The 288,358-nt window shown below is 34.4% G+C and overlaps 2 protein-coding genes and 2 long non-coding RNA genes across 8 annotated transcripts; 2 read left to right on the top strand and 2 right to left on the bottom strand.

Moving 5' to 3' along the window:
• The first annotated feature begins 20,364 nt into the window (after positions 1–20,364).
• LOC145246833 (THO complex subunit 5 homolog A-like) lies at positions 20,365–81,830 on the top strand. The gene is made up of 18 exons (XM_080108670.1): positions 20,365–20,531; positions 29,678–29,827; positions 32,807–32,920; positions 39,124–39,221; positions 42,360–42,435; positions 45,181–45,251; positions 46,709–46,823; positions 49,628–49,760; positions 50,005–50,079; positions 52,045–52,094; positions 59,045–59,144; positions 63,064–63,175; positions 65,931–66,032; positions 67,764–67,963; positions 73,580–73,683; positions 77,750–77,953; positions 78,749–78,939; positions 81,699–81,830. Exons 1-18 carry the CDS (start codon positions 20,487–20,489, stop codon positions 81,760–81,762), a joined length of 2,004 nt encoding a protein of 667 aa, XP_079964796.1. The 5' UTR covers positions 20,365–20,486; the 3' UTR covers positions 81,763–81,830.
• Positions 81,831–88,500: 6,670 nt separating this feature from the next.
• On the bottom strand, positions 88,501–123,620 carry LOC145246834 (coiled-coil domain-containing protein 42 homolog). 3 transcript variants are annotated; one of them, XM_080108671.1, is made up of 9 exons: positions 123,450–123,617; positions 118,891–118,996; positions 116,563–116,667; positions 115,084–115,169; positions 111,940–112,111; positions 101,589–101,663; positions 97,421–97,578; positions 94,649–94,736; positions 88,501–89,674 (listed from the first exon to the last, which is right to left on the bottom strand). In XM_080108671.1, the coding sequence occupies exons 1-9, from the start codon at positions 123,497–123,499 to the stop codon at positions 89,558–89,560; spliced, it is 957 nt and encodes a 318-aa protein (XP_079964797.1). In that variant the 5' UTR covers positions 123,500–123,617; the 3' UTR covers positions 88,501–89,557. The 3 variants fall into 3 exon arrangements, with proteins under 3 accessions (XP_079964797.1, XP_079964798.1, XP_079964799.1); XM_080108672.1 differs by lacking the exon at positions 94,649–94,736 and having other exon boundaries at positions 123,450–123,620; XM_080108673.1 differs by lacking the exon at positions 118,891–118,996 and having other exon boundaries at positions 123,450–123,601.
• On the top strand, positions 114,361–248,896 carry LOC145246835 (uncharacterized). 3 transcript variants are annotated; one of them, XR_013863177.1, is made up of 2 exons: positions 114,361–114,676; positions 248,544–248,896. It is a non-coding gene; the product is annotated as an uncharacterized LOC145246835 (long non-coding RNA). The 3 variants fall into 3 exon arrangements; XR_013863176.1 differs by lacking the exon at positions 248,544–248,896 and adding an exon at positions 156,794–156,957; XR_013863175.1 differs by lacking the exon at positions 248,544–248,896 and adding an exon at positions 130,100–133,928.
• On the bottom strand, positions 157,054–198,735 carry LOC145246837 (uncharacterized). The gene is made up of 6 exons (XR_013863178.1): positions 197,580–198,735; positions 174,003–174,043; positions 171,981–172,774; positions 167,030–167,120; positions 161,991–162,138; positions 157,054–157,684 (listed from the first exon to the last, which is right to left on the bottom strand). It is a non-coding gene; the product is annotated as an uncharacterized LOC145246837 (long non-coding RNA).
• Positions 248,897–288,358: the final 39,462 nt, after the last annotated feature.

The following is a 288,358-nucleotide window of genomic DNA, read 5'->3' as shown; positions in this document are numbered from 1 at the left end:
TATATATCATACACACACACACACGCACACACACACACACACATACACACACACACACACACATATATATATATATATATATATATATATATATATATATATATATATATATATATATACTTCAGAATAGTGTAATGCCATACATCTACTGTTATGGAAATCCAGTGATTATTGGTCTTAACGAAATATTATTGGCTGTAATATTTTATAAAGACAATCCTGGCTAAATAAAAAATTGCTCAATATACCAGATAGAGCAAATAGATCATAAATTAGTAATTTAAATTCTATGACTTGGAATAGTTCAGTTTCAAATCTAGTATTTTTATTAAATGCCAGTCAAAGGATACAATTCAAAAGTATATCTTCTTAACCTATAGGTTTTCGATGTCTACCCATCTCCTCAGGGGAGAAAATATTAGTATATTATAATGGTTTATACCTAATTTGTTAAAGACAATAAACATAGAAAATCAAAATTAAATTTGTTAAAGTTTTTAAAACATAGAGTAAGGAAATTATATATTTATTCAAAATGAAAAAGATATTGAATTTCGTATCCAAATTGTATGGTAAAATCCGAAGTGACAGTCTTTGGTAGCAGTGAGGTAAAGGGGATCCAATCCGTATTTTGAATCTTCAACAGCACAAGGTAACAATCCGAAGTAGGCATAATTCCTTGGTGTCTTCTTTGTTTAGATGATGAGTCCGGTAAATATATTATTATATAAGTCTGCTGAAGCTGCTTTATAATAAACATATAATTTTAAATATTTATTTAATTTTTTATTTAAATTATAATATATATTTTATTTAAATCATATTTTTATTATTTAAATTATAATATATATTTTATTTAAGTTATAATATTTATTTTATTTAAATTATAATATAGAGATTCAAAGTCTGCTCCAAATTTTTATTTCATCCATTTCATTTTTCGTTTTGTTTTTTCATTCACTAATTGAATTGAATTTTTTTTTTTACATAAACGTCACTACTTATCAAGGCCGATAGGCCACTCAAGGATAAGGGTTAAAGAGTGTAGAATAGTCAAAAGGACAATATAGTAATCGATAGTAATGGAAGTTCAGTAAATTTGTTAACTTAAGTGGAACGGCTCATCAGAAATTTGTTCACGTTGGACTTGAAGACAACCATATTATAGAAAGCTGGAAAGCAGGAAAACGGAAGACAATTCCACAGGCGTGCAGTTCTAAGAAAGAAGCTTTGATCATGGAATCTACGTTTAGGTTTAGGCACAGATAAAAAGTGTGGAAAATTATTGATAATGTTTTCAGCTAGTCTAGTGTTTCTTGTGAAAGTTTGGCGAGGGGGGACCATAGATTGAAGCTCAGTCGAACACTTTCCATGAAAATAACGATAAAGCAGAGACAAACTCGCAACATCTTTTCTGTGAGACAGAGGTTGCAGCGAAGAGAAAAGGACATCTCCCACTAGGCCACGAAGTCTATTTTGAACCCTATCAAGGCAGGACAAGTCTTTTCTAGCAGCTCCTGCCCATATGTGGCAACAGTACTCCATCCTTGGACGTATCTGGCTCTTATGTAGATAGAGAATTGCATCAGCAGTGAGATATCTACTAGATCGATAGAAGGATCCGATCATTTTTCCAGCGGCCTTGGCAACAGATTTGATGTACGTATTCCATTTAAGATCAGGAGTAAAGGTCAAGCCCAGAAGCTTGTCAAAACTTGAGGCCTCCCCAAGACGAGAGCCATTCATTTTAATTGATGCCAGATGAGGATCAGAACGTTGATGATGTAAAGATAGAAGGTTGGTTTTAGATGCATTAAAAGTAACCAGCCACTCCTTTCCCCATTGTACAACATGATCAAGATCAGAGAAGAGAGAATCGGAGAGAACTTGGTCGTTTACTGTCTTAGATGTGCTACCATAGATGGTAGTGTCATCAGCAAAAATGTCTACGAATGATGTAAGGATATGATTTGGAAGATCATTAATGTAGATCAGGAAAAGAGTTGGGCCCAGGATCGACCCCTGAGGGACTCCAGCATTTATACTGTGAGCTTCTGATTTTCGCCATTTCGCCTAATTTGGAGCAGAATATAAATTAAAATCATATATTATATCATATATATAATTTAAATTATATATATATATATATATATATATATATATATATATATATATATATATATATACACATATGCATATGTATATATATACACACACATATGCATATGTATATATATACACACACATATGCATATGTATATATATACATTGAAAAATTGAGTTAATTATAATATTTATTAAATACGCAAAAGAAAATATAAGTTTTTTTTAATCCTTAAATCCAAGTATTTTCAGAGATAAGCCCAATCCATCTAAGGAAAAAACACGGTTTAAAAAATATATTACTCGTTAGCATAAATTCAAAAGTATATAAAATATACATTTTTGTTATAGTAAAAATCCAAAGTATGAGAGAGAGAGCGAGGGGGAGAGAGAGAGAGAGAGAGAGAGAGAGAGAGAGAGAGAGAGAGAGAATATTAGAAATAGAATCCAAATGACAGGATCTGAAATCCAACGTAAAAGGTCAGTTAATAAAACGGGTGACCAAAAACATCCAAATATTTCGTAGGAAATTAATATATTAATAAAAAATCTTGACAAGCAAAAAAAAAAAAATTTTTATTAAAATAATATAATTTTTATAAGAAATAAAATATGACATTAAAAATATAAAATGGTAAAGAATAAAGAAGAAAGCAAATATAAGGGAGAAAAAAAGAAGAAAATAGAAGGGAGAAAGGGATATATGAAGAAGGAATGAAGATGAGTAAGAAATAATATAATAATAATAATAATAATAATAATAATATTAATAATAATAATAATATTAATAATAATATTAATAATAATAATAATAATATTTATAATAATAATAATATTAATAATAATAATAATAATAATAATATTAATAATAATAATAATAATAATAATAATATTAATAATAATAATATTAATATTAATAATAATAATAATAATAATAATAATATTAATAATAATAATAATAATAATATTAATAATAATAATAATAATAATATTAATAATAATATTCATAATAATAATATTAATAATAATAACAATAATAATATTATTAATAATAATAATAATAATACTTAATAATTTATAATAATAATATTAATAATAATAATATTAATAATAATAATATTAATAATAATAATAATATTAATAATAATATTAATAATAATAATAATATTAGTAATAATAATAATTAATAATAATAATATTGATAATTATAATAATAATTAATAATAATATTAATAATAAAATAATTAATAATAATAATTAATAATAATAATAATAATAATAATAATAATAATAATAATAACAACAACAACAACAACAACAACAACAACTAGCGGGACCTGTGGAAATTCCACAATGGACTCTTTCATGTGTAATATATCGATGTTGGCATTTTTGGGATGTTTAGCGTAAATGGAGACACCCTGAGATTATTGTAGTTCTTTTGTAAAAACTGCAAAAGTATATATCTAAGCTAGCAGGTCGTAAAATATGCTTAAATGTGATATTTAAATTTATGCAGATTTCGTATATATTACTATAAAAGTCAATTTTCGATCCATTCTTTTATATTATAAATCTGTGATTTCAAAAATAAAAATACATCCATATGGCTTGGGTGCGTCAGCTTGAATCGAAACCGAAACCAAAACTTATAAAGAAAAAAAGAATGTATGTATATATAACTTGAGTTCTTACAGCTATAATCGAAACTGAAACCAAAACTGATGAAGAATTCTTGGTAAAATTATTTATTACAAAAAATGGAAAGGCATAACAATTAAAGAACAGACACTCAGAAGAAAAAAAAATAAATGTGATACAGAAAATAACACACACGTTATTGTATTATAATATAGATTAAGATATTTTATGTACCAAAAACAGTTATGAAACTATTTTAGTTAAAACAATGTTGTAATAAAATAATTTTTTGTATAAAAAGGAACTGTCATTTAATATATAGATATATTTTTAAATTTAATGTTTTTATAAAAATATTTTATGTACAAAACCAGTTTTGTTTCGCTAATAACGTGTGGCTAAGTTCGAGGTTTCATAACATATGCATTTGGCCTTTATTTACAATTTACAACAATTAGTAGTAGTAGCAATAACATTTTTAATTAACGAAGAAATCAGCGTCTCTCTCTCTCTCTCTCTCTCTCTCTCTCTCTCTCTCTCTCTCTCTCTCTCTCTCTCAATAAACAAATGTAAAGAAAAATAAACAATGAAAAAACAAATAAATGCTCAATTTTTGTCCCCGCCGCCCAAGAAAGTTGTGTTATCATTTTTTATTACGGAATAACTTAAAATTAACTATTTCTTAGCAACTTTTGAAAGATAAAACCATAAATTTTATAGAATTAAGAATACATATAGCGGTTACAACACACTAATCGAATGCTGCCTTGAGCGTTCATAAATGTGTATTCTGTAATTAATGTATATTCCGGAATTACATCTCAACCAATCAAATTTGCCGGAAAGCGTGGCACACAAAAAAACACACACGCTGTCGTATTAATAATAATAACTTAATAATAAAGAAAAATGAAAAGGATAAAGATAAAAAGAAATATTGAAAGATGAAAAAGAGAAAGGGTGGTAACGGTGTGAACGGATGGCGGCCACGGTTAGCATGTACCCGCTGTAAGGAAACAATAACATGTGAACATAGAACCATTTGAGTACGAGGTGAGAGCAATTATGGAAATTTAGGTGCTGTTGTGATTTCAAAATGGCTGGATAAAAGGAGAAGGTTTTCTGCTTGAGGAAGAGTTTTATTTTGGCCGGTTGTCAGTCATCTTCGTTGTTGGTGGAAAAAACAAGAATGACTGCTGCGTCTTCTGCTGCTGCTGCTTATGCGAAGATCAAACATGTTTGTCGTTAGTAAAGAGAAGAAAATAATCCACATTGGGTGTGCGTCCTCTAATATCGAAACCCGTTACATGACTGAACTAGGAATTAATTAACAAAATACATCTTTCAGTCACTTAACTTATAAACACATCTTTCGGAAAGGAAGACGTTGAGAAAAATATGGATATCTCAAGCAGGAAGAAACGGTTAATTTTTTTATTTTTAAATTCCAAACAGTTATAAATAAGAAAACAATATCATAGACACGTTAAAAGGCATCAGAAAATGATCTAAGTATAGCTGAATCCACTGTCAAAAACTTTCTCCACTCTTTATCTATGCCTAAATCAAAACGTAGATTCCATGAACAAAGCTTCTTTCTCAGAACTGCACGCCTGTGGAACTCTGTTCCGTCTGCCTGCTTCCCTCCTGACTACAACTTGGATGTCTTCAAGTCCAACGTAAACAAATTCCTGATGAACCGCCCCCTTAAGTAGACACTTTAAATATCCACACTAACGTACTGTACTTACAATAACCATTATCCCTGAGTGGATTCCGGGCCTTGATAAGTGGTGACCACCTTGTAAAAAAAAATAAATATTATTAAAAATAGTTAAATTCATAAGAATATTTATTTATAATTTTAAAAATATAAATTAAAATCAAAAATTTAATATTTTTTAAAAGACAACTAAACAGAATTTCAATACCAGTTAAAATTTATAGAGTTTAATAAAATAAATGTATTTTCTAAATTTTATTGGTCCCTCGACAAAAGGATGGTGACCTGTAAATTCACCCTTGTCCGTTCGTCCATTCATCTATCTGCACTTTTCTCAATAACTTTTTTGAAAATTTGCATAAACATTAAATATGATATGAGTAAAAAGAAAGTAACAGAACGGATTTTCCAGGAAAACTCCGGTCTCCCCACCCCCCTAGGGGTGCCTTTCTGGTTAAAATGGCTAAAATTGACACTTTTGTACTTATTAAAAAGAATTGATGCCTTGCATTTTTCTAAAACTTTCTGAAAAGTTGTAACTAACTGATTTCTATATAATTTTGTTTGTCTATACTTCGCAATAACTCTTGGGTGTGCCCCAGGGGCTCTTTTAGGGCTAATAAAAACATTCCATTTTGTGGACTATTTTACCATATTTGTTCAAAATTTTCTGTGTATGTTTATTTAGCAGTATTGCATGGTGCTGAACTCAAATTTAAATATGTTAAGACCTTGGGGACTTTGGGGGCTAAATGGGGGAGGGGACAAATGATGGACTTAGATATTTCTTTTTTGCATGGTGCAGAACTAGGTGTGTCAGAAACTGACCTTACGAATGCGTGAAAAAATATTGAATAATTCGACCCCGGTCTTTCCAAGCTTATAACTCCTCGAAAAATGTAATTCAAACCCTATTTTTTATTTTCAGTTAAAGGAGCAAAGACCAGATTTAAAAAAAAAAAAAAAACAGGTTTATGCAATATTTGTTTTTTTAACTCGGTTTTCTTTAAAAAAACTTGAAGAAAACAAACGAAATTTAACTTAGGTTGATTATAAAAAATCGATATAAATTCCTAAAAAAACACTTACCTATAAAAATTACTAATCAATGTGTAGTTGCATTCTTCATTGTTAAGAATTTATCCATATTTATATTTTAAATCCATTTATTTTTTAAATAAAAGAATTTTTTAAACACCTATTTGAAAAACCCGCCATGATGCAAACATTTCACATTTTTATTTAAAACTGGAAGTAGTTTTCTTTATTGTTTTGAATTACGGGTGGACAGAAGGAAGTAAAACCCACACGTTTGCGTTAGCCGTCTACCTTTGCGCGTAAAGAAATTTGTGCCTCCATAACTGAAAACTAGTCACATTTTATTCAAAATTTTTTACCTTAAAAAAAAAAAACAGTTCAAGTAATTTTTTTCTTTTCTCAAAAAATACACGAGTTTTTGATTTAATATATTTAATTTCCACTTTATGGAGTGAATTTTTTTTCTAATATCTAAAAAGAAAACCATTGCGTGAAACAGAAATAATTTTCGTAATAAAACGAAATTTTCTGTATAATATAAGAAGATTATAAGGTTTCATTTAAAAAAAAACGACATGGTTAAAAAAAAAAAAGGTTTTAAACTTCGAACTTTACAGGTAAATTTCTAAAAAGCACTTCTTTTTTGTTTTAAATTTGAATATATTATTTATTGATCTTTTATTTTCAATTTGTGATATATAAAACTTTGGTACATAAATTAATTATTAAAGTTTTAATAGATATTTCAAAATGGGGGGGTGAATTAAAAAAAAACTTTGTCTAAAATATTATATTCGGTTTATTGGAAAGAACATAAAATTTCAAATTGATCATGAAAATATCGTAAAAGTTTAATCAATAAAACTTTTTTTATATAGATTTTTAAAGTTTAAAAATTGAAAAGAAATTAACTCATAAAATTCAAGTGATTTCATTACGTAAAAAAAAATGGCTGCATGAAGGCGCGCCGGCACTTTGTAAACACTGTTTTTTAAAAAAATAAAAAATAATATTTCTATTATTTTTTAAACAACTTTAATAGTTTATTTTGGAAGTACATTCCATAAAAATAAATAACACACTTTTAAAAGAGAAATTACGAGTTTTTTTTATATTTTATTCGCAGTTTCATGTTAGGGGTGTCAAAAATTCCCCAAAAATTCTGATACACCTAGTGCAAAACTCAAATTTACATACGTTAAGGCCTAAAACTGCATCGTTTGTTCATTTTCGCCAGGATTTGACGTCCCCTGGGAACTTTTGGGGCTAAATTGGAGGGGGGTGCAATGCTGAACTTAGTCATTGTTTTTATGCCTCGTTCACTGTGCACTCACGGAGGGGGGCATGCATGCTTCACTTGTTTTTTTTTTTTAATATTAAAATTACAGTATTATAGTTTAAAACAATAGATGTACTGAAAAATAGTTTAAAAGATAATGGGAATTAAAATCAATTTTAAAAAATTTATAAGAATTATAAAATTTATAAGAATTGAAACTTTACATTATTGGCCTCTGCAGTTCAGTTCAATATACATAAATATAAAGTGCTTGTCCAGAATTCCTCCTATATTAAAAACCAAAATAAAGAAAACTATATGATTGCATGTTTGTGACAGAAAGAAAATATCGTATTCCAAAAATCACGTAAATTGATCAAGTAACTTTATTTTTAAATCAGAAAATCGATAAAACTTGCGGAGAACTCTGGTGTAGTGGTGTACAGTTGTTATAAAAATGGAATGGAAATTTAAATTTCGTTCCGTTTTAGTCTCTTTTTTTTAAAAACATGCGCTCCAAAAAATCGAAATTAATCGAAAGAATAACATTCAACAATCGTACTATATATATATATATATATATATATATATATATATATATATATATATATATATATATATATATATATATATATATATATATATAAAACAAAGATATTTTTTTTAATAAATTTTATTAACAAAAAAAAATTTTTTAATGAAAAAGTCAATTTGGTAAATTTTCTTTTCTTTTTTTATATAAGTTCAACTCACCCTTCACATTGGAAATGTCGATTTTTAAAGGTATGCTTACAACAAATAAACACCCCCCTCCAACCACCCATGTTTAGAACGGCTTTCATAATAGACACCCCTAACCCTGTCAGCATATCCAAAAACCTAGTACAGTTGGAACGTCGAATGTGAATGGTGAGTCTGGCGTAAAATGGAACGAAATCTAAATTTCCGCTCCATTTTTAAAACCGTAAAACAGAGCGTTCTGCCGTTCTCCGCAAGTTTTACCAAAATGATTTTATACTTCTGTAGTAAAATTTGCATAATTTAGATTGTATGTAGATTCTCTCATCTTTCTTTTTATAGTAGACACAAAAGCATAAACAGGCATCAGGTTTTATATAGAGATATCGATTAGTCGGTAAGTACGAAACATTTTTCTCAAACATAACCTAGTGACGCGGGCGCACTTGTAGCGTATGGCATTGATGCAAGGGAAATAACTCTCGTTAACCAACAGATTTATCTTTTAATTTTGTTATTTATGTATTTTATATTTATTTATTTATTTATTTTCAGATTAGAATTTGTTATGCTTAAAAGAAAGAAAATGCGACCATAATTACAGAGGAATTGTAAATGTTATCGAAGGAAACTGAAATGACTTTATTTAAATGTAGCAAAGCCGATTTTCTATAACTCGTCATTGGCCTAATAAGGGGGATAACTCCATTTTACTAAAATATTAGGGGGGGTCCTTTCTTTCTTTTATACGAGAATTTAGGATACAACTTCGAGGAATTGTAAGAAAATTTTTGACCACTAGTTTTGGGGGTAGATTTTTACATTAGGTCCACCTCCAAAATTTTCTTTAAAATGACAACTTTAAACGATAAACAAGTCTACTTCTCTGCGAAGTAGACTTGTTTATCGCGCATAAAACATGAACAAAGAATTACAGTGCATAAAAGGTCTTTATATCTTAATGTAAAAAAAAAAAAAATACCGTATTGTTTGTTTGTTTTTAATACACTAGGCACCGCCAAAATTGGGGGGGGGGGCAGATAAGTACTTTTTGATGGACCGTCTTTTTAAAAATCTACCAAAAATCAGGTAATTATCCGATCAATACGAAATTTTCAGCGATTATTAAAAGAAGAATGAACTGTATAACAGTTTACTGTACTTATTTTTCATAAACGATATTATATATATTTTTTTCGTTTTTTTTTTTTTGCTTACAACCCCCCGTTGTTTTGAGGGGGTACAATAGGCACCGCCAAAAATGGCAGAAAAATCAAGTTGTTGTTGTTGTTGTTGTTTTTTAAAACGAAATTACATTTATTAAAATCCATTATTTCTGAGTAACTTTTTTTTTCCAGAAAGATAAAACCCTGAATTTTATCATATAGAAAACAGAATAATGTAAAATTTTTCTACTATTTTTAATTAAATTTTAAATGTTAAAATTTTCCCAAAAAGTTAACAATTGACACTTTTTGTCTTGCACAAAAAACGTACATAAATATTAAAAAAAAAGAAGGTTTTTGAAATAATTAATTGATTTATTTGTTGTCTAACTAAGATTTAGGATGATTTTCTATGGGAATATGCAACAATATTATAATATAAGTACCTGGATTTCAAATAATTCCACTTATTCATATAGGCAACCAGTTATTTCGCGTCGATCTAGAGTCTAGATCGACAATGTTTACGTTTGTATTTGATAAAAAGCAAACTATGGAACACCAAACAGGCCAAAAAAAACTTATTTTTCAGTAACGAAAATTTCAATGTATTATTAGCGCTGAGGCTGGCCAGTACCAGATGGGTGACCATTTGTATGAGTTTTTTTTTTTTTTTTAATCTATAATTCTGTCCCTTACAACAACACAATATGTTGTGTTCAGTTTCAGATGATTATTTTAAGCATATTTGTACCCCTCAAAACAACGGGGGGTTGTAAGCAAAAAAATATATATATATAAATATCGTTTATGAAAAATAAGTACACTGTTATAAAGTTCATTCTTCTCTTAATAATCGTATTGATCGGATAATTACCTGATTTTTGGTAGATTTTAAAAAAGACGGTCCGTCAAAAACTACTTATCTGCCCCCCCCCCCAGTTTTGGCGGTGCCTAGGGTACAAATATGCTTAAAATAATCATCTGAAACTGAACACAACATATCGTGTTGTTGTAAGGGACAGAATTATAGATTAAAAAAAAATGTTTGCATACCTTATTTTGACGTCATAATATCAGAACTTCGATTGTGTTTAATTATCCCGCTTTTGAGTTTTGAAGTGTGAAATTCGGTGAATATGTTAAGTAAAATAATTAATTTAAGTTAAGCAAAACAAAAAAAAATAAATTTTTATATCTATACGAAAAAAGCCATTTAAAAATGTTTGATAAATAAATTAACAATTTTTTTTTTTAGCGAGCCGAATAATGCATGACCATTATTAAACAGGGCATGCTTTGAAGAATCGATGCAAAAAAAAATCGATAAATATTGTGCCCTTTGTGTTAAAAATAGCATCATTTTTTCGATCCCGTTTCAAAACGTTTGCTGCCTTTCGACTACGGTGGACCAAACGCGCTGAAATAAAAAAAATTTTATTCTGCTTTAAATTGCCCCCCCCCATTTTGGGGAGCCTCGCCCCCACATACACATTAAAAACCAAACTCATACAAATGGTCACCCATCTGGTACTGGCCAGCCTCAGCGTTAATAATACATTGAAATTTTCGTCACTGAAAAATAAGTTTTTTTTTGGCCTGTTTGGTGTTCCATAGTTTGCTTTTTATCAAATACAAACGTAAACATTGTCGATCTAGACTCTAGATCGACGCGAAATAACTGGTTGCCTATATGAATAAGTGGAATTATTTGAAATCCAGGTACTTATATTATAATATTGTTGCATATTCCCATAGAAAATCATTCTAAATCTTAGTTAGGCAACAAATAAATCAATTAATTATTTCAAAAATCTTCTTTTTTTTTTTAATATTTATGTACGTTTTTTGTGCAAGACAAAAAGTGTCAATTGTTAACTTTTTGGGAAAATTTTAACATTTAAAATTTAATTAAAAATAGTAGAAAAAGTTTTACATTATTCTGTTTTCTATATGATAAAATTCAGGGTTTTATCTTTCTGGAAAAAAAAAGTTACTCAGAAATAATGGATTTTAATAAATGTAATTTCGTTTTAAAAAACAACAACTTGATTTTGCTGCCATTTTTGGCGGTGCCTATAATACACGTTAACCTTTTAAGAAAAAAATGGTAAATTTTTACTTGGTTTCTATCTTGAAAATTTCCGTTAAAATGACGCTTTTTATAGGTTTTCGTGTATGCTGAAAACGCATATTGCATTTAAATTTTCTGCAAATAAGTAGTTTCCTGGATATTAAGCAATGTAATTTTTTATATTATGGTTGGTGGCTATCTTAGTACGCGCCAGCGCACCCATAGTTTCTCGCACACGTGTACCAAGATGGCCACCAGTAATAACATAAAAAATATATTGTTTAATATCCGGAAAACTACTTATTTGCGTAAAATTTAAATGCAATATTCGTTTTCAGCATATCCGAAAACTAAAAGTCGTTATTTTAAAGGAAATTTTTAAGGTGGAAACCAGGTAAAAATTTACAAAAAAAAAAAAAAAAAATTAAAACATTACGAAAGAAAAGAAAGCTGCAACTTTTTTAATGTAACAAACTGTGACTATATTTTTCTTACTGTTTCGACATTATAAAATTATAAAATATTTTTGTTACTGTTTTCACATTATAAAATTATAAAATATTTTTGTTACTGTTTCGACATTATAAAATTATAAAATATTTTTGTTACTGTTTTTACATTATAAAATTATAAAATATTTTTGTTACTGTTTCGACATTATAAAATTATAAAATATTTTTGTTACTGTTTTTACATTATAGAATTATAAAATATTTTTGTTACTGTTTCGACATTATAAAATTATAAAATATTTTTGTTATTGTTTCGACATTATAAAATTATAAAATATTTTTGTTACTGTTTCGACATTATAAAATTATAAAATATTTTTGTTAATGTTTTTACATTATAAAATTATAAAATATTTTTGTTACTGTTCTGACATTATAAAATATTTTTTTTACTGTTTCGACATTATAAAATTATAAAATATTTTTGTTACTGTTTTTACATTATAAAATTATAAAATATTTTTGTTACTGTTTTTACATTATAAAATTATAAAATATTTTTGTTACTGTTTCGACATTATAAAATTATAAAATATTTTTGTTACTGTTTCGATATTATAAAATTATAAAATATTTTTGTTACTGTTTCGACATTATAAAATTATAAAATATTTTTGTTACTGTTTCGACATCATAAAATTATAAAATATTTTTGTTACTGTTTCGACATTATAAAATTATAAAATATTTTTGTTACTGTTTTTACATTATAAAATTATAAAATATTTTTGTTACTGTTTCGACATTATAAAATTATAAAATATTTTTGTTACTGTTTCGATATTATAAAATTATAAAATATTTTTGTTACTGTTTCGACATTATAAAATTATAAAATATTTTTGTTACTGTTTTTACATTATAGAATTATAAAATATTTTTGTTACTGTTTCGACTACTTACATTATAAAAAAGAAATAAATAATTTCTTTTTTAGATAAAAAGTTTTGTTCAATAAAGGATCTGTGAGATAGTTAGCTTGAGAAGATATCAGCAGCAGTAGCCGAAAAAGCACATATGCAAATTAGAAATTGTGCATGGGCTTGCGTGACAAGAAAAAGAAAAAAGGACAGCACGTAGTCGGAGAGAAGCAAAGTGTGTGACGTTGAAGATGGATGTGTAAAATCAAAGACGAGATATGACTAAGTAGGACTGGCGTGTGGTTGAGGAGAAAAGAAAATGCAAACTGGGTGAGATGGACTTTTAAGCTAATGTTGAGATGGCAGGGTTTTGTTTATCTCATGGCAGACAAAATGAACAGTTAGAAAAAAACAAAAAACTTGCATTGTTTCAAAAGTAATGGTAGTAAATGCCTTCTGCTAAAACACCAGATGACGTGGGGATCTGAGGGAGGTTTTAGCTGTAATGAACACAGTTAGAGCATAACAGCCACGTTACAATTTTAAGGGTTATGTTAGGATAAAAATGTTGAGAAACATTGGTATAGAGAATTTAATAGAGTTTCGTCCAGAATATGCTAGTTGAAATAATCTCTTGGTAGGTGTCAGCCTCCTGCTGGGTTTATGGGTATAAATAGTTCAGCTTGTGTAAATTTCGCCCACAAGTAGCTTTAAGTAGTGCTTACTTGATGTGAAAAGTGTGTGTCAACTAAAATGCTAAACATCTTCATATGCTACTTTACTGATGAGTGATTGAATACTAGATGGAACGTTACACATGTTCACACATGTGTTAATATGTAGACAACCAGATTCCCACGTGTTATGGCAGAGTATGTGACAAGGAGCATAAGACAACTAATAACCTGACTCTTTTTATTTTTTTTTTTGTAACAACAACATTTATTTCCACGTACTTTCCTGAATAAAACGTGGTTGCACTCCTTCAATCTGACCTCTGTCCTCTCAAACGTTATCATCAGTCTGTGCACACATTTTTGTTTTATAATCTTTTTCTTTTTTCTTACGGTGATGTCATTTCGTACACATACATATTGCATACAACCTCCATACCCTGTTACAAGATTGCAGAAAAACGATGTCTATTTCTTATATAATGTGAGAAAAGGCTCCCAGCAGCTTCGTGCCAAATTATTAGTTGATTCGTTTTATGCTACTAGGGAAAATATCTCAAGCTCTTCTCTTTGTTACAATCACAAAAAGTAACCTCGTAAGATGAATACAGTGTTATGTCCCTTGCTTTCTTAAGATGGCAACCATTTGATAATAATTCTGACCCAGACAAAGTATTTTTTAGGAAGAGTTAAATTGTAATTCTAGATATCCAGCAAAGCATTATAGTTTCCATAATAGCAAATATTTGCCGCCTTTTTTGTTGGGAAGAACTCAGAGCTGTACAAAGTGATGCGTCTCACAATAGTCTGGCAGTTCTTCAACTATAAACAGTGTCTGATCTTGCGGTCAAAGAGGATGACGGTGGTGGGTCACCACTTGAGTTATATCATATTGACGTGTGCAGTTGGGTGTTGAACAGAGATATTTGAAGGCATAGGTTCGTGGAAGATGCTGTTTGTCAATTTGGATGGTGGTATATCTGATTTTCCAGGACTGGATTTGTTACTGCAAGTCGGATTTACTCTTTGAGATGAACAGAACATCATCTGCATACAAGAAGCTAAGGCAAATCTTTGGTGATAGTATCTAATGAAAAACAGCAAAGAGAGGGCCGAACATAAGTGTACTCCAACTGGGATATAGAAGTTCTTAGACATACCAGTGTTAGTTCACACCAGATTCTTCGATATATCATAAAGTAGTCAAAATCCAAACTAACCAATTCCTTAGGGACATCATATTGTCATAGCAGATAGCAGATTATGCATGCGGTTGAAGGTCTTTTTGCACAACAGTTTTGATTTCACCACACTTCTCTGTCATGGTTTCCACCAAAAGAAACCGCTCACCAAAAAAGGATCCCAATTCAAAACGTAAAAACCACAGCTGACGACCCCTCGACAAGTACTTCGACGTGAATAATTATTCCATGAACATTGTAATAGTACAATTCCTGCTAGAATAATATTCCCAACTTTCCCAACTTCAAATTGATACACACAAATACAAAGCTCAAAGAGATGACTCCCTACAGCACTTTAAAGACATAAAAACAAACACAAATTAAGAACGAAAATGACCGCTACTGCAAGCCTCGGTGTCTAAAACTATGTCTGACTGACGAGTATAAATACAGCAGTTTTTTTCAACAAGCAGTCAGTCGTGGCTAAATCGCTACATGGCGAAGTTGAGCCTGTCAGCAGCCCAACCCAACTCAGCAGCAGCAGTCATGTCCACACAGAACGGTTTAGACTACCTCCCCGACAACGGCCGAACCCAGTAGCAGCAGCAGCGACTACTCACTGTTGACGCGCTCGATTCCCAGCAGCCCAGCTTCTCAAGTAAGCATGTGTTTCCTGTAACTGTGCCAGTTCAAACACCAACTGGACTCCAACCCTCAGCCTGAGACCTCCTATCAGCATTCAGTTCCCTTAACAAAAATAAACCTGAACGGATTTATATTCGTTCACAATGGTACCTACTGCGTTTGTCTTCTCTTCTTTGCCATTGTCATTTTTTGTCTTTTTCTTGCCTGTGTCATCTTTTAGTTGTAGGGTTGATTGCCCCGCAACATATCTATCAAGAGCCAGGTAGTATGGATGGTGTCTGTTAGACTGCACTTCTTAGCAAAACCTGATTTTGTGTAATCATGAAAATCTTCCGTATTCTGCGATCAAAAATTCAATCAATAATTTTCATAATGTACAAAAGAAATCAAATTGGTCAGTAATTGCTGCATTTGGCAAGACTGCTTTTCCTCTTAAATATTGGCACTGTGACATTGGGGTTCCAATCAACCAGAATTTTCTTTTCTGTGATCATTTGGTTGACCAGAAGGATTCCAGAGTCAGGAACACCACACCTTGGTTGCAATGTCATCAGAGTCAGTTACCTTTCCTGGTTACATTGCTTGTAATGCCAAATAGACTTAGTAGTTGTGATCAGGTGTACACTACCCTACACATGGTTGAAAGTGAAGGTTGGCTCCTGAGGAAACTCTTCCGTCAAAATTTCTCGAAATACACATTATTCGAAATTATTCTCAAAATGCACATCTATTCACATTACATTTAAACTTCTGCAGGTTAGTACAGACAGGGAAGCAGGAAACAGGGAGGGAATTCCAAGGTCTAACTATTAGCAGTAGAAAGCTTTCCGGCATCTAGGTACTTCAACAGTGAAGGGGTGGAATTTTGCTGCTTACTTATCAGCAAGAAATTTATGGTAGCATTTCTTCTTGATCCACACTTTCTATTTTACAGTGATTTATTGCATTTTGTCTATCCGACGGCGTCCAGGATTTATTGAACCGAGTTCAACCAGTGTTGCTTCTTTGATGAAGATCATTGTTTGCCTGAACATGTCCTCAACCATGGTAAACAGAAATAGCGCAATCCTTCTAATGATGTCACACTCTTTATACATGCTATGCCATTTCGAGCTAGATTCATTCAAGTGCTGACTTGGTTTAGGCATTGACGACTATGACTCTCCATCTATTTCTCACCCTCTCAAAGCATTCATGAATTCATTGTTGCTCATCATTCCAAACCCCATTCACGTTGTTTTCTCGAAAGTGTTTGATCTATTGCCATACATTTCTTTGCAGTTGTACAGGCAGTAGGTTGCAGTTTCTTTCTGTCTGAGCAGTGCCCATACTGAGTGATTGTCCTGATCATTGTACCCAAAGGAATCTTCTGCTCAGCACAACATAATACGAAACCATGAACAGAATTATTCCTGATTGCTTCCGTATTACATCAGTCACCTGCTTTCCATAACCTCATGTTATGGGGGGGGGGGGACCTGAAGAAGGTACTCGACCTTGCCCATGGTCTCCTACAGAGTAGCAGAAGGAAAGAGATGCCTTACTTTTTCCTTTGATAGTAGTACTGTCCCAACTCGACATGCAAGGTGCAAATCACAGGGCATCGTTGTGATGCCACTGTTTTGTATGGGTTTAGTTTTACATCAATGATGACTCATTAGTTGTGTTGTCTGATTATGATTTCAACTGCGCAGATGTGATTTATGTTTGCCAAAGCAAGTCTGTAACAGATTAGAAATTGATGTGCAAGACGAACCAGCATAGGAAAGTTTGTGAGCTGATACAAGCTATTCCCTTTCTTTTTCTTTTTTTTTTTTGTTCATTGTGCTTACTCCTTCCTCTTTTCCCTTTTCACTTCTTTCATGGCAGTCTGGTGTTGGATTTTTACATCGAGATGTAATTCAGATGAATGCTAAAAAGACAAATGATTTGAATTGCTACTCTTTTTCTTTTCTTTCTCCCTTTCATTGAGATTTGCTCTCTGCATCACTTCAAAAGTAAGTTAGTTTTCACAGGAATGTGTCACCTCAAAATATTTTCTACCCAATAAAAATCGTTTCAAACTCCAAAAATAACAATTCTATAATTGGGAATGGTAGTTTGCTTGAAGCATTGCTGGTAAATAAAATATAAGTGTATTAGAAGGCCACAGCAATGTGGGTTACCAGTGTCAGAAATGGTATGGAAAATGAACAAAAATAGACAACAAACAGGTGGAAATTTTGTAGAATAGTGAAATACCGTACATCTATTTATTTTTAAAAGTCGCATACAACATCACATATAAAATCAATAAATGGGGACTTACTGTTTTTTGGGACCGAGATGGTTGGTGTCTTTGATATTTCGGGATAACATCCCTTTGTCAAAAAGAAATAAGGTGTAAAAACCGATGAATGTTTAAAATATTTTTTGTTCATTTTCCACACCACTTCTTACACTAATAACCCACATTGCCTTCTAATACACATATTTTAACAATTCTATGTAATAATAACAAGCCGATATGAACTTAGAAACTCCGCTAAAGCAGTTACGCGGTGAATTGAAATTAAAGTTCTTCTGGATGACCCCTGCAACACAGGGCTACCATGCATCATCTGTAAGGGGATACTCTAGCATGGAATGTGAATTGTAGATACTTATTCCTGATGATATGACATAGTATGATACACAGTTGCCAGATAAATGTAAACAGAATGAAAACAGATAACTTTTACATCAGTTTATTATTTATTTATCTTTTACTGTCAATGTGAAAAGGATATAAACTAAACCAACGAAATGAAGACTTTTCTGAATTTTTTAGATGAGAATTGGTTATTCACATTATTTGGATTCATCAGACAACTGTTCTCTTGAGTGTGATTCTCACAACGTTTCAGCCCATATAACTGTAGTACTTACCAACACAACAAACGCCCTCGTGTTTGTGCCTTGTATAGGCATGCGCGACAACAAAACTTGGGTTTTTATAAGCGGAAGTCTCGAGGTTGTCAGGAATCTACAGGCGCATGCGCAAGAGAAGGGATTGAGATAGTGGTATAAAGGCAGGTCGAGTGAGAAGGTTGTTGTTGTTGTTGTCATTGGACGTTACAGTGACGCGTACGTTAGAGGCTGTTTATGTTTGTGTGTCAAGTCGCGCACCTCGGTGAAGGTCATATAAATTGTTCACCTCGGTGAAGGTGAAGGTCATAATAACCTCCGACCTTCTTCAGGTGTATCTTGTTGAACTCAGTAATGTTTCTGTCGAACTTGGCAATTTGGATGGAATTTTGAGCGGAACCCTTTATTTACTTCACGGGGGTAGCGTGCTCTAGTTCTGTCATCCATGACTGTATAGAGGTTCTAAATAATTGGCAATTGTATTTTTCGGTTACCCACACTGAGGATTGAACTTTCAACCTTCAGGAGAATATCACTTTTTACAATTGATTTTTCCAAGTACTCTAACCATTGTGCCACAGGTCCATGCAGACAAAATTTCCAAGTTCGACAGAAACATTCCCGAGTTCTACAAGATACACCTGAAGAAGGTCAGAGGTTATATTGACCGAAACGTTGAGAAAATTCCACTCAAGATGAGAACAGTAGTCCAATGAATTCAAATAATACGAAAATGAAGACTATTTCACATGTACAGAGCCCGTTCATTGAGTGGCCACTGACTATTCTGGCAACTGAATCATGAAACGATTCCAACAAACACTAAAAAGCAAATAGATTTCATTGGTGCTCTCTTCCTTTCTCTGCTTCATTGGGATTCGCTGTCTTCATCACTTCTAAAGGTAAATAAGTTTTCACAGGAACATGTTAACTGAAAGTATTTTGAACCAATGAAAATCGTTTCAAACCCTAAGAATAACAAGTTTATGTCCAAGTAGTAAACGAACACAAACTTAGAAATTCCTATAAAATAAACAGCCAAAAGCTAAAACAGAGACTTCACCAGCCGGCCGTGTATGAAAGGACTTCAGAGCGCCTGCTCAACACCTTTCCCCAAGGAGAGGCAAGTCGATAAGAAATTCTTCAGTGACTCACATACCAACTTTCTTCATCTCGCACACACATTCTTATACATTAACAGCAGTCAAGCAAGCAGAACCAGATTGTTACTCACCTCTATACACATAATAACAAAAACAAGGTAAACCAACACACATACACAATGCTACAGTGCCAAATACATACATATATTACTTACACATGCATATTCACATTTTGAACATAGTAACATACACATTTCTAAACTTTGTGACTACTAACCCAACTTTCCTCACTAAACATGAATTTGTATAAATGAACATTTATTGAAAACAACTTTATATTCTTATATAATTTTAGATATAAAATATTTTCTTATAAAGTTTCGTTGTTTTTTTTTTTTTTAATTTTTCATTTACAAAACTTTATGCTAATTAGTGACTCTTCTATTCTCTCAATGCTTATGTGTATTTTACAACCATGTCTGCCATTTTCTTCCTTCGCTGAAACGTAACATTTTTATACCCAATTTATATTAAATGTTACTATGGTTCTTGGAAATACACAAATAAAGCCGGTGAAAGTTTTTAAAGGTCTATATTCTACTATTTAACCGTATTTATTTATTTTCATGATTTTGTGAATAAATTTCTAAACGTTTACGATTGTTTAACGTGGGTAGTGTCTGTTATTCGTTTGATGACCATTGTGAAATAATGGTGTAACGATAATTTTAGATATCATTTGTTTGTTTGGCGTCACTTCCGGTCGAATCCCGACACCGGCAAATTTCTTCAGAATTATTTTATTTTAAAATTTATCAGGAGAGAAAGAGAAAAGGTTTGGCTGTTTTTTTCTATACAGCATGAAAAAGTCGATCGAGGCTAAAAAAATTATTCAAGAGAAAATGGTGAGTAAATTTACAAAAAGAACAAATACTTTATGACATTTAAGAATAAAACAAAAAAAAAAATAAACGTGTTATTTTTCCAATACGGGGAAAATATCCTTCCTCTATTTATTTTGAATTTGTCGATGTAATCTATAAATATATATATATAAGTTGTAGTTTTTGCGTGTCTGTCTATTTATGAACTCCTTGTTTTTTTTTGGGGGGGGGCGGTTATGATAACTCTTTAATTTAATAAAAGTTAACTTAATAAACAACTTTCTCGTGAATCGATTTCCCGCTGCTACGTGTTTTACGTACACGTTTGGGTGATTCTTTAGGAGAGAACCGATATCGGTAATGTCGCTACATAGGGTTTATATAGAAAATCTCCGAAGCAGTTTACGATTTGAAAACCGCGAAAAAAAAATGGGGTAGTTATGCAGAATACGGAGCGTGCTAATGGCGGGGGGGGGGGATTATATTTTCGTGTTTTTATCCGTTCTTTTATGTTTGAAATTGTTGTTAGGGGTTGGAGTTGACATGTAATACTGGAAAACTGCTTAATATCCTTAATATAGCAAGTGTGTCCAAACCGAACTTCATGTTAACCCAGGCAACGCCAGATAACCATGCTAGTTTAACTAGATAAATAAGAAAATGTCAATTTCCTTTCCTAAATTTATGTTGCATAGCGCATGCAACATAAATTTAGGAAAGGAAATGGACATGCATGGGTAACTGACAATGCCGGAAAAATATCGGAGTCGAGCAAAGCCAGATGTAAATCGAATTGCTGGCGATGATCTCAACCTTGGGTTCAGGGGTTAATACCATGCAACCGGTAAAAAAACAAATTAGAGTGGTCGATGTTCTGCTGTAGAGTATCGCTATATTTACCTTTATATACTTATCGTCCTTTAATGTTTATTTTTATTTAATGTCTTAATTTACCTCTTTATTTCTATATAAAAAAAAGTAAATTTTTGGTAATTGTTTATTTCTATTGTTAAATAAAAGTCATTTAGTGAACTTTCGAAATCGCCTCCGCCTTAATGCTATTTCTGACAACCTTTTTATTTTTTGTTAGCGGTTGGGAAACATTTACCTATAATCACGACTGTGATATCAGGCATCGGCGAATGTCGACCAAGCCCCTACAGTCCTTTAGTTGCATGAATGAGGGACAAGTTAGTTTGCAAAGTTTTCCAATCGAAGAATCGAGATCAGAAACAAAAAGAGAAATATATAACTATGGATTGAAATTGCTAAAAGTACGAAGCATAATACAATAAGAATGTCAAAATAAAGGAAGAGAATTCCAGTCCAAAGAATTTTAAATATAAATATATAAATCAAAATATATAATTCAAAACTGTGGGGAATTTCTATTGAAAAGTAGTTTAACTATTGAGAAAACTTGAAGCACTTACCTGCGACTCCCAGGAAGAGTGGCAGCAGAAATCTTTTGTGTGGGTGATGACTCCTTTTATATTGGTAGTTGTTACGTTTAACTTATTTGATTGGCTAACTGGATTATAAGAAGGATGGAGTGAACTGAATTCTGGTTGCGCTGTTCAGTTTGGGATTCGAGTTGAAGGAAATTGAATCGTTACCCTTATTACCAGACTGACAAGGTTCTACAATTTTTACCTAGTCACAGGTCGCAACAAACCATTGTTGCAAAATCCTTGTTAACCTCTACCTTCCAGTGGAGAAAGTTTCCACATAACAAAACTTTGTAACAATGGTTGTTGTGACCTATGGTGTAGATAAGAAATAAGCATCTCGTTGATCGGGTAAAGTTAATACGGATACAAGTCTTCCTGTCATACAATGCAGGACTGATCCAAAAACAGTGCCCTTCTGCACAATCAGACTTTTTATAATCAGCTCGGCGAATCAAATGAAGTGAACGTAACAACTGGTGGTGGGACGATTAATCGGAATCGTTAATCGTAAGAATCGTGTATTTTTTTTTGGGGGGGGGGATCAGAATCGGAATCACACCGTTAAAAAATACCTTAGATTTACGATTCTTTCATTATGGTTCTCTTATATTTTTTAAGTTGAACTGTTTGTTTGAAGTGAAATTAATGCTGTCAAAAATTGATGATAAAAACGTCATAGAACTTTTCATAACATATTTAATATGATGTACAAGAATTTTATTAACTGCTTTAAAGGTAATCTTTATCTTAATGAGTTTTCTTATTCCGTCATATACATAAGCGTTGTCTGTTTCGAAACTTCGAGGCCCATGATTAGTTACCTGTCGGTCGGCTTGTTTAAAATGTCCAAAACAAAAACGTTAGAACTACATATTATGCTGACTGACGGTTCCGCTTAAGGTTTTTCGAAAACTACAAAAGAAAAAAAACAATCATTTTGCTATCTGTTTAATAAATTGCGGTAAGTGAATTTAATTTTTTTTTCTTTTAAAAATTTACATTTCATTAAAATATTCTGCAAATGAAGCAATTAAACATTTCTTTTGGAACTTCTTTGCACAACAAAAACAAAAAAAAATATGAAAAATTTATTAAAAAAGGAAAAAAGTTACACTTTTTTTAAAAAATCTTTTGAACTCTAACTTTACAAACTAACTTGTCACTCAGAGCCGTTCAACTAAAGGACTTTAGGGGCTTGGTTGACATTCACCGATGCCTGATATCACAGTCGTGATGTGAGCATAGGTAAATGTTTCCCAACCGCTAACAAAAAATAAAAAGGTTGTCAGAAATAGCATTAAGGCGGAGGCGATTTCGAAAGTTCACTAAATGACTTTTATTTAGCAATAGAAATAAACAATTACCAAAAATTTACTTTTTTTTTATATAGAAATAAAGAGGTAAATTAAGAAATTGAATAAGAATAACCATTAAAGGACGATAAGTATATAAGGTAAATATAGCGATACTCTACAACAGAACACCGACCACTCTAATTTGTTTTTTAGGGGTAATTGAGGTTGCTGACAACAAATCTGATAATCAAACTCGTTGTAAATTTACCGTTTGCATGGTATTAACCCCTGAATCCAGGGACTATTTTCCGCCATTTTACAGCTTCCGTTTATGCTGCATGCGGTAAGATAAACGACGGCTGTTGAATGTGCCTTCACGTAGCAAACTGCCTTTTTGACCTGGCATACGAATCTTTTGTGGAACATTTAAAATTATATGAAAAAGAAGAAAAGCACTCCAAGTGGAGGGGGCGGGGGATGTCGGGACATTTTTGTCTTTCAGAACATAGAATTTTCAAACTTTTTTTTTTTTTTTATTGGCGGACAATTTAAAATTCAAAGAAAAAGTTGTCTGTAACAAAATTTTTAAAAAATACATTAGTACTTTTTGAGGGGATTATTTTTTTGTCTTATGTAGTTTTTAATGCATTTTAAACAAAGTTTTCACGAGCGGTTTTTAAACAAAAAATGTCTTTCTGACATCACCATCCCACTTGGAGTGCTTTTCTTCTTTTTCATATAATTTTAAATGTTCCACAAAAGATTTGTACGCCATGTGAAAAGGCAGTTAGCTATGTGAAGGCACATTCAACAGCTGCCGTTTATGTTACCACGCACTCGTGTGCAGTGTAAGCAGAAGCTGTAAAATAGTCCCTGGGTTCAGGGGTTAATATCATGCAAACAGTAAATTTGCAACGGGTTTGATTATCAGATTCGTTGTCAGCGACCTCGATTAACCCTAAAAAAACAAATTAGAGTGGTGGGTGTTCTGTTGTAGCGTATCGCTATATTTACCGTATATCTATATATCTATAAAAGTGGACGTGTCTGTCTGTCTGTCTACATTTCCCTACGCAATAACTCTGTAAATTTTTAGTCTACAGACTCGAAATTTTATATACGGAGTATTGAGATTTGGGAAAATCGATGTTATCGGTTTTCGGCCAGAAATTTGGCTGGTAAGGGGTTAAAGTTCAACGATTTGACCTTTGAGAACTCTACCAAACTCCTCCGACAATTTTGGGTTTAGACACTTGAAATTTTAGATATAGGTTTCTTGTACATGGATTTAACTTAATAACTTGATTTGAGCCCAAAACAAATGTTAAGGGGTCATAATAGGGGTCAAAGTTAAACAAATTTGACCGCTTTTTTTTTTTTTTTTGCTCATCCTACACCTCCAAACACCCGGGCAACACCAGGCCGAAATGCTAGTAATCTATATATCTATAACAGTGAAAGTGCCTGTGTGTCTGCCTGTGTACATTTCCCTGCACAATAACTCTGTCAATTTTCAGTCTACAGACTCGAAATTTGATATACAGGGTATTCAGATTTGGGAAAATCTTTGTAATCCGTTTTTGGCCATAAATTTGGCTATTAAGGGGTCAAAGTTCAACGATTTGACTTTTGAGAACTCTACCAAACTCCTCTGCCAATTTGGGGTATAAATACTTGAAATTTTAGATATAGGTTCGTTGGACATGGATCTCACTTAATAACTTGATTTGAGCCCAAAACAATAAATGTTATGGGGTCATAATAGTGGTCAAAGTTAAAAAAAAAAATTGACCTCTGCGGTCTCTACCAAATTACTCCAGACAATTTTTGGTCTAAACATTTGAAATTTTACATAAAGGCTATTCAGAGATAGGGCAATCTTTTTAAACGGTTTGGGTCGAAAATTTAAGCTACCAATATCTAAATGTACGTATGTATGTTTGCAAAGGCTAAAAATTTAATCAATAATTTAGTTATTTTTAAATTTCATTTAGAAATAAGAATATTCTAGAAAGTGGAATAAAAATCAGTTAGCGATTGAAGCTGCAAAAAAAAAAAATGTTAAATTTTAAAGAGTTATCGAAGATAAAGAGAAAATAAAACAAAAAAACGAATATCAAACGATAAACAAAACATGTTATTCCCCTTGAAATTTGATGTTATTGTACTTTTGTTGAATTAATCATGGCTTACTTTTTCTTTATATTTTTTAATAAATAAAATAACTCCTGAAATTGATTGTTATTAATTTCATGGTGCATGTTTAATTCATGGTTAAAATATTTGTTTTGACTTTTATCTTCAATGAAATATTTTACAGAAAAAAAACAAATCGTTTTTGAAATTCCCTTAATTGTATTTCCACTTTTTCGCTGTACCAAATTTTTTCGTTACACAAAAACTTTCGATTATATAATGGTATATTTCAAAACAACAATTCCATGAGAATCGGAATCGTACTTGGTATCGGAATCGTTAATCAACATTTTCCTGGAATCAGAAAAAGTTTAGGAATCGTCCCAACACTATTAACAACTATCAACATAAAAAGAGTCTGCACTCTCACAAATATTTCTTCTTTGGCTTCTGTTCTTCTCGAGGGTGCCGGTAAGAGATTCCAATCAATTCTTTTATGTAGAGAAATATTTTTCCCAATGAAACAAAGAAAATGAGATAGGGAGAAGAGAGTGAAGCCAATGACACACTTCTGGCGTCGTCCTACCGACCAGCTACACCCCACTACCAAACTCTCTTGCTTGTCAGATTATCATATGTAAAATAAATAAAACTTTGTTGATTTAACAAGTTGTTTGATTACAAAAAACCATGACATGCATAGTCATAAGTGTGTCCATAAAATATATAGATGACAATATAACATTAATTTCTCAATTCACAATATCGATTTTTATTTTAAGAGCAAAAAGGTAAAAAATGAAAACTAATAAAATGTAGAAATTGTGTCAGCATAATCTGCATCGTCAGTGTCGTCAGATAATTCACTGACAGCCGCAGTTACCTGTGAGGTCAAGTTTTCTTCCATATCTTGATGAAGAGTTTTTGATCACCTAGAACATCATGGATATTAAGCGGCATGTGCTGGGGGTACAAAAATGAGCAGAGCCTCTACATTAGTCAGTTTGTTTTTACAGTGGGATGTAGAGATGAAAATCGCCTTCATAAACATTGGATTTTGATCGTGTTGTCAAATGTATTCTGTACCTCTGACCTGTGCTCCAAGGAGAGTTTGGAGAGCACTATGGTACATGTTATGACGTGGGTAAATTGAATCTTTCATAATAGCAAAAAAAAACATGGTAATCACATCAATGTAGAGACAAAAACAATGGTTATCGGTTAACAACATTTATTGATGTTAACATAACGATTGCATAAAAATATATACTCAGATGGGAACAGATTGAATTAGAAATGTCTCTGCTATGAAGAACGATGTTCGTTCCTCCATTATCCCAATCGCAGACTGCCCTTCTCGTGCCGCTCTTGTGATATTCTCGTTCTTGTGTTTACATACGAGAATCCCAGAGACTATTCCACAGTTCAGGGGAAACAACTCTTCTCTGAAAATGTAGAAATTATTTCCCTTAGATTGGATTCCTAGATTTGTTCTAATTGTCGTCTGAACAGTACACATAACTGATTTTCCCTATATATAGCACTTGGTCCTCAGTTTATGGTATGAAAATTATAGAAATGTTAATAAGGGGTTCAGAGCTTCGAGCAGGGGTGCACAGGTGGGGTCCTCATTGATTTCTGGGAAACACAGTGCGTGAGCATTGAGGAAGGGGATGGGAGTAATGAATATAAATTTCCCAAAATTTATTTTAATAAATGCCTTTTTATCTATCCATCCCTTATCTACCAATACAGGGTACATCTTTAAGAAACATCTCCTCCAAAAAAAATGACAAAACTAAGAATTAGAAACCTCCATGTACATAATGTTCATTTGCAGCGACACCAAAGTATCTGTTTAGATCTTTGCCATGCATCAGTGTAAAGTTGTGCAGCAAAAACTTTGTAGCTTAGTGGTGGATGCCCTTTTCTCTTCCCTGCAACCTCTTTCCCACAGAAGAGACGTTGCAAGCCTCTCTCTGCCTTATTGTTATTTTTATGGCAAGTGCTCATCTAAGCTTCAATCTATGGTTCCTCCTCGCCAAACTTTCACGAAAAACACTCATCTAGCTGAAACCACTATCAATAATTTCCCACACTCTTCATCTGTGCCTAAAGCTAAACGTAGATTCCATGAACAAAGTTTTTTAGAACTGCATGCCTGTGGAACTCTTCCGATTGCCTGCTTTCCAGCTGACTACAATCTGAATGTCTTCAAGTCCAACATAAACAAATTCTTGATTAACCATCCCCCTAAGTAATCCAATTTACAAAATTCCCACTACTTATGTTTACTACGCTCTTATCACATTGACTAATGTATACCCATTAACCCTTATCCTCGAGTGGCCTCTGTGCCTTGATAAGTGGTGATTCCTGTGTAAAAAAAAAAAAAGCACATCAGAGATTTTCTTTCATAGCATAGCGAATCTGTTGTGCATTTGCTATTGACGAAGATTATCTTCATCAGTCGGTTATTATATCAGTGCACTTCAACCATCACAATGCTATATTTTTTTTAGATAACGCAATGTCGATTCTACTTTTTATTTATGGGCCACTGTTATGTAACTTCACAAGGGAAGAGAGAGAGAGACGAACCCAATTCAAAATATGTATATATATATATATATATATTGTTATCACACACAGCAGTACAACTGCGACAACCATCAACTGAACAACAAACACGACTCAACATGAACAATGCTGTTGATGCGACCCAACATGGTACCAAATGCTTCCATTGACATGATCCAGAACAACTCCATCGACACGATGTGACCTGACATGATCCCAAACAACTCTGTCAACACGTGATATACTAGCAGAACAACCTCAGCAATTACTCGCTGAAGACGATTTTCATCTCTACGTCCCACTGCAAAAACAAACCGACTAATATAGAAGTTCTGCTCACCTTTGTACCCCCTTGCACATGCCGCTATCTCCGTGGTGTTCTAGGTGAACAAAACCTCTTCATCAAGACATGGAAGAAAATCTGACATCACAGGTAACTGCGGCTGTCAGTGAATAATCTGATGACCACAACGCAGATTATGTTGACACCATTTCTACGTTTTATTAGTTTTTATTTTTTATTTTTTTGCCCTTAAAATAAAAATCAATATTGTGGATTGAGTAACCAGTAAATGTTATTTTGTTGTCTATATATTTCTGGCGTTATCTTTTTGTAGCTCTTGGACAAACTCATTTTCACTGTACAAACTCATTTTCACTGTGGCACGACTAAGACACTCACACACAAATCTTGAGCACTCCCGTGTATGTCCATCACATGTTGTACAGGCATTTGTAATCGTCACCAATATTTCTGCCCTCGCACTTCAACATGTTTCCTGGTTTACACAATGCATCTTGTTTGAGAGTAGCGGTTAATTTATAGGACCATGCACTGATGGTTCAAACATTCAGTCGTGAAACGAGATAAAGGGGGTAGCTTCGATTGGCCACTGTCAAAAATAAGAATTACAAAGGTCATTTTCTGTTATAGCATGCAGCGGCCTTTATGTTTTAACAGCGTTGGCAACCACGGTTCTCTAAACTGTAGAGTCATGGTAATCCCTGGAAGACAAGTAAAGACAGTAGTGTCCTGTTGCTTTCCGTCGTAATTCACAGATGTATCTTCCCTTGTGAGTTAAATGCGGCCCCAGATACCAACCTGGAAATATCTATGACTCTGCACGGTATAGTGCTCAGCCTTTCCAAATAGTCACCCACCTGGTACTGGCCAGGCTCATCGTTGCTTAACTTTGGTGATCTGCGAGAACTGGTGTGTCAACGTGATTGTGCCATATATGTTATGGAGTATACACAAAAAAAAACTGTTTCTCATTCAGTTCCGAGCAATGCCACATTTTTGCACTAAACTGGTGTGTTTGTGATACCTAATAAAGACATTACAAAGATCATTTTTTTTTTTTTTTAATTGAAAAAGGAATCACTATATATCAAGGCCAAATGCCACTTGAGGGGAAGGATTAGAGAGATGAAATGATTGTCAGAATATTTGTGGGGATGGTTCGAGATTGATTTTGAAAACGACCAAGTTGCAATCTTTTTGTTTTTTTGTCAATGTAATTTTAAATAAGTACAAAAAATTAAAGCCCTATTTTATTTAGGCAATTTCCAAGAAAATTTTAACTTTAAAAATGTTATTTTAAAAAAATAATTTGTTTTAAAAAGCAAAACTGCATACTTACTACATACCTGAATAAAATGTCACTATGTTCTCGCTAATCTACCCTTTTTTTTTTTTTTTCAGGAGAAAACCTCTCTCTTTTATGCAGAAGAGGAAGAAGTCGATCAACGTGACGCTCAAAATGATTTACAGCTCTACAAAGACTCTTGCAATGAAATTCTCAACTTGATTCAAAATATTAAAGAATTGAAATCCCTTAAAACTAAAGAAGCTGTGAGTTTTACACACATTTTTACCTCTGCCAAAGAGGTTATGCTTTCAGTTGAATTTATAATTACGTTGTTTGTTTGTTGGTTTGTGTACAGTTTAGTGCAGGGTTTGTCAAAGGTTCTTTCAAGAAATATTAGTAAATAGAGATTATTGTGCTTGTGCACTTTTCAGTTTTTTTTCTTTTCAAACCTAATTTTCTTACGGAATTGTGAATAAACTAGAAAAAGGATTTTAAACTGGTTGTCAGAAAAATATGCTGATCTTTTTTTTTTTTTTTAAGTTCCTAATAAATTTAAGAAAAAATTTTTAACCTAAACTGGTTATAAAAAGAAAAATATTACTTGCATTATAAAAGAGAAATAAGATTGTAAAATATTTTCTCATAGAGTTGTTCCTTGGGATATCACTACTATTGGTAGGTATCCACAAAAGTAAAAGGTTCAGAAACATTGGTTTGGCTTCTACATCATCACTTGACCAGTCGTCACCAAACTTTATCAAATGTTATGGTCCAATTTAAAACTGATTTAATTTTTAGATATCTAGGTCAAAGGTCATGACCAGTAGAAAAGGTGAAAGCCACAGTTTTTGCAATAATGTTAGTTCTGTTCATCATAGAGACTCATTAATCTGCCGCATCTATATGACCTTGAAAAATTCAGTCATGGTCAAAATTTTGACAGAATTTCAACTTCTGATTTTTCCCAAATTTGATGTAGGGATCTGATGCTCTTTGATATAACAGTCAAAAAAATTTTTATTTCCCCCTTCCCCCCCTCCTCCAACAGCAGGAAGATGTGACACAAGGGTTGGAAAATGGGATCAAATAGCCAGCACCCTAGTAGAAGAGCACTCTGGCCTGCAAAAAAACCTGGGCAGCCTGTTGGTATTCCTTGGTAGGGGTGCCTCAGGCAATTAACAATAAACTAACCCTTTCTTAAATGAAGAAGGCAAAGCTTGCGAGGGTGTATATCCTAGAACTGGGCCAGCAACATACCACAGTCAACAGAGAAAAGGTTAATTTTGAAATGAAAGAGCACCTTGGCCTGAGCAGCCACATCGGTATTCCCCAGTAGCAATAGACTAATCCTTTTTGAAAGAGAAAAAGCAAAGTCTGATAGGTTGGACATCCTAGGCCAGCAACATGCCGCAGTCAACAGGGAAAAGGACATTTTTGAAATAGAATAGCACTCTGGCCTGCAAACAATATTTGGGCGGCCCCGTTAGCAGTCCCTGGTAGGGGTGTCTCGACGATTAGCAATAAACTAAGCTCTTAAAGAGAAAAGGTAAAATCTAAGAGGGTGAACATGCTAGAATTGCACAGGGCCAGCAACATACCACAATCAACAGAGAAAAGGCCATTTTAAAAATTAACTTAAATTTGTTGGTTTTGGTGCCAAGGGAAAAAAATCTCTGGCTGTGTTGATAACATAAAAAATTTGTCCTCATCAGATAAATAGTTTTTGAGTAACATTTTATGGCATAATTTTGAAGATATCTCATACAATATTCAAGCGTAACACTATGGTAAGACTTCAATCCATCCTTACATTGTCAGGCATAAGTATGCAGTCACGTGACTGCATACTTATGCTCTTATTTTGTTGCATAGTCTTCATCGTCCTTCCTTGTGCTACCATCACCATGTCTTTAATTGGTTCTTTATATTCAACATGTAGTGAAGATCTTATCCCAAACTTTACAGCTCCATAGTTCAATTTGTTGATTCAAATAGATTTTAGGCATCGGAGGATGGAAAACTATCAAACAGACACATTTTGTTGTAATAATGTTTTTTTTTATATTCAGTTGAAAACAATACTGAATATTTATCTCCCTTCCATGACGGTAAGACATAACTCAGAGAGAGAAGGCAAGATGGTGGACCTCCTAGAACTGCACAGGACCAACAACATACCAGAATCAACAGGGAAACGGTCATTTCAAAAATGGCACAGACTCTGCTGATTTTGGTGTTGAGGGGGGAAGAAAATGTCACGCATTCGCTTAGTCTGCTGAAAATTAGGAGATTTGAATGGTGGCATGATCTACAGGATTGAATATGTGATCCCTTTCCGTTGCTAGTAATTGTGATTGCCCCCCCCCCTTCCTATCTGTAACTTATAGTTGTCACCTCTTTTCACTGAAGACATGTATTTGCCAATTCTAACCCGATGCAGAGGAGGTAACAATCTCCTCCCCCACTCCCCAGAAAGTGGAGTCCCCTGTTGCGCGTGCATGGCGATCCATGATGTCTTAGAATAGGATCTTGGTGGGTGAGTGGTCCATGCCCTGGTTGCATAAATGGTCACATGACTTTCAACACTCTATTTCGGTCCTTACTTTGGCTTGATGAGTGGGGGTGTTAGAGAGGCCCGATCTAATCATTATGCCTTAATATTCATAAGTTCATCCCCAACTGTATTGTTCACTCTGATTCTTCAAAAAATAAAAAAACCTTACTTCTCCTTTTATAAAGGCAGTGGCTAAAGGTCAAGAGTAATGTTTTCTGGAACTAACATCAAAGGGTTTTTTCTTGGGGGGGGGGGTCCATTTTCCTGTTTTTGAGTAATGATGGTACCCTCTGTGAAATTTCTTTTTATGTGTAATGTTTTTCAAGAGTAGTACAATTTATTCTCTGAATATAAATGATTATCGTTCATACAATATTATATTAGCAACTTTATTCAGTATTAAATAACTCATAGATGGTTGTCACCTCTCTTTACTGAGGATATGTATTCGCCAGTTGCAACCCAATGCAGAGGAGGTAACAATCCTCTTCCTCACTCACTGGAAAATGAGGTCAATAGGTGATCCCATTTTCTGGTGAGCCCAGGTCTCTTTGTAACATGTGGTCATCTCCCACTCCAGCTCTCTCCATAAATTGTGATTGTCCTCTCCATGACTTGTGTGTTTTTCCCCCCCTGCCCGCATCATAAATTTTGAATGATCTTTTACCATTCTCTCTTTCTTAACCAGCTTGCAGAAATTGAGGAACACAAGAGTAATGCTGTTTTACGGTTTGTTCTCTTAAAGAAGCTCAACAGACTTGCACACATCAGATGCAAAAAAGTACGAGAATCAACCAACGAGGTGAGTATTTTACATGGCTCGCTTGAAAATAGTAACGCCTGCTGTTTTCAAATATAATTGAAGTTTAAACATTTATACAGAATGCATTATTGTCAGCATATTCCGGACAGGTTATGTAACCCATCGGAAGGTGCCGAAACGTTTAGTCAATGACAATCGTAACAGGCAACAATTGGCAAATATGATAAAAATATTGCAGAAATTTTAATAAATTTGTGAAACTTATTAAAGTCGTTCGGAATCAAATATTAAATTTTCTCAAAAATGGAAACTTATCTACAAACAAAACACCCTAACTTTTAACTTAACAGAATCCTAATCTAACTCTAACCATCCAGCCGTAACCTATATTAGGTAAAGTTGAAAAAAAGTAGGCAAAAATAAAATAATTTTAAAAAGTTGTTTGCTATCAAAAAAAAAATAAATGTTTATGCATGAAATTTTATTATGTTTTTGTTTTTTCGCTTGACTAGTTTTTTCCTTTTAATTTTCTTAAATTTTTATATTGTATTTTCTTTGTAACAGCAAACATATTGTTTCATTCAAAAACAAAACTTTCATTCAGCACTTTCCAACATTTTAGATAACTTACCCATAATATGCCAACGATAACACGGTTCCTATTTTGTATCAGTACCAACATCTAAAATATCATTTGCTATGAAATTTTGGAATATCTCGTTTATTGTTTGGGTTTTGAATTTGCAATGCAAGAAATTATTAGCATCATACATATGGCAAAATAGCTATATTCCAAATTCCAAGATGTTATTCATCTTACCATTAATTTCTTTCAACATGTCAAAACATTCACTTAGGGAGGCTTAGGAATGCCGGACTTGAAGTGTCATCGAGACGCTGAGAGGCTGGCCTTTCTGAGCCACTATATGCAAGATGACCAACCGTGGCACCCCGTAGTTACTGCCACCTTCCCCAACCTCGTTCTCGACCCTTCTATCGACAGCCGTCGCAGGCCGCGGGGAGAATCTGCCTACATGAAAGGGTGCCGAGCCGCGCTAAAACGACTACCAAGGTCCAGCGACCTTGTGACTGCTACCCGTAGGGAATTCCACAGGGATCTAGTGAAGGGGGCCGCCAACGACTCGCTATGCGTGCGTTTGCGTTGGCAGCAGAGTGAGATCCGCTCCGCGTGGAGCTGAGCGCCAGGTTCAAGTCATCTGAACAATTCGGAGTTCTCTCTGACCTGGCGATTGGCCCGAAATGCACTTCCACTCAACAACATACAATGCAGTTCCAGGTTTTTGGAGTCGCTGATTGTCCCCATTGTGGGACAACGGCCATAGAAACGACTGATCATGCTTTCTTCGATTGCCGCAAACTCTGCCAGTACTGGTCGTATGTCAGCGAGGTGACGGTTCACATCGATCCTGAGCATCCTCGCCCAATTACCGTATCCAATCAATGTCGTGGATAACGTGAGGCCGTCGTGGGACCGGGAAATACAAATGGTCTGTTACGATCCTGGCTGTGGCGAGAATGGTAATTTGGACGTCGCGTCTGCAAGGTTGCCGAGGGGGGGGGGGTCTTTTTCTGATCAGGATCTGATCGCTTTCTTTAAACACCAACTATCAGTGAAGATCAGATGCGATAGAAGAAGGCTACATCGCGCGGCATTTGACAGAAGATGGATACATGTAGCAAGTCTGTGTGTACGAAGAGGAGCCAAATTTGAATACATGTTCCCCGCCTAGGTGTGGAACGCGCAGTTCCGTAAAGTAAAATTAAACAAGTAGCCTCTCAGCTAGCTGAGTGGGTGTTCCATCTCTCCCCAATTAGAAAGTCTCCAAGATCCCCACCCCCTCCTTCCTGCAATCTTTGTTTTCACCCCCTCCTCTAAATTTCACCTATCTTGGAGAGAAAGAAATACAAACTAGCTCCCATTCCTTACCCACAAAAAAATTTTCTTTTCTCCATTCATGCCCATCTAGAGGGCATCCCCACTTAGAGACTGATCCGCAGAAGCGAGGTTTCTTTTACAAAGCTAGTGGAACGGGCAGTCTATCAACTAGACGGGATTGGGAGGGTCCTACTAATCACCCCCATTTCTCCCCCGCCCTCGACAAAAATGAATTACTGTACTATTTTTATTGTTATCGTTTTTTGTTTGTTTTTACACGTCAATAAAAATATTTTAAAAATTGGAAGTTAAGTAGGATGTCCCCCAGTATGAAAGGGTGAATGCGGTATTATGGTGAAAGAAGATACTAGCTGGGAGAAACTTTTGATTTTGTTTAGTCCTGGAGTGACAAGGATGACCAACGACCCCCACAATCCCCCTTTTGAGTTGGCCATGTGCCTAAGTTTTTTGTTTATTGTTGATTTTCAATGTATTTTTAACATGAATAAAGGATTTAATATCTCAAAGTGTAGTATCTGTTCTTACTACATGCTGTGCTTATCGTAATATAAAGTGGGGGATCACTTTTCTGTATTAATTTAATGTAAAATGATCACCCACTTTACAACTAGTCAGTCTCAAAGCCATTCAAGTCATTCTCCAGATCATTCAAGTTGTTTTTGAAGGATTCCAGTTATTTTTTTAAGCATTCAAGTCATTCTTAAGGTCATTCAATTCATCCTTAAGTTCATTAAAGTCATTCTAAGTCATTCACTTTTTATTTAAGTCATTTGAGCCCATTTTTCGGTCATTTTAGTTTATCTTTAAGAATTTCATGTCAATCCTACATTCACGCATTCATTCATTACACGAGAGCACATGACTAATGGCTATCGGCCTTGTTAGAATGTGAGGAGTATGTACATCATAAAGATTTATAAATAAGTGTAATTCTGAATATACAACAAATTTTATGTTGATACTTATAAACTTCCTAATTTCTTCAGGTGTTTTTTTAAACAGCCTTCATAAAAAAAAGAGTATATTGTTCAATTAAACTTTTATAGTTTAAATAATTTAAGTTTGTTCATTTTATCAAAAATGTTGAAAAGATATTTTTCACTCAGTATTGAGCTTTGGAAAATTGTCAATGAAAGAAATACTATCGCCAAACGATAAGTGTTTCTTTATTTCTAGTCGTCACTTGAAAAAATCACTCGCAAATGCGACTGTTTAACTCCCAATGTAGAGCCCTGCACTTTTTTAACAGCACTTGTTTCCTAGCGCAGAAACAATCATATAATTATTATGTAAATTTTTAATATTTTCCGCACTGATTCATCAGAAAAATATGAACTTTTTAATTTTAAAAAGAAAATAAAAAGAAATGGGCATGATCACATGAATCCGAAAAAATTCCAGAGAATATTTACATCATGTGTTATGATTTTAAATCCATGTTTGATTTAATTGATAATTTAATACTGATGATTCTTGGAAAAGGGTGAAGTGAATGTGGATAGTAAAAAGTAGGTACTTGTACAGTTTAATCAAGACATTAAAAAATGAAAATATCAAAAAAAAAAAAAAAAAAAAAAAGGTTATGTTGTACGTATCCGTTTTGGACTGAAGATCTCAAAAAATAAATTTCACTTAATTTGGTCAAATAGTTTTTTTTTTACACAGAAAAACACGTTTTTATAACAGCATGTTGAAGGTAGACATCTTTGAATTTTATTTTAACATATCACGGGGAGATAACTCCGTTTAAAGTGTCAACACTCCCTCCCCATTTTTAATACTAGCTTTTCTTCCTAAAAATCAAACCTTTTGCTCGGTATCATAAAAAATTGTTTTTCCTCTGTAAAAAAAAAACTACTTGATGAAATTAAATAATTTTTTTTTTTTTTTTTTTGAAAACTTCATTTCTTGACGAATACGTACAATATAAACTTTTTTCAATATTTTCATTATTTTTAATGTCTTCATTAAACTGTACAAGTACCAAAAAGTATCATAATACTGTATCCTCGTCATCAAAATTTTTCCATGACTTCTGGAGGAATAACCTCACTCTGGTTTCTTTCAACCTTATTTTATCCCTGACTAGACCCTAGTTAGCATTTGAGATAATTTCTCCATACTTTGGGATTTCCTCTAGGTCTCTCCATTGCCCTGCGGTCCATTCTGTTGCTCTGTATATCCAATTGTTGTCTGTTTATTTTGAAAGGTGATCTACCCATTTATATTTTGCCATTCATATAATAGTGATGATGTCATTTACACCAGTTTGCTGTCTGGTCTGAGTGTTTCTTTTTCTTTCAGGTAAACTGATCCCATAGTCCCATCCATAGCCTTGAGCCCCTGGAGGGACATAGGTCATCCGCAACTTTTTGTAGATGCTTTTGTAGCAAGGAGTTCTTTTTTTGGAGTGAGAGTGCTGGCCCCACGCCCAACCTTCCCAGAAGGTACATACAGCGCCTAGCCTTCCCCCAATGGTCACCTATCTGGTACTGTTTAACTTCGGTGATCTGGCAAGCCAGTGTGTCAACGTGATTGTGCCGTACCAATTAAACTGATGCTGAGCATAATATGTTCCATTTTGCACTTAGCCATTCTTAGCTTTTCTATCGCTGCATTTGTCCATCTTTAAACACAATCTGTTTAATGTTAATTATAAACTTTCTACTTTTCATGGTATTCATTTTGAATAAGGCTGTCCATCCAAGTGTGATTCAGCATTTGATTTCACGCATGATATCAGTGTTATTTATTTCTTACCATCTTCCCTAGTTGTCAATTTCCTCAACATTTTCACCTTTCGCTGTAACTGGGGCTTTTGTGACATATTTGCTGAACATGACCGGTTTTTCCAGTTGTATTTTAAGGCAAACTAGATGGCTAACATTGGGAATGTGGTTAAGAATCCCTTTTAATTCTTAAAGTTTACTAGCTTGAGTGCCCGGCGTTGCCTGGGTGTTGTAAGTGTATAATGAGGTCATCGCGGGAACGTTACAATGATGGGACAGTTTTTTGGCGTTTGTTTACTTTGTTTCACTGCGGGACCGTTTTTTTTCATTTACTGCGGGACAGTTTGGGCTTTCCTAAGATGATGGGAGGGGGGGGCAGTTGTCCATCGAAAGGGGATTGTCTAAATTGAATAACAATTGTCTGATATGATTGCTTTTGGACGTTCTCGGCAATCGCGCTGGGAACGATGCAACAACCTTCGTATTAGTTTCGCTTTTATTATATGAAAAAGGCAAATCCACACGTGCCGATCTAAAAATGTTGAATATTTAGCTTTTGAAAGTCGAGCAAATTAAATATGCATGCAACCCCCATTTGTAACTCGTAGATATTATGATTTCTACATGATATAAAAAGTTTTAAAAATGAGCGACGGTCTCGAGAAGCTGCCGAAAAAAAATCCTTTTTTTTTTTCTTTTAGGTGATTATGAGTAAAAATCCTGGCTCCTGAGGTTGAAAAATTAGTAACGGGACTATGGTCTCCCATGTTGAGAATTTCATCTCGATTTCAGATTTTATTTTGTCATAGGTCACTTACGTGCCTGTGTATTATATCTTAAACAAGCAGAGCTACTCAGCATTGCCTAGGACAAAAAATAGTTTCTATCTCTTTCTAGTCATGTCTATCTTTCTTTTTTTACCTTCACCTCTATTTTTCTCCTTAGCCTCTTCTTCTCTGCTTAGTCCATTCCTCTCTCTGGATATTCACACACATAAACTTACACACAGACAACTCTCCCTTATATAGTTTCTCTGAAGAATGAGTTGGTATAAGAGGATAAACTCCTTGATAAAAAAAATCAGTTACTTCCCTTTAGTTCATGAGATGGTTTAAAAACTGCTCTTCTCTCTCTCTCTCTCTCTCTCTCTCTCTCTCTCTCTCTCTCTCTCTCTCTCTCTCTCTCTCTCTCTCTCTCTGATGAAGTCTGCATAATTTTAGAGTCAAAGAATGTTTCTGTCCAAAGTTTATATATTCTTTATGTCTGGCAACGCTGATCAAGAATATACCAACTTAGTGGTTATTTGTTCAGTAGTTTTTTTTTTACTTGTAGCCCAGCATTATACACATACACACAGACAACTGACCTTTATTACATCATAAATTACATGTATGTGAAATTTTCTTGGACTAATGAATATGAAATGTTAGCAGCTAGAATGACTGATTGAAAATCTTATCTACAATAAAAACATTCAAATCTTAGATCTTTTGTCCGGCCATAATGGTGGCCTTGGTTTACTTTGAAAAGAACAACCAAAATGAGAATAGGGATACAAATAATACAAATATTTGATCTTTTTTTTTTCTTTCTAGGGTAAACTCCAAATCGACCAATACCATTTGCAGCTACAGAATTTATTGTACGAAGCTTTCCATCTGCAGAAGGAAATCACAAAATGCCTTGAATTCAAGTAATTTTTTTTTTTCATCATTACATGTTAAAATGTCTTAACATTTTACAATTCGCTCTCTGATGAAATCAGCATAATTTTAGAGCCAAAGAGTGTTTCTTTCATAAGTTTAGATATTCTTCATGTCTGGCAATGCTGATCAAGAATATACCAACTTTGTGGATATTTGTTTAGTAGTTTTTTACTCGTAGCCTGGCATTACACACACGCACAGACAACTTACATCATAAATTACATCTGTGTGAAATTTTCTGTCACGCTAAAAATAATAAAATGGTAGAAACAATCTCCATGTTTTGAAAACTTAAAAGGTGATGCTCCTCACCAAAGAAAATGCCACTCATAGAATTGTTAAAATTCAGCTATATTTGATACAAATAAATTCTAGTCTATGCCTGATTATATGTGGACGACACTTTGGTGATAGTCTCATCAGTGGATGTTATATATACCCCGAGGACACTTTGGTATGATCATAAATGGCTTTTAAACTTATTGAACTTGATTGATTTTTATCTGTGGGATTATCTTGTAGATAATTTAAAGATGATTGTAAAAGTACAATCCTCCTGTTCGCGTACTGGGGGAAATCATATCATGATCCAAATCAAGGCAATGCCAAGAGAGGAGGGTGTCAAAGTTATTGATAATTTTGCACGTCTTATCCAACTGTACTTATTATTGAACAGTGATAAAACAAAGACTGTTGGACATTTATGACTAAAACTTGGTGGCCAAGTCAAGTATAGACTATAAATATAATTGGTTTTTAGAAAGAATCGTGGATTTTCTTACTGATACCATGGATGGCATTTTGCAGGTAATGATTTTTATTTTTGGTGCTTATTTATAGGTAAGTATGTTGATTAAAAATAAAATAACAGGAAAACTTTAGGAAATACTTACTTGTGATGGTAAAAAATTAGCATTCACAAAAATTTACTGAAATTCATCCAGTAGTTTTTAAATTATTTAAGAAATTCAAGTTTCATTTATGGACATATAATTGTACCTATTTACAATGCCTCCCCACAAGACAGAGTTAGACACCAGGGTCGTTTTTTAACGTGGAGAAAAGGTACAAAAATAAAAATTGTCTCAATCGTGAAGGATTTCTCCTCCACTGAAAGAGAACGAGAAATGGAAGTGCCACATCTGAAAAACAGATACTACACTTTGATCTTGTCCAAAAGGTTGTAGATGTTATTGTTGCATATTTCAAGGGAAATAAACTAAAGTCAAAGAATTGCTTTCCTTCTATTTATTAAAAAGAATTGTTTTTTAAACAGGCAAATTGTTAAAGTAACAAAATGGAATGCGATAAAAACAGATTTGGGTAAATAGACAATTTTTACGAAAATGACTCAATTTATAGAGAAATAACTTTTTTTAAACACCAACCTTAACCTAAACATCGTTAAAAATGAAATAGAAAATACTTGTGATGGTAAAAAATTTGAATTCACTAAAATTTACAGAAAACAATCAAATAATTTTTTTTATTTTAGAAATTCAAAAACAAAAAAGTAACACTTTGATACTCTTGCAGTATTTGACCTGGATCCTCAGGATTTTCCGTCTATCATTACTTGGGTTCGACTGGCAATCATCGGATGAAGAGCGAAGTAGCAGATGCAGACACATTTCAAAACAGACTGGAAAAAAATGGAAAATATAGTTATTAAAAATAACAAAAACCCACCATAAATTTACTGAATATATTTTTTTATTTCAAGAAAAGTTGCCTTTTATATTGCTTATTAAATTTTATTTATTTTGTTTTTAGCAATTTTTTTTATTCATTGCTTTTTGTTTGTTTTTCTTTTTTCAAGAAATGATGATTGTTTGTTTTTTTGTGTAAATTGTTAGGTGAAAGTACAGTTGTTTTGTTTTTTTAGTTTTTTTTTTTTTCAAGAAAATTTGCAGTAAACGTTTTTCTTTTGTAAACAGAAGTTTTTTTTATAAGAAAAGATGAATGATTTTTATGAAAACAGTTGTTAGATGAAAGAACAAAAAAAAAATTTTTTTTTGTCAGAAAATAAATTCAATTAAACATGTACCTAAAAGCTCCCAGTTTGTTCCGCATTCTTTCATGTTTTGCTGTTTTGGTTCCTTCCACATCCTTTCGACGTAATTCGTTGTTACCTTTGTCGCAGGGTCTACAAAATGCACACTGTGATTCCTTCTCTTCTAACTTTGTTATAGGCTTTCCAACAGTCGGATACGGCTGTGGTCCCCGGCAGAATATATTTGTTTGTAAGGAGAGATTCAGTTTGGTATGATTTAGGATTTCAACATTTGAACAATGCTCAGTTCAATCCAGTATGGTATAATCAGGTTGACACACCGGTTTCTGTTGGATGACTGAAGTTAAGCAAAGTTGAACCTGGTCAGTACTAAATGAGTAACCATTTGGGACTTCCAAGTGCCATATGTGCTCTCTACTTATCTCTGGACTTCTCCTTGCCGATTCAGAAATGTGGTTAGGAATTGCACAACCCTTGCCTTACAATTACATGTGCAGCTGCCCCTACAGAGGTATCCTTTGTCTTTTGAGACTAAATGGAGGTTGTGATCAATCGAGTTTAATCCAGTAATTGCCGGTCAAGTCCGAGCCATGCTTGATGGAAAATTCCAAGGATCCGGATCAAATACTGTAAAAATATCATTTATCTTCCTTGAAATACATGACAATGACAGTGTTGATGGAAAGTTTAATTTCTTAAATATTTAAAAATAAAAAAAAAAAACACATTTTTTCATAAATTTTGGTGAATACTAATTTTTTACAATTACAAGTGTTCCCTAATGTTTTGTATTTATTTTTAACTAACATATTTACCTTCGTAAATATGTTAGTTGTTGTAATATATAGTGTAAGTATGCATCTTATTTCTCAATTTTAAGGTGTTTTATTCATATTGAAATTTTTTTTTTTTTACTAAAAGCAAATTCTGAATTCAATATAACAGAAGCAATCTTTTATTATTGCAATTTTCATTTCGCTTTTATGATTGAATGTTTTTATCATCATCCTTATGTTTTATCAACACATTTATGCGATGAGTTTTTTTGTCACTCAGACATTTTGGCTTCTGACTAATTTAGAAAAGCCTAACTGGAAAATTTATTTTTCAGGTCGAAAGATGAAGAAGTTGAGTTGGTGTCTGTTGAAGAATTTTACGAATCTGCTCCTGAGGAAATTTCCAAGCCTGTAAGTTAAATATACTTTCAAATTTAAATTCCTTTGTTTATCTTTTTAATATTTTTAATATATACATATTATTTTTTAATATATACATATCATTTTTTAATATATACATATCATTTTTTAATATATACATATCATTTTTTAATATATACATATTTTTTTTATATATGCATAAAATAAACACAGGTTTTTTTTTTTTTACCGCCATAACACTAACCTTAACAAATGTTTCATTAACTATATAAGGCAAATATTGAACTGTGTTATAAAAGAAAAAAAAAATATTGTTTTTGCAATCAATTTTAACATTTAATCTTGACTGATCTTTTATTTTTGATTAAACATAAATAAAGGAAGATGGAGGAACTTTTACCCACACATGCAGAAGTCCTCCCTCTCTCACCCATAACACTGGAAACAAATTTAATAACAATTTCTAAAGTATTCACTGGTTAACGCACATTCAACTGTAAAAGGGAGGAGAGGTAAATAAAGATAGAAAAAACAAGACTTTAGTCAAAACAGCAGCCATTTGTTCTCATTTACATAGGTAATAACATTGCCATTTTATAATTGCCTCATGGCTCAATCAATTAGAAGGTCGTATTTTAAGACAGAAGTTGTGTATTTGAACCTCACCCAGGACATAAGTATTTATGTTTAAAACCTTAAAATAGTTTAAAATATTAAAATAGAAAAAGGGTTCTTGATCTTCGTCACAGGATCAAAGTGTGGTGTCTGTTCTGAGGATGCACTTCACTTTTTTGTCTTGGCTGTTGGAGCAGAGGTCCTTCATGACTGAGACATTTTTATTTTTGTTACTAACCAGAGTACCTCTTTTTGGGGAGCTGGTTTCCTCCCACATTAAAAATCAACATTGTGTCTAAATCTGCCCTCATGGGGAGGCAAGTAAAAAAAAAAAATATTAAGCAGATTATATATTTTTACTTTTTTAATTTTTTATAATTTGTAAAAATTTGGACCAGAGTGACATTGAGTTTCCTTATTAGTCTGTTATATAAAGAGCAGTTGTGTGTATGTGTAAAAGTAAAAAAATGTGTAAAAAAAAAAAACAAAAAAACTACAAAACCTACAAAGTTGATATTTTCTTAATTGGCATTGCTTCAAATGAATAATATCTGAAAAAAAATTTAGGTTAGTTTTACAATAGACCAAAGTACAAAAAAGGTGTAAAGAAACAAATATTTAACAAATAAATGTTACCAAAGGTGAGATAAATTACTCTTCTACCTACCTGGAAAAGTTTTTAAAGTGTTTATTAAGTGTGAAATGCAAGTAGTGCTGAGCGCTTCAGTTAAAACAAAAACAAACATGGCGACATGATGCTCTCTTCTTTGAAGTCTTGAGTATTGGTCAAAACCTTGAAAAAAAAAAAAATACTAACAGAAATCCACCTAATAAATGTCATAGTGATATTTATTGGGCGGATTTCTGTTTAGGTACAGACTTGAGTTTGCAATCATTGAGGACAATTACAGTTTGAGACAGTAGGTTGCAACTTGGACCAGATCGGGAGAACTTTAGGAGGCTGAGATGAGCTGGTCAACTGATGATGAAGAGGCCTTGATAGATGACTAAGATGTGAACGTTAGCACTTAGAAGGTTGATGGTGTCACATGCACGCACACACATACTCAGACTGCTATTGATCTATACAAAATGTGTTGGAGTCTTGCTTCTCGAGTTTGTGTTTTGAATTGTATTATTTTTTTATTTCCTTATTATTTACTTGTGAGCGACTGCATGAAGTGTGATACTATGAACATTTTCCCTCCCCCAAAGTGTTAGGGAGTAAAAATAAGATGAAAAGCTATAACAAAAAGAGAAAATAGTTGATTCAGCAAGAATAAGAAGTGAAGTTAGTAGACAGTGTTGAGGGAGGGAAGTAGTTCACCAAGGTACAAAAATTGGATTGTTAATCAAGGTGTGGTGGTAACTGGGACAAAATCCCAGACAGAGCTCAATATATTTATAGTTAATTTACAATGACAATTTTAGAGGTGAGAGTGAGTTTTGCGGCAGCTTACAACAAAAAAGGCATCTGAAGTGGGATTGTTAATCAAGATGTGCCTGTAACTAGGGCAAAATATCAGACAATAGAGGTCAATATATTTAGAGTTAATTTACGGGCAATTTTAGAGGTGGGAGTGAGCTTTGCAATAGTTTACAACAGTTAGGTACAGTCTTGAGTCTGGGACAAATAATGGTAGGTTGTTGCTCTGAGGCGATGAGCTGATGTCAACCAATGATAGAAGCTTCGACAGATGACTAAAATATAGACGTTACCGTTTAGAGGGTTGTTTTCTCCAACTATGTCACACACACAGATCAAAACTGATATTTATGGAATGTGTCAGAATTTGTGTTTTCTGTTTATTTTTTTTTCATACTTGTGAACCATTACATGCCTTAGTCGTCAGCCATCAATGTAAGAGATGACAACACAGACAGAAAAGATGAAAAAGAAAACCATAGAAACAACGTCGGGACTGGTAATTGTTATTGAATAGGATATCACATGGTTGCATATTAGCAAAATGAATTTGATTGGTTAATTTTTTAAAATCTGTTTTGACTATAAATTTCCATTTATGGAGAAATACGGAAAAAGAAATGTCTACCAAAGTTTAAAATGGCATCAATTATTTTGAACATTTTAATTAAATCACCTCTCATTCTTTTCGTTTGTAATTTTGTTTTATTTCATTTTTTCCCTCCCAAATAAAGCAAAGCACAATGGATGACCCTCATCAACAAACCCTAGCACGACTTGACTGGGAATTGGAACAGCGAAAAGAGTGAGTTATCTTTTCTTTCTTTTTTTCTACATTTTTCTCTTTGTCTTTTTCTTCTTTTTTTTATTTTTCCTTTTTCTTTTCTCTATATATTTTCTTTTTCATTTCGATATATATTTTTTTCTATATTTTTCCTTTTTCTTTTGATGTATGTTTTCTTATATGTTCTTTTTGCTGTTATAATTTTTTATTTTATTTTTATTTTTTATTTTGTTTCTAATAGAATTTTTTCTTTCAACTTGATAAATTTCAATTTTTAATAAAGTTTTATATTCTGTCAAAGTGTTTTTTTTTTTTTTCTAAAATAAAGTTTTTAATTTTCTTTAAATTCTTGGAATCTTGAAGTTTATTGGAAGAATGAACAAAACTTGAATCATCTTCCAGGACTCAACAGATGGTGACCAGAACATTCCATTTTGATTCCAACCTAACAAATCTTGTAACAATTTATATAGATCATTTATAAATTATTTCATTTTACACATTTCAGCTTTTATTTATTTATTTTTTTTTTTTAATGAACAAAATGTCAGCCGATATAAACCCCAATCTTCAATACTGGCTTCTTGACCTAAAATGTACCAAACATTGACGATATTGTTTTTTTTTTTTTTACCCCTTTCCAAAACTCAATCATGTTCTGCAAAGCCAGTTTTCCTCTATTAAACAGCCAAACACAATGAATAAATATTTGAAGATATAAAGAACTTGAAGCGTAAAATCTTTTACCAAAATTACTGGATCCGACATCAAATAACCTAAAAAGGATTGATATGCAGTAAAACAAAGCCACCAAGCAAATTAACCTTCTTCAGACACATTTTTTTTAACTTGGAAATTTTTGTCAAACACGAGACATCTTCATCATAACTTCATTTTACATGCTAGCATCTATTTGACAGAATTTGGAACTGAAACCTTTATTTAATAAATAGAAAGGGGGGGGGGGGTAGATGAGTTTTAGTTTTAACGATGACCAAGTAGAACTATTAATTATTAAGTTATTCTTAATCATTATCACTCATACTAAGGATCAAATATTCCATCTCCAGAAGACTGTCACTTAGAACAGATTGTTACTCAACACTTTTAACCACTACGTCACGAGTCTAAGTGACGGTTTGCTGAAGGTCGAAAATGCAGTCCTTACCACAAATGAAAATAATTAAGAATTGCATAAAAATTAATACTTCTATTTGGTCATAGCTGACGGAATGAGAACAATCTACATTGTAAATCGGAGAAAGGGTTCAGTTTTAAATTCCATATAGATTTCAGAGTTCAACATTTTGATTGCCAAGCCTGGAAAGATTTCCCTGAAGAAAGTTGGCAGTTATATCATTTCAAACGTTGCAAAAATAGCAACCCATATGAGAATAGTAGTCTGAATAATCCAAATAATCAATCCTCATCTCAAAAATTATTAAACTTTTTCTTTCTTTCTTTCTTTTTTTTTTTAGGCTTTCTGGGGAACTTGGCAAATCTCAACAAAAGAAAGAAAAATTAATGAAAGAAATCACAGAAAGTCGAGATTACTTGGACAGCATGCAACCAAAATTGAACTCCATTCTTCACGTAATAACATCTTTACCTTTCTATCTTTCTAATTCCTTTTCTTTTTCTTCCTATGTTCTTAACCCTCACTCTCTCTTTCACTTCCTTTCTCTCTCTCTCTCTCTCTTCCTTTCTCTCTCTCTCCCTCACTTTCTCTCTCTCTCCCTCACTTTCTCTCTCTCTTTCTTTCTCCACATCCCTCTCTCTCTCTCTGTCCCTCCCTTTCTTTCTCTCTCTGTCCCTCCGTATCCCTCTCTTACTCTTTCTCTCTTTATGTCCTCTTTTTCCCTCTTTCTTTGTCTCCCGTTCTCTCATTTTTATTCCTCTCATTTTCTTTCTCTCTATATCTTTCTCACATTCACAGATTTTCTCTTTTCACGGAAGAATTATAAAGTATTGTTCTTTTTTCAACTCAAAATGGGGAAAAGTGAAACGGCAACTTACTTTTGGACATTCCTATTTTGAAAATAAATAATTATCATTCTTTTGCTACCCTTTGCAAATGATTCAAATTTTAGCATGTCATTATGAATGATAACGATTACCAGTTGTCAAAATTTCAGCTTTTCGCAGTTGTTATTTCTAACAAATATTAGGTTTTAAAATTTTGTCCCTTAGTTTTGGACGCTATTTCCAAAAATTAAACAAGCAATTAAAAATTGTGTAAAAAGGGAAAACATTTTATTGTAGATTTACTCTTTGCATTTTTTGGTGCGAGGTGATCATTAGGGTCACCATGTATGATATGTAAGGCTCAATATAATATTTTCATTATGATTGTTTTAAATCAGATTTTTAGTTCAACTTTCTAAGATGCATCTTTATTCATACTATGATCTTGTTTTTTTTTTTCTTTTTTAATGGTGAAAAATAAACAGTTGATTTTTCTTTTCTTTTTTTTTTTTTTTAACCGTTTTATAAAGTTCCGATAAACTACTGAGTGACCTACATTTTTCCACAAATTCGTTGACTGCAACCAGTGTATTCTGTGTGTACTGTCACTTGACGTATTCGTTCTTTGAATGCTCTATTTTCCTGTTCTTAAGTAATTATGCAACCATCTTTGAAATTTCCTTCTAAGAGTATTGCAATGTTTTCTGAGAGCAATCTATTCTAGAAATCTAAATAATATTTGGCATTAAATAATCCGTGGTCCTGGATATGACCTAAAACTATATCCGATGGTGAGGCCCCACCTTGCGGGCTTTGGGGAGTGTGGAGCCACCCTTTAATTGCCATTGCTCCCAGGTCCACTCTGACCCGGAGTGGTAGTACCTGTTTGGGTCCCAACTATGGGTTAAATAGAATCTGACGAAAAAAAAAAATATATACTCCATTAAAAATCATTCCTCAAAATAACTAGATTCGGCATTAAATAACCTGAAAATGGTTGATATGCCGTAAAACAACCAACCAAATAATCCGTACATGGTTGATGTGCCATAAAACAAATAAAACCAAATTTTTCCATACTCGCCTTCAGCTAATTCGTTGCTTTTTTTTCCTTTTCATCCAATTTTGGTATTTAACGTGCTGTAAATGTCCCGGACTCCAGGTTTAGCAACATCAGGAAACATAAATATCTTTTCTGTCCTCGGTCAGTGAAAGAGAAATCCTTCTAGACTGAAACAATTTTTATCTTGTCTCAATCCAAAGTCTAACATAGCAAGGACGTGCATTAGTAAATGCATGTGAAGTGACATAACCAGTGGGGGAAAAAAGGACTATAAAAAAGAGAACGATCGCACGAGGGAGACAAGATAACGTTCGAGATCTCGGGAGAGATGTGGAGAACGTTCTAGGTGACGTCACGGCTCTACCGATAAAGAAATAAATGTTGTTGCTACAAAGAACAAGCAAGTTATTTCCTGTTCCTCGACTTTGTCTCTTTTGCAACTTAAACTTGACACATGTGTTGATTCCCAGACAATTTTACAAGAGTTCTTCTTTTTGAGGATCTAGGTTTTCCCTCATTAAAAATCGTCTAACTCTACCCTTGTGGGGAGATAAGTAAATAGGGACTCACATTTGCTATCAACGCAGTCTTGTCCAAATCATCGATGACAACCAGGTTGCAAGCAGTTATATCACTTCATACGCACTCAAATCATATCTGCAGCATACCTCGCCTCAGAAGATATCCAAAATCTTTCAGTTCACAATCAATTAAATAGACGAGTTCATAACATACCTTATTATCATATAGCAATCGTGATTGTCATCGTCTAATTTCACCTCGTGTTGGCTGTTCCTCTCTAACTGGGGACATGTACAGTTAATATTTCGCAACAACACGAAGAATAAAGAAAACATCAATTTGACAGTGTTGATGTGTTTTCTCTCCTGCCAGGGGAGGAGAGTGTATCCCTTGGCTACGGATCACTGTTTTAATTATTGTCGACATTCAGAGAACTGACCTTTATATAATAAGATGGGACACATGAAAATTATAGTTTCAAATAAATTGACAGGAAAACACTTTAATATACTTATCTGGCAAAAAATATTTATCTATACCAAAAACTAGGAAAAATGATTAAGTAGCATTTTATTAAAAACGTTTTATCATATTTTGCTGGTCCAACATTGATAAGACCAGAAATCCTGTAAAGCAGGGGAGATAAGTCAGTTTGTTTTTTTAACCAAGTAATAATGAATGGCTGATCAGCAAAATCTGCTAAAACTGATTGTTTTTTATTTTTAATAAAAATTCTACTCAATAATTTTTCTTCATTTTTGGTGATACCTATTTTAATCATACATAAGTTTATCAAAGAATTTTTTACTTGAAATGCAATTTTCATTCTCTTTCTTTTGTTTTTCAGGCCACAAAACCAGTGCAAGAATACTTAAACATGCCATTTGATGATATCCGCCACAAACATCAAACAGCTCGTCATCTTCCCCAACCTTTGTATGTTTTGTTTATGCAAGCAAGTTCTTATCAAGAAGCATGCGGTAAGTTAACAGGGTTTGTACACGTTTGAAAAATCCTTGAATTTTGATCTTATTTGTAACAAATATGGTTGGAATTTAGAAAAGAAACTTTAGAAAGTTTATTACGAGGGAGAGGGGGGGGCATTCTATACATGTAAGAACCATGAATCTTACCCCATCAATGCTGATATAAAAATAAAAACCAGAAATTACTATTTCATCATTTTGTTATTTTTATTTACTTTTTTTTTTTTTTTAATTCCAGATCCACATCTCACCGTTACTCTTGGAGGAGACCAAGAAGCGGCCCGTTCGCTTGACATGGAAGCAACTTTTGATGGTAATTTCTTTGCAAACCTTGCATTTCTTTTTGTTGTATGTCATTTAAAATTTACCTGATCATAGCTTGATTAAATTCAAATTATTTTTTGTTTCAAAATTTTTTAGATAAGGATTCATTTGTAGGATTTTGACTACTGTTCTCATCTTTTTATGTTTCGGCTGATGTAACCTCCAACTTCAGGTGCATTTTTCCAAACGGAATTTTGAACTGAAGACTTCATTAAATCTACAGCAGTAGATTGTTCTCATTCCATCAGCCATGTCTGGGTAGAAGTATTAATTTATTTTTTGTGACTTTTAATTATCTCCAATTGAACCTTATTAGGTCCCACTTTATCAACTAAGCTCCAACCCTTGTCTGCTCGCCACAATGTTGCATCCCTGTGCCTATTTTACAAGTATTTTAATGAAATGTGCTCTGATGAACTCGTTACACTTGTGTCCCCTCGACGTACATATCCCCTGCAAACCTACTTAGTAATAAAATTATACTTCTTCACTGTTGAGGTCCCTAAATGCTAGAAAGCTTTCTACTCTTTCTTCCCTCGAACAGACCTTAAACTATATCCAGTGGTGAGGCCCCACCTTGCAGGCTTTGGGGAGTGTGGAGCCACCCTTTAATTGTCATTGCTCCCAGGTCCACTCTGACCCGGAGTGGTGGTACCTGTTAGAGTCCCAACTATGGGTTAAATAGAATCTGACGTAAAAAAAAAAATATATACTCCATTAAAAATCGTTCCTCAAAATAACTAGATTCGGCATTAAATAACCTGAAAAAGGTTGATATGCCGTAAAACAAAAACAACCAACCAACCAATCCCTCGAACAGCTAGACTTTGGAATTCCCTTCCTGCTACCTGCTTCCCTGACTGTATTGATATGCAGAAGTTTAAATGTGATGTAAACCAGCATCTTAATCTTTCCTAAGCATGGTCCCAAATAGTAGCCCCCTTACATCCAAGTGGTGATATGCCTTGTTAGGGGGTGAATGTAAGTAAAAAAAAAAAAAAAAAGAAGTCTTAGAACTGATTGTTAATTAACACTTTTAACCACTGCGCCGCTTCCTATCAACTATTCCTCCGACATGTGCACTCAGTGTCTTTCTCTTAATTTTGACTTTTTTAGTTGAAACTGATTTAGATTGTTTAGGGAAAAACGTTATTTTCTGCGCTGCCCAATGCTGTTTCCGTGTCTTCTCTTTTTTTCTTCCACTACTAGCCGTATTGTCTTCTCTCACATTGATGACTGCCAAAAATGCTAGCACAGGTTCACAAGTATAAATAAAATAAAACAATTCAAAATACAAACTCTAGAGAAACAAAAAACACCAACACATTCTGTATATATCTGTTGGGCTCTGGGTGTGTGTGTGTGATACCATCGAGGGAAACCAACCCTTTAAGCGCTAACGTCCACATCTATGTCTTCTGTCAAGGCCACTTTGTTGTTGGTTTACGTCAACTCATCTCCATTTGCTCCGAGCCATAACCTGCGTTCAAATGTCCCAAACTGGAAAGTGTCCTCCTCTCTTGCAAACTCTAGACTATTTGTGTAAACTAACTTGAAATATATTTTCCTTTATTGTCTGTTTCTTTTGCCCGAATCACTACCATACCTTGATTAACAATCCCATTTCAGTTACCTTTGTGTTCCTCATTGTCTTTATACTAATTTTACTTCCTATGGTTTTGTTCTTTTTATCAACTTATTTCCACCTTTTGTTATAGCTTTCCCCTCTTTAAAATTTTTTTTTCTTTTACTTCTAGGTATTGGGGGGGGGGGATAGTATAAAACACCTCTCATGTCCAACTTATCGCACCATGATCACCCAGGTTGAGAAGTTCATTTCAGTTTCAGTTTTTTTTTTTTTTAATTTTTGTCATTGATTCATAAATTGCTGATAATTTTATGTTTGAATAAAAATTCAATTTGAATTTACAATTTTTTTTTTTTTTTTTTACAGATTTAGATTCCGACAACAGTGATAATGACGACCAAGACAAACACAGTTCGGTGAGTGTGCATAACAGCTCTTTTGTAGTTTAAAGCCTCAAAGTAACACGAATTGGAATAAATACATAAAAGATATATAACATAATTCATATTGACACACGGGTTCCTGTTAGATCACCACTGAAGTTAAGCAACGTTCTGACTGGTTAGTACTAAAATGGGTGACCATTTGGGAATTCCAGGTGCTGTATGTGCTCTCCGCTTATCTCGGCATTGTTTCCAGTTGTTTAGCACTTCTTGCCACTGAACTCAAGCAGTGCCAATTCAGGAGAAGTGTGGTTGGGGATTGCATAACTCTTGTCTCACAATTACAAGGATATCCATTGTCTCTTGAGACTGAACGGAGGCCTCAGACATAAGATACTGCCAAGACTGGTGGACCCTTTCTACCAGGCTAGAAAGCTTCTCGCACCTACTAGTATCCTATCTATCTATCTATCTATCTATATCTATGAAAATGCATAAAAATGAATGCAAAAAGTATAAAAGTTTATAACTTTTCTTTATTCATTTTATGTTATATATTTTATATAAAGTGACATAATCTGTCTGAAGAACAATCTCTACCAAACTCTTCTGTCAGTTTTTGGTCCACAGACTTGAAGCTTGATAAATAGGAGATTTGGACATTAGCCAGTAAAAATAGTTACTAAGGGGTTAAAATTGAAAAAAAAAATTACTTAGCAGGAATAAGTCAACTTAAAGTGCTCTTGTACATATGGACAAATATACATTTATAGGTTAAACATTTTGGGCAAATCTTGTACACATTTTTTTTTTTTTTTACATTTTCTCCCCAAACAAGGCACATTACCACTTTGATGTAGGGGGCTACTATCAGGGACATAAGCTACAGGGGTACTATGTGGGGAGTTGTGCAGTAAGATGTCGGTTAACGTTATACTTGAACTTCTGCATGTCAGTACAGTTGAGGAAGCAGGAACCCGGAAGGGAATTCCAAAGTCTAGCAGTTCTAGGGAAGAAACTACTGGAGTAGAAGGCTCTCTTACATTTAAGTTTCTCGACTGTGAAGGGGTGGGATTTTACAGCTTGTCAGGTTTGTCGAGGGGGTACAAGTGCTTGCAGTTCATCGGAGCATTCATCATTAAAGTACTTGTGAATCAGGCAGAGGGATGCTGCATTTCGTCGATGGGACAGAAGCTGAAGCTTAGATGACAGTTCAGGACTTATTAGGTTGGCAACTCTAACCTTGTCTAGGAGTGAGAGACTAGTAGCCGATGCACCAGTCCAAATATGACAACAATACTCCATACATGGGCGAATGGTGACCTTATAGAGGTACAGGATACTTGCGGGCGTTAGTAGCTTTCTAGCACGGTAGAGAAACTTACCTTTTTTGCAACTGTCCTGGCAATGCTCTCAATGTAATTTTTCCAACTCCTGTTTCCTGTGAACGTTAGGCCGAAGGGTTTAAAAGATGTACTTTCAAATAAAGAGTCTTTGGTCATTGCTATTGGTGGTAGAGACGGTTTCTCGTAGTGATTGAAGGAAACCAGTTTAGTCTTGGCAGCATTGAATGTGACCATCCATTTTTGTTCCCATTCTACTACAGATTGGAGGTCATCCTCTAGTGTTTCTGCCATTTCTTTAGATATGTGTTCATTTGTTTTTCTGTCATGTCTGTTATAGAGCATGGTGTCATCAGCATATATACTCATCTCACAGACAATTTTGTCAGGGAACTCATTTATGAATATTAGGAATAACAGAGGTCCAAGGATAGACCCCTGAGACACTCCTGCATTTATATCATATTGTTTAGATGTACGACCATCGAGGACAACCTGGATTTTTCTCTTATCTAAGAAGGATTTAATTATGTTAAGTATTCTTCCAGTGATACCGTATGATCTGATTTTCTTAAGACCTTCATGCCATAAAAGCCTTAGAAATATCTAGAGCTACCGTTCTATCCTCCCCTGCTTTGTCAAGTGAATGGTATATGCGCTCTGAGGTTACAGTTAGGATGTCTGCTGTGGAATAGGCTTGCCTAAATCCATGTTGTTGGTCGGTCAGAAGTTTAGCATCTGTAAGGTGATGAACTAGAGCTTGGTTAATTATGGACTCAAATATTTTGGCGAAAAGTGAGAGGAGGCTAATGGGGCGGTAATTTACTGGGTCAGTTCTTTCGCCAGAATTCTTAAAAACAGAAGCAGTTTTCCAGCAGTCCGGAAAGCAAGATTCATTAAGGCATTTGTTGTAAAGTTTGGAGACAACTGGAGCTACTTCAGCGGAGTACTTTTTTAATAGCACAGCCAGGGTGAGATCAGATCCACATGCTTTTGAAGTGTCAAGATTTTTTTATGATAGCATGCACCTGAGAAGGAGTGATTTTCAGATCGTCTAGTGTGGCGTCTGTCCGCAAAGGAAAGTCAGGGAGGAGGTGGTTAGCAGGGTTTAGTGTGGAGTTTGAGGCAAACCGACTGGCAACCATGTTAGCCTTCTCGGTTGCTGAGCAAACAACCTCATGATTGTTGGATAGTGGGGGAATTGTTGATTGCCCACACTACACTGTTGTAGATTTTCCAGAAGTCACGGGTTTCAAATTTCTATGCTTCGATGCATTTTTTAGTGGTCTCTGTAAATTCTCTCTTAGCTGTCGCTATTTCTTTCTTACAGTTATTTCTGGCTTCTATATTTTTCTGTCTGTTTGAACTCGACTTATGTCGGTTAAATCTGCAGTACGCATGCTGCCTTTGCACGATGGCAGCTGCACATGTGGAAGTAAACCATTGGGGAGAGTGGGGCTTGCTATAAAATTTCCGCGTGGGAACATGTGCTTCAATTGCTGTTTGGAACCATTCAGTGGTCTCAATTGCGCACTGTTCAGCAGGAAGTGAAAAGATATTTTGCCATGGAGCGTCTCTGATGAGATCCCTGATGGCTTTTTATAATATCTCATTGTTTTGAACAATGGCTCTTCCATTTTGGCTCTAGAGTTTAGGACGATTTCAACTATTATCACTACATGATCAGCATTCCCAAGTGGGCTGTGGGCATTCATAACACAATCATCAGGAACTGTGGTCAGAAACAGATCTAAAAGTGATGCGTGTTGTTCTTGCTGATCAGGGAAACTGGTTGGGAACGTAACCATCTGTGATAGGAAATGAGATATAGAGAAGCTATGTGTTGTGCTACCAGCTGTGCCTGTGTAAGTAGAAAATCCAAGCCAGTTGTGGTAGACATTGAAGTCACCAAATACATGCACTTGTGCGCTAGTGTTGAGGGAAAGTGCTGTATCTATGCTGTCAGAGACTTTGTTTATTAGGGTACAGTCCTGGGTCAAGGGAGAGTGGTAGAGAAAATAAAAGTAACTAATTTTATGTTGCATGTTAAGTCTAAAGCACATAAAGACTTGACCGTCCGATTCTAGGTTTGTTTCTCTAGTCAAGGGGAAGGGTACTACGAATATAGACTCCAAGCCCGTGCATAAGTCTGTCAGAGTCCTTACGACAGAGTGGGAGATATCCGGGCATGTTAAAGTAGTTAGAGGGGATGGAGGAGTGTAAGTTAGTCTCGCTTAGTGCTAAGATATCCGGGGTGTTTGTTAGGAGAAATGCTTCAACATCATTTAAATTAGTTCTAAGCCCACAGATATTTGTAAATGCAAGCCACAAGGGAGGAAGCAATTTGGTTTTGTTTGAGTTTTGTCCTAGTTTAAGCGTGATTTTATGTATGGATTTAGGTCAGACAGTAACCGATAAGGCTGGTTTTGGTTTCAATTCTAGCTGAGTGCACCCAAGTCATATTTTTTTTTATTTTTACTTTGAAATCATGACTATATTTTAGGTGCAATTAAGTATGATAAGAATTGACTGTATAATAATGAATACAAAATTTGCATAAATTAAAATATCATATTTAAGCATATTTTACAACCAGGCAATGGCAAGCGACCTGCTAGTATTGTTGTATAGTGGGTTTCTGTGTTACATGTGGGATTATATATATGATGTATTTATTGACGTGTGTATATATATATTTATGGTTTGATATATCTGATCGTCTACATATGAACGTGCCTATTGATCATCTTGTGCTTGTTTAATATATAACAATTATAACATTAAGGGACAAATAAGTCTCTGGAATTTTACATCGATCAATGGAGAAACATACCTGGTCCATTTTTTTTGTCTTGATTTGACGGATTCTCAGAAAAGCTGCAAATGAGATAAAGTCTTGGTGGTATTTACAGCAGCTTTATTCTGGATGTTTTCTACCGATCGTGTCTGCTCTCTCTGAGTCCCAACTCTTGGCTAACTGATACATGTCTTTCAAGCTCTCTCATTACATCATTAGTAGATATCACTAAGATAATCACCTGATGTTTTTACATGTCATTATTTCTAAGCTGTCAACTAAATTGTTATAACATTTTCAAATTACATTCCTAAATTTATGTAAATAGATATTTATTCTACATATTTTGATTAATCTATTAAAACATCTTAACATAAATCATTTTATCTGTAAATATTTATTTCGCTATAACATTCTTTCTGACATTTTATTTTTACAAATATTAATAGCAATCATAATAATCGTCAACCAGTACACAACTGGCCAACAGATGGTCTGCAACAAAAAAAGAAAGCTGGTTTTCATTAAACGGAAATGGAATCATGTTGTCTTTCCTAGTGCAATAATTTTATCATTCCACCCTGTAGTATCAAAACTGGAGTCATGGAAGTTCTCAGGCAGCAAATTCTAGATTTTTCTTAGAGGTTTGACACAGGGTTGAGTACTACTGACAAACATATTGTTTTCTTGCAGTCTCCTTTTCTATTCAGTATTTAATCAAAACAAATAGAGACTCAATATAATCATCAAGATTTAGTCGTTCTTTTTTGAAAATGTGATGCAATATGACATAGCCTTTGCTGGAAACATATCAAAAGATTATTACAATTTGAGGGGCTTAATAACATGCCAGACTATACAGATTGTAGACCAACAACCTGTTTTCCTATGCATTGTATATATGTATTGTACTGAGAAGAACTGGCATTTAACCATCCGCCAGATGTTTTCCTTCAGCACCAAAGCCAACAAAGTCTAAGCCATTGTTAGAATGACTTGTTCCTTTGTAGACTAAAGTATGTTTCTGATTCTATGCAGTTTTAGAAGGTTCAACCTCCCAGGCTTTACCTTCTTCCTTTGATAAGGAGTTTATTGCTAATCGCCTGAGATGCCCCATGCTGGAGAATGCATATAGGACTGCCCGGGCATTTATTGCAGACCAGAGTGCTCCTCCTCTAGCTTTTCAAATCCTATTTTCCGAACCTTATGTCACATCATCCCACTGTTGCAAGGAGATAAATAACTTCTGAGAAGAACTGAAGCATTCCTAGCTCAACTAGGTGTTTTAACTTGTTGGCTCTTGAATGAGGAGTATGAAATATCATTGTGAAGTACTTTCTTCATAGTTGTCACTTTGATACCCATCTCTTTCACCATAAATGGAAATAAATTTTGTGCTGCTTACATACCTCTTCCTCTTTGTACTTTTCTTTTTTTCCTCTGTTCATTATTTTTCCTTATTTGTTTATCGTGAAAACATCTATTTTTGATTTTATGTTTTAGATATGGATTATTCTGACTAGTGTTTTCATTTTGAATGTTATTTGCACGTTCCACAAGATGTAACTTCCAACCTTCAGGTGTATCTTGTTGAGCTCTGGCACCTTTCTGTCAAACTCTGGGATCTTTCTGTTGAACACTAACATCTATCTGTCAAACTCTGGCATCTTTCTGTCAAACTCTGGCATCTTTCTGTCAAACTCTGGCATCTTTCTGTCAAACTCTGGCATCTTTCTGTCAAACTCTGGCATCTTTCTGTCAAACTCTGGCATCTTTCTGTCAAACTCTGGCATCTTTCTGTCAAACTCTGGCATCTTTCTACCAAACTCTGGCATCTTTCTGCCAAACTCTTGCATCTTTCTGTCGAACACTAACATCTTTCTGTCGAACACTAACATCTTTCTGTCAAACTCTGGCATCTTTCTGTCGAACGCTGGCATCTTTCTGTTGAACTCTGGCATCTTTCTGCCGAACTCTGGCATCTTTCTGCCGAACTCTTGGATCTTTCTGCCAAACTCTGGGATCTTTCTGTCGAACACTAACATCTTTCTGTCGAACTCTGGGCTCTTTCTGTTGAACTCTGGGCTCTTTCTGTTGAACTCTGGGCTCTTTCTGTTGAACTCTGGGCTCTTTCTGTTGAACTCTGGGCTCTTTCTGTTGAACTCTGGGCTCTTTCTGTTGAACTCTGGGCTCTTTCTGTTGAACTCTGGGCTCTTTCTGTTGAACTCTGGGCTCTTTCTGTTGAACTCTGGGCTCTTTCTGTTGAACTCTGGGCTCTTTCTGTTGAACTCTGGGCTCTTTCTGTTGAACTCTGGGCTCTTTCTGTTGAACTCTGGGCCCTTTCTGTTGAACTCTGGGCCCTTTCTGTTGAACTCTGGGCCCTTTCTGTTGAACTCTGGGCCCTTTCTGTTGAACTCTGTCATCTTTCTGTCAAACTCTAGGATCTGCACAGAATCTCGAATGAACCATTTATTTAATTCCCGAGGGTAACATGCTTTTGTTTGTTAGCCAGGTCCTGGTAAAAGTCAAGTAATTCTCAATTGTATATTTCTATCATACGCACTCAGGATTGCACTTTCAATTCCCAGAAGAATTGTTCCTTACAACTGAATTTTACACCATAATTTTTCCGTTATGCCATAGGGCCTTGCAGAAATTTGTTCAAAATTCTGTGCAGATTCCCAAGTTCAATAAAGATCCAAAATACACCTTAAGAAGGTCAGAGGTTACATCAGCTGAAACGTTGTGCAAATAACACTCAATATGAGAACAGTAGTTCAAATAATTCAAATTATTAATCCTCATCTCAAAAATTTTACATCTTAACAATTTTTATTTTCTAGAAACATCGACGGAAAACAAGTGAATCTCGTAAATCAGAACGCAAAGAACTCGCTTTGCGGAAACATCCGCTCACGGTTATTTTGAACATTGGATGCAAAGGTACCAAAAAAGATTTTATTGTTCATGTTTGCATTCTTGGTTAGTGTATGAATAGTAACGAAACGCTACAATTACCGATTCCGATTCTTTATAAATCTCTAAATATTTAATTATAAAGTTTTTATTCCCTGATTACCGTAAAAAATCACGTTAAATATGCAGATATTTTCTCAAGCATAAAACATGTCGTGGATGATTTATAGATTTTAGTTTTATTGTTAGTTTAAAATCAATAAATATTTACAATTTAATTATTACTACCTGCATTGAAAGGTTTTGTTTTAAGCGAAGTCAAATAAAAAGACAATTAAAGGAATCGTTTTTGGCATCGGAAAATAGGCACAAATTTTTCCATTCCGATACCCCAAAAAGTTCTGATTCCCAATTCCAATCACGATTAATTGTCCCAACTAGTCTGAACCAAGAGAAACATTTTAGAAATATCTAGACTACTCATAATCTGTTGGTTCGGCATTTCTTATATGCATTTAAATATTTGAAAATGTTTTTGTATTTAGAAATTCCATGTTGCAGTTTCGGAACGTTTTTTTTTTGGTAAAAAAAAAAAAGATTTTAATTTGTTTGGTAAAAGTTATATGTTGTATATTTCATTTTTTTTCTTGACTGTTAACTATATTACAATTTTGCCATTTCTTATGTTATCATTGCTGCTGTTTTCAAACGATTATACATGTGAGAAATCTAATGTCACCAATAATATCATTTGTTATTTATTATGAAACTAGTGGGGGTACCTGGCGTTGCCCGCATGTGGAGATGGGGGTGGGGAGTAAATAACAGTAGGGAGTCCTGGTGGAAAGAAGTGTTAAAAAAAATGGTAGTAGTGAAGGTGGGGGTCAAAACGACAGTCGGCAGCCCATGTGTTAAAAAAAAATGGTAATGGGGGGGGATCAAAACAACAGTAGGCAGCCAGGGTGGAGAGAGGTATTTAAAAAAAAAAAAAAGTGGTAGTAGGCTCGGACCCGTGATGTGAAGGCGGAAGGATCAATGTTTAAAACGATACCGTTTTCCTCAGGATCCGTTGCCTCTGTCAAAAGTTTTTGCGAGACATACAAACATACACACATTTTGCCTTTTATATATATAGACTAGCGAGGGGTACCCGGCATTGCCTGGGTGTTTGTAGGAGGGTGTGGTGTTAAATAAAAAAGAAGCGGGGGGTGGGGGGGATCAAAGCCGAACCCTTTAGGCGAAGTTTGAAAATAAAATCGGCCAGTCAGAAGTGAAAGATGTTTGAAAATCGTTGAGCGTTACGACGACGACGATGACAGCATTGTTATAAGCGAAGTAAGAAAAGAAAACAACGTTTTAATTAAGGGGGGGGGTAAAACAAAAAAAATAACGTAAGGCAAACGAACAAACATTACGTGAAAAATGGCTTAAATAATACAGGGTTCAATATTTAAATTTAAAAAATCAAAAAAAAAAAAAAACATCTCACGCCACGATTCAAACCCAAAACGTTTAGATAATGAACCAACCCCTTAACTACCTGCGCTAAAGCAGCGTATATAAAGTCTGTTCGGTTTATCAACTATTTAAAATCAGGTCACGACGTCATGACCTCATCTGACGCATGCGTTGTTGACCCTCCCCCTGTCGAATCTGTCTAGACATTTCTCTCTCTCTCTCTCTCTTCGTCTGCCTTACTCTAAAGACTGGAAAATGGCATCTGGCTGTTTTTATTTAAAAAAAAAACTTTGATCGTTAATATTTTTTGTAAGCATATTTTTTTTTTTACTTCACTTTTTTTTTACTTTATTTTTCGTTTAACTATTGTATCTACCTATTTTGAATTACCTTTGGTAACGTTGCCATAGCGTAGAAGTTCATAGTTTAGCTTTAATTAATTTTTTTTTTACCGATAACAACATTTTTAAATTGTAAATTCCGACGGCCATTAGAGGTTGCTGACATCAAGATCACGTGACATGACTCAGTGGGTTTTAAATACAAGTTGACCCAAAATAAACGGCTGCGTGTATACTTTAAGTATAAGAGATGGCGGCCGTATTTTTTGGGGCAGTTGTAAATCGATTTAAAAATATGTAATGTTTAACATTAAAATGTCACTTTTTTTGCAGAAAATCGATCAGTTGACGCACTTCTGATGGTCACTTTGGGCCGATTTTTCGATATTTGTCATCCGGAGGGTGGGGCTTTCATATGAGACCAAGTTTGTGAATTTTTGTTGTGTCTGTCGAAAGTTTTTAGCAGACACACAAACATACATACATACAAACACACACACACACACACACACACACACACATACATTTTCGCTTTTATATATATATAGAAGACTAGCAGGGGTGCTCAGGTGTTTGTAAGTGTTAAAATAAAAAGGCTGGAGCCTGTACCGCGAAAGAGGAAAAGAATGTGAAAAAGAGAGTTGGTAATTAACTTTTGCCCGCATGACGAAAGGTAAACTAAAAAAAAACAGATAGAGTTAGTTGGTTTTTGTTAATGTTAAACCTATGTTGTTATTCAAGGTTTTCTCTCTCTATCAGAGGTGTCCAAATAGATAGAGAGAGAAAACCTTGAATAACAACATAGGTTTAACATTAACAAAAGCCAACTAAGAATTGTCCTAGTGACATATGGCCGAGTGGTCCTAGACGTTGTATCAAAGTTTACAGTTACCCAAAGGTGCTGAGTTCAATCCTGAACGAAGGCAGTGAAAAAGTAACATTGAAAAACAGAGAATCAGCAACTATGTCCCAAAGCCTAGCTGGAGTCCGAACACGGTACCCCCGTAATAATAATAAAGGGTTGGGTTCGAGACTCCTAACAAACCGTTCACCTGACGAAGGCCGGAGGGCAAAACGGCCGAAACGTTGTGACAATAACAACCAAGATGAGGAAGTCAGTCCGACAATCTCAATCAATGAAAACAACTCATCTCAAAAATACAGACAATGTCTCTCAGAATCTAACCAACGTGAGAACCCAGATGCAAAAAGCCTTTCGCAGACATACACAAATGCGTGTGCCCCCATTTTGCCTTTTATATAATAGACTAGCCTGGGTGTTTGGAGGTGGGTATTGAGCAAAAAAAAAAAAAAACCTGATAATAGGCAAGTAGGCTCGAACCCGTGACGCGAAGGCGGAAAAGAAAGTGGAGGTGTGTGTAAAGGTGTTGGTTGAGCAAAAAAAAAAGGAAAATTGTGAGCGCAAAGAAAAAAAAATAGGAGCAGTAAGCAGGCTCGAATCCGTAACGTGATGAAAAAAAATAAATATCACGGGCGGTCAAAATAATGCCTTTTATGTGATGTCATTTACGCAAGCTTTGAATGACTTGCAAAAAATGTCAGTGAAAAAAAATGACCCTCCCTGTAGAAAACTGCCCAGTTGAGGGTGAAGGAATTAATGTTTTTGGCCAGTTTTTTAATAAGAGTCGGGCTTCAAAAGGATACCGAACTCATGAAAATCCGTTGCCTCTGTCAAAAGTTTTAGGCATACATACATACATACATACATTTAAACAGACAGGTGAGATTTATATTATAGACTTGCCTGGGTGTTTGGAGGTGTGTGTTGAGCAACAAAAAAAAAGTGGTCGTAGGCATTTTCCCATTTAGATATTTTCTACTCCTATTTTGACATTTTTTGCCCTCACTCCGGTTTGACATTTTTTTCTCTTCCATTTTGACATTTTTTTATCTTTCCTTTTGACATTTTTAATCTCACATTCTGATATTTTACTCCACTTTCCATTTTGACATTTTTTTCTTTTCCACTGTTTGATCTTTGATTTTGCGATATTTTTTTTTTTTTTTTACCCTTTCGTCCATTTTGACATTTTTTTACACCTTCTCTATTTTGACATTTCCCCCTTCATTTTGATATTTTTTCCTTTTCCATTTTTGACATTTTTTTTTTATTTATTTTTTTGTAGATGGCAGTTCAGTAGTTTTGACTTTTAGTTATGTCCTCATGTTAAACATCATTACAGTTGCAGCCAAGATTCACCCAGGACCCCATGCCATCACACATTCCATTTGTGGAGGGTAATTACCGTTATCTATATATTCAAAGACTATGGCATGTCATGTTTGCACATAAGTTATTAGCTTTCACACACATTTAAATAAAAATTAGGAAAATTAGATCATACGGAATCACTGGTAGAATACTTAACATAATTAAATCCTTCTTAGATGAGAGAAAAATCCAGGTTGTCCCCGACAGTCGTACATCTAAACAATATGATATAAATGCGGGAGTGCCTCAGGAGTCTATCCTTGGGCCTCTATTGTTCCTAATATTCGTAAATGATCTCCCCGACAAAATTGCCTCTGAGATGGGTATATATGCTGATGACACCACACTCTATAACAGGTATGACAGGAAAACAAATGAACACATATCTAAAGAAATGGCAAAAACACTAGAGGATGACCTCCAATCTATAGTGGAATGGGGACAAAAATGGATGGTCACATTCAATGCTGCCAAGACTAAACTTGTTTCCTTCAATAATTACAAGAAACCTTCTCTGCCACTAATAGCAATGGCCAGTGACTCTTTATCTGAGAGCACATCTTTCAAACTGCTTGGCCTAACGTTCACAGGAAACATGAATTGGAACAATTACATTGAAAGCATTGCCAGGGCCGCTGCGAAAAAGGTAGGCTCTCTCTACCGTGCTAGAAAACTACTAACAACCGAAAGTATCCTGTACCTCTATAAGGCCACCATTCGCCCATGTATGGAATACTGCTGTCACATTTGTGCTGGTGCATCTGCTACTAGTCTCTCACTCCTAGACAAGGTTCAAAAGAGAGTCGCCAATCTGAACTGTCATCTAAGCTTCAGCCTCTGTCCCATCGACGAAACGTTGCATCCCTCTGCCTGTTCTACAAGTATTTTAATGATGAATGCTCTGGCGAACTGCAGACACTTGTGCCCCTACGACGTACACACCCTCAACAAACCCGACAGGCAGCTAAATCCCACCCCCACGCAGTAGAGATCCCTAGATGTAAAAGATCTTTCTACTCCAGTAGACTCTGGTATTCCATTCCAGGTCCCTGCTTCCCCAACTGTACTGACATGCAGAAGTTCAAGTGTAACGTGAACCAACATCTTGCTACCCAAATCCCAACATAGTGCCCCAGTAGTTGTTTCCCCTGATAGTAGCCCCCTACACCAAAGTGGCAATGTTCCTTGTTTAGGGTGAAAATGTGATAAAAAAAAAAAAGAGATCAACCAATTAGCAAAGATTTGTGAAAACTAGAATAGTAGTATGATATATTATTAAGAAGTTCATTTTTTTTAAGTTTGTCTGTTCGTACACAAATAGAAACATGATTGGTTGACAAATAAAAGGAATAGGCAGAATACACATGAGGAAGGTAGTTTTCATCAATACTTGTAAGTTTGAATTTCAAGTAAAAAATATTTTTAACTAAGTATGTGTTTTAAAAATCATTAAAAAAAATTGATATTGAAATTAATATTCAAAAATCATTATGAATTTTTTTTTTTTTAACTAAGTACCTTTTTATCTTTCTTGGTAATCCACAAAAAGTAGGCATAAGATATATTTGGCATTAGTTCAAACTCAATTTATTATTTATTTTTCCTTGAAAACACAATTTCTAACCCTTTTTGCCAATAAAAAAATATAAATGCATTCATCATAATTACTTAATCTCTTATTATTAAGTAATTTTTTTTTTCTCACAAATATTTTTCTTTATACTATCAATAAAGGTTTGGTAACAATGCAAATCGACAAACCTAGGTATTTTAGCAACACTGCTCAAGCAACGAATCAATATAGGAAATTATTTTTATAAGGCAACTTAATAAGTGAGCTGAAGTGGAGGTGAGGCTTGTTACTCTTCCGTTGAGAAGCTGGCGAGCAACAAAATGATTGACCTGAACATCAGCTCCAACCTGTCAAAGGAGTACTACCATGTTCTATAGATCATAGACCTGTAGCCATGTACGATGTTAACAAAGCCATGTACTATGCATATTAACTGAATGTACTGATTTTGTAACAGTAAGAAATCGATTCTACAAAGAAAACAATATTAAAGAGTTATTTGATAAAAACAATCCCCACACCATACTCTCATATCTTAAAAAAATTGGCCTTTATAAAAAAATTTAAAAAGAACCCTTTATACAACGGTCCTGGATATGACCTAAAACTACACAGCTTGCGGGCCTTGGGGAGTGTGGAGCCACCCTTTAATTGCCATTGCTCCCAGGTCCACTCTGACCCGGAGTGATAGTACCTGTTAGGGTCCCAACTATGGGTTAAATAGAATCCGACTTAAAAAACAAATATACCCCATTAAAAATCGTTCCTCAAAATAACTAGATTCGGCATTAAATAACCTGAAAAGGGTTGATATGCTGTAAAACAAAAACAACCAATGTTACTATGTTAGCAAAGCCATGCGCTCTGTTAACGAAGCTATGCACCATGTTAACGAAGCCGTGCACCATGTTAACGAATCCCCGTACCATGTTAACGAAGCCGTGTACCATGTTAACAAATCCCCGTACCATGTTAACGAATCCCTGTACTATGTTAACAAAGCAATAAAAACTAAGTAAACGAACAGTTATGAATTGGTACAAATTAAATACTTACTCGAAAGCTGCTTGTTTTCCCAAATCTCATAGTAGCTGAAAAGTCATCAAAATAAAGCATGAATTTATCAGTCCCTTAGTTTCCGTGTTCAACCATTTTACCAAGTTATTCTTTTCTTGTGTTATACAAAAAAATGTTATTTGTGTTCTCAGAGATTTGCTGTCTCCTGACAAATTCTTGTCCTATCTGTATCCTGGTGATCATGGGTGTGATACTCCCAATCCAGCCAATCAGTACGTCCTGAGAAAACTCGGGTGAGTCTCCTTTCTTTATTTTTCATGCAAATGTTCTTTTTTTCCTTTCTTGTGGCTAGAATAAGAAAACTTGCAAAATAATCTTGTTTTTTAACGTATATATATCTGCTAAAAATGACATTATTTTTGTACCAACCTAATACCTTTTTTTTTTTTTTTTTTCCTATGGACTGTTTTTCTTCTACCTATAACCTTCATCTTTTCAGAACTAATGTTAATAGGCATCTCCCGTCTGAAGTAAAAAGTGAACCTTGCTTTTACATTCGACAGACTTGTTACTTTCACTCCTTTTATTTTGTCCATTAGTCCTCACATTCCATGAACAATATTTCTGACCAAAGGAGAAAAATTGCTGTTTTCTGGGTTGGAATTATTGCTCTAACACTAATCAAAGCTCCTTACATCAAGTGTAGAGCGATTTTCAGATAAAAAAATCTTTTGTTCTTTTAAGTTTCTTAAATCAAGTGGCTATGTCTTGAGCAATTTCTATTTTTAAAAAAATGGTATATTTTAGCATGTATTTTATGTTATTAAAGTATTAAAAAAAGCAAATCATTTTTTTTTTTTGTACTTGTATATTATTCAGTTTCAAATAAATGCATTTTCGGTAAAAACATTATGTACTTACATGTCGTGTCAAAATTAGTAAAAAAAAAAAAAAAATCCAAAACCTATGAAAAATGATCGAGTAGAAAAATAATCTATATATATAAGAGCGAAAATGTATGTATGTATGTACGCTTTTCCTCGATGTCCACAAAAGGCTTCTTTCAGAGAAGCGCTCGCTCGCTTCGCAACTTAAAACTTTTTATATCATCTATAAATTGTAATATCTCACACTTAACCACGGAGCTCGCCTGTCTATATAATTTTATTGACTTTCAAACGTTAATTATTCCACATTTCCCGCATCGGCACGCATTACATTCTGTTTTCGGTATAAACAAAAAGCGAAACTCTACTCTAATCACCGCCAGAGCCAGTGGTCTCTAGAGAGCTAAGTAACGTTTGTTCAATGTTGACTTCGTCATATCAGACAGTAGCTTTCATTTCGAGACGAGAAACAGGGAGCTGGTTTTCCCCAAACTTAATTAAAAACAAACAAACTGATTTATTTATTTATTTAAAAACTGTCCTGCACAAAATCGTAACTGCTAATTAGCTATCGCCGTCATGTCAATCAAAAACGCGCACCTGTTTTTTTTGGGGTTTTTTTTCACACTTTACTATTTTCCAACTGCGCGTCATCAAGGCTTCGTTTTTTTTTATGGGCACCTGTCTTTTTTCAAATTTTAGGCTTCGGGTTTTTTGCACACACACACCTACAAACACTCGGGCAACGCCATGTACCCCTCGCTAGTTACAAATAAAAATAAAATTTATTGAGTTTTATTATATTTGTAATTGTTCATTATCGTGACCAATTCTGTATAACAAAATGACTTATCTCCCCTGTTTTCAGTTAACATCCACCATTTAAAAATAGAAAATGGCAGATTGATATTTTTGTTAAAAATAATTCCAATAATTTTAAAAATATCTACTTTATCATTTTTTGTATTTAAAAAATTTTTTTTACTAATTTCAACATGACACGTAAGTATGTAGTAGCGTTTTTACCTAAAATGTATTTTATGAAATCAAATGATACTTCATAAACACCATTTTTCTTAATGATTTTTTATAGTTTTAATCCTAACCCTAATCCGTTTCTTTTAATGTTATTTATAGTTTAGGAGATTTCAGTCAACACCTGAACGACATTGGGCGTCCATATATGTGGGCCCAATGGCTTGCCGGGTTGCAATTTCTCAACGATGACGTTAAAAATGGAATTTCCCTGAGTGCCAGTCACATGCAAAAGACTATTGAATTGTTGCGTCATCGTATCAAAGCCAGACTCTCTTTGCTCAAACAACTCGTCTCATTGGGTAAGTACAACATGAAACCTATTATCTCCATCATCCGCGCAGCCTCATCTAGCCTCTTTGCTTCACGTAAAGAAAAGAATCTTTTACAAAAATCACACATTCCTTGAGAAAAAAGGGAAGTTTCATTTTGTGTACCATGTGAACAACTTTCTAAAAAATTGTTTTGATCTGAATCCAACTCATCAAAAAAAAAAAAACTGAATGAAATTTTCAATCTGATGAATCCAAATCAAATATTTGAATCCAAATCAAATATTTGAATCCAAATCAAATATTTGAATCCAAATCAAATATTTGAATCCAAATCAAATATCTAAAAAAAAAAAAAAAAAAAAAAAAACTTTAACATCTACTAGAAAATTTGACACACTTCATAAATAAACAATAATAAAGGAGGAAAAGAATTATATACTTACTAGCAGCATTATCGGCATTGCCCGGTCGTAAAATACGTTTAAATGTATTTTGATTAATCTAGATTTCATATTTATTATTATATTATATTGGATCCAATATATAATAGTGATTAAAAATGAAAAAAGAATGACTTGTGTGCCACCACAGAGAATCAAAACCAACAATTTACTTACAACTTACAATTTACTTTTTCCTTCGACGTTAATGCCTGAGCTATGAAGACATGTTTGCTGCGAATCTAAAAATTAAAACATGAATCAATAGCTATTACGTTATGCATGCATATTCGTAATGCTATCATTCAACCTTCACCTGGCAAATTTCATTTTTAAAATTTTCACACTTTTGCACCAATTTTCCCCAGCTAAAACTCAAATATAAGTTTAACATGGGTTCGAATATTAAGTTTCATATCTGTAGACCAAAAACTGACAGAGGAATTTGGTAGAGAAATTGTTTTAATAAATATATATACGCATACATAAATATATAGAAAAAGTTTTATGTTTACTACGCAAGTATAAATCATGTAGAATATCTGCATTAATATAATTACATGTTAACTAAAGATGATCATCCCATAAAAAACCGAAAAAGCTAATAGGGAATTAATTAAAATGAATGTTTAAAAGAATATGCAAATTAGCTAGATCTTTTGTAGATGAATGCAATTTCACGACCCATATATAACAAAGTTGTATTTTCTTTTTAAATAAATAGAAAGTTTTTAATATGAATATCAATACGCAAAAAAAAAGACAAGTTTTTTAGAGTATAGACACACACACACACACACACACATACAATCAATACTTATCACTTTGGACATTTTTCAGCATGAAATGACCAAGGTTGTAATGTCTTCAAAATTAACCAATCAATCAAGAAACTTTTATGAAAATCATACTTTTTTTTCTTAAAGATTTTTTTTTTTTTTTTTTTTTTTTTTTTACAAAGGCATCACCACATTATCAAGGCCCAGAGGCCACTCAAGGATAAGGGTTAAAGAGTGTACAGTAGAAGTTGGTCAATATAGTAATCATTAGTAATGAAAATTTGGTAAATTTAATAACTTATATGGAACGGCTCATCAAGAACTTATTTACTTTAGACTTGAACAAAACCATATTGTAGTCAGCCGGAAAGCAGGAAAACGGAAGACAATTCCACAGGCGTGCAGTTCTAAGAAAGAAGCTTTGTTCATGGAATCTACGTTTAGGTTTAGGCACAGATAAAGAGTGGGGGAAATTATTGATAGTGTTTACAGCTAGACGAGTGTTTCTTGTGAAAGTTTGGCGAGGGGGGACCATAGATTGAAGCTCAGTTGAACACTTTCCATGAAAATAACGATACATCAGAGACAAACTCGCAACATCTCTTCTGTGAGATAGAGGTTGCAAGGAGGAGAAAAGGACATCTCCTACGAGGCTACGAAGTCTATTTTGAACTCTATCAAGGCAGGACAAGTTCTTTCTAGCAGCTCCTGCCCAGATGTGGCAACAGTATTCCATCCTTGGACGTACCTGGCTCTTATATAGATAGAGAATAGCATCAGCAGTGAGATATCTACTGGATCGATAGAAAGATCCCACCATTTTTCCAGCGGCCTTGGCAACAGATTTGATATACGTGTTCCATTTAAGATCAGGAGTAATGGTTAAGCCCAGAAGCTTGTCAAAACTTGAGGCCTCCTGAAGACGAGAGCCATTCATTTCAATTGATGACAAATGTGGATTAGAATGTTGATGATGTAAAGAGAGAAGCTTGGTTTTAGATGCATTAAAAGTAACCAGCCACTCCTTTCCCCATTGTACTACGTGCTCAAGATCAGAGGAGAGAGAATTGGAGAGAACTTGCTCGTTTACTGTCTTAGATGTGGTACCATAAATGGTAGTGTCGTCAGCATAAATGTCTACAAATGATGTAAGGATATGATTTGGAAGATCATTAATGTAGATCAGGAAAAGAGTTGGGCCCAGGATGGATCCCTGAGGGACACCGGCATTAATATTGTGAGCTTCTGATTTTTGCCCCTCAACTACTACTCTTATGAATCTATCAGAAAGAAATGATTTAATAATTGAGAAGACTTTTCCAGCTATACCATAGCTAGCGATCTTATGAAGTAAACCTTTATGCCATACCCTATCAAAGGCTTTAGATATGTCAAGAGCAATTGCCCTAGAAAGATTGCCACCGTCGAGAGATTTGCTAATCCTATGCGATATAACTGTAAGGACATCTGCTGTAGATCTAGCAGAACGGAAACCATATTGAGTGTCACTAAGAAGGTTATTTTTGTTGAGATGTTTGATTACTTCTGTATTTAATACAGATTCTAGCAACTTACTCATGACGCACAGGAGACTTATTGGCCTGTACTGAGAGGGGGATGAGCGATCACCTGAATTCTTAAATACAGGGCATACTGATGAGATTTTCCAGGGAGATGGGAAACTATTCTCCTTAAGACAACGTTTAAACAGTTTTGTAAGTATGGGCGCTAGTTCAGGTTGAAGTTTTTTGAGTACTATGATTGGAATACCATCAGGGCCAGTTGCTTTACTGGAATCAAGGTTTTTGATTAGTTTGGCAACATCACGTACAGATATACGTATATCACATAGCGTGTTTTCTGATACAAGAGGAAATATTGGGGGTTGGCGGTCTTGGTCGCAAAGGGTAGAATTAGCTGCAAAGTTCTTGACAAAGAGTTTGGCTTTGTCTGATGCTGACGAGATTACCTCAGATCCATTGATAATAGTTGGGATGGAGCACACGCTTCTGTTCAGGATTCTGTTTGCTATTTGCCAAAACTGGTGGGAACCAAGCCGCTGCTCAGCTACTTTGGACTTAACAGATTGAGCATACAACTTTCTTGCGTTCCTTATTACTTTCTTACAATGGTTGCTGGCAGTCCTGAAAACGGCTTTAGTTTCCATACATCTATTACGTTTGAAGCAGTGGAAAAAGTGATTTCTGTGCGCAATGGCAGCAGCACATTCTGGAGAGAACCATGGCTGGCTGTTAGGTTTTTGCTGAAACTTTTTAGAGGGTATGAAATGGTCAATACCTACAATTAACCATTCAGTTAGGTCTAATACTATAGAGGACACATCCTTTTTAAACATGGAATGCAGAGGTAGATCAGATATAAATGTACGGAAGCTATCCCAGTCAGCCTTAGTGTATCGATATACTGTACGATGAAGAGGTACGTCTGGGGACTTATTACATTTCATTTTTATCTTAATTGATACAACAGAGTGGTCGGAAGATCCAAGAGGCGACAGAACAGAAACTGAACATAGTTCAGGGCAAGTTGTGAGAAAAAGGTCTAGTAGGCTCGCATACTGGCCGTCATTATCGGGCACACGGGTAGGTTCCTGAACAATCTGAGTGAGGTCATAGGCAATGGAGAAATCATGACAGAACCTCCCCTCATCATCGGTCTTGTTTGAGTGGGTCAACCATTCGACGTTGTGAACATTGAAGTCTCCACATACGTGAATGTTAGCTGAAGGATAAGTAGAAAGGACTTGGTCAATTTTCTCAGATATGCTTTGAAAGATAGTAACTCCGCTGTTGTGGGGGCGATAGAGAGTAAATATAAATGCAGTAGTGTGAGCTAAAGCAACCCGGAAGCACATATAAGGTAAGTTAGGATCTTCCCTGGAGATGTCCCTCCCACATGGAAAGCTATCTTTAATATAGGCACATATTCCATGCCCATGGCGATCTTGGGGGTCAGATTTAGAAGTTAAGTTAGAGTATCCTGTAATTGCAAACTCATCAAGGGAAATAGCCTGTCCAATGCCAGTTTCACTTAAAAATAAAAGGTCTGGTTTAGTCTCCTGTAATTGGGTTTCAACCTCTGGAAGGTTAGAACGTAGACCCCTGATGTTGGAGAAGGAGACATGGTAGTAGGGGTCTACGTTGGAAGTTGGAGAACCGGGTTTAATCGTGTATTTTTTCTTGAAACTTGTCATGATGAAATTTTGGAATTTGTGGACTAGGTCGACAGATTTACTTAGAGCAGGACAGAGAGGGGAAACTAAGAGAGAAAAAGAAACGAAGAATTTTTTTTTTTTTTTTTTTGTACCACATGATAAGGTAAAGCCGTAACAATTACCCACTAGTATGGCATCGAGAGGCCCCACCAGAAGCTACTGCATGGTCCAGATTCCATTCACCAAATGGCAATACAGCAGCCCCAGTACTTTGCACCTGCTGATAGGACAGCCTCCTTAGTGGTTAATCCAAGGTTCGGGTCCCTGACTATCAGGCGGATAACGTCAGCCCAGACAAAACGTTTACCTCCAGCACCCTTACTAGTGACATGGCTACAAGGATAGACATAGAAACAGAAAATTTCCACCAACTCTGCCAACTGTTCGCGCAAAAATACTGCCAACCTAGAAAACAGCTTTTTCTTCTCCCTTTGTCAGAAAAATCACTCATTTAAAAATGAGGACTGAGGGACAAATAAGAAGAAGCGAGAGTAACAGGAGCTGCCGATAACGCATCCACAATGCGTTTTCTACTCTCCACTTTCCCAGTCTAATAATATCAAATCAGCAGTGATAATGGCACATATATTGTATTGGGATTATTTTCAGTTGACTCGGCAGCAGAAAAGGCCATTCTCTTATTGACATGCAGCAGACAGATCTTTTAATGCATGAACATTTGTTGAGAATTTTAAAAACAAAAAATGGGTTTGTTTTCAACATTTTAAAGACTTTCAAATTCCTTTCAAACTGTAACAATGTAATTAATTCTTGACCAAAACGGCCAATAATTTTTATTCTCTCTGTTGTGTAGGCTATCCGTAACCATTATTAAACTAGATTTTTTAGCCCATTAAAAACAGACAAAAGTTATAGCCCGTTGACTTAGAATGAGTTCTTTGTCAAATTGATGATTGAATATGGTTAAATTTGTGCTCATTTTTTCATGTAATTTTAATCCCTTATTGTTTTGCATTGAACGAATAACATATTTGGTTCACTGCACCTTATCATAACAAAGGTGCATACAAGATTTCAGTCAGATTGGTTCAGTAGTTTCCTTGAAAAAGTAGAACAGACAAACAAATATATCAATATGTTTGTAAAGTCTCAAACAAGAACAAAAATCTGCAGTTTTCAAACTCAATCAGATATTTTTTTTAAATAAATTTTCCTGTGTTTTTAACAGAACGTTCCTCGATACCAATTACTGGCGAATACATGGGTATGTTTCCTGTCAAGATTATCACTCAGCTTTCATCTTGGAGACGATCAACATTTGAAGATTTTGCTGTAAGTTTTTTTTCTGTTTATTTGTTGCAAAAAAATTATTTATTAAAATTCATTATAAATTTGATGAGTTAATTGCTTATTACAGCTAATTATGACACTTTGAATGGAAGTATCTGTTACTTTTAAATAAGAAAATCAAATTTTATGAGTAACCAAAGAGCAACTGTCTTGTTGGCCATTTTGAAAGCAATCCAAAAAAAACAAAAAACGAGATAACTTAATTCAAACTTGCAAGAATCATGTTGTAATGTTTCCCATTAATTGCTTAAAAATGATTTTTTTTATAAAAATAAAACTACTTGATCATTTTACATAATTTTTGAAATATGATATTTTCATTTTGTCATAGATAAATACAGATTTTCTTCTGCCCTCCCCCCCCTTCCCGATAGAAGAGGAATTCTGGACAAGAACGAGTATATTTTATGTGATTACAATATAGGAAGAATGCCTTGCCTTTGGGAAAACAAATATTTATTAACTCGGTTTTATAATATAATAGATAAAATACCTATTATAAGCTGGAACACGCTTAGGCACTTTAATAAATGCAAGAGTTCAACACTCCACCCTGAAATTTTTTTTTGGTGCAATAATTAAAAGAAAAGTAAAGTAATATTATGAGGCAAAATGAGTGAAAATAGAAATCTGTCCATTTCTCTGAGACAAATTCTGTTCGATCTTGTTTTCCCTTGTGCGTACATAACAATTTTGTCCGTTTTGTGTTGTTTGTCTTCAATTTCTGAAACAATATTTTTTTTATTTTTTTTTTATTCATATTCACCCCAAAAGACGTAAGTTGCTACTGAGATGTAAGGAGATATTGTAGTGGTTCCCCCAACTACTGTGCCGCGGCATATGGATGGTGTTCTGTGAAGGGGTTATAGGCCGAACTTACAAATTGTCATAAGAGTAAAACGGCTTTGACATTGTTATAATCGGAATTGTTTGTATTAGTAAATACTAACTCGCCCGTTACTGCTCGCGTGATGATATTGATTAAATATGAAAAAATAATTAAATAAAATGTATAATAAATCATTTGTTTTAAAATTTCCATAAAAATAAACATTGATAAGCATTGTTGAATATGCATTTAAATATTTTTTTATGATAGGTGAGTTGCAGAAATTAAAAAAAAAATCTATAGTTCTCTCTCCTCTGATCTTGAGCACGTAGTACAATGGGGTAAAGAATGGCTGGTTACTTTTAATGCATCTAAAACCAAGCTTCTCTCTTTACATCATCAACATTCTGATCCACATCTGACATCAATTAAAATGAATGGCTCTCGTCTTCAGGAGGCCTCAAGTTTTGACAAACTTCTTGGCTTGACCATTACTCCTGATCTTAAATGGAACACGTACATCAAATCTGTTGCCAAGGCCGCTGGAAAAATGGTGGGATCTTTCTATCGATCCGGTAGATATCTCACTGCTGATGCTATTCTCTATCTATATAAGAGCCAGGTACGTCCAAGGATGGAATACTGTTGCCACATCTGGGCAGGAGCTGCTAGAAAGAACTTGTCCTGCCTTGATAAAGTTCAAAATAGACTTCGTAGCCTCGTAGGAGATGTCCTTTTCTCTTCCTTGCAACCTTTATCTCACAGAAGAGATGTTGCGAGTTTGTCTCTGATGTATCGTTATTTTCATGGAAAGTGTTCGAATGAGCTTCAATCTATGGTGCCCCTCGCCAAACTTTCACAAGAAACACTCGTCTAGCTGTAAACACTATCAATAATTCCCCCCACTCTTTATCTGTGCCTAAACCTAAACGTAGATTCCATGAACAAAGCTTTTTTCTTAGAACTGCACGCCTGTGGAATTGTCTTCCGTTTTTCTGCTTTCCGGCTGACTACAATATGGTTGTCTTCAAGTCTAACGTAAATAAGTTCTTGATGAGCCGTTCCATATAAGTTATCAACTTTACCAAATTTTCATTACTAATGATTACTATAATGTCCAATTTCTACTGTACACTCTTTAACCCTTATCCTTGAGTGGCCTCTTGGCCTTGATAATGTGGTGATGCATATGTAAAAAAAAAAAAAAAATGTAAAAAAAAAGCTTGGGAACCACTGGGCTATTGTGAATTAGAGATCATATCTATAGGCATCCTCTAAGTAGGGAGTTGAGTAGCAAGATGTTTGTTCACTTTACATTTAAGTTTCTACATGTTATCACAGTTGGGGAAGCAGGATACAGGGAGAGAATTTCCAAGTCTAGTTATTTGTGGAAAGAAATTTTAGGAGTAGAAAGCATCGGAAGATTTTACAATGAAGGTGTGGGATTTTGCTGTTTTCGGATGTTAGTTAAGGATATTTACGCTGAGAGGGAACCAGTGCTGCAAGTTCATCAGAGCACATTCCATTAAAGTATTTGTAAAAGAAACCTAGGATACAACATTGCGGTGATGTGACAGGGGTTAGAGATTGGTTGACAGTGCAGGACCTATTAGACTTGAAATTCTTTTTTGGACCTTGTTGTTGATGCACCAGCCCATATATGGCAACAATTTTAATTCAAGTCATTTGACTGTTTCAGAATTATTTCATCAACTCTATCATCACACATTTTTCAATTATTGACCTCGATTCAAAAGAATGTTGTGATTTCCAATTTTTCTCAACTGCCTTTCAAATAATCTTTTTTTATATATGGTTTCAACTCAAGACACATCTTTCTCCCATTTGACTACATTTTGAGGTTGTGAAGAAAAGTTCCTTTTGTAATATGATCATTCAATTTATCCAGGTCCTGGATATGACCTTAAACTATATCCGATGATGAGGCCCCAGCTTGCGGGCTTTGGGGAGTGTGGAGCCACCCTTTAATTGCCATTGCTCCCAGGTCCACTCTGACCCAGAGTGGTAGTACCTGGTAGGGTCCCAACTATGGGTTAAAATAGAAAATGACTTGGAAAAAACAAATATATTCTATTAAATTTTTCTACAAAATCACTGGATTCAACATTAAATAACCTGAAAAGGGTTGACATGCCATAAAACAACCAACCACAGGTGACAGGTCAATTTATCCAAACCAACTTGATCCTGTGTAATTAAACTATTATTTAAATCTCATTAAATTCAGAAATAAAATAATATTCGGGGTGGGGGTGTCTTTTAGCTATAACTAGTTCTACTAATCCAGCATTTGTTACCAAATGATTTTTTTTTTTAATAAGAATAGGATTTTGATTGAGGTATTGCTTGAATTATTAATTCGAACTGCATTTTTATAAAATTCCAACTCTTTGTTGCTTGGCTAATCATGTTAGTCCTGAAATTATTGGATACAAATGGCTTCTAAATGTTTCCATCTTTTAATTGATGAAGAGTTTTGCTGCACAAGAAACTAATCTGCAAACTTCTGCAGCATGTCTTTGTTGAATTTTTTTTATTTAAATAAATATTGGATTAATATTAAGATAATGTGACAGTCCCATAGTCCAGATTGCAATATTTTTATCAACGTTAAAAAATATCTATTTATTTGGTGAAGGGTGGCTGTTTCTTGCTTCTTTTTGTTTAACTAAATCAAATCAATTCTTTTTTTTTTTTCGCAATAATTTTTACCAAATTAATATTTTTTACCTCGTTTTTAGGTTAAAACTATTTTTTAATCAAATTAAGTTTTTTTTTCCTTCATACAATTTTTTTAAACAAATTAATTTTTTTTCTTTTACCACATAATTTTTTTAACAAATTTTTTTCTTTTACCACATAATTTTTTTAAACAAATTAATTTTTTTTCTTTTACCACATAATTTTTTTAACAAATTGATTTTTTTTTTCTTTTTACCGCAATAATGTTTTTAACAAATTCGTTTTTTCTTTTTCCACAATATTTTTTTTCCAAATGCATTAGATTTTAAACCATAATAATTTTTTTCTTTCATCACAAGAATTCTTTTTACCAAATCGAATTATTTTTATAAAACAGCATTTTGAAAGTTAAATTTAATTGTTTTATCATTTTATCATTAAATTATTTTAGACAATGTTTGTTCTTATAAAACCACTTTTTCTTTTTGTTTCTTTTTTGCTTTTGTGTTTTTACAGAACCTTCCCTATACGAGCAATTTGATTAATGAAGGATTGGCACAAGATTCCGATTTGTATTTCTGTGCCGTTTTTGAAAGAGGCTCAGCCAGGCTCATCAGTCACATCATTGTGGCTCCAAATTACCCTGTGGTTGCCCCGGTCTTTTCTCTCTGTGTTCATTGGCAGACATGCCGTACAGCCCTCAACGACTGCCATGTTCAGGTAAGTAACTTTTTTCATCATTTCATTTCTCTTTTTATTTCTCCCTCTCTCTCACTTTATCTTTCTTTCTATCTTCCTGTTTTTTTTCTTCTTTTTCCTTTCTCAGCTTGATTCATTTTGCTTAGCTTCACGCCATATTTCAACCCTATTCATAATGCAGATAGTGAAAGATAAAAAAACTTTATTTCATCACTCCCCCCCCCCCGGACACTAACATACACACTTGGAGTCTTTCTCTTGCTAACAACCATGTTTTTTTTGTTTTTATTTCTTCGAATTAAACTTTAAACATTATTGTTACAGAGAAAACGAATTTTAACAAATTTAGAAGCAAAAATCAAGTTGTAGCCTTGCAGGCCAGTAAAAATCAAGACAAACACAGTGGTGCAATTAACATAAAGTGTATTAGCAAAAATATGTTAACAAAAGGTACACATCGAATACTGGAAAAATAATTGCTACCAATAGCTGCCACCACGTTTAGTCGTAACTATATGTATTGTTTGGGTAAATCCATTTATTTCTGAAATAAGTAGAGCAGCTTACACAATAACAGAATGTAAAACATATCAGTTGATATTTTCAGTATGAAAAAGAGATATTGTTTTTTGACTAACTGCTCTAAAAACCTAAAATGGAGGATCATTTTGTTAAATTTCACACACAAGGTGGTGATTGGGAGATGGAAAGCATGCCTCCCCCACCCCCACCCTGGTTGTTGAACATAAGTCATATTTTGAACGTTTTATCTTTCATTTACTACACATGTATTTTTTTTTTTTTTTTTTTATCCAGGAAATGGAAAGTGAAGTGAACGTTTATTATGAAGAATTGGTTAAGCCGCACTCACGTGATGAGATTTTGTCGAATCAGATGCAGCGTCTCGCAATGTGTTTTGATGTCTATTTGGAAACGGAAACCAAAAATATGGCGCGTGAGGGTCCACTTGAAATTTCCAGAGAAAAAATTTATCCTCGTTTGGCCAGGTAAATAGATGAATAAACAAAAAAAACTTTGGAATTTGAAGCATAAAAATAATTGAGATTTGATTGTAATTTAATTAAAATATTTTCTTTCATAATTCACATGGATACAATTGTCTGAGAGGCCAGAACTTGTATCAAAATATATCCGTTTTGTATTTAATTAAAATATTTGTTTTGTTTTATACTTTTTGTTTGAAATAAATGAATTTATTCACATGGAGAGATACGTACCATTAATATTTAAAATGCTGTTTCAGACATCTCCCTGCACAACTCCCCACTTAGAATACTCCTATAAGTCTGGTCTCTAATCACAGCAGCCTCTTTAACTTTCAGTGCTTTGTTTGGGAAGAATATGAGTAAAAAAAAAGAAAAACTTTAGCATGACAGACCAACAGTCAGTCTGTCTTATGACATGAAGGTGCATTTAGAAATATTCCAGGCTAAGGCAACAATCTGTCGATTCTATAATGATTGAAGAGTTCTACATCCAAAAGAAAAAAAAAAAAAAAAAAAGTCCAATTTATAAACAACTAGCAGGCTCCCTGTCATTGCCCGGTTGTAAAATATCCTTAAATATGATATTATTAATCATGATGTAGATTTCCTATTGATTATTATGAAGTTAATCCTCTATTGATTATTATATTGTACCCAATATATAGTACTGATTTCAAAAATTAAAAGAAGATATATATGACTTGGGTGCCATCAACTAGAATCGAAACCAAAACATTTACCAGCATTATTCGCTATCATCTGAGTTAAGTCCATATGCATATCAAAATTTTACAAATTAACACAGTTTAACATAAAAATGTAAATTTCTGCATGTGTAGAGGAACAATTTAAGTCAACTTACGTCTGCTAAATCCCAATTTTTCAATTTTTGCCCCTTAGCAATTAATTTTACCAGCTAAAAACCAGTTTGACTTTGTTCCACAAGTCCAAATCCCCCATATATCAAGTTTCAAGCTTATAGACCAAGAATTAACGGAGTAGTTTGGTAGAAACTGTTCCACATGCACGCACACACACACAATGTCACTTTTATATATATATATATATATATATATATATATATATATATATATATATATAGCAATGTTTATTACTCTGGATGAGTAACACTCATTTCAGCACTAAAAGCCAACTGTCTGGCCACTAGAAGATCAACTGCTTTCCAAACATTCAAATTCTCTTCTAGCTACAAGCACTTCTCTTTCTATTTTCTTGAGATATGTGGCCCTTAGTTGGCGGTCACTGTTCGTTTTCCTCAGGGTTATCTGCTCCAGACATCTACTTAAAATTGTCTCCATTCTTGGTGCTTACTTGCAAATAACTCTGGATATTGTTTTTCTCATAAAGGAGATTTCACTTGGACATTTCGGTTATAGTCAGCTAACGTACTTCCTAACTTTTGGCGTAGCTGCTACCAGAAGCGGTGACACAGCAAATCAGTTCCTTCATTTTTATTATTTTTCAGTATTTCTATTGTGAAGCAATTTATTTAAATAAAATATACAAAAAGGACATTATTGAAAAATATACCATAAAAATGAACGAAATTATAAAAAAATAAAAATAACACAATTAGTCTTTATTTGCACTTTTAATAACAAAATTAAAAAAATAAAAGTTTTTATTTTATTTGAAATTTTATAAGAAATACGTTTATGAAATTATGAAAATAGTTTGTTTTTTTTCTAATTTAAAAAATGTTTTTATTTGAATTTATATAATATATATGTTTATAAAATTATTAAACCAAAATAACAAAATTTCAAACATCATAAAAAAACGTATCCAATACATAATAGTCTCAAAATAGTTTTAAAGGATTTTAAAAAGTGTTTTCAATAATTCTTTTAAAAAAAAATAAATAAATAAAAATAATTTCAATAGTTCTTGATTAAAATAAGACCAAAAACTTTTCAATAATTATTAAACAAAACATAAAAAGTACGTGCATGGGGGAGATGTAGGTGTGAGCGAAGGAACTGATTTGTTTTGTCACCACTTCAGGTAGCAGTTGTGCCGGAAGTTAGAAAGTATGTTAGTTGATTATAACCAACATCTCATATCACGGAAGTACTTATTTTCCAAACAAAGAGAATATCTCTTAGGTGGTCAAAGATATTTTCAGTTCCCTGCATCTCCTCCCACCCCTTCTTTTGGTCAAGCATTCACGTGCACTAAGTATAAAAAAAAAATGTGCTGCACATTTTTATGAGAGACAAGATCATTCGCTTCCATTAGAGTCGCCAACCTAATAGGTCCTGAACTATCATCCAAGCTTCAGCCTCTGTCCCATCGACGCAATGTAGCATCCCTCCGCCTGTTCTACAAGTACTTTAACAGTGTATGTTCCGATGAACTGCAAGCACTTGTACCCCCTCTATGTAAATACCCCTGGCAAGCAGTAAAATCCCACCCCTTCACAGTTGAGATCCCTAGATGTAAGAAAGCCTTCTACTCCAGTAGTTTCTTTCCAAGAACCGTTAGACTTTGGAACTCCCTGCCAGGTTCATGCTTCCCCAACTGTACTGACATGCAGAAGTTCAAGTGTAACGTGAACCGACATCTTGCTGCCCAACTCCCCACCTAGTACCCCTGTAGCCTGTGTCCCTAATAGTAGCCCCCTATATCAAAGTGACAATGTGCCTTGTTTGGGGTAAAAATGTAATAAATAAAAATAAATAAAACAAAGATTAGTTTTTATTTTGTATTTTTAATGAAAGGTTTTTTTTTTTTTTCAGGGGACCCAATCGAAATAAACCTTTCAAATACGATTCACACCTGGGAATTTTTACTCATCGATGATTTTGTTTTTCAAAACAAATCTTGACATACATACAAACATATGAATTTGAAATTTTTTTTTTTTTTTTTCCAAATAAAAAAAAAAAAAAAACTTTGCAGTGTTCATTTATTTCTCTTCAATTTTTATGGAAACGTTTGCATGTGTGTCATGAAAGAAATGAATAGACAACTCAACAAAATAATTTGTACGTGTTTAAAGTTTCTGTTTCCTTTCACTAATGACCAACACTCTGGCCTGTGTGATACTAGCGACACCTCACCCCACCCCACCACCAAGTGTTAGGAAGTAAAAAAAAAATGACATATATGTAACAAAAACAGAAAATAAGTTTATCAGCAGTACAAAGGTTATAGGAAATGAGATTAATAGAAAGACAATGGAGAGTAAGTTATTCACCAAGGCACACAAAGAAAAACTGAAATAGTATTGTTAATCAAGATGTGGCATGAAAAAGAAAAGAAATAAGTTGATTAGCAGAACAACGCTATAGAAACACGATTAGGGGGAGTGGGTCACAAATGCACACAAACGCAGCCGTTAATCAAAGAGTTGAGGTAACTGCAACAAAAGATCAGCAGTCGATATATTTAGAGTTAGTTTAACGATTGGGGACAATTTATGAACAGTCTTGAGTTTGCGACAGTTTATAGCTTCCAGGAGGGACCGTGAATCACAGATCGTGGCTTGGAATAGATTGAGATGAGCTTACATTAACTGATCACAAAAAAGATTCAACAAGTGACTAAGATATAGACGTTGAGCATCATTTCCTACGATGTTGTCAGAAATATATAAGTAAATAATAGTAAAAAAATATAATAGGGAAATAATGCGGATCATTAAAAAGGGAAAGGATAGGAAAGAAAGAGAAGATAAAATAACTAGCAATGGTGATAAAAAGAACTGGTAAGGAATACAGAAATACATATAAAAGGGAGAAAAAAATTTTACGTATTAGTAAAAAGAAAATTCTTTACTAGTTTCATTTAATATATACTAGCCTGGTTGCCCAGGTGTTTGGAGGTGTGTGTTGAGCAAAAAAAAAAAACGTGATGTCTTTGCTATTGCGTCCATCGCCAAACCTGAAGTGGCAAAGGTTTAAATTAAGGTTAGTCAATCGAAAAGACGGGATGACTTTCAAAAATATCAGCAAAAACAAGGACTCAGTTGAGGGTGAAGGAATTAATGCTTTTACCAATTTTTCGATATTTGTTATCCAAAGGGCGAGCTTTAAAGCAATACTAATCTCATGAAAATCCATCACCTTTGTCGAAAGTTTTAGGCAGACAAGTAAGATTTATATTATAGAAGATGTTGTCCTAAAATTAACCATCTGTTTTGATACTAATTTATATTTCAAAATAGATGGTTAATTTTTGTACACTATATATCAAGGCAGGTTTGATCAAAGCCTACACTCTTCCGTGACTTTTTAATTATCTGCTCGATTCTACATGTGATCTTCAAAGTATCAGGTTATAGAATATGTAGTATAACGTTTCGCAGACAATCTTGATCGCTTTCGATCTTGATAAAAGTTAATTTTTTACTGTTGCCAACTTAGAGTATTGTTTTAGCCAATTGCAAAAATGCTTGGATCTTCCCCTCCCCACTTCTTGAGAAGTCAGACAAAATTTTTCCCCCTAATTTAAATAAAGTGCCAGTAGAGCAGTAAGAGGCTGGCAGGCCTTGTCATAAGTAAATTTGTCCATAAATGAGGGAATTATTTACTGCTTGCAAATCAATTTTGTCTGATGTTTCACAATAATGCCTCAAAGTTTACCTACCTATAGGGGAATTTTGCACGTTTAGATTTGTTTTGTTCAAGATATTTACTAATTTATTTTCATTTTTTTGTATGAAAACAAAACTTTTCATATCGTTTTATTTCCTGTTTTGCTTCATACAAGAATATGGAAAAAGTTATAATCAGAGCAACTCCTAAAGTCTTAATAAAAAGTTATAATCAGAGCAACTCATAAAGTCTTAATAAAAAGTTATAATCAGAGCAACTCATAGTCTTAATAAAAAGTTGTGAACTGTATGTTCGTGTTCATTTTTCGTTTTGCTTCATACATCTATAAGTATTTAATTGCAACCAGAATGTGGTAAAAGGTTAAAAAAAATAATAAATAAACTAGGATATATATGAAAAGTTATAATTAGAACAACCCAAAAATTGCATTTATTAATCAGGTTGAGTAATCTAACAAAGTAATTATATAAAAAAATTAATGAATCAAAAGTATTTCAATTTTACATAAGAACATTCAATGAGCATTAATTGCGATTTTTAGGTTGCCCTAATAATAAAACAAATGAAAAAAATTTTACTAATACGAAATGAACAAAACATATTTTGTAAAATTTTTGCTATGGAAGCTTGAGACCCACACACACTTTGGTCCTTGGCCGACTGCGGCTAAACACTAAATACTCTAAATATATTATTTTGTCAAGAAAAGAAAATTATATATTAGTTTACGTTTGTTTTTTTTTCAGTTTTTTGGTACTTATACAGAATAAGAACCACAGAATTTATGTAAAGTGCCAAACAAAAGTTTTGTCATTTTTTTTTTGCAAATGCTGTCCCATTTTTTCGATGAAAAACATTTTTTATGTTATGAAGATAATTCAATGATTTTTACTAAATAAGGACGACTAAAAATTATGTATGATCAATGTACAAGTAATTGCCGCTACTGCTGATTAAAGCAACTTCAACACAGGCAATTGACTGGGTCCAAAATATTGTAAAACAATCTTGTAATAAATGAATTTACTCAGAAGTTTTGAGAGGTTATTTTTAGCACATTTTTTGAAGTCCATATCTAAAAAGATATTTTCTAAAGAAAACTCCTGATTTTTATTAAATATTCGCTCTTACACAAGTGATCTACTGAGTCGTTAGCACAAAAAATGTTATTAAAATAAACAATAAAACGACTTAGTTGCGATTATTTCTGGCAAATTCTTAAAGACTGAGACTTTTTTCAACCCAATGTGCTACTTTTTTATGTTTTAATCTTTATAAAAAAAATAAATAAAATAAACAAGTTTATTTCTTTATTATTGAAATTAAAACAAATCAAATTTAGTCATGGTCACAAGAGTTTTTTTCTTTTTTTTTTTTTTTTTTGGCAAATTAAATTTTACGAGTGACTTTTTTCTTTAAAATTTGAATTTTGTAACACAGTAACAATGTAACACTAGAAAATCTTAGAAGAAATCCTTATATTATCGACTATTGCTTGTTTTTTGTTTGTTTGTTTAAATTAAACTTGAAACTGTCGAAGTTGCTTTGACAAATTCAACCCTTAACAACTGAGACAATTATTTTTTTTCCAATACAATGTGCCAAATAATTGTCTCAGTCTTTTAGGATTTAATTAGACGTATATAAAATCGTGTTTAATTTTTAGTCATGCATAATTAGTAAAATCAAGACAAGACTACTCTAAAAAGTAAACTTGTTTATTTTTTTTCAAAGATTTTTAACGAAAAATAAACGAAAAAAAAGTGGCACACAGAATTGGAAAAAAAATTGTTTTAGTTTTTAAGGAGTTCATTATGAAAATAAATACGTATGTATCTATTTACTATTTGCCATAAGGGAGAATATTTTTAAAAATGATTTATTTTTTGTAAATACTTTTTATATGAATCTAAAATATATTTGCCAAAAAATAATCTGTCAACTGAAACTTATGAATAAATTCATTTTATTGTTTATTTTAATAATACCACAACAGATTTTTACAATATTTTGCGCTGATAAACCCAGTAGTTTGTGTCGAAATTGCTTTAATAGCAAATCAGCAGCAGGAGCAAATAATCGTACATTATTTAGTTGTACAATTTTTGTAAGCCTTGTTATGTACGACCAAAATCCGGCATGACTTGAACATCCAATTCCTATGTGAAAAACAGCAGGAGCAGTCAGTCGTACATTAATCGGACATAATTTTCATCATACATTTTTAGTAAAACCAATAATTCAGTGAAAAATTAATTGAAAATAATATTGTTTTTATGGTTCTGAATAATTATTGGACGATTTTTACAAAACTTTAAGAAAATTAAAATTCAAAGAAAAAACAATCATTGTAAGGTAAGTTTCATGAATAAATATTTATTTTTGGTCTCCCCGACAAGGCAGAGATTAGACCTAGTAATTCACTCTTATTCGTCCGTTGCTTTGTTTACACTTTTCTCAATAATGACGCCTTGTAATTTTTTAAAACTTTGCACAAACATTAGTCGTAGTGAAAGTAAATTTTTTCCAGGATAATTCTGGTTGCCCCCCCCCCCATGGGGACATTATAGAGGTAAAATTGCTCCCAAATTGTTTGTCCATTTGTTTGCTTGTTTGTACTTTTCTCAATAACCGCTCCTTGAATTCTTTTGAAATTTTGCACAAACATTTAGCCAGGATGAAAGTAAACTTTGCCAGAACATTTATTCAGTTGTTGAGGGGGACTCCTGGATACTTGGCTTGTTTGATTAATAAAATGATAAAAAAAAAAAAATTTAGATGTTTTTGTTCAAATCAAGATAAATAATTAGTTTTTTTTATAAACAAATGTTTTCTTAAAAACGTTGGCTGCTGTCATTTCATTACAACACTTCTTTTCAGCATTTTATGTAAACTGCCTGGAAAATTCTGACGTTAGCATGGTCCTTGTTTTTATAAATTTTATAGTTGTTAAAAACGTCTGATATGTTTAAAATTTTAAACGCGCTGATCTTTTATATTGTAGCCAGTTATTACCTCCTCCAATTCCTGAAACCATATTTGCTGAGTTGATGAAATTTGCCATTACATCCGTTGAATTTAGCTTTAACGATGTGATGTATAGGCAAATAGATGGGGTAGCAATGGGCTCAGTCCTGGGTCCAACAATGGCGAACATTTTTGTATATTTTCATAAGAAACAGTTATTATTTGGACCCATAAAACCGTTAGTCAACTTTAGATATGTAGACGACACATTTTGCCTATTTAATAATGAAATGGAGGCAAATTATTTTTTTCTCCTTATTAAGCTTCAGCCTCTGTCCTATCGACGAAATGTAGCATCCCTCTGCCTGTTCTACAAGTACTTTAACTTGAATGTTCCAACAAGTTGCAAGCACTTGTACCTCCTCGACATAAATACCCCCGACAAGCAGCAAAATCCCACCCCTTCACAGTAGAGATCCCTAGATGTAAGAGAGCCTTCTACTCCAGTAGTTTCTTCCCCAGAACCGCTAGACTTTGGAATTCCCTTCCGGGTTCCTGCTTCCCCAACTGTACTGACATGCAGAAGTTCAATTGTAACGTGAACCGACATCTTGCTGCCCAACTCCCCACCTAGTACTCCTGTAGCCTGTGACCCTAATTATAGCCCCCTACATCAAAGTGGCAATGTGCCTTGTTTAGGGTGAAAATGTAATTTTGAAAAAAAAAAATAGCATACATCCTGCGTTAAATTATACGTATGAAGGAGAGTGTAACTCGTCTTTAGTTTTCCTTGATGTAATTCATAACAAAAACTCCCTCAAATTACTTTACATCAATATATCGTAAACCCACGTTTACAGGATCATATACACGCTGGGATTCATTTTGCCCTACCAAACGAAAGATTAATTTAATTTGGACCCTAACACATCAAGCCGTTATGATTTGTTTTAAAACAAAATTGGATAAAGAACTGAAAATTATTACTGACACTTTATCCGATAATGGGTACCGCCTCGATGTGATTAGGTCGATCATCAAAAGGAAAATAATTGATTTTTATTCGGGAAAAATCAGTATGATGACTAAATGTCTGATTTATATTCATTTATCGTGGTTAGGATCAGTAAGTGGAAAATTTGCCAACCAAATCAGCTCAACACTGGAAAGATGCTATTTTGCTTCGGATGTACATGTGTTCTTCACAAAACCGTTAATGGTATCCTGTCGCAAAGATGTTCTACCCCCCACCCCACCATAATAATAAATTTAAATGTAGTTGCAGTGCTGACTATGTGGGTTGGACATCGTTAAGATTTGATAGTAGAGTCCAACAGCATGTACTTAACAAAATTAGGAATGGGACTTACCTGCCAACAGACGTTTCTTATTTTTCTTATTAACACATCCAGGTCTTCTATAGCTGAACATTTACTTAAAAACCCGACATGCGCCACGAACTTTAGCACTGACTCATTCGCTTATTCTTATGCTCATTCGACCTATCACCTGAAGATCTTGGAGACTATTCACGTTTATATGAAAAAGCCTTCTCTCTGCAAGCCGAGGGAATGTCTCTTAGGTTTGAACATGATCAGTTTATGATGATATCATATGTATCAGTGTTTTAGACATATAGTGTTTCCGTTTTTTTGTTTTTTTTCCTTTTTTTTTTTTTTTTTTTTTTTTTTTTTTTGCTTATACACTATATGGCTATTTTTTTCAAATGTATCGTTTCCCATTTTATTTTAAACGTATCGTTTCCCATTTCTCTCGATTTTATTAGTAAAAAAAAAAGAAAGGAAATCTCTCAATCCAGCTTATAAAAAGTGAGGACAAAACCAGTCAGGTGGCCTCCCCCATTATTTTTTTTTTCATTTGAATATCAAAACGGGTCTTCCTGTCATAATTGTAATAATGAAATTTTATACCCCCACATAAAATTTATATATATATATATATATATATATATATATATATATTACACACACAAATGAATAACGATATAGCTATATTCTAAGTACCAAGGTTTTATTCATCTTACTATTCAGTTTTTCCAACACATCAAAACTTCCATATATTTTACAGATCTGTTTCATTATACAGAAACAATCATGCCAATATTGAATTTTTTTCTTACGTATACTCATCAGAAAATATACTGGGAAACATTTTTTCTTTGATGCATATTTGATTAAACAGCAGTGACAATTCCTGTTTATTTCTTTTTTTTATCTATCCTTTGAAGTTTGTAGGTCAATGATCTAAAGTTCTACTCGTGTGTGAACAAGAACACACCATATCTGCAGACGTTTTCCACCCTCAAGAGTTTCCTTCAGGCACATAATGAGTTATAAAATTAAAATTGGTGAATTTATTTTTTTTTTTAAAGTTGATTAAAAACGTTTAAGTATACCCTCTACCATATTCTTATTCGAGTAAACAAACCTACTATCCACCAGGCTCGATACAAAAGAGAGGCTATACTTAAATGAACAACAACAACAACTCATACTAGATTTATGTTGTAATACCTACGAATTCCCATTAATTACTTAAAAATGATTTTTTGTAGAGCTGACCAGTTATGAGTTGGGCTTAGTGGAAGGCAGATCCTGGCTTGGACTAAGTTGGAAGAGCTTTGGGAAATCGAACTTAGGTGTCATCAACTGACAAAAACGGCCTCAGCAGAACGTAGATGTGGATGTTAGCATGTAGAGGATCGATGATATTACACACTCAGAGTGCTTTTGAAATGGTTTTAATTGACTTTCTCAAGAAATTCACCAATAAAATGTTTGCAGATATGGCGAATTCCTGTTCACATTTGAGCAGAATATTCGATCATTGACTCACCAATATGAAAGGATGGATCAAAAAAAAAAAAATAGCAGGAATTATTACTGTTGTTTAATCAAACATGTATAAATATATACATATAGTCAGCTTCTTTTTCTGTCGAAACTAACATTCATTATTTGAAATATTTTCTTTTGTGTAGGTCCATTAACTCCGCTTAGATTTCAAACACTTCCATTGCATGTCATTGGATGAAAGGGTGACAGATGAACTCATTTTGGCTGAGTTTTCTTCTTTGCTTCAACAGACATTGTCCCTGCTGTTTCGTCTTGTTCTCCATTTAAAATGGATTGTACAGTTTTCGACAAATCTTCGCCAAATATTTTGATCTTGAAATAAAAAGAAGAGGAAAAAAATATCATCGTTTGTTTTGCACAATTAAAAGGCAAAGATTAAATTTAACGCACAATTAAAAATATCTTTTCATTGCTGTGGTAAGATCGCAGTACATGCATGCCAATGTCATTCCCCATAGGCAGGTTGAGCCAACTTCCTCCAAGGGAGGAAGTGGCAAGGGAATATTAATTTCATAAGCGGTCCCCAATCGCATGTATATCCCGGTCAGAGGAGATACTCCCCCCCCCACACACACACACCTAAAAAATATTCTACATCACACTTAGAGTTAAGGAAGGGTACTTTTCTTTTTTTTTTTTGTCCAGAATTCTTCCTGGTTGGTCTGTTGGTGTCTCGATCCATCATGTCCCACAAAAAGACATTTGTAGTCAGGCGAGTTTTTTTTTTCTCCCCATCTCAAGTCAATGAAATAAAATCAAACAAATGACTTTATAAATTTTTATGTTTACTAATTTATTTCATTGTTTCCAATAAAAAAAAAAAAAAGAAAATAAACACACACACACGATATGATTTGGAAATCTTAGGTAGGATGACCCCCAGCGTGCTTGAGGAATTGTGGTGAATGAGAACTTTAGCTAGAATCAAGCATAGACAAGCAAAGGTACAGGGCCGAGGATGACCATAGACACCCCCCTCCCCAATTTTTGAGTGGCCTTGTGCCTAATTTTTTGTTTATTTCTGTTTTGTTGTAAACTTTTCAGAGTAAATAAAAAAAAATATAACTCAAAGTGTAGTATCTGTTCTTCAGATGCTACACTTCAATTTGTTGTTCTCTGTCAGTGGAGGAAAATCCTTCACGACTGAGACAATTTTTATTTTTGTTCCTTTTCTCCACGTTAAAAAACACGATCCTGGTGTCTAACTCTGTCCCGTGGGGAGGCATTGTAAATAGGTACTATCAAACCCAATCCTTTATATGACCACAAACTGCATGAAATCCGAAGACTTCAACTTATGGAGCAGTGTAGTGTGTGGAGTTTCTAGCGATGAAAATGGAAATACTTTCTTTTTTTTTTTCTTTTTCTTTTTTTTTTTTCTCAGTCTGTGTATGACCCTACACTTTACTCGGTGGTGAGGCCCTAATTTGAAGCTTTGTTAACTGTGAACCTTTTCGGATTTTGTCATTCACAAGTCTGCAGGTAATTTGTTATTTACAAAGCCCTGGTGACCCTGTATCATAGATTGTGGAAAAAGGGGGAAGCATGGCCTTTTGCGTTTGGTCCAGATTTCTTGGAGCTGATGTTGATAGTTGTTTCGGTGGAGGTTTTCTCTTAAACTGTCCATCTCCTCTTGATATGCACTGCTATTACTACATATTGATTTTGCTCGGTGTTGTAAGCAACGGACGATTCCTTTCTTTACATTATATGGATGGTGGGAGTTGTAGTTTAGATACTGTCCAGTGAACGTTGGCTTTTGGTATGCAGATGACATAAACCCCTGACCTGTGTGAGTTATCAGCACATCTAGGAACGATAATTTATTGTTATTTTTTTTTTCCATTCTGAACCACAAAAGACATCACTCAGAAACTCACCACAGTTTGTATACCATATATGAAGGGCTTGTCTGAAAAACTTCAACGAATATGCAATCCATATGACATCAGGACAGTATTCAGAAGTGATTCAATTCTCCGGAAATCATGACTAAGAACTGTGTATACGAAATCCCATGTAAATGTGGAAAACTATACAGAGGTGAAACGTGTCATCCATTGAAAGTACAGTTAGAAGAACATCGAAAAGCCATAGTACATGGAAAGACTGAAAAGTCAGGTATAGCTGACCATATCTGGAAAGAAAAGGGAAACCATCTACCATTATGGGACGAAGTAAAAATTATAGACAGAGAGGAACAGTGGAGAGTAAGACGACTGAAAGAAGCAGCACATATGATGGAGAATAACCAATTGCTAAGAAGACCTAGTATAGAATTTAATACGATATGGGAACCAGTAATTATAAACAATAGATAATATATATGAGTAATAAATAAAAACATTAATATATACAAGTAATAAGTATAGAGATAGATATATATTAATATATAGTAATAATTAGTAATAAATGGTGATATTTACAACTAGAAATAAAAAGTAGGTTTAAGGCTCCTAAAATTCATACTAGAATTGTCCGCAAGGACCCGTGGAGTAGTGGTTAGAGTACTGGGAAAAATCAATTGTAAAAGTGATATTATCATGAAGGTTGAAGGTTCAATCTTCAGTGTGGGCGACCAAAATATACATTTGTGAATTATTAGGACGTCTATCCAGTCATGGCTGATAGAACAAGAGCAATAAAGTGAAGTAAATAAAGGGTTCCGCTTGAAATTCCATCCAAATTTCCGAGTTCGACAGAAACATTCCCGAGTTCGACAAGATACAAGAAGAAGGTCAGAGGTTATATCGACCAAAACATTGTGAAAATCACACTCAAGATGAGAACAGTAGTCCGACGAATAATAATACAAATAACTAATCCTCATCTCAAAACTTCAGAAACGTCAAATTTTATGAGTATCTGAAAACTGACTGTCTCATCCGTCATTTTGAAAAAAAATCCACAAACAAAGGCAGATAACTCAACAATAATTCATACTTACTAGATTTATATTGTAATTTCCATTAATTACTTAAAAATTATTTATTTCTTTTTTTTTACAAAGGATTCACTGCTTATCAAGGCCCGGAGATCACTCGAGGATAAGGGTTAATGAGTGTACAGCGGTTAAGAGGAACATATTTTAGTCATCGTTAGTAGTGGAAATTTGATAAACTGAATTACTTAAGGGGATGGCTCATCAAGAATTTGTTTATGTTGGACTTGAAAACAACCATATTGTATTATTTTAATTTGAATTCATTATTGAGATAAGTATTATTTATTAATCTACGGTTCCAGGTGAGCATTGTCTGAAGATAGCGGTTTCAATCCAAAGGTGGCCAGAAGCTTACTTGGCCAAAAACGTGGTGAGATGACAACAACTATGGAAGGCAGTAATTGCTGAGGATGCAGTTAGTAGATTCGGAGTTCCTATCTCATCACGGCTACCAACTGATGAAGGTCAGAGGAATAGTTGGCCGAAATGTCATGAAACAACAACAACTAAAAAGATGAGAATAATAGTCCGCAATAAAATAAATTAACCATATTGTAGTCAGTAGGAAAGCAGAAAAATGGAAGACAAGTTACAAGGTGAACAAGTCAAAGTCAGATCCTGGCTTAGATCATCGGGTTGTGAGAGCTTTAGACGATTGAGATGAGCTGGCATCAACTGACGAACTTGGCTTCGACAGAATATAGATGTGAACCTTAGCATGTAGAGGGTCGATGGTGTCGCACACACACCCAGAGTGCAACTAATATTCACAAAAAGTGTTAAGTTCATGTTTTCTTTTGTTTATTTTTATTTTATACTTGTGAACCCGTGTGCACCCCCGCAAAGATCCGCCAGAGTGAGAGACGATGACACGATCAAAAAGAGAAGGTGAAGGAGAAGCAGACCACAGCACACAATGTTGGGTTGGTGGCGCTGCTGTCGGTGGGGTAGCATGTGGTCTTACATAAAGAGCTGAAAATATCTCGGACAAGTCAGATCACCCAAGAGATATTCTCTTTGTTTAAAAAATGCTTCTTTTAAGGGAAGAGTCCCACTGGGATCTGCTCTGGGAGAAAAAGAATGTCCGAAGCCCAGTTGGATATTATCTTTAGTGAATATCTTCTCTGGGTAACTAAGCAATGACCACCAACAAAGTGCCAGAACCAGCCATGGGTGAAAATAGAGAGGTGGTTATAGCAAATATCTCTCCCACCCCTACTCCCACCCCACCTGGAAGAGAAGGAGGAAGAATGGGGGTTGGAATTGAACACCGGAGAACAGGAGAGGGGTATTCTAGTGGGAACCACCAAGGCAGTTTGACCGCTGTACCTCTCCAACTAGATTAGGTCCCTTGGAGCTCTCAGCCAAGAGACTTGGTAATGGGACCTTAGTGTGCCAGTCTGGTCAAGCAAAAATTCAATGCCATCCACCTAAATAGAAGGGTTAGGGTTAGGGTAAAGGTTTTAAATTAAAAAAAAAATAAAATTTTGGTTATTTGTTTGGACTTTTGATTTTGCTCTTCATTGCAGCACAGACTGAATTGATGACCTTGGCTCAGCACAACAAACGAAACGATCGCGACCAGGTGAATGCACATGGTTCATCTTCATATGTGTTTGTTTCCTTAGTTCTACTAGATTGTTATCTCGCTTATCCACTATTCCATAAACTAATTTCCATATCTTCAGATAAAGCGAAAAAAAAGGAAAGGATAGTGGAAAAGTGTGTACTGATCACCTCACACTTTTCCTCAAATGTATTCACTGACATTTTCTCAAAATTTTGTGAGATTCTTTTGAGTCTAAAAAACAATTTAGTTATAGTCGAGATTGTTTGCACTTTTTTTTTTTTTTTGACTTCTGGTTTATACTCTGCAAACGGGATGATGGTGACAAGCAAGATATGGTTCCTTCTGATTAATGGTTATCTTCCTCTCAAATAATATGAAATACCCCCTCCTCTTTTCCTCATGTTAAGAATGGCTTTCTTGTGCACTTGACCATGTCTAATTATCGAGCAAAATAGACAACAGAAACCGGAAATAAAACAAAACAAACAATGTTGACTTATAACCGTTAAACCAAACCATAAATATCTAGAAATGATTCAAGGGAGATAATTTATAATCTACTGGAATCGGTAATTTTTGTCAAGGAGTGATTTAAAACCAGAAATTGTGTTTTTGAAAGTGAAATTCTCTTTACATTACGTAATTGCATGTTTGTGCACTTGACCATGTCTAATTATCCAACAAAATGGACAACAGAAACCGGAAGTCAAAAAAAGCAGACAATCTTGACGATAACCATAAATTCTATTTTTGAAAGTTAAATTTTCCTTACATAATTGAGTTGCTGTAAAGTTGTGGTGTCGTCTGTCGGTGCTTGACCTTTGTATCCTTTGATCACATTAACCAAGTTCAAGGTGACGCTGACAATGGGAGGAGAGAGAAAAAAACAAGAATTAAAAAAATAACAAAAATTATTATTTAGATTATTCAAATTACCGTCCTCATTTTGAGCGTTATTCTCACAACGATTTGCCTAATATAACCTCTGACCTCTAAGATGGAGTACTGTTGCTTCATATGGGGAGGTGCCATTCTGGAGTACTCATTCCTGCCTTGACAGAGTAAAAACATGACTTTGAAATCTATTTGCGATGTCCTCTTCACATCTCTTCAGCCTATTCCTCTCCAAAAATGGTCATTAGTCTTACTCTGCTTTATCGTTATTTTCATAGAAGGTGTTCAACTGAGCTCCAATCTATGGTTCCTCACTGTCAGGTATTCATAGGAAAAACTCATCTCGCCACAACTACTGTCAATAATTTCCCTTTTTCCCTCAGTGTTCCTTAATCCTAGATGGAATGTCTATGAACAGCATTTCTTCCATGGAGAACACAATACTAATTCCTAGCCGACTATAAAATGGTTGTTTTCAATTCCAATGTAAACAGATTTTTGTTGAGCCGTCATCTTAATTAAATTCTTACCAGTTACAACCAGAAAAGTTTTGAATCATTGGGATTTTAACTGAACCTGCATATTGAAAACTTAAAAACTTGAATAAACCGATTTCACCGGTGGAAAATTCATGAAATACCAAAGTGGATCCATCTATATCAGTGGAGAAACATAAGCAGGGGACATAACCATGGATGTGCAACAGAAAATGGGAGCAACAACTGATTAGCATGTAAATGGTTCGAAGATATAAAACTGGAACAGCTTCTTCCTCTCAAAAGAAAGGCTGTTAGTTTTTTTTCTGCTCTATCATTATTTTCATGGTAGGTGCTCGACTGAGCTCCAATCTATGGTTCCTCTCTGTAAAAAATTCACAATCATTATCAATAATTTCCTTTTCTCCCTCTGCACACCTAAAACTAATCAGAAGAGTTTCTTTCTAGAAAAACCTGTCCGTGAAACACAATATTGTGGAGCTAAGCACTGGGCTTTAACAATTGATTACACAACATAGATACTGCACAATCACGTTCCCATCAGATCACCAAAGTTCAGCAGCGTTGAGCCTGGTTAGTAATAAAATGGGTGACCAGTTGGGAATTCCAGTTGCTGTTTGTGCTCTCCGCTTATCTCGACATTGTTTCCAGTCATCCTGGACTTCTCCTTGTCACTGGACGCAAGCAGTGCCAATTCAGGAGAGGTGTGGTTGAGAATTGCACAACCTTTGCCTCACAATTACACGTGCAGGTATTCTTACAGGGATGTCCATTGTCTCTTGGGAATGAAACAGAGGTATCGTCATCACACAACATAGTCGTTTTCAAGTTCAATATAAACAAATTCTTATGTTACTGAATTTTGAGATGAGGATTGATTGTTCGTATTATTTGGATACCTTGGACTGTTGTTCTCATCTTATGTGCCATTTTCATAAGGTTTCGATCGATGTAACCTCTGACCTTCTTCAGGTGTATTATGTTGAACTCTGGAATTTTTCTGTTGGACTCTGGAATCTGCATGGAAATTCAAACAAAATCCCTTATTTAATCCACAGGGGTAGCATGCTCTCAGTCTGCAAGGATCCATAGCATAATGGATAGAGTGCTTGATAAAATTCAGTTATAAAAGTTATACTTCTGGAAGTTGAAGGTTCAATCTTCAGTGTGGGCATCACTCAAAAATACAATTGCGAATTATTTAGACTTCTATTCAGTTATGATTGCAACCTTATGTCTCGGAGGAGATGCACTTTAAGAAAATGTAGACACACAGACACACAGACATAACGAGTTTTATAAATTAAATAAAATAAAATTAAAATCGTTTTACATATAAGTAAGTCTGGAATTGTCTCCCTTGTTAGATCCATGCAGGTAACTTAAATTAAGGTTCTGCTACTTTCTATTTATTCACTTCCTCACAAGAGCAGAGTTGGGTACAAGATCGGCTTTTCATGTGGGAAAAATTCAGCTCTTTGAAAGAGTACTCCGGATTGGAACACAAAATATAATCGTCTCAGTACTAAAAGGAGAAATCATTTTTGTAGTGAGACAATTATATTTCCAAAAAGAGGAAAGATTAATTTAGTATCAGAACATATACTACACTTTGAAATACTCCTGGACAGGGTTCAAAAGAGAGTCGCCAACCTGATAGGTCCTGAACTGTCATCTAAGCTTCAGCCTCTGCCCCATCGACGAAATGTTGCATCCCTCTGCCTATTCTACAAATACTTTAATGGTGAATGCTCCGACAAACTGCAAACACTTGTACCTCCTTGACGTGACTACCCCCAACAAACCCGGCAAGCAACTAAGTCCCACCCCTTTACAGTAGAGATCCCTAGGTGTAAGAAAGCCTTTTACTCCAATAGTTTCTTCCCCAGAACTGCAAGTCTTTGGAACTCCCTTCCGGAATACTGCTTTCCCAACTGTACTGATATGCAGAAGTTCAAATGTAATGTGAACAAACATCTTTCTACTTTTACCATGACTAATGTTTATGCAAACTTAAAAAAAATCTATTAAAGAAAAACTATATCTGTTTATTGAGAAAAGTGCGAACGGGGGTGGATTATTATGTTCTATCCCTTCTTTGACAAAGGACAAAAAAATATTCTTATGCAAAAAAAAAAAAAAAAAATACAAACATTTTAATTCGTCCTAATGTCAGCGCCTCCTTTGTTGCCGTGTTCTGGATATGATTCCATTTTGATTCCCAGTGGAGAGCATTTCTCACCTGTTTTTTGATTTCCAATTGTAGCACACTTAGCTGATTATTGTATCCCAAAATCTCATTGTGTTTTTCCTGAGGAAAAAATCGAAATCAACTTAGAAAAAAAATAGATAAGATATTTTTCAAGGCAAACGAAAGATGTCAAATGACGCTGACAAAGCACCAAATATGAAGACTTTTTATTCTTGATTATTTGAAATTTTCAAACTACTGTTTTCATTTTGGATGTTATTCTTATGACGTTTCGGCTGATGTAACCTCTAACCTACTTCAGATTAATCTTGTTGAACTCAATAATCTTTATTGGAGTTTGTATGAAATTTCAAATTGGATCTGCTGTGGCAGAAAGTGCTAAAAGAAATCAGTTCTGATAACACATGGCAGGTTCAATCCTCAATACAATGCTAAGAATATAATTAAAATTACTTTGGTAATTATGCAGAGAACGACTTGTGTTTCCATGAATATTGCCTCGGCATATTCCGGCAGCTTACATAAACTGCTGGAATACAGCAAAATGCAGCAGACGATAATTAATAAATTGGAAGAAAATGTTAGTTTTAATCATGCAAAAATTTAAATTATTTAAAGTAAATCAATTTAATAAGGTCATCATGATGAATTTAACAGGTTTGAAGATTATTCTACAATCACTAGAAAAATGTTTTCATTTTGCTGAGAATTGAAATTAATCAGAAATAAATGTGATCCTACAATATTGAAACTGTTTGAAATTTACAGTACGAGTGTATCCTCTGTTCAGAACACACGAAGACCGATTCGAAAATTCTTTATGAATTCCTGCAGATAATCAAAATCTCCCCCTCCAAATAAGAAATAATTATCTTTTAATCTTTAAAGAAAAAAGACGAAGTAGACAAACACAAATAATATTGAAATAAGTTATTTCTATAAACCTCCTTGAACCAGAAAACAAATAACAAAAATCCTTGAACCACAAAACAAATAAAAAATACTAATAAAACAACAAAAACAATACTAGCAAAACAACAAGAACAATAACAATAAAACAATAAAAACAATACTAACAAAACAAAATCAATACTAATAAAACAATAAAAAACAATACTAACAAAACAATAAAAAACAATACTAATAAAACAATGCAAACAATATTAATAAAACAACAGAAATCAACACTAATAAAACAAAAACAATACTAATAAAACAAAAATACCAATATGACAAAAACAATAAAAACAAAAACAATAAAAACAATCCTAACGATCCAAAAAAAACAATACTAATAAAACAAAAACAATACTAATAAAACAACAAAAACAATACTAATAAAACAATAAAAATAATACTAATAAAACAATAAAAACAATACAAATAAAACAATATACAATTTTGCGTTTTGTGTCGGAATGTCTTTGATAAGTATCGAAATCGATACAAGATGTCATATTCAAAAATTGCTTAAATTGATCAAGTACTGTTTTTTTTTTTAATTCAGATCAGGAATACATGAAAAGGCCGGCATCAGCCATATCATTTTAAGTTTAATCGAAATTCAAGGACGACAATTCAATTCGACTACAGAGATTTTGTTTTCAAAATAATTCCAAATAATTTTAACATTTTAATCGCTAAAAATTGTAAAATTAATTTTCTAAAAAAAATAAAAAACTACTTCATCAATTTATGCAATTTTTGGAATACGACATCTTCGTTCCGTGTCTTATATCCTGTGAATTATATTCATAAATATTTTCCTATATTTTAGTTTTTGTTTTTTAATCAAGTGTAATTTATTAAATTTATTTACCCCTGTTTAATATATTAATAATTATTTTCATACCTATAGACACAAGTATTTCATGCTTTTCCAATCATTGTAGCATAGTGTGTGTGGGTACGTGTGAGAAAATCAACAGCAGCCAAAGGATAGCTGGCTAGTGAAAATATTAGTAGTAGCAGCCATTAAAGCATGTATGCAAATTAGCAAGTGTGCGTGAGCTTGTGTCACAAGAAAAGGAGAGAAAAATACTACATATTCTTAAATATGATATTTTAATTTCTCCAGATTTCGTATATATTATTATTAGGGCTGTGACAACAGAATATTCTTTTCATTCTTTTGACTCTCGGGTATATATCCGACACAGTTAGACACACTTAATCAACCGAGAACCACATCAATCTATATAAAAACATATAAGAAAAAACATATAAGATATTAATGGATATATACTCAAGAGCCAAAACAATGAAAAGAATATGCTGTTGTCACAGCCCTAATTATTATAGAGTCGTGATTTCAAAGGTAAAAAAAAAACCTATTTGGGTGCCATCAGCTAGAATCGAAACTAAAAGCAAAACTGTAGCATTCAAAGCTGGTGACGTTTATTTCTTTCCTGTTTTATTTGTTTGTTCAGTATCAGATAATGTATGGATCCGAGAGATTTGAAGTGTCACGACACAGTTAAAGAGTAACGGCCACGTTACATCATTAGTGCAGGGAGAGATTTATCGTAATTTTCATGGAAAGTGTTCAACTGAGCTGCTTTATCGTTATTTTCATGGAAAGTGTTCAACTGAGCTTCAATCTATGGTCCCCCCTCGCCAAGCTTTCACAAGAAACACTAGACTAGCTGAAAACATTATCAATAATTTTCCCCACTCTTTATCTGTACCTAAACCTAAACATAGATTCCATGATCAAAGCTTCTTTCTTAGAACTGCACGCCTGTGGAATTGTCTTCCGTTTTCCTGCTTTCCAGCTGTCTATAATATGGTTGTCTTCAAGTCCAACGTGAACAAGTTTCTGATGAGCCGTTTCACTTAAGTTAACAAATTTACCAAACTTCCATTACTATCGATTACTATATTGTCCTTTTGATAACTCTACACTCTTTAACCCTTATCCTTGAGTGGCCTATCGGCCTTGATAAGTGGTGACGCCTATGTAAAAAAAAAAAAAAAAAAAAAAAGTTACTGCTGGTCAAGAAATTCGAACCCAGTTACAAAGTCAACCTTTGACTCCATTTAATGATGTGACAACTCCAATATTTTTCCAGATTTTGATACGATTGTAACAGAGCGGGGATGCACGTATGACAGCAGCAGCTGTATGCAAATGACCGAGTCATGTGCAAGGTGACATCACAACAAGGAAGAAGGAAAGAAAAAGATTATAAAAAGAACGTGTGCGCAGACCGATGATCACGTGAGAGAGGACCGAAATAGACGTGCTACATAAGGAAAGATGTATTATTTGGATTCATCAGACTACTGGTCTCATCTTCAGTGTGATTTTCACAACGTTTTGGTCGATGTAACCTTCTTCAGGTGTAACTTGTTGAACTCGGAAATGTTTCTGTCAAACTCAGAAATTTGGCCGGAATTTTGAGCGGAACCATTTATTTACTTCACGAGTTCGACAAGATACACGTGGATAAGGTCGGAGGTTACATCGACTGAAACGTTGTGAAAATCACACTCAAAATGAGAACAGTAGTCCGAGAATCCAAATAATATGAATAACCAATCCTCATTTAAAAATTCAGAAACGTTAAGGAAAGATGTATCCTAAACATGGCCGCGGATTGAAACTCCGCAGATTAAGGAATTTTTCATATTTCTTATTTGAGTATCCCATGGAACAATAAATTCTTGTAAAGTATAATTTGATGTCTTAAATTGTGTTCTTTAATAAGCTCTATTTCCTATTTTGGCTGTATTGAGCTTTTTATTTGGTTGGGATTACTATATAAATATTAATATTTATATTCTTTTTAAGTTTACAGAAGCTTTTGACTTGTAAACTTAATTTTTACTTCTTTATCATATATATATATATATATATATATATATATATATATATATATATATATATATATATATATATCTCCAGTGGGTGGCAACTTTCATTTTTTTTTTTTTTTTGCTATATGGCATTAACTTTAATTATGAGCCTTTATTAGTGTGCTTTCCATGTAATTGTTGGGCATTATTGGGAAATATTAATAAAGTTAAGTATAGAATTAACTTCATAATATTTTACATTGATTAAATCTGAAAATATGTTCAGATGAAAAAAATCAATGGATTCTTACTTCTGTATTTCTGGTGTCGCTATGTCGAATATATTCAATATGTTTCTGAGTTTTTGTATCCATTTCTACCAAATCCTTCAGAAAAGAAAGAAAGAAAAACATTTATTTTTCAATTTTAACCTGAAAGAAATTCATATCAAGTTCAAATGAAAAGAAGGTTGTTGGATTGTTAAATTTGCATATTTTGTTAAAACTTACATTTTTTTTCTCTTATAACACACACACACACACACACACACACACACACACACACACACACACACACACACACACACACACACACACACACACAGCTACAAAATTTTGTTGAAATTCAAAGACTTAGATTTTTCTCTTATATAACCCTTGTTTATTTCACCTTAGATCTCTTCATTACAGCCGTTTTGTTAATGGGATGACAATTCTATGATTGTATGTTGTCATAGATATTTTCCTCCCATCAACTCGTCAGATGCGATTTCCATTCGATGTTATCTACAAAAAGTTAATTTGTACATGATAAACCTGTGCGTTAGTTTGGGGAAAAGAAATTCCATCTCCACGTTACAGGTCGACCAACTATCTATCTATCTATCTATCTATCTATCTATATATATATATATATATATATATATATATATATATATATATATATATATTTTAGTCATCGACATACAGTCCTGTTTCGTTGTTTCACAACTCATCAGTGCCACTAGACTAACACCTTTCCCAAGCCGAGGATCGAACCTAGAACCGTCGTGATGACAGTCGGCAGTTCTACCCCCTGACTACAGAAGCGGTGGCCACAACTAATCTGTCCGAATGTCTATTTAAATAAACATCCGTCCGCCACTCGTAAAGTGCTCAAACGTTTGTTTGTAAACAAACCGCGAGCTTCGCATTTTTTCAGCTAAATTAAGTAGCGAGTGAGATTATTTACGATAGTGCTCAACCCAAGAGGGGGGCTTTATAAAATATATTTTAGTCATCGACATACAGTCCTGTTTCGTTGTTTCACAACTCATCAGTGCCACTAGACTAACACCTATCTCAAGCTGAGGATCGAACCTAGAACCGTCGTGATGACAGTCGGCAGTTCTACCCCCTGACTACGGAAGTGGTGGCCGCAACTAATCTGTCCAAATGTCTATTTAAATAAACATCCGTCCGCCACTCGTAAAGTGCTCAAACGTTTGTTTGTAAACAAACCGCGAGCTTCGCATTTTTTCAGCTAAATTAAGTAGCGAGTGAGATTATTTACGATAGTGCTCAACCCAAGAGGGGGGCTTTATAAACTATGCACACACATATAATTCTTTTTTACTGCTTTTTCACCTCAAACAAGACACAGTGCCACTTGAACGTAATGGGTTACTATTTGGGGCATCATTTGCAAGGATACTAAGTATGGAGTTGACCAACAAGATTACTGTTCACATTACACTTGAACTTTTGCATGTCAGTACAGTCAGAGAAGTAGGGACCCGGAAGAGAATTCCGGAGTTTAGCAGTTTGAGGGAAAAAACTATTTGAGTAGAAAGCTTTCCAGCATCAAGAGACCTTTACAGTGAAGGGGTGGGATTTTGCTACTTTTTGGATTAGTCAGGGTATTTACATTAAGGAGAAACAAGGGCTTGGAGTTCTTCGGAGCACTTTCCATTAAATAATTGCAAAAATAGACACAGGGATGCAGCATTTTGTCAATGGGACAGAGGTTGGAGTTTGGTTGCCAGTGCAGGACCTATTAGGTTGGCGACTCTCTTTTGAACTCTGTCTAGGAGTGAGAGACTAGTAGCAGATGCACCAGCCCAAATATGACAACAATACTTGATGTATAGCCAAATGGTAGCCTTGTAAATGTTCAGACACATACATTGTTTTTTACAAGGGAGTTACCACTTATCAAGGCCTGAAGGCTACTCGAGGATAAAGTTTAATGAATGTAAGGTAGTAGTGTAGTAATTGTTAATGGTGTAAGTTCAGCACAATGTGATTATTTAAGGGGACGTTTCAACAAGACTTGAAGGCTACCATGCTGTAGTTGGTTGAGAAGCAGACCAATGGAACAGTGTGGGCAGTTCTAGGAAAGAAGATATGTTCGTGGAATCTGCATTTAGATTTAGGCACAGATAGAAAGTGGGGGGAAATTGTTGATAGTGGGTGTAGCTAGTCGAGTATTTTTAGTGAAAGTTTGAAAAGGGGGGACCTTAGATTGGAGCTCAGACGAGCACTTGCCATACAAATAATGATAGAGCAGATTTAGACTCGTAATGTCTCTTCTGTGGGAAGAGAAACCGGCATCACCTTCTAGATTTTGAAGTCCGTTTTGAACTTTGTCAAGGCAGGAGAGGGCGTGTCGAGCAGCTCCTGCCCAGATGTGGCAACAATACTCCATCTTAGGACGTGCTTGGTTTTAATACACATAGAGGATTGCATCGGTAGTAAGATACTTACTGGAGTGGTAGAATGATCCAACCGTTTTTCCAGCGATTCAATGAATGCACAACATAAAAGGGAACAGAGGAGAGGGTTAATGAATAATGGCAATTAATAAGAACTTCATGCAGACAAGACAATCCTAAGGAACAGTCTTTATGAACTCTGTATAAAAATCTGATTTGTTGAAGACGGAAGCAAAGAAAAAGATGGATAATAATAATAGTTCTGATTGCGTTTATCAACGTATCTCTGGAAAGGGATGGGATTCATTTCCAGAGGATTTCCCTTAATCCCGGCTTCAAACCAGTAGCTTCAAAGATTAAGGATTTTCCTAGGAATGTTGGTGGTATCTACAATTGCAGAGGTCTGAAGGCCACCTAAAACATTCGGGATTTGTAGTTTTTTCAATTGTCCTTCCATATGACTTGATACTACTCCTAGCGTACCAACTACGACTGGGAGTATTTGTGTTTTAACCCCGTGTATACGCCTTATCTCCAAGGCCAATGGAGCATAATTGCTCCACTTCTCATTCTCTTTCTCTCTCACATTCCTGTCCTAGGGTATTGAAAAGTCTATAATCTGCCAGTTTTTTGAGACTTTGTCAATGACAACCAAATCCGGACGATTATGTTCCAATTTCTTGGTTATTATGGCACTTTTGTCCCCCCATACCTCTACCTTGCCATCCTCACTTGTTCTCACTTCATCAGGCACCTCCTCAAACCATTTTCCAGCACACTTCATCCCAACCCTCTTACACACCTCCCAATATATCTGGAGTCCCATGCGATCGTGTCTTTTGCAGTACTCTCTCTGGGTCAGTCCACTACACCCTGCTTCAAGGTGCGCAATTGACTCTCTTCCTCTCCTAGAACCACATTTTTGAACAATCGTGTTCCTAATGCCTGCTCTTGTGCTGCACAAACAAAAGCTTCAGTACTCTTAGCCAGATACTCAGCTCTAAGCCATTGCCAGTATCTTTCTTCTTCTTCTTCTTCTTCTTCTTCATCATCATCATCATCATCATCATAATCATAATAATAATAATAATAATAATAATAATAAAAATTAAAATTAAAAAAAAAAAAAAAAAAAAAAAAAGCGTACGACAGGATCCTCCAAGCATGGATAATAGAATGCCTAAAAATGTATAAAATACTAAGCAGGATCACCAACGTAATAGAAAATGCAATGAAAACATGGAGACTGGAATTGACAGCTGATGGACAACGTATAACAGAAATTAACATACAAAAAGGCATCTTCCAAGGAGACTCACTATCATCATTACTGTTTATCATAGCCATGATGCCCTTGAACAGTATTCTGAGAAAGTGCCAAGCCAGATACAAGTTCTCCAATACAGAGAAAAAAAATGAATCACCTGATGTACATGGATGATTTGAAACTTTTTGCAAGGACCGGAAAGGAACTAGAGACACTAATTAACACTATCAGGATCTTCAGCCAAGATATCCAAATGGAATTTGGAATGGAAAAGTGCGCACTACTAGTTATAAGAAAGGGAAAACTGAAAACAACAGAAGGCATGGAACTACCCAACCAAACAGAGATGAGGGCAACAGAGGAACAAGACAACTATAAATACTTGGGACTTCTGGAAGCGGACACCATCAAAGCAACAGAAATGAAAGAGAGAATTGGAAAAGAATACCTTAGGAGAACAAGAAAACTCCTAGACACGAAATTATATAGTAGAAACCTAATAAAAGGTATAAATACATGGGCAGTCTCACTAGTAAGATACTCTGGACCGTTTATAGGGTGGACAAAAGAAGAACTGAGACAGCTCGACCAGAAGACCAGGAAACTCATGACCATGCATAATGCACTACATGCAAAGGACGATATTGACAGACTCTACGTGAAAAGGAAAGACATTGGGAGAGGACTGGTCTGCATAGAAGACTATGTGAAAGACACAAAAATGAACTAGAAAAATACATAATGCAAAATACTAAAAGGATAATTATGGCAGCAAGAGACACTGAAAACACCAACAAAACAGAAAACAGAGAGACAAATGACAAAACGAGAAAAGAAAAATAGGAAGAGAAACAACTCCACGGAAGATTCATAAGAATGACAAAAGATGAGAATAACGAAAACATCTGGACATGGATGCGAAAAGGACATATAAACCGAGAAAATGAATCTCTAATAACTGCAGCACAAGATAACTCAATAAGAACCAACCATATCAAAGCAAAGATCGAAAAAACACAATAACAGCAAATGCAGACTCTGTGAACAAAGAGACGTAACGATAAACCATATAATAAGTGAATACGGCAAACTGGCCCAAAGGAATACAAGATAGACACGATGAAGTGGGGAGGGCAGTGCACTTTGAATGTACAGACAAATGGTATAAGCATAAGCCCGCAACAGTACTTGAAAACAAGAATCACAAAATCCTATGGGACATGGACATACAGATGGACAAACCCAAGCAAGAAGACCAGATGTTGTAATAATTAACAAGAAAGAAAAAAATTCTGTCAAATCGTAGACTTTGCTGTCCCAGCTGATCACAGGGTGAGTATGAAAGAAAAGGAGAAACGGAGCTAGCCAGAGAGCTAAAAGGGATTTGGATGATGAAGAAAATCAAAATAATACCGATAATAGTAGGAGCACTAGGAACAATTCCGAAAAACTTTGAAAAAAAAATGGCAGAAATTGGAATTAGAGGAATGGCTGCAAACATACAACGATTAATGATGATGAAAATGGCTGAAATATTAAGGAAACCCCTAGAATGCAGAGAATAATACAACTATACAATATAATGAAGAAGCGTTATAGGGAATGAAGAAAACTGAAGTTGCATATCTACATGTTCTACACCACCATCATTGTCTCATTACCGTTCCCCCCCCCAAAGTGATACCAAAGAGCCGAGAAGGGTCAAGGAGGATGGAAAGACCGAGGAGAGAGCGCTGACCAGACCTCCACTGGACAAGCACGAAGAGAACTAGGACCTTGGGGAGGCTTAGTGCCACAAATTCCAGTATAGACCAATGGCCACTGCCAGCGAGAAATCAATGGTAAGAGGCTGTTGTGATGTTTATTTACAAATGCTTTTGAAGGAGGTGGCGAGAGATGGACGTCTGGAGAGACTTGTTGTCACTCAGCTTCCAGAGAATACCACAGGTTTCCAATCAGATATTTGATGACTTGTGTGAAAGCTCCATAATAATGATAATAGTAAAAATAACTAGCGGGACCTGTGGAAATTTCACAGTGACACTTTTCATCTGTAATATATTGCTGCTGAGCATTCCTTCGAGACCCCGCAATATTATTGTAGCCCTTTTGTTAAACCTGTAAAAGTATTTATCTAAGTAATCTGGTTAATGTAGTGTCAAAATATAGCTGTTTATTACGGTTTATCTCCAATATCCTATTATACTATTTTTAAACAGAACAGATACTACCCTTGGATCCTAATCAGCAGTCCAAGAAGGTATATTTTAGTTTCACGTATGGTTTAAAAGCAACATCATATTTTTTTTTAATTTCTTTTTATATTGCATCTTCGGAAATCAGGAGATCCTATTTATTAAAGAGGAGAATAGAAGGTGATAACTAGGACTATGACAACAGCATATTCTTATCATTGTTTTGACTCTCGAGTATATATCCGACATAGTTAGACACAGTTAATCAACTGAGAACCACATCACTCTATATAAAAGCATATAAGATATCAACAGATACACACTCGAGAGTCAAAACAATGAAAAGAATATGCTGTTGTCCTAGCCCTAGTGATAACATTCTACAAACATTAAATTAGCGATATACTAATGATTTAATGTTCATAATATATCACCTTCTATCCTCCTTTTTAATAAACAGTCTCCCAATCGGATAATTTATAATCTAGAAACTGTGACACATGTAAGTACATTAAAGGTACTATGGTATTAATATATAGATAATAATAATAATAATAATAATAATAATAATAATAATAATAATAATAATGAAAATAATAGTGTCCCTCCCCCTAAAGTTCAAAGCTTTATCACCAACATGGTAGTATCAGTACTATCCAATTAGCCGAGCTCTGGTAAAAATCCAAGAGCAATCAATATCCAGTCATCTCTATCTCTGCAAGTGACAAGCAGCAGTTAACTCGGAAAAGTTATTGCCTCTTTATAGGAGATTCATGTTTAAAACTCAAACCACTTAAAGTTCTTGAAAAAATAATGTCCCTTCAGATACAAAGTTTCATACTGCCTTAGAAATAGTCAAGACATGATATGTAATGTTATGACCCTTTAGGCTGTGATCATAGCGTAGTATCTGTGGTAATTGTGGCAAGCCGGGTGAAAGGTCAAAACATTATTATTATTATTATTATTATTATTATTATTATTATGATAGATCATGGCAATGGCTTAGAGCTGAGTATCTGGCTAAGAGTACTGAAGTTTTTGTTTGTGCAGCACAAGAGCAGGCATTAGGAACACGATTGTTATTATTATTATTATCATTAATTGATTTGAGCGACGGCTGGTCACTGGATCAATTATTATGATTAGAAAAATAAACAAGTAAATTAGGAAGAAAGATGATTGACGTATAAATCACAAAAGGAATGTGAAAATAGAAACTAGATGTAAACATTATTTTAGGGTTTGCATAAACAAATAACTAGATTGGGGTTACATCAGCTTGGTCTGAGACATGTAATGATGTGACGTAAAGAAACACGTGATGTATGTAGATTTGAGGAGATTCTAGGCAGTCGTTAGCTGGACATTGGAGAGAACGGACGACCAAGATGATATGGGAAGCGGCATCACTTCGGACAGCCAATATGTAAAGAGCGTGTAATCTTTGAAAATGCCAGCCAGATCATGAGAATAAATGTTTATAAATAATTCAGGTATGTGTTGCGTTATTTACATCTATTAAAAAGAACTGTTGTCTACAACTGTTTCGATACGTCCACGTCAATCGGTTCCTGTTAAAACAGTTGCATAAATGTAAAAATATACGCACTAGACGATCAACTAAATGACACAACGTATATATACATACACGCATTTACACGTACATGAATATATAGATAAAATATAAAACCGAACTATTCAACGTGTACGTCGTTATGGAATATATTCACATACAAAATATGACACGTTTTATAATATATATCTCCCACCTGACTATATAACAGATAGATTGGAGATTTTTCTTTTTACATTTGAGTGTTGAATAAAAAACAGTGGAGAAAGGAATTCGATGATTGTGCTGTATAGTTAACAAGAAAAATATTTATAACAAATAAGTGTTTTCATCAAATGCAAGAAAATTTAATCTTCTATCGACCTATGTATTTTTTTTTTTTTTTTTACAATGGATTCACCACTTATCAAGGCCCGGAGGCCACTCGAGGATAAGGGTTAATGAGTACACATAAGTGGAAATTTTGTAAATTGGATTACTTGGGGGGGATGGTTCATCAAGAATTTGTTTACGTTGGACTTGAAGACAATCAAATTGTAGTCAGCTGGAAAGCAGGCAAACAGAAGAGAGTTCCACAGGCGTGCAGTTAATAAAGAAAGAAACTTTGTTCATGGAATCTACGTTTAGGTTTCACCTTTGGAACTTTTTTAAGTGTTTTTTTTTTTTAATTTTGTATCGTTTCCTAGAAGATTTGTAAAAAAAAAAAATAGGGATTCAAAATGGCATTGTTTATTTAGTTGATTGTGAAGGCTTGCTATCAAAAATTTAACTTTAATTAATTTAATTTTAATTAATTTTTTATTTTAATGAATCTCCATTTAAAGAGGCAATAAAATTAAGCAAAAGTACAACTCGTAACTGTCATTAATTGATCAAATATTTCATTTTCAACCTATCTGTATAATTTTAACTTGCTGAAACTATTTTTGAAGTTCTTCTTTATTTCAAAATACTTTGCACTATACTAAACCAAGTTCCAACAAAATTGACAGCCATGTTGGAAACCATGTTAGTTTGGCTAAGTAAAAGTGATGATAAGAAATGTCTCGGTAATAAATTGTACAATCAGCAAACACATCATATTTATATAAGTAAGTAAAGAAGTAAATTTTCTTGCATTTGGTAACAGTTATTTATTACATATTTGGGTTTTTTTTTCATCCAATTTTTTCCTTGTTATCTATATTGCACAATTGCCATAAATTGTTTAGAGATTTGAACCATTCTCATTTAAAAGAGTGGGAGGTGACAGTCATCAAATGGTTAATGACATGAACTGACGATCTGGGTGTCCCAAGTTCGAATCAAGTTCGTTCCAGAAAAATCACTTTCATTTAGGATGTTGGCAACCTTCACGTATTCCCTCTCGTAATCTCTGAGGACTTTCTAGAAAGAATTCTGATTAGAAAAATATCAGGGAAACCAATGTCGACAATAGAATATTTGGATTCATATGATATGATGATGATTCAACACAGTTGAGCAACAGAAAATGCGGTTTTCTTAATCTTATAAATATAATTTATTTTACTTCAGTCGAAGTTCTCAGGAATCAAGGGGCCCACTACTTTGTATTCTATATGAGATACATAGATAGTCGAATGCTCCGTTAAAGTTCTTTATCTCTCAAACACTGAGTAATTTTCCTCTCCCCAATTAACCATTTTCATATGTTGTATTATATCTTTCATGTTGGTCTCTGGGTCTTACTGGATTCCAGGATGAGAATTTATCTAGTCTGGTGGAGTATCCAGCTTCGTGCAGTTACTTGAGGTAACATCACTTGGAGAAGGTGAACCATTCCTCGTAAAAGCTAATGTGGGTTAGCCATAAAAAGGATATCTTATTTGGACAGTGAATACGAAATGTGATTTTGAATATTTGGTCAAAGTTTACTTCTAGGGAAAACTATCCTCATACCAGGTTGTTCTGACAAACCCCTTTACAGAGAGACCTTAGACACTCGAGGAAAGTGTCTAGTAGACATTCAAGTGCTCTCCAGTAGGCATTCAATGTGTGGCACAATATCTTAGTGCCCCGGTTGTGGTGGTTGTTAACACCCACCCACCCACCCCTGCATGGCCAGGATATGATTTGGCCGTAGATGGAGGAATACATAAGCAACCAGAATGCAATCCCATAATTCCCTTCCTTTTCTCGATCTCTCTTTTTCATCCGGACAGCATGGGGTAAGACATATATTTCTGTCTCTCTATGAATGAGAGGAGGGGGCACCCCCCTCCAGCATTATTAAGGTTAGTTAGTTAGTTTTAATTGTGAAAGTTATCACTTGTAAATTGCTTTTGTAAAAATATTGTAATATTTTCTTGTAAAAAGATAAATAGTTAGTTATACTTCTCATATATTGCCATTGTGTCACATATCGTTTTTTTTGTGACTGCCATAAATGTCTGCATTAAAGAATGAAGCGTGCCTGAAGACAAACAAGGTTCCAACCAGAATGCCACCAGAATGAAGATATCATCTTGTGATAATAAAGGAGCCACCCACCCACACCCAACATCTCGGGTATGCTTTTCCTCTTTATACTCATACCCTATTGACTGGCTCGTCGTCACATCATCATGGGACCGTTTCTAAGGCATTTAGTGTAACACGTGGGTCGGTCACACACTAGTGACCGGCTGATCGTGTTATAAATGTAATCTTCTAATAATTATAAAAAAAACCCTTAGAGTTAATACTCTTGTGGGAAAATATCGCAACCTAACACAAGACTACAGTCTATCTAACTCAACAGTCGGTAAATACTTTATTTGTATTCACTTTCTTGTACAATATATTCTTTCTAACTAAACACGTTTTTCCTTTCTTTCATTATAACTCTTTCATCTGGCCAAAATATTTACAAATATACTTTTAAAATTTTTTGTTTGGATAAAATCGGATTCTTGCATGAAACCTTGCTTACATTATATGTTGAGCTGAGAGCGTCGTATCGTTTGATGATGTCTCTGATTTCATTAAATTCGTCCGTTTTGGTCAACACTTTCATCAAGAAGGAAACTAATATCATATACGAGTCGTGTCTCTTCTTTTTCCGGTTGAACACCTGTTTTAAATTTTCGCATTCAGTTTGTAATCTGGAAAAGAAATAAAATCAATTTTGTCTCATTTGTAGAATTGAACAGAGTTTATAGCATGCGAATGGCATCTAATGTGTTTCTGCTTTGAACAAAGCTGAACTGCATTCCAATGATGCTTACCATCTCACAAAAACAATTTCATTATCTGGCCATTAAGCATTATTTTTACAATAATGAACATATCCAAAAATTATGAAAAGCAATAAGTAAGAAAATTAATTATTAACGAAAACAATATTTTAAGACAATTATCGATATTGAGTTTTGCTAAATTAATCTAAAATTTTATTGAGCATTTTTTTTTTTACTAAAGAGTAATCACTATATCAAGGCTTCAAGACCACTTGAGAATATGAGTTAATAAGTGTTAGATCGACGGTAATGTTGGATTATGGCCGGGTAGTGCTGGGTTTTGAATCGGAAAACACCAGATTCACAAATATAGCAAACAGAACAAAAATGTACAAATGTTTCAGAACTTATGGAATGGTAATAAAAACGGATTATTTTGGGTCAACAATAATGTTGGATTATGGCCAGGTAATGCTGGGGTTTTGAATCGGAAAACACCAGATTCACAAATATAGCAAACAGAACAAAAATGTAAAAACGTTTCAGAACTTGACCTGTGATGTCAATCCTAGACAAAAATAAACAATGGGAATTCCGACTTATGGAATGACAATAAAAACGGATTGTTTTCGGTCAACAGGTCAGAGATGAGTTAACGCAGACCAGACACATATGATCGCATTCATTCACCACTGTCCCCACCACACACCTACCACGTTTCTATATCTCCACAACCAACGCCTGGTTGTCATAATAAACTTGTTTTGTAAACCCAGAGAAATTGTATTTTGTTGTTGAACATGGCAGATATTTCAACAAGCATGTGTCACTAAGGTAAAGAGAACCTGACACATAAGAGTGTATACATCCGTACGTATTTGAAAAAGTGAAGCAGATGAAATTTATACATACTTTGTCTATGCTTGCTCATAATGCTATAATAAGACAATGACGTCATAATTGGTAATGATGGTGGAAGTTTGCCAGAATTTGATTAAGAAGACTGTTCAGTACTTCTGCCTTATAATAATGAAATTTGAACTTCAAAATATTGAATTTCAAGTAAAACCAATGTTATCTACTTAATTGTCATGTCACATTAATGAACATATCCAAAAATAATGAAAAACAATAAGGTCAAAAATTAATTATTAAAGAAAATAATATTCAAAGATAACTAGTTTTGTTAAATTGGCCAAAGATTTCAGAAAATTATTACCTCATTTGTTATGAGTGAAACTTCCCAGTTTTATTTTTAGTAAAACTCAATTTTTGCTAATTGTCTTTGAAAACTATTTTCGTTAATAATTAATTGTCTAGCTCATCATTTTCATAATTTTTGGATGCATTCATTGCTGCGACATGACCATCAAGTAGATAACATTGCTTATACTTGAAATGCAATATTTCCATTTTTGAATTTCGCTTTTATAACAAAGAAGCACTGCCTGTTCAACAAGAATTTGAATTACTCTGAAAAAAATAGGTTTGATAACATTTGGATTTGAGGATTATGAAAGTATTAAGTTTTATATTTACACAAATTATAATTCATATTGAATATATCTTCTTTTTTTTTTGCATTAATCCTGATCTACGGTGGATCCATGGTAATACGACGCGATGCAATAGTCTGTCCACCTGTCACCAGAATCATCAGGGAAAAATGGAAACTGTAGTTCATCCAAAGTGCTCTTGGTCATATTAAGCGATCCTCACTCATAAAACCAAACTCTTCAATCCGATAAACTCGAACAGATCTCCTCACCATAATCTTATATAGTGATTTACAAGACACTACTCGGGTGTCAGAGAGACTTCTAAAACAAGAAAGAAATCTTTCTCTGTATATATATATATATATATATATATATATATATATATATATATATATATATATATATAAATAAAAGATTGTTGAATTTTTATTTATTTTTTTATTAGTGATTAATTTCTTTTTTTCCGCTCCCTGAGCGTTTTTTATTATATTATTATATTTTCTTCGCCCACATTTTTAGGACATATTTACATTTTTATTTTATTTAAATATTATTTATTAATTATTAAAAGTAAGTAATCTTAAATATATATATATAAATACTTGAAAATAGATGATGTCATAAAGGATGAATGATTGCTTTATGACATTATTTGTCTTTTATGACGTCATCCAGTCTGCATGGTGTACCGTTCTTGCCGGGGAACAAAATCTGTGAGCCAAATGCACTGCAACCATTTCCAGACCTCAAAAGCAACCAGAGGTCGCAGCTGGTCAGGCTCAACCAATGTATAACCATTTTGGGGAAGAAAGTCACCGATCCCAGGAATTTTGCAGAAACCCCGTCGATGACGACCTTTGTCAGGACCGACAAAGGAAAGAGAACAAAAGCCCCGTGGAAGATGGTCAGAACTGCCCAGGAAGCGATCCCAGAGATTCGACTGATAGAGGAGAATCATCCCTCCCTGAAGCATTGGCAGTAAAGTGTGAAGGTAGGGTCCCCTTATACGTTCATCCTTCTTTTTACTGGGCATTAAAGTTATCTTTTAAAATCCCTAAAGTTAGTTTTAATAATATATGAATTATTTGCTACATTAAACAAACAGCTTGGCCCTCGGGACAATATCAAAGTGTAGTATCTGTTCTTCAGATGCTGCACTTCTATTTCTTGTTCTCTTTCTGTGGAGGAGAAATCCTTCACGACTGAGACAATTTTTTATTTTTGTACCTTTTCTCCACGTTAAAAAACGACCCTGGTGTCTAACTCTGTCCCGTGGGGAGGCATAGTAAATAGGTACATTAAACAACAATTGTTTTTTTTTTTTTTCTAAATACAATTAACATGAGAATAGAAGTAGAATTTTTAAAAGATTGGATTTTAAAAGACATCATTTCTTACCTTGCAATGTCTTTATCTTTTGTTTTCTTGAAATCGCGTTCGTTATTTGCCTTTTTTATGGCATGGTTTTTCTTCACAATATTTTCCTGAAAAAATAACAAATAAAATACAAAAAAAAAAAAAAAATGGATACTATTTACTGACGTAAATGATTTTTTAAATTTTAGCCTGACAGATCAAATAAATCCTATTTCAAACTTAAGCATGATAGACCAAAGAAAATACTCTTTTAACCTTGAATGAGACAGACCGACGGAAAAGCTATTTCAAATTTAAGCATGACCAACCAAAGAGAATAACACCTTATGCAATCAGTTCTGGACCTGACATGTAATACTAATAAAATAATCCGATTTTTATAAAGTACTAAGCTTCAAATAGCATATGTCAAAATTGCAACCCAGTTGGAATATTAGTTTACAAGCTATTGTTGCGAATTTCCAAACCGATGGCAAAGTTTGAAATGTGTATGTTGACAAAGCATTGCTTTCTGATGAGAAAAAATACCGTTCAAGTAAAGTTTGATAGATATTCCTATTTATTTGCTTTTTACAAAGTTAGAAACAAGGTCGGTTTTAATAAGGGACAGAAAATTCAGCTTCCCAAAAATATGAACTCTGGATTGAAGCAAAAATAAAAACTGCCTCAATCTAGAACGATTTCTCCTCTACTGTGCAAAGACAGAATATACAAAGTGTTGCATCAGAACAGATACTACACTTTGTTTCTAGTCAAAAGGCTAGTTTGATGTTATTTTCTATTTAAGTGTTATGAGATGCATAGATATTCAAATATTCCAATAAAGCTTTCCTTTAAATCTCAAACATTGAGTTAGTTTGTGTATGTGTCCGTCTTTGTATGTGTGCCTGATTACATGATAATATATATGTATATATGTATGACTATATGATATGTGTATGTGAGTCTCTGTGTGTTTATATTTGTGTGTGTGTGTGTGTGTGTGTGTGTGTGTGTGTGAGATTATATGATTATATATCTATGTGTGTTTATTTGTGTGATTATAGGATAATATGTGTGTGTGTGTGTGTGTGTGTGTGTGTGTGTGTGTGTGTGTGTGTGTGTGTGTGTGTGTGTGTGTGATTATATTACATGTGCATGTATATGTGCTTGTGTGATTATACAGGGTGTCCCAAAAAGATATATACACACTCCTAAACTGTCTTTGCACTTCAACAGCGTTTTTCATGCTTCCAGTAGTATTTTAGAATGAATTTTATTTTCTTCAAAGGTTAGCTTGGCAGTCCTCATTAAGATCGATCAGTTTAATCTGCAAAGAAAAAACAAAAATATGGTTTAAAATTATTCAAAGTGTGTATACATCTTTTTGGGACACCCTGTATATGTACATTGTGTGTGGGGAGGGGGCGTGTGCGTGTGTGATTATATTACACGTGCACGTTTATCTGATTATATATGTGCATGTGTGTGTTTGTGTGAATGTGCTTTGAATAATTTTACCTGTAAAATCTTGTTAAATTTTTCCAGACTTTCTTTCAATTGCGATTCTTTCCGTTCTAATTCGGCCCTGCGTTGCTGAAGATGTTCCATTCTCATCTCGAAATCCTGCAAATAAAAAAAAAAAAAAAATACAGAACAGAAAGAAAAAAAACTTTCTTCAAAAACTATTTTGATTTCTTAAACAACATATAAAAATATAATTTAATATTCGTTTCTTCCCCTGTGTACCCAAAATTAAACAAAACTTCAATGACAAATGTTCTTTCCAAGAAGTATCCGTCTATGGAACAATATCAAAGGGCTGCTTCCTAGTTGAATACAACATGTTCGTTTTTAAGTTCAATGTTAACAAATTATTGCTGAGCTGTCTTCTTGAATAATCAAACTCTGCCTAGTTCCAACTTTTGTTACCAATCCCCTGGACTAACTACTTATATTGAGTTGAGAAAAAGTTCTTGCAGAATTTTTTATTTTGATTTCAAATGATGTATTTTCAAATAAGTTTTCGGTATAATACCTTTACTTTATAGATCATTTTAAAGAGCGTTTTCCACTCTATCGTTTAAATTACAATCGTTTTAAAACAATTTTATCTTCTTTTCAAAATGTTAAATACAAGATAAAAAAAAAAAAAATTCGTACAATTTTCTTATTTCAATTCAAGCTCACAATATCAAGGAAGTGTTTGACCCAGGAACCACAAATGAACGCACAGCAGAATGGTGGTTTAAGAAATTTTGTGGCGGTGATGAGAGTCTTGAAAATGATAACCGTAGTGGTCGGCCATCGGATATTGACAACAATCAATTAAGAGCCTTAGTCAAAACCAATCCACACACAACTGTTTGAGAACTTGCTTCTGAATTAGACATAATGTATATGATGATTTACAATCACTTGAAAGAGATAAGTGAGTGCCTCACGAATCGAACAACAACCAAAAGAACTGCCGTTATTAAGTGTCATCTTCCCTTCTTTTACACAACCTCAAGAATAACCCGTTTCTCGGCCAGGTTGTGATTTGTGATAAAAAGTGAGTTCTTTACAACAATTAGCGATGCACAGCACAATGGTTAGATGCCAACGAAGCTCCATGACACTTCCTGAAGCCAGAGTTGCACCAAAAGAAGGTCATGCTAACTGTTTGATGATCTGCAACTGGTCTCATCCATTACAGTTTATCGAACGCAGGTGAAACTATTACGGTAGCGAAGTACTGTCAACAAATGGATAAAATACATCAGAAACTTTGACAACAAAACCCAGCATTAGTCAACAGAAAAGGTCCAAGTCTTCCCCACGACAATACCCAACCGCAAATTGCTAAACCGACTCTGCAGAAATTGGACAAATTGGGTTACAAAACTCTGCCTCATACGCCATACTCTCCAGACCTCTCACCTTCTACCACTTTTTCAAGCAACTCGACAACTTTCTGCATGAGAAATGCTTCAAAAACCTAAGCAATATCAAAAATGGCTTCAGCAACTTCATCGCCACCAGAACGCAAGATTTTTATGTTTCTGGCATAAATACACTTGTTTTGCATTGGCAAAAGTGTGTTGAGTCTGATGATGCATATTTTGATCAATAAATTTTTGTTTGAGCCAAGATATGTTCATCTGAATTTAAAAGATAAAAACTTTCTTGTCAACTTCATATATAAATATATATAGATACATATTGGCTATTTTTAATCTCTAATACTTACCAGGTATATTATAAATTTAAATAATAAATGATATGTATCTTAATATAACATAAACTTAAATGTATATATTAACTCTGTAATGTTTTATATAATGTGTTTAAAGTAACTGTAAAAATTTAAAATATCCCTTCAAATCAAGTAATTATCATCGCTATTATCATTTTTATTAATTTATTTTACTCATAATGTTAATTTTTATTTAATATTTATTATTTTTTATTTTATACATTTTTATTTATTTTATTATTATTTTATTATTACCATTATAAATTATGTTTGTTGTTATTATTATTATTTCTACACTAGTAGGCAGTATAATTATTATTACCAATTGTTGTTAGTATTGTAGTTACTAATTTTTTTATCATTCATTGCCTTTTTATCACTATTATAATTAAATTCCGTCCCTTCTTCCTGTGTCTCAGACTATATTTATGTACAGAAATTTAAATGTAAAGTGTTTGCTACACAAGTCTCCGATTAGGATCTCCCCTATAAATCTGGCCCCTAATTTCAATCGCCCCCTCCCCCTTATCTCACAATGGGACTCTGCCATATTTTGGGTGAATAAGAGTTTTAAAAAAAACATACAAAGGAAAACAAAAAATGAAATCAACCTCCTTTTTTGTTTCCAGGGCCTGTTCAATTTCAGAAAACTCTTGTATTTTTTCCAAAAGTCGGGTTGCAGAAGTGAGGTGATCCTCCATGTGTTCTGGTATTTGGCTAGTAATTAGAAAAAAAAAAAGAAAAAGAAATTTTAAATCAGTAAAAGATATTTCATTTGTGTCATGCAAACCTATCAGGTCTCATGGCTTGGCTGAGATTTTCAATTTTGCTGAGAATATCAGTTTTGTTGAGAATATCACAGTTTTGCTGAGAATTTAACAGCTTTATTGAGAATATCAGTTTTGTTGAGAATATCAGTTTTGCTGAGAATAACAGTTTTGTTGAAAATATCAGTTTTGTTGAGAATATCACAGTTTTGTTTAGAATCGCACGGTTTTCATGCTAATCTTAGTTTAATAGTTAAGAAAAATTAAAGTAAATATTAAAAAATAACTGTACTTACTTGGTGTTGCCCTGGAGTAGTGTTGTTAACCTTTTTTAATTATGTGTTTTGTTTTCTTACTAAATCATTATATTTTTTTTCTTACTAAATCATTATATTTTTAAGGATTTTGAAAGTTTAATGTAATTCTTACAGTGTAATTCAACCATTAAACCAAAATGTTATAATTAATTGAACCAATTAAAATGATAAAATTATGATTAATTATTGTTAATATTGTTTTAATCTTTATTGATAAAATTATAGCATATAAATAGATTCCAAAGATTCAATCTTTTTGTAAATGAATATTGGTACTTATGCAGTATAATAACCATGCTATCGTTGAAATAGTCCAGCGATTTATGGAAAACTCTGAAAGGTGACGAATGAAAGTTTCATGATTTTTTTTTCTTTTTGCACAAACGCTAGTCAATTTTTTTCAATGAAAAATATATTATTTCTGTCAAGCTAATTCAATAACAAATTAATTGAAAATATATCATTTCTGTGAAGCTAATTCAATAAAAAAGTTAATTAAAAATATATTATTTCTGTGAAGCTAATTCAATAAAAAGTTAATTGAAAAATATATTATTTCTGTCAAGCTAATTCAATAAAAAGTTAATTGAAAAATGAAAACAATATGTTAGAATGGACAATTTTTATGAAACTTTTAAAAAATTCAAATTCAAATTAAGAAAAAAAAACATTCATTAAAAGGTAAGTTTCGTGAATATTTTTTGAATAACAAACAACTCATAGCAAACATGCTTTTTACATTACCTTTTTTTAACTTTATGATTTTCTTGTTCAAATGAAGGTAAATATTTAGATTTTTTTTTATCTCTATATAAATAAAATGAACTCATTTTTTCCCGTCTGATTTTGACCTTAATAGGATTAAAAATCAAGATATTTCATGCAAATATAATATGCACAAACGGCAGAACAATATCTGAGGTGTGTTATAGGCTTATTATTTCTCAAATTCCTCGATAATCTTAGATTTCTATACTTTTTCTGCTGAGAAGTCACGGCAAAAATCGGTTAAGATCAATGGAAGTGGTAAAATATTTTCTCTCTAATAAATTCCTCCTCCCCCTGCCACCACTTAACACCATTTGGGGATCGTTCACAAGGAACAGTTGAGAAGAGAACACTGGTTTGGCTTCGTAGTTCTTTCATGTGAAGTTATTTAAAATCACTAAACTAAGCTGCAGTGCTCTGTGGCGTAGTGGTTAGCGTGCTGGACAATTCACATTATATTTTCACGTTCGCGCCGACCTACCGTAGTCGTTTTTTTTTTTTTTTTTTCCCTAAACAACTGGAATGGACTTTTCTTGGTGGCCGAACTGTTAACGTTGCAGATGTTTTTTTTTAAATTTTTTTTACACTTTATTTTCCTACTTTTACTCATGACTCCGGGTTTTATCCTTCCTACTTACCTACCATAACATTTTTTAAAACTCCCCCCCCGTCCCGGAAACAACGCCGGGTACCCCCGCTAGTATATAATAAACAACTGATTGTAAACAAACGTTTGCTTTATGATTAAGCATTTCGGCACCTTCTGGCATTTTCTGTAAACTGCCCAAACAATTCCGACAGTAGTATAGTCCTTATGCTGCATAAGTACCTGAACATGTTCAAAGAATTTTAAAGCCAATCTTTCTATTTGACAGTATAAATGCTTCCAAATTCCTTTCACATTTCGAAGGGTCACAGAGTTAATTCATTCTCTCTTTTTTTCTAACTAATAACAAAAAATGAAAACATTAACAAGCATTAAAAAAAAAGAAGCTGCGGCAACTTTTTTCTACATTTTTTATTAATTTATTTATTGTGGACTATTATTTCCATCTTTATTAGTTGTTGTTTCACGACGTTTCAGCCAACTGCTCCTCTGGCCTTCATCAGGTGGTAACCACGACGGATATGAACTTCGAATCTCCTAACTGCAATCACTGCCATCCGGCGGGGGCGGGTGTGTTGTGGCTGTGCCGGCCACTGCCACAACACACCCGCCACGCCCCTTCATGGAAAAACGGTTAATTAAACTGCAGAAGCACCTGCTAAAGTACACAAGTTCTAGATTTGAATACCTCCCCTTCCCCCAAAAAGAACGCAAAACATAAAATATGCTTTTGTAAACAGCTCGTGAAGACTTACTGACAGCAATATTTTTACTATTAAATGAGGTGAAAACTTTTCATTTTATGAAAAATATTTGTCATTTAAAATGTCCACAATGTATTCATGCACCTTGTGAAACGTCAAGTGACTACGCGCGTGCGCGCATTTTAGTAAGAAAGTGAAAAAAAAACGAATATAATTAAGAAAGTGAAAAAATTAATGTAATTAAGAAAGTGAAAGCGGAAAAATATCCGGAAGAGTGGGGGGGGGGAGTCATTTCAGCATTGAAGCCGAAAAATGTTTTGGGGGAAATGTTTTGGTTCCGTTTGGCTGTTTTTGGCGTTTTTTCCTAAATGGGAAACAAGATGGCTGCCAGCAAAAACAGTAGTGATTACGTAGGATACTGAAGGTTTTCAAATATGGATAACTGCGCAAAAAATAAATGCGATATTCGTTCTTAGCGTACCCGAAACCCCATAAAAGTCGACAAATTAGAGGTGAATTCCGAGGGGTCGGTAAACTAAAAAAATACCAATAATTTCTCTCTGATAGGTTCGTAAGAGTAGTGGTTGATGGACAGAAATGAGAAGCTCACAGTATTAATGCTGGAGTCCCTCAGGGGTCCATCCTGGATCTAACTCTCTCTGCGCTGAGTAGCTACACAAATATCATGTATATAACAACGATCTCCCAAATCACATCCTTAGATCATTCGTAGGCATTTATGCTGACGACACTACCATCTATAGCAGTACATCAAAGACCGTTAATGGCCAAGTTCTCTCTGATTCTCTCTCCTCTGATCTTGAGCATGTGGTACAATGAGGAAAGAAGTGGCTTGTTACTTTTAATGCATCTAAAACTAAACTTCTGTCTTTACATTATCAACGTTCTGATCCCCATCTGGAATCAATTGAAATGAATGGCTCTCATCTTGAGGAGGCTCCATATTTTGACAAGTTCCTGGGCTTGACCGTTACTCCTGATCTGAAATGGAACACGTACACCAAATCTGTTTCCAAGATCGCTGGAAAATGGTGGGATCCTTCTATCAATCCAGTAGATATCTCACTGCTGATGCAATTCTCTGCCTGTATAAGAGTCAAGTACGTCAAAGGATGGAGTACTGTTACCCGATCTGGGCAGGAGCTGCTAGAAGTAGCTTATCCTGCCTTGACAGAGTTTAAAATAGACTTTGTAGCCTAGTGGGGGATGACCTTTTCTCTTACCTGCAAACTCTTTCCCACAGAACATATGTTGCGAGTCTGTCTCTGTTTTATCGTTATTTTCATGACAAGACTCGTTTGAGTTCCAATCTATCCCCCCTCGCCAAACTTTAACGAAAAACACTCGTCTAGCTGAAACCACTATCAATAATTTCCCCCACTCTTTATATGTGCCTAAACCCAAACGTAGATTCCATGAACAAAGCTCCTTTCTTAGAATTTAACGCCTGTGGAACTGAGTTCCACAGGAACTCAGTTCTTTTTTCCTCCTTTCCAGCTTCCTACAATATGGTTGTCTTCAAGTTCAATGTAAACAAATTCTTGATGAACCGTCTCCTTAAGTAATCCAATTTACCAAATTTCCACTATTAACGATTACTACGATATTTTCCGATTGACTACTGTACTCTCGGCCTTGATAAGTGGTGACGCCTTTGTAAAAAGAAAAAAAAAAAAAAGCTTTTAGCTAGAAACAGGCAACGCGTTCATTTAAAAGTAAGGAATGCTCGGACGACTTTTTCTAGCTATTTACATCAACTGCCGAGCGAGTTCGAGCCAACTTCGTGGAAATTACGGGTCGGTAAAAGCAGAAGCACCCACATTATTATTTGCAAATAAAACAAAAAATAAGGAGGGAGGGCAAAATATAACGAGGGGTTTGTTCTTATTAACACCGGTTGGAATTCACAATTTAATATTTGCCAAGATCTTCACTCAAAAAAAAAAAAAAAAAAATTAAAAATAGAAATTTTATTTGCTAACTCACAAGATGAGCTTTTCTTCACGGGTCGTTTTATAATATTCATCCAAATTCATTTTCGATTGATAAAATTTTTGTTTTCTGATTTCTTCAATTGAACGGACACCAAAGTTTTTATGGTCGCCGATTGATCGAAAGTTGTGTGGATTGTGTTGAGGTCTGTCGTTGCCTGGCAACTGTCACCTGATATATGAAAACTAATTTAGCTCATCTAAGGGAGATAATTCTAAAAAGGAAAACTTGAATTATTGCCCCTTGAACCGATGGAAACTTATACAGACAGTTTATATATAATTTTTTAAAAAACCCCAAACAAGACATATTGTCATTTGGATGTGTCACTTAGATCATGCCTAACAGGGTAGTTGAGCAGCGAGATGTTTGTTCACATTACATTTAAACTTCTGCAAGTTAGAGTTAGCAATCCGAGGGAAGAAAGCTTTCAGGAATCTAGGCACCTTCCTCACTCACGACAAAACCACCACACACACCACCGAGAGACACCAGTGGTAGCAGAATCTTGGGGGAATTTTTGACACCCCTAACACGAAACTGTGCATAAAATATAAAAAAAAACTCGTAATTTCTCTTTTAAAAGTGGGTTGTTTATTATCTTTATGGAACATACTTCCAAAATAAACTGTTAAAGTTGTTTAAAAAATAATAGAAATATTATTATTTTTTTAACAGCGTTTACAAAGTGCCGGCGCGCCTTCATGCACCGATTTTTTTACGTAATGAAATCAATTGAATTTTACGAGTTAATTTTTTTTTCAATTTTTAAACTTTAAAAATCTATAAAAAAAATTTTTTGGGTTAAATTTTTACGATATTTTCAGGGTCAATGTGAAATTTTATGCTCTTTCCAATTAACCGAATATAATATTTTAGACAAACGTTTTTTTTTTTAATTCACACCCCCCATTTTGAAATGTATATTAAAATTTTAATAATTAATTTATGTACCAAAGTTTTATATATCGCAAAATTGAAGATAAAAGATCAATAAATAAGATATTGTAAATTAAAACAAAAAAAAGTGTTTTTTGGAAATTTACCTGTAGAGACCAAAGTGTAAAACCTTTTTTTTTTTACACTACGTTGAATTTTTTTTTTTTAATTGGAAGCCTAGGTTCTGCTTATATTGTCCAGTAAGTAATGGACGATAACAACAATTTTTTCTATTTCATTCAATATTTTCTTTTTTTAGATATTATAAAAAACAAAATTCACACGCCAAAAAAGAATGAAAATATAATAAATCAAAAATTTCTGTATTTCTTTGAAAAAAGAAAAAAAAAATTCCTGGAGTGTTTTTTTTTTTTAAGGAATAATGAGTAAAATTTGCCTATTTTTAAACTATGGGAACACATATTTCTCCAGATGCAAGGCTACATGCCTAACGCGAACGTGTGGTTTTTATGTCCTTTTGTTCATCCGTAGTTCAAAACAAAGAGAAAGATTACTTCCGGTTTTTCGAAAAATGCTTCCATGAACACGCATTTTTAAAATAGTCGTTTAAAAAATTCTTTTATTTAAAAAATAAATGGATTTTAAAATATAAATATGGATAAATTCTTAACAATGAAGAATGGAACTACACATTGATTAGTAATTTTTATAGGTAAGTGATATTTTGGAATTTATATCGATTTTTTGTACTCAAAGGAAGTAAAATTTCGTTGATTTTCTTCAAATCTTTTTTAAAGAAAGCCGATTTAAAAAAACAAATATTGCATGATTTGCTACTAAACCTGTTATTTTTTTTTTTTAATTTGGTCTTCGCTCCTTTAATTGAAAAAAAAAATTAGGGTTTGAATTACATTTTTCAAGTAGTTATAAGCTTGTAAAAATAGGAGGTCGAATTATTCAATTTTTTTTCACGCATTCTTAAAATCGGTTTCTGACACTGCTACACTAGTGGTGGTGTCTTAACAGTGAAGAAGGGTGATTTTGCTGCTTGTCAGGTTGGATTATCTTTTTTTTTTTAATGGAGAGTAGATAATGCATTGTGGGTACGTTATCGGCAGCTCCCGTTACTCTCACTTCTCTTAATTTGTCTCTTAGTTCTCATTTTAATTAGTGATTTTTCTGACAAAGGGAGAAGAAAAAGCTGCATTCTAGGTTGGCAGTATTTTGCTTGAACAGTCGTTTCTGTGTTTATCCTTGTGGCCATGTAACTAATAAAGTTACTAGAGGTAAACGTTTCATCTGGGCTGACATTATCCTCTGATAGTCAGGGACCTTAATCTTGGATTAACCACTAAGGAGGCTGTCCTATCAGCAGATGCAAAGTACTGGGGCTGTTGTATTGCCATTTGGTGAATGAATTCTGGACCATGTAGTAGCTTCTGGTGGGGCTTCTCGATGCCATATTAGTGGGTAATTGTTACGGCTTTACCGTATCATGTGCTACAAAAAAATTATTTTATTTCTTCATTTCTTTTTCTTTCTTACTTTCTCTCTCTGCCCTCTGTCTGTCGACCTTTTCCACAAATCTCAAAACACCGTCATGAGAAGTTTCCAGAAAAAATACAATATTAAACCAGGATCTCCAATATCCAACGTAGACCCCCACTACTATGTCTCCTTCTTCAACATCATCTACATTCCAACCTTCCAGAGGTTGAACCCCAATTACAGGAGACTAGACCAGACCTATTATTCCTAAGCAAAACTATTTCTCTAGATGAGTTCATAATTAAAGAATACTCTAACTTAACTTTCAAATCTGACCACCAAGATCGCCATGGGCATGGAATATGGGCTTATATTAAAGATGGCTTTCCATGTGGTAGGTACATCTCTAGAGAAGATCCTAAATTACCCTATATGTATTTCCGAGTTGCACTTGCTCACACTACTGCATTTATATTTGCTCTCTATCATCCCCACAACAGTGGAGTTACTATCTTTAAAAGCATATCTGAGAAAATTGACCACATCCTGTCTGCTCATCCTTCATTCACATTTATGGAGACTTCAATGTTCACAATGTGTAATGGTTAACCCACTCAAACAAGACAGATGACGAGGGGAGGTTCTGTCACGATTTCTCCATTACTTATGACCTCACTCAGATTGTTTATGAATCCACCCATGTACCCAATACTGACGGTCAGTATGCAAGTCTCCTAGACCTTTTTCTCACAACTTGCCCTAAGCTATGCTCGTCTTCCGTTCTGTCTCCACTGGGATCTTCTGACCACTCAGTTGTATCAGTTAAGATAAAAACGAAATATAGTAAGTCCTTAGATGTACCTCTCCATCGTACACTATATCGATACACTATGGCTGACTGAGATAGCTTCCGTTCATTTATATCAGATCTACCTTTGCATTCCATGTTTAAAACGGATGTGTCCTCTATAGTATCAGATCTAATAGAATGGTTAATTGTAGGTATAGACCGATTCAGACCTTCCAAAAATTTCAGCAAAAACCTAAAGGCCAACCATGGTTCTCTCCAGAATGTGCTGTTGCCATTGCACACAGAAATCACTTTTTCCATTGCTTCCAATGTAATAGATGTACTGAGACTAAAGCTGCTTTCAGGATTGCCAGTAACTACTGTAAAAGAGTAATAAAGAATGCAAGAAAGTTGTATGCTCAGTCTGTCAAGTCCAAAGTAGCCTTGGTTCCACCAGTTTTAGCAAATAATAAACAGGATCCTGAACAGAAGCGTCTGCTCTATCCTAACTATCATCAATGGACATGAGGTAATCTCGTCAGCATCAGACAAGGCCAAACTATTTGCCAAGAACTTTGCAGCTAATTCTACCCTATGCGACCAAGGCCGCCAACCCCCAGTATTTCCTCTTGTATCAGAAAATACTCTATGCAATATACAAATATCTATGCATGAAGTTGCCAAGCTAATCAAAAACCTTGATTCCAGTAAAGCAACTGGTCCTGACGGCATTCCTATTATAGTGCTAAAAAGCTTCAACCAGAACTAGCTCCCATACTTACAAAGCCGTTTAAGCATTGTCTTAAGGAGAATTGCTTCCCAACACCCTGGAAAATCTCATCAGTATCCCCTGTATTTAAGAATTCAAGTGATCGGTCATCTCCCTCTCAGTACAGACCAATAAGTCTCCTGTGTGTCATGAGTAAGTTGCTGGAATCTGTGTTAAATAGAGAAGTAGGCAACCACCTCAGCAAAATAAACTTCTTAGTGATATTCAATATGGTTTCTGTTCTGCGAGATCTACAGCAGATGTGCTTATGGTAATATTTTATAGGATTAGCGAATCTATTGATGGAGGCTTCCTTTCTAAGGCAGTTGCTCTTGACATATCAAAGGCCTTTGATAGAGTTTGGCATAAAGGTCTACTCCATAAGATCTCCAGTTACGGTATAGCTGGAAATGTCTTCTCACTTATTAAATTATTTCTGTCTGATAGGTTCATAAGAATAGTGGTTGATGGGCAGAAATGAGAAGCTCACTGTATTAATGTTGGAGTCCCTCAGAGGTCGATCCTGAGCTCAACTCTCTTCCTAATCTACATCAATGACCTTCCAAATCACATCCTGAGATAATTTGTAGACATTTATGCTGATGATACTACCATCTATGGCAGTACATTAAAGACTGTTAATGACCAAGTTCTCTCTGATTGTCTCTCCTCTGATCTTGAGCATGTGGTACAATGGGGAAAGAAGTGGCTGGTTTCTTTTAATGCATCTGAAACCAAACTTCTGTCTTTACATCACCAACGTTCTGATCCCCATCTGGAATCAATTGAAATGAATGGCTCTCATCTTGAGGAGGCTCCATATTTTGACAAGCTCCTGGGCTTGACCGTTACTCCTGATCTGAAATGGAACACGTATATCAAATCTGTTTCCAAGGTCGCTGGAAAATGGTGGGATCATTCAATCGATCCAGTAGATATCTCACTGCTGATGCAATTTTCTACCTATATAAAAGCCAGGTACGTCAAAGGATGGAGTACTGTTGCCACATCTGGGTAGGAGCTGCTAGAAGTAGCTTATCCTGCCTTGACAGAGTTAAAAGAGATGTTGCAAGCCTGTTTCTGTTTTATCTTTATTTTCATGGCAGGTGCTCATCTGAGCTCCAATCTATGGTCTCCCCCTGCCAAACTTTCACGAGAAACACTCGTCTAGCTGAAAACACTATCAATAATTTCCCCCACTCTTTATCTGTGCCTAAATCAAAACGTAGATTCCATGAAAAAATTTTCTTTCTTAGAACTGCCCACCTGTGGAACTCTTTTCCTTTTGCCTGCTTTCCAGCTGACTATAATATGGTCGTCTTCAAGTCCAACATAAACAAATTCTTGATGAGTCGTTCCCCTTAAGTAATCCAATTTCCACTACTAACAATTATTACGACATTGTCCCATTGACCACTGTACGCTTATTAACCCTTATCCTCGAGTGGCCTCCGGGCCTCTGATAATTGGTGACTCCTTTGTAAAAAAAACATTTCGTTCAAATACTTGTAAAATAAGCACAGGGATGTAATATTGCAGTGATGGGACAGGGCTTGGAGCTTGATAGTGTGAGACCTGTTAAATTTGAGATTCTTTTTTGGACCCTGTTTAAGATTTTTTAGTGAATATGAATGAAATCATTGTTTACACTGCTCAAAAGTGCATGTGTGTAAGCGAGGGTCGGTGATATCATGCATAGTTTTTGTAAATTTTAGGAAGTGATAAGGGTTTTAAAGAATGCAACTGATGCAGGCAGTCTGTTCTATGCTTTGACATTTTTTTTTTTTTCAAAGTTGTGTGAGCTGTTTTCTATTTCAAGTCATTTTAGTCACAGAATTACTTTATTTAAAGAGATTTTAGCTAGTGAAATGGATGAGTTAAGGTCCGGTTTTATTTATTGATTTATTTGGTGCTAGAGAGCCTCCAAATGTAATGTGGAAGACATAAATATAAATTAAAATCCAGTTCGACATATTTCTCTTTTATAACACAGCCGTTTATTACCACTTTTCTTTCTCCTCATTTTGACACCAGCTTAAAAAGTCTCTCTCTGCAGGGCCACATGTCCATCTCCCCTGATACAATTTTCTTTCTGCTCCACTACACGCTGGCCGTAGATAGCCATTTCTCATTCTCGACTTTACATGTCTGTCTCCTTCGGCGCCGACTTTTTTCTCCTCTCAACCACAAGGTGTCATTTTTTTCTTTTTCTTGCACACTTCCTAATTTGCATATGTGCCTTTTTTGGCTACTGCTGCTAACATCCTCATAAGTCAGTTATCTTACAGCTGCTGCTGATATTTTCCCACACACTCATACACACTCTGTTACATACCTTCCTTTCCCCCAAAACATTATTTACAAGAATTTAATTAAACCTGCCTTAGGCAAAAAAAGAAAACAAGAAAACTCAAAAGTACACACAATAAAACATGAATAATTAAATCCAAATAAAAATGTCTTCGTGTATTGTCTGTTCAACATTTCCATTTTATACTTTTTTTTCCAACAGAAATTCCTTTCCTTATTTTTCTTTTTTATTTTTCATTTGTAAAAATAAAGGAATTCCAACGTATTCTTCCAAATATTTAAAGGCAACATATCAATGCATTGCAATGGGATAGGGGGGGGGGATTCAGTGAACTATTACAACAGTGAGGATATATGTTTCTTGTTTTTTTTCTTTTATATTTTCAGAAATTTCATTGAAACAGTGTTGAATGTTTCAGCTTGGCTGTGCAAGAACACAGTTTCAGATGTTAAAAATAATTTACAAAGCCAATCAAATCATTGCAGATGTTTGCATAGTTTTGATGTTTGTTAATCCTGTATCTTAAAATTCACCAAGCTGAAACAGGACATTTTTATTTTGGTAATGAAGTTAGTTTATTGCTTGTTGACAGTCTTCATAGCATATATGTGTAGAGGAAAAGAAACTGACGAGAAATTAAATTCCTCTGCCCCAAACAAAATAATAATAATAAAAAGAAATAAAACACAATGACACCTCCTTCTCGTTTAAAATGTGCTGCATTTATTTTTCAACAAAATAACAAGATGAACAAGCAAAGTCGGATTGGTAAGAGTTCTTGTAAAATCATTGAGGTTAGAATATTCAAATTAGATGAAAATCCTTTGTGGAATTACTAAGATTAAAAGATCATGTTAGACGAAAGTCCTTCGTTAAAATAATAAGATTGGAACGTGAAAGTCTTTTGCGAAAATAATGTCCTTATTTCTAGGTTTTTGTTTTAACTGGTGAAGTTTGCCTTATTTGAAAGTCCCATGAGGAAAATAGTCCGTTGTTAGTAATTCTTATAGAAAATGTACAGAATGGGTGCGTGTGGGCATAAGTGTGGTTTTTTGGATGCCTGCATGGCGTGTGTATTTATGGTTTCGACAGATTTGAAAACGATGATGAGATGAAAACAGGGGACATGTTCTCGTGTCAAGTTGTAGCGAAAAGAGAGAGAGAGAAAGAATGTTTGTTGCGTTTAAATACTTTTTGAATCAGATTCTAGCACAAGGTTGCTGCTGATATTTGGTTTGGGAAAACGTTCAAAAACAATCTTGTAAAATTTCTCATTGGTCGATATTGTCACGTGGTATTGTCTTCGTCTACGTCTGCCAGAAATATGTCCATTTTGCTTTTGTTGTTGTGAGAAAAGCGCGTAGGCATATTTGAAATTATGTCGTTGCTAGAAGAACTAATTTTTGTGCAAATGTGCAGGGAAATTAAAATTAATGAACGTTCGTTTATTTGCACGCGAGCATGTGTGTGTGTGTGTGTGTGTGTGTGTGTGACAGCACATATGTTTAATGTTAATTGTGTTTCAAGATAAATTTATACATATTTCTTTCATGTGAGTTTTTTGCGCAGCTTTTTTTCCTTATTTTCTTACATCAACCCTCGATTCTTTCTCAATCAGTCATAACATTTATATCTCTCCTTGCTCATTGACATATTTTTACACCAACTGCCTAAATAGTTTTCTTTTGGTTAAAACTTCCTCTTTGAAACCCTTGACTAAACTAGTTATCATAACTTTTTTCCTGGTCCATTCATTTGTATCTTTATTGCTCAGTTACTTTTATTAGTATTTGAGAAAATAATAGTTAATCTAACCGTTTAGTTTATTGCCTATTTTTGTCTCTTAACAGCTTAGTCCATTTTGGCAAGATTATTCAGGACAGTTTTGGCCTATTTTTGTCTCATAAGTACTCGGTCACTTTTGACAAGATTATTTGAGACAAATACGTTGAAACCTGACCCAATGGGCCAGAGGCATTATCCGTACCTCCAGCTTAATCAGATATGAATATTATACAACAATTATTGCATTTCCCTTTTCATGTCACAATACAGTTTGACCTTATCATTAAGCATCGGCAGTTCTATCTAGTGCGAGCACTGTTTATTTAGATACTATTAATTTTCACTATCCTCTTTGCTTCTTTATTTGTAAACTGACTCATCAAATTCCAGTTACTAGCTTCTGATGGCTAGATTTCGTTTTATGTCTGGGAAATTTGGTTCATTGTCCAAATTCTGTCAACAAGTTCTGGACTGTCTACAGAAAAAAATTATCGCTATTTACACTCTCCATCTCTATAACCGAGGACTGTGAGCACCCCAACTGTTTAGTGCACACTTATCTTTTTACCACAGTGGCAATATAAGTCCTTGTGCCTCATCGTCATAAAGAGTTTCAGTTTCAAAGAATAATTTCCTTCATGTCAAGTTTCCTACCATACCGCCACAGTCCTGCTTGTCATGTATTTCAAAATTAAAATGACTTAAAATTTTATATTTTAGTGTTCAGTATTTATTTGAATCGAAGTAGAAAAATACAGACAAACAAAAGCACCAGGCACAGTTAAAAACCTTACAAATAAAACAAAGCAAAATTATTTATAAGTCGCTCAGCATAACGTATGATAAGAATGAGCATGTCTTTTTTTTAAGTAAAAATAGAAAATAAAATGTCTTCATATTTAATAATCATTTTTTACAATGGCAGAATTAATAGCCAAAAAAAACTTTAGTAATCCAACAACAATGAAACTAGAGATACTACTTAAACAGTCCAAACACAAACTTATAAAAATATGTTAAAGTCAAAATGGTTTATACCAAATTTCTCTCTAAAACAAAACAAGCTATTTGCTACATTAAAATGAGTATGAAGCAATATCACTTATAATAATGTATAACCGATCCGTAAGATTAGAACATTTATAAAACAACATTGGCAGTAAACCACGCCCCCCCCCCCAAAAAAAAAGCAAGAACATATGACTGATAGGAACAGAAAAAAATTCAAAAGTGAGCAGACAAAAAAAAAGAGCAAACAATTGATTCACCAACTGGTGCAATATACGTTTTGTTTTTTTTTTTGTTTCATATTTTCCACTCTCGGCCTCATTTGTTATTAAGTCCTTATTTTATTTTCGCTCCTTTTCTCAACTGCATTTTTCCATGGTAATGTTTATTTTTCTTTCTATTTTTCTTCGTATTGACCCTTTTATGGTAAAAGGCCTAATCATGGCATTCAAGATATATATAACGTGGCAGTTACAAATAAACAAAAAAGAAAGTATTACCGTTACTCTTCCATCTTGACACCACTTAAAATGTCTCTCACTGCCACATGTCCATCTAACCGGCATAATCACAAGAGAGAAACGAAACAATAGAAAAAATCCACGAAGAAGACCAAGCACATATTTTTTCTGATGTTGGCACCATTTTGTGTTTCTTGTCACCCAAAGATTTCTCTTTGCCAAAAATTGGGAAAGAAGAATTTATGGACATGGAAAACATGTCGGAACTTCCATGTTTTCATATGTCAGATGATGATCCTTTGATCGACTCATTCATGGCGACATCGTTTTTAGAATAATAATTTTTCTTAACCAATAAAATAGTTTGAACAAGATAATTGTTACAATAATACAAAATATTTATTAGTTTTTGTTCATTTCATTTTATTTTTTATGTACATATTTGTTTTTAAAATTAATTTTGTAAAATAAACCTTTTTGCAATAAAATGTTTGATAAATGATTTAATTAGTTTGTTTATTTATTACAAAATGTAAATAAATGCTTTCTGCTTTTGTCGGGGTCTGGGCCGAAAATGTCACCAACATTGGAAAAATGGCATCTTCATCAGCATCGTCCCAAGATGTACTCAAAACTTCAAAGACGAGTTATGATAAACTTTGTATGGTTGTGATAGAAAAGGTTTAGCTGAAAATAAAAATTTTATCGAACAATTGTCTTAGAAAATGGAGGCTCAAGATTAGCCCATAGTTGTGTGTAAAGGTCAGTAGGTTTATTGTCACTTGCTGTCAATACTAGGGAGTTTTGGGTTTTCGTACAAGCCTCAGGACGAAGCTTAGTTGAAAGATGAGCGCAACTTATTTACATTCAATTAAATTTTTTTCAAACAATGTTGGTATTATTGAAATCCTCCAACCTGTGTTAATTCTAAAATATAAAAATATGTTCTACTGTTTTTAGGTGATTACATGTAAACAACCTAAAAATAAAGAAAGTAGTAAAAAAAAAGATGTTAGAAAGTGGTGATGGGGAGTCACTTTAGCATATAAACTTAACCTATCAATAAAAATGTTTTCTGATCCGGAAGTGGATGATCATTACCAAAGTGATCATTTTGCATTAAATCTATGTGTGTAAGTGATCTCAACTCTAAATTATTGTCTTTTTTCCTTTTTTTTGTGTTTATTTCTTTTTCAAACTGTTTACATGCAATCGCCTAAAAATGTAGAATATCATTTGGAGTGTGGAGGGGTAAGAATTAGCAAAGGTTGCAGGAATACAGTTTTACCCCAGTGCCTTTCATTGCAGCGTTCACTTCATGTGTGTGCATATATATATATATATATATATATATATATATATATATATTTGTAGTCATCGCCATACAGTCCTGATTTGTTGTATTACAACTCATCAGTGCCGCTAGACTAGCACCTCTCCCTAGCCGAGGATTGAACCTAGAACCATCGAGTTGACAGCCAGCAGTTCTACCAATCGACCCACGGGAGAGGCGCCCATACATTATCTCGCCAAATATTTAAACAAACATTTGTCCACTGTCCACGTTCACTTCATGGGTGTGCATATATATATATATATATATATATATATATATATATATATATATATATATATATATATATATAAAGCTGAACGTCTGTGTGTGTGTGTCTGGTCACGAATAGGCTCCTATATGGTTGAATATTGTAGAAAACTGATCACATATAATGATAGAAGATGTATCGAGACACAGGAATGGGTATGTTTGATCTAGCGCAATGATGATTCATTAAAATTGTGGGGTCTGCGTACGCACCTGGTCCACAAAGTATGGAAATAAAAAATAAAAAAATAAAAAAAAAACGTTTACAAGTGTTTTTAATATAGATGTACATAATAATACTTTGATAAGTATGTTTTAACTTAAATAGGGATGGTATAATAAAATTGTGGGGTCTGCGTTCGCGACTGCCCTCCATAGAATGGAAATAGGCACACACTTTAATAAAGATTTTTCATATCTATCTGCGTAAGTATACTTTGATAATTATGTTTCAGTTTGAAGAAATATGGTATAATAAAATTATGGGGTGTTCATTCGCGCCTGACCTCCATAGAATGGAAATATGTCACAAAGGTTAACAAAGTTTTTTAATATAGATCCACAGAATATTGTGATAAGTGTTTCAGTGTGAACAGGTATGGTATAATAAATTATGGGGTTTATCTATTTTATTTTTACTTTCATCATATTTTGCTTTGGTTTTGATACTCCCAAATTCGAAGCTATCTCTTTACAACCCTTCCTTTTCATAACCTATCATACTTTCATAAATCAGAGTCCATTTTCTGTAGGCTATTTTTGAACCCAGTCAACGACAGGTACTTTTGCTAGTATATATATATATATATATATATATATATATATATATATATATATATATGCACACACATGAAGTGAATGCTGCAATGAAAGGTGTTGAGGTAAAACTGTAGTCATCATCAATGTCCATCTTCTCCTCTCGTGTATATCATATAGGAATATGCTGCCCTCCATTCTTGGCCTTTGAGGAGGTGATTGAAGAGGTGGTTGTATGAGCAAATAATCTGGCGTATCCATGATAGGTTGGATCTTTCGGAGAAAATGACGATTGCATAGTGTGATCCTGCTGCTTCCATCCAACCCTAACCAGTATTGTCATAGTCTCGACAACTCTCCCTGTTTTTGCCCATCATTGCGGATATGGCCCCTCCTGATTCTGCACCTGAACGAATTTGCCAACCTGAAGCTGTTGGAGTGGACAGCTGTGCATGTTGTACTGTTCTTTGTTTAGCACATACCTTTTTGCCATCGCCCTTTCCCTTAATTCTTTAGTTTCTGTCCACTAATCGTGAATCCGGTGCTTCTTGTGAAATATATTGGGAGGTGATCCTTAATTGTTAGACCATATATCATTTTGGCTGGTGATAATGAGATGTCCTGGTGGGGCGTGTTCCTATGAGTCATCATCGCCTGTGCTGCTCGATCGTGATGTAGGTGGCCATAGCCATCAATGCAGTTCATGAGCATTCTTTTGGCTGTTTTCACGGCCATTATTTTGGAGATAATGTGAGGATGATATACGTCTCTTTACGCACCAATCTCCCAGGAACGATTTATACTCCAACGAGTCAAATGGTGGCCCTCCATTGAATGATATCTCCTCCAGTGCACCATACGTGCAGAACCAACCCCTCAATGCATTGCTTACTGCTGCAGCCTTCCCTGATGGTAGCGTGACAACTTCAATCCAGCCGGTGTATCGATCTGCATATGCCATGTAACTCTTCCCATGCATATCCAGTAAGTATTTTGGAATTAGAATCGTGAGTTTGAGGGTAGCATTAATGGTTCTCTCATTTGGAACGGGGTGATCGAATTGCATTTTTAACATTGTGCCCTTGTTTTTTGGATACTAACGTCTAAACCGGACTAAAATAATCTTTGTCTAGCGTTAGCTAACACCCCATTCACCCCTTGATGGGCGGAGTGCTGCCTCTAGTACCTCGGCTCTAAACTGCTTTTATATTGGAATTTTATCCCCTTTTATGGGTACCCCTTCCAAACAATATAGTTGGTCTGCCATCACACAGAATTGCTGGACTTTTGATGGCAGTTTGTATTGCGATTTCAGGAACCCATCTCTATATATATTGCTAACGTTGGCATTTCTCATCAGCGACCGCAGCTGCCACGATTTTATCCCAGGTCATAGCTTTAAATTTGGAGTCGTGTGTACGTGGCTGTGATTGATGGTTGCATGATCCCCTCGATTTGCTGAGTAGTATCGGTGGTCTTTAATCTGCTATGTCCTGATTGTGCCAAGTATCGAGAAGTGCAGTCTGGTGTGGCATTAAGTTTTCCAGTAATATGCTTAATCTGGAACCTGTACATCAACGACTATTCTTTGAAAGAAACAAGTGAGGATTACTTATGCTTTCCAGGACCTGAATGAGAATACTTTTATCAGAGACTGGTGGGCCACTGTAACCAATAAATCTCGCTACCCCAAAACGAACATCTTATAAGACTTCAACCTGTATATCAATGTCAGTGCCTCACCCTCTATGGGGGAGTAGTGAGATTCTGCATCCTTCGTAAACTGGGAGCTGGCCAAAATCATTTTCCAGTGGTTCTTACCAAAGTCAGGTCCTAATTGTGTTGGGCATTGGCAGTGTTTCTGAAATAGAAAATACCTTATGCCAACCTTGCTATAGCCTGTTGAGCGGTAAGTTGCCTTGTTTATCTCAAATGTTTTGACCCCCTCCTCAATTTTCTGGAGAATGCTTTGTTTTTGACTCTTTGAAAAGCTCGTTTAGAATAGCATCCCAATAAAATTTCCGAGTCTGTTCGCAGCGCCATGTAAAGTGGACTTCAAAGTCTACCAAGTCAGAGACTAGTGCTGAATTTATAACACCGCATGATGACCAGTGCTCCACATTTTCCCGACCCATATTATTGGTCGTTCCCATTCTCTAAATCCATAAGAGTATAAAAAATAATAATACACGCATACTATACCTGAACAATACTATCTTAACAGACTAAAAACGAAATAATATTAAATAACAAAATAATTAAACTTGTTAATTAACACAAAACCATTAGTAAATAAACTGGTTTGGCAATTTCTAAGACTAATTTCATTATCTTTTTCTTTATTTTAATTAAGTAAATTTCCATATAAAAATGATAACAAAAACTATTGGTTTTTCAATTTTATATATTTTCTAATAAATAAAATCATTTTTTATTAAATTTTCAAAAAATCTTTATAAAAAGTTATTTTTTTTTAAGTAGGTAAACATTTTATCATTGGCTAATCAACAACTTGTTTGTTGTTGGTTATTCAAAAGATTAACAACTTTTTATTGGCTAATTGAATTTTTTATTTTAATTAAGTGTATTTCGTTATTTTCTTGTAAATAAAATCATTTTAAAAAGGAGAAGTAGGTATTTATTTGATTCCCCATGTAAGCAAAATGTGACACAAGGTCGGCTTTATGTGAGGTGAAGGGGGAGGGAGGGGAAGGGGATGGTACATGTAGGGTTGCCCCTACATGTACCAATAACCAATTGCCACAAGGGCAATGGTCACAAAGTGCAACATCTGCCGGAACAGATACTACACTTTGCTCCTAGCAAAAGTGCCAAATTCTTGCGATAAGATTAAAAAAAAACTATTATTAATTAACAAAAATTTATTTATTTTTTGTAGTTTTGACATTGTTTCATTTACTTTGACATTATTTCAGTTTATTATTTTTAGTTTTGTGTACATTAATTAACGAGTTTAATTATTTTATTACTTAATATTTAATTAAAAACGTTTCATTATTTTATTACTTAACATTTAATTAAAAACGTTTCATTATTTTATTGCTTAACATTTAATAAAAAACATTTAATTATTTCATTGCTTAACAGTTAATTAAAAATGTTTAATTATTTTATTACTTAACAGTTAATTAAAAACGTTTAATTATTTTATTACTTAATATTTAATTAAAAATGTTTAATTAATTTATTACTTAACAGTTAATTAAAAACGTTTAATTATTTTATTACTTAATATTTAATTAAAAACGTTTAATTATTTTATTACTTAACAGTTAATTAAAAACTTTTCATTATTTTATTACTTACCAGTTAATTAAAAACGTTTCATTATTTTATTACTTAATATTTAATTAAAAACGTTTAATTATTTTATTACTTAACAGTTAATTAAAACGTTTAATTATTTTATTACTTAATATTTAATTAAAAACGTTTAATTATTTTATTACTTAACAGTTAATTAAAAACGTTTAATTATTTTATTACTTAACAGTTAATTAAAAACGTTTCATTATTTTATTACTTAACATTGTTTCATTTTTAGTTCGTTAATTAACTTGTTTCCAACTTGTTTCCTTTTTTGATTGCATAACTGATTATAATTGTTCATGTATAGTATTTGTATATCAATATTTTTCATTCGTATTTATTTTTGTTATTATTCTTCAAAGATTTGTGTAATCGTTTTTGTTAAAGTTTGTTAATTAATGTGTTTCATCTTCGTAAACTATTTCAGCAATTTTCAGTTTAGCATCCCAAGTCATCTATTCCAAAGATGCTTTTTTGTCTTATTCAGTGGCAGTTATCTTCAATGGATAATCTTCCTCTAAAACAGCAGCATCTCCTATTTTACCCTAAAGAGATAATATTTCTTCCACAAGGGAAAATAACAATGCAGCCTCTGTAAGCTTGGAATTGGATCGAACTTCATCAAATGTAGAACATGAAATAATTGTCAGTTTATGAAAAGGAAATACACCAAGTAAAAAATCGTTTGGAAAGTGAAAAATAAATTTCCCATCAGAAATGTAACTATTATTAATAACAAAAATTAATACACGAATACTATGTTATGTTGTTGATTCTGGGACAACACCGAGTAAACTGAACGTATGTTAGTAAAATAGAATGTTGCAGTTGGAATGTTAATTTGATAGAATAGAATTTAGAGACAATTCAAGAATTTTAGTATTGATAAGTTGATGAATAAAAAAAGAAATGTGACAGACATCATGCGATGTCCATGGGTGATACTTGTTGATTACGTCATTAGAAGGGAGATGATTTGTACATGTAAGTTTTAGTGAATTGAGAGTCAGAATTTGAAGAAGATAGTCGTTAGAGACAGACAGAGAATCGAGCCGACCGGTCGTTAATGGCTTAGAGTACAAGGAACATAGGGTTAGCATACAACTTTCTAATGGAGAAACAGCCAGAATAAAATTGATGAAAATACAACCGAGACTTCAGGTTTCTTTGGGATAAGTTTTCTTGCAGCTTTTCCAAGACCATCAAAACAAGACTAAGATGGACCAAAGTGTCAGAATTACCTAAAGCAAAGACCAAGATTGCTGTTGAGTCTGATGAGTCTATGATCGCTGAGTTAAAGCAGGACAACAGCATAAATAGTTTGATAGATTTTCTGAATAAACATTGAGCAAAAAATATTTTCAGTGACTACTTACAAAAAATTAATGATTTTGATGGATTCTCCCAAAATTCTGTGAATGAATATATCGCCATGTTTCATAATTGATACAGAAAAATAGAAAAAAAGAATATGAAGCTTCCGCTTGAAATTCTCACTTTCAAACTTTTATGGAATTCCAAAAGTTTTGATGAGGAAAAATTGTTTGTCCTTAACGAAATTGATGAAAATAGAGACACATTGTGTGAACAAGCAAAGTGGTCTCAAAAAAATTTTTGATGAATTAATGATTATTGAGTGATGAATTAAAAAAGCGCCAACGGATTTGAACTGGCTTTCCTTGTTGAAAATGAAGCGGCTTTGTTAGCTTCCTTTTTTTTTTTTACATGGGGGTCACCACTTATCAAGACCCAGAGGGCACTCGAGGATAAGGGTTAATGGGTATACATTAGTCATTGTGATTTTAGCGTAGTGAACATTAGTGGGAATTTTGTAACTTGGATTACTTAGGGGGACGATTCAACAAGAACTTGTTCATGTTGGACTTGAAGACAATCAGATTGTAGCCAGCTGGAAAGCAGGTAATCGGAATAGAGTTTCACAGATGATCAGTTCTAAGAAAAAAGCCCTGTTCATGGAATCTACGTTTAGGTGTAGGCACAGATAAAGAGTGTGGGAAATTGTTGATAGTGGTTCTGGCTAGACGAGTGTTTTTTGTGAAAGTCTGGCAGGGGGGGGGGGCATAGATTAAAATTCAGATGAGCACCTGCCATAAAAATAACAACTGGCCATATTAAAAAAGGATATAAAAAAGAGGTTATCGCTCTAAAAGAGGTAACCGAGGATCTAGTTTTGCATCTTAAAAAAGAGGAACCAAACCCATAAATCCTACAGGTGTTGACAAGAATATTTTAAATTGCAAATAGTGTAGGTCTTATAAAATATCCCAGTAGGTGTAACCCTATAGAACCTGGTGGGAACTACTAGCAGATCATTTAGCTGTAAACGAGTAAAAGAAGAGGGTATCAAAGAAGTGGTAACCGAGGATATACAGACAGAAATGTGATAGCTAAATGTCCTGACAGTTTTAAAAATATGGCCAAGGTGAATATTACAGAAAAAAATTCTGTTTTGTTCACTGGATATCACAAACAGGAAATATCATAGCTTGTAGTTTTTTTTTGTTTTTTGTTTTTTACAAAGGAGTCACCACTTATCAAGGTTCGGCAGTTACTCGAGGATAAGGGTTAATGGATGTCAAGGGGAACATGTCAGTCATCGTTAGTAGTGGAAATTTGGTAAATTGGATTACTTAAGGGGATGGCTCATCAAGAATTTGTTCACGTTGGACTTGAAGACAACCATATTGTAGTCAGTTGGAAAGCAAGAAAACGGAACAGAGTTCCACAGGCATGCATTTCTAAGAAAGAATCTTTGTTCATGGAATCTCCATTTAGGTTTAGGCATAGATAAAGAGTGGGGGAAATTATTGATAGTGGTTGCAGATAGACGAGTGTTTTTTTTTGTGAAACTCAGGACAAGGGGGGGCATAGATTGGAGCTCAGACGAGCACTTGCCATGAAAATAACCATAAAGAGTTGAGGCTAGAAACCGTGCAGTCTTAGTGCTTGTTCCAATATGGTATGTGGCCAAACAAGGTTGGACAGCTACATGGACACTTGAGTTGAAGCTGATAAAAACAAAATCACATACCAGAAGGGACACACAGTTTTTTAAATTTGGGGGAATATCAAAATTGAAATCTTTGTGGTGAATACATGATACCAGTTCACATGGTCGGAAACAATGTCACTATGAGAACAGATGTTGTTAATTTGGATAGGTGACCTTGATCAGAAAATCCTGCAATATATATAACAAATAAATTATTTTCTGTCAGACGTCAATTTATTTCTGTCATGTCTGTGTATATTAGACAAACAATGACTCGTTGGATCAGTTTTTCTTATATTTCCTTTCTCTTTCTCTCCACCCTCTTCCCTTCTCCTCTCTCTTTAGATCAATATTTGTTATACTTCCTTCTCTCTTCCATCTTTTTGTCCCTCTCTCTCTTTTCTCTCCCTCTCCCTCCCTCCATCTTAGTTATAAAAATCACCTCCTCACACTACTTTATTTATCTCATTCGTTTTTTATGATGTCATCCAATGTGTATGATGCTTTTTATGGCATCATCCATTGTGATGTCATCCTTTTCTGACTTCATCCATTAAACGCAGTGAAAAACAAGCAATGTAACAATCAAGATCCTTACAGTTTATATATATATATATATATATATATATATATATATATATATATATATAACTGTAAGGATCTTGATATATATGTACATATTTATTTATTTGATAAAAATGTAAGAAACGGTTTTTTGGAGGTTATTTCTTAAAAAACAAAAAAAAAGCACAAATTTAAAAAATGTTTGCTTCAAATGGTGAGAAAGAAAAACATGTTAAAAAGCCGTTGAATGCTTATTTCGTGTGGTGTCGACTGTTCAGAAAACAAATATTCAAACAAAATCCAAAGATCACAATTCCCAAGGCCAATATTCTTCTTGGGAAACTATGGAATGAAATGTCCATGGAGCAACAAAAACCGTACTTCAAAGAGTCGGAACGGATTAAGAAACAACACCAGATTGATTATCCCGAGTTCAAGAGTAAAGGGAAACCACGGCTTAAAAACATCAATCACAAAACATATGAGACCATCATGAAATCGTCTGAGATCGGAGATATAAACAATCGCTATCACCAAATGCCTCAGACCATTCCAAGTGATCAGATATTCTCGCCAATCACCTACAACAACGTTCCTGAGGAAACAATGTCTTTTTGCGCATCGAGTGATTCCTCAAATAAAATACAGTTGGGTTCACAACAGGTGCCTATGGATGGCAAATCATGTACACAAGAACCTATTGGATGTGATGGTGATATTCCAGAACAGTTGATGTTATGTGACAACCAATATCAGCATCATGACATGCAAATGGGGCAAAGGGAAAAAATTCCACAGGAAAATCTGCATAAATTCAACCCCTTCGAGATAACCAGCACACAATTGAATTACCTTTCAAGCCCTGTATCTCAACAAGACTCCCCCTACACAGAAGATGTCAGCTCAACCATTTCTAAAACACTACCCAAGATATTAAATCGCATTTCAGGTCAGAATACCACATGTGTTCAGCAATCAGAACCTAAACTATTCAAGGAGCAACCGATATTCAGTAATGGACACTTGAGTGAAACACAGCCAAAATGCAACTCCGTTATCCCAATGTCTAACTTAAATAAAGAGAGAAAGTTTTTTACACTTCCGGTGATTATTTCCAATATTTTCCAATATTTTGTCTATTTGCATTTATTTCTAATAGGAGTGTACATGAATAAAAAACGTCTCAACCTGTAAAGTTAAAAATGTAAGAAAAGCATATCGATCAGTACAGAAAGAAGAAAAGAAAAAAGTAAAAACTTCTCATTACGGGAATAGAGTGAAGGGTTTTGTTTGTTTCGATTTTCTCTATTTGCATTTATTTCTAATAGGAGTGAACATGAATAAAAAAAACCCTTGGGCGAATTTATTTAAAATATTTAGCAAAATTGAGAATTTATACATTTTTTTCCTTTCCGTTTTCTTTTTTTAATTTTTGTAGTTAGAACAATGTGTGCATTAATGTATCCGTCCCCAGCATAATAAAGAGAAATAAGTATATATCTGTCTCTGGACAATAATGAGTAATGATTGTATATATATATATATATGTGGTCCTGTCACAGGAAGGTTAATGAGTATAAAACTAGGGGATACACCCTTTGCAGATATTTAGGAAAATGGAGAACGTAAATATATTGTTGTACTTGTATTTAATTTTCTTTTCTACCTATTAATACGTTTTTTTTTCACTTTCCTCTTTTCTTTTTTAAACATTTAGAAATTTTCATTTTTTTATTTCTTTTTTCTTAACCACACCAATTCAACCGAACATTGGCTAATGGATAGTTTTGTATTCCAGAAATTACATCAAAAAAATCTTTTCATTTAGTTATTATCAACCTTTACAATTCTGACTAGTTCCATTCGAGATAAAAATTTATTTAAAATCTTAATTTGTTGTACAAAATACTTTCCAACACAATAAAAATCTGCAAAACTTAAAATTTGAAATTAAAAAAAAAATAATTCTGTAAAATGTCTTTTCGAAAAAAAAAAAAAAAGTATGTTTTAGGAATTTGTTTCTTTATTGCAAAAAGTAAATAATATCCAATATGGTCGGATTTAAGCTCCTGGTTGAAAACGCTGTTGAGATAAAGGAGTTATTTTATAACTCTGTATTTATTTAATGTTTTAAGCATATCTATCATCAGAATGAATAATAGACAAAACTAAACAAAATACAACTTAAATATCTACTTTTGATATCAGTTGTTATATCTACTTTTGATATCAGTTGTTTGATATCAGTCGTATAGTTGTAAAAACACCAAGAACAAAGATGACAAACTGAAGATGAGGTAAAGTTAAAATATTCATAAAATTAGTCTCTGTTTCTTGGAAAACAAAAAGAAATTAAAAATAATAAAAATAACGATTAAAAAAAATAGCAAAAAACAATGAATTCGAAAAACAAAACGAATGAAGTTTTTTTAAAATTAGCTGATAAAAAAATTTATTGAATTTTAACTTTGGGAGTTTTTGTAGAAGCAAAGTCAATTATGATTTTTTTTTTTTATTAAAGTCCATCAGCTCCCAGGTGTGAGTGGAAAGGTGAAAAATGTGAAGAGTCTTTCAATCATCATTATAGCGTTTCATTTCATCTCGAGATCCATTGTCAAGCAGTGTCCGAGGCATCCCTCAAGCCCACATCGGAACATGTCTTATTTAGGGGACAGTCTGTGAGGATGCATGCGATAGTCAGCACATCAGCATCAACAAGACATCAAGTATCCTGTACATAGCCCTACTTGTGCAGGGTGTTCCGTGTTTTGGCAACCAGTTGAGTGTTACATACTCTTTCGGGAGAGTTCAGAGTCTGCTCGGAAGTCTTCTTTCGGTGCCGGAAGAGTCTCGTTGTTGCCTTTTAATCATCCTGAAAATGTTACAGCACTTGTATTCACAGCTGACTAGAACATGGAACAAATTTAATTTTTCCTTTTTATGTCTCTTTTGAACTCCTGCCATTTTTTAAAATAAACTAACAACTCATTTTGCAAATAAAAAATACTGCAAAGAGAAAAGAAAGAAAAAGGGAGACAAAAAATTGTCTCCATCTTTTTTTCTTTTTGAAGATTACAAAGTATGCTGCTTTGATATTTATTTCCAACTCAAATTTTAAAACTTCTATTTTTCAAGAAATTTTGGATAAAAATAGTCATTCTGCCTTTTACTCAGATCTCCAAAGACTTTCATGCTGCCATACTTCCAAGTGGTGTCATATGCTTTCTCCAGATCAAAAAAGATTGCAACCAGGTGCTCTTTTATTAATGAATACCTCCCTAGTAAACGTTTCCAATTCGATCAAATGGTCAGTAGTACTTCCTTTTTATCCTGAAACCAGATTATAGGCCTGGCATCAGATTGTTTGACTCCAGGTACGATGTTAACTTGCCACTTATCATCCTTTCCATTATTTTACATAGACAACTAATTAATGCTATCCATTTATGGTTTGAAGGATTATCAGAATGCGTTTTCCATCATGCGGATGAGTATCAATGTAACTTGCCTCAAGAGATTTTGGATTTTTACACTAATCCGTATTCCATTATAGATTTTAGAAAATAGTTGATTTGAATTTATTTTGAATATATATCCTTTCATGAATTTCTTTTAGAATCTTTAAGCAGGTTCAAATTGAATTAAATGTATATGCAAAACTGATCCCCCACTATAAATTTTGAAATAATTGCTTTTTTTCAAATTTATTTTTATCACAAAACTCTTCAGGCTATTTATATGCATTAATATGTTGTATCATTTGAGGACGTTATCATTTTGTACAGGTGATCATTGTAGTTTGACTATGGGTATAATAGGTATTACATCCTTAACAAATAAAATCTATTATTTTTCAATTTTTTTGTAATACAATAAATACATTATAATTAATAAATATTGGAAAATTTCATTAAGATCAAATCATTCTGAATTTTGGAGGATTCTTTTCTTTTGCATTGAATAATCATGTGAGAGACAAAGGATGAACTATTAAATTCCTGCAATAAATGGGTATTTTTCATAAACCTTGATTAATTAACCGGAAGTTACTCGGACTTATAGTTAGCAGTAAAGAAAAATTGTTAACTACTCTAATTAATCATAATCGCCAGAAACGGGGAATTTAAAGTAAAGTTTGAAACTGATTTAAAATTTATATTCTAAAGAAATAAAATAATTTTAACAAAAGAAAATCATTATTTTCTGGAGGGAATTAATCTACAAATATGCAAAAAAAAATCCTTGTTACTGTTTAGTTTTTTAAGCTAATTAAAATAATAAGGTAACACTGTTTTAATAAGTCAGTAAAGGTTTATGATGATTGATATTGGATGACAAACAAATCAATCAAACAGCTAAAATAAACAGAAAATAAAAATCAGTCATTTACAATGATAACAAGTTTTGATCCATGGACAGAGATCGTAGAAGATTTACTTGTGATATATTTTTTGGAGAAAGAAGCAGTGTAGAAAACTTGCAAGAACAACCTGGTATTTATAAACCAATTAATCGATTCTCTTATTGATTCTCTAACACCAAATCGCAAATATTCTAAATGAGTTCAATTCTTGATAAGCAAAAACAAAATCCAAGACACTTTCAAGTAAATTCTCTTCTGTAGACGAAAGCATCACAATTGTGATAATAATCTGATTTGTCCAATAACAATTTTGAATTTTGATTTGCGGATTTAGAATTATGTTTTTGATCGAGGGAAGATTTTTTTTTTCTTTGACAAATCTATTGAATGCGATGCTGATATTACATGAAACCAAATTGCAAATTTTGTAAAATGGGGTTAGGGGAAGGAAGCATTCCACAAAAAAATCTGAATAAATCTCCACATTCAAAGCAACAGGCATAGAATTGAAATTCCAAAAATTGTAGTTAGAAAGTGCAGTAACATTTTCAGGAAGATTAAAAGACAACTACGAGACTCTTCCAGTACCGAAAGAAGACCTCTAAGCTAAGCTGAGGATTTGCATCTAAATACACAAATATGCAATACCAATAACGATATATACAACAACAAGAATTATCAAAATCTGCCAATTTCTGAAAAAACGCACAAAGACAACGATGTTATCATTATTGATATTTCCAATGATAACAATTTTAGACAAGACTAAACACTAAGTGTTTCTAATGTTGTCATTATTGATGACACCAATAATGAGAGGAAGACATCATCAGAAAAATCTTACTTCAAGGAGTAAGAACAGATCAAGAGACAACACCAAATCGATTATCTGGACTTTCAGGGAAAATTAAAGCCACAAATTGAAAACTACAATCTCCAAAAAATATGAGACTGTCATGAAATCGTCTGAGTTGAAAAATATTATAAACAATCGATTTTACAAAATATGTCATTCCAAGTGGTCACATGATCTGGTCAATTATTAACAACAACGGTTACTTATTGCACATTCCTTGAATAAAATGCTGTTGTGTCTGCTATTGAATTTGACAACATGGTATGCAAATAAGATACCTAAATTAATAGAGAAAACATCAGGCATTGGGTACCACTGTAATCACTAGACTGGATACACGATTAACATGGCAAAAAAAAAAAAAATGGCATCACACATAAGAATGCATGAACACACTAAACACTCCAGACTATGTGGAAACATGAATAAGATGCTTTGAGACAGACCCAGTAAAGAAACTAAAAGATAAATGAAAGGGATTAAAATGAAATAACTGACATGTTCCTCACAACAGCTGAGTGTGAAACAATTCAAAAAGTTTCAACGATGACATATCCAAGAAATTTGGAAGAGGTGACCTTCAAAGAAATTGGTGAGATAATGAAAGAGAATATCCAACCAAAGAAAAGGTTAGTCATTAACTGAAAGAACAAAGTTTCTGGAAACAAGACAGCACCTCGAGTAGTCTGTTATATAATTTACACACTTATTGAAAGAAAGAACAAAATATTGCGAACTTAAAAAACTTGGCACCAGTGAAATGAGTCAGGAAAATGAATTAATCATGCTACACTTGATAGCAGGTTGCATGATTCTTCTTTTAAACGTAAGATATTGGAAACACTTTAAAGTATTAGTTTAACACTAGAAACATGAATAGAACTCGTGCAGCAATTGGAATTAATAAAGAAATATAACTAACACTTGAATGAAGGAGAAGCATATTGTACAGACAGACACAAAATTTTATGCAAATTTTGTCACAAACAGCATGTCAAGAAAAAATTAAGTGTCAAGCTTTTGGTAAGAATTACTTGATTTGCAAAAGAAAAAATCACGCCTTGAACAGATACACAAGAAAAGTTGAGTAAATTAAAGACAAACCAAATGATAAAAAAGGGGCAGAAATTTTCACATTAAATGCATAAAAAATTAAGGAAAAAGTGAAAATACATGCAAAATATTTTCACATGCTGATCGACACTGGCTTTGACATAATCTTGGTTTGTATAAATTTTTGGCAGGTTTTAGGAAAGTCAGGCTAAAAAGGTAAACCTTGCAACTAAAACAATTCTATGGATCAAACATTAATCAACTTTTGAACTAAAAATCACTTTGAGATTATATTTATTACAGTCGTGGCATCACAGACAGCTAGATAGAATAATTATTGAGATGGTCTCTGTTAAAATGTTTTTGGTGAGTGGAGGGTATGACTTCCAAAACTTGGATGATCTTATTTATAACCACACATTAGGACAATCAACCAATGAGAAGCCTCCGACCTCATTATAAAAATATCGAATTTTGGATGCAAGTCAGTTCACTATCAATCTAAGTCTTGCTGATCCAGACGACATTGATTCTTCGCCAACTGGATCTAATGCCGCCATCTTTGTTCTAGAGAATTACTCAACACTCGAGATCATGACTGCATTGATTCTTCGACGATTAGATTTACTACCACCATCTTTGTCCAACATAATGGGTCAACACTTAACAGTCTTACTTGCCATTCAGAATTAAAACTGCAAGCCATTTTTTTCAAACCACTGAGAAAATCTTATTAGAAAAAGTGGACAAGATGGTATATGCCGGGAAATCCATACCAGAGATGAATTAAGGACTAAAAATAAACAAGTCTTACAAGCATTAAAAATATCTAAAGAAGGAATTAGCCGTAAAATTCGAGGACCTATGGTGTAGTGGTTAGAGTACTTGAAAAAAAAATCAATTGTAAAATGATATTCAATTCCTGACCGAAAAATACAATTGCAAATTAATTAGCATCTCTATCCAATCATGGCTGAGAGAACAAAAGCATGCTACTCCCTTGAAGTAAATGAAGGGTTCCACTCGAAATTCCGTCCAGATTCCTGAGTTCGACAGAAATATCGACCGAAACATTGTGCAAATGATATTCAAAAGGAGAAAAGTAGTGCCAAGATTCGAAATAATATGAATTTTTTGCTTTATTTACCTTTCCTATAGTTTTGTTTTTTCTCTTTTCCCTTATTCCGAAACAGTCAATGTTACCTGAGTACCCATATTGGCACCAGGACACACAAATGGGTCAAGGGAAAAGGAAGAATTCCACAAAAGAATTTGAATAAATTCACACCTTTGAGGTAACCAGTACAAAATTGAAATACATTCCAAACAGTGTAGATCCAGAAAACTCGCATGACACATTAGTTAGAGAGGAAAGCATCAGCTCAGCTGAGGATTTGCATCTAAATACACAAATATGCAACACCAATAATGATATATGCAACAAGAACTATCAAAATCTGCTAATTTCTGAAAATGACCACAAAGACAATGATGCTGTCATTATTGATATTTCCAATCATAATAATTTGGAACAAGACTAAACATTAAGTGTTTCTAAAGTTGTCATTACTGACGACACCAATCATAAGAGGACAACATCAGTAGAAAAAACAACTTTACTTCAAGGAGTAAGAACGGATCAAGAGACAACACCAAATCGATTATCTGGACTTTCAGAGTAAATCAAAACCACAAATTGAAAACCCCAATCTAAAAAAATATGAGACTATCATGAAATCGTCTGAATTAGGAAATATTATAAACAATTGCTATTATTAAATGCCTCAGTGATCATATGTTCTGGCTAATCACTAACAATAACATTCCTAGGATAAGGGGTTCTTTTCACACATCATGTGATCCCCTGAATAAAATGTCATTATGTCTGCTATTGAATTTGACAACATGCTATACAAATGAAACATCTAAATTAATAAAGCAAAGACTAGATACATGCATTAACACACTAGACAATCCAGACTATGTAGAAACAAGGATAAGATGCTTTGAGGTACTGGCTAGAGTAAAGAATAATAAAAAGAATAATAAATAGATAATGAACGGAGGGGAATAAAATGAAATTACTGATATGTTACTCACAACAGCTGGGTTTGAAACAATTCAAAAAGTTTCAACGATGGCATATCCAAAAAATTTGAAAGAGCTGATCTTCAAAGAAATTGGTGAGATAATAAAAAAGAATATCCAACCAAAGAAAAGGTTAGTCATCGCTGAAGGAACAAAGTTTCTGGAAACAAGACAGCACTCCAACGAGTCTATTATATAATTTGTACAATTTATTGAAAGTAAAAGAAAAATATTGCAAATTTGAAAAACTTGGCATTGGTGAAATGAGTTAGGAAGATGAATTAATCATGCTACCTCTGATAGAAGGTATGCACGACCCTTTTTATAAACGTAAGATATTGGAAGTGCTTCAAAATGTTTATTCAACACTAGAAACATGTATAAAATTCGAGCAGCAATTGCAATGAACCATTGAATGAGGCAGAAACAGCACAAACAGACACAAAATTTTATGCAAATTTTGTCATAATCAGTATTTCAAGGAAAAAAATAAATGTCAGTATGTCAAGGAAAAAAATAAATGCCAAGCTTTCAGTAAGACTTACTCGATTTAAAAAAAAAAATCACCCTCCGAACGTGTACAGATACAAAAGAAAATTGAGGAAATTAGAGATAAACTAAATGATAGAGGATCACAAAAATTTCATGCTAAATACACTAAAAACAAGAAAATAAAAATAATAAATGAAAAATATTTCCACATGCAGATTAATACTGGCTCTAACATAACATTGATTTCAGTAAATTTTTGGCAAGTTTTAGGAAAGCCAAACTAAAAATGTCAACTTTACAACTAAAACAATTTGATGGTACAATAATTAAAACATTAAGCAACTTCAAAGCCATATTTGAAACTAAAAATTGCTTTGAGATTATGCCTATTGCAGCTGAGGCATGTAATAAAGACCACAGACTGCTAGATAGTGGGATTATTGAGCTGGTCTCGTTTGCTGTTCAGAATTAAAACTGCAAGCCATATTTTTCAGAGTCACTGAGAAAATCTTATTAGGAAAAGTTGAAAACATGATAATATATCAAGATATATGCTTGGGTGCCCATATTAGAGATGAACTAAAGACTGAAAAGAATAAGTCTTATGAACATTAAAACATAAATAAAATAAAGAGACAAACATAAATTAGACTGTGAAAAAATATCTGATTTAGGATATCAAATATCTCAAAAAGGAATATGTCCTGAGGAAAATTCCAAATATTATGAGCCAGTTCAATTCTTAATTAACAATAAAATTCAGGACGATTTAGGATTAGGGTGAACCCTAACTTTCTTCCAATTGTTCAAAATTGTAATATGAATCCAATCAATGGAAAAATGATGCATCTTGTCTTGCTGATGTACATTTATGTTTTTGCTGAGAAAAAAGATTTCTCTCTTTGATATATTTTTGTGATGCTAAGAACCTATTAATGATATACATGTTTTTGTTTTGCTTTCTTTTCAATATATTTTTAGAACAAAGAAAGTATTAAAGTAGAAAACTTGCAAAAACTTTGTATTCATATACTGATCGATAATCCTCTTATAGTCTCCTTAATACCGAATTGCAAATATTTGATGAGCGAAAATTTGATGAGAAAATCAGAATTCTCACATGATAACAATTCTTGAGCCATCGATACAAGTACGAATCTTCCATAAAAACTGATAAGGATTTTCAATCGCGTACAAAGTGATACAACCTGATTTGCGGATTTAGATTTATTTTGTTTTGGTTGGTGGATGATTTAACAAATGCGGATAAGAAAAACAACCAATCACTGTTTTTGATGTTGTCTTTATTATCAAAGACATTACCAATCAAAATTTGCCAGACAACAAGCAACTAAACCAAGTAATTCTATTGGTTTTGGCATAAAGGGCTACTTCACAAGATTACTATGGAATATCTGCAAATGTCCTCTCTGTATAAGTACAAGAGTCATCTGCTCGTAACAGAAATTACACTTGAAGTTATTTACCCTGATTACAAGAAGTAACTAGGGAGTGATCTCTCCTGATACCTACCTATAGAGGGCAGATAGGGTGACCATTTGCTATTTCTTGTGGATCTTAGCAACGAGCTGAAAGAACACATATTCCTAGTTTATGTGGCACTATGAACAATATCAACATTATAAAGCGTTGAAATATGTAAATACTGCAAAAGACATTACAAAAGATCATGGAGCAAGAAAGCATGCACCTACTGAAGCAACTTATTGACCTTCAAAAAGACAAAACATCAAAGAAGCTAAGAAAAGCAATGCTCCACAGTCGTCCCAACATGTTGCAGTTGAGAAAAATAAAACGGCCCCCAATAGGATTAGATACTACTGATGGAGAATGGGCATTATTTTTGAACACATGGGCTCAATGTAAAATGTATGTGAATGGAAAGACCCAACTGCAATCTGGAATGAATTACAAGAGACTTGTACACCAGAAACAAACAGGGTACTCTTTGAACTGGAAGGATCAGAGAGGCTCAAGTCTGTCACCAACAGAAATTCCATTCCATGATGAAGAATGAGTGTGAGTCAATAACATATTTTAAAAAACTGAGAGTCATTCATATTCACCAACGGTACTCCAAATAACTTTTCTGATCACAAGACACAACCAGTGATTGTGCCTCACCTGAGTGACAGTGAAGGTTACTATGATGCCAGAAATGCAAGCAATATTTTGACGTGAACTGAAAAAAAAAAAAATGGTGAGCCAATGCACTCATCGTATTTTTGCTTTTACAGACACATATGTTTGAGTAAACTCGAAATTCAGAAACTCCTTATGTCAACTACCTATCTCATATGGGGACATCCTTGAGGAACATGAAGGAATTGGCGGTATGTGGATGCCTACACAAAACGTCTGTCCCAAGGAAACCAGACACCATTCCATTCAAGCCAACGCACATGAAGTGAAACAATGGCTAATACAAGCATGTTCAACACATGTCCACATCCACCACTGCAAACAATGGAAGGTAAACCTTTGAAGATAAAGTTCATTCCAGGCATAACACCAACAGCAATTCATACACCAATACCTGTTCCTCATCACTGGAAGAAGGAAGTGAAGCAGAACATAGACAGAGACGTTACACTGGGGATAATAGAACCAGTACTAGTAGGCACACCTACTATTTAGTGTTGACAGATAGTGGTCATGCCATTCCAAGGTGCACAGTCTGCTGCATCCCCAGACGCACAGGACGCTACAATGTTCATTACCGAGTTGGGCCAATAAAAGTACTGTTAGATGCTTCAAGGATTCCATGAATCAGAAGATGGATACACCCGTTAGTTTGATGAAATAGGTAAAATCCGATGCATAGACAACAGCTTTCTATGGGATGATTCAATAGAATCTTCATTCTTCTATACAAGTGATTACAGTCACTGCACAAACAAGAGATTGTATTTAATCGAGCAAGTTTCACTTTGCCAAAATGGTGGCAGAGTTTGCAGGATTTCTGGTCACTGCAAATGGTTTTAAACCCATAAAAAGAATAACAGAAGCCATCTTTCACTTCCCTACCCCCATGAATATCACTGGGATTAGGTCTTGGCTTGGACTCTTGAACCAGGTGTCATACATCTTTTCACAAGCAGAAGTTATGGAGAATTATTGAAGACAAAGAAAGGAAAGTTCTTTGGGAATGAAACATTTGAGCACCAAGAAAATAGTCCTGGAAAATATTAAAAATTCACACCTATTAAATTTCCAAAAAAGGACATTGATATACAGATTTCAGATAAAACATCATCCAAGAAAACTTAATTTAGCCCCTGATTGTGCATCCTGATTTCCAGCAGGTACCCCCACCAAAAAGCTGTGACCAAATGATCAACACTGCAGTCAAAACCGTCTTCACATCCTAAAAGTGATCCTAAATTGAAGACTATTATATGGTAAAGGATTGTGGCCATGGCAACCACAGAGGAAGAATGCAGGATCTTAATAGATCTGATTCAAAAGGCTTCCCCTAGTTCCACAATGTACTTCCATCCATGACTCGAGTTTTCTGGCCTGTATGTGAAGAATTATTTTTCCTGGAAAGAATTATCAAAGGCAACAAAATCCTAATATTTTGCACAGATACTGGATTATTTATTTATTTATTTATTGTAGACTATTATCCTCATCTTCTAGTTGTTTCACAATGTTTCGGCATACTATTCCTCTGGCCTTCGTCAGATGGTTAACAATAAGAGTTCCAATTAATAAAATAATATAGAGATATTGGAATCCTTCATTCTGCACATCAAGACATAAATGGTATGCTGATGACTGCAAATCAATAATTGTTCTCGCCACTTTGGATGCTAACATCAGGCAAATCAGATCCCAGTGTTGCACTTGTAAAACGATTGCCCCATCTCATCCCAGGGAGTCATTGATGTCACCAGAAGATCCGGGATTTCCATTTCAAAAAATGGTGGTTGACTTTGTCGACATACAGGATACAAACTTTATGGTGTACGCTGAAGAATAATGATGTCAGAGAGGGCCACAACTGTATGCAACATCTTGAGAACTTAGTTCTATACATATGGAGCACCTGAAAAAATTTGTCCCAGGAGTACAACTCCTTTTTGAGAAACTGGAGTATATGGAAACATAGCTCGTCAGCCTATAACATTCAAAGCAATGGTCGCACAGAATTAGCCATTAAGACTGAAAAATATATACTAGCTGATCAGGCTGCTTGGACATTACCAAACCATTGCAATACACTTGTCCAAGATCTTGACATGTCTCCATTCATAATGCTATATGGTTGATGGACAAATATGGGAGAGAATCATCAAGACACATGGGAAGTTACAGTACCAATTGCAAGTAGCTGGGAGCAATCGAATAACACTACATAACCACCAGTTTCTCCGTAAAATATACCCAGTTGTAGATGGCTCACATTACATCACATCAGGAACCTCAAATCTGTCCATAAACCCTAAACTCCTATAGAAGCTACTCCTACAGAAAGGAATAGAGGTCGAATGACACATCAATGTCAAATCGCAAAATCGCACAGCAAGCCCCAACACCAATACTTGGATCTCACTTGGAAAATTCTACTCTAATGTCATAATAAATCCCCTTCTCTTAATTCTTACCTCCTCCTTCTCTTTCTTTCCTTCTCCTCCTAAATTATCTCCTTCCTTTTTTTGTCTGTTAATAATTTAGAAATTCGCCTCCTCCTACTACTTCCTTTATCATTTATGAATTTATCCATTTATAAATGCTCATCATGACTAAGGAATATTATCAGAGTTTTCAGACAATTCTAGCATTTTAGGGCAGTTAACTAATTTTAATTACCACTGCTCCTAAGTCTGTTTGGCTGCCAGTTAAGATAAAGTTATGGTTGGATTTAAGATTAATTTAGAAAAGCCTAACAAATGTTTTGGAAAATAATTCATTGGCAAAAAATAATTTATTGGAGAAAAAAATATTTTTAAAATAATTATTAACTTCTGCTTTGTCTTTCACATGGTCATTCAATGTGAACATGATTATGAATAAGAATAAAAAATATTGGCTCAGAAACAATTTAAAATATTTGGTAGAAATGAGTTCTTTGAAAGCATTAAAAATATTGAGTACAAAATTGACTTAGTACATTTTGTAGAAAAATTTTGTAAAAAATATTGAGTACAAAATTGACTTAGTACATTTTGTATTGTCTCTTAGGAGAGTACAAAAAATGGACAATAAACAAAACGAAATTGGTCCAGTCACAAAAGTTCAATAACACCAAAAGTTGAAACATGATTAAATTTTGAATTATTTTCTTATAAATACTGGATAAATAAATGTAGAAATCAAGGAATGGGACAAACAAACAGACTAGCTAAATAATTTCTTTGTTTTCAAACTACAAAATGAGATAATTTTCAAATTTGTTCATCTATCAAAAAAAAAAAATTGTCGAAGTAGTTTTTGTTCAATATGAAACATTGGGATAAATATTAGTTGGATTTTTACCCAAATTTCTACAGAAAATATCAATAATACTGTGTGACCATTTCTTGTCTGTCCATGTATAGACAGATGACAATTGAATTACCATTAAAGACCTTACTAGTAGCACCATTAGGAACATTCCATTCCATATCATTTAACCATAATTCACTATTTAAACCAATGTGAACTAATTGGATTCTCATCTTCATTCTTATCTGTTTCCTCAGATTTTCTTTTTAACTGAGTTTTTACTGCTGAACAACAACAGTCAACGAATAACTTGGTGTTTTGATGGTGGCTACACACACAAACAAAATGGTTACCAGAAAATCATATAAAGACACACCATTTTGGAAGCAGATCACAAAATTTTGAGAGACCTATCTTGTGATTAAGGTATTTGTCTTTATATGCTGTAAAATCTTTAGCATCATCTGAGAAAATTGGTCATATTTGTAGAAAGACAAACCCAAATAAAAAAATTTCTAGGAAAGAGCTCTGGTATTATTAAAGAATGAAAGAATACCTTGTTTGTTTCTGTTTTTCATAAATTTGCTATAATTTCTGCAGATCTGAGTTTTTTTCTACAATCCATGAGTTTCCAAACAAAATATATGAAACATACTCAAAGGTTCATTCAATTCATTGCATTTCTCCATCTCTTTCTCCAACTTAAGGGCATAGTCTGTATCCTCATCTACTTCACTGTCTCTGGTTATATTTTTCTCCATTTTCTTGGTTGCTTCATCACAATGACAACAGAACTTCAAACATGGAACCACAGAGCCATCTTTATTTTGCAGCATATTTGCTAAAGTCCACTATCTTCCTTTTCTTGTGTTTTTTGGAACCTTTCACAGCACTTTTTTTTTTTTAGATACTCTTCCACGTGAAGCTGATGATAACTTCATATATTCACAACAAATTCATCGATGAGAATGATACCAGCCTTCATTTTAAAGGTCATTTCCTCATCTTCTTCAAATTCAGACAAAAATGTTGTTGATGGTTTCAGGTCACAATGACATGTGTTTTCTATGAATTGTCCAAACGAATCAAATGTTGTGTCTTTTTAAAGTTTTCATTTCTGGAGTCACTTGACATTTTCTTTGATATTCCTGAAAAAGAGAAAACAAAATGATGACTATGATTATGTAATCTTATTTGAAAAGTTAATAAATAACATTTTATTATTATTATCCACAGTATTTTCATAATTTCTTTCTGTCATCAGGAGAATGATGCAAACAGATTTAAGCAAATCATTACTTCTTGTCTGTTTCTGTATGGAAAGATGGTATGTTTTTTTTTTGTTTTTTTTACATGGAGGTCACCACTTATCAAGGCCCAGAAGCCACTTGGGGGTAAGGGTTATTGCGTGTACAGTAATCAATGGGATAGTATCGTAGTAATCATTAGTATTGGAGATTTGATAGAGTGTCTTACTTAAAGGGGCGGTTTGTCAGGAATTTGTTTATGTTGGACTTGAAGACATCCAAGTTGTAGTCAGGTGGGAAACAGGCAAACGGACGAGAGTTCCACAGTCGTGAACTTCTAGGAAAGAAGCTCTGCTCATGAAATCTAATGTTTGGATTTAGGCACAGATAAAGAGTGGGGAAAATTAATGACAGTAGTTTCAGCTAGACGGATGTTTTTCGTGAAAGATTGGCGAGGGAGGACCACAGATTGGAGCTTAGACAAGCACTTGCCATGGAAATAACGATAAAACAAAGACAGGCTCGCAACGTCTCTTCTTTGGGAGAGAGGCTGCAGGGAAGAGAAAAGAGCATCCCCCACTAAGCCATGAAGTCTATTTTGTACTCTGTCAAGGCAGGATAGGCTGCTTTTAGCAGCTCCTGCCCAGATGTGGCAGCAGTACTCCATCCTTGGAGGTACTTGGCTTTTATACAGATAGAAAATTGCATCAGTACTGAGATATCTTCTAGAGCGGTAGAAGGATCTCACCATTTTCCAAGCATCCTTGGCAACAGACCTGATGTACATGTTCCATTTCAGATCAGGAGTAAAGGTCAAACCCAGAAGCTTGTCAAAACATGGAGCCTCCCAAGACGAGAGCCATCCATTTCAATTGATGCCAGATGGGGATCAGAGCGTTGATGATGTAAAAATAGAAGCTTGGTTTTAGATGCATTAAAAGATGCTGGAAAAATGGTGGGATCTTTCTATCGATCTGGTAGATATCTCACTGCTGATGCAATTCTCTATCTATATAAGAGCCAGGTACGTCCAAGGATGGAATACTGTTGCCACATCTGGGCAGGAGCTGCTAGAAAGGGCTTGTCCTGCCTTGATAGAGTTCAAAATAGACTTCGTAGCCTCGTAGGAGATGTCCTTTTCTCTTCCCTGCAACCTCTATCTCACAGAAGAGATGTTGCGAGTTTGTCTCTGATGTATCGTTATTTTCATGGAAAGTGTTCGATTGAGCTTCAGTCTATGGTCCCCCCTCGCCTAACTTTCACAAGAAACACTCGTCTAGCTGAAAACACTATCAATAATTCCCCCCACTCTTTATCTGTGCCTAAACCTAAACGTAGATTCCATGAACAAAGCTTCTTTCTTAGAACTGCACGCCTGTGGAATTGTCTTCCGTTTTCCTGCTTTCCGGCTGACTACAATATGGTTGTGTTCAAGTCTAACGTAAATAAGTTCTTGATGAGCTGTTCCATATAAGTTATCAAATTTACCGAATTTTCATTACTAATAATTACTATATTGTCTAATTTATACTGTAAACTCTTTAACCCTTATCCTTGAGTGGCCCCTTGGCCTTGATAATGTGGTGATGCCTATGTAAAAAAAAAGTAACCAGCCACCTCTTCCCCCACTGTACCACGTGCTCAAGATCAGAGGAGAGAGAATCAGAGAGAACTTTGTCATTTACAGCCTTTGATGTGTTGCCATAGATGGTTGTGTCATCAGCATAGATGTCAACGAATGATTTAAGTATGTGTTTCGGGAGATCATTAATGTAGATCAGGAAGACAGTTGGGCTCAGGATGGAACCCTGAGGGACTCCAGCATTAATACTGTGGGCCTCTGATTTCTGCCCGTCAACCACTACTCTTATGAACCTATCAGAGAGAAATGATTTAATAATTGAGAAAACATTTCTAGTGATACCATAGCTGGAAATCTTGTGAAGTAGGCCCTTATGCCATACCTTATCGAAGACCTTCGATATGTCAAGAGCAATTGCCCTGGAAAGGAAGCCTTTGTCAAAAGATTCGCTAATCCTATGAGATATAATCATTAGCACATCTGCTGTAGATCTTGCAGAGCGGAAATCATATTGCATGTCACTAAGAAGGTTGTTTCTGCTGAGGTGGTTGACTACTTCTTTATTTAATATGGATTTCAAAACTTACTCATGACACATAGGAGACTTATTGGTCTGTACTGAGAGAGAGATGACTTTTCACCTGAATTCTTAAATACATGGCATACTGATGAGGTTTTCCAGGGTGTTGGAAAGCAATTCTCCTTAAGGCAACACTTAAACAGTTTTGTAAGTATGGGGGCAAGTTCTGGTTGGAGCTTTTTCAGCACTATAACTGGAATGCCATCAGGGCCAGTTGCTTTACTAGAATCAAGGTTCTTGATTAGCTTGGCAACCTCATGCACAAATATTTGTATGTTGCATAGTGTGTTGTCTGTTATAGGAGGAAATACGGAGAGTTGATGGCCTTCATCACATAGGGTAGAATTAGCTGCAAAGTTCTTTGCAAATAGTTTGGCCTTGTCTGATGCTGACGAGATGACCTCAGATCCATTGATGATGGTTGAGATAGAATGCGTGCTTCTGTTCAGGATTCTGTTTGCTATTTGCAAAAACTGGTAGGAACCAAGCCGCTGTTCAGCTACTTTGGATTTAACGGACTAAGCATATAGCTCTCTTGCATTTTTTATTACTCTTTTACAGTGGTTGCTGGCAGTCCTGAAAGCAGCTTTAGTCTCAGTACATCTATTACGTTGGAAGCAATGGAAAAAGTGATTTCTGTGCGCGATGGCAGCAGCACATTCTGGAGAGAACCATGGTTGGCTGTTAGGTTTTTGTTGGAATTTTTTGAATGATATAAATCAATCTATGCCTACAATTAACCATTCGGTCAGGTCTGATACTATAGAGGACACATCCTTTTTAAACATGGAATGCAGAGGTAGATCAGATATGAATGTATGGAAGCTATTCCAGACAGCCATAGCATATCGATATACAGTACGGTGGAGAGGTACGTCTGAGGACTTATTACATTTCATTTTTATCTTAACTGATACAATGGAGTGGTTGGAGGATCCCAGAGGAGATAGAACGGAACATGAACATAACTCAGGGGAAGTTGTGATAAAAAGGTCTAGAAGGCTTGCATACTGACCGGTAGTATTGGGAACACGGGTGGGTTCGCGGACAATCTGAGTGAGGTCATAGGCAATGGCAAAATCATGACAGCACCTCCTCTCATCATCTGTCTTATTTGAGTGGGTCAGCCATTCCACATTATGGACATTGAAGTCACCGCAAATGTGAATGTTAGCCAAAGGATGAGCAGACAGGATGTGGTCAATTTTCTCAGATATTAACCCCGCTGTTGTGGGGGTGATAGAGGGCAAATATAAATGCAGTGGTGTAAGCTCGTGCTACCCGGAAGCACATATAAGGTAAATTAGGGTCTTCTCTGGAGATATCCCTACCACATGGAAAGCCATCTTTAATATAGGCACATACTCCATGCCCATGGCGATCTTGGGGGTCAGATTTAGATGTTAAGTTAGAGTATCCCTTAATTATGAACTCATCTAGGTAAGTGGTTGGCCCTATGCCAGTTTCCCTTAGAAAGAATATGTCCGGTTTCGTCTTCTAATTGGGTTTCAACATCTGGAAGATTGGAATGTAGACTCCTGATGTTGGAGAAGGAGACATGGTAGTATGGATCTACATTGGAGGATGGGGTTCTCGGTTTATTCGTGTTTTTTTTCTGGAGATTTGTCATGTTGAGGTTTTGGGATTTGTGGAACAGGTCGATAGACTTGGTTGGAGCAGGACAGAGAGGGAAAGTAAGAGAGAAAAAGACAGGAAGATTTATTTATTTATTTTTTTTTTTGTAGCACATGATAAGGTAAAGCCGTAACAATTACCCACTAGTATGGCATCGAAAGGCCCTACCAGAAACTACTGCATGGTCCAGAATCCATTCATCAAATGGCAATACAGCAGCCCCGGTACTTTGCACCTGCTGATAGTGATTGAACTACTATTAAGGCTCCTAATAGTATCAACATTAGTTAAAATTTAGAATGGTAAAATTAAGGTTAACCAATTAATAACTAAGATAATCTACATTACAGTCATAATATATGCATAATAGTGCCTAATCCTAAGTTAGGGGAGGAATGATCCAAACAAACCTGGGAAAAAAAACAACATCCAAAATTGTTGGTGTTGTTGACTTTGACCAACTCAGATTTAAATGGTGATTTGCTTTGGTTTTAATCTTTAAATTGTCGCTTGTGATGCACATAGATTAATCCAGGTGGAAACCATTTCCTCTGTGTCCTTTAAAAGAGAATTGGGTCCTTATTTAGAATTACGCTTTGTTAAAAAACAAAAATACAGAAAAATTTCAAAAATTATGTAAATTGATCAAGTAATTTTTCTTTTTAATTAAGAAAATCAGATCTAATGAGGAAGTAGAGTGAAGGCCAGGAGCAGATATATTGTTTTAAATTTTCGGTACTTGTAACAGTTTAATCAAGACATTAAAAATTAAAATATCAAAAAAGTTATATTGTACGTTTTGGACTGAAGATCTCTGGAGAAAATTTCACTTAATTTGATCGAATAGTTTTTTTATTATAGCAGAAAAAACATGTTTTTATGAGAGCACAATGAAGGTAGGCATCTTTTAATTTTTTGAACACGCCACGGGGAGATAACTTAGTTTAAAGCACCGACGCTCCCTCCCCATCTTTAATACTAGTTTCTTCCTAAAAGTCGAACCTTTTGCTCAGTATCATAACAAATTGTTTTTCGCTGTAAAAAAATCTACTTGATGACATAAAGTGAAATTTTTTTCAGATAACTTCATTCCATAACAGATACATACAATATAACCTTTTTTTCAATATTTTCATTTTTTAATGTCTTGATTAAATTGTACAAGTACCAAATTTTCCTAAAATTCAAAACCAACGATTTAATTCAACTCCAGAGATTTTGTTTGCATTCAAAATAATTAAAACTTTTTAATCGGTAAAAATTGTAAAATATTTTTTTTTTAAAATCAATTTATGTGATCTTCATTCTATGCCGAGCACATACATCATAAAGATTTTTCTGTATTTTTCTCGTTTTTTTAAATCAAGTGTAATTTTAAATAAGCCTTAGGAATTGTATTAAATTGAAGTTTTGGATTTATGCAATTTTAATAGAAACAAATGATTGAGATAAATTAATGGATGAAATTTAAAACCATTCATGAATAATTATAAAATCAAAAGTTAATTCTCCCATGTTTTTATAATATCTGCTGCATATAAATATTAATAATAATTAGATAAGTTAAACATTCTTAGGCATTACTCCCCCCCTTCACATATAATTATATTTTACTTTTATTATTATTATATATAATATTATTAATAAATATATGAACCAATTTGAAAGAATTAGAAATAATTTAGGATTATCTCCCTTTAAATACCAGAAAATTACATTTTACATCACTATTTTTTAAAACATTAAATTTAATTGAAACAAAAAAACAATAGCTTTCTTTATGAAAAAAAATGGAGATATTGAAATTATCATCTAATAATGTTTCATTGATTAATGTTGCTAACTAAATATATAGTATGTATGTATATAGTCTTTGAAGTTTTTAACCTTTAAAACTATACAAAAAATTACTTTTTCTCATTCGTTAAAAAACCATCCAGTTAGTAAGTCATTTAATCACCTGCAATCACTGCATCAACTCTCTCGAATTTACTATAATACCAATTTTTTTTATTTTTCAAGGGATCATCAGTTGTTTACCATGAAATACTGTTTCGGGGATTTAAAAACAAAACAGTATATTACATCATGGCTCCCCAGCAGTGTTGATCAAACACCACCACTCTTAATCTTAGGAAGAAGACATGTTACAAACATTTGATCCAATTTCCTATTCTTAATTGCAATTACTAACCTTTTCATACTATAAAAATGAATTTCTTACCTGTGCGATTCATCAATTTCCCCATTTAAAATGGATATATTTTTTTAATTTATCAGTCTTGTATTTATAAGATTAGGATTAATCCATTTAACTACTTATCACCCCACTATGATTAGTAGTTTGTATATTTACATTCTTATTTATTTAAAATTAGATATATAAAGGTTAAAAATATTTTATTTTTACATATATACATTTTTTTTTTTTTTTATATATATATATAAATTTATTATATGTAATTATAAATACATTTTATACATTGCTAATATAGTTTTGGATTTCCTTTATTAATATAGTCTGGTTTATCTTAAACGATTCAAAAGCATCAGGATAACGAACAAATGCTTTATTTAACTGTTTAAATATTTTATTTTTATCCCCACCTTGTTTTATCATCCTTATTACTAAGCTAGAAATTGGTGGTATAAAATCTGTTAATTTTAAAGTAACGCGAGCTATTCTCAAAAACTCTGACATAATGGTTCCATAAAACACAAAAACAGGGCAGGTGCTATCCTTATGGGGCATACGTACTATTTTAAAGGGGAATGCGTTTCTTTTATCAAATATTTTATAAAGAAAAATCCCATCCTCAATTTTTATATCTAAATCCAGAAATGTAACCTGTTGTCCTCTATGTTCACAATTCAATTTTAGTTCGTTTGGATATATAAGATGTTTATTTTTTTCGAATTCATCATTATCGTTTATGCATATAAGGTCATCTATAAATCTCCTACACCCATGAAAGTTATATGTTTTAGATATATCTGTTTTTAATAATGATGCCATATATATATACTCGAGTCTATGTAAATACAAATTTGCCCAAAATGATGCAGGATCCAATCCCATTGGGATACCTATCGTTTGGAGTAATATTTTATTTCCTATTTGAAAATAGCATTCTTTAATAAGATGACTTACAAGTATTTTTAAAATACCTTTAGAAACACTAGTTTTGATATTTTTATTTTTACACCAGAAAGCTTTAGAGTTTGAAAAGTCTATATATTTACCTTTTCCACCTTCAAAAGCTAAATCTACAGTATCATTTAATTCTTTTATAAGTTTTTCGTGCGGAATTTTAGTATATAGCGTACTAAAATCATAAGTAGCTATAGATTTTGCTTTTATTCTGGAATTTATTTTATCTAATTTTTCTTTCACTGGTTTGGAATTATTTACTACCCAAAATAGATTTATATTACTATAGAATTTACTTTTCAGGTGAAAATTATTTATTTGATTTATAATTAATTTAAATATTTTAGATATAGCTTTACTTAGAGGTTTAGTGATGCACGTCTTTGAACCTACAATAAATCTAGCACCAACTGGATTTTTATGCATTTTAGGTATCCAATACATACATGGAAGATTTTTGTGTTTATCTTCTAACTTTAATCCTACTTTTTCATTAATAATACTATTATTCAAAATAATGCTATCTAAATTACTATTACTTACTTTATAAGTATCCGAATCGTTTCCTATAAGTCCTACTTCTATCAATAAACGTTGTATATAACATTTTTTACATATAAAAGCTGTATTGTTTGCCGCTTTATCAATCGGAACTATTACAAACTTTTCTTGAAGTATTTTAAGTTCCTCCCGTATTTCTGAATTTTTTAAAAGAGGATTGGTTTTTCTAGGGTGTTTAAATTGTTTTATATGTTTAACCTTTTTATTTACGCATTCAAGTATACTATTTTTCCATGCATCAAACGTAGACTGTGCTAATTCATATTTCTTTACCATAGACATAATAAAACCTTCTAGTGCTTTAGTTACTTCTTTAATGCATTTAGTGTAATTTAGGCATTTAGGTTCTCTATAATTTGGACCCTTACTAAGTAGTTTTCTTAATTTAGGATTATTTACTATATTTAAATCTCCTGTAATTACATGTTGTATCTCATTATTACAGTACGGAGAGGAATTACATTCACATTCTGGAATATTTAAATTATTATCTTTTATATTTATATTTTCTACCGTTTTCTTATAATTAAAAATCTTATTGCGTATTGTTGGCCCTAGTTTATATGTAACTATTGGTTTTTGATCTTTTTTCTGGAACTCATTTGGTAGTAATTGTATAGTTTTTTGTTTATTAAATATTTTAGGTAAATTTACATCATCCAAACCTTTATTTTCATACAAAACTACACATTTTTAGGTTTCTTTTTTATATCGTTCACTGGTGGCTTATATAATTTAGTGTCAATTATATCTAGAATATATTCATACCATTGAATGAAATAGTCCTTCTTATATATCATATCCGGTTGTAATAATATTTTAGATGCTATTTCCTTCAAAACTTTCTTTTTTGTTTGATTAAGCAATTTTCTTATATAATTGAACGACTCATAAATTTTATTAATAATGATATCTTTAATTTTACTAAAAAAATCCTCACATGAAATAACTGATTTTCTATTATTTCTATTAACATGAGTTCTATCTCTAATACCGTAGCGAGACAAAGCTGGATATAATCTACCTATAATTTCAGAATCTTGTAGGTTATTATATATATATATATATATATATATATATATATATATATATATATATATATATTAGTATTGGGACAATTAATTAGAATCAGAATCAGGAAGCAGAAAAAGCAGACCTTTTGGAAGTATCGGAATCGGGATAAAATAAGCCTGATTTCCGATTCCAAAAACGATTCTTTGCATTTTTTGAAAACTTAAGTTTCTATTGCTGATACTACTGATAAATACGGTTTTTAAACAATAAGACTAAAATCTGTCGATCATAATAACATAAAAATATGATGTAAATATATTTTATTTTCATAAAATAAACAAAACAAAAATTGAAATTTTCGCAAGATACACTTCAGAAGAATACAATTTATTTACAATGTTCAGAAAAATATTTTAAAAGTCTAATAAAATATTTCTGTCATGAAAAATACTATAAAATATTATTGATAATTAAATCAAAAATAGAACATTTTTAAAAAAATCTTTTTAACTATTTATTTTATGCTCACAGGGTTTTGTCTTGGAGACTTTTGTCCAGTCCCTCATCTAGCATGTGCAAATATTACAAAGGGGGGGGGGGATATGTATGAGAAAAGGTTGACTTTGAATTTAATGAAATAAAAATCAATTTGTGAATTTTCACACTTTCGTGTGAAATAATGTTTGGTGTCAATTCTTCTTTGATTCTGTCTGTATTACTTACACTTAGACTTAGGAATTCCTGTGGCGCCTTAGGTAGTCAAAGTAATCCATCATTTTCAGCCTGAAAGCAGATCCACCTCTCCATCTCATGCCTGTAAAACAAAATTAATTAAAATTGTTTGATGTAGATATAGAAAGGCATAAAATCGAGACTACTGATAAAAAATGGTTCTTGGTTTATTGAAAGCTTTGGGTAGTTTATTTGTCACAGAAATGTTCCACTGACTAGACCCATGTGAAAGACTTAAAATTTGCCAAACGTATGTGTATTTTTAAATATTATTCTAAAAACATTTAAATTGTGTTTTATGAATAAAAAATGACTAACATTTTTCTAATTATTTTTTATATTTAAACTTATATTTTAATGAATCTTTGTAGAAATTAAATAGGTTCTTTTTTACTATATACAAACATATACAAACTTATAAATATTATTATTATTATTAGTTGTAGTAGTAGTAGTAGTAGTAAATTAACACCCTCAGCTAAATCACCATTCCAAACTAAAACGAGATTCAACCCTTTTAGGCGATTACGTGTTAACATCCTGAAAAACTATTTAAGAATTTAGAAGGAAGGATCTGCTTTACATATTAATTTAACGTAAAATGAGTTTCATTTTTGAGATGTTATAGCATTTTAGAGCAGTTAACCAAAACTAATCTCTAAGAGATAAATTCTGTGTGTTTTTAGAAGTTACGACCTTGCCAGTCAGACTTAGGGTTAGTGCTAAAAATTCAGTGAATATCCCTAGAAAGTTAGAATATTCTAGAAATGATGATCATTTTACATTAACTTTATATGCAAAATTTAACTGCCTGTATAAATTCTATAATTATTGTTGTTTTTTCCTTTCTGCCAAGTTTTTCAAGGTATTAGGATGTAATCAGAGGTGCAGAGGCTGTTCTTGGCCTTCGGGCCAGGAGCGGAAAAGGAAGTAATCAGTCCTGGTCAATGTGGGGGCAACCCTTCATATTAGACAATTGCTTTTTAAGTCAATTAGTTTGGTCAATGTGGGGGGAAACCCTTCATATCAGACAATTGCTAATTTTGGACCCTGCCAGAGTGCCCCCTTGGGGGAGCTGGTTTTTCCTCCCCACATTAAAAAACGGCATTGTGCCTAATTTGCTCAGTGGCGAAGCAAATAAATAAATAGCATGTAATCACAAAAGGAAAATCCTATTTTTATCTGAGGGTGTTAATCTACAAATTTGATATTATTAGTAATAGTGGTATTTCTATTATCTGTATCTGTTTCTTTTTGCATTAAAAAAAATCAATCTATTACATATCTGTCATATTAACAGTGGCAATGACCAACCAAATCTTTATGATTTAAAATAAAAACATGAACATTATTTGGTTGAGAGAACAGAATAGTTAACAATACATCTTCGCTCCCTCCTTCTCAGATTAAGAATGTTTTCCTCAATAGTAACCATGTTGTTTAGAAATTCATTCTTAACATGTTAACTTTTCTGTTCCTACACATTGTCTTATTTTGCATACCAGTCGTTAACTATTTTCAATGTTTTATGAAAACATCCACATAGCATTTCGTCAACTAACAACAAGCACATATTTGTTTTAAAAAAGAAATCAGTTTTAGTTGTTTCACTATTTTTAATCAATTATAACGAAAAGATTTGAGGAAAAAAAAACGCTCTGATCCCCATCTGGCATCAATTGAAATGAATAGCTCTCGTCTTGGGGAGGCCTTATTTTTTGACAAGCGTCTGGGCTTGACCTTTACTTCTGATCTGAAATGGAACAGGTACATCAAATCTGTTGCCAAGGTCGCTAGAAAAATGGTGGGATCCTTCTATCGACCCACTGGATATCTCAATGCTGATGCAATTCTCTATCTATATAAGAGCCAGGTATGTCTAAGGATGGAGTACTGTTGCCACATCTGGGCAGGAGCTGCTAGAAAGGACTTATCCTGCCTTGATAGAGTTCAAAATAGACTTTGTAGCCTTGTAGGGGATGTTCTTTTCTCTTCCCCACAGAAGTGATGTTGCGAGTTTGTCTCTGCTTTATCGTTATTTTCATGGCAAGTGCTTGACTGAGCTACAATCTATGGTCCCCCCTCGCCAAACTTTCACAAGAAACACTCATCTAGCTGAAAACACTATCAATAATTCCCCCCACTCTTTATCTGTGCCTAAACCTAAACGTAGATTCCATGAACAAAGCTTCTTTCTTAGAACTGTACGCCTGTGGAACTGTCTTCCGTTTGCCTGCTTTCCAGCTGACTACAATATGGTTGTCTTCAAGTTCAACCTAAACAAGTTCTTGATGAGCCATTCCACTTAAGTTAACAAATTTCCCGAATTTTCATTATTAACGATTACTATATTGTCCAATTGACTACTATACACTCTTCAATACTTATCCTCGAGTAGACTTTGGGCCTTGATAAGTGGTGATGCCTATGTAAAAAAAAAGATTAAAATAAAAACGCCACCATCACCAAATGCGAAAATATATGCAGACATAGCATGGACGTTTTACAGTAATTCCAAAAACAAAAAATAAAAAACAAATATCCAATTAAATATTTAGAAATTTAAAAAGAATCAAAATCGGTAATTGTATCGGAATCAGGAATTGTTTTTTTATTCTATTTTCACACCAAACAAGGCACAGTGCCACTTTGAAGTAGGGGGCTACTATCAGGGACATAAGTTGCAGGGGTATTATGAAGGGAGATGAGTAGCAAGATGTCTGTTCACATTACACTTGAACTTCTGCATGTCAGTACAGTTGGGAAAACAGGAACCCGGAAGAGAGTTCCAGAGTTTAACAGTTCTGGGAAAGAAACTATTAGAGTAGAAGGCTTTTTATACTTCTAAGGACCTTTAATGTGTAGGGGTGGGATTTTGCTGATTTTCGGGTTTCTCGGGGGTATTTTCATCAAGGGGGTACAAGCATCATCAAAGCATCTACCATTAAAATACTTGTAGAGCAGGTAGAGAGAGGCAACATTTTGTCGATGGGACAGAGGTTGAAGCTTGCGTGACAGTTTAGGACCTATCAGGTTGGCGACTCTCTTTTGAACCATGTCCGGGAGCAAGAGACTAGTAACAGATGAACCAACTCAAATGTGACAACACTACTCCATACATGGGCGAATGATGGCCTTGTAGAGGTACAAAATACTTTCAGGCATCAGTAACTTTCTAGTATGGTATAGAGAGACCACCTTCCTCGCAGCAGCCCTGACAATGCTTTCAATGTATATGTTCCAATTCTATGAACATTAAGCCGAGGAGTTTGAAAGAAATACTTTCAGGTAATGTATCCTTAGCCATAGCTATTGGTGGTTGAGAAGGTTTCTTGTAAGGAAACAATTTAGACCAGAATTGGTAATTGTATCTGAATCGGGAAAAATTTTGGAATCGTCCCATCACTAATATATATATATATATATATATATATATATATATATATATTTTTTTTTTTTTTTTTCATCCTTATATAGTTGACTTCTCTTCTGTAATTATAAACTTTTTAGAAGTCGAATTATGTGGGTGCTGAGTATGCGATAGGTTAAATTCAGTTTCTTTTTTTTTTTTCTCCGGGAATTTAAACTGCATTCTTTATATTTTTTTTACATTTTTTTTTTTTATTGCTCAAAGCTTTGTTAGACTATATATATATATATATATATATATATATATATATATATATATATATATATTTATAAACTAACAGTTGTGTAGTTCCAACAAAAGAAAAACTGTATATTTAAAAGAGTATAGCCATAGTAGCGTATTTTGTTTCTAATTGTTTGTTTAGTTTAGGGAAATGGTATTATACTGGATATGGACGCGTGTGTCCATGAATGTGTGCGCATGCTTTATTGTGCTTGTTTTGTTTTGTGTATGTGGGTGCACATTTGCCTAAGTATGCATGCGTGTAAGTGTATTTTGCCTATTTATGTGTATTGTTATTGGGATATGTTCAAAGCGGGGTTGAACTTTGCTATGAAGTTTTTTTTCTGGTGTTAGTAAGTAGAAGTAGTTGTCAGTTTAGAAAATGGGCATTATCTCGAATTTCCCTCCACTGCATGTGTGTATGCACTGTAACACATCTAGGTGTCTATTTTCTGTGATTGTGATGTTGGATTGATGTAAGGCTACTCTATTACTAAGGTTTTTAGTGGCAACTATGTAGGATTTATCGCATGCTGCACATTTTATTACATAGACCACATTTTTTGAGGTGCAGTCTAGGTCTTTTTTAATTTTGAATGTTTGTATGGGGTTCATGAATGTGTATGTGTTTCCCTCTAATATTATGTTGCAGACTCCACATCGTCGTTTGTTGCATTTTGTGACTCCTTTTGTTGTGTCTTGATTGAGTTTGGATGAAGTAAGAATGCCTTTTAGGTTTTTGGGTTGGCATTTGCTTTTTATTATTTTTGTTGTTTTAAGGAAGTTGTTTAGTTTGCTGTTTTGGTTAAATAGGACGAGGTTTTTCATTATCTCTGTGAAAAGTTCTGTGTTGTTTGTGTTGTGTGTGGAGAAGTATGTTAGGATTTGTTCTTTGCTTCATTCTTTAGAGGTTCTCAAATCTTCTACTGGTATATTTATCACAAGTTAGATACCTTTGTCTATAAGTTGTGGTGGGTATTTTCTTTTTCTTAGCTTCATTTGTAGTTCCTTAAGTCAGATTGTTCGAAGGTTTTTGTCTGTGACTATGGTACATGCTAGGGTGTAGGGAATGGCTTTTATACAGCTTTTACGGTGGTGACTTTTAAAGTGTAGGTATTGTTGAGTGTCTGTAGGTTTGTGGTAAATGTCTGTGATAATGTTGTTGGGTGTCTGTAGGTTTGCGGTAGATGTCTGTGATAATATATATATATATATATATATAGGGTGTCCCAAAAGAAGCTGACAGATTTTAAATTTGATTAACTTCCTCAATATTTAAGTTATGCTTACCAATTTTCATATGTAGGTAGATGAGCCTCTCCGTGAATTTTTGAGATATAGTAAGATATCATATTCTACTTATTTTAATTTTATTTACACAACTTAATTTAGGGTATGTTTTTCACAAGGTCTAAGTTTTAGTTATGAAAAATGATGTTATTTTATTTTCATACTTTTGTGCTCTCTGTAGGGCATTGTCCAGCACATCACTTAATGTTTCAGGGCTTATGGCCCTAATTTCCTCCTCTATATTGTTTTTAAGGACATTTATTGTGGCTGGTTTGTTTGCGTATACCCGCTCTTTCAGGTAACCCCAAAGGGAGAAATCTGCACATGAGATCTGGCGAGTGGGGTGGCCAATTTATCTCACAGCCATGAGAAATTATTCAATTGCCGAATATGTCCTGGAGCAGATTTAATGTTTCTCGTGCCGTATGCACCATTGCACCGTCCTGCTGGAACCACATTGATCAAGAGATCCCAATTTGACTTGATCACCTTCTTACTGATGTGGATGGATCCTCAGCCACACTCTCTGCTAATCTCTGACAATTCTCATCAGTTCTTGCCGTACCGGGTCTACCAGATTTAGGGAGGTCACATACAGACCCATGCTCATGAAATCGAGCCACCATAGCTTTTATTGCATTGGGAGTAGAGGAATTTCTTGTGTTGAAGTTTTGTCGAAATTCTCTTTGAGTTTCTGATATTGACTCATTCAACTGAAAATATGACTCTACGATAAATATCTGCTCCTCGGTAGTGTAACAACTCATGACCTTGGAAGAGTTACTCTAGATGATCTGAAAAAATAAAAGAAAAATATAAAAAATTAACACAGTTATGAATCTTTTTTAACAATCGGTTTCTTTTGGGATGCCCTGTATATATATATATATATATATATATATATATATATATATATATATTCAGGTTTGAGATGTTCAAAAGTCGGGACTAATGAAAATAATGAGGTTGTTAAATAGTGCTCAATAAAAAGAGCAAAATATTTTTTTTTATTTGGGGGTAAACAATTATATACGGTCGCTACAAATAGCCAAATAGCCATATATATAGCTTCTTCAGGCGACCTGAAACCTCTCGACGCCAAAAAGAAAAATGGGAGAAATCCATGGCTCTCTGTAGCGAGCATATGTAATGGCTTTTTGTAGCAACCATATGTAATTGTTTACCCTCAAATATATATATATATATATATATATATATATATATATAAGGGCTGTTTATACGGATGATATTTCATGTGGATGGCTGATATGACTTATTTTTTTTTATTGTATTTTTAATATTAAATACATATAAAGATGGACTCGTCCTAAGGAAGATTAGATTAAGCATAAGATTATAGATCAAAATTATTGTAACATCAAGTATCTAGAAAGTAAGGACAATACCTGTGCCAATTTATTATCCGAATTCCAGGTAGCTGAAGATTGAATCTATAAAGTTGGAGCCAGAAATGGATAAGGCATTTTAAATAAGTGAAAATAATTAACACTGGCTGAACCAGCATCACAAGTGATGATGGGGATGGGTTGGAAATGAATCCATAACCATCATTAGAAAGTTATAATATAGAAGAGAGTACGGATAACATTGCAATCGCCCCTCTCCACCTCTCTGAGCTTAGCAGTATTTCCAGGTTTTTGATACAGGAGGAAGTTCTGTGTTGTCTCAACAAGAAGAGTGAAAGAAGAAGCTTTAGATTGCTTCTATCCAGAGTTGTCGAGGTTGGGTCAATAAGCCACACAAGCTCATTGGAATGAGCTACTATTGGTCTGATAATAACATGAAGTAATCAAGCATGTTGCAATGTGTGCAATCTGTTAGGCACACACAAAAACAAAGATGAAGAACAGCGACCCCCACCTTCGTCGATGGAGACAAATATCCCCAACTATCCATATGTGTGTGTGTGTGTGTGTGTTAATGTCTGTATGTGCATGTTAGTGATGTTTAGTGTTCTCTATAGAAAGAAAGGTTAAAGAATTTACAACATGTAAAATTTACCAGGGAAGACAATGAAACTGTTTCCGAATCTGTAAGTACACCTGAAAGAAAATAAGAATGACATCTTTTAATACTTAAAGTATATGAAACAATACATTTCTTTGTTGACAAAAGGATACCGTTTTGTGTGTGTGTGTGTGTGTGTATATATATATGTAGTAGAGATTTGGAATGCTATCACAATGCGAGGAATGAGATATTGTCTGTGTTGGTGAGAGAAGACGAAAACAAGTGGCGATTTACAAATCAATAAGTACATACATATATGTCTATATATACATATATTTATTCAGTTGTATTAAATACAAATGTCTTATTTGTTATGTCTGTGACAATATCCATTATATTTCGGGGAAAAAAATTCCCTTTTCAAATGATGGACGTGAGAGATCGATTCAGAACATGCTAGATGATGGAGCGGAAAACGAATTTCTATGGATGGGTATTGGCGCTATAATGGTTAATAAAAGTAACTTTTTTTTTGTAATTGGATTTTCATATTTACATTGTAAAACAAATAGATTATTTTTAACAAACTACACAGACAAGAGTTAATAAAAAAAATAAATTTTAACGTTTTCTGTTGACACTTATGCTTAGGGTGTTCATACTTTTTTTTTGAAAAAGGCACAAAAAATAAAGTTCACCCTCTATCAATTTAAATGATCAAATCAAAATGAATTTTTTTAGGCCGATTCTGGGTTTTCGATTTTTATTATATCAAGAGTCATATATTTTATTATATGGATATATTTTTTAATATTGGAAACCTGTTATTAAAAAAATATTTGTTTAAACTTCATATTGTGGAATATTGAAATTTAATATCATTTGAAGCTTTTTAAAAATAATTACTTTTTAGAATTCTGTTTTTTTTTTTTCTTTTTGTTGTAATTCAAATAATTATATTACCGAGAAAAAAAAATATCAAAAAAGTGTTGTTTTTTTTTAAACATAATAATATTGATTTTATGTCCAATTTTATTCACAACTTTAAGGTAAGTGAAATAAATAACGGGATTTTATATATATATATATATATATATATATATATATAGATAAAAATAACTATTTTTTTTAATTATTTGATATTTTCAGCTTTTAAAAATGTTGAAATTTTTATGGGCCTACATTTATTTTGTTTAATTTTCATAACATGAAATATGGGGGGGGGGTAGAACACCTAAATATATATATATATATATATATATATATATATATATATATATATATATATATATATCCTCTAATATATTTAACGAAACCTACTTTTATTATGTAAGTTTATTTAATAATGAATAAATATCGAAAATTTCATGAAAATATGACCATTATTTGATTTGTGCTAGACTTTTAAAACATAGGTATGTTTACGGCTTCAAAAACGTCATTACATTGTGGAACGTTGTTTTAAAGCGTCGATAATATAAACACGATTTTAATCTCGCATTTTCATTATTTTTGTACGCTGTAAATTCTTTTTTTTTTTTTTTTTTTAAATATTAGCAGTTTATTTGAAGCTTCTTTTAAATGGTAAAAAAGTTAGGATGATAATATTAAATCAAATTACAGTTACATCATGTTACATAGGGAGTGTAAAATTGTGACACGCATTGGAAGTACCGAGTGCTTTCTAATACAATATTTGGAGCTTCTACACAATCATAACGAAATTTCGGAAATCGTAAAACTAAATTTCACATGAAAACAATGGTATCTACGTTTTCCTCGTATTTTTAAGATGATTATATCCAAAAATTACGAAAATCGACAAAGTAGAAATTTTTTTATTAAAGAAAATAGAATTTGAAGAAAATGATCATATTTGCTTATGTAAGACACGGAAGAGTTCAAAAGGGAGGTAATTTTCCGTTTCGATTTATTTTATAAAACAAGATGGCCACAATTTTTCACCTGCTAACACGATTAAAGTGTTTTTGTTGTTTTTAATAATTCAGTTACATTCAGATAATCTCAACTGCATAATTTGGAAGCTAACATTGTAATTTATTAGAATTGACAAAAAAAAATCACTAGAAACAATTGTTTTTTTTTATCTGAAAACTCCATTTATCAACTACAAAATTTGGGTGTGTTTTACTATACACATAGATTCGAAAAAGTTGCCAAAAAAACAAATATATAACAAATAAATGTTACCAAAGGCAAGATAAGTTACTTTTCTACTTAAATGGATAAGTTTTTAGTGTTTTTATTTAATGTAAAATGTTTATTCGGTTCGAAAAACAAGTAATGTTGAAGACCACAAAATGATGCTAAAAACCCACTGTAACATTTACTGGGTGAGTTTCTAACACCATTTTTTTTTTATTTCTTATTTTGAAGTGATTATCAAGTCTTCAACGACATCGCGGCCATCTTTTCTTGTTCGCCGGCAATCTTCAACATTACCTGTTTTTCGAACCGAATAAACGTTTTAAACATTAGGTTCGCCAACAAATTAATAAACAAAAGATATTATTAAAAAAAAGAAATAATAATAATTAAAAGATGATAATAATAATAATAATAATAATAATAATAATAATAATAATAATAATAATAATAAATAAATAAATAAATAAATAAAAATAAATTTAAAAATAAAAAGATACCGTTTGTCAGCTTTCGGTGGCTGTGATTTCATTTCGGAATATTCCGTCAGTTTACGTAACTGCTCAAAATATGCCGACGATAACCACGCCCACCGAGAGTCTTGGTGGTGGTGCGAACACGGGCAGATTACGTCAAGTACTGAAACGCTTAGCCAATCAAATCGCAGCACCCGGCAATTGACAAACGCGATAAAAATATTGCGGAAAATTCAAAAAGTTAATAAAAACTGGTTCGTTCACCATGAATTTAATAGAGTTGAAACATGTTGCTGTCTCCACAAGCAAATATTAAATTTTGTCAAAAATGGAAACTTATCTGCAAACAAAACACCCTAATCCCATTGGGTATGGTTGTTTTCGTTAAAAAAAATGATGTCCTTCCTCCAAATGTATACTTTTTTCTTTTTCTGAAGGTTTCTTAAAATTGTAGGTACTTTTATTGTATCACGCTGAAATAATAACGTTATTATTTAGAAATGGAGACTTTCACCTAACAATTTAATAATAGAAAAAAAAAGATACAGTAAAACTTGAATTTAACTTGAAAATACTATAAAAGTGCGATACAATAAGCAGCAAATTTTCGATTAATTTTTAATTGCATTTTCTTTAAAACAGTAAAAACAATATTTTAAATTCAAAAATAATATTTCGCTTTTTTTAAAGTGTTTTCGAGAGAGAGAGAGAGGGAGAGAGAGAGAGAGAGAGAGAGAGAGAGAGAGAGAGAGAGAGAGAAAAGAATATTGTCCGGAATATGCAGATGAAAATGTGAACCTTAGTATGCGTAAGTACAAATATATTACACACTTCTCATGACTTAAAACGAAATGGTAAAACTGGTGTCTAAATGCCAGGATTGAGATCATAATTTTAATCGTTAATGTTCCTGATCAGAATTTGGTATGAAAAATAACATTGTTAAAAGTCTAAAAAAAAAAAAAAAATAAAAAAAAACGACCTGCTCTCTTTTAACCTTAAGTCCGGGTGGCAATACAAAAAAAAATATGGAATTAAAACAAAAGATAAGATGCGCAGTGGATGTAACGGAACTGTTAAAATAAAAGTCGACCTCACGTAAGTAATTATTTCGTTTATAACATTTTAATTAAACACAAACGCAAACACACAATTGATTTCCAGTAGATTAAGAAAATGATATCGATTAAAAATTTCTTAGAAGTTGAAAAAATAAAATCGACAATAATAAAGATTGGCTCCATGTCCTTAAAAACGCTATATGGAGGTGGGTGATTATTTTACGCTAAATGTGCATTCGAAACTGATTCCTTCCTTCATCTCCTTAAATAACTGGGGGGGGGGGGTATTTTGACAACATTGTCTTCGTACTTCGCCCTTAAAATGAAGAATAAAATAATTTATGTGATCTACACGAACAAATAAAAAAAGAAATACTTTATAATAATAAGTATTTATCAGTTAATGAAATTTTCATCAAAATCGGACAAGTCTGATTTGTGGTGGATGTTTATTTGACAACTCGTAAGTCGTTTGGTCAGTATTTGTAATATGTATTATTATTATTATTATTATTATTATTATTATTATTATTATTATTATTATTACGACGATGATGATGATGAAATGTTTTAAATAAATAAGTAGAAATTTTAAATTACGGCTGCTGCTGATTTCAAAAAAAAATATTCAAAAAGAAGTCCAGGGATTTTTAGCATTTTATACATCAGCAGCAGCTAGCATATACGGCTGCTGCTGCAGCTTTCATACAAACATACATGCTGCTGCTGATAATGACATTACAAATGGTGACGTCATTATAGATCCTCCTCTTCTTCATTATCCCCCCTCTCTATTCTTCTTTGAATTCTTTTCTCCCCCCCTCTCTTTTCGTTCTTATCTATTCAACTCTTCCCTCTACTTCCGTTATCATTCGTCCTTTATGACGTTATTCAGTTTCCACTGAACCTTTCATGGTTACTAAGCAATTTTATCAGCGTCTTAATAACAAAAAAAAAAAAAAAAAAACATACGAAAATATATTTTGATAAAAAAAATAAAAATTTTGTCTAATTTTTACTGAAGAAAAAAATGGTTGCTTCAAAGAGCCAAGAAAAAAGGGATCGTGTTAAAAAGCCCTTAAATGCTTATTTCGTGTGGAGTCGAGAATTCAGAAAAAAATTATTGGAACAAAATCCAAAAATTACGATTCCAAACGCTAACATCCTTCTCGGGAAAATATGGAGTGAAATGTCCGTGGAAGAGAAAAAACCTTATTTCAAAGAAGCAGGAAAGATTAAGAAACAACACGAAATCGATTATCCTGATTTTCAAGGTAAATCGAAACCACGGATCAAAAACCCCAATCTAAAAAAATACGAGACCGTCATGATATCGCCTGAGTTGAGGAATATTGTAAACAGTCAATATTACAAAATACCTCAGACGATGGGCATTCCAAATGGTCAGATGTTTTCGCCAATTGCCAAGTACAGCGTTCCTGGGTCAAGGAGTTCTTTCTGCACATCGGTCGATCCCTCAAATAACATGCCATTATGTGTGCAACAGGCGTACATGGATGCCAAATCATGCGCACAAGAACCTATGAATTGCGATGATGATGTCATCACACAAACAATTGTCTCCCAGACAGAGTGCCAATCAGAAGCCCTCAGAAACATACCTGATAAAAACGGGGTTCATTTTCATAATGAATATTCTGAACTTGAGTGCAGCATCAACGATTCTAGCAGATCAGAAAATTCTCACACTTTACGATTATCGCAAGAGAGAAACGAAACAATGGAACAAATCCATGAAGAAGACCAACCACATATTTTTTCTGATGTTGGCACCATTTCATGTTTCTCGTTAACCAAAGATTTCTCTTTGCCAAAAATTGGGAAAGAAGAATTTATGGACATGGAAAACATATCAGAACTTCCATGTTTTCATATGTCGGATGATGATCCTTTGATCGACTCATTCATGGCGACCTGCGAGTTTTGTGTGAACATTCGATCCCTGATCAGCGAATTTGCATAGGGCAATTTAATCACAAACGCCCAATAACAAATGGACTTTTCCTATTGGTCAGTAATATAACATTTATCCCTTTATTTCAATTTATTTCTCATATTAATGAGTGTAAGAAAAAAATGTGATCGTTTTCTTTTTGGTTTAGAAACACAAAATAATCTTAATACTTGATCAAAACTTTAATTCAAGTCAGAAATCATTTTTGATTCAACACTTTTTGCAATCATATATTTTTTTTTTATTTAGTCAGGTCACCTTAAAATCCTTGGCAGTTTTTTGTTAGAAATGGCAGTTCGCTTTGCTACGCAACGTAATAATTTATTAATTTTGTATCTTAAACCAAAAACGATTTATTTATTAACTCGAAACATTTTTTACAATTTTTTTTTTCATAAAATTAAAATAGAATTTACAGATTTTTACTTCGTTTGTTAACTTAAGACGAACCAAATACATCGTTTTTTTTTTTTAAATAATAATTTTTCTTAACATAGTTTGAACAAGATAGTTGTTACAATGATACGAAATATTAGTTTTTTTGTTGTTCAAGATTTTATTTTACTTTTTATGTACATATTTATTTTAAACATTAATTTTGTAAAATACAACTTCTCGGAATAAAATATGTTTGATAAATGATTCAATTTGTTTGTTTATTTATTACAAAATGTAAATAAATGCTTTCTGCTTTTGTTGAGGTTCGGGCTAAAAATGCCACCTACATTAGAAAGAAGGCATCTTCATTAGCATCGAGGTTTACACAAAACTTCAAAAACGAGTTGTAATATACTGTGTATGAATAGCCATACATAGAAACAATCACAATAACATGTTTCCGATGGAGCAAAAGATTTAGCTGAAAATAAAAATGTTATTGAATAATTGTCTTGGAAAATGGAGGCTCAAGATTGGCCCATAGTTGTGTGTAAAGGTTAGTAGGTGTATTGTCACTTGTCAATATTGGGGAATTTTTAGAGTTCTGAACAAGCCTCAGGACGAAGCTCAGTTGATAGATGAGCCCAACTTATTTACATTCAATTACATTTTTTGAAACAATGTTGGATTTATTGGAATCCTGCAACCTGTGTTAATTTTAAAATATAAAAATATATTCTACTGTTTTTAGGCGATTACATATAAACAACCTGAAAAAGTGGGTGGTAAATTTTTTTTTTAAATTTTAGAAAGTGAAGGAGGTTGGACACTTTAGCATATAAATTTAACTTATTATTAACTTATAAGTTATTTATAAAAATGATTTCTGGTCCGGAAGTGGATGATCATTACCACAATGATCATTTTACATTAATTATATATGTATAAGTGATCCCAACTCAAAATTATTGCTTTTTATGGCCAGCTTTTTCAAACTCTTTACACGTAATCGCCTAAAAGTGTAGAATATCATTTTAGGTAGGGGGGATTAGCAAAGGTTGCAGGACTACATTTTATCCCAACACCTTTCATTGCAGCGTTCAATTCATGTGTGTGCATATATATATATATATTAGATGAAACTTTGTTATGGTAAAAAAGCTTGAATATTCTTTGTGCTATAATGTCCAGAGTCCGTAGAGAATGGGAACGACCGATGAGACGGGTTGGAAAAACGTGGAACACCGATCGTCATGTGGTGTTATAGATTTAATGCTAGTCTCAAACTCAGTAGACATTTTAAGTCCATTTTGCATGCACAGAATCCATTTCCACAGGATTATTTTCTTACTGAAATTGGAATAGTAATGATGTCAGGACAGCGCAATGACAAACATTACTTGCAACGAGTTCAGCAGTTGATAAATTTACAGAAAGAAAACAATTTAGTTTTGCACCGGCAAGGATGGTTATATCGACAGGGACTAGGTGTTATTCATCAACCTTCAGACCCGGTACAAACAAATGTTCAGTTTAACCAATTCCATGGAAATGCACGACAAATTAAAAACAGCTTGCCCAAACAAGATAAATGGACTTTTGTTCGAACTAGTAGGACCCGAAACTCTCAATATAGCCACAGAACAGCTCCTACAGCATGTACGACTTGTTACGGTGAAAGGTTTACATCAAGAGGTGCATAGACATAGATTCCACAATACGAGACAGCAAAAAGGGGAGAGTCCTGCACAGTTTTTTAGCAAAGCTTCAGTCCTAAGCAAGGTTTTTCAATTTTACTGTCCAGTGTCCTAACAAGAGCTGCCGATTAACTATCAATTATTCAGAGGACATGGTGGCTGGCTAACTCGTAGCTGAACTTGCAAATACAGAACACTAGTACAAGTTGTTAGCCGAAGCCAATATTTTGACAACAGTGCAACAGAAATTCCACAGACTGGTTAGTCTGGAGACAATGAATATGTTGACTCCACACTTGCAAGGAAGCCTAAATGAGCATTCGATGTTTGGCTCAATGACATCCAAGAAGGGACCGTCTTGGGAGAGGGAGGAACCCAGAACCTCTCGAAATAAACTGTGTAAAGGGTGTGGGAGGACATCACACCCCAATAGGCTAAAAGGACGGAAGAACTGTCCGGCAAGGGAACTCAGATGCCATAATTACGGAATTACTGGACACTTACAAAAAGTGTGTCGAAAACCAAAAAGGTTGACAACAAAGTCAACGAATGATTCAACACAACACCAGTCAAAAATATTTAGCAGCAGAGGAGGAGGGAGACCAGCGTTTGGTGAATGAAGACAGAAATTAGCAGCAATACTACATCTTGCATGGAGCAGAGGTAGATTTAAAAAAAAACCTCCCTTCCTCCGAACTACAACCCTCCATAAAAGTCAACACAATATTAGCTACTTGTATTTTCTCTACCGCTCTCCCTCAACCCAAGACTGTACCCTAATAAATAAAGTCTCAGACAGCATAGATATAGCACTCTCCCTCAATACTAGTGCACAAGTACATGTATTTGGTGACTTCAATGTCCACCACAGTAATTGGCTAGGATTCTCTAATCACACAGATATAGCTGGTAGCACAACACATAGCTTCTCTATATCCCATTCCCTATCCCAGATGGTTACATTTCCGACACTTTCCCAGACCAGCAAGATCAACATGCCTCACTTCTAGATCTCTTTCTGACAACGGTTCCCAATGATTGTACAACAAATGCCCACAGCCCACTCGGGAATGCTGACCACGCTGTGATAATGGTAGAAATCAGCCTAAATTCTCGCCCTAAAACTGAAGACCCACTACTCAAAACAACGAAATATTACAAAAAGGTTTATTGGGAAGCCATCAGGGAACTCGGAGATGCCCCATGGCAAAATATCTTTACTCTTCCAGCGGAACAGTGTGCAAATGAGACCACTGAATGGTTCAAAACTGCAATTGAAGCACATGTTCCCGCACGGAAATTCTATAGCAAGCCCCACTCTCCCCAATGGTTTACTTCTGCTTGTGTAGCTGCCATTTGTCAAAGGCAGCATGCGTTCCACAGATTCAACCGACATAAGTCCATCTCAAATAAACAGAAGTATATAGAAGCTAGAAATAATTGTAAGAGAGTGATAGAGACAGCTAAGACAGATTACTCTGAAGCCACCAGAAAATGCATCGAAGCACAGAAATTAGGAACCTGGGATTTTTGGAAAATCTACAACAGCGTAGTAAATAATGGGCAGTCAACTATTCCCCCACTATCAAACAATCATGAGGTTGCTTGCACGGCAACTGACAAGGCTAATCTGCTTACCAGTCGGTTTGCCTCAAACTCCACGCTGGACCCGGTACATCACTCCCTCCCTGATTTTCCTTTGCAAACAGGTGCCACACTAGACGATTTGAAAATCACCCCTTCTCAGGTACATGCTATTATAAAAAACCTAGACACCTCAAAAGCATGTGGACCAGATCTCATCCCGGCTGTGCTATTAAAAAAATGCTCTGCCGAGGTTGCTCCAGTTCTCTCCAAACTTTACAACAAATCCCTTAACGAATCTTGCTTTCCCGACTGCTGGAAAACCGCTTCTGTGGTACCAGTCCTCAAGAATTCTGGTGAAAGAACTGACCCACTAAATTATCGCCCCATTCGCCTCCTCCCACTTTTTGCCAAAATATTTGAATCCTTAGCTAATCAAGCCCTAGTCCAGCACCTAACAGCCACTAAACTCCTGACTGACAAACAATATGGATTCAGGCAAGCCCGTTCAACAGCAGATATCTTAACTGTAGTTTCTTAACGTATATACCATTCATTGGACAAAACAGGGGGGGGGTAGAGCAGTAGCCCTTGATATATCTAAGGCTTTTGACAGGGTATGGCACGATGGTCTTCTAAGGAAAATTAGATCATATGAAATCACTGGAAGAATTCATAATGTAATTAAATCCTTCTTAAGTAAGAGAAAAATCCAAGTTTTCCTCAACAGTCATACATCTAAACAATATGACATAAATGCGGGAGTACCTCAGGGGTCTATCCTTGGACCTCTATTATTCCTGATATTCATAAATGAACTCCCTGATAAAATTGTATCGGAGATGGGTATATTTGCCGATGACACTACTCTCTATAACAGATATGAGGGGAAAACAAATGAACACATATCCAAGGAAATGGCAGAAACACTAGAGGATGACCTCCAATCTGTAGTGGAATGGGGACAAAAATGGATGATCACATTCAATGCTGCTAAGACTAAGCTTGTTTCCTTCAATAACTACAAGAAACCTCTACCACCATTAGCAATGGCCAAGAACACATTGCCTGAAAGTACTTCTTTTAAACTCCTCGGCCTAACGTTTACAGGGCATATGAACTGGAATAGATACATTGAGACATTGCCAAGGCTGCTGCAAAGAAGGTTGGCTCCCTCTACCGTGCTAGAAAACTACTTACGCCTGAAAGTATCCTGTACCTCTATAGGGCCACCATTCGCCCATGTATGGAGTACTGTTGTCACATCTGGGCTGGTGCATCTGCTGCTTGTCTCTTGCTCCTGGACAAGGTTCAAAAGAGAGTCACCAATCTGATAGGTCCTGAACTGTCATCTAGGCTTCAGCCTCTGTCCCAATGACGAGATGTTGCATCCCTCTGCCTGTTCTACAAATACTTTAATGGTGAATGCTCTGATGAACTGCAAACACTTGTACCCCCTCGACGTAACTACCCCCGACAAACCCGACAAGCTAGTAAGTCTCATCCCTTTACAGTAGAGATCCCTAGGTGCAAGAAAGCCTTTTACTCCAATAGTTTCTTCCCCAGAACTGCAGGTCTTTGGAACTCTCTTCTGGGATTCTGCTTTCCCAACAGTACTGATATGCAGAAGTTCAAGTGTAATGTGAACAAACATCTTTCTACTCATCTCCCTTCATAATGCCCCTGCAGATTAAGTCCCTGATAGTAGCCCCCTGCTTCAAAGTGCCTTGTTTGGGGTGAAAATTGAATTTAAAAAAAAAAAAGTATCTTTGATACCAGAGTCCCATGCCGAATTTGGGTGTGCCTTAGATAAGAGGAATTGCCATCAAATCTACCATATCCAAGCTGTCGCAGATACTGGTACTTAAACATATTTGAGTGGCCCTAAAATACTAGAAGTATTGGGATGCATTAGCAATGTGCTAATACCAACTAACCATAGGATACGTGGAATCATGGACAACCTACTATACATTAAGCGAATAATTTTTACACATATTAAAGTTAAAAGAAACCAGACAAGTTGTTTACATATCAGAGAACATGTCGGGATTTTACTCATCCGAGTCAGCATTGAAAGACTTAGAGTTAATTCCTCATGACTTCCCACACCAGATATCGAAAGCTGACATGTCAACTTCAAATAATGGAACAGCACCATCAACAGTCCTATATCAACCAGAATGCTGGAGAACGATAAAAGCAGATTTCAACACGCTTCGATCCTTCCACACGACCTGTCTTTGACGAATACTAAGGATATTCTGGCCTGAGAAGAACTCCAATGAAGACCTACTAAAAAGACGCAATCACTATGAGCCAAATCATCAAATGGTGATGGAGGTGGATTGGCATGTTATCCGGAAAGACCTACAACCAATCACAAGAACAGCATTGCACTGGACCCCAGATGGCAAAAGGAAGAGAGGAAGGCCGAGAGCAACTTGGAGAAGAACAATGGAAAGGGAGAGGAAAGCTATGCAGCATTCTTGGGGTTCACTGGCTGAGGATAGGCGGAGGTGGAAGGGATTTGTTGCTGCCCAACACACCACTGGATGTAATGGTTGATGATGATGACCATGTGGATGTCCCCAAAGAGAAATCATCCAAAAAAACCTACACAAATCCTGTTTACCCTCATTGGAAATAAAAGGGAATGTTTGGAACAATGGTTACGAGTGCATTCAATATCTGCCCCCATCAACCGTTACAAGTGATGTGAGGGAGACCACTGGATATAACATTCATGCCGGGAGTGAAACCATCAGCTGTGCACACACCCATTCCTGCCTCCCATCATTGGAGAAAGAAAGTGAAGGAAGATTTACATAGGGATGTTGTGTTGGGCATCATCGAGCCAGTACCAGCAGGTACACCTATGTTTTGGTGTTTGAGAATGGTAATTGCACCAAAAAAGGACAGGTCACCAAGAAAGATGGTAAACTTAAAAAAATCGAATGCCACTCCAATGAGGGAAACCCATCACACTCTGTCTCCATTTAACCAGGCGTCTATGATGCTCGCATGAACCAAGAAAACAGTTTTAGATGCATGGAACAGATATCACAGTTTACTGCTCTCTCCAATGGCCTGAAATGCAACCACGTTCATAACAGAGTGGGCCATTATCGGTACTCTAAAGTACTCCAAGGTTTCCATGCCTCTGGTGATGGGTACACTCGCCAGTTCAACGACACTACGATAGACATGCCCCAAAGGACTTGTTGCATTAATGATACCCTTCCCTAGGATAAAACTATGGAATCTGCTTTCTAGCACACTATGGACTATATCACCCACTGCAGCAGAAATGGAATCGTCTTTAATCCCAATAAGTTTCAATTTGCAGGTGACAATCGAATTTGTTGACTTTTTAATAATGGCTGGTGGCATAAAGCCAACTAAAAATGACTGAAACCATTCTCAACTTCCCGACACCGACGAACATCATTGGTGTCAGATCGTTGAACTGGTTAACCAGGTATCACAGGCCAATATGATGTCTTCCTTTGGAGAATTTTTATGCATGAAGGACCGCAAATTCTATTGGGATGCTACTCTAAATGAGCTTTTCGAAGAGTCAAAAAAAACATTGTTCAGAAAATTGAGGAGAAGGTCAAAACATTTAAGATAAACAGGACAACTTGCCTCTCAATGGACTGTAGCAAGATTGCAATAGGGTATTTTCTGTTTCAGAAACACTGCCAATTCCCAATAGAATTAGGATCTAACTGTGGTAAGGACCACTGGAAAATGATTTGGGCCAGATCTCGATTTACGAAGAATGCAGAATCTCGCTACTCCTCCATTGAAGGAGAGGCTCTGGCATTGATGTACGGATGTTCATTTTGGGGTGCTGAGATTTACTGGTTACAGTGGACTACCAGCCACTGGTAAAAATATTCTCAGATCAGGTCCTCGAAAACATAAAGAACCCTTGCTTGTTTTCTTTCAGAGAACAGTAGTTAATGTACAGGTTCCAAATTAAGCACGTTCTTGGAAAACTTAATGCTGCACTGGACTGCACCTCTCGATACCTGGTACCATCAAGACATAGCAGATAAAAAAACACTGATCCTATTCAGCAGATCGAGGGGACGATGCAAGCATCAATCACAGTCACATACACAAATGACCCAAAATTTAAAGCTATAACCTGGGATAGAATCGTGGCAGCTGCGGTCACTGACAAGGAATGCCGAACGTTAACAATATATATATGAGACGGGTTCCAAAAAGCACGACATGAACTGCCAGTGAAAGTCCGGCAATTCTGAGCGATGACAAGCCAATTGTATTGTTTGAAAGGGGTACCCATAAAAGGAAATAAAATTCTAATACCAAAGCCGCTTAGAGCTGAAGTCCCAGAGGTACTGCACTCTGCCCATTAAGGGGTGAATGGGATGTTAGTTAATGCTAGACAAAGATTATTTTGGCCCAGTAAGGCCACCTTTAAATCCTTGGCAGTTTTTTGTTAGAAATGGCAGTTCACTTCGTTATACATGCAACCTAATAATTTATTAATTTTGTATCTTAAACCAAAAACGATTTATATATTAACTCGAAACGTTTTTAACAAAAGTTTGTTTGTTTTTTTTTTTTGCCATAAAATTAAAATAAAATTTACAGATCTTTATTTCGTTTATTAACTTAGGACGAACCAAATACATTGTTTTAGAATAATAATTTTTTTATCCAGATGTGTGTTGTGACATGAACCGAGCAAAGAATTATGTCTTGCATTTAGAAAGACATGTTTTAACCTTTAGGTCAGTCTAATGACAATAATGTCGCCTATCGTCTTAGCCGTATAACAACATAAATGTTGTTTTACCATGTGCTTCATTCACTCAAACAAGACCGATGATGAGGGAGGGAAGGTTCTGTCATGATTTCTCCATTGCTTATGACCTCACTCAGATTGTTCACGAACCCACCCATGTGCCTGACACTGATGGCCAGTATGCAAGTCTCCTAGACCTTTTTCTCACAACCTGCCCTGAACTATGTTCAGTTTCCGTTCTGTCTTCTCTTGGATCTTCCGACCACTCTGTTGTGTCAATTAAGATAAAAATGAAATGTAATAAATCCTCAGACGTATCTTTCAATCATACAGTATTTCGATACGCTGACTGGGATAGCTTCCGTACATTTATATCGGATCTACCTCTGCATTCCATATTTAAAAAGGATGTGTCCTTTATAGTATCAAACCTGACGGAATGGTTAATTGTAGGTATAGACCGTTTCATACCCTCAAAAAAGTTCCAGCTAAAATCCAACAGCCAGCCATGGTTCTCTCTAGAATGTGCTGCTGCCATTGCGCACAGAAATCACTTTTTCCATTGCTTCCAACATAATAGATGTATGGAGACTAAAGCTGCTTTCAGGACTGCCAGCAACCATTGTAAGAAAGTAATAAAGAACACAAGAGAGTTATATATGTCCAAAGTAGCTGAGCAGCAGCTTGGTTCTCACCAGTTTTTGCAAATAGCAAACAGAATCCTGAACAGAAGCATGTGCTCTATCCCAACTATCATCAATGGACCTGAGGTAATCTCATCAGCATCAGACAAAGTCAAACTCTTTGTCAAGAACTTTGTAGCTAATTCTACCCTTTGCGACCAAGGCCGCCAACCCCCAATATTTCCTCCTGTATCAGAAAACACGCTATGTGATATATAAATATCTGTACGTGATGTTGCCAAGCTAATCAAAAACATTGATTTCAGTAAAGCAACTGGCCCTGACAGTATTCCAATTATAGTACTCAAAAAATTTAAATCAGAACTAGCACCCATACTTACAAAACTGTTTAAAGGTTGTCTTAAGGAGAATTGCTTCCCATCATCCTGGAAAATCTCATCAGTATGCCCTGTATTTAAGAATGCAGGTGATCGCTCTTCCCCCTCTCAGTACAGACCAATAAGTCTCCTGTGCCTCATGAGTAAGTTGCTGGAATCTGTGTTAAATAGAGAAGTAATCAACCATCTCAGCAAAAATAACCTTCTTAGTGACACACAATATGGTTTCTGTTCTGCTAGATCTACAGCAGATGTGCTTACAGGTATATCTCATAGGATTAGTGAATCTCTCGACAGAGGCAACATTTCTAGGGCAATTGCTCTGGACATATCAAAGGCCTTTGATAGGGTATGGCATAAAGGTTTACTTCACAAGATCTCCAGCTATGGTATAGCTGGAAATGTCTTCTCAATTATTAAATCATTTCTCTCTGATAGGTTTATAAGAGTAGTAGTTGATGGGCAAAAATCAGAAGCTCACAGTATTAATGCTGGAGTCCTTCAGGGGTCCATCCTGGGCCCAGCTCTTTTCCTGATCTACATTAATGATCTTCCAAATCACATCCTTACATCATTCGTAGACATTTATGCTGATGACACTACATCTATGGTAGCACATCTAAGACCATAAACAACCAGGTTTTCTCCGATTCTCTCTCCTCTGATCTTGAGCACATGGTACAATGGGGAAAGGGTGGCTGGTTACTTTTAATGTATCTAAAACCAAGCTTCTATCTTTACATCATCAACGTTTTGATCCCCATCTGGCATCAATTGAAATGAATTGCTGTTGTCTTGGGGAGGCCTCATGTTTTGACAAGCTTCTGGGTTTGACCTTTTCTCCTGATCTTAAATGGAACATGTACATCAAATCTGTTGCCAAGGCCGCTGGAAAAATGGTGGGATCCTTCTATTGATCCAGTAGATATCTCACTGCTGATGCAATTCTCTATCTATATAAGAGCCAGGTATGTCCAAGGACGGAGTAGTGTTGCCACATCTGGGTAGGAACTGCTAGAAAGGACTTGTCCTGCCTTGATAGAGTTCAAAATAGACTTCGTAGCCTCGTAGGAGATGTTCTTTTCTCTTCCCTACAACTTCTATCTCACAGAAGAGATGTTGCGAGTTTGTCTCTGCTTTATCGTTATTTTCATGGTAAGTACTTGACTGAGATTCAATCTATGGTCCCTCCTCGTCAAACTTTCACAAGAAACACTCATCTAGCTGAAAACACTATCAATAATTCCCCCCCACTCTTTATCTGTGCCTAAACCTAAGCGTAGATTGCATGAACAAAGCTTCTTTCTTAGAACTGTACACCTGTGGATTTGTCTTCTGTTTTCCTGCTTTCCAGCTAACTACAATATGGTTGTCTTCAAGTCCAACATAAACAAGTTCTTGATGAGCCGTTCCAATTAAGTTAACAAATTTACCGAATTTCCATTACTAACAATTACTATATTGCCAATTTACTACTGTACACTCTTAACCCTTATCCTCGAGTGGTCTCTGATCTTGATAAGTGGTTATGCCTATGTTAAAAAAAAAAATGTGTATGTAACTAAACACTCCCACTGAAAAATGGTATGGTCCGGTGACTTTATTGATGAGTGAGTGAGTTGACATTGTTATTGGGAAAGAAAATGGTGGTTCGCATGAATTCCTGTGATGAAGTCAGATGCAGTCAGAGAAATTTGCGATTATTTTTCAATGTAGAGGAAGTGATAGATATTTTGAATGATTCTGATGACAATCATGATTCCGGGAGTGCACGTGATGGTGAAAGAAGTGATTTTGAGTATTCTTAGAATGAAACTGATAATATTTATGAACCTGTTGATTCTGACTCACTGCAATCTGGAAATGATGCTGACGCCTCAGATACGGATGTTAGTGGTCAGCCAGCACCTGTGCAAGCACGTAGGCCTGCCCCGAATAATGTTCCCAGTTAGAGATCTGCAGGCTGACAAGCAACCAATCTTCCATGATTTCACTGCCCACAGTGGACCCACCTGGACTCCAATACCAACTACTTTCCCAGTGACATATTTTGAGCATGGCTTTAGGCGCTTTGGTGATGACACTGATTATCTCTGGAACTTCTTGGTAAATGAGACAAATGACTATTTTATCTGATGTCGAGCAAAATCAAAGGTGCTGCAACAGCATTCCAAAATGTGGTTCTGGAGGCCTGTTACCGTTGAAAAAATGCGTGCATTCATTGGTCTGTGTTTGAACATGGGGCTTATTAAAAGCCTACAATGCAATCATATTTCAAGGCCAAGCATTTTTCACAAGATATTCTTGTGTTTCGAAAAAACATGAAAGAAGCAACATTCAATCTAATTCTTCAATTTCTGCATGCCTCTGACAGCTTGAAGGAGCCACTGCGAATAAGTCCTAACGATACAAGTTCAAATAAGCCACTGCGAATAAGCCCTAGCAATACAAGTTCCGCAAAGTCCTGGATTATCTGACAACACGGTGGCAAAGTGTGTACAATCTGTCAAAAATAATATCAATTGATGAATCAATTACTGCTTTCAATGGCCGACATTCCCTTGTCAACTAAATTCGTATCGAAAAGCACTATTAGTGGGGACCGAAGGAGTATAATCTTGCTTATTCAGAGACTGGCTACATGCACAACATGATATATCAAACATCAGGTCTGAAAGTGTCACAGAAGGGGTAGCTATTTGATATTTGTGATAAACTTTTGCAAAATCATCATGGTAAACACCACCATTTGGTGAATGACAACTACTACAAAAGTATCCCTTTGTGTACAGAAATGCTGGAAAATGAGATTTATGTCCCGGGAACTGTCCGTGCTGATCGCCGTGGTTTACCTGAGAATATCAAGAGGAAACTGAAGATGGAAGCAAACATTGCCGCAGTGCACAATAGCCAGATGTTAGTTGTTTCTTGGATGGAGAGAAAGCAAGTTCGTTTGCTCTCAACCCATGCTGCTGCAAAGACCATTCAGAAGACCAAATATGACAACTCAAAAAAATCTATTCCTTTTGTGGTAGCTGAGTACAATGCTGGTATGGGTGGGGATCGATGTTTCTGACCAAATGATTGACACCTATGCTACAGAAAGGAGGTCTGTAACATGCTGGAAGGAAGTGTTCTTCTGTTTGATAGACAGAACTGTGACAAATTCCTATGTAATGTATCAGATGAACCTACACATCGATGGCCAAAAAATGACCCATCACAAGTTCTTGATTGGTGTGGTTGAAGGACTGATTGGCAGTTACCAGGAGCCCAGGAAAAGAGCAGGTCATCCAAGTTTGGGTAATGACCAAGCAAAATTCACAGCACGACACTTCTGTAAGACTATTCCAGAAAAAGTGAAAAATGTGTGTTGTTTGTGGGAAAAACCGAGATGAAGGTTTCAAAGGCACAAGGATTACAACTTGGTGTCATGAATGTGAAGTCGGACTATGTAAAAAAGAACGCTTCCAGGCATACCATTCATAATGAATAGGGACATATAGGGCTTAGGGACATTCTATGTCAAGGACAGGCAGTTTACTAGGCGTAAAATGGGAATATTTCATTTTATTTTGGTATCTTTAAACATTTTTATGATAAGTCACAGAATTCACTACTTTTGACCCCAAAATTAATCAAAACCATTGTGTGTTCCAGACTGACCAAAGGTTAAACACAATGGGAAGAATCATTTTGCTATTTAATGCAGATCCGTGAGAAAAAAGAATATCTGTGTAGTCGAAATACAACAAGATGACAATAGTAGTGGTTCGGACTACAGACATGTAGACATGGTCACAACAAAAGAAAAAATAAGTTCTTTAAGATCAAAAGTAATAAAGGCAGAGATGATGGTGAAAGGAAAGCCAATTATTTTTCAGCTTGATAGTGGTGTATTTATTTGCTTCCCCACTGAGCAAATTAGCCACAAGGCCGTTTTTTAATGTGGAGAGAGAGGGGGAGGGACAAGGGAAAAGGGGACCAGCTCCCGAGAGGTGGGAAATGGGAGCTGGATAGTGATTTGCCAGCTGGCTCACGTAGGGTTGCCCCTACATGGACCGGAAGATTGCCACAAGGGCAATGGTCTTTGATTGCAGCATCTGCCGGAACAGATGGTGTTTATTTGCTCCCCCACTGAGCAAATTAGGCACAAGGCCGTTTTTAATGTGAGGTAAAAACCAGCTCCCCTAAAAGGGGTCACTCTGGTTACCAAAAATAATAATTGTCCCAGTATAGAGGGTTTCCCCTCCATTGACTGGTACAAATTATCTTAAGTGCAGCATCTGCCGGAACAGATACTACACTTTGATCTTGGCCCGAAGGCCACAAAAGGTCCCTCTCACGGGGAGGAAGGTGATATTGGAGCATTTATTAATTAATATATTGAATGAGAAGCATGTGAGGGAAAAAACACTTGAACACTCAAATAAAACTTGTCATGTGGAATGAGGCAGAAATGAAGCCATTAGAGGAGTGCCAGGTGAAAATGATAAACCTCAAAATAGGACAGAAATATGCAGTAAAGTTTGTTTATTGTAAAGGTGGATTTCCACCCCCTACTTGGGGCTAATGCAATTCAGCAGATGGCACTCATCACAATCAATAATGACAGGTTCAAGAGGATTGCCAGCACCTGGGAAGCATCATAACAGAATTTAAAGATGCATTTAAGGAGGAACTGAGTGAATTACTGGGGGGGGGTACACTTGGAAGTTGATCCGAGCATATCACCAAATGTTGCAGTAACATGGAAAATATCAGTAGTACTTAAGGACAAAGTAAAAACTGAATTGAAAAACTAATAAAAAAGAAGGTGATTGAACCTGTAAATGAGTCAACACCCTGGGTAAGCATATGCTCTAGTAGTCAAGAAAAATGGATGTTTACGTATATGTATAGACCCAAGACCACTGAATAAGGCTCTTCAATATGCACATTTGCAGTTACCTGTACTGGATGATTTACTCGCAGAACTTGCAGACAGTAAAGTCCTCTCAACCTCAGATCTGTGGCATGGATGAAGCCAGTTGTAGCTTGACAGCATTTGCTACACCATATGGTCGATTTCGTTGGAAGGTATTACCATTTGGCATTATTCTGGCTCTGGAGATATTTCAGAGGCTGCTACATAACAATGTGGCTGACTTGGAGGGACTTGTTAATAAAGCAGATGATCTTCTCATCATGAGAAAAGGGAAAACAATGGAAGAAGCACTGGTGGATCATGGAGTGCAATGATTGGGAGGATTTATGAATTATCTGGCAAAGATTCTATCTCACATCTCTGACATGATGGCTCCAATTCGAAATTTAACAAAGGCAGATGTGCCATTGACATGGTCACAAATCCATGAAGAAGCTTTTGAAAAAATCCAAGAACTGGTGAGTGAAGCACCAGTATTGAAATACTATGATCACAAAAGAAACGTTTCTCATTTAGTTGTGATGCAAGTAAAAAAGGCATGGAAGCTACATTACAACAAGAAGATCAACCTTTAGCCTATATTAGTTAAGCGCTTACAGACACATAGACCAGATATGCACAGATAAAAAAAGCAACAGTACACGCATGTGAATGGTTTCACCAATATATGTTTGGTCAACAGGTCACAGTGCTGACCGATCATAAGCCATTGTAAGCCATAATGAAAAAAGAATTGAGGAAATGCCCAAAGCGACTGCAAAATATGTTGATACAGTTACAAGTTTATAATGTGATAGTTCTATACCATCTTGGCAAAAAGATTTTCCTTGCAGATACACTATCAAGGGCTATATACATGGAGTGAATAGTGAATATATAGATGATGACAATGTCAAGGAAACTGAATATATTCCTGTGACAGAGGGAATTGTGCTCAGCCACAAAAGAAGACAGAAGTATGCAGATGTTGCAGTGGGTAATTGTGGAAGGATGTCCAAAAGACAAAGTACATCTTGACCCAGAGGTGAGACCATATTTTAATATGCGGAATGAAATGACTGTACAAGACGGGTTAATTTTCAGAGGAAACTGAGTAGTGGTCCCAACTACCCAGCGGGCTGTGTTGAGAGAAAAATTGCATTCCAGACACCTCGGGGTCGAAGGATGTTGTAGAAGAGCAAAAAAATGTTTGTACTGGCCAAATATGAACAATGACATCAGAGACTATGTTTCAAAATGCTCCACATGTAGAAAATATGAGGTAGCCAGTCCGACAGAGCCCTTAATGGTACATGAGATTCCTGAGAGATCCTGGGCAAAAGTAGAAATAGATCTCTTCAAGTTTGCAGATAGGAACTATCTCTGCACAGTTGATTACATGAGCAATTTATGGAAAATTGATCATTTTTCAACTACACAGATAAAGATGGTGATCACTAAACTTAAACACCAACACGACATGGAATACTAGATCAGGTAGTTACTGAAATGGGCTCCAGTTCAGTAGCCAGGAATTTTCAACTTTTGCAAGAAAATGGTGTTTTATACATACACCTGTCAGTCCTTACAATAGCAAAGCAAATGAAAAAGTAGAATCTGTGGTGAAGAACCTCTTTCGGAAAGTGATGGATGATAAGGGTGATCCATACCTAGCGATGCTGGATCACAGGAATATGCCAGATAAATGCCTGTTCTCAGCAGCACAAAAACACTTCTCCCAACCATAGAGAATCTACTCAAACTAGAATTAGAGCAGTATTTCAGTTATAAAGTAAAACCACTCCAACTTTTGCACTGCAGAGATGTGGTACAGATGAAACCACACATAAAATGTCAGAAGGAGTGGAAGAAAGCCATTGTATGGTGAAGATTGGATGAGAGATGTATCGACGGAATTGGGTAGCTTTGAAAAAACAACAGAAGAACCCCCATTGCCATCACCAGTTATACCAATTGCACAGTGAGGTACCAGCTAATGTGGGACCAGATACAGAATAGACGTGTGACCCCCCCCCCCCAGACATCTCAACAACAAAATGATGAAGGAGAAAGACCGAGCCCACTACTATCTCCATCAAAACCAAACCCAGAAAGGGTGAGGAGGACACGGTTGGGAAGACTAGTAAGAAATCCGGCTAGGTTCAAGGACTATATATATATATTGTGAATTGAGTCCAAAGTGAAAAGAGCAGAATAATCCCTGTTAAGCAAGAGGGTAATCAACCCCAATGAATTGCTTAGGTTACTATTTTATTTTTGTCTGTTACCTTTTATTAGATTTTTTTTTTTTAATTCTTTTGTTTTTAAAAAAAGGGAAGACATTACATGAGGCACTAATTAAGGTTAACAACGCCTTCAACGGCGTCTCTGTAGTTTGCCCTGAATAAAAGAAGCAATGATCCTACACGTGTTTATTGTATTTTATCAATTAACATCCACAAATAAATAATAATGAAACACAACCTCATCCTCATCCCTATACCCCAAGAGATTCTAAGCGACTTCTAAGCGACCACAGGTTAACGCTCTGTAAAACTTGGCAGAAAGAAAAAATAACAATTTACATTTTAGAATGGGGGTTCAGCTTCGCATAAAATTTATGTAAAATAATTGCCTTTCTCCGGGTTTAGGACTGTTAACATAAGTCATTTTTTTTACCATGAACCCTAATTCCGAACTGCAAGGTCGTAAAATAATCACTTAAATAGACCCCCCCCCCCCGCTTAGGGTTTGTTTGTTTTGTTTTGTTTGAAACCTAAAAACCGATGGCGAATGTTTCAAACGCTAACCAAGAGTTAAATTACAACGAAGGAAAGCAAAAATGGACAGTTTACAAATTGTGCTGTAAACATTATTATTTAGGAAGTCATTTTTAATACGGGTAAAGGACTATTTTGTACTTTCACCTAACAATTTAATAAAAAAAAAAAAAAAAGATACTGTAAATTTTTTTATTTTTTAAAATCGTTAACCCGTATAATGAATACACCTTTTTTATTTTCTTTTTTTTTTCGTCTTTTTCCATTCTTTTCAGCGGGTTATTATCTACCAGATTTCAAAAAAATAAAAATAAATAAATAAAATAATCAATAATTAAAAGATTTTAGGGGATGTTTTCTAATACAACGTTTTAGTAAATCGATTTTCCCATGTGAAAACCAGTCGATGGTAACACAAAACTGAGAGAGGTAGAGTCTTATTTTTAATTTAATGAAGATTATTCAATTTTTAAATGAGAAAATAATAATTATTCATTAAATTTAAAATATGCGGGGGGGGGGGGGGCTTACCCCAAAGTTGTATTTGCAGATTTCCTGTTTTAGTCAACTGGTTCTGATACTGGATCGATTTACCAGCACGTTGTATTAGAAACTGGGCATATAACATTTTTGCATAATTTGACCCGAATTCTCGTGAATTCCTGTCAAGCATGGATCGGGTGAGGCCGGCAATTATCGGTGTAAGCCGAGCGTCATAACAGATGCAGACTAATGAAAAAAAAAAAAAAAACCGAAAAAATACAAATAATAATAATAAAAAAAAAATAACAAAAAACCTACCTTGAAAAATGAAAATATGTTTTAATTTTTTTTTTTTTTTTTTTTTGCAAAATATTTATCAACAGAAAGTTTTTTTGTTTTTTTTTCTCCAAGAAAATATTTTTTAACCGTATAATCGTTAGGTGTAAGTACAAGTTTTTTTTTTTTTTTTGAGTGTGTTTTCTTTTCTTTTTTGTAACCGTATTTTTTTTCTTGTTTTTTTTTTTTATTATTATTTTCAAGACTTGTTGTTCAGTGAAGTTGTTTTGGTGGCACTGTTCATTTGTACATCTCCAGGATAAATCATCTTTTACACACGATTTTTTTTTTTAAGTAAGCATTTGTGTTTACAATTGTTGCACCTCATTTTTGGGGGACAGCAATTTCTTCTCCTTGCAATATGAGATTGTCTGCATGTTTTCATTTCTTTTTCTGACATGCAACATGCATGGGTTTATTTTCTTGTCTGTCATTTTTCTGTATGGTGAGTTTGAACATATATTTGTTTGTCAGCTTTTTTTTTTTTTTTCTTTGTTTAGTCGCTTTCTTCCAATTCGAATGTCGTCTGCTTCCATTTAGATAGCGCTTTTTCATTGACTAATCAAACTCCCAAAAATTCAATTTAAAAAAATAATAATAAATAAATAATAAATAAGTAACTAATCAGAAAAATAAAAAGTCACCCCGCCCCCTTAATATCACCTAAAAAAATTATTAAAAACATAACAGAAAAAAAAAAAAAATAAATAAATAAATAAAATAAAAAGTCGAGTTAGCGCTTCAACATTTGAACAACGCTCGCTCGGTTGACACCGATTATTGCCGGTCTCGCCCGATCCGTGCTTGACGGGAATTCACGATAATTCGGATAAAATTATGCAAGAGTACCCATTTTTGTATATATAGGGGTACATTGTACACGTTTGCCAAAAAATTAATAAACAAAAGATATTTAAAATATATATATATAGTAAACAAAAGATACTGTTTGTCAACTGTCAGATGCTGTGATTTCATTGGCTAAACATTTCGGCCGATTCCGTTAGTTTAGTTTTCGGTTGCCCGAAATTTGCCGACGATAACACGGGCAGGTTACGTAAAGTGCCAATACGCTACGCCAATCAAATCGCAGCATCCGACAATTGGCAAAAGGCGATAAAAATATTGCGAAAAATTCAAAAAATTTATAAAAACTGATTAAAGTTGTCACCATGAATTTTATTATAGAGTTGAAACAGATTTTGCAGTCTCCAGAAGCAAATATTAAATTTTGTCAAAAGTGGAAACTTCTCAACAAACAAAACGTATGGTTGTTTTCGTTAAAAAAGAAAAAGAAAAGAAATTGTTTGCCATAAAAAAAAAATCATATTTAATGATTCAGGTTTGTATTACTATACACATAGATTCGAAAAAGTTGTCAAAAAAACATATATATAACAAATAGACTTCATCAAAGACAAGATAAGTTGCTTTTTTTTTTTTTTTTTACATAGACATCACCACTTATCAAGGCCAAGAGGCCACTCAAGGATAAGGGTTAAAGAGTGTACAGTAGACATTGGACAATATAGTACTCATTAATAATGAAAATTTGGTAAATTTGATAACTTATATAGAACGGCTCATCAAGAACTTATTTTCTACCTAACTGGATAATTTTCAGTGTTTTTATTTAATGTAACATGTTTATTCAGCTAAAAAAACATAGTGTTTACCGATGTATTCGATAATTACAAATGGCGCCGCACTCTCTGTTGAACACGGTAAGTTTGGGAAAATGAGTTAAAAATAAAACTATACACAATACTGTCAAAAACCCACCGAATATATGTCAGCCTATGTCACAGTAACATATTTTATTTTTATTTTTAACTCATTTTCCCAAACTTACCATGTTCAACAGAGAGTCTGGCGCCATTTAAAATTTTCCAGTACATCGGTCAACACTGTATGTTTTTCAAGCTGAATAAACATGTTACATTAAAAAAAACACTAAAAAATTATCCAGTTAGGTAGAAAAGTAACTTATCTTGCCTTTGATAAGCATTTGTTATATATTTGTCTTTTGACAACTTTTTCGAATCTATGTGTATAGTAATACAACCCCACAAAACATTTTTTCTTACATGTGGCCAGAAAAAAAAAAAAAGAAAGAAAGAAAAGAAAAAATATGTCGACGAAAATGTGAACCCTATTATGCATAAGTACAAACATATTCCTTTTCATGACTTAAAAAAAGTATGTATTATTATGGTAAAACTCGAGTCTTACATGCCAGAATTAATCATAATCATAATCATTAATGTTTCTGATCAGAATTTAGTATGAAAAATGACATTGTTAAAAGTCTAAAAAAAAAAAAAATTAAAAAAAAAATACTATTTGCTTTCTTTTAACCCAAAGTCCGAGTGACAATACTAAAAAGCAAATATTAAATTTAAACCAAAAAATAAGATGCAAAAGATGCGTGCGAGATGAATGTAACGGAACTGTTCAAATAAAAGTCAACCAATGTTTTCATACGTCAAGGTTTTTGATCCTCTTCTGTCCAAGAAAGTCAAGTATCACTAGTGAAATATGCATTAAAAATACTTCAGGGGGTTAATGTCTAGAATCTTTCCAACTCCGTCCCTCCCACCCCCCGTTCAAAAAAACTTTACAATGACGAGAATTTAGGAAAACTCGTTCCCGGAAAACTCGTCCCTTCTTGTTAGGTAGGAAAACTGGTCCCTAATAAATATCAATTGAAAACACATTTTATGACCATTCTTGAAGGAGATATTATTTTTAAAAGAGACTATACCCCCATAATGTTTTCTTTTTAAATATTTTTACTTGTTTACTGTTGTTTTTAAAAAAATACAATTGATTTTCTAAGTGTCCGTTTTTTTTTTTGTTTTGTTTTTTTTTACATGGCAGTCACTACTTATCAAGGCCTGGAAGCCACTCGAGAGATAAGGGTTATTTCATGTATAGTAATCAATGAGATAATATCGCGGTTATCGTTAATAATGGAGATTTGATAAAGTGTCTTACTTAAGGGGGCGGTTTATCAGGAATTTGTTTATCTTGAACATCCAAGTTGAAGTCAGGTGGAAAACAGGCAAACGGAAGAGAGTTCCACAGGCATGCATTTCTAAAAAAGAAGCTTTGTTCATGGAATCTACGTTTTGATTTTGGCACAGATAAAGAGTGGGGGAAATTATTTACAGTGGTTTCAGCTAGACGGGTGTTTTCCGTGAAAGATTGGCAAGGGGGGACCAGAGATTGGAGCTCAGACGAGCACTTACCATGGAAATAATGATAAAACAAAGGCAGGCCCACAACGTCCCTTCTGTGGGAGAGAGGTTGCAGGGAAGTGAAAAGGGCATTCCTCACAAAGACACAAAGTCTAATTTATACTCTGTTAAGGCAAGATAGGCTGTTTTTAGCAGCTCCTGCCCAGATGTGGCAGCAGTACTCCATCCTTGGGCGTACTTGGCTTTTATATAGATAGAGAATTGCATCAGCAGTGAGATATCTTCTGGAGCGGTAGAAGGATCCCACCATTTTTCCAGTGACCTTGGCAACAGACCTGATGTATGTGTTTCATTTCAGATCAGGAGTAAAGGTCAATCCCAGAAGCTTGTCAAAACATGGAGCCTCTCCAAGACGAGAAGCCATCCATTTCAATTGATGCCAGATAGGGATCAGAGCGTTGGTGATGTAAAGATAGGAGCTTGGTTTTAGATGCATTAAAAGTAACCACCCACTTCTTCCCCCACTGTTATTTGCGGCCCTTTCTACCTACCTGGCTTAGTTGTTAGTGGTTTCACTTATTTTAAAGCGTTTATTCTGTTAAAAAACGAGACTACAGACTACATAATATTTTTAAAAATATATTTATTTACTGTTGTTTTTAAAAGGGCAAAATCGATTTTTCTACCTAGCTGGCTAAGTTGTTAGTGATTTAATTTATTTTTAAGCGTTTATTCAGTAAAAAAAAAAAAAAATTAGCATCGAATGTTATGTGAGAATGAGAAATAATGTCCGACATGAGAGGATCACATCTTAGGGGTCTTGATAATCGCTAAAAAATAGAAAATTAGAGAAAATACTGAGGTAGATATAGTTTTAAAACGCCCCCCCCCCCATCCTAAAGAAAATAAATTTGTATAATTTAGGTAATGTCCAAGATCACTGCTCGGAAAAAAAATCAAGCTATCCGAAGTGGATACGGTTGATTATGCAACGAAACCGAACGAAAGACACGAAAAACGAAACCATATATTTATAAAAAAAAAAATTACTTTTTTTTTTAACATTTCTTGTGTTATTACAAAACAAACAAATAAAAAAGAGAAAACGGGTTTGTATTACTATACACATAGATTCGAAAAAGTTGTCAAAAACAAATATATAACAAATAAATGTTATCAAAAGCAAGATAAGTAACGCTTTTTAGTGAAACGCACCAAGAAACGATAGCCGCCGTTCGCATACTGCACAAGTGTCTTTTGTTGTTTTGTGAACTCAAAAGTGTTAAAACTAAATTAATTTTTTTAAATAAAATATTTGTTTTATTATTTGATAATACAAGAAGTGTTTTCTCGGGTTTGTATTACTATACACAGAGATTCGAAATAGTTGTTAAATAAGAAAAGAAAAAAAAAATAATAATAATTGCCGAAAAAAAAAAAACGCGTTTCCTGTGGCGATAAGTTGTTCGAACATGTTTTCCCTGACATATACACATCCACACGTACGCACGCATATACGCACACACACACACACGCACGCATATACACATCCTCATACACACACTCACATTCATGCGCATACACACACACACGCTAACGTGCACACACACACACCCGAGCTGTGACGTCACTTCCTTTAAAGTGAAAGCCAGACATGCGCAGTCAGAACACTGACCCCAGTATAAAAGTCAACAAAACCTGTTAACTTCCCTTTTTTCGTCCGAACCAGCGTTCGAGCTGCTTAGTCGACGAACCGACCGCGTGCTCTAACGTCACTCTATCTCCCCTTCGCCTTTGGTCCATCAAAACAGACATGTGCACGATGCTCTACTGAGCTTAACCCTCTCTTTCTACAGGCCGGCTTGCCACTTCACGTTTCTCTATTGCATTCTCCCGTTCCTTCCACGCGCATAGTCGTCAACGGCGGAATGAACACGTGTACACCGAAGACTTTCATTTCTCAACAGAAAATAAACGACATGTTTATTTTATTCCAGCATTTGGGTTCTTTGTTTCCTTCATTCAATTCGTTTCATTATTTTTTCTTGTAGCGAGTTAGGGTATTTTATATCCTGGTCCGCAACATGAAAGTGCATCATCACCAAAAGAAGATTTGAAAAGGATGGATGTGGATGGAGATGCACACGCACGCAATGCCCCCCAACCTCCCCATGTTAAGAACGGCTTTTGAAATAAACACCCCATAACCTCCCCATGTTAAGAACAGCTTTCGGAATAAACACCCTTCCCAACCTCCCTATGTTAAGAACGGCTTTTGGAATAAACACCCCCTAGCCTCCCCATGTTAAGAACGGCTTTCTGAATAGACACCCCTCCCCATGTTAAGAACCACCAATACCGAAAAAAACAAAAAACAATTTATTAATATTTTTCTTGGAAAAAAAAGTTTCTTTAATTGTTATACAAAAACTTTTAAAAAAACTTTGCTTATCTGTTTTGTTTTGAACTTTTTCGTTGGAAAAAACAAAACGAATTACAATAAAAAAAAAACTTATGTTATAAAAAAAAATAAAACGAAAAATATTTTACGGTAGGTCGTTGTTTCTTGGTTTATTTTTTGCTTTGTTAAATTCTTTTGTTAAAATTATGTTTAAATGGTTCTTCGTTTTTTTTTTTTTTTTTTTGCAGCATTTGTTACGCTTTCATAATCCGCGAAGCTCGGCGGTTAACGTTTAGTTACGGCTGGTTCAAATTATGCACAAGTACCAAATTAAGTTCTAAGATGTCAAAAAAATTAAATTAACAACAATAAAAAATGGCCACATGTCCATAAAAACGCTATATGAGCGGGAGGTGGGTGATCATTTTACGCTGAATATACATGCTAAACTGATCACTCCGGACCCCCCCTCCTCAAAGTATTGATTTGGGGTGGGGGTGGTGGTTCGATATTTTTTTATTATTTTTACAGGAAATGAATTTTTAAATAGACAACTCTTCATCCATTGGGTCAGTATTTGTAATGCACTACTATTATTAAATCATTTTAATAAATATTTAGAAATTCTAAATAATAACTGATACTGATTTCAACCAAAAAGACGTCCCAGGTTTTTTTTAAATTATATACATCAGCAGCCGCCTAGCATTTACGGCTGCTGCTGCAGCTTCCATACAAACATACACACTGCTGCTGATAATAACATCACAAATAGTGACGTCATTATAGAACCTCCTCTTCCCCCCCTCTCTCGATTCTTCTCTGACTTCTTCCCCCTCTTTGTTCTTTTTTATCTATTTGACTCCTCCCACTACTTCCGTTATCATTCGTTCTTTATGATGTTATTCAGTTTCCACTGAACTTTTCATGGTTACTAAGCAATTTTATCAGCATCTTAACATTAAACATGCGAAGTTAAATAAGTAAAAAAAAAAAAGTTTTCTTTTTGTCTAATTTTTTTCTGAAGAAAAAAATGGTTGCTTCAAAGAGCCAAAAAAAAAAAAAAAGAAAGGGATCATGTTAAAAAGCCCCTAAATGCTTATTTCGTGTGGAGTCGAGAATTCAGAAAAAAATTATTGGAACAAAATCCAAAAATTATGATTCCAAACACTAACATCCTTCTCGGGAAAATATGGATTGAAATGCCGTGGAGGAGAAAAAACCTTACTTCAAAAAGGCAGAAAAGATCAAGAAACAACATGAAATCGATTATCCTGCTTTTAAAGGTAAATCGAAACCACGGATCAAAAACCCCAATCTAAAAAAATACGAGACCGTCATGATATCGTCTGAATTGAGGAATATTGTAAACAGTCAATATTACAAAATACCTCAGACGATGGGCATTCCAAATGGTCAGATGTTTTGGCCAATTGCTAAGTACAGCGTTCTTGAGCCAAGGGGTTCTTTCTGCACATTGGTCGAGCCCTCAAATAACATGCCATTGTGTGTGCAACAGGCGTACATGGATACCAAATCATGCGCACAAGAATTTATGGAATGCGATGATGATGTCATCACACTTTCGTCAATCGTCTCCAAGACAAATCAGAAATCCTCAGAAACATACCTGATAAAAACGGGGTTCATTTTGATAATGAATATTCTGACCTTGATCATCAACGATTCTAGCAGATCAGAAAATTCTCACACTTTACGATTATCGCAAGAGAGATACGAAACAATGGAACAAATCCACAAAGAAGACCAACCACATATTTTTTTCTGATGTTGGCACCATTTCGTGTTCACTGTTTCCCATTAATCAAAGATTTCTCTTTGCCAAAAATTAGGAAAGAAGAATCTATGGAAATGGAAAACATGTCGGAACTTCCATGTTTTCATGTCAGATGATGATCCTTTGATCGACTAATTCATGGCGACCTGCGAGTTTTGTGTGAAGATTCAAACCCTGATCAGTGAATTTGCGTTATGGCGATTTCACCTTGAATGCGAATGCCTGTAGTAAATGGACCCTTTCTATTGGTTTGTAATTTATATGTGTGTATATATTAAATCTTATCAATTTATTTCAAACATTGAGGGGTGAAAGAAGAAATGTTTTTGTTGTTGTTTGTTGAGAAACTCAAAATAACCTTAATAGTTGATAATTCATCAAAACTTTAATTCAAGTCTGGAATTATTTTTGATTCAACATTTTTTATGCAGTTAATTTTTTTGTCATTTAGCCAGGTCGCTTTAATATCCTTGTTGAATTTTCATTAGAAATGTCTGTTCAACTCGCTATATTCGCAACGTGATGATTTATTAATTTTAAATCCTATACTAAAAACTTTAATTCAAGTCAGAAATCATTATTGTGGCAACACTTTTTGCAATCAATTTTTTGTTGTTGTTGCTTTGTCATATAGTCAGGCCACCTTAAAATTCTTGGCAGTTTTTCTTTTCAGTTTCGATTCGCTAAATACGCCACGTAATAATTTATTAATTTAATATCTTCAATCAAAAACGTTTTATTTATTATCAACTTGAAACATTTTCTACAAAATAATTTTTTTTTTTTTTTTTTGCATAAAATTAGAATAGAATTTACAGATTTTAACTTTGTTAACTTAGGACGAACCAAATATACACCGTTTTTTGAATAATTTTTCTTTACCAATAAAATAGTTTGAACAAGATAGTTGCTACAACGATACGAAATATTTATTAATTTTTTTGGTCAAGATTTCATGTTATTTTTTATGTACATATTTATTTTTAAAATTAATTTTGTAAAATAAACTTTCTCAGAATAAAATGTTTGATAAATGATTCAAATTATTTGTTTATTTATTGCAAAATGTACATAAATGCTTTCTGTTTTCATTGGGGTTCGAACTCAAAATGCCACCAACGTTGAAAAAAGAGCATCTTCACCAGCATCATCCCAAGGTTTACACAAAACTTCAAAGACAAGTTGTTATATACTGTGTATCGTTGTGATAGAAAAATCATATTAACATGTTTCCGGTGGCGCAAAAGATTTAGCTGAACATAAAAATTTTATTGAAAAATTGTCTTAGAAAATGGAGGTTAAAGACTGGCCCATAGTGCATGTATAGGTTAGTAGGTGTATTATCACTTGTCAATATAAAGGAGTCTTTGGAGTTCTGGACAAACCTCAGGACAATGCTTAGTTGATTGATGAACCCAACATATTTGCATTCAATTAACATTTTTTTAAACAAAATAAAAAATATATTCTACTGTTTTTAGGCGATTATATGTAAACAACCTAAAAAAAAAGTTGGTGGTACAAAAAAGATTTTATAAAGTGGGAAGTGGGGGGGGGTCATTTTAGCATATAAATTTAATCTATCAATAAAAATGTTTTCTGATCTGGAAGTGAATAATCATTAACACAATGATCATTTTGCATTAAATCTATATTTTTAAATGATCGCAACTCTAAATTATTGTTTTTTTTTTTTTTTTTGCTGTTTATTTCTTTTCATGACCAATGTTTTTCAAACTGTTTTCAAGGGCTATGACAACAGAATATTCTTTTCATTGTTTTGACTCTCAAGTATATATCCGACACAGTTAATCAACCAAGGACCACATCACTTGATATAAAAGCATATAAGATATCAACGGATACACACTCGAGTCAAAACAATGAAAAGAATATGCTGTTGTCACAGCCCTAGTAATCACCTATAAATGTAGAATATCATTTGGGGTGGGGGAGAATTACTAAACGTTGCAGGACTACAGTTTTTCTCGAATGCCTTTAATTGTAGCATTCACTTCATGTGTGTGCATATATATATATATATATATATATATATATATATATATACAGTGATGATCATATTTATTGGCACGGTAAAATAAAAGTTAAATTTTGTCTAATAAATTCTAAAAAAGGGATTAAATTAAAGAAAATAACAAAGTATATTATGTATTTTTAACTGGCCTTTCCGATGCAGCAATCGGATTTTAGAAAAAATAAATAACAAAGGAACAACAAACATAATTGCAAAAAACCCTTGTTCAAAATTATTGGCACGGCTTTGTTTTTCTTTTAGTATCAGTATAATATCAATCAATTTCCGGTTTACGTGCTTTCTGAACTTTTTTATAGCCATATTATGCTTGTTTAACGCTAATTCAGTGAATAATTTTTTTCAGATAATTTTTAGATAGCGATTTATTTAAACTATTATAAGTGACTAAATTATAATTTTCAATCGCCATGGTTAAAACTAAGGAACACAGCGAAGACGTCAGGAAGCTTGTTGTAGTATGCCATACCAATGGGGAGGGCTATGATAAGATTTCAAAGAAGCTAAACCTTCCCAAATCCACTGTTAGAGCCATAATAAACAAGTTCAAATCGCAAGGCCACGTTATGAGTTTAGAGGGTAGAGGGAGAAAAAGGATTCTTTCCCCAAGAGATGAACGGAAAATTGTTCGACAAGTAAAACAAAACCCAAGGATCTCTGTTGGGGAGATTGTTGATGAACAGAGCACCTCTGGAGTGAATGTATCTCGACATACAGTTGGTAGAGTTTTGAAGAGAGCTGGTTTAAAAGCATGTCGTCCGAGAAAGACTCCCTTATTGAAGCCTATGCACCTGAAAGCAAGGCTAGCCTTTGCAAAACGTCATATTGATAAAGATGTTGCATTCTGGAAACGTGTTCTATGGACTGACGAAACGAAAATAGAGTTATTTGGCCATAATAAAGTGTCTTATATTTACAGAAAATCTGGCGAAGCTTTCCTGCCTAAGAACACCATACCCACAGTGAAGCACGGTGGAGGCAGTTTGATGTTTTGGGGATCCTTTGCTGCCTCTGGACCAGGGCGACTTGTTAAGGTCACAGGTAGCATAAAAAAGGAAGCTTATGTTAAAATATTGGATGAAAACCTGAAAGACTCTGCTAAAGAGCTCTCACTTGGTTGTCGTTGGTGGTTCATGCAAGATAATGACCCAAAGCATTCGGCTAAACTGACTAAGAAATGGCTTGAGGACAATCATATTAATGTTTTGGAGTGGCCATCACAAAGCCCAGACCTTAATCCAATTGAAAATTTATGGAGAACATTAAAATTGAGGGTAATGCAAAGGAAGCCTAAGAATCTTATTCAATTGGAGGATTATTGTCAGGAAGAGTGGGCTAAAATTACTACTGAAGAGTGCAACAACTTGGTTGTAAACTATGAAAAGCGACTGAGGAAGGTAATCAAGGCCAAAGGCTATGCAATTGATTATTAAATAAATCGTGCGAATAATTTTGAACAAGGGTTTTTTGCAATTATGTTTGTTGTTCCTTTGTTATTTATTTTTTCTAAAATCCGATTGCTGCACCGGAAAGGCCAGTTAAAAATACATAATATACTTTGTTATTTTCTTTAATTTAATCCCTTTTTTAGAATTTATTAGACAAAATTTAACTTTTATTTTACCGTGCTAATAAATATGATCATCACTGTATATATATATATATATATATATATATATATATATATATATATATATATATATATATATATATATTGGGTAAAACTTTGTTGTGATGAAAAACCTTGAATGTTCTTGATGATTTTTTGTGCTACAATGTCCAAAGTCACACAACCCTGATAATGTTCAGTGGTCATGTGGGAGAGTTCCAGATTAATATTAACCACACAAAAATATTAACCAGATTAATATTAACCACACAAAAATATTAACCAGATTAATATTAACCACACAAAAATATTAACCAGATTAATATTAACCACACAAAAATATTAACCAGATTAATATTAACCACACAAAAATATCTTGTGCATCATATGATGGTGAGCGCACTCTTTGCCTCTGCTGTCTTACAGCATCAAAGTGTCATCATCAGTGCACAACAGTAAATTTGTGTGTCGACATCAGGAAGGGCATCCAGTCATAAAAATTAGCACCAACAAAATTATGAATGAAAACCCAATATAACCCCACCTCACTCCGCAATACCTGGTAAAAGGGTGCATATGGAGTCGGTATCATAGTACGCAAGGAACTTGTAGATAAAATCATATAATGAGATATGGAAATCGAATTATTGCAGTTTCCCTTCTTATAGGGCAAAGCAACAACATAACACGTTATTTCCATTTATGCTTCACATGCCGGTCATCGTTAAGCTGAGAAGGCAGAATTCTCAAGCTTTCTGGAGGTTGTGGTAGTCAAGATGCCAAAAAACACAAACCCTGCAATAGCAAGTGACTTCAACATGCATACCCACTCAAAGAACAAATTTGAGAAAATCATGGCGTCTACAGGTTTAACACAAGGATGTGTTAAATGTATATTGGCATGTATGGATGTAAAGCCAACAACAAAGCTGCTAAACAACTGAACACAGCTTTGACATATATGCACAGTTGGGTATCAAGTCTGACAATAGAAAAACTCTTAACAAAGCCGACTAAAATCGACCAAATATAGGGGAATATTTTAAGACATTACTTAATGGTGAGTTTGAATGTGAATATTCTCCTGTGGAGGTGGTGGCAGGTCCAATGCGGAAAATATTGAAGGCTCAGATTGAGGTTGCAATGGAGGTTTGTAACTGTTCTTGATGAAGGATTTTGACAAAGTGCCAAGAAAAATTAATCTCTGGACCGTCAGGCACAAACTTGTTCCTAAGCAATTGCAGTTTCCAGACCATAGCTATGAGCTTTGCTGGTATGCTCTCTGAAACCCTAAGAATAATGGTAGGAGTGTACCAGGAATCAGTACTTATCCCACTTTCATTTATAATTGTTTTTGATGATGTAACAAAAACATGCGGCAATGGTGCTCTTTGGGTGATATTGTATGCAGATGATACTGTTATCAGTGCACCCAGTGCGACAGAAGTGAGTACAGCATTTAATACATGGAAATCAACACTTAAAAGGGGCATCTTGAATCGTAATATGACAAAACTGAAGAATTTGCTGTTTGACCCAAGGCAAATACTAATGCAGCCTTTAAGCTTGGAATTGACTCGAACTTCGTCAAGTGCAGGACATGAAATAAGTGATGTCAGCAAAGGTGCTGCATATAGCAGATGCAACTGAACTTCATTTGCAGCATCTATTGAAATCCACCTTTTTTCGAAAGAGAAGTTGTTGCAAACTAATGCAACTATAAGACAATGTATGTCTGTTACACAGTCTTCAGGCAACAATTTTACAAAATGAAGTAATCCCATTTTATGCAAGAGTGGCAATATATATACACGTATCTGACCTGTATTCTCTCTTTGTTTCATTTTACTTCAGTCAAAGTTCTCAAAAATTAAAGGGCCCCCAACCCGAGACTAACACATGAACTCTATATAAGCTACATAGATATTCAAATTAGTTCTTTATCTCTCAAACACTGAGTTAGTAAAGAAGTTGAGATCATAATTTTCCTCTTCCCAATTAACCATTTTAATATGGTATAGTAGATCTTGCTTTTTGGTCTCTTGGATTCCAGGACAAGAATTCATCTAGTCTGGTGGAGTTTCCAACTTCGCGCTATTACTTGAGGTAACATCACTTGGAAGAAGGTGTACTATTCCTTGTAAAAGATTATGTGGGTCAGCCATACTGAGTAGATCTTATTTGAACTGTGAATATTATGTAATTTTGAATATTTGGTCAAGGTTTACTTCTGGGGAAAAGTATCCTCATGCCAGGTTGTTCTGACAAACCTCTATCCAGAGAAACCCTAGACGCTTGAAGACTGCATCTAGTAGGCATTTAAGTAGCTGCAAAACCTGTTCAAGGAAACATCATCACGACACAATCCTGGATGTTAAAACTTGTTGGAGTATAAAATTCTCAAAACTAGCAATTAGATTTGTTAAGGCATTTAAAGTCAATTTAAATGAGTTTCTATTCAACAGTTTCAATGCCTCCAAATTACTTTCAAATTTAGAAAAATTTCGTTAAGTTTGCTTCCACAAAATAAAACAATAAATGTGAACAGGACTGTTTTATATTAAAATCAAAACAATAGTTGAATTAGAAAAAGAGAAAAACGAAAGTTAACCCTTTAATGCTAGATTTTTTTCTATGCCATGAATAAATTTTTTAATCATGAAACCCATGCGTGACGGAAGTTAGCGTGCAACTGACACACGAACATAAACAAACCCCTCATTCACTTGTTGAACCATGCATAAACCTGTACTTTGAAGACCAGTTGGGTTGACAAGCCATAAGACTAAGAAATATTTCCTTTTTGAAAGGCAACTTGAAAGTACAATTTGGTGGTAAAAGGTTAATTAACTTCAATTGCACACACACAAGTAGTATATCAGAAAGATATGGTGTTTCTTTTATGAGAAGTTGAATTTGGCGGTTTTAATTTTTTTCTTCTTTTTTCTCTGTATGCATTTATTCATAATTACAAACAATTTTATCAAAATTTGAATGAAAACAAACATGTTTTCTTTTTGATATAAAATTTTAAATTATTTACGAAAACCAGTTTGTACATTTTGATGACCACTGACAAGAGAAGATAACTCCAGATACAACTAATCATGGCAATGTAAATTATTTAAATATGTAATGAAAATTGACTTTTGTTTCGTGGTTAATGGTAAATTGCACTTGAATGTTCACAATGCCTCTCCCCTTCCAAATACTATCCAACCATATTTAGTACATTGCACTTCAGTCAATACCTGAATTGCCCACCAAGTTTCAGTTATGAATGTCCAACAGTCTTTGTATTATTGCCGTTCAATTATAAACACACTTGACTGCAATGGGATCTGTCACGATTTGGGCTGTGATAGCGTTCTTCAGTTTGGGATTGTTTTGTTAAGGACTACAGGTAAAATCTGGGAGAGGGGGTTGTGGTCAGGCAAGTGTGAAGTCCATTTTAGATCACAGAGCCTTCTGATGAGATGATCAACAAAGTGTCCTTGATATCACTGTACCAAATAAAAGGTTTTGAATTTTATTAATAATTCGATTTCTTTTTATTTTCTAACACTATTTTTAATGCTGCAAATTGCCTTGAAGAATGATAAAAATATTTTCCTGTGTTGGAGATTCAGAAAAGTAAATATTTCAATGGTTAATGAAACTGACAACTGTGGATGAAGATCCATTCAGTATCAGAGAAACTTGCCATTTTACAGCCATCTGTTGAGTATTAAAAAGAAACTAAATCAAGTTTTTATTTTGCTTCTGCTAGAAAGAGAATGGTGAACACATATTAAATGGAGGACCTCACAAATAGTTGGTAAGAGATATTTTTGTTAAGAAAAAGAAATAGAAAAGAGGAATAAAAAAGAGAAATATGATGGATGAGAGAGAGAGAGAGAGAAAGAGAGAGAAAAGGATTTCAGAGGAAAGAAAGAAACAGGAAACAGAGATTCAGAAGAAAAATAAAGAAAAGAAAAGAGGAAGTGTTAATCTCAGAGAGAATTAGGGTTTTCATAAAAACCATTTGTTTTAGCAAAAAAGGGAGACTTGACTGGCTGGCGACCAAACAGCACACGTCGGCTTCGAGCTGTTGGCCCAAAGCTGTAGATCCCCCCCCCCCGAAAGAGCTAAGTGGAAAGAGAGACTTTCCCTATGACTGGCTGATAAACAAATGAATGTAAACCTTGTCTTGAACAAAACCGGAAAATCACAATTTCAAATATTAACATTCTTTTCGTAAAAATATGGAGCGAAATGTTTCGTGGAGGAGAAAAACAACCTTACTTCAAAGAAGCAGAACAGATGAAGAGGAAACACCAAATTTATTATCCTCAGCGTAAATCAAAACCATATGCAAAACTGTAATCTTAAAAAGTATGAAACCGTCATGAAATCATCTGAGTTGGGAAATATTCTAAACAATGGATATTACGAAATGCCTCAGACGTTGACCATTCCAAGCGGTCAGATGTTCTGAACACATGTTGTAAGGTATTATCTCACCTCGGTTTTTCCCTTGGCAGAATAAAAGAAAGCAAACAGAAATTACAACTGGTTCAACTTTAAACTTCAACTTAAATTTTATTAAAGTAAAAAGATTCAAATTGCAAAAGATGTGCCTTCTGCCGTAACACAAAGTTGGTAACACAAGGTGGTATATCTATCTATCTATCTATCTATCTCTCTCTCTCTCTCTCTCTCTCTATATATATATATATATATATATATATATATATATATATATATATATATATATAGAGAGAGAGAGAGAGAGAGAGAGATATAGATATATATACTGGTAGCCAAATTGGTTCTATGAGATGAAAATACATGAAAATTTGAAGTCGTATTGAAGATTACAATACTATTCTATGGTTAATGTTTTATGACAATTTGGTACAAAAGAACCTATATTTTCAAACCAATAAAATATGCCCAAATTTGCCTACATTTGTATATATATAGTGTCCTTGCAGGCTAGCTTCAGTTTTGCTGCTTTGGGATGAATTTTGCTTTAGGTTTTTTATTTGCTTGGTTGTTTCCCCTGTGGCCTTGCCAGGCCACTAATATATAATATGAATATGAAAAAAAATTTGCAATTTTATTAAAGTTCGTTCTTTACTTAATCGTGAAAAAAATCATATTAATTAGATAATTACGTGATTTTTGATAAATTTTTGGTAAAGGGAGTCTTCATCAAAACAAACCTTACCTAGTTACCTGCATTGGATGCTTCAACAAGCAGTGATATGGTTAGAATAAATTTAAATGTCTTACATTCTGTGAGAAAAAGGTTCATGAAGGCTGAATCAAGTGAAAAAATTTGGAGAGCACTGCGATTTAATATAAGACATTATGCGGATGAACGATTTGTGACAGGGGACAACGTTTATTATAGAAGATAAAATTAAAAAAGGTTGGCGGGGCCTTGCCAAAGTTTTTGGGTAAAGAGGGTCATTGTTTATTGATCCAACATGGAGAAGCATTCTACAGGATGCATTCATGTCATTTGACGATGGTTAACAAAGACCTTTGAAGGCCAAGGAATAAAAAAAAAATACAATTTCTTTAAATTAGATGAATGAAGTCTTGGAAGAGGAAGTTGAAGAATTCCAATAGTAACAGGAAGAAACTGAAAGACAGAAGAGACGTTGCGAGCCTGTCTTTGTTTTACCGTTATTTCCATGGCAAGTGCTCGTCTGAGCTCCAATCTCTGGTCCCCCTCTCGCCAATCTTTTACGAAAAACACCCGTCTAACTGAAGCCACTGTCAAAACTTTTCCCCACTCTATATCTGTGCCTAAATTAAAACGTACATTCCATGAACACAGCTTCTTTCTTAGAACAGCACACCAGTGGAACTCTGTTCCGTCTGCCTGTTTCCCACCTGACTACAACTTGGATGTCTTCAAATCCAACGTAAACAAATTCCTGATGAACCGCCCCCTTAAGTAGACACTTTATGAAATCTCAACACTAACGTACAACGTACTGTACATGCAATGACCCTTATCCCTGAGTGGCTTCCAGGCCTTGATAAGTGGTAACCTCCCTGTAAAAAAAAAAAAAAAGAATGATGCGCGCTGTTCATGGTATAAGAAAGTTACTCAGGAATTTAAAAAAATGGTAAATGCAATGTTTCTTTGGCATGATTTATCTGAGAACTTGATGGGTATTCTGGCAATGCATGTAGATGACTTTATATTTTATGGAAATGGTTATTTTTTTTTTTTAAATGTGATCTCAGAATAAAAGAAAATATTCAACGTTGAAATGCATAAAAATGGAACCTTCAAATTTCTGAGATTGTGCGTTAGACAAATGGAAGATAGGATCATTATAAACCAATTATGTGCCATCTATTTCTCAAATAGATATAAAGAAAGGAAGATCCTCAAGGAAAAATGATGAGCTGAGTGGAGAGAAGACAGATTTAAAAAGACTAACAGATCAAATAATGTGGGTACTTTTTTTTTTTTACATAGGCATCACCACTTATCAAGCCCCAGAGACCACTCGAGGATAAGGTTAAGAGTGTACAGTAGTCAGTTGAACAATATAGTAATTGTTAGTAATAGAAACTAGGTAAATTTGTTAACTAAGTGGAACAGCTCATCAAGAACTTGTTTAGTTGGACTTGAAGACAACCAGATTGTAGTCAGCTGGAAAGCAGAAGAACGCAAGACAGTTCCACAGGTGTGCAGTTCTAAGAAAGAAGCTTTGTTCATGGAATCTACATTTAGGTTTAGGCACAGATAAAGTGTGGGGGGAATTATTGATAGTGTTTTCAGCTAGACGAGTGTTTCTTGTGAAAGTTTGGTGAGGGAGGACCATAGATTGAAGCTCAGTCAAGCACTTGCCATGAAAATAACGATAAAGCAGAGACAAACTCATAACATCTCTTCTGTGAGGTAGAGGTTGCAGAAAAGAGAAAAGGACATCTCCTACGAGGCTACAAAGTCTATTTTGAACTCTATCAAGGCAGAACAAGTCCTTTTTAGCAGCTCCTGCCCAAATGTGGCAACAGTACTCTATCCTTGAATGTACCTCGCTCTTATATAGATAGAGAATTGTGTCAGCAGTAAGATATCTACTGGATTGATAGAAGGATCCTACCGTTTTTCCAGCGGCCTTGGCAACAGATTTAATGTACGTGTTCCATTTAAGATCAGGAGTAAAGATCAAGCCCAGAACCTTATCAAAACATGAGGCCTCCCCAAGACGAGAGCCATTCATTTCAACTGATGCCAGATGGGGATCAGAGCGTTGGTGATGTAAAAAAGCTTGGTTTTAGATGCATTAAAAGTAACAATCCACCTCTTTCTCCATTGTACTACGTGCTCAAGATCAGAGGATTGATCATTTACGATCTTAGATGTGCTACCATATATAGTAGTGTCATCAGCATAAATGTCTACAAATGATGTAAGGATGTGGGTATCTACCCAGGCTCGACCTGGTGTATGTTGAATGAGTAATACTGGAAAATCTCCTAAAGTAGTTTCTTTTTGAAGCCAACAAGTCACTATTAAAGCTTAAATCAACAGCTGGGAAATCCTTCGGATTTGAGTGTGGTTTGCTATTCTGATGCTACCTATGCCAGCTTGGAGGATGGTTCCTCACAGGGTGGATTTATCATCTTTGTTTATGGTAAGATGAATAGACTGACTCCTATATGCTGGTCATAAAAAAAGAAACTTGACTGAGTAGCAAAGAACCCATTGATTTCTGATACTCTTGCACTCAGTGAAACTGCTAATGCAGGTGTATTGATAGCTACTATGCTGCAAGAAATTTTCAGACTATCCAAGTTGCCTGAAACAGACAACGCATCTTTGGTAGAGACCTTAAAATCATTAAATCTTGTAAGTGACAGACGTTTAAGAGTTGATGTGGCCAGAGTAAAGGAAATATTGATAAAGGAAGAAATCCAAATTGAATGGATCAGGGGACAAGAACAGGTCACAAACTGTTTGATAAAGATGGGAACCTCTACTGAAATTCTAAGAAACCTGTGCTAATAACCCGTTTTCTTTTCTTTTTTTTCTTTTTTTTTGAAACTTTGACTTACACCTGACACCAGAAGACAACAGCAATATGTTTATAACCCCCCCCACCTGCAAATATATATATAACAAATAAATGAGTGCAAATAGCAGAGAGGGATCTGAAATTGATTTATGTGTACAAGCAGTACCCCACCCCTACATATTTTTTTTAATTTCGTCTTTTTTCAGTTTTTTTTTTTCAGTGGATCATTATCGAATCAATCTACCAGATTATCAAAAGAAAAAAAATGAAAAGACAATATTTCAATATTTGTAAACGGTGCTCAGTTTCTAATGCAACGTTTTAGTAAATCAATCACCCATTTTAGAATCACTCAACGTTTTTAAGTCAAAGGTAGCGAATTTAGCATTTTTTAAGCAATTTAGCCTTTTTTTTTAAATTTCGCTTGAAATTGTCACATTATGTTTCAGAACACTTTCATGTTTCCACTCAATTAAAGAAAACACATAATGACGCCATTTTGCACCAAAACAAATATTAGCCACTTGATCAGCACATCATGCAACTCGCATGCCGTTCACGTGCGACTCGCGTGCCGTTCACATGCAACTCGTGTGCCGTTCACGTGCGACTCACATGCCGTTCACGTGCGACTCGCGTGCCGTTCATGTGCGACTCGCGTGCCGTTCATGTGCGACTCGCGTGCCGTTCACGTGCGACATGCATAATGTTCACATGCTGCTCACATGTGTCTATGCACGTTGGTAGATGTCATGTCAATTTTTTTCATTTTGTTTACCAACGAAAAATAACATAAAATTAGATTTTTTTTTTTCAAATAATTAATTTCATTACACTTTTAATTCCAAACCAAATCGAACATAAACACAATTAATTTACACTGGAAACTCTTTTTATTGATTCATTCGGTAGCGAATTAATTCTATTCATTTGTTTTTTTTTTATTGAGAGCAACGCCTGCTGTAAGAATATTCCTTCATGAATACAGTGCAAAAAAGTCCTAATGCGGTTAGGGAGCAGGAAGCCTCCCAAATGCGATTTGACGCTACCAGTCAAGTCGACAATTCAGCAGCAGCAGTAATTCAAACAGCCCTTTTCAGGGCTACTTTTTCCACACTACTTATGTGAACCACAGACTACTTCTATACAGCTACTACTGCCTGTCTGCTCCCTGAGACTACCCTTCTTTAACCAACAGACTCCAGCTCGCTCCTGCGGTTTCCAGTGCCTCCTACAACCCTTAGCACCACCTGCAGCATTTCAGCATCATTTGCAGCCTTGCAGCGCCTCCTGCAGCCTGCAGGATTTTTCATTTATCGATGTAAATGCAATAATTAATGGTCACTATGCACTAGAGTACCAAGTAAAGACTTACATTTAAAAAGTTGATTTTTAGGTGTATTTGGGTCCGTATTCCATATTGTTTTCATTGGTCGTCATGTTTGTTTCCACATGTGCACATTCAATTTTTGCGCGATCTGAGACGATTATACAAGGGAGATAACTAACATCAACTGAGCAAAAATAATCACTTTTTACAAGAGATAATTTCAGACGCTAAAATAATTGACTGAACAATGAAACAATTTCAAGTAAAAAAAAAAAAAAGACCTTGTCTTCACAAGAGCATAGACCCGGAAATTACTGAGGCAGTTTATCAAAAAATGAAACAAATCAATTAAAAAACTAAATATGAAAAATAATATTAATTTAAATAATAATAAAAAATGAATACGTAAATACTATACCTAAACAATGATCTCCAGAATAGCCGTTAGTCTTGGAAATGGCTGCAACAGTTTATGAAAAGCGAACAAATCAACTGATAAACTAAAAATGTAAAATAATAAAAATATGGTAAACTGATTCAGCAATTTCCGGGACTAACAGTTCTTGCTGAGATCATAGTTTCAGTTATTTTATCCGTGTATTGATTTTTGTTATTGATAATTTATATTTCTGATCACAAATTTATTTTTCAGTTTCGAAAGGATATGATTTTTTACTTAGTGTACACTGCGTGTCAAATTATTAATGAGATAACATTTTTTACCAGTTTCAGAAACTTAGCCGTAGTTTCGTATCAAAAGCTTTAGAAACATTGGCAATGCTCAGCTGCGTGTACTGTGAAATTTTCGTACTGTTCCACGCAATGTAAACAACTTGCCATCATAATTGCTGAATCCACGGTATTTGAGGTATGTCAAATTATTAACAAGGTAGTTGTTTTCGTCAATAAAATGGGTCGTAAAGGTGGTTTGATTAGTTCTGAAAAATGTACTATTATAGAACAACTAGCAAAAAGTAAAACTACCCTCGAAATATCAAAAATGATAGGAAGGTACCATCAAACTGTGAAGAACTTTGTCAAGGACCCTACAAAGGTATGTAAGAGAGCTGATAAAGGTAAATCTAGAGTTGTTTCACGCTGTTCTCTACTCCAAATTAAAGGTGAAGTTGTTAAGAATCCTGGGCAGACAATCAAGAAGTCTTTGACCAAGCCGGATTGAAGAATGTCTCAAAAAGTACTCGATGTTGCCTTCTGAAAGAAGTGGCACAGCCTGTTAAGTCTGTGACAAAGCCTCCATTAAAGCAACATCACATACAAAACCGATTGAAATAGGCAGAGGACAACATGAAAACGGATTTTTCCAAAGTTTTGTTCATGGATGAAGTGTGTATCACTTTTGATAGCCCAGATGGTTGAAGCAAGGGATAGGTGGTAGATGGACGACATCGTCATCAGCTTTTAAGGCGCCAACAAGGTGGTGGTGGGATAATGATTTGGGTTGGGATTATTGGAGGTACTTTAGTTGGCCCATGGAGAGTTCCGGAAGGTGTAAAAGTGACATCAAATGCTTACATAGCTTTTCTGAAGGAGCACTTTGAACCATGGCTGAAGAAGAAAAAGTTGACGTTCAGAAGAACCATTAATGCAAGATAATGCTCCCTCACATGCAGCAAACAAAAGCAAAGAGTGTTTGCAACAATTGGGGTTCTCTGGGCTACGGAAGATGGAGTGGCCTGCTAATTCACTAGATTTGAACTCAATTGAGAACCTTTGGAGTATCATGAAGCGATGTCTCTATGCAAGTGAACACAAATTTTAGAGCAAAGATGAGTTGTGGGATGCTTTCCAAAAAAAGGTACCGCGAGTTATGGGTGCTCTCCAAGAGGTATCACGAGGAATAACTGCTGACAAAATCACAAATTTGACTAATTCTGTGGACCAACGTCTTTTACAAGTCATTCATAAAAAAGAATCGCATATCCCCTACTAATTATGCCAATGAAGAAATTGCTACGTAGTTATTGTGCTCTAAGGATTTTTCCTAGTTCATTTAATATTTAAAAATCATTTCAATAAACAAATTATGGATATATTGTGTTTTTTTCTCAACCTCGTTAATAACTTGACACACTGAAATCAATCGATATTCCTGTCTTCTGCCATAGTTTTGCTAAAACTGTTTTAAATACTTTTATTTTCTGACTGGAGTAGATGAATAGTATTGTAAGCACTTTCTCAAAGTTTCATGGATTTTTATTCACCCGTTCCTTAAATATTTAAAAAAATGTAAACTCTTTAATAATTTGATACGCAATGTATTTCCTTTTCATAAACTGCCTCAGCAATTTCCAGAACTATGCTCTTGTGGAAAGCTTGCCTTTAGAATACCTGCTCACTGTTTTCCTCCACCACACCAACATACAGAAATTTAAATGAAATGTGAACAAAGATCTTGTTGCTTAATCCCCCTACCCTCACTCATGTTGCATCCTTATGAATTTGGCCCCTATAACAGTGGCCCCTTACTCATGTTTTTGAGATGAATAAAAAGAAATCAAATCATTAATAAAATTCAAAATCCTTTATTTGCTACAGTGGCATAAGCAACACTTTGGTGATCGTCTCATCAGAAGGCTGTGTGATCCTGAATGGACTTCACACTCACCTGATCACAACCTCCTCTCCCAGATTTTTATTTGTAATCCCTAACAAAACAATCCCCAGACAATTCCCAAACTGAAGAGTGCCATCACAGTCAAAATCAAGACCAGAGCACATTGTAGTCAAGTTGTAATGTTAATGTTAATATGTAGGGACCAAACACACAGATTCAGTTGGAAAGAAGACAAAAAAAAAGGAAAGAGGAAAGAACTTCTACTCTTTAAGAAAATGCCTTTATTCTTCATTCTCCTGCTACACATGACTTCTTACGGCTGTGACATCATCCACATCTCTAACGTAATCGTTTTCCTTAACATGCTCTCTCTCCAGTCTTTTTCTTTTTTCTTATTGTGATGGCATTTCGCACATGGCTCAGTATTTGCATATAGCCATGATACGTGCATCCATTGTCTGTTAAAAAGTGTGCTTTGTACTGCTGAAGGCGACTATGTAAATAAAAAACTAAAATTCCGACAACTTCTAATTTGCCAGCAAGGCAATTTGGTGTCACCCAGCATTAGAAATCGTTAGAGAATAAAAAGAAATCGAATTATTAATAAAATTCAAAATCCTTTATTTGGTACAGTGATATCAAGGACACTTTGTTGATCTAGAATGGACTTCACACTCACCTGACCACAACCCCCTCTCCCAGATTTTACCTGTAATCCTTAACAAAACAATCCCAAACTGAAGAATGCCATCATAGCCAAAATTGTGATAGATCACATTGTAGTCAAGTGTGCTTATCATTGAATAGCAATAAAACAAAGACTGTTGGACATTCATAACTGAAACTTGGTGGACAATTCGGGTATTGACGTGTATTGGTACTAAATATGGTTGGATAGTATTTGGAAGGGGAGAGGTGAACATTCAATTGAAATTTACCATTAATCACGAAACAAAAGTCAATTTTCATTACATATTTAAATAATTTACATTGTCATTATTAGTCGTATCTGGAGTTATCTTCTCTTGTCAATGGTCATCAAAATGTACAAACTGCTTTTCATAAAATACAGTAGAACCCTGGAATATGGTGGCTTTGAAATAGTTTTTTCAGGTTACGATGTGGAATACAATGTTTTTGTCTACCCCTGGTTACAGTATTTGCCCTGCCTTACAGTGTTATTTATAATGTTATTTGATAATATACATGTGTACTGTACTGTATTTTGTTACTAATTTTTAATATGCACTGTATAAAATTTTGCTTAGGCCCCGCCATATGGCGATTTCACCTTATGATCCCAACCTCAGAACGGATTAATGGCATATCCCAGGGTTCTACTGTAATTTGAAATTTTATATTAAAAAAAAAAAACAAGTTTGTTTTCACTCAAATTTTGACAAAATTGTTTGCAATTCTGAATATACACAGAAAAAAAGAAAGCAAAAATTAAAAAAATTAAAACACAAGTATACACAGCACTTCTGCCTCTTAATTCTTATTTGTATATTTATAAAGTTGACTCATCTCCAATAACATGATGAAAACGAAAAATTCAAATTCTCATGAAAAGAAGCATTTGTTTCTAATACTTATACTCATGCGATTGAAGTTGTGTGGTTAATTAACTATTCAGACAATTTTGAAGAACACATGGCATGATAGTATTTGTAGTAAAGACCGAGACTAGCAACATCACATCTGTGAGAGAGAGGTTGTAGTGAAGAAGAAGGTGAACTGACTATTCTGTTTTGTTTAATTCAATAATTGTTTTGATTTTAATATAAAATAGTCCTGTTTCAATTTTCAAAATTCGACGCAAACAATTTAATATTTATATTTCTAGACACTTTCAATTTTCAACAATCCTACTTTCGTCTTGGTTGCATCGACTTGATATTTCATGTCAAAATAGTTTGTAATAATAAAAAAAAAAGATTCTTGTCAGCATTTGTAAGACATTCTAAATTCTAACCTGTTCAATTCAGTTCCAAGAACTCGATTTTCCTCCGTCTCGACTTTGGGTTTATACACCGTCTTTTTGGCGACAAAACCTCATTGATATGCAAATCAATGTATATCACACTACAATTGTTTTGATTTTAATATAAACCAGTTTTGCTTACATATATTGCTTTATTTTGCAGAAACAAACTTAGTATTGTAATCTTTCCAAATTTGAAAGTAATTTGGAAGCATTCAAACTGTTGAATAGAAACTCATTTAAATTGACTTTAATATTCTTAGCAAATCCAATCATTAGTTTCGAAAGTTTTATACTCTCCAATAAGTTTCAACATCCAGGATTGTGTCGTGATGACGTTTCCTTGAACAGGTTTTGCAGCCATACAGGAATACAGGTCAGTCATGGACTTTTTATGTTGAAGCTGGTTATTCCACCAGACTAGATGAATTCCTGTCCTGGAACTCAGTAAGACCCAGAAGAGAGATATTAAAATGGTCAATTGGGGAGAGGAAAATTATGTTCTCAACTTCTTTACTAACTCAGTGTTTGAGAGATAAAGAATGTTAATGGAACATTTGAATTTCTATGTATCTCATATAGAGTTCAAGCGTTAACTCCAGGTAGGGGGCCCTTTGATTTCTGAGAACTTCGACTGAAGGAAAATGAAACATCTATTTAGAGTCAAATAGCATATGCTTCAGTTCATATTAAACCTGAAAATGTTCCTTTCAAGCATTGATTTCCACCTTTAAATGCTGTACTCACTTTTGTCGCACTGGGTGCACTGATAACAATATCATCTGCATACAAAATCTCCCAGAGAGCACCATGATTGCAGGTTTTTGTATCGTCATCAAGAACGATTACAAACGAGAGTTGGGTAAATACTGATTCCTGGTACACTCTTGTTAATGTAGACATTGGTTACCTCCCTTGCTTCAGTTACATGGTTACCTCCCTTGCTTGTGGTGATATAAATAGGAGTCGGCCATCTTGGTTTGGTCAGTTCGTTCGTACAGTTTAGACAGACTACAAGTGTCTCAACAAATGGTAGCAGAGATATCCCTCTGTGTGCGACAAAACGAAAAAAAAAAAAAAAAAAAAAAAATTTTTTTTTTTTTTGTACAGCTTGTCTGTAGCACTAGACAGATCGGATATCGGATATGGCAACTTCGAACAAACAACCTCCATTGTTGGAGGGGGAGGATGTTTACGAGAACTGGAAACAAGACGTTGAAATGTGGTCGTTGTTCACGGATCTTTCTGAGGAAAAAAAAGGGCCAGCAGTGTTTTTGATGCTACCACCGAATATTAGAGAATGTGTCCGTGAATTGCCAACAAGTGACATCGGCGGACGAGATGGCTTGAAGATCTTAATAAAGAAACTGGATGACATATATTTAAAGGATGAACACACACGCGCTTACATGACTTTTAAGGAATTTTACACTTATAAAAGACCGTCAGGTACCAGTATAAATGACTTTCTTGTTCGTTATGAGTTTTTGTACCAAAGATTAAAAAAATTCTACATTATTCTACCGGAAGGAGTGCAAGCTTTTCTTGTTTTGAACGCGGTTAACATATCGGAAGAGAACGAAAAATTAGCGCGGACAACGTGTTCTGTTTTGACGTATCAAAACATGAAGGAATCGATAAAGAAAGTATTTGGTGACATTTATCATGATGAAAATGTACCGGCAGTGAAATCAGAGCCCGAAATCGTCAACTATAATTATTCTAAACCGGGTAACAACAAAAGGCGTTTTCGTCGAGGACAATCTAATCCATGTGACCGAAGTGGAAACGTGTTGTTGTGTTACAAATGTCAGTCTCCGAACCATCTAATTTGAGAGTGTCCTAGAAATACGCCCAGGTTTACGGAAGCGACAGAACAAATACACATTACGTTGTTCATTCAAGAAAATATTTATTTGAACAGTACAAATGAAAAAATCTCAAATCTTGTAAAGGAAGCATTTGGAATGGCAGTCTTGGATTCTGCTTGTACTCGCACACTGGCTGGCGAAGTGTGGCTTGATGTTTATTTAGATACTTTAAATGAAAGTGACCTGCAACTAGTGAAGTATACGAACTCAGACCGGAGTTTTTGTTTTGGTGATGGAGTGGCTGTCACAGCAATTAAAGTTGCTAAATTTCCGGTTACACTCGGAGGTATAAGAGTTTATATCGAAGCAGATATTGTGAAAAACGACTTGCCTCTTCTATTAAGTCACAAATCAATGAAGACAGCAGGAATAGTGCTAGATTTCCGGAAAGATATGTGCTGGTTTTTTGATAAATGTATTGAACTAAAGACCACAACTTCAGGGCACTATTGTCTCCCCTTAACAAATAAGTTGTTGGATCATAGTGGTACTAAGAACATTGTATTACATGTTCAGAATTTTGGTCAGTGTTCTTTCACAGAAAAAAAAAAAAAAGCAGAAAAACTTCATCGACAGTTTGCTCATGCCTCGAAGGAAAAACTTGTTTCCTTGGTTAAAAAAAGTGGCAAATTCAATGACAAGGAATTTATAAAGGCGATTGAGGAGTTTTGTGAAAACTGTCAAATTTGCCTTAGATTTAAAAAAGCTCCACTGCGACCGGTTGTGGGATTGCCTCTTGGCAATAGATTTAATCACACAGTTTGCATGGATTTGAAAGAGTTCATCCACAATGAGGTGTGGATACTACATCTCATTGATGCCGCTACCAGGTATTCAGCGGCAACATTGATCAAAACAAAGAAGAAAGAGGAGATCATCAAAAACATCTTTATGATGTGGATTACCTATTTCGGATCTCCTGTTCGTTTTCTGAGTGATAATGGGGGTGAATTCAACAACGAACACTATAGACAGATGAATGAAAAACTCAACATAGAGACCTGTACTACTGCCGCAGAAAGTCCATTCAGCAACGGTACTGTAGAACGTCATAATTTGATAGTTGCTGAGGCAATGAAAAAAACAATTGACGATGAGAAGTGCGAACCTGAAATTGCCTTGGCATGGGCTATTTGTGCAAAAAATGCCCTCCTCAATTACTCTGGACACAGTCCAAATGAACTTGTATTCGGTTTCAATGTAAATACACCCTCAATTCTGACAGACCAGTTACCTGCTATGGAGTCCTCTACTACAAGTGACATAGTGAGAAAAAATTTAAATGCTCTCCATAGTGCAAGGAGAAACTTTTTGGAAGCTGAGTCCAGTGAGAGAATTAGGAGAGCTCTCAGGTCTAATGTCAGAACTTATGCTGATGAAGATTATGCTACCGGAGACCAAATCTATTATCGGAGGCAGGGTTTTAAAGGATGGCGTGGTCCAGCAAAAGTGTTAGGCAGAGAAGGCCAGTTTGTCTTAATCAGACATGGCGGAGCATTTTATAGGATGCATCCGTGCCAATTGATGAAAGTGAATAAAAACAACGAAAAAAGAACAAAAAAAGCTGAAATGCTGGGAAACACTACAGAAGGGAAGAATGAATACCTTTCAGTTGAGGAGGAGGAGTTGCAGAATCAAGTGGTAGAAAGTGAAGATATAGACAGAGAAGATGTTGTTGATAGTTCTACCAGTTTAAGAGATAAGACTGAAAAACCTGGCCGAAATAAGACCATAACTTATAAAATAAATGGAAGTGAGGAGTGGAAGAAAGGAAAGGTTATGTCAGTACAGCCTAAATCAACTGGCAAATATAGTCATTGGATCAATATAGAACCTGAGGATGAAAACGAGGATCAAGTTTGTATCAACTGGAATCATATTGATCATTGGAGAGAAGTGCCCCAATATACTGAACAGGAAAATGTAGTCCTGCTCACCGCTGAACAAGAGCAGTCGAAAGCTGTAATGGATGCCAAGCATAAAGAAATAAAAAACATGAACACCTATGAAGTATTTGAATGTGTGCCATACACAGGTCAAAAAACAATATCCACAAGATGGGTGATTACTGAAAAATTCAAGGATAATCAGAAAACAATGAAAGCTCGCCTTGTAGCACGAGGCTATGAAGAAAATAGTAATCTGAAAACGGACTCCCCAACATGTAGCCGTGAAGCTATGCGAATGGTCATGCTAACCGCATCAATAAAGAATTGGATGCTGCAGACCATAGATTTTACCTCAGCCTTTTTGCAAGGTGGTATTTTAGAGAGAGATGTGTACCTGAGGCCACCATCTGATGTTTGTCCTAAATCTCAAGTGTGGAAATTAAAAAGATGCATCTATGGATTGAATGATGCTCCACGGGCATGGTATAAGAGAGTTACTCAGGCTTTGATTGAATTAAAAGGAGTAGCAAGTGTTTATGATAATGCATTGTTTTTGTGGCATGATATTAAAGGAAATTTGACTGGAATTCTTGCTATGCACGTGGATGATTTTGTTTTCTGTGGAAACACAGAGTTTGAAAGGGATGTGATTGCAATATTGAAAGAAAAATTTAAGGTGGGATCTCATGAAAGTGGAACATTCAAATATGTTGGACTGAATGTTAATCACCAGGAAAATGGGATCACTGTAGAACAAGATCTATATGTATCTTCCATATCTCCAATAGAAATAAGCAAAGGGAGGATACTGAGGAAAAATGATGAACTGAATGAAGAAGAAAAGCATGAGTTGAAGAGACTTGCGGGTCAGATGATGTGGGTTTCAACTCAAACACGCCCTGATATAGATTTTGATGTGTGTAAAATGAGCAACACTGGAAAGCATCCCAAAGTAAAAGCCTTATTTGAGGCGAATAAAGCCTTATCAAAATTGAAATCCAAGAAGGGTTCTATAACATTTCCAAAATTGGGAAAGCCCTCAGATTTACACATTTTGTGTTATACTGATGCCTCTTATGCCAGTCTGGAAGATGGATCTTCACAGGGTGGTTTTGTTGTCTTTATTGGAGGAAGTACTGACAAAATGGCCCCCATGTGTTGGGCGTCAAAGAAATTGGACAGAGTGACAAAAAGCCCATTGGCCTCAGAGACTCTTGCTCTGAATGAGGGAGCTGATGCTGGTGTTTTGACTGCGGTTATGATACAAGAGGTATTTCAGTTATCTAAATTGCCAGACGTTCTCTGAAAGACAGATAATGCATCACTTGTGGAGACATTGAATTCCAACAATCTGGTAAGCGATCGACGATTGAGAATAGATGTAGCAAGGCTGAAGGAAATGAAGAGTAGAGGGGAGATACAGATAGAATGGATCAAGGGTTGTGATCAGGTCTCTGATTGTTTGACCAAGGCAGGAGCTTCGTCTGAGCTTCTAAGGGACTTGTTAAATCAGAAATAAATTATTCACTTGAGGACAGCAGCAATGTTAATGTAGACATTGGTTACCTCCCTTGCTTCAGTGACATGGTTATCTCCCTTGCTTGTGGTGATATAAATAGGAGTCGGCCATCTTGGTTTGGTCAGTTCGTTCGTACAGTTTAGACAGACTACAAGTGTCTCAACACACTCTTACCGTTATTTTTATGGTTTCAGAGAGCATACCAGCAAAGCTCATGGCCATGGCCTGGAAATTGCAGTTGCTCAGGAACCCCATAGGATAACCTTTCTTGGCACGTTGTCAAAAGCCTTTTCCAGATTAATGAGAATGTGAAAACAAATGCTTTTTATGCTGAAGAAATTTGTTGCAGAGTTGTAATATAAAAATAGTCTCTATCATTGATTTCAGGGTTTTTTTTTGTTTTTTTTTTATATAGGCATCACCACTTATCAAGGCCAAGAGGCCACTCAAGGATAAGGGTTAAAGAGTGTACAGTAGAAATTGGACAATATAGTAACCGTTAGTAATGGAGATTCAGTAAATTTGTAAACTTATATGGAATGGCTCATCAAAAACTTGTTTATGTTAGACTTGAAGACAACCATATTGTAGTCAGCTGGAAAGCAGAAAAACAGAAGACAATTCCATAGGCGTGCAGTTCTAAGAAAGAGGCTTTGCTCATGGAATCTACGTTTAGGTTTAGGCACAGATAAAGAGTGGGGGAAATTAGCGATAGTGTTTTCTGCTAGACAGGTGCTTCTTGTGAAAGTTTGGTAAAATAACGATAAAGCAGAGACAAACTCGCAACATCTCTTTTGTGAGAAAGAGGTTGCAGGGAAGAGAAAAGGACATCCCCTACAAGGCTACGAAGTCTATTTTGAACTCTATCAAGGCAGAACAAGTCCTTTCTAGCAGCTCCTACCAAGATGTGGCAACAGTATTCCATCCTTGGATGTACCTGGCTCTTATATAGATAGAGAATTGCATCAGCAGTGAAATATTTACTGGATCGATAGAAGGATCCCACGATTTTTCCAACGGCCTTGGCAACGGATTTAATATATGTGTTCCATTTAAGATCAGGAGTAAAGGTCAAGCCCAGAAGCTTGTCAAAACATGAGGCCTCCCTAAGACAAGAGCCATTCATTTCAATTGATGCCAGATGGGGATCTGAGCGTTGATGATGTAAAGATAAAAGCTTGGTTTTAGATGAATTAAAAGTAACAATCCGTCTCTTTCTCCATTGTACCACGTGCTAAAGATCAGAGGAGAGAGAATCAGAGAGAACTTGGCCGTTTACGGTCTTAGATGTGCTACCATAGATAGTCGTGTCATCAGCATAGATGTCTACGAATGATGTAAGGATGTGATTTGGAAGATCATTAATATAGATCAGGAAGAGAGTTGGGCCCAGGATAGACCCCTGAGGGACTCCAGCATTAATACTAAGAGCTTCTGATTTTTGCCCATCAACCACTACTCTTATGAGCCTATCAGAGAGAAATGATTTAATAATTGAGAAGACATTTCCTGCTATACCGTAACTGGAGATCTTGTGAAGTAAACCTTTATGCCATACTCTATCAAAGGCCTTTGATATGTTAAGAGAAATTGCCCTAGAAAGGTAGCGTCTGTCGAGAGATTCGCTAATCCTATGAGATATAACTGTAAGTACATCTGCTGTAGATCTAGCAGAACAGAAACCATATTGCGTGTCACTAAGAAGGTTATTTTTGCTGAGATGGTTGATTACTTCTCTATTTAACACAGATTCCTGCAACTTACTCATGACGCACAGGAGACTTATTGGCCTGTACTGTGAGGGAGATGACCGATCACCTGAATTCTTAAATACAGGGCATACTGATGAGATTTTCCAGGGTGACGGGAAGCAATTCTCCTTGACAATGTTTAAACAGTTTTGTAAGGATGGGCGCAAGTTCTGGTTGAAGTCTTTTGAGTACTATAATTGGAATACCATCAGGGCCGGTTGCTTTACTGGAATCAAGGTTTTTGATTAGCTTGGCAACATCATGTACAGATATTTGTATATCACATAGCATGTTTTCTGATACAGGAGGAAATATTGGAGGTTGGCAGCCTTAGTTGCAAAGGTTAGAATTAGCTGCAAAGTTCTTGGCAAAGAGTCTGATGCTGACGAGATTACCTCAGGTCCATTTATGAGAGTTGGGATAGAGTTCTCAAAACTGTATTGTTGTCAGTCTATTTAAATCAGGGGAGAATCTGATTCATGAGTACTCTTTGATAGATCTTTAGAGTCTCAGTCCTCTATAAATTCCACACTGCAATGTGTCTCCTTTGCTTTTTGTAAAATGTGGGACTGCTATTAGTTTATTGCTATGTTTTAATATCGTCATTGTTTTTTTTGTTTTTTTTAAACTTGACAAAAGTGATCATAATCTCTTCTTTCCATGTAACATTGATTGTTATAACTGAATGGTCTGGAGACTTATTTGTTTTTGAGACCTCCATTGCAACCTCTGAGCCTTCAATATTTTCCACATTAGATCTGCCATCACCTCCACAGGAGAATATTCACGTTCAGAGTAACCATGACGATGACCGCACTGTGTAGCATAAACTGAAATAACATCTTGTTAGCTTTGCCTTCAATAATTCATGAATGCTGCAATGGAAATCGTTGGGGTAAAACTGTAGTTCTGCAAAATCAGCTAATTTTCCTCCTCCATAAATGCGATATAGGGTTAGTGGATCTAATCTTCATGCTAAACCTGTAGACACCATGATTTTCTCAAACTTGTTATTCGAGCGTGTTCACATCACCCACTATTATATATCACACCATATAGAAATCTCAAGAATTCTGGCCTTTCACCTTGACGATGACTGGACTGTGAAGCAGAAACTGAAATAACATCTTGTTTGCTTTGCTCTATTTCAAGGGAGACTTCAATAATTCAGTTTCCATATCTCATCATGTAATTTTATCTACACGTTCCTTGTGTGCTATGATACTGACTCCATTTGCATTCTTTTTGCCATGTACTGTGGTGGGGGTCTTTTTATATTGGGTTTTCATTCATAATTCCGTTGTTTCTTATTTTTATGACAGAACACCCACACAAATTAACTGTGGTGTCGTGGTGATGACACTTTGCTGCTATGAGACAGCAGCGGCAAAGGGTGTCCTCACCAGCATATAGGGGGTTACTATCTTATGATATACAAGATATTTTTGTATGAATAATATCGATCTGGAACTCTTTCTCTCATGACCTGTTAACCAAACAATACAAGGATTGCATTACTTTGGATGGGTTTGTATTACTGTGCACATAGATTCGAAAAAGTTGTCAAAAAACAAATATATAACAAATAAATGTTATCAAAAGCAAGATAAGTTACTTTTCTACCAAACTGGATATATTTTTGTGTTTTTATTCAATGTAACATGTTTATTTAGCTCGAAAAACATGCAGTGTTTACCGATGTATTGGAAAATTCAAAATGGCGCCCAACTCTCTCTTTAACACGGTAAGTTTGGGAAAACGTGTTATAAATAATAAACTAGACAAAATACTATTAAAAAAACACCGAATATATGTCAACTTATGTTATGGTAACATTTATTGAGCGAATTTTTAACAGTATTTTATCTAGTTTATTATTTATAACACCTTTTCCCGAACTTACCGTCTTAAAGAGAGAGTCGAGCGTCATTTTGAATTTTCGATTACATCGGTAAACACTATGTTTTTCGAGCTGAATAAACATGTTACATTGAATAAAAACACGAAAATTATATCCAGTTTGGTAGAAAAGTAACTTATTTTGCCTTTGATAACATTTATTTGTTATATATTTGTTTTTTGACAACTTTTTCGAATCTATGTGTACAGTAATACAAACCCCTTTGGACATTATAGCGCAAAAAATCATCATAAATATTAAAGCATTTTTACCATAACAAAGTTTCATCCTATATATATATATATATATATATATATACATGCACACATGAAGTGAATGCTGCAATGAAAGGCGTTGGAGTAAAACTGTAGTCTGCAAACTTTGCTAATTATTCCATCTCCACCCCAAATGATATTCTATTTTTTTAGTCAATTACATGTAAACAGTTTGAAAAAGCTAGCCATAAAAAGAAATAAACACACAAAAAAAAAATAATTTAGAGTTGGGATCACTTACACATATAGATTTAATGCAAAATGATCACTTTGGTAATGATCATCCACTTCCGGATCAGAAAACATTTTTATTGATAGGTTAAGTTTATATGCTAAAGTAACTCCCCATCACCACTTTCTAACATCTTTTTTTTTACTACTTACTTTATTTTTAGGTTGTTTACATGTAATCGCCTAAAAACAGTAGAATATATTTTTATATTTTAGAATTAACACAGGTTGCAGGATTCCAATAATACCAACATTGTTAAAAAAAATTTCAATTGAATGTAAATAAGTTGCGCTCATCTATCAACTAAGCTTTGTCCCGAGGCTTGTACGAAACTTCAAAAACTCCCTAATATTGACAACAACAACTATGGGCCAATCTTGAGCCTCCATCTTTCAATAAAATTTTTATTTTCAGCTAAATCTTTTCCTCCATTGCAAATGTTATTGTGATTCTTTTCTATCACAACCATACAAAGTATATCACAACTCGTCTTTGAAGTTTTGTGTAGACCTCGGGACGATGCTGATGAAGATGCCTTTTTTCCAATGTTGGTGGCATTTTTAGCCCAAACCTCAACAAAAGCAGAAAGCATTTATAAGTTTTGTAATAAAAGAACAAACAAATTAAATAATTTTTCAAACATTTTATTGCAAAAAGGTTTATTTTACAAAATTAATTTTTAAAATAAATACGTACATAAATATAACATGAAATCGCAAACAAAAAACTAATAAATATTTCATATCATTATAACAACTATCTTGATCAAACTATTTTACTAGTTAAGAAAAATTATTATTCTAAAACGATGTATTTGGTTCGTCCTAAGTTAACAAATTAAGTAAAAATCTGCAAATTCTATTTTAATTTTATGCAAAAAAATAAATAAAAATAAAAAATAATTTTGTAAAAAATGTTTCGAGTTAATAATAAATAAATCGTTTGTGGCATAAGATTTTAAATTAATAAATTATTACATTGCAAATATAGCGAGTCAAAGAGTAATTTCTTATGAAAAATTGCCAAGGCTATCAAGGCGTTGATTGCATAAAAAGTGTTGAATCAAAAGTGATTTCTGACTTGAATTAAAGTTTTGATGAATTATCAAGCATTAAGATTATTTTGTGCTTTAAAAAAAAAGAAGAAAATGATCACATTCGTTCTTTCACTCCTTAATATTAGAAATAAATTGAAATAAATTGATAAGATTTAATATTACTGACCATTTCTTACTGTGATTAAATTGCCCTATGCAAATTCGCTGATCAGGGATCGAATGTTCACACAAAACTCGCAGGTCGCCATGAATGAGTCGATCAAAGGATCATCATCCGACATATGAAAACATGGAAGTTCCGACATGTTTTCCATGTCCATAAATTCTTCTTTCCCAATTTTTGGCAAAGAGAAATCTTTGGTTAACGAGAAACACGAAATGGTGCCAACATCAGAAAAAATATGTGGTTGGTCTTCTTCATGGATTTGTTCCATTGTTTCGTTTCTCTCTTGCGATAATCGTAAAGTGTGAGAATTTTCTGATCTGCTAGAATCGTTGATGCTGCACTCAAGGTCAGAATATTCATTATGAAAATGAACCCCGTTTTTATCAGGTATGTTTCTGAGGGCTTCTGATTGGCACTCTGTCTGGGAGACAATTGTTTGTGTGATGACATCATCATCGCAATTCATAGGTTCTTGTGCGCATGATTTGGCATCCATGTACGCCTGTTGCACACATAATGGCATGTTATTTGAGGGATCGACCGATGTGCAGAAAGAACTCCTTGACCCAGGAACGCTGTACTTGGCAATTGGCGAAAACATCTGACCATTTGGAATGCCCATCGTCTGAGGTATTTTGTAATATTGACTGTTTACAATATTCCTCAACTCAGGCGATATCATGACGGTCTCGTATTTTTTTAGATTGGGGTTTTTGATCCGTGGTTTCGATTTACCTTGAAAATCAGGATAATCGATTTCGTGTTGTTTCTTAATCTTTCCTGCTTCTTTGAAATAAGGTTTTTTCTCTTCCACGGACATTTCACTCCATATTTTCCCGAGAAGGATGTTAGCGTTTGGAATCGTAATTTTTGGATTTTGTTCCAATAATTTTTTTCTGAATTCTCGACTCCACACGAAATAAGCATTTAAGGGCTTTTTAACACGATCCCTTTTTTCTTGGCTCTTTGAAGCAACCATTTTTTTCTTCAGAAAAAATTAGACAAAATTTTTATTTTTTTATCAAAATATATTTTCGTATGTTTTTTTTTTTTTTTTTTTTTTTGTTATTAAGACGCTGATAAAATTGCTTAGTAACCATGAAAGGTTCAGTGGAAACTGAATAACGTCATAAAGGACGAATGATAACGGAAGTAGAGGGAAGAGTTGAATAGATAAGAACGAAAAGAGAGGGGGGAGAATTCAAAGAAGAATAGAGAGGGGGGATAATGAAGAAGAGGAGGATCTATAATGACGTCACTATTTGTGATGTCGTTATCAGCAGCAGCATGTATGAAATCTGCAGCAGCAGCCATAAATGCTAGCTGCTGCTACTGTATGTCATACTAAAAACCCTGAACGTCTTTTTCATTGAAATCAGCAGTAGTCATTATTTAAAATCTCCAAATATTCATTAAAAATATTTAATAATATAATAATTTATACATTACAAATACTGAACGAACGGCGGACGGGTTAGGGTTGTCTATTATAAACATCCACCAAAAGTCAGACTTGTCCGATCTTAATGAAAATTTCAGTAATTATTAACTGATAAATGCTTATCAATATAAAGTATTTATTTTTAAATGACAAAACAACTTTTGTTTAGCTCACTTAAATTACTTTACTATATTAAATATAAAGTATTTCTTTCTAACATAATAACAGAATAAGTTTTGTTCAGTTCACTTAAATTATTTTATTCTGCCTTCATTTTAAGGACGAAATATCAAAATTGTTTAAGGGGATGGAGCAGTTGTTCCGCATTTATATTTAGCGTAAAATGATCACCCACCTCCAGTCTATACAGTGTTTTTAAGGACATGCAACTATTTTTTATTGTTACTTTAATTTTATTTTTTAAACTTCTTGGAACTTAACTTTTAATCTTAGATTAATAATCTATGTCATTTTTTTTTTCATTTACTGAAAATCAATTGTGTGTTTGTGTTGTTGTTTAAAAATCCTGCTCTATTGAAAATATACAATTAAAATGTTATAAATAAAATGATTACTTACGTGGGGTCGACAATGATTTTAATAGTTCCGTTGCATCAACCTTGCATCTTTTGCGTCTTATTTTTTGTTTTAATTTAATATTTGCTTTTTTTTTGGGGGGGGGGGGTACTTGTGCATTTAACGAACCAGACGTAACTCAGCATTTCGGCTTTGTCCGGCGCATGACGTCAACAGCCGGATAAAACCGAGCGTTGGCGATAAAATAAAAACAACGCTACAACAAAATAACTGTACAATGAAATTGTAAAATGTAGAAACATCAAAAAATTAAATAAATAAAAAGCAAAAACCTACCGTTCATTTATGTTTTTTTTTTAAAAATTATTATTGGTTGAAATTGTTTTCTGTTTTCAAAATAAATACATATAAAACAAGTTTTTTTTTGTTAAATAATAGGAAACTTTTTTTTGTCTGAACTGTTGTTTTTCCCCAATTTTTAACGTAAAAAAACATATTGTCTATGTCTTAAACACGTAAAAGTTAATTTATTTTTTGCAACTCAAATAAATGGAAAAAGCCTAAAAAAGGTCAATAAAAAGCATTGGGGGGGGGGACAGGAACAAGGATTATTTGTACTTTTTTTTTCGACAGAAACAAGGACTTATTTATTTTTCTTTTTTTTTTTTTTTGCCAGAAACAAGGGTTTTTTTTTTAATTATTATTTATTAGTGGAAGGAGGGTTTCGCGTTCCTATTTGGTACAGTGACCAAGAAACCCTCCTTTTCGGCGGGGTCGTATCCACCGAAGACCCAACCCCACGGCCCACCGGTGTCAGAAGTCTGCCGACGTTGTGTTTTCTGCGGTTAAAAACGGACTCGTCGATTTCTACCGTATGGCCTGGGCCTCCAATCTGCCGGGAATTCCTAAGAAAATAGTCCCTGCACCCCTATCACGCAGGAAAATTTTCCAATCCACAATTGTGTAGCGAGAACGTAACCCACATTCGCGATGGAGATTTTTTGTAGATGCCATCTCGAACGCCCATAAGTATATTATTTTTATTATGCGATGGTTAGTCGGGATTTTGAGTTGAAGGTCCCAATCCTAATGGAGGTCCATCGACGACATGTTACACTTCTACACCTCCAACCGTAAACGTCGGAAAGGCTTGTTCTCTTTGCAAGTACACAATCCTGGCCAAAATGTAAACACCTCTTCTCTTTTGCCAACAATTTCCGTTGCTGGCAAAAGTTTAGTGCAGCCTCTGGGGTCTGGAGCTGGTCCGCAAGGTTTGTAATATTCATTATTTCGTCGGTTATCTTTTTAAAACAAAATATTTTTTTTTTTAACTCTCTTCAAATAAGCGTTTCTTGAGTTGTGACACTCTTCCAATTGATAGCGAAATTCTCGTCTGCTTAATCGGCAACGCTCGGTTATATCCGGCTGTTGACGTCATGCGTCGGACAAAGCCGAGCAAATGCTGAGTTACGTCGGGTTCGTAAATGCACAAGTACCTTCTTCTTTTTTTTTTTTTTTTCTTTTTTGCCACCCGGACTTAGAGTGTTTTTCAGACTTTTAACAATGTCATTTTTCATACAAAATTCTGATCAGGAACATTAACGATTACAATTACGACCATTCCTAGCATGTAGGACACCAGTTTTACCATAATACATTTTTTTTTCATTTTTTATTTATTTATTTATTTATTTATTTGTCATGAGAAGTATGTAATATTTTTGTATTTGCTCATAATAAGTTTTAATCGGCACTGTTTTTGTTGTTATAAAGAAAATGCAATTAAAAATTAATCGGAAATTTCAAGAAACCCCTCAGATGATTAAAAGGAAAAAAGTTTAAACTTAGAGGAAGGACATTATCGTAAGTTTCATGATTACATGATTAAATTCTTTTTCTTTATTGAATTTTTTTTTTTTTTTTTTGTAACGAAAACAACAATACCACTCGTGACCATACCCAATCTTAGAGTTATGGTGTTTTATATGATAAGCTTCCATTTTTGACAAAATTTAATTTTTGCTTCCAGAGACTGTTTCAACTTAATTCAATTGCAATATTAACTTTTTGAATTCTTCGCAATATTTTTATCGCGTTTGTCAATTGTCGGGTGCTGCTGCGATTTGATTGGTTAAGCGTTTCAGCACTTTACGTAATCTTCCCGTGGTTATCATCGGCTATCTCGTTGGCCATGGTTATTGTCGGCATATTTTGAGCAGTTACGTAAACTGACGGAATATTCCGAAATGTTTAGCCAATGAAATCACAGTAACCGAAAGTTGACAAACGGTATCTTTTTTTACTTATTTATTTTTATTTATTTATTTTTTTTTAACAATATCTTTTGTTTATTAATTTTTGGGCGAACCTGTACAATACAGTAATACAACACCCCCATATATGCAAAAAAAATTATTATTTAAAGATTTTTAATGGATGCTCGGTTTCTAATACAGCGTTCGATCTCACATATTGGAACCAGTCGATTAAAGAAACCGGGAGAGGTAGGTTTTTTGTTTTTGTTTTTTTGAGCGGGCGGGGGGACAGTCCATTATTAAAAAACAATTAACTGAATAATTATTTACTCATTTAAAACTTGGATAATCTTCATTAATTTATTTTTTTAAACCTCCACCTCTCTCAGTTTCGTATTTTCGTCCACTGGTTCTGGTTCCCATGGGGCATCGATTTATTAAAACAATGTATAAGAAAACGCCCACTAAAAATCTTTAATTATTGATTATTTTATTTATTTGTTTATTTATTTGAAATGGTAAATGTTTACTTTAACTACAACAGGACACCGACCAATAAAATTTGTTGTTTTTTAAGGTTTTCGGAGTCGCTGACAACAAATCTGATATTCAAACCTTTCGCAAATTTACCGTTTGCATGGTATTAACTCCTGAACCCTCGCATCGTTTATGCTATTCTTACATGATGCGTTCGCGCATGGACGGGCGTAGTAAGGTGACTTGTCACATCGCGGAAGAATTTTTAAGCAGACATTTGAACTAACAAGAAAGTTTTCAAAAAACAAAAAATAAGGTTCATTTTTCTGTGTTACGAAGTTTTTGATGCTTTTTAATTGATCTAAAAAAAAATTAAGTTTTCACGAGCGGTTTACAAAAGCATTTTTCTTCTTTTTTTTCGAGGTGGGGTTATTCAATGATAGAACTTGTACAACATTTAAGAGGTGCTTCTGCAGTTTAACTTACCGTTTTTCCGCCCCCCCCCCTCCTCACCGTTTTACCGTAAGTAACGCACCGACATACAATTAAACAGTGCTTCTGCTTCTGCTTGGTGTATGTCAGCGCGTTACTCACGGTAAAATGGTAAATTAAACTGTAGAAGCACCTCTTAAATGTTGTACAAGTTCTAAAATTGAATACACCCCCTGCAAAAAAAAAAAAAAAAAATTTTTAAATAAAAATGCTTTTGTAAATCGCTCGTGAAAACTTAATTTGTTTTTAGATCAATTAAAAAGCATCAAAAACTTCGTACCACAGAAAAATGAACCTTATTTTTTGGTTTTTGAAAACTTTCTTGTTAGTTCAAATGTCAGCTTAAAAATTCTTCCGCGATGTGACAAGTCACCTTACTACGTGCGTCCATGTGCGAACGCATCAATCGCATCATGTAAGAATAGCATAAACGATGGCGGAGAGTTGGCACAAGATAGTGCGAGGGTTCTAGGGTTAATACCATGCAAACGGTAAATTTGCGACGGGTTTGAATATCAGATTCGCTGTCAGCGACCCGAAAACCTACACAAAACCAAATTTTATTGGTTGGTGTTCTGTTGTAGTTAAAGTAAACATTTACCTTTGAAATCTGGTAGATTAGCGTGTATCGATAATAATCCACTGAAAAAACTTAAAAAAAAAAAAAAAAAAAAAAAAAAACTAAAACAAAATGACGGCAGAAACCCACCCAATAAATGTTACAGTAACAATTATTGGATGGGTTTCTAACACCGTTTTGTTTTATTTCTTATTTTGAATGATTTTTTTTTTTTTTTTTTTACAAGGGTGTCACCACTTATCAAGAAGGCCCAGAGGCCACTCGAGGATAAGGGTTAATAGGTATACATTAGTCATTGTGATTTTAGCATAGTAAACAGTGGGAATTTTGAAACTTGGATTACTTAGGGGGACGATTCAATTAGAACTTGTTCACATTGGACTTTTTCTTTTTTTTTTTTTTCAAAGGTATCAACTCATTATCAAGGCCAAGAGGCCACTCAAGGATAAGGGTTAAAGAGTGTACAGTAGAAATTGGACAATATAATAATCATTAGTAATGAAAATTTGTTAAATTTGATAACTTATATGGAACGGCTCATCAAGACCTTATTTACGTTAGACTTGAAGACAACCATATTGTAGTCAGCCGGAAAGCAGGAAAACGGAAGACAATTCCACAGGCGTGCAATTCTAATAAAAAAGCTTTGTTCATGGAATCTACGTTTAGGTTTAGGCACAGATAAAGAGTGGGGGGAATTATTGATAGTGTTTACAGGTAGACGAGTGTTTCTTGTGAAAGTTTTGCGAGGGGGGACCATAGATTGAAGCTCAGTCGAACACTTTCCATGAAAATAAGGATACATGAGAGACAAACTCGCAACATCTCTTCTGTGAGATAGAGGTTGCAAGGAAGAGAAAAGGACATCTCCTACGAGGCTACAAAGTCTATTTTGAACTCTATCAAGGCAGGCCAAGTCCTTTCTAGCAGCTCCTGCCCAGATGTGGCAACAGTATTCCATCCTTGGACGTACCTGGCTCTTATATAGATAGAGAATTGCATCAGTAGTGAGATATCTACTGGATCAATAGAAAGATCCCACCATTTTTCCGGCAGCCTTGGCGACAGATTTGATGTACGTGTTCCATTTAAGATCAGGAGTAATGGTCAAGCCCAGAAGCTTGTCAAAACTTGAGGCCTCCTGAAGACGAGAGCCATTCATTTCAATTGATGCCAGATGTGGATCAGAATGTTGATGATGTAAAGAGAGAAGCTTGGTTTTAGATGCATTAAAAGTAACCAGCCACTCCTTTCCCCATTGTACTACATGCTCAAGATCAGAGGAGAGAGAATTGGAGAGAACTTGGTCGTTTACTGTCTTAAATATGCTACCATAAATGGTAGTGTCGTCAGCATAAATGTCTACAAATGATGTAAGGATGTGATTTGGAAGATCATTAATGTAGATCAGGAAAAGAGTTGGGCCCAGGATGGACCCCTGAGGGACACCGGCATTAATACTGTGGGCTTCTGATTTTTGCCCCTCAACTACTACTCTTATGAACCTATCAGAAAGAAATGATTTAATAATTGAGAAGACATTTCCAGCTATACCATAGCTAGAGATCTTATGAAGTAAACCTTTATGCCATACCCTATCAAAGGCCTTAGATATGTCAAGAGCAATTGCCCTAGAAAGGTTGCCTCCGTCGAGAGATTTGCTAATCCTATGAGATATAACTGTAAGCACATCTGCTGTAGATCTAGCAGAACGGAAACCATATTGAGTGTCACTAAGAAGGTTATTTTTGTTGAGATGGTTGATTACTTCTGTATTTAACACAGATTCCAGCAACTTACTCATGATGCACAGGAGACTTATTGGCCTGTACTGAGAGGGGGATGAGCGATCACCTGAATTCTTAAATACAGGGCATACAGATGAGATTTTCCAGGGAGATGGGAAACTATTCTCCTTAAGACAACGTTTAAATAGTTTTGTAAGTATGGGCGCTAGTTCAGGTTGAAGTTTTTTGAGTACTATAATTGGAATACCGTCCGGGCCAGTTGCTTTACTGGAATCAAGGTTTTTGATTAGCTTGGCAACATCACGTACCGATATACATATATCACATAGTGTGTTTACAGATACAGGAGGAAATATTGGGGGTTGGCGGCCTTGATCGCAAAAGGTAGAATTAGCTGCAAAGTTCTTGACAAAGAGTTTGGCTTTGTCTGATGCTGACGAGATTACCTCAGGTCCATTGATGATAGTTGGAATGGAGCGCACACTTCTGTTCAGAATTGTTTGCTATTTGCCAAAACTGGTGGGAACCAAGCCGCTGCTCAGCTACTTTGGACTTAACAGATTGAGCATACAACCATCTTGCGCTCTTTATTACTTTCTTACAATGGTTGCTGGCAGTCCTGAAAGCGGCTTTAGTTTCCATACAACTATTACGTTGGAAACAGTGGAAAAAGTGATTTCTGTGCGCAATGATTATCGAGTTTTCAAAAATTTTGCGGCCATCTTTTCTGGTTCTCCAGCTGAGTTCAACATTACTCGTTTTTCGAATTGAAAAATATTTTTCATTAGAAACACTTGTAGGGGTGCAAAAGTTTAAATAAAATTAAATTTCTTTGCTCCAAACGAAATAATAAAAACAAAAGGAATGAAACAAAACGACACCTCCTTCTGATTTAAATGCACCGCATTTATTTTTTAACAAAAACAACAAGATGAATAAACAAAAGTCCAATTGGTGAAAGTTCTTTCGAAGTCATTATGATTAAAATGTTAGATGAAAGTCTGCAATGTTTTGAAGGATTTGTTATGATAAAAACAGACTAAAGGGGAAATATAAAATGAATAACAATTTATTGACTGACTCTTGCAGATCTCAATGATGTATCCTTTTCTGCCTTTTTTCAAAGAAGAGTTCAGTAAGAGAAAAGAAGATTTAACAGTCAAAGGGAGGTAATTCAAATTATCTTACATCCCTCTTTCAAGTCCAAAAATTTATAGTGAGAGTTTCTTTTTTGGTGGAACTTTTCTACCACTCTTTGTATATTTTACTTTGGGACTTTCCGAATTAAAAGGTTGGATATCCTGGTGTAGAGTTGATTGCAGATCTGTCAGGTCAGTTTGTTCTATAAGATTATTGTGGCTGTACTCAGCTTCTCAAAAAGGCACATTCTAAATTGGGACAATTAAATTTTTAAAAATATACACATTTGTGTACGTTTTAGCATCCAAAATTTCTTTTACAAATTTTTTTTCACTCTCATTGATAAATGAAAATTGGGGGTTGTTTTGCAATTCACAGAGGTATGAGAAAATGGTCAAAGAACAAATGTATAACAAATAAATGTTACCAAAGGCAAGTTACTCTTCTACCTATCTGCAAAAGTTTTTTAGTGGTTTTTCTCACTTTAAAACGTTTAATCGGGTCAAAAATCATGAAGTGTTTATTGATATGTGCAAACAAAAAAAATGGTAGTGGAGCTGACCACTAAATATGTGGTTTGGAAAATGAGTTAAAACTAAAAAATTAAACAAAATACTGCTAGAAACCCACCTAATATGTCACCGTGACAAGATATATTTTACTGGATACCTGGTATATGCTTTGTTGTAAGTGTTAGAATCTTATTGTTAATTGAATTCGCCTGCGGTAGAAAATATTTAACAAGCATGAATAACATACAATGACTAAGTCCAAGTACATAAATTCATATTTATTACATTATCGACCAATGTGAATGAAAACAGCAACACTACGATATAAAAGCGGTACTCACTTTCGTGGTGGTAGATAATATCGTTCATCCTAGAGTCTTACTCTGATTCAAGTGGGCATCGTTCCCACAAGGGGTAAAAACATGCATTCACTTCTGGTGCCAGGACTCTCTCTATTCCTCAAGAGAATAACCCTCTGGTCTACTCTGTAACTGGTGTTGTTTGCCCTCATTCTCCTACAACCTCTTCTCCGATACACCAGATTTTATATCCCAATATAAATTTGTACATTGACAGGATTGAAATCCACAAATTCTTGGAATTCCCCTAATTAGCTTTTTGTTTTTCAATAATTCCTACTCGGATCTTTCTATTTTAGCATCAATTCACAGGATTATGCCAGTATTCTAAGGATTTTGCTATATTGTACAAATATTTTCTGGACTTACGAGGGTTGTACTGAGACTTGCTGCTCCACAAATTTTTACCTTGTTGAATTTGTAAATAGTTACCATATTTTTCACCTTGGAACCTTAAACTAAAGACTTCACCGGAATTTGTATCTTTTTATTTTATTTTATTTTTTATTTTATTTTATTTTTAAACTTATTTTGAACACCTTTTTGAACATTTTCTAATTCCATTGTCTTCACTTTCAGATTGTTTCATTTTTACTTTTATTTTTATTGTTTTTATGTATTAATATATGCATTTCCGTATCCCCTATTTACTGTTTCTATCTCCGTCCCTTCTTTCTCCACTTTTTCCTATATCTTCCCTACTTTTTTCTTTTTTCTTTTATCATTGGCTCTTCTTTAATGCTCCCAGTTATTTCATAGTAGACTATATTCTTTTAAAATATTACCTACATTTATACTATCCTTCTGATTCACCTTTATATGTTGAACCTACTTTTAATTACTATTTACCATTTTATCCTATTCCTCCATTCTCATTTCATTTCTAAATGTCATTAAGCCAGTTTTTTCTATATTTGAATTTTGTATAATTCTGCCTTTTCTTCTCTTCAGATGAGAAGCATTTAGCTTCGAAATGCCACGGCCTAAAGAGGTTTTTCTTAAACTTCCCCTTAACTTTTCCTTATTGTTCTGATGATATAATAAAGTTATATATAACTTTTATTCCTCATCTTTCATTTAATATTATTGCTTTTGCTCTCCTTGATAGTGTTGAGTTTTTTTTGTCTTGATAAGTTTTGATTTGTTAATGATTTATTCTGTGATAATTATTTCATATCAGGCTGACAAGAAAGTTCTTGCAGTTTTTAATTTTAAAATTCAGATTAACATATCTCAGCTCAATTAAAAATTTATTGATCGAAGTAAGCACCATCAGAATCAACACACTTTTGCCAATGCAAAACAAGTGTATTTATGCCAGTAATATAAAAATCTTGCATTTTGGTGAGAGTGAAGTTGGTGAAGGCGTTTTTGATATCGCTTGGGTTTTTAAAGCATTTCTCATGCAAAAAGTTGTTGAGATGCTTCAAAAAGTGGTAGTCGGTAGGTGAGAGGTTTGGAGAGTATGGTGAATAAGGCAGAGTTTTGTAGCCTAATTTGTTCAACTTCTGCTGGGTCGGTTTGGCAACATGTAGTCGGGCATTGTGGAGAAGAATTGGGGCTTTTCTGCTTACTAATGCTGGGTTTTATTGTTGAAGTTTCTGATGTATTTCATCCATTTGTTGACAGTACTTCTCGGCTGTAATAGTTTCGCCTGCATTCAATAAACTGTAATGGATGAAACCAGTCGCAGACCACCAAACAGTTAGCATGACCTTCTTTGGGTGCAACTCTGGATTCGGAACTGCTGTGGATCTTTGTTGGTGTCCAACCGCTGAGCTGAGTGTGGCCAGTTGTCATAAAGAGCTCACTTTTCTTCATAAGTTACAAATCGGTCGAGAAACAGGTCATTATTGTGGCATAAAAGAAGCACAGTGATGGCACTTCATAACGGCATTTCTTTTGGTTGTCGTTCAATTTATGAGTCATCCATTTATCAAGTTTTTTTGTCTTTCCAATAAGTGGTTAATATATATATATATATATATATATATATATATATATATATATATATATATAATAGCATTATCGATGAGACAAATTGGTATACAGATTTATTTGTTGATGTAATAAGGAAAAGCTATAATTGAGGAGGTTTTATATGCTTTTTATACCAAGTATTTCAATGCTAATGCTTATCATCAGAAGCAAACATTTTAATGTGACATCTAGCTAAGGGGATAATTGGGGAGATATTAAGGTATTTGGTATATAGGGGAGTATAGACAAGGAATGTACATGTAGATGCTCGGCACATAGAGTATAACATAAAGTTTTGGGATATATTTGTAGTTTTAAATGAGGTTCGACTCCCATAGCTCTCTTAGGTAAGGGGGATGTTAGAGATTTTGAAACACATCCATTGTCTTCCCTGGTAAATTTTACATCGAAACACACTTTTCAATTTTAGGTAGATCTCTGACCTTTCTTTTTATAGGGAACACTAAACATCACTAACATATGCACACACAGACAGATATTGATTTATATATATATATATATATATATATATATATAAAATGGGTTAAGAAATTCCAACGAAAGAAAGATGTATTTTTAAATAAGGGGGTAGTCACCAACAATGTGTATTTTTTAACATTATTTTATTATTCCGTGTCTTGGTTTTTCATTGAGAATTATGTTTGGATCATTGTAATAATGTTTTTAAATCATTGAAATCGTTTTTACGCGTTTCAGATGTTCTGTGAAGCGTCCGTCCTCATCAGAAATTATTTTCAAATGTGTTGGAGATGTAAAAATGGCATTTTCGTAGTTCATTTGAAGTGTTTCCAAGGGGTGGAGGCGTGAAAGTGTCTATTATTCATTGGCATGTTCAATTTTTATTACTCTTTTACTCGGCTGTAGTCACTCTTGTGTTGTGTTTCTCTCTCTCTCACTCTCTCTTTCTGTTTGTGTTTTTTTTTTCCTTTTCCTTTAGGGTAGGGTGTGTGTGTGTGTGTGTGTTTGTGTATGTGTGTGTGTGTGTTTTCTTTTATTGGTTTGAGAGTGTGTGTACTGTTTTATAGTATTATGAGATTATTTGCTTCCCTAGGAAGGTGACTGTGATACAAGGTCGTTACTAATGTGTATGTGTGAGGAGGGGGGGGCAGCTCTTCTGAAATAAGGGTAGGGGTGCTTTCATTCTATTTTGATATTTATTTTTTGGATTCTTGGATTTTAGTATTGTGATTTTTCGTTTCAGTCTTTTCGGGTATTCTTTATATTATGTTTGTTTAGATAGAGGGGTGTACTTAAAAATATGTATAGGGGATTTTTTAATGTTTCTATTTATTTGTCTCCCCATGTGGGTATGGCCAGACCCAGGATCGGTTCCTAGTGTGGGGAAGATTTTGTTCCCCAGAGGGGGGGGGGAATTGGAGGGGGTATAGGTATGGGAGGGGGATGATAGAAGGGATGATAGTTGTCTCAGTCATGAGGGGGTTCTCTTCCACTGACTGAGGAGGGAGCAAGGTGTTGGAACAGATATTATACTATGGTTCTAGGTTTTTCCTAGTGTTTCGAGGTTGAGTAGGGTTGGTATTGTTCAGTGTGTTGTATTAGAGATAGGGGTGTTATGTCTGTGTGTGGTTGTATGCGCGCATGTATGTGTTTTAATGTGTCGATTGTGATTTATGTGTGGGTGTGTATATGTATATGTATATGGATGTGCATATGAGTGTGCCTTGCATTTCATGTTTTTGTGTGTTGATATTAAGCTCTGTTCAGTTCAAGAGTGAATCTGGTGATGAAATTTTTTTCCTGTGTAAGTAAATAAAAATAATTGTCTGTTTGGAAGATTGGCATTATTTTGAAGCTGTTTCCACTGCATGTGCGTACGTGTTTTGAAACATAGAGGTGTCTGTTATCTGCAATTTTGATGTTGCTCTTATGTAAGGCCACTCTATTGCTGAAATTTTTGATGGCGCCTATGTAGGATTTGTTGCATGCTGTGCATCTTAGTGCATATACTACATTTCTGGAGGTGCAATTTAGATCCTTTTTTATTTTGAATGTTTGTGCTGGGATTTTGAATGTGTATGTGTTACCTTCTATTATTATGTCACATACTCCACATCGCGGTTTGTTGCATTTTGTAACCCCTTTTGTAGTGTGTGGGACGAGTTTTGAGGAAGTTAGGATGTGTTTTAAGTTTTTGGGTTGGCGTTTGCTTTTTATTATTTTTGTTGTTTTAAGTATGTTGTTTAGTTTGTCGTTCTGATTGAGGAGGATAAGGTTTTTTGTTATCTGTGTGAATAGTTCTGGGTTGTTTGTGTTGTGTGTAGAGACGTATGCTAAAATTTGTTCTTTGTTGTGTTCTTTTGGGGTTCTTAGTTGGTCTATTGGAATTTTTTATATATATATGTATATATATATATCACAGATTAGGTAATCAAGTTAATTGTCTTATGAACTATTACAGTATGATAATATCTTCAAGCTGATCCTAGCCAAAAAGATAAAGCTCAATATATAAAAATAGAGCAAAATATGTTTAAGGATTAAAGTTAAATTCTGTAGTATTAAAATATACGTAAAGATATGTTCAAGTTAAGAACTTTTTGTTTGAAGTAAGGAATATATGGAAAAGAATTATATTTATTTCCTTAATGCATGGATTTTCAATGATGGTTCATATCATCAGAGAAAATGAAATGCAATTAGCAAAATTATCAGCTATGAATAATCATATATTTTGCTCATCAGCACATATATCGAAAAAGTTATTTAAAAAAGTATTTTAAAGTCATAAACAAAGAATATCATACAGCCTGGGCAATTCAATGTCAGGATGGGTTCAATTATTTCTGGGATATTTCTGCCATGTCGGACAAATTATAATCTAAGGGGAAAAATAGAGGCAATAGAGTAATCCATTACATTTGAAACAAACTCTAAATTTGAGGGAACATCCAGAATGTGTAAAGATCCAGTAATGTGATTTCCAGGGGTATAAGAGATAGTAACCATCTTCGGCAAGGTAAAGATCTGCTGGTATTGAGGTTTAGAAAAATCCAGAATCTTTGGAGGTGTGGGGGCATTGTATCATATTGGAGGTCAATATTCAATTGCATTGTATATATCTTCACTGATTATAACAACATGTATATGGATGTAAAAATATCCAGGACTTTATATGTCAAACCATATATGCAAATTTAGAATATGAAATCTCCAAACTCAACAAGTCTCCATTTGGTAAACATTCAGACAAAGTCTCATTCTAGTCTGATCCCCACAAACATGGGTTCATAATGCAGGCCAATTACTCTGATTTTTAATGTGTAGCTTTACATGATGAATAGGAGGGGAAGGAAGCTCGTTTAAGGAGAAGTAGTAAGAGGGAAAAGTGAGACCTCCATCTGTTTAGGATACACTCGCTGTTTATGATGGTCGTGGTCCCATCCTTTAGGCTGCTTACTGATGACTGTGTGGAGCTGAATATCTCTTTTGTTGCTGCATAAAAGCTGCACAGGTCACATTGGTCAGTGAAGCTTTGTATCTGCAACTTTTGTTTGTTACCAGATGTTCTGGGCTTCATGGATCCATCTTTAGCAATCTGCTACAGAAGTAGTTCTATTACATATCGTTTGTTCATACAGGGACAAACAAGAAATGATGATTTCCTTAAATCTGTTTATATCATTCCTCTGATGGCACAAAGAAATTATGAAAATACTGTGGATATTAATAATAAAATGTTATTTATTAACTTTTCAAATAAGATTACATAATCATAGTCACCATTTTGTTTTTCTCTTTTTCAGGAATATGAAAGAAAATGTCAAGTTACCCAAGAAAAAAAAATGAAAACTTTAAAAGGACACCACAACATTTGATTCATTTGGACAATTCATAGAAAACACATGTCATTGTGACCTGAAACCATCAACAACATTTTTGTCTGAATTTGAAGAAGATGAGAAAATGATCTTCAAAATGAAGGCTGGTATCATTCTCATCGATGAATTTGTTGTGAATATATGAAGTTATCATCAGCTTCACGTGGAAGAGTATTTAAAAAAAAAAAGTACTGTGAAAGGTTCCAAAAAACACAAGAAAAGGAAGATAGTGGGCTTTAGCAAATATGCTGCAAAATAAAGATGGCTCTGTGGTTCCATGTTTGAAGTTCTGCTGCCATTGTGATGACGCAACCAAGAAAATGGAGGAAAGTACAATTAGAGACAGTGAAGTAGATGAGGATATGGACTATGGCACTAAGTTGGAGAAAGAGAAGGAGAAATGCAATGAATTGAATGAACCTTTGAGTATGTTTCATATATTTTGTTTGGAAACTCATGGATTGTAGAAAAAAAATTTTCTCAGATGATGCTAGGAAGTAGATTTTGCGACATACAAAGAGAAATACCTTAATTACAAGATAAGTCTCTCAAAATTCTGTGATCTGCTTCCAAAATGGTGTGTCACTATATGATTTTCTGGTAGCCATTCCAACCAATCTAACCATAACCTAACTGGCAGCCAAACGGACTTAAGGTCAGTGATAATTAAAATTAGTTAGATGCCCTAAAATGCTAGAATTGTTCAAAAACTCTGATTATATTACTTAGTCACCATGAACAGCTTAGCTGAAAATGGATAAATTCATAAATTATAAGGGAAGTAGTGGGAGGAGGCGAATTTCTTAAATTATTGAAAGACAAGAAAGGAAAGAGGGAGGAGAAAAAAAAGAGAAGGAAGAGGTAAGAATTAAAAGAGTGCGATCTGTTATGACATCACAGTTTATGATGTCATAGTAGAATCTTCCAAGTGGGATCAAAGTGTTGGTGTTGAAAAAAAAATCTTCGTTTTAGATGCATTACAAGTAACCAGCTATTTTTTATTCGCCGTTCTACCCACATGCTCAAGGTCGGAAGAGGAAGAACCAGAAAGATCTTGGAAATGTTGCCATAGATGATTATTTCATCTGCATAAATATTGGGTATATTTTATTGAGAGTTGTGCAGTGTTACTCAGTTGCTCCCATCTACTTGCATTTGGTACTGTCAGTTGTCATGTGTCTCAACGATCCTCCCTCATATTTGTCCATTGACACAGGTAGTTACCCTCCTGGGGCTGAATCTGGACAAAGTCTCCGACTTGCAGTTCCCAGAGCAAATGACAATGCTGGTTGTAGAACTATTCATTCCACATTGTCAACTCTCTTAGTTGCTTATTTTTTTTTATTATTTTCACATTTTATATTTATCTCCTAGGACAGTAAGGTGGTCTTTAATGATTCAACTATATAGCATTATGAGTGGGAACATGTCAAGGTCTTGGACGGGGGTATTACGATGGATTAGTAATGTCTGATCATCCCGATCAACTTGTATACATTTTTCAGTCTTAACAACTGTGCGACCATTACTTTGGGCTTAATAGACTAATGGTATGTTTCTATATACCTGAGTTTCTCAAAAGGGAGTTGTATTCCTGGGTGGTCCTCCATCTGAAGAGATTTTTTCAGGTGCACCATATGTACAGAACCAAGTTCTCAAGATGTTGCATACTGTTTGGTCCCTCCGTGACGTCATTAGGGCTACTTCCACTCATCCAGTGTATCGATCAGCATACTCTATAAAGTTCCTGCTCTGTATATTAATAAAGCAACCACCATTTTTTGAAATGGAAATTCTGGGTCTGCTCATGACATCAAGGACTACTTGGGATGAGATGGTGCAACTGAGTTACAAGTGCAGCCCTGGAATTTGGTTTGCCTGATGTTAGTATCCAAACCTGGCCAAAACAATCATTGACTTGCATTCGTCAACATACCATTTATGTCTTGATGTGTGGAATGAAGTAATTCCAATACCTTTGTGCGAGTATTAAGATTTTGTTGCTTTTGATAATAATTCTTTCCAGGAAAAATAATTCTTCAGATATAGGCCAGAAAACTCGAGCTATGGGTAGAAGGACATTGTGGGACTAGGGGAAGCCTTTTTGAATTAGATTTGTTAAGGTTCTTCATTCTTCCTCTGTGGTTGCCATGGCCACAATCCTTTCCCATGTAATAGTCTTCAATTTAGGATCACTTTCGTGCATCGATGTGAAGACAGATTTGACTGCAATGTCAATCATTCAATCATGTTTTTTTGGTGAGGGTACCTGCTGGGTATCAGGATTGTGCAATCCTGATACTCAGCATAATCATGCACAATCAGGGGCTAAATTAAGTTTTCTTGGATGATGTTTTATCTGAAATCTGTATATCAATGCCCTTTTTTGGAAATTTAATAGGTAGGAATTTTTAATATTTTCCAGGGTTTCAAGTGCTATTTTTGTGTGAAAATATTTTTATTAGTAGCAGGTGATGAAATGTTACCATCAAATCTAGGCATTCGGCAGGGTTAAAGCTTCTTCCACTGGTGCATATTGCGATTCTGCATCATTTGTAAAACGAGATCCAGCCAGAATTAGCTTCCAGTGATGATCCTCACGACTTATGTTCAGTTCACGCTTACATCTGCAGTGTTTCTGAAATAGGAACTACGATATTCCTCTTTTGTTGTAATCTGTTGCCAGTCCTGTCACTTTATTCATTTTAAACGTTTGGATAGCTTTCTCATCCTCTTCACTATTACTCTCCCCGATTCTTGGAATAGGCACTCAAATGTTTCATTCCAATAGAACTTTCTCCATAAGTTTTGCTTGTAAAAATACATACAACACCCAAAGACATACAAGTCAAAGCCAAGACCTTACCCTAGTTATATTCGTGGGGGTAGGGAAGTAAAAGATGGCTCCTGTCATTCTTTTTGTGGGTTTAATACCATTTGCAGTAACCAGAAATCCTGCCAACTCTGCCTCCATTTTGGCAAAGTGAAACTTGCTGGATTAAATACAATCCCTTTGCTTGCACAGTGACTCTAGTCAGTCGTATACCAGAATGAAGACTTTATAGAGTCATTCCATAGAAGGCTGTTGTCTATGCATCAGGTTTTACAAGCCATATCCACAATGATGTTATGAAACTGATGGGTGTATTCATCCTCTGATCCATGGAATCCGTGAAGTGTCTGACAGTACCTATATCGGCCCTACTTTGTAATGAACGTTGTAGCATCCTGTGTGACTGGGGATAGCAGCAGACTGTGGCATCCATTCCAATCATCCAGTAGCATTTTTCTTGTGTGTGCAAGTATTATTGTAATCTGATTGAATGGGAATGAGATGTGTTTCTCTCATAATAGCATCATCCAACTTCTGTAGATCGACTGTGCACCTTGGAAACCCATCCTTTTTTGGCATGACTACTATCCTTGAACACTAAGTAATAGGTGTGCCTGCTGGTACTGGTTCTATTATCCCCAGTGTAATGTCTCTGTCTATGTTCTGCTTCACTTCCTTCTTCCAGTGATGAGGAACAGGTATTGGTGTATGAATTGCTGTTGGTGTTATGCCTGAAATGAACATTATCTTCAAAGGTTTACCTTCCATTGTTTGAAGTGGTAGATGTTGACATGTGTTGAACATGCTTGACTTAAAATGTTCCATTAGCCATTGTTTCAGTTCATGTGTGTTGGCTTGAATGGTATGATATCTGATTTTCTTGGGACAGACATTCTGCATAGGCATCCATATGCTGCCAAGTCCTTCATGTTCCTCAAAGATTCCCCGTATCTGCTGGGTAGTTCACATGAGGTACTCCCTAGGTATTCAAGGAGTTTTTGAATTTCGAGCTCATTCAAACACATTTGTGACCTTTTGTCTACAAAAGCAGAGATGCAATTAGTGCATTGGCTCATAGTTTTATTTCAATACATTCCCAAATATTGCTTGCATTTCATGCATCATAGTCACATTCACTGTTACTGGGAGGGCCTCTGAGGCACACATCTGAAATTGCTCCCCATGAGGTGAGGCATGATCGCTGTCTGCGTCTTGTGCTTACGAGCAGAAAAATTATTTGGAGTACCGCTGAATATAAATAACTCCACTTCTTAAAATCTCTTATTGACTCACACTCATTCTTCATCAAGGAGTGAAATTTCATCCGGTGGACTTCTTTGTATAATCCTTTCACTGCCACCAGTCATATCTGACATGGTACTTCTCTGTGACAGAGTTGAGCCTCTTTGGTGTTACTAGTTCAAAGAGTATCCTGTTTGTTCCTGGTGTACAAGTCTCTTGTAATTCATTCCAGATTGCAGATGGATCTTTCAATCCACATACATTTTGTATTGAGCTTAGGTGTCCAAAAATAATGCCCATTCTCTATCAGCAATATCTAGTCCTATCAAGGGCCATTCTATTTTTTTCAACTGTCATATGTTGTAAGAATGCAAAGCATCGCTTTTCTTAGCTTGATGTGTTTTTGTTTTTTTCTGAAGCTCAATAAGTTGCTTCAGTAGATGGCCGCTTTCTTGCTCCATGATCTTTTGTAATGTCTTCAGTAGTATTTACATATTTCAATGCTTTACAATGTTGATATTGTTCATAGCGCCACATAAAGTGGGAAGATGTGTCCTTCCAGCTTGTTGCTAAGATCCACACAAAATAGCAAATGGGTAATTCCTGTTATCAAGAGCAGATAACTCTTGTACTTATACAGAGAGGACATTTTCAGATATTCCATAACAATCTTGTGAAGTAGACCTTTATGCCAAAACTGATAGAAGGCCTCTCACCACTTGGTTGATTTGTTTTTTGTTTGGCAACTTTTGATTGGCAACTTTTGATTGGTAATGTCTTTGATAATAAAGACAACATCAAAAACATGAGTTTTTGGTTGTTTTTCTTATCCGTGTTTGTTAAATCATCCACCAACCAAAACAAAAGAAATCTAAATCCGCAAATCAAGTTGTATACATGCGATTGAAATATGTGCTCTTTCAGCTTGTTGCTAAGATCCACCCCCATCTGCCCTCTAGAGATAGCTATCAGGAGAGATCACTCCGTGGTTACTTCTTGTAATCAGGGTAAATAACTCCAAGTGTACTTCCTGTTACGAGCAGATGATTCTTGTACTTATACAGAGAGGATATTTGCAGATATTCCATAGCAATCTTGTGAAGTAGACCTTTATGCCAAAACCGATAGAAGGCCTCTCATCGCTTGGTTGATTTGTTTGTCGTCTGACAAACTTTGATTGGTAATGTCTTTGATAATAAAGACAACATCAAAAACATGAAATTTTGGTTGTTTTTCTTATCCGCGTTTGTTAATTCATCCACCAACCAAAACAAAATGAATCTAAATCCGCAAATCAAGTTGTATCACTTTATCAATTTTTGTGGAAGATTCGTACTTGTATCGATGGCTCAAGAATTGATATCTTTTTTTTTTTTTTACATAGGAGTCACCACTTACCAAGGCCCAGAGGCCACTCGAGGATAAGGGTTAACGGGTATTCAGTCGTCAATGTGATTATAGCGTAGTAATCATAAGTAGTGGAAATTTTGTAAACTGGATTATTTAGGGAGACGGCTAATCAAGAACTTGTTTACGTTGGACTTGAAGACAATCAGATTGTAGTTGCTGGAAAGCAGGCAAACGGAACAGAGTTCCACAGGCATGCAGTTCTAAGAAAGAAGCTTTCTTCATGGAATCTACGTTTAGGTTTAGGCACATATAAAGAGTGGGGAAAATTATTGATAGTGGTTTGGGCTAGATGAGTGTTTTTTGTGAAAGTTTGGTGAGCGTGGACCATAGATTAGAGCTCAGACAAACATTTGCCATGAAAATAATGATAAAGCAGAATATCATTGGAAAATTCTGATTCTCTTATCAAATTTTCTCTTATCAAATATTTGCAAATAAGTATTAGGGAGACAATAAGAGGATTATCAATCGATATATGAATACAAAGTTCTTGCAAGTTTTCTACTTTAATACTTTCTTTGTTCTAAAGATATGTTGAAAAGAAATCTTCAGCAAAACAAAAACATGTATATCATTAATAGGTTCTTAGCATCCAAAAAATATATCAAAGAGAAATATTTTTTCTCAGCAAAAACATAAGTGTACATCAGCAAGACAAGATACATTGTTTTTCCATTGATTGGATTTGTATTACAATTTTGAAGAATTAGAAGAAAGTTAGAGTTAGCCCTAATTGCAGTTAAATATGTTGGTAATATTAGAAAGGGAAGTCCAAAAAAAGAATTCCCAACTGTTATGCTTTCCTTATTGTAATTCTCAGTATCAAACCCCACATCTGTTAGAACTTAATTCTGCCAAAGAGAGACACGCTTCCTCCCTGACACACAGGCTTCTGTTTTTGAAAAAAACGACTGCATCTCATTTGCATATTTTCCTCAACTCTCGTTATCTCACATGATCACCAGTCCATAAATAGCAGGAGCAACCATTTTTATTTCTTTATCCTTTTCCTGAAATGGATAGTACATTGTACAAGGTTTGTACTACTTTTTAATCCCACACTCCCTTGATCTTTAAGATCAATAATTGGTCTCATAGTCTGCCATTCATGCCGGGTGTCTTTGTTCACAGTGTGACCGTCATATAGGTTCTTCTTCAGGAACTTCATCAATCTTCTCTTCCTCTGCTGGTAAGGAAACTCTCTATATGTTCAAGATGTGACATGGCATTCCATTAATGGCCACTTTGTTTTTGGGGAGTACTTCAGTTACAGTACCTCTTCCCCAGTGGGTTGTGCAATGAAAATTGGGTAGTTTCACCCACACCTCTTCACCAACTGTGATTTTTGTGTGTGCCTGTTCCACTCTCTTTGTTACAGCCAATGAATGTCACCATTCGTATGTAAAAATAGATTTGTGTGGCACTGACTTTTCATCTTGGCCAATCTTTGGTGCCACATTATACCAAAATGCAGATTATTCGGGCGAAATTTGGCTTCCCCATGCCACAGCTTTTATAGCGTGATGTGCTATAATATAGCCTAACATTCCACTTTGCACATAAGTCTCTAAAAACTTCCAAGCGGAAAGACATACCATTATACATCAATACCTCTTCTATGGGCCCCCCTTTCCATAAACATCTCCTCGACAACTCTCTTCACCTCTTCTGCCATTTCATTTCGGATTTTCCACCACATTGCTACTCTCTCAGGCTCACAGTCAATCATAGTTTAATACGGTTCATGCTGATAATGTGTGATTTCAATAGCAAGTCGCCACCAATTTTCTTCAACATGCAATTCCCCTTTTTCATATCTAGCCGATGCAAGGTCAATTGATTGACATTCTCGATATTGTTCCACCACCTCTTGGACATCCTTGCATTTTAATGTGCGGATTCACTTTTCTTGCTAGGTATAAAGTCTGGTCCTTTCCAAGATGATGCATCCTGTGCAGGTCTTTTAGATGCTCTACTGCACAACACACTGGTGTCATGTCTTTCTCTTTCCTTAATTAGGCTTTCTTCACTCTGGTCATCTCGTCTGCTTTATTTTTCTGTGATGGAACCAAGGTAATAGTTACTTTCAGTTCAAATTCTCGGATCAAGTCTCCAAGAGCTCCAAGTCGATGTTTAATAAGCATCTCAACTGCTTCTTTTGTCTTGATCCGCTTATCACCAGACACCTAATTTAATCCATAATGCTACTGTTGTGGAGTCTGTCCTAACGTCCACTATCTGTAGTCCCCATTTTAAAGCCAGATTGATGCCCTTCATCATAACATTGAGTTCTGCAACATTGATATGGGCACTATCATCCTTTTTTTCATAGCCAAGCAGCATCTTCAGTAGTCACTCCTCCTACTTCCAATAATACTCTTAATGCCGGACTGCTAGCATCACGCCATATTATTCCTTCATAGCTCCTTTTTATATGCCATTCTCCTTTTACGGGTCCATGTTTTTCATTTTTGCAATGAGTTCTTGCATTATGAGCAGCACTTCTTGATCAATTGCATCCTCTCAACTGTCTGTTTCTGTCTGCCTTTTAATAAAACTGCACACAGTTCGCAACCATACAACTATAAGGTAATAGCCAACCAACTTTCCACATACAGAGAAAAGCTCTTTCTTGGTCAGGCCATCCTTGGCTACAGGGATCTTATTTCCTGCCTCATTGCACTGTAGTTTTAATCCCAAAGTCATTTTCCTTAAGACAATGCTAAAACAACTTTGTGAGTATTGGAGCTAGTTCTGGTTGAAGCTTTTTGAGCACTATAATAGGAATGCCATCAGGGCCAGTTGCTTTACTGCAATCAAGGTTTTTGATTATTTCTATGTCGCATAGCGTGTTTTCAGACACAGAAGGAAATATGGGCAGTTGATGGCCCTGATCGCATAGGGTAGAATTAGCTGCAAAATTTTTGGCAAAGAGTCTGGCTTTGTCCGATGCTGATGAGATTATCTCAGGTCCATTGATGATGGTTGGGATAGAAAACACACTTCTATTCAGGACCCTGTTTGTTATTTACCAAAATTGGTGGGAACCAAGCTGCTGCTCAGCTACTTTGGACTTGGCAGACAGAGCATATAACTCTCTTGCATTCTTTATTACTCTTTTACAGTGGTTGCTAACAGTCCTGAAAGTGGCTTTAGTCTCAGTACCTCTATTACGTTGGAAGCAATGGAAATAGTGATTTCTGTGTGCAATGGCAGCAGTATATTCTGGAGAGAACCGCGGCTGGCTGTTAGGTTTTTGCTGAAATTTTTTGGAGGGTATAAATGGTCTATACCTACAATTAACCATTCCATCAGGTCTGATACTATGGAGGACACATTCTCTTTTAACATAGAATGAAGAGGTAGATCTGATATAAATGTACAAAAGTTATCCCACTCAGCCATAGAGTATCGATATACTGTATGATACAGAGGTATGTCGGAGGTCATATTACATTTCATTTTTATCTTAACAAAGACAATCGAGTGGTCGAGAGATCCCAGTGAGGACAGAATGGAAGATGTATATAGCTCAGGGCAAATTGTGAGAAAAAGATCTAGGAGATATGCATACTGACCATCAGTGTCAGGCACATGGGTGGGTTTGTGAACAATCTGAGTTAAGTCATAAGCAATGGAAAAATCATGACAGAACCTGCCTTCATCATCTGTCTTGTTTGAGTGAGCTAACCATTCCTCATTGTGAACATTGAAGTCTCCACAGATGTGAATGTTACCTGAAGGATGAGCAGACAGGATGTGGTCAATTTTCTCAGATATGCTCCTAAAGATAGTTACTCCACTGTTATGGGGGCAAATATAAATGCAGGATGTGAGCAAGTGCAATCCGAATGCACATGTAGGGCCACTTAGGGTTTTCTGTGGAGATGTCCCAACCACATGGAAAGTCATCTCTAATATAGGCACATATTCCATGCCCATATCAATCTTGGGGGTCAGATTTAGATGTTAAATTAGAATATCCTTTAATTATGAACTCATCTAGGGAAATAGTCTGTCCAATGCCAAAGTTTCGCTGAAGAAGAATACGTCTGGTTTAGTCTCCTGTAATTGGATTTCAACTTCTGGAAGGTTGGAATGTAGGCCCCTGATGTTAGAAAGTAGTGGGAGTCTATGTTGGAAGTTGGAGTTCTGGGTTTAATCATGTATTCTTTCTGGAGACTTTTCATGATGGAGTTTTAGGATTTGTGAAATAAGTCGACAGACTTGGTTAGAGCAGGGCAAAGAGGGAAAGTAAAGAAGAAAAAGAAGTGAAGAAATATTTTTTTGTAAACCATGATATGGTAAAGCCGTCACAATTACCCACTAATATGGCATCAACAAGGCCCCACCAGAAGCTACTGCATGGTCCAGAATCCATTCACCAAATGGCAATTCAGCAACCCCAATACTTTGCACCTGCTGATAGAAGAGGCTCCTTAGTGGTTAGTCAAAAGTTTGGGTCCCTGACAATCAGGCAGATAACATCAGCCCAGAAAAACGTTTACCTCTAGCATGCTTGTTAGTGACATGGTTACAAGGATAGAAAAAGAAACAGAAAGTTTCCGACATCTCAAGTGACTGCTCATACAAAAATGTCGGCGTAGATTACAGCTTTTTCTTCTCCCTTTGTCAGAAAAATCACTCGTTCTAAATGAGGACTGAGAGACAAAATAGGAGAAACGAGAGTTATGGGAGTTGCTGACAATGCATCCATAATGCATTATCTACTCTCCATTAAAAAAATTTTTTTTTTTAAATTGACATGTTTATGGGAAAGTATGGCGATAGGTTCCCCTTTCACTTACTGAAATAAAGAATTCAGTTGACGAATTTAATGTGTGTAATTCTTGAGCAACTTGGCTAAATTTCCTTGAGTCATTCCCAACTTGATTTGAATGAAAATTGCCCACCTCTTTTGCTTACATTCGATGCTAGGCGATGCATTTATTAGTATGTCTGTTTGAAAAGTATACTTAGAAATGAAATGGTGTTGGCAGATTCTTTTTGCAAAAGGAATGTGGGAAGATGTTGAATTCAAAATTGGAGAACACATTTATTTTGAGGAAATTTACTAAGTGAATCGTAAGCCACAAATTGACAACAATAAATTCCAATAACATATTTTAACAATAGTATTTGGTGGAAGGGTGATTGGGGGCAAGTGTATAAAGAAAAACAAATAAAATAATATTTTTAATGCTCACCAGAATTCAGTTATGAGGTTTACGTCTGTAATTCTTGAGCAACTCGGCTAAATTTCATTGAGTCATTCCCAACTTGATTTAAATGGAAATCGTCTTATTCTATACATGTTCTAGTGTTGAATTAACATTTTGAAGCGTTTCCAATATCTGAAGTTTATAAGAACGGTCCTGCATATCTTTTATCAGAGGTAGCATGATTAATTCATTTTCCTGACTCATTTCACTGGTGCCAAGTTTTTTTTAAATTTGCAATATTTTGTTCTTTCTTTCAATAAATATACAAATTGTACAATAAGCTCATCGAGGTGCTGTCTTGTTTCCAAAAACTTTGTTCTTTCAGTGATGACTAACCTTTTCTTTGGTCTGATATTTCCTTTTTATTATCTCACCAATTTCTTTGAAGATGAGCTCTTCCAAATTTCTTGGATATGCCATTGTTGAAACTTTTCGAATTGCTTCACACTCAGTTGTTGCGAGGAACATGTCAGTATTTTAATTTTACTCCCCTTCATTTATCTTTTCGTTTCTTTTCCTCAAAGCATCTTATCCATGCTTCTACATAGTCTGGATTATCCAGTTTGTTCATGCACTCTATATGTGATGCCATTGTTTGACTGTGTTTGCGTATCAACTCTGCAGTGATACCCAATGGCTGAGGTTTGCTCTCTTAATTTAGATATCTCATTTGCATACCATGTTGTTGAGTTCAATAGTAGACAGATGACATTTTATTCGAGGGATCACACGATGTGTGAAAAGAACCTCTTGTACTAGGAATGTTATTATTAGTGATTAGCCAGAACATATGACGACTGAGGCATTTAATAATAGCAATCGTTTATAATATTTCCTAATTCAGACGATTTCATGACAGTCTCATATTTTTTGAGATTGGAGTTTTCAATTTGTAGTTTTGATTTACTCTGAAAATCCAGATAATCGATTTGGTGTTGTCTCTTGATCCGTTCTTACTCCTTGAAGTAAGATTTTTTTTGCTGATGTCTTCCTCTCATTATTGGTGTCATCAAAAATGACAACATTAGAAACACTTAGTGTTTAGTCTTGTCTAAAATTGTCATCATTGGAAATATCAATAATGATAACATCGTCGTCTTTGTGCGTTTTTTCAGAAATCGGCAGATTTTGATAATTCTTGTTGTTGTATATATCGTTATTGGTATTGCATATTTGTGTATTTAGATGCGAATTCTTGGCTAGGCTGATGCTTTCCTCTCTAATTAATGTGCCATGGGAGTTTTCTGGATCAACATTATTTGGAATGTATTTCAATTTTGTACTGGTTACCTCAAAGGTATGGATTTATTCAAATTATTTTGTGGAATTCTTTCTTTCCCCTTGACCCATTTGTGTGTTCTGGTGCCGATATGGGTAATCAGGTAACATTGACTGTTTCGGAATGGGGTAAAAGAAAAAAACATAAAAAAGGAAAATAAAGCGAGAAAATATATATGATTTTGAATCTTGTGACTGCTGTACCTTTTCTTAAGTTTTTTTGTATTTTTTTGTCAGCAACACTGATAATTGAATATCACTTCACAAATGAAAATATTTTGCATTTTTATTTTTTCTTAAGTTTTTTTGTATTTTTTGGTCACCAACACTGATAATTGAATATCACTTCACAAATAAAAATATTTTGCATTTTTACCTTTTCTTAATTTTTTTTGTATTTTTTGGTCACCAACACTGATAATTGAATATCACTTCACAAATGAAAATATTTTGCATTTTTACCTTTTCTTAATTTTTTTTGTATTTTTTGGTCACCAACACTGATAATTGAATATCACTTCACAAATGAAAATATTTTGCATTTTTACCTTTTCTTAAGTTTTTTTGTATTTTTTGGTCACCAACATTGATAATTGAATATCACTTCACAAATGAAAATATTTTGCATTTTTACCTTTTCTTAAGTTTTTTTGTATTTTTTGGTCACCAACATTGATAATTGAATATCACTTCACAAATGAAAATATTTTGCATTTTTACCTTTTCTTAAGTTTTTTTGTATTTTTTGGTCACCAACATTGATAATTGAATATCACTTCACAAATGAAAATATTTTGCATTTTTATTTTTTCTTAAGTTTTTTTGTATTTTTTGGTCACCAACACTGATAATTGAATATCACTTCACAAATAAAAATATTTTGCATTTTTATTTTTTCTTTAGTTTTTCATGCATTTAATGTGAAAATTTTTGCCCCTTCTCTATCATTTGGTTTGTCTTTAATTTACTCAACTTTTCTTGTATATCTGCACACGTTTGGAGCGTGATTTTTTTTCTTTTATAAATCAAGTAATTCTTACCAAAAGACACTTAATTTTTTCTTGACATGCTGTTTGTGACAAAATTTGCATAAAATTGCTGCACAAGTTCTATTCATGTTTCTAGTGTTAAACTAATACTTTAAAGTGTTTCCAATATCTTACATTTAAAAGAAGAATCATGCAACCTGCTATCAAGTGTAGCATGATTAATTCATTTTCCTGACTCATTTCACCTATGCCAAGTTTTTTAAGTTCGCAATATTTTGCTCTTTCTTTCAATAAGTGTACAAATTATATAACAGACTCCTCGAGGTGCTGTGTTGTTTCCAGAAACTTTGTTCTTTCAGTTAATGACTAATCTTTTCTTTGGTTGAATATTCTCTTTTATTATCTCACCAATTTCTTTGAAGGTCAGCTTTCCAAATTTCTTGGATATGTCAACATTAAAACTTTTTGAATTGCTTCACACCCAACTGTTGTGAGGAACATGTCAGTTATTTCATTTTACTCCCTTTCATTTATCAATAGCATTTTATTCAAGGGATGTGCAATAAGTAAACCTTGGTTCAGCAACCATTGTTGTTAATAATTGGCCAGATCATGTGACCACTTGGAATGGTCACCATCTTACATATTTTGTAATAGGGATTGTTTATAATATTTTCCAACTCAGACGATTTCATGACAGTTTCATATTTTTTGGAGATTGGAGTTTTTAATCCATTATTTCAATTTACTCTAAAACTCAAGATAATTGATTTGGTGTTATCTCTTGATCTGTTCTTAATCCTTGAAGTAAGGGTTTTTTTTTCTGCTAATTTATTACTCTCATTATTGGTGTCATCAATAATGAGAGGAATAAATGAGAACATCAGAAACACTTAGTGTTTAGTCTTGTCTAAAATTGTTATCATTGGAAATATCAATAATGATAACATTGTCATCTTTGTGGGTTTTTTCAGAAATCGGCAGATTTTGATAATTCTTATTGTTGCATTAATCGTGATTGGTATTTTATATTTGTGTATTTAGATGCAAATTCTCAGCTGAGCTTGGAGGTCTTCTTTCGGTACCGGAAGAGTCTCGTTGTTGTCTTTTAATCTTCCTGAAAATGTTACTGCACTTTCTAACTACAATGTTTGGAATTTCAATTCCATGCTTGTTACTTTGAACGTGTAGGTTTATTCAGATTTTTTTGCGGAATGCTTCCTTCCCCTAACCCCATTTTACAAAATTTGCAATTTGGATTTATGTAATATCAGCATTGCATTCAATAGATTTGTCAAAGAAAAAAATATCTTTCCTCGATCAAAAACATAATTCTAAATCCGCAAATCAAAATTCAAAATTGTTATTGAACAAATCAGATTATTATCACAATTGTGATGCTTTCGTCTACAGAAGAGAATTTACTCGAAAGTGTCTTGGATTTTGTTTTTGCTTATCAAGAATCGAATTAGTTTAGAATATTTGCGATTCGGTGTTAGAGAATCAATAAGAGGATTATTGACTGGTTTATGAATACCAGGTTGTTCTTGCAAGTTTTCTACTTTGCTTCTTTCTCCAAAAAATATATGGCAAATAAATCTGACAATCTCTGTTCATCGATCAAGAATTGTTATCATTGTAAATGTCTGATTTGTATTTTGGTTTTATTTTAGCTGTTTGGTTGATTTGTTTGTCATCTGATATTTTGATTGCAAATGTCTTTGACAATAAAGAAGTAGTGAATTTCACAGAATTTAGTGAAGAATTCGGTTATTTGCTTTCACATTTCAGTTATTTCTTAGCTGATATCAATCATCATAAACCTGTATTGACTTATTAAAACAGTGTTACCTTATTATTTTAATTACTTAAAAAACAAAAGAGTAAAGAGGATTTTTTTTATTTGTAGATGAACACACTTTGTGAATTACTTCTCTCAAGAAAATGATTTTCTTTTGTTAAAATTATTTTTTTCATTTCTTTAGAATATAAATTTTAAATAAGTTTCAGATATAAGCTTTACTTAAAATTTATCATTTCTGGCCATTATGGTGTTTTAGAGTAATTAACAATTTTTCTTTACTGCTAACTTTAAGTCCCAGTGAGTTCCAGTTAATTAATCAAGGTTTATAAAAAATACCAATTTGTTGCAGGAATTTAAGAGTTCATCCTTTGTCTCTCACACATTTATTAAATGCAAAATAAAATAATCTTCCAAAATTTCGAATGATTTGATCTTAATGAAATTTTCCAATATTTATTAATTATAATGTATTTATTGTATTTAAAAAAAATTGAAAAATGATAGATTTCATTTTTTAAGGATGTAATATCTATTATACACAGAGTCAAACTACAATGATCACCTTTACAAAGCGATACTGCCCTGAATGCCCAAATGATACAATACATGAATGCATGTAACTATCCTGAAGAACTTTGTGATAAAAATAAATTTGAAAAAAAAAAAAGCAATTATTCAAAATTTATAGTGGGGATCAGTTTTGCATATACATTTAATTCAATTTGAACCTCATTAAAGATTCTAAAAGAAATTCATGAAAGAATATATATTCAAAATAAATTCAAACCAACTATTTTCTAAAATCTATAACGAAATACAGATTAGTGTAAAAATCCCAAATCTCTGGAGGCAAGTTACATTGATACTCATCCGCATGATGGAAAAGCATTCTGATAATCCTTCAAACCATAAACGGATAGCATTAATTAGTTGTCTATGTAAAATAATGGAAAGGATGATAAGTGCCAAGCTAATATGGTACCTGGAGTCAAACAATTTGATGTCAGACCTAAGACCTGGTTTCAGGATAAAAAGGAAGCACTACTGCCCATTTGGTCATATTGGAGACGTTTATTAGAAAGAAGACCTTCCAGCAGACTCTGAACTCCACCAGACAGAGTGAGTAACACTCAACCAGGCCTGAGTGAAGGTTGCCAAAACACAGAACAACCTGCACAAGTAGGGCTATGTACAGGACGCTCGATGTTTCTGTGGTGCTGATGTGCAGACTATTGCACATATTCTCACAGACTGTCCCTAAAAGACATTCTCCGATGCGAACTTGAGGGATGCTTTAGACACTGCCCGACAATAGATCTCGAGATGAAGTGAAACACTATAATGATGATTGAAAGACTCTTCACATTTTTTACCTTTTCCACTCACATCTGATGGAAGCTATTTGGGGGAAAAAAAAAAAAAAAATCATAATTGATTTTCCTTTTACAAAAATTCCCAAAGTTAAAATTCAATAAATTTGTTTATCAGCTAATTAAAAAAAAATCTCATTCTTTTTGTTTTTCAAATTCATTGTTTTTCACTTTTTATTTTTTTAAATCATTATTTTTATTATTTTTTGATTTCTTTTGTTTTCTAAGAAAAAGAGACTAATTTTATGAATACGGCACCAGTTGCACTTTGCCTCAGTTGTCATGACTAGGGCTAGCACAAGAGAAGATTCCCCTTCTTGTTTTGGCTCTCAAGTATATATCTGACACAGTTTGACACAATTGATCTACTGAGAACCACATCACTGTATATAAAAACATATAAGATTTCAACAGATATATACTCGAGTATCAAAACAATGAAAAGAATATTCTGTTGTCCTAGCCCTAGTCATCACCAAGTTTGTGTTGAGATTACAGGTAGGAACAAAGCTGTTGGTAGTGAACAGGATTGCTGGAATGCTGTTGTGGTTATCCTGCTGAATAGTTCCTATTGATGCTTCTCTTTGTATTTGTTGTGATTTGCCATGTCGCCTGATGGTGAGTTTGGATAAGCGCTAAAGTTTGAACGTCAAAAATGCATGTCTTTCATAGTCTTGATTATAGAGCTGCTTCTGCTGGTGGCAATATTTGGATGTCATCTGATTGATCTTCAAAATAAGAGTACCATGTTATTAGCAAGTAGGGCTATGTACAGGACGCTCGATGTCTCCGTGGTGCTGATGTGCAGACTATTGCACGTATTCTCACAGACTGTCCCCTAAATGAGATATGATCGAAATGTATGTTGTATCAATTTCAATAAAATTTGTAATTTTTTACTAAATCTTTAACTTTACCACATCTTCAATATTTCATCTTTATTCTTTGTTTCACATTTTTCACTTTTTCCACTCACACACTGATAGATTTTGAAAAAAATAATAATTGACATTGCTTTTACAAAAAAAAACCCAAAGTTAAAATTCAATAAATTTTTTTATCAGCTAATTTTAAAAAAACTTCATTCTTTTTGTTTTTCAAATTCATTGTTTTTCACTGTTTCCTTTTTAATCATTATTTTTATTATTTTTAATTTCTTTTTGTTTTCCAAGAAAAAGAGACTAATTTTATGATTATTTTAACTTTACCCCATCTTCAATTTGTCATCTTTGTTCTTTGTGTTTTGACAACTATACGTAATATATAACAACCGATGTCAGAAATAGATATTTAAGTTGTATTTGGTTTAGTTTTATCTATTATTCATTCTGATCATAGATATGTTTAAAACATTAAATAAATACAGAATTGTAAAATAAACCCTTTAGCTCAACAGCGTTTTCAACCAGGAGCTTAATCCAACCATATTGGATATTATTTACCTTTTGTAATAAAGAAACAAATTTTTAAAACATACTTTTTCTCCTGACAAGGCATATTTTACAGAATTATTTTTTTTTAATTTTAAATTTTAACTTTTGCAAATTTTTATTGTGTTGGAAAATATTTAGTGAAAACAAACAATAGTTTCCGATTTAAAAAAATTTTACCTTGAGAATGGAGCAAGTTAGAATACCATTTTCTATAACAAACTGCAAAGGTTGATAACTCGATCTGATTAAATGAAATAGTTTTTTGATGTAATTTAAACTGTGGAATACAAAACTATCCATCAGCCAAGTTAAAAAAAAATGACGAAATAAAAAATGAAAATTTCTCAAAGTTTAAAAAAAAAAGAAAGGAAAAAGGAAAAAAAACGTATCAATCGGTATAGAAAAGAAAAAAGGAAAGAAAAGTACAACAATGCATTTACGTTCCCAATTTTCCATATATATATATATATATATATATATATATATATATATATACACGAGCAAAAGTACCTGTCGTTGACTGGGTTCAAAAACAGCCTACAGAAAATGGACTCTGGTTTATGAAAGTATGATAGGTTGTAAAGAGATAGCTTCGAATTTGGGGGTATCAAAACAAAAGCAAAATATGATGAAAGTAAAAATAAAATAGATAAACCATATAATTTATTATACCATAACTGTTCACACTGAAACACTTATCACAATATTCTGTGGATCTATATTAAAAAAAACTTTGTTAAACTTTGTGACATATTTCCATTCTATGGAGGTCAGGCGCGAACGAACACCCCATAATTTTATTATACCATATTTCTTCAAACTGAAACATAATTATCAAAGTATACTTACGCAGATAGATATGAAAAGTCTTTATTAAAGTGTGTACCTATTTCCATTCTATGGAGGCCAGGCGTGAACACAGACCTCACAATTTTATTATACCATCCCTATTTAAGTTAAAACATACTTATCAAAGTATTCTTATGTACATCTATATCAAAAACACTTGTAAACGATCTTTTTTAATTTTTAAATTTTTTATTTCCATACTTTGTGGACCAGGCACGAACGCAGACCCCACAATTTTTATGAACTACTGTTCTGCCAGATCAAACATACCCATTCCTGTGTCTCGATACATCTTCTATCATTATATGTAATCAGTTTTTTAAAATAGTCAACCATATAGGAGCCTATTCATAACCACACACACACACACACACACACACATTTAGCTTTATATTATAGATATATATATATACACACACACACACATTACTCATTATTGTACAAACACACACACACACACACACATTCATTGTTCTTTATTATGCTGGGGACGGATACATTAATGCACACATTGTTCTAACTACAAAAATTAAAAAAAGAAAACGGAAAGGAAAAAAATGTATAAATTCTCAATTTTGCTAAATATTTTAAATAAATTCGCCCAAGGTTTTTTTTTATTCATGTTCACTCCTATTAGAAATAAATGCAAATAGAGAAAATCAAAACAAACAAAACCCTTCACTCTATTCCCGTAATGAGAAATTTTTCTTTTTTTCTTTTCTTCTTTCTGTACTGATCGATATGCTTTTCTTACATTTTTAACTTTACAGGTTGAGATGTTTCTTTTTTCTTTATCATGCAAATCAAAGAAAATTAAAACAAAAACAAAAAAACTAAATAAGAGACATATACAATATATCAAACGTTATTATAAATCACATGACCAAATTTTTGAGTGAATTTTCTGATGAATGTGCGCTTGGATCAATTCTAAATACTGTTTTGATGTTTTTTTTCCTCACAACTGCGAGAGTGTCCACCTGTTGTTGGCGTTTTCAGCTAAATTGTCCTGTGTGCTTTCACTCATCAGAAATCGAATCTGCTCACAAAACTCACAAGTCGATTTGAGGGAATCGATATGGGAATTGTCGTTTAATATCTCCATACATGGCAGTTCCGACAAGTTTTCCACATTTATAGCTTCCTCGTTCAAAATATTAATTGATGAGAAATCGCCTGACCAAAAACAGGAATCCAAATCATCAAAACAATCCGTGTCATCATCCATGGATCCGAAATCATTATCTTTGTAAATATCGGATTTGTATTCATCCACATGATTCATGAGTTCCTCGATTGTTTGAGTTGCGTTGCTTGGGTCAAAAACGTTCACATTAGAAATAATCAATGGTTGATCTTCTTTGTTGACTTGTTCAGAAATTGATGCATTTTGATTGTCCTTAGTATGAGGAAGAATGTTTGCATAGCATATTTTTGTATTTAGATGCAGTGAGTTATGATTGTCCTCGGTATGCAAATCATCGACTAACAATTGAGTCTTTTCAATTGTTTCATTTCTTTCTTGTGATAATGGCAAAGTTTGGGAATTTTCTGATCTTTGAGAATTATTGCTGTTGCACTCAAAGTCTGCATATTCGATATCAAAATGAGCTTCATCTTGCTCAGATATATCCTCAAGTGTTTTCGACATGCTATCCGGTTTGGAAATAATCAACGGAAGTGTGAAAAATTTTCTCTCTTTATTTAAGTTAGACGTTGGGATAACAGAGTTGCATTTTGGCTGTGTTTCACTCAAGTTTCCATTACTGAATATCGGTTGTTCCTTGAATAGTTTAGGTTCCGATTGCTGAACACATGTGGTATTCTGACCTGAAATGCGATTTAATATCTTGGGTAGTGTTTTAGAAATGGTTGAGCTGACACCTTCCGTGAAGGGGAAGTCTTGTTGAGATACAGGGCTTGAAAAGTAATTCAATTGTGTGCTGGTTATCTCGAAGGGGTTGAATTTATGCAGATTTTCCTGGGGAGTTCTTTCCCTTTGCCTCATTTGCATGTCATGATGCTGATATTGGTTGTCACATAACATCAACTGTTCTGGAATATCACCATCACATCCAATAGGTTCTTGTGTACATGATTTGCCATCCATAGGCACCTGTTGTGAACCCAACTGTATTTTATTTGAGGAATCACTCGATGCGCAAAAAGACATTGTTTCCTCAGGAACGTTGTTGTAGGTGATTGGCGAGAATATCTGATCACTTGGAATGGTCTGAGGCATTTGGTGATAGCGATTGTTTATATCTCCGATCTCAGACGATTTCATGATGGTCTCATATTTTTTGTGATTGATGTTTTTAAGCCGTGGTTTCCCTTTACTCTTGAACTCGGGATAATCAATCTGGTGTTGTTTCTTAATCCGTTCCGACTCTTTGAAGTACGGTTTTTGTTGCTCCATGGACATTTCATTCCATAGTTTCCCAAGAAGAATATTGGCCTTGGGAATTGTGATCTTTGGATTTTGTTTGAGTATTTGTTTTCTGAACAGTCGACACCACACGAAATAAGCATTCAACGGCTTTTTAACATGTTTTTCTTTCTCACCATTTGAAGCAAACATTTTTTTAAATTTGTGCTTTTTTTTTGTTTTTTAAAAAATAACCTCCACAAAACCGTTTCTTACTTTTTTATCAAAATAAATAAATAAATATATATATAGAGACTTTTTTTTATCAAAATAAATAAATAAATATATATATATATATATATATATATATATATATATATATATATATATATATATATATAACTGTAAGGACCTTGATTGTTACGTTGCTTGTTTTTCACTGCGTTTAATGGATGAAGTCAGAAAAGGATGAAGTCAGAAAAGGATGACATCACAATGTATGAAGTCAGAAAAGGATGACATCACAATGGATGATGTCATAAAAGCATCATACACATTGCATGACATCATAAAAGACAAATGAGATAAATAGTGTGAAGAGGTGATTTTTTATAACTAATATGGAGGGAGGAAGAGGGAGAGAAAAGAGAGAGAGGGACAAAGAGATGGAAGAGAGGAGGAGGTATATATTGACCTTTACTCCTGATCTGAAACATACATCAGGTCTGTTGCCAAGGACGCTGGGAAAATGGTGGGATCCTTCTACCGCTCCAGAAGATATCTCACTACTGATGCAATTCTCTATCTCTATAAAAGCCAAGTACGTCCAAGGATGGAGTACTGCTGCCACATCTGGGCAAGAGCTGCTAAAAACAGCCTATCCTGCCTTGACAGAGTACAAAATAAACTTTGTGGTTTAGTGGGGGATGCCCTTTTCTCTTCCCTGCAACCTCTCTCCCACAGAAGAGACGTTGCAAGCCTGTCTTTGTTTTATCGTTGTTTCCATGGCAGGTGCTCGTCTGAGCTCCAATCTCTCGTTCCCCCCTCGCCAATCTTTCACGAGAAACACCCGTCTGACTGAAACTACTGTCAATAATTTTCCCCACTCTTTATCTGTGCCTAAATCCAAACATAGATTCCATGAGCAAAGCTTCTTTCTTAGAACTGCACGCCAGTGGAACTCTCTGCCACTTGCCTGTTTCCCACCTGACTACAACTTGGATGTTTTCAAGTCCAACATAAACAAACTCCTGACAAACCACCTCCTTAAGTAAGACACTCTATCAAATGTTCAATACTAATAATTACTACAATACTATCTCACTGATTACTGTACATGCAATAACCCTAATCCCTGAGTGGCCTTTATAAGTGGTGACCCCCATGTAAAAAAAAAAAAAAATATTGATCTAAAGAGAGAGGTGACAGAAAAAGAGAGCAGAAAAGAGGGTAAATGGAAAGAAAAAGGAAATATAATAAAAACTGACATGACGAGTCATTGTTTGTCTAATATACACAGACATGACAGGAATAAATTGATACCTGACAAAAAAATAATTCATTTATTATATATATTCCAGAATATTCCGATTAAGGCCACCTATCCTCACTATTCCTCTTCTATGACCAAAAAGTCTGAAGCATATCATATCAATCATATTCTCAGATCAATGTCTCTCTCTTTTAGGAAGTCGCCTTACTATGACTGATTTTCACTTCAGAAATGAAATGGAAGACTTTCATCAAATTGCTCTAATATATGTTTTCTTTTTATTCACCTTAATTTTGACATCTTAAATTTTTACTAACGCTGCTATTAATAAGGGCATTAATCAGATAGCATCTGGTACAGACATGAAGTGGTCACACAATTTTATTATTAGGTTGAGAAGAAAGTTTGACGCTTCTACAGAATTGGGACGAGATTTTCAGAAATCGTAAAACTGAATTTCACATGAAAACAATGGTATCTACGTATTCCTCGTATTTTTAAGATGATTATATCCAAAAATTATGAAAATTGGTAAGATAGAAAAATTTTTATTAAAAAAAACCCATAAAATTTGATGAAAACGATGGTAAAGCACAGGAGAGTTCAACTGGGAGGTAATTTCCGTTTGAATTAAACAAAGATGGCGGCAATTTTTTCTCCTGCTAACACGATTAAAGTTGTTTTTTAATAATTCAGTAATATTCAGGTAATTTCGACTGCATAATTTGGAAGTTATCAGGTTTTTTTTATCTGAAAACTCCATTTATCGACTACAAAATCTCGTCCCAATAGTGTAGAAGCACCAGAAGTTCTTGCAGAATTTTAAATTTTGATTTCAAATGATGTATTTTGAAATAAGTTTTCATTATGATACCTTTACTTTATATATATCATTTTAAAGAGCGTTTTTGCATTTGAATTAAAATCGTTTTAAAGCAATTATGCCTTCTTTTCAGAACGTTCAATACAAGATGAAGAAAAAGCAAATTTGCACAATTTTCTTATTTCAATTCAATCAAGGCCAAAAAGCTGCTGAAACAGCTCACGATATCAACAAAAGCGTTTAACCCAGGAACCACTACTGAATGCACAGCACAATGGTGGTTTAAGCGACGAGAGTCTTGAAGATGATGAGTGTAATGATTGGCCTTCAGATGTTGGCAACGATCAATTAAGAGCTTTAGTTAAAGCCAATCCAGGCACAACTGTTCAAGAAATTGCTTCTGAATTAGATGTAACATATACAATGATTTCCAACCACTTGAAAGAAATTGGAAAGGAAAAAAAAAACTTGATAAATAGGTACCTCACATTGGATGACAACCAAAAGAAATGCTGTTATGAAGTGTCATCTTCCCTTCTTTTACAATAACCCGTTTCTCAACCGACATGTGACTTGTGATGAAAAGTGGTTTTTTTTACGCCAAGTAGCGATACTCAGACACCAACAAAACTTCACAACACTTCTTGAAGCCAGAATTGCACCAAAACAAGGTCATGCTGACTGTTTGATGGTCTGTGATTGGTCTCCTCATCCATTACAGTTTATTGAGTGCAAGTGAAACCATTACAGTGAAAAAGTACTCTCAACAAATGGATGAAATGCATCAGAAACTTCAACAACACCTAGCATTAGTCAACAGAAAAGGCTCAATTCTCCTCCATCTGCACATTGCTAAACCGACCCTGCAGAAGTTGAACAAATTTGGCTATGAAACTCTGCCTCCTCTGCCATACTCTCCAGAACTTTTGCCTACTGACTACCACTTTTTCAAGCATCTCGATAACTTTCTGCATGAGAAATGCTTCAAAAACCTAAACAATATCAAAAACACTTTCAGTGACTTCACCGCTACCAGAATGTATAATTTTGACGTTACTCGCAAACATACATTTGTTTTGCGTTGGCAAAAGTATGCTGATTCTGATGGTGCTTATTTCGATCAATAAATTTTTGTTTGCACTGAAATATGTTCATCTGAATTTAAAAGTAAAATCTGCAAGAACTTTCTGGTCAGACTGATAGAATTAACACATGTTGCAAGATTCCAATAATACCAACATTTGTTGTTGTTGTTGTTGTTGTTGTTGTGGTGGTGGTGGTGGTGGTGGTGGTGGTGGTGGTGTCAGCATTCACCGTGGGTCAGTTGAGCTGAATTCTCTGCATCTCGTATAAACACTGTCCAGGCACGTCAGTTTGAAGATGCAGTCGATATCAGGTCCAGCCATTCGCAGTTCCAGCGCCGAACTCCTTAGAGCCAGGATTTCAACTGATCACCGCATCGTTTCTTTGAAACATGGACTGGGGCTGGGTTGATGGTGACATAGTGAGGTCATCTGGTTACCACACAAAATGTGACCAAACCATCAAAGGAGGGTCTATATTAGAATAAACACAGGTTGCAGGATTCCAATAATACCAACATTATTTTTAAAAATTCAATTGACTACAAAAAAGTTGGGCTCATCAATCAACTAAGCTTCATTCTGAGGCTTGTTCAGAACTCCAAAATCTCCTCAATATTGACAACATATGACAATAAACCTACTAAACTATACATGCACTTTGGGCCAATCTTCAGCTTTCATTTTCCAGGACAATTTTTCAATAAAATTTTTATTTCCAGCTAAATCCTTTTCTCCATCAGAAATATGTTATTGTGATTTTTTCTATCACAACCATACAAAGCATATTACAGCTCATCTTTGAAGTTTTGTATAGACCTCAGGGACGATGTTGATGAAGATGCCCTTTTTTAATGTTAGTGGCATTTTCAGCCCAGACTCCAATGAAAGAAGAAAGCGTTAATTCACATTTTGTAATAAATAATCAAACAAATTAAATCATTTATAAAATATTTTATTCCAGGAAGGTTTATTTTACAGAATTTATTTTAAAAACAAATACGTACATAAAAAATAACATGAAATCTTGAACAAAAAACTAATAAATATTTCGTATCGTTGTAGCAACTATCTTGTTCAAACTATTTTACTGGCTAAGAAAAATTATTATTAAAAAATTTATTTGATTCTTTTTGTGTTAATAAGCGAAGCTAAAATCTTTAAATTCTATTTTAATTTATGCAAAAAGAAAAATTTTACTTTTAGAAAATGTCTTGAGTTAATAATAAATAAATCGTTTTTGGTTTAAGACTTTAAATTAATAAATTATTACATTGCAAATATAGCGAGTCGAACAGCCATTTCTAATGAGAAATTGCCAGGGATATGAAAACGACCTGACTAAATGACAAAAAATATTGACTGAGTAAAAAGTGCTGAATCAAAAATGATTTTTGACTTGAATTTAAGTTTTGATGAATTATCAAGTATTAAGATTATTTTGTGTTTCTAAACCAAAAAAGAAAACGATCCCATTTTTCCTTACGGTCCTTAATATAAGAAATAAATTGAAAAGATTTAATATATATGTATAAATGCATATATTACTAATATTGATATTAGAAATAAATTGATAAGATTCAATATATATGCATATACACACATATATGTATATATTACTAACCAACAGAAAAGGGGCCATTTTTACGGGCGTTCATGATTAAATCGCCCTGCGCAAATTCACTGATCAGGGTTCGAATCTTCCCATAGAACTCACAGGTCGCCATGAATGAGTCGATCAAAGGATCATCATCCGACATATGAAAACATGGAAATTCCGACATGTTTTCCATGTCCATAAATTCTTCTTTCCCAATTTTTGGCAAAGAGAAATCTTTGGTTAACGAGAAACACGAAATGGTGCCAACATCAGAAAAAATATGTGGTTGGTCTTCTTCATGGATTTGTTCCATTGTTTCGTTTCTCTCTTGTGATTATCGTAAAGTGTGAGAATTTTCTGATCTGCTAGAATCGTTGATGCTGCACTCAAGGTCAGAATATTCATTATGAAAATGAATCCCGTTTTTATCAGGTATGTTTCTAAGGGCTTCTGATTGGCACTCTGTCTGGGAGACAATTGGTTGTGTGATGATATCATCATCGCAATTCATAGGTTCTTGTGCGCATGATTTGGCATCCATGTACGCCTGTTGCACACATAATGGCATGTTATTTGAGGGATCGACCGATGTGCAGAAAGAACCCCTTGACCCAGAAACGTTGTACTTAGCAATTGGCCAAAACATCTGACCATTTGGAATGTCCATTGTCTGAGGTATTTTGTAATATTGATTGTTTACAATATTCCTCAACTCAGGCGATATTGTATTTTTTGAGATTGGGGTTTTTGATCCGTGGTTTCGATTTACCTTGAAAATCAGGATAATCGATTTCGTGTTGTTTCTTGATCTTTCCTGCCTCTTTGAAGTAAGGTGTCTTCTCCTCTATGGACATTTCACTCCATATTTTCTCGAGAAGTATGTTAGCATTTGGAATCATTATTTTCGGATTTTGTTCTAATAATTTTTTTCTGAATCCTCGACTCCACACGAAATAAGCATTTAGGGACTTTTTAAGACAATCCCTTTTGAAACAACCTTTATTTTTTCTTCGGGGGAAAAATCAGACAAAAAGAAAACCTTTTTTTTTTTTTTACTTATTTATCAAAATAAATGTTGGTATATTTTTTGTTACTAAGACGCTGATCAAATTGCTGAGTAACCGTGAAAAGTTCAGTGGAAACTGAATAACGTTATAAAGAACGAATGTAGTGGGAGGAGTCAAATAGATATGAACGAACAGAGAGGGGGGAAGAAATCAGAGAAGAGGTAGAGAGAGGGGGAGAATAGAGGAGGATCTATAACGTCAAAATTGTAATGTCATTATCAGCAGCAGCGTGTATGTTTATATGAAAGCTGCAGCAGCCATAAATGCTAGCTGCTGCTGATGTATATAATATTAAAAATCCCTGGACTCCTTTTTGGTTGAAATCAACAGCCATAATTTAAAATTCTTAAATATTTATTTATTTTTTTTTTACATAGGCATCACCACTTATCAAGGCCAAGAGGCCACTCGAGGATAAGAGTTAAAGAGTGGCAACAGTATTCCATCCTTGGACATACCTGGCTCTTATATAAATAGAGAATTGTATCAGCAGTGAGATATCTACTGGATCGATAGAAGGATCTTACCATTTTTCCAGCGGCCTTGGCAACAGATTTGATGTACCGGTTCCATTTAAGATCAGGAGGAAAGGTCAAGCCCATAAGCTTGTCAAAACTTGAGGTCTCCTCAAGACGAGAGCCATTCATTTCAACTGATGCCAGATGGGGATCAGAACGGATGTAAAGAGAGAAGCTTGGTTTTAGATGCATTAAAAGTAACCAGCCACTCCTTTCCCTATTCTTTATTGTTGTTGATTTTATTATAATTTTTTTTTTTTTTTAACTTCTTGGAAATTAACTTTTAATCAATGTTATTTTCTTAATTTACTGAAAATTAATTGTGTGTTTGCATTGGTTTTTAAAAAAAAAGTATTTCTCTGTTGAAAATATACCATTACAATGCTATAAATAAAATAATTACTTACGTGAGGGGGGGGGGGACTTTTATTTTAACAGTACCATTACATCCATTCCGCACGCATCTTTTGCGTATCATTTTTTGTTTTGATTTAATATTTGCTTTTTTTTTGTATTGCCACCCGGACTTAAGGTTAAAAGAAGGCAAGCCTTTTTTTCATCCTTTTGACAATGTCGTTTTTCATACCAAATTCTGATCAGGAACAGTAACGATAACCATAATAATACAATTTTTTTTCATGTCATGAAAAGTAAGTAATATTTTTGTTCTTATGCCTGAGGACTCAGCAGTTCACATTTTCGTTGGCACGTTCCGGAAAATTGTTTTCTACCCCCCCCCCTCCGCCACAGAAAACAATTATTTAAAAAAAATGAAATATTGCTGTTGAATGTTAAATATTGTTTTTGTTGTTATGAAGAAAATGCAATTAAAAATTAATCGAAAATTTAAAAAAAACCTTCAGAAAATTAAAAAGAAAAAAGGCGGACCTATACGAGAGTACCAACCCCCTAGAAATGCGTGTTTTTCACCTTTTTTATTTTATTTATTTATTTTTTTTTTTTTATCAGCGATTATTGGACTGGTCGATATTGATCAAGTACCACAGCCATGGTGTGAGCATAGATAAATATCTCCCAACCTTTATAGAAATTCATTAAAGGAAGCATCATTTTTTTAATTTTTTTATTTAATTTTTTTTTTTTGTATTTTTTTTTTTTTTTTTTTTAAATTCAATTTTCACCCCAAACAAGGCACAGTGCCACTTTGAAACAGGGGGCTACTATTAGGGAATTAATTAGCGGGGTCATTATGAGGGGAGAAGAGTAGAAAGATGTTTGTTAACATTACACTTGAACTTCTGCATATCATTGCAGTTGGGAAAGCAGAATCCCGGAAGGGAATTCCAAAGACCCGCAGTTCTGGGGAAGAAACTATTGGAGTAAAAGGCTTTCTTGCACCTAGGGATCTCTACTGTAAAGGGATGAGACTTAGTAGCTTGTCGGGTTTGTCGGGGGTAGTTACGTCGGGGAGGTACAAGTGTTTGCAGTTCGTCAGAGCATTCACCGTTAAAGTATTTGTAGAACAGGCAGAGGGATGCAACATCTCGTCGATGGGACAGAGGTTGAAGCCTAGATGACAGTTCAAGACCTATCAGGTTGGCGACTCTTTTTTGAACCCTGTCCAGGAGCGAGAGACAAGCAGCAGATGCACCAGCCCAGATGTGACAACAGTACTCCATACATGGGCGAATGGTTGCCTTATAGAGGTATAGGATACTGTCAGGCGTAAGTAGTTTTCTAGCACGGTAGAGGGAGCCAACCTTCCTTGCAGCAGCCTTGGCAATGCTCTCAATGTATCTATTCCAGTTCATATTCCCTGTAAACGTTAGGCCGAGGAGTTTAAAAGAAGTACTTTCAGGCAATGTGTTCTTGGCCATTGCTATTGGTGGTAGAGAAGGTTTGCTCTGTCGTCACACGAGAGAAGAAATGGTGAAGTTTGTTTTTGATTTTAGAATTAAATGAGAGAGTCTTTCTGGAGTGAGGAAGTAATGTTCCTTAAAAAAATAATAAGGCAAAAAGGAATTAAATTTCTTCTTAGAATAAATCAGATCCAATTAAGGGTAAAATCCTTCCCATGTAAAGATGTCCGAGTCGATTGTCAGGTAGTTATCCTGCTAGGTTTGAAAAAGTAAATTTGAGCGGCGTAAACATATTTTTTCTTTTAGACGGGTCGTACGTGTTTACGCCATGTTGCTGGAACGACAGGAGAAGAGAAAAAGAGGCAGTTGATTTTCGTGCAGTGTCTTTTATATCCCTTTGGTGGCTCCAGCGAGGATGTCAAAAAAGATTTGAGAAATGTGTTTTCCTTGAAGCGCTGATTGGACAAAAGTAGATACCCTCTGTCACGTGATATGCTCTGTTTTACGTCCGCACGAAAAGACAAAGTTTTACTTTTCATCCCCACAGAATTTGCGTGAGTGTATATGGCAAATTTGCATGTAACTGAAATGTTATTTATTTATTTTAACGTCTCTGGCGTACCGCTACATTATCATAGATTATAGATTTAAGTATCAGATTAGCAGAAAAAAAATTGAAAATAAATCAATTTAATGACTTTTAAGAAGAGGGTTCACTTCTCGTTATACTGTTCAAATCACGTGACACGTTGGTAAAGAAATGGACCGTAAGTCAGGTAGCAATGAAGTAGAACGTTAGAACGAGAAAGTGAACCTCCTTCTTAAAAGTTATCAATTTATTTATTTCAAATTTTTTCTGCTAATATGATCCTCACGTCTGTAATCTATGGTAATGGTCGAAAAAAAGTTTTAAAAAGATGTAAAATACGCATTTTTAGGGGATGTGCACTCGTACTGGTCCACTAGGTGTGTCAGAATTTGGGGGGAATTTTTTACACCCCTAAAAAAATATTGCGAATAAAATATAAAAAGCTCGTAATTTCTCATTTTAAAGTGGGTTGTTTATTTTCTTTATGAAATAAGCTAATTTAAAACAAAAAAAATACAGTTATTTGCAAATTTACCTGTAAAGTACAAAGTTTAAAACCTTCTTTTTTTTTTAAACCACGTTGAATTTTTTTTTTAAGTGAAACCTTATAATCTTCTTATATTGCACAGAAAGTTTCGTTTAATTACAACAATTATTTCTATTTCATTCAATGTTTTTTTTAGATATTAAAAAAAAACATTCACTCCATAAAGTAGAAATAAAATATATTAAATTAAAAACTTATGTATTTCTTTGAGAAAAGAAAAAAAAAATTCCTCAACTGTTTTTTTCTTTAAAGACAAAAACAGATAAGTAAAATGTGACTATTTTCAACTATGGTGACACATATTTCTTCACGCACAAGGCTAGACGGCTAATGTGAATGTGTTGTTTTTGGGTCTATCCATTCTATCCATCCGTATTTCGAAACAAGAAGAAACACCGCATCGGAGTTTTGCTAACACTGTAACAATGCTTACATAATGGCGGTCTTTTCAAATAGTCGTTTTAAAAAATTCTTTTATTTAAAAAATACATGGAATATAAAATATAAATATGGATAACAATGAAGAATGGAAGTACCCATTGAATAGTATTTTTTAAAGGTAAATGATTTTTTGGAATTTATATATACATATATTTTATCAAAGCGAGTTAAAATTCGTTGATTTTCTTTAAATCTTTTTAAAAGCAAACCGATTTAAAAAAAAATATTGCATAATTTGCTATTAAACCTGTTATTTTTTTTTTAATTTGGTCTTTGCTCTTTTAATTGAAAAAAAAATTAGGGTTTGAATTACATTTTTGAAGTAGTTATAAGCTTGGAAAGATTGAGGTCGAATTATTCAATTTTTTATCACGCATTTTTAATTTCATTTTCTAACACTGCTACTGGTTCGCCGGAAAAATAAGTTTAAATTGGGGGAAGAACATTGTATTGTAAGTTAAGTTTCATGATTTTTTTTATCTTTCTTTTTTTAATAGCAAATAATCTATTTTGTAACGAAAACAACCATACCCAATATATATTACGCTTAGGTGGTTAGGTTTAGATTTAGGTTATGTTTCTGTTAAGTTAGAGTAAGAGTGTTTTGTTTGCAGATAAGTTTCCATATTTGCTTCCGGAGACTGCAACATCTGTTTCAAATTAAATTCATAGTGACTCCTTTAATCAGTTTTTATTAATTAAAAAAAATTCCACAATATTTTTTTTATCGTGTTTGTCGATTGTCGGGTGCTGCAATTTGATTGGCTAAGCATTTTGGCACTTTACATAACCTACCCGTGTTATTATCGGCATATTCCAGACTTTTACGTAAATCGATGGAATATGCCGAAATGCTTAGCCAATAAAATCACAGCAACCGACAAACGGTATCTTTTATTTATTTAATTTTACTGTATTTTTTAGATTTTTTTTTTACAATATCTTTTTGTCTATTAATTTTTTTTTAGTGAACTTGTACAATGCATTCCTATATATTTTTCTTTTCATTTAGAAAACCATTTTTAATATAGGGAAGAGACTATTCTGTACTTTGACCTAACAATTTACTGTAAAAAAGTTGTGGACCTTTACAATGTACAGACCTCTTATTTTCGTCTCTTTTCAGCGGATTATTATCTACCATATTATCAAAATGGAGGGGGGGGAGCGTTGTATTAGAAAGCATCCCTGTGAGAAATTCTACAGAAATAAGCAGGGTCCTCATTGGTTGGTTTTCCGCCCATGATTTGTTTGAACCATTCAGATTGCTTGTTATTTACTAATTCACTAATCAAGACCAAACCTGGCATGATGAGGTTCAAAGTTAAGGTCAAAAGTCAAGGTCATAGCCTATGTATATATATACTCTCCTACAGCCCACACTACTGGAGCGATCATGACCAAACCTGGCATGATGATGGTGCCCCACCTAGAAATGGTGCACACCATTTTCCGAGGTAAAGGTCCAAGGTCATGGTTATAGCCTATGTATATATACTCTCCTACAGCCCACACCACTGGACCGATCATAACCAAACCTGACATGATGATTATCTCCGACCTAGGGATGGTGCACACCATTTTTCAAGGTTAAGGTCAAAGGTTAAGGTCATATTTGGTGCGGCTTTTCATAAACCCTCCCACCTAGGAATGGTGCACACCAAGTTGGGGTTCGTCGCCATCTCAGGGCTGCCAACATGGTGCCAGCCAACTTATCTGTTAATTTGAAACAGATCACCTGCCTCCATTCCCATCCCAGTAACCAATCTTGAAGAAATTTGCCATGATAGTGAGCCCTAATATAGGCCAAAATTTATTGCACTGTGTGTCTTAATTTTGACCTTCCAAAATAATGTTGCCAAAACAGATCATTAAGGATCCTTTTTTTTTTTTGAGATGCATATAATTCTTTTGTAAAATTTGAGATAATATTTTCCCTTTTCAGATACGAACTACAGATGCCATAGAAACGAAATAGAAACAAAACTGAGGAAGAAAGATTGGCGAGATTAGAAGCTAATAAACTAAGAATTACTACAAATCGCTCCAATAAAAATCTCTTCACATAGAGAAAGACATCTAGAGCTCAACAGAATATGTCAAAGAGAAAGGAAAGCAAAATTATTAAATTTGGAAAGAGCAACCCAACGTGAGGCTGACGGAAGTAGACATGCTGCAAGGCGGTTAAATTCATCACAAGAAGAAATTCAAGAAAGGCAAAGAGATCGTTGGGAAATGGAAGCAAGATGAAGAGGAAATAAAACAAACAAGGAAACAACAAGAAGATATAAACGAGGGAAGTTGAGAGAAGCTCAAGATGACAGAATGAATCAGAAATCGAACGAATCTTTCACCTAGCCCAAGGACGAGAGTGAGAATATGACTTTGCCCCAGCAAATGACAGAAAAAGGCAGCTAGACAACGAATGACTGCTTTGAGACAAGAAATAGAAAGTTTCAATAGAAAAGGATTGCTCTACAACAAAAATGACTGTCACTACAGCTGACATAGGAAAATGGACAAAATATGTCAGCATTGCTCAGCTGTGAAATTTAAAAGAGAAATCCCTGGTTGTTGTTCTTCTTCTTGCAAGGTTGTGCTTGATAGCTTTCCATCATTGCCTTACTTGCTGCAAGATTTGCTCTCAAGCAAAGATCCCATCTCTAAAGTGTTCCTGTAAAATCTATGCAGTTACAATAACTGTCTTGCAATGACTTCATGAAAATGCAGCGGTACATGGGTGGAATCCTTCCTTTAGAATTTGAGGCCAGATTTGCCACAAAAATTGGGAGTCTAATGCCACCTGAAGATGGAGCAGCAAAGTTTATTCCAATCTACTTCTTAGATAGTCTGGAAAAAGAACTACATAGTCTGGGGACGTGACAGTAAACAATCAAGACGTTCTCCGCAAACTGACTGAATTTTTACATGAAAACAACAGCTTAATTTGTCAACTGAAAACAACAAAGGAGAGGATTGAAGAAGAAAACTTGAAAGAACACAAAGTTTGTAATAAGAGAAGATCGAAGGACATGAGGAGAGCACCCATGGTGATTCGATGCTCCAACAACAACGTATGAGATTGGAATATTAATGGAGAATGAACTGACAGCAAACCGTGATATTGTCTGCGTTTTATTCCTACCATTTGATGACTCAGACTAGAATGTATTTTCTCTGGTACTGAGAGCTATTTCAACAATGGCTAGTGGATGTGTACTGCAAGATGTTTACAGTTCCTGAGGCGGGAGCAACAGACCTTGAGAGCTGACAATCATGGTAACTTGAGGGATTCAATTTTTAGGGAGGATGGGAATCCAGTACAGATTCGTCAACGAGTAGTCCTTCAAGCAACTTACACAGGAAGCCCTTGATACATGTCTGGGCACCAAAGTGATCCCATGGCTTATGTTTGGCGAATGAGCTGAGCCGACCTCTTCATCACTTTTACAACAAATCCGAAGTAGATGGAAATTACAGAAACTTTTCTTCAAGGACAAAGGCCTCAGTATTGTCCAGATATTGTTGCCAGGGTTTTTATACAGAAGGTAAAAAAGCTAATGGAATTTATTAAGAAAAGAGGGTTTGGCAGATTGAGGACTTTCGTGTATAGCATTGTATACCAAGAAGGAAGACTGCTACACATTGACCCCAGAGAACTAAATTTAACCAGAATAAATGGATCTCTACTTATTTGTAGAGATCCCTGACAAAGAGGAAGACAATGACCTTAACACAAAAGAAAATGAAGAAAAATGGGCGGTATGTTCATCAAGAAATCACAAACCAGTGGATTGTTCTCTACACTAGTATCCTCCTTCAGCAGGTCAATGCTCACATTAATGTAGAAATTGTACCCAAGTCTACAGCAAAGTCCCATGCAAAGTGCAGGTATCTTTGCTAGTATATAATACTAGTAAAACTGATTACATTAATAAAATGGATGACTCAATAAAGAGTAAATGATAAGAAAAGCAATGGGAGAAGGTGATTTTTAAAAGAATTATTACAACTTGAGAAATTTATAGAAGCAAGAGAGAGAAGGAGAAGAAAATTAAGAAAGAGGGAGAGAAAAAGAGGAGGATCTATTATGACATCACAAATTGTGATGTCATAATAGATCCTCCTCTTTTTCTTGTTGCGCAACAGCAGCATGAAATTCTAGCTGCTGCTGATGGATATAATACTAAAACTATTTGTTTTAAAGGAGAAGCAACCATGAATTTCCAAATATGAAAACATAGTACTGGTGCATATTATGAACCAGTAAAGGTCTGGTATGGCCGAACCAGAAACTGGCCATGTTGCTGATCAGCCAATCAGAAAGTGATAACAAACATGACTAACCAATACAGAGCAAAGCAGACGACTTTTGATAAATTGGAAGAAAAAAATTTAATCAGTCATAACAATGGAGCACACAACAATGAATTTAACCAGCTTTGGTAAAATATTACAGATGTTGGCGCAAGTCCTAAATTTTAACCCCTAACCTAAAAACAAAGCTCTAACACTAGCCCTAACCACAAAGCAAACCCCTAACCCTAACCTAAAAACAAAGCCTATGGTGAGTTACGATGTTCACTCTTTCGCTGCCGGAAATTCAAGTGCCCCGAGACGTTTTCTGCGCAAGCGGCTAGAGGCGCCCTTTTTCTTTTTACTGAATTGCTCTGGAGGTTCAATGTTTTGATTTTTTTTGACCAATCAGAGAGTTTTCCGGGCTGTCGGAAATTATGTGTCTGGGAGCCGGTGAAAATCTTTAAAAACCTCTGTATTTTCCAAAAAAAGTGCAGTTAACAAAAATTCAGAGATAGTGTTGAAAGATATATATATCACTACTGTCTGCAGCTCAAAACTAACGCGACAACACTGTGAACGTAGCAGGCGAGTCGGCTGATAAAACAATGTGGGCGAACACACAGACACAGTAACTAACTTTTGTATTCCCCCTTCTACTATCGCATGCTCATTTTTAATTAATTTTATGTAAATAATTATTTTAAAACTTCCTTAATCTCAACTAATTCCCCCCTTTTGTTCACTCATAAATGAACTATTATTTTCATTGAAATATTTCCTAGAAAGTAATAAATCTTTTTTTATAAATTGAGAGTTAACTGTATTTGTTTTGTTGATATATTTTCTACGAAAGAACATCGTAAATTCGACTCTCTGTCTTGCTCTCTTTACTTCTTTTCCCCACAATAATAGTAAAATTAATTAATAAATAATAAACAAATGTAAGAAACATTGGAAAAGGCCAAAACTGGCGACCCACCGACGTGATTATTTTGAACACGCAAACATTTCTATAAAAAAAAAAAAAAAAAGGCTATCTTCTGATGCTTCAAGTAACCAATCTTTTGATGTGAATTTCAATGAAACTAAACAAAATGAAAACCCAAGAAATAATTTCACTACAAATTCACCATGGACCAACAAACAAACAAAAAAAAACTGCCTTCTAATACTTCAAATAACCAACTTTTGATGTGAATTTCAACAAAAGTAAATAAAAAAACTCAAGAAACAATTTCACCAAGGTCGCGAAAAACTATGGAAATTCAACAAAAATAAAAAAATTTTTGTATGAAAACGATAAAACAAATCCTTCTGAATATAAAAATCTACTTTTCAAAAAAAAAAAAAAAAAAAAAAAAATTTTTTAACATAAAAACCTATCTTCATAACAAAATTATAAAAGACAACATACAGCAAAAGTGTGAATAACAAAAGGGAAAACTAAAATGGCAGAAAACGAAGTCGACATGGCAGCAGAACAAGATAAACCAGTGCAGTCAATTGCGATGAAAACTCCGGCATTTATTGATTCAAATGTACTAGCTTGGTTTTCAATAATGGAAGCCCAGTTCAGTATTATGAACATTAAGCAACCAAGACAAAAAATTTATCATATTCTCGCGTCACTACCAACGGATATAGTTGGAAAATTACAAAACAGCATACTGGAATCAAAAGACTTTGATAAGTTAAAAGATGCTGTGATTAATCAGTATGAAAAATCAAAGCCTGAAATGCTGGACAAACTAATGTCATCTTCAATCATGACAGGACGTCCTTCGATTTATTTGAACGAACTCATGTCGTTAGCAGGTAGAATTGGTGTTGGAGAAGACATTGTCCGACATAAGTTCATCCAAGCCCTACCTCATTCGATCAAACCCGTGGTAGCAGCACAAATTGATCTCGATCTGGAAAGACTTGAAAAATGTCCGATGACCTGTTGTTATATTTTAATAGACAGGAAGCCGCGCAAATACAACAGATATCATGGAACCAAAACCATCGTAACCAGAGTGATGACGGATCTCAAAGAAAAAGTAATCCGTCACAAAAATCATATAATTGTCCAAATGGAGTTCGTCCTTTTAACAAGGATCAGAGACCCAAAATCTGCCGTTCACATCTATATTTTGCCGAACGTGCAAAATATTGCAAACCATGGTGTAAATGGCCAGACAAACGGAATGTGCAAATGCAACCCAGTTCTCGTCCTGCCTCCCCTGCTTTTAGTAAAACATCGGAAAACTAACCCGGCGAAGCGTGATAGCTTCCACATCTTCGCCGCTTCTTGAAGTAGCCGCACGGTTAGGAGCTATAAAATTGAATTTTGTTGTGGATACGGGAGCTGCAATATCTGTAATCCCAAGAAAATATATAAGCGGTATAGTTATATACCCAACAAACATCTCAATTGTGTCAGCTAACGGTCAGAACATTGAATGTTCCGGTCAAGCAGTATTAAACCTGGCACTTCATAACTTGAGGCGTGATTTCACTTGGACCTTTCTCATTGCAGAAACTACCAGACCTCTCCTAGGTTATGATTTTCTGAATCATTTTGGATTAATAGTTGATTGCACAAATAACAAATTGATTGATCAAACAACCAAAAGATATTCAAACGCACAGCCATCACCAATACTTATGAACATTGCTTTATGCTCGGATAACGTTGCCGACACAACAGTTCACACAATTTCGCAAAAATATCCCAACTTAATTTCTCCACATCGCGATTCCAATGCAACAAAACCTAAAGTGTTTCATAGAATTGAAACTGGCAGTAACCCTCCATCTTTCTCTAAAACGAGGCAGTTATCAGCCCAGAAATACAACATAGCAAAAGAGGAATTCAGGAAACTCCAGAATGCCGGAATTATATCCCCCTCTAAATCAGAGTGGAGTTCGGCCTTGCACATGGTGAATAAATCTGATGGGACTTATAGACCTGTAGGTGACTACAGGTTACTAAACACTATAACAAAACCGATCGATACCAAGTGCCAAACATAAATTCCTTGTCATCAAAACTGCACGGTAAGAAAGTTTTTTCAAAAATTGATTTATCTTCTGCTTATCACCAAGTACCAGTCCATCCGGATGATGTATGCAAAACAGCCATCACAACACCCTTCGGTTTATATGAGTATAATTACATGCCTTTCGATTTGCGGAACGCATCTAGTACTTTCCAAAGGATGATGGACAATATTTTCCGCGACATCGATTGTATTTTTATATACATCGATGATATTCTTATTTTCTCAAATAGTGAAGAAGAGCATTCCAAACACCTCGATACTGTTTTACAGAAACTCAGTGAGTACGACCTTAAAATTTCCCTTTCTAAATGTATTTTCAATGTTTTTCAACTTGAATTTTTGGGATTTCACATATCTGTTGATGGTCTTAAGCCAAGTGACAAGAAAATCCGCGAATTAAATGAATTTCCTCAACCAAACGATTCAAAATCACTGCGTCGATTCCTTGGCATGGCAAATTTTTACAAAATTAGTTCCAAATTTCAGTGAAATCAGTTTACCACTCACCGAGTGTATTCGGTTGAATCAAAAATCTAAGAAAATAGATTTTACAAAGGAGGAAGTTGAATCCTTTGAAAGGATAAAAACAAGTTTATCAGGTGTAACCGCTCTACCTTATCCCGATTCAAAAGCTACTAATTATCAGCTTGTTACGGACAGTTCCAGTTACGCTGTTGGAGCAGCACTTCATCAAATGATTGACAATCAACCAATTCCTATTGGATTCTTTTCAAAAAAGTTATCACAAACTCAACAAAAATATTCTACCTTTGACAGAGAATTGCTAGCTGCTTATTTAGCAGTCTTGTATTTTAAACATCAGGTGGAAGGCAGAAACTTGTTGTTATTAACAGATCATAAACCGCTCTGCAGCGCCTTTAAAAGCCAAACACCTTTAAAATCCGATAGACAACAGCGTCACCTTTGTTTCTTGAGTGAATATGTGACTGATATTTCACACATAAAAGGTTCACAGAACATTGTAGCTGATTGCTTATCGCGACCAGCGTATGCAATCATAATTGATATTTGTGACTTACAGGAGATGGCCAATCACCAAACCACTGATGAAGAAACAAAAACTCTATGTGATCAACTGAAGCCGTATCAGATTAATGAACATAATACAATCCTATGTGACGTGTCTTTACCTTTTCCACGACCTTTTGTCACACAAAAGCTCCGGAAATCTGTTTTTGACAGTTTACACAACTTGTCACACCCTGGAATTGCTGCTTCAACTAAAATGATAACTTCCAGATATTTTTGGCCCAAAATGGCCAAGTCAATAAAGGAATGGTGCAAGGAATGTCAGCATTGCCAACAAGCAAAGATAAACAAACACACAAAAAGTGACGTGCATCCATTTGAATTGCCATCCAGCAGATTTCAAACTGTACACATTGACATTGTTGGCCCTCTACCACCAGTCAAGAGCAAAACAGACCCGTATTTCTCTCCCTATCGTTATTTATTAACATGCATCGATAGAAATACGAGATGGGTAGAGGCTTGTCCATTGACCGAAATAACTGCAGCGTCAGTATCAACTGCTTTTGTTGATCTGTGGATATCGCGATTTGGTGTGCCCCTCCATGTCGTTACAGACAGAGGTAG

This window comes from Euprymna scolopes, chromosome 24 (assembly GCF_053919585.1).
Source record: "Euprymna scolopes isolate OS-2025 chromosome 24, ASM5391958v1, whole genome shotgun sequence".
Classification (NCBI taxonomy): Eukaryota; Metazoa; Mollusca; class Cephalopoda; order Sepiida; family Sepiolidae; genus Euprymna; species Euprymna scolopes.
This window is presented reverse-complemented; position numbering and strand designations above follow the sequence as displayed.

What these genes read in the sequence shown, in the direction of transcription:
- LOC145246833 (XM_080108670.1), top strand. Translation starts at nt 20,487, where the DNA reads ATGAAAAAGTCGATCGAGGCTAAAAAAATTATTCAAGAGAAAATG. An exon ending in ACAAAATGCCTTGAATTCAA is followed by an intron (nt 39,222 to 42,359) that starts GTAATTTTTTTT and finishes TTTATTTTTCAG; the next exon opens with GTCGAAAGATGAAGAAGTTG. An exon ending in ACCAAGACAAACACAGTTCG is followed by an intron (nt 52,095 to 59,044) that starts GTGAGTGTGCAT and finishes TTTATTTTCTAG; the next exon opens with AAACATCGACGGAAAACAAG.
- LOC145246834 (XM_080108671.1), bottom strand. Translation starts at nt 123,499, where the DNA reads ATGAATTTGGATGAATATTATAAAACGACCCGTGAAGAAAAGCTCATC. An exon ending in ACATTAGGACGAATTAAAAT is followed by an intron (nt 94,737 to 97,420) that starts GTTTGTATTTTT and finishes TCCCATTGTCAG; the next exon opens with CGTCACCTTGAACTTGGTTA. An exon ending in CTTTACAGCAACTCAATTAT is followed by an intron (nt 89,675 to 94,648) that starts GTAAGGAAAATT and finishes TTTTATTTCAAG; the next exon opens with ATCAAAATATTTGGCGAAGA.